The 242,263-nt window shown below is 47.2% G+C and overlaps 5 protein-coding genes and 4 long non-coding RNA genes across 38 annotated transcripts; 4 read left to right on the top strand and 5 right to left on the bottom strand.

The window, feature by feature from the left end:
* Positions 1–461: 461 nt before the first annotated feature.
* IFT46 (intraflagellar transport 46) lies at positions 462–19,975 on the bottom strand. 2 transcript variants are annotated; one of them, XM_045080473.1, is made up of 12 exons: positions 19,778–19,975; positions 19,003–19,099; positions 15,900–15,979; positions 10,541–10,668; positions 7,132–7,206; positions 6,892–6,985; positions 5,886–6,014; positions 3,967–4,088; positions 3,567–3,633; positions 1,753–1,813; positions 1,405–1,490; positions 462–931 (listed from the first exon to the last, which is right to left on the bottom strand). In XM_045080473.1, the coding sequence occupies exons 3-12, from the start codon at positions 15,942–15,944 to the stop codon at positions 836–838; spliced, it is 903 nt and encodes a 300-aa protein (XP_044936408.1). In that variant the 5' UTR covers positions 15,945–15,979; positions 19,003–19,099; positions 19,778–19,975; the 3' UTR covers positions 462–835. The 2 variants fall into 2 exon arrangements, with proteins under 2 accessions (XP_044936408.1, XP_044936409.1); XM_045080474.1 differs by lacking the exons at positions 15,900–15,979; positions 19,003–19,099; positions 19,778–19,975 and having other exon boundaries at positions 7,132–7,225; positions 10,541–10,670.
* A 5,590-nt stretch (positions 19,976–25,565) lies between these two features.
* On the top strand, positions 25,566–55,291 carry ARCN1 (archain 1). Its single transcript, XM_004749957.3, has 10 exons — positions 25,566–25,728; positions 36,416–36,679; positions 37,170–37,349; positions 37,480–37,685; positions 38,580–38,744; positions 43,676–43,841; positions 47,069–47,216; positions 47,945–48,053; positions 50,486–50,690; positions 53,516–55,291. Exons 1-10 carry the CDS (start codon positions 25,726–25,728, stop codon positions 53,603–53,605), a joined length of 1,536 nt encoding a protein of 511 aa, XP_004750014.1. The 5' UTR covers positions 25,566–25,725; the 3' UTR covers positions 53,606–55,291.
* A 2,461-nt stretch (positions 55,292–57,752) lies between these two features.
* LOC123392186 lies at positions 57,753–59,320 on the top strand. The gene is made up of 3 exons (XR_006606895.1): positions 57,753–58,032; positions 58,162–58,302; positions 59,227–59,320. It is a non-coding gene; the product is annotated as an uncharacterized LOC123392186 (long non-coding RNA).
* A 453-nt stretch (positions 59,321–59,773) lies between these two features.
* PHLDB1 (pleckstrin homology like domain family B member 1) lies at positions 59,774–104,588 on the top strand. Of its 22 annotated transcripts, none has more exons than XM_013054929.2 (26): positions 59,774–59,882; positions 65,360–65,440; positions 66,130–66,253; positions 67,191–67,361; positions 74,309–74,434; positions 75,889–77,237; positions 79,654–79,926; positions 80,349–80,489; positions 80,606–80,743; positions 83,341–83,469; positions 83,829–83,984; positions 87,530–87,667; positions 87,850–87,939; positions 88,514–88,657; positions 90,219–90,389; positions 90,769–90,909; positions 92,449–92,589; positions 92,744–92,846; positions 93,276–93,320; positions 93,896–94,190; positions 94,271–94,361; positions 95,970–96,116; positions 97,969–98,085; positions 98,346–98,448; positions 102,222–102,307; positions 103,215–104,588. In XM_013054929.2, exons 2-26 carry the CDS (start codon positions 65,381–65,383, stop codon positions 103,353–103,355), a joined length of 4,620 nt encoding a protein of 1,539 aa, XP_012910383.1. In that variant the 5' UTR covers positions 59,774–59,882; positions 65,360–65,380; the 3' UTR covers positions 103,356–104,588. The 22 variants fall into 22 exon arrangements, with proteins under 22 accessions (XP_012910383.1, XP_012910389.1, XP_012910377.1 ...); XM_013054935.2 differs by lacking the exon at positions 59,774–59,882 and adding an exon at positions 60,413–60,436; XM_013054923.2 differs by lacking the exon at positions 59,774–59,882 and adding an exon at positions 61,776–62,123 and having other exon boundaries at positions 75,892–77,237.
* Positions 63,633–71,367, bottom strand: LOC106005558. Its single transcript, XR_001178996.2, has 3 exons — positions 71,256–71,367; positions 65,062–65,242; positions 63,633–64,331 (listed from the first exon to the last, which is right to left on the bottom strand). It is a non-coding gene; the product is annotated as an uncharacterized LOC106005558 (long non-coding RNA).
* On the bottom strand, positions 103,235–121,394 carry TREH (trehalase). Of its 4 annotated transcripts, none has more exons than XM_013054945.2 (17): positions 121,248–121,386; positions 115,874–115,928; positions 109,745–109,845; positions 109,469–109,613; positions 109,301–109,388; positions 108,437–108,537; positions 108,195–108,287; positions 107,959–108,075; positions 107,746–107,868; positions 107,487–107,536; positions 107,195–107,389; positions 106,425–106,642; positions 106,044–106,155; positions 105,551–105,663; positions 105,228–105,281; positions 104,794–104,984; positions 103,235–103,380 (listed from the first exon to the last, which is right to left on the bottom strand). In XM_013054945.2, the coding sequence occupies exons 2-16, from the start codon at positions 115,924–115,926 to the stop codon at positions 104,832–104,834; spliced, it is 1,716 nt and encodes a 571-aa protein (XP_012910399.1). In that variant the 5' UTR covers positions 115,927–115,928; positions 121,248–121,386; the 3' UTR covers positions 103,235–103,380; positions 104,794–104,831. The 4 variants fall into 4 exon arrangements, 3 of the variants coding, with proteins under 3 accessions (XP_012910399.1, XP_044936395.1, XP_004750024.1); XM_045080460.1 differs by having other exon boundaries at positions 109,469–109,551; XM_004749967.3 differs by lacking the exon at positions 115,874–115,928 and having other exon boundaries at positions 121,248–121,394.
* Positions 121,395–132,502: 11,108 nt separating this feature from the next.
* On the top strand, positions 132,503–133,533 carry LOC106005538. The gene is made up of 3 exons (XR_006606906.1): positions 132,503–132,808; positions 132,958–133,286; positions 133,394–133,533. It is a non-coding gene; the product is annotated as an uncharacterized LOC106005538 (long non-coding RNA).
* A 19,972-nt stretch (positions 133,534–153,505) lies between these two features.
* DDX6 (DEAD-box helicase 6) lies at positions 153,506–186,901 on the bottom strand. Of its 5 annotated transcripts, none has more exons than XM_045080451.1 (14): positions 186,799–186,901; positions 183,510–183,981; positions 179,830–179,893; positions 178,624–178,728; positions 169,976–170,105; positions 168,888–169,034; positions 167,947–168,041; positions 166,729–166,851; positions 166,130–166,258; positions 164,931–165,047; positions 163,171–163,234; positions 160,271–160,372; positions 159,215–159,397; positions 153,506–157,895 (listed from the first exon to the last, which is right to left on the bottom strand). In XM_045080451.1, the coding sequence occupies exons 2-13, from the start codon at positions 183,707–183,709 to the stop codon at positions 159,222–159,224; spliced, it is 1,452 nt and encodes a 483-aa protein (XP_044936386.1). In that variant the 5' UTR covers positions 183,710–183,981; positions 186,799–186,901; the 3' UTR covers positions 153,506–157,895; positions 159,215–159,221. The 5 variants fall into 5 exon arrangements, with proteins under 5 accessions (XP_044936386.1, XP_012910401.1, XP_004750026.1 ...); XM_013054947.2 differs by lacking the exon at positions 186,799–186,901 and adding an exon at positions 186,579–186,688 and having other exon boundaries at positions 159,191–159,397; XM_004749969.2 differs by lacking the exon at positions 186,799–186,901 and adding an exon at positions 186,579–186,688.
* A 32,624-nt stretch (positions 186,902–219,525) lies between these two features.
* On the bottom strand, positions 219,526–238,520 carry LOC101682763. Its single transcript, XR_199231.2, has 3 exons — positions 238,353–238,520; positions 235,922–236,023; positions 219,526–219,836 (listed from the first exon to the last, which is right to left on the bottom strand). It is a non-coding gene; the product is annotated as an uncharacterized LOC101682763 (long non-coding RNA).
* Between the last annotated feature and the right edge of the window lie 3,743 nt (positions 238,521–242,263).

The following is a 242,263-nucleotide window of genomic DNA, read 5'->3' as shown; positions in this document are numbered from 1 at the left end:
TCTCTCTCTCTCTGCCCCTCCCCACCCTCTAAAAGAGAAAAGAAAAGGAAGGGAAGGGAGAAGGAAGGGAAGGGAAGAGAAGGGAATGGAAGGGAGAGGAGAAGGGAGGGAGGGAGTGAAGAAGGAAGGAAGGATGAACTAGCATGATTTCTGACTTCCTGACTGGAGCATGGCTGGTGTAGCCTCCAAATTATTTCCTGAATCGCCCCGTCTCTACTTCCACCACTACTTCCTCCCTCATCCGGGGCACAATCACCCGGATGGTGCACCAGCTCAGGTCTGGAGCTCGACAGTCAGGGAAACTTGTAAGGCCGCAGCAGTAACTGGTGAGAGACCCCAGGAAAATCAGTTCCGGGAGAACTTGATTCACTTAATGCCATTATTGGGCCCGATCCTTATCTCGGCTTGCATAAGAATCAGTCTGTCTTGTCTCTTTCATACTATAGAACAGCACAACAACCTGAAAGATAGAGCATTTTATTTGTGAAATATTTGTCAATAACATTAAGAATGGAAGAAAATAATTCTGTCGCTGTCTCAAAAAGAACATCTTTGAAGCTTTCCTCCCAACCTGAGCACCCAGAATCCCAGACATTCCAGTCCTATTCTTCTAACTCAAGTCCCCACAGTGGTGTAGATGCGTATTCCCATGGGAAGAAAGCCGGAAACAGGCAGAAGCCATTTAAAGAAGCCGCACAGTACGTTCTGGCAGAGGGGGCAGCAGACTTCAGTATCAGGCTGTGGTGCAGGCACGGTTGCCACGAGGGTGATGACTGTCCCTCCTCAGCCAGGGCAGCAGTGCCAGCTCAGCCTTGGAGCAGAGACCCAGCGTGTCTCAGCTGAAGGTTAATGTCTCTGCATCTCCAGCTTGGGAAGCGGAGTTGGATGGAGGAGTGTACGCTTTCTTGCCTTCAGCGAGAGCTTTAAAATGCTGTGAGGAGACAGGAGAGGGTACCTGGAGTATTTGGCATGCTAGCGGCTATATTTGAGCAACAACTAACCTCTTGACAACCCGTTCAGCTCCAGTATTTTCCCACTTCAACTTTGAGAACAATTCCTTGGTGTTGTCTTTGAAAAACAGCTAGGAATTTGCCCCATCTCCTTCAGAGATGAACCCCTTTTTTCCTTCTGCCCTGCATCCATTCATTAAGCCCTGTGGTTCTCCCACAGGAGGGAGTGTCCCTGCGGGACCCTCACAGGCCTGGTCACTCCAAAGGCCCACAGCTCTTATGCTTCCCTGCCTGTGCAAGTCCCACCCTTCCTGCTTGCTGTTCTTTGAATGACGGGGAAGGGTGAGTTACCAGAAACGTCCTTCCTTGTCCAAGGACAAATCCCAGCGGGCTGGGAAGAGTGGAGACTGGAGTGCTCCTCATTACAGCAGAAAACACTCTATGCTCATCTTACCTGTGAGTTCTTGAATTCTGAGTAGAGGGAGAAGAGCAAGTGCAGGGACTGAATCCGACTCTTGTAGACAGGAATGTCTAGGATGGCTGAAATCAAGAGCTTGCGTGAGCAGAACCAAACACAACTGGGCATTAATGTTTAGGAAAGCCATGCCCCTCCCAGATGGGATGCGTCACTGTGACTCTGGGGGCATAAGCCCAAATACACCTTCAGGGCTACCAAACAGCAAACTGGCTTGGAGTGTGGGGTGTAACTCAAGATACTATCTTCCCAGAGCAAATGAGCTTTTTCAAAAGCCCACGATGTATTAGTCCAGAGACGCGGACAAGAAGGGACGGAAGAGCTTACCACAGATCATGTCGATGTACTCTGCCAGGCTGCAGTCAATCTCTGCCGTGGGCAGGCTCACCTAGAAGGCAACATGGGGCGGACCAGAGTCCGAAGGCTGAAGTTTCAGTGGGGCCAGCATCTCTGTCTTTCTCTCTCTCTTTTTTGTTTTTTTTCCAAAGATTTTATTTATTTGTGAGAGAGAGTGAGAGAGAGAGAGAGAGCGAGCTCACACACAAGCAGGGGGAGCAGCAGGCAGAGGGAGAAGCAGACTTCCTGCTGAGTAGGAAGCCCAATGAGGGGCTCCATCCCAGGATCCTGGGATCATGACCTGAGCACAAGGCAGATACTTAACTGATGAGCAACCCAAGGGTCCCTTTCTCTTTCTCTCTGAAGGAAGAGAGCTCCTAGCATAAGGTGTGTCATGGGCTGAATTGGGTTTCCCCCAAATTCATATATTGAAGTTTGAGTGCCTAGTACCTCAGAATATGACTATATTAGAGACATACAGTCTTAGAAGAGATAGTTTTTTTAGAAGATTTTATTTATTTACCTATTTGTTAGAGAGAGTGAGCGAGCACAAGTAGGGGGAGCAGCAGGCAGAGGGAGAAGCAGGCTCCCTGGTGAGCAGGGAGTCGGATGAGGGACTCGATCCCAGGTTCCCAGGATCATTACCTCAGCCGAAGGCAAATGCTTAAACCACTGAGCCACCCAGGCGTCCCATCAGTTTCTTTTGCTTGATATTGAAGAACTCTTTGCTTGGACGGTAATCACTTCATATGTATATATATATTTAAATAATTTTTTTTAGTCTATCACTCTTTTGTTTGCTTAACAGTAACTACTGGTACTTAGAACTCTATTTTTGAATCTAAATTGTCACATTTTTCCCACTATGACTTTTAACTTTCTTTCTAAAAAAATTTTTTTTCTTTATTTACTTGAGAGAGCAAGCAAGAGAGAGAGGAAGAGAGAGAGCGAGCAAATGAGAAGGGGGACGGGCAGAGGAAAAGGGAGAAGCAGGTTTCCCGCTAAGCAGGGAGCCTAATGCAGGACTCAATCCCAGGACCCTGGGATCATGACCTGAGCTGAAGGTAGATGCTTAACTGACTGAGCCACCCAGCCACTCTGACTTTTAATATTCTTAAAAGCAAGAGAAATATGACACAAAATAGGATGATTAGATTTAGACAGCACACAAAATAGGCAGGTTGGTCTGGGCTGTTAGAAATCAGGACAGTGATTACGTTGGGAGGCGGAAGCATGAATGAGTGATGTTCTGTGTTTTGATCTGATGAGTTCGTTACACAAAGCTGTTCGGCTGCTGAAAATTAACGTGTGTGTGTCTCTGAGTGTGAATTATATTACAATTAAAAAGCAAATGATAATAAAAATGCAGGAAAAGGGGCACCTGACTGGCTTAGTCAGTAGAGTATGCAACTCTTGATCTCAGGGTTGTAAGTTTGAGCCCCACGTTGGGTATAGAGATTATTTAAAAATAAAATCTAAAAAAAAGAAAAACTTAAAGGGCACCTGGGTGGCTCAGTTGGTTAAGTGTTGGACTCTTCATTTTAGCTCAGGTCGTGGTCTCAGGGTCATGGGATCGAGCCCCGCATCAGGCTTCGCACTCAGTGGGGAATCTGCTTCTTTCCCTCTCCCTCTGCCCCTTCTCACGCTTTTGTGCTGGTGTTCACACACACACTCTCTCAAGTAAATATAAATAAATAAGTAAGTAAATAAATACTTAAAGTTGGCCAATTAAAAAAACTTAAAAATAATACAGGGCCTTCAAGTAAATGACACACTTTTTTTTAGCTCCTGCTCCCTCCACTTACCTTGCCCAAAAGCTCTTCAAACTCTGGGGACCATTCCTGCATCAGCGTGTCAATATCAGGCATGGGCCTACATGGATAGAGGTAAGTATGAGCAAGAAACGTGGACCAATGACATCAGCAACCTCTGGGTCAGGAGATTGTGGGATGAAGGGAGGTGGTCAGTCTGAGAACACAGACTGGGCTGACGTATCCAGGGTCTGGGGGTCTGGAAAAATGGCTAAGGAATACCAGATAAATCACAATCTTAATGTCTGCAATTTCAGCCAGTAGCTGTCAAGATTGACAGGACCTCAGGTTAACCCAGTATGTGCTCTGCCTGTGGGCCTTCGTCTCAGAAGCAATGTGTCTGCGGGTGGTGAAGGTTTCCAGGGGTTACTGTGGGGAGGGTAGTACTTATTACCTGGTATAGTGCACGGTCGCAGGGGGCTTAGAACGGTGTAACTCCGAGATGCTCTCAATCCATGTGTCAATGGCTTTGGGATTCTTCTCTGCATCTTCTAGGCTCTTTACTTTCATATGTTGCTATAAAAATAAGGGGAAACCCTGGCTGATGGGATTAAAGTAACTCTCTTATTTTTTTTTTTTTTTTAGATCTTATTTGTCAGAGAGAGAGAGAGAGAGAGAGCGCACACAACCAGGGAAGCGGCAGGCAGAGGCGGAGGAAGAAGTAGGCTCCCCAGGCATCCCAGTAGCTCTCTTATTTTAACGGGATGGCTCATCATTGCTGCTGTGTCATATACAGCAGGTAGCTGATGAACGGGGAAGCGGGACGGCAGCCAATGGAGATGAGAGGAAACTCTGCTGAATTTTCTGGAGCCATGCAAAGGGGGCAGCTCAACAGGATAGGACTGACCACACTGAGATGGTATTTCACACCACTAGGATGGCTGGAATAAACAAGACAGGCAGTGACAAATGTTGGTGAAACTGCCACTCTCGTTCGTTGCTGGTGGGATTGTAAAATGGTTCAGCTGCTTTGGAAAACAGTGTGGCGGTTCCTCAAAGTGTTAAGCAGTTAGCAGGCAGCCCAGCAATCCCTCTCCTACACACATACCCAAGAGAAATAACAATATATGCCCAAGCAAAAACTTGTATGTACACACAAGCTCACAGCAGCGTGGTAGTAAAAGTGGGAACAATTAGAGAACGGATAGCCACATTGTGATATGTCCACACAATGGAATATGAGTGAGCCATAAAGTAAGGAGTGAAATATGATTTTACTTATATGGGGAAATCTTAAAAAAAATTGAATAAACAAAAAGCAGAATCAGACCTACAAATACAGGGAACGAACTGATGTTTGCCGAGGGTAGGGAGTAGAAGGGATAGGCAAAACAGGTGAAGGGGAGTAAGAGATACAGGCCTCCAGTTATGGAGTGAGTCACAGGAGTAGAAGGCACGGCCTAAGGGCTACAGCCGGTAGTACTGTAATAGCGCTGTGTGGTGGCAGCCGGTAGCTATGCTTGTGGTGAGCACAGCGCAGGGTACAAACTTGTCCAGTCACTGTGTTGTACACCTGGAACCACCGTAACACTGTATGTCAGCTGTACTCAAATAGAAAAAGGAAGGAACTGAAGTACTTAGCAGGGTCTAGGAGGAGTGGGGAATGAGGAGCGACTACTAATGAGATTTCTTTCTGGAATAATGAAAATGTTCTTAAGTTAGACAGCAGTGATAATTTTTTTTTTTAAAGATTTTATTTATTTATTTGTCAGAGAGAGAGAGAGCAAGAGCGAGCACAGGCAGAGTGGCAGGCAGAGTCAGAGGGAGAAGCAGGCTCCCTGCGGAGCAAGGAGCCCGATTTGGGACTCGATCCCAGGACGCTGGGATCATGACCTGAGCCGAAGGCAGCTGCTTAACCAACTGAGTCACCCAGGCGTCCCAGACAGCAGTGATAATTTGTACAGCTCTGTGAACACACTAAAAATTACTGAATTGTACAATCTAGAAGGGCAAACTTCATTATAAGTAAATTATATCTCAGTGAACAGTTTTTAAAAAAAATAGGGTTGGCCACGGGACGCCTGGGTGGCTCAGTTGGTTAAGCAGCTGCCTACAGCTCAGGTCATGATCCCAGGGTCCTGGGATCGAGTCCCCCATCGGGCTCCTTGCTCAGCAGGGAGCCTGCTTCTCCCTCTGCCTCTGCCTGCCTCTTTGTCTGCCTGTGCTTGCTTGCTCTCTCTCCCTCTGTCTCTGACAAATAAATAAAATCTTAAAAAAAAATATATATATATATGGTTGGCCTGAAACCACAGCCATCCCTTTTGATGGGCAGTAAGTCAAGTGCACAGATACCAGCCTGGGCCATTATCTTACTGTGACGTTGTGCTGTTTGGAATTCTCAGTTAACCAGAGCGAGAGCACTGTGGGGTCTGACTGCTTTGTAGAAGGCTCGTCCAATACCAACAGGCCAAGGTTGTCAGGCTTTCCATCAGGACGTGGGACCTAGTTAAGAGAAAGGAAGAGACAGAAAAAAATGGGAGGGGGCACATAAAAAGGTCAGACCTGTTGTTTCCAATAAGTCAAAGAGGAAGACCTCTTCCCACTCATCGTTAATTACTGGTATTAAAAGGCATGCTTGGGGCGCCTGGGTGGCTCAGTGGGTTAAGCTGCTGCCTTCGGCTCAGGTCATGATCTCAGGGTCCTGGGATCAAGTCCCGCATCGGGCTCTCTGCTCAGCAGGGAGCCTGCTTCCCTCTCTCTCTCTCTGCCTGCCTCTCCATCTACTTGTGATTTCTCTCTGTCAAATAAATAAATAAAATCGTAAAAAAAAAAAAAAAGCAGTTAAAAAAAAAAAAAAGGCATGCTTGTCTGTCAGGCAGTACTAAAGCACTATCTACAAAAAAAACACATGATCTGGGGCGCCTGGGTGGCTCAGTGGGTTAAAGCCTCTGCCTTCGGCTCAGGTCGTGATCCCAGGGTCCTGGGATCGAGCCCCACATCAGGCTCTCTGCTCAGCAGGGAGTCTGCTTCCTCCTCTCCCTCTGCCTGCTTCTCTGCCTGCTTCTGATCTCTGTCTGTCAAATAAATAAATAAAATCTTAAACAAAACAAAACAAAAAGACACATGATCTACAGTGCCTTAAATGTAAAGCTACTAATTAGGAGGTAAATGAATGACAAGTTTTTAATATATAATGATTCAATCAAGTATTACCTAAATAGCAATGAGTAGAATTAGGAGAACCAGATTGAGAACTCCAATGAAACGAAGAACACATATAAAGGTAACCAATGCTAGCCAAGGGAATTAGTTGGACTGTTAACAGTAATAGGCCAGAAGAAACACCTAAGAGGTCATTTTTAGGATGTGCCAACTGTACCTTTAAGAATGCGTCAATATCTCCAACAGCAGGGATAAAATCAGGAATGAAAGGTTTCAGTTTGTGGTCCAGGTCAATCAACTGAGGTGTGTACCTAAGGAGACATCGCCAAGGGAAGGTAGAGAAAGTCAGAGAAGTGGACTTTACTGCTCAGGCTGAAAAAATCTAGGAAGAATGGGCTTGTTACAGACCAGTGGTAGGAAAGGGGTGGGGGTCACAGGAGGAAGGCCTCGTGCTCACCTGCTGATATACTGGAAGAGTTCCTTAATCTCCGCGGAGACTGGCAAATGCTCATAATCTGCAGGATCATAGGCCCTGGAGAAAGGAAAGTGCGCTGCAAGGAGGCCAGAGAAGGGCAGATGGAGCAGATGTGGCCGAGCCCAGGTTCAGGATCAGTCAGTGCGGCCCCCGCTGCCCAACTTTGACCACAGACCCTGTGACTCTGAACCTGCTTTGGGGCCCACCGACATCTGCCTTTCCTGTGTGGTTGGTAAGGCAACTTTAAAGTTTTTTTTTTTTTTTTTTAAATTTGACAGAGAGAGAGAGAGAGTGCGCGAGAGAAGGAATACAAGTAGGAGGAGTGGGAGAGGGAGAAACAGGGTTCCAGGGAGCAGGGAGCCCAATGTGGGGCTCCATTCCAGGGCCCTGAGATCATGACCTGAGCTGAAGACAGAGGCTCAACCCACTGAGCCACCCAGGCGCCCTTAGGCACCCCAAGATTTTAATTTCTGACATGAAAATAGTTTGCCTCAAGAGAAATAAGAATTTTTACAAAGATTTTTTAACAGCGGTATTTATAAAAGTAAAAAATTAGAAACAACATATCCAATACTTAAAAGATGGTTAGGTAGGGGCGCCTGAGTGGCTCAGTGGGTTAAGCCCCTGCCTTCGGCTCGGGTCATGATCTCAGGGTCCTGGGATCGAGTCCCGCATCGGGCTCTCTGCTCAGCAGGGAGCCTGCTTCCTCCTCTCTCTCTCTCTGCCTGCCTCTCTGCCTACTTGTGATCTCTCTCTGTCAAATAAATTAAAAAAAAAAAAAAAAAGATGGTTAGGTATATTAAGTTGAATACTGTATAGTTATTATTATTTTTAACTTTTAAGTAAGCTCTACACCCAACATGAGGCTTGAACTCACAACCCAGAGGTTAAGAGTCACACACTACTGATGAGCCAGCCAGGAGTCCCAGTTACTGTATGCTTATTAAAGAGTACTTATATTGATACAGGAAATGTATGCAGTAAAAAAAAACAGTAGAACACATTAATTATAACAATTATTATTTTTTAAGATTTTATTTATTTGACAGAGGAAGAGAGGGAATATAAGCAGGGGGAGTGGGAGAAGGAGAAGCAGGCCTCCCATTGAGCAGAGAGCTCAATGCGGACTCCATCCCAGGACGCTGGGATCATGACCTGAGCCGAAAGCAGACGCTTGACTGGGCCACCCAAGCGCCCTAATTATAATTAAGTGAAGTGTAATGAACATTGGCTAAGTACATAAGTGACTTGAAAGTTATTTAAAAAGTCCTTCTGGGGAGAGTAGCTTAAAAAATTAAATATATTATTGATATGAAGTTTCCATTTCCCCAGATTATAATTTATGAAAGCAGGATATGATCATGAAGTAAATTGGGAAGCATGAAAAGTCAGTCTGGAATTAAACCTTTGTCTCATTAACTAGTGTCTACCTGCAGGTGAATAATCCACAGGGAACTTATCTTTATTAAACTATGTCATAAGTGATATGTACAGATGATATAAAGTAAAAGGAACAAATGTATATAGTGAAAAATCATGGCTCACTTCCACACTTGTCCCCTTGTCACCAAGTTCCTCCCCCAAAGTAATCACTATTATTAGTCTCTAATGTTTCCTAAAGATAGTCTCTGTAATATCTGTCTTATACACATGGTAGCACAGCATAAACATTCTTTATATCTTTCTATTTTTGTTTTTATTTTATGTATTCTTTTATTATTATTATTATTTATTTATTTGACAGGCAGAGATCACAAGTAGGCAGAGAGGCAGGCAGAGACAGAGGAGGAAGCAGGCCCCCCGCTCAGCAGAGAGCCCAGGACCCTGGGATCACGACCTGAGCTGAAGATGCTCAACCATCTGAGCCATTCGGGTGCCCCTCTTTATACCCTTTTACAATTTAACAATCTCTCTTGGATATTGTGCTTTACAGTGCAGAGAGTGCGGTCTTTTATTTTTTAATGGCCATTTTTAAATGGAATCCTACTCAAAGGCTACACCAACGTCACTTTGTTTAACCAGTAATGGTATTTGAAATGAATGGGCTTTAGAATCCAATCTGATTAAAACTTCTAGGGGTGGGGCACCTGGGTGGCTCAGTGGGTTAAGCCTCTGCTTTCGGCTCAGGTCATGATCCCAGGGTCCTAGGATCGAGTCCCGCATTGGGCTCTCTGCTCGGCTCAGGTCATGATCCCAGGGTCCTAGGATCGAGTCCTGCATTGGGCTCTCTGCTCGGCAGGGAGCCTGCTTCCTCCTCTCTCTCTGCCTGCCTCTCTGCCTCTCTGTACCACTCTCTGTCAAATAAATAAATAAAAATCTTAAAAATAAAAAATAAAAAACAACTAGGGGTGGGTCATGATTCATCTAGCACAAGGGCTGGACAGGGTAAGGAGATTTTTTCAAAGATTTTATTTATTTATTTATTTGACAGAGTGACAATGAGAGAGGGAACACAAGCAGGGGGAGTGGGCAACAGAAAAGCAGGCCTCCTGCTGAGCAGGGAGCCCGATGTGGGACTCGAACTCAGGACCCTGGGATCATGAACTGAGCTGAAGGCAGATGCCCAATGACTGAGCGCCCTAAGGAGATATTTTTAAAAGATTTATTTATTTATTTATTTATTTATTAGCGAGATAGTGAGAGAGAGCATGAGCAGGGAGGAGAGGGAGAAGTAGGGAGCCTGACTCGGGGCTCAGTCCCAGGGTCCTGGGATCATGACCTAGGCCAAAGGCTGATGCTTAACTGACTGAGCCACCCAGGCATCCCGGAGATTTTTTTTTTTAAGATTTTATTTTATTTATTTGAGAGAAAGAGAGAACGTGAGTGGGGGTGGGAAGGCTCTCAGTCCCAGGACCCCAGGATTATGACCTAAGATGAAGGCAGATGCTTAACTGACTGAGCCACCAAGGCACCTGGGTAAGATTTTTTTTTTACCAAAGCATCACCAGGGACATCTGCCTCCATGTGGGGTACCAGAAGCACTTACTCTCCACTCTCTCAAAAGGTGCTGAGCCTAAGCAGAAATGCTTCTGTGCATGTGTGTTTTCCTTGCTAAACAGAATTGCTTGGATATGTATATAAATTTTATTTTCCCTTTCCCAAAATAAGAGCTCCCTGAAGGCAGGGACCACCTTTTAGATTTATTCAGCAAATCCTCATGAACCCCCCGAGCCCACAAATATTTCAGATAATACAAGTGACATGACAGAACTCAGTGAGGCAGTGTAGCCAGGAAAGAAGGAAAATTCATTCTGTTGGTTTCTGAGACATGTGAAAATCCTAAGTAAGGGAGATCAAAAGAGATGCTAGAATTTTACTCCCAACTCATCTCCTCCCAGGCCAGTGTCTTCCTCCCTGGCTTGGGGGTCCTCAGCCAGGGGGCTTTCCTCACCCTTCCAGAGGGGCCCCGTGCTCTTCGTCATCGTCATCTTCATCAGAATCCGTCTCAGATGAGTCATCATCATCATCATCATTTTCACTGAAGGCCCGCTGAGGTGTCAGCTGCGAGGTCTTCTTCTCCTGAGATGGGGCAGGGCAGGCATGGAAGGTGCCACATGAAGAGAAGCTTAGTGTACCTATGCCCGTCCCCCCCACCCTCCCCGCAGCTACTCCCACAGCTACCCTCCCATCTGGCACCACTTTCTGGTGAAAGAGAAACGTGCTCCCCAGAAAGGCTGCAAGCACTTTCGTCTACTCCTGCTTAGCTACAAACTGGGTCCTCACTTTATTTTTTTCTTTCTTTCTTTCTTTTTTAAGATTTAATTTATTTACTTGTCAGAGAAAGAGCACAAGCAGGGAGACAGGCAGAGGGAGAGGGAGAAGCAGATTCCTCCACTGAGCAGGGAGCCCGATGTGGGACTTGATCCCAGGACTCTGGGATCATGACCTCAGGCGAAGGCTCGGGTAGCTTAACCAATTGAGCACCCCCTCCACCCTGGCATTCCGGTCCTCACTTTCTTAACCAACTGAGCCACCCAGGCGTCCCCCGGTCCTCACTTTCTATAACCATATTCTATTTTTCTCCTTGAGGCTTTGTTATAAATTTTATCCAATAATTTTATCCAATAATTGTCCATTCTGTCTATTACTTAGGAGTAACTTGTCCAGTCAGCTTCAACTCTAAAAGTTAGGGGATTTTGCAGTAGAGGAAGGCACCTGGGATGAGTTATTTGGAAGGAGATAGGGGAACATGAAGTTGGAAGACAACTTCACACTCACAAGGATCACAGGAAATCTAGCATTTAATTTGCAAGACGGCCCAGGGTTAGCTGCTTATAACTCTCAGAATAAGATGCATAACGAGCCCTGTGCCTGAATTCTGACCAGCAGTTCCAGGACCTGGGAGTCTTCTACTCCATTCAGTATACTTCTCTTCGGTGGGGAGCCGCCCTGGCCGTATTTCCCTTCCCTGCCCCATCAGTTAAATGCAGTGACTACATGTTCTATTTCAAGATAAGAGACTCTTCCATTCTTGGCATTACTTCCTACTTTCCTGACCTTTCTGGGTCTCTAAGTACCATCCTATCCTCTCAAGTGTATGAGAAGTCTGGTTTGGGGACTTGCAGGGGCTTTTGGGACGGGGTCCATGTCTTTGCCTCTGTGGCCTGGAGCTTGTGGCATGCCCTTACTTAGGACCTGAAGAATAGCCAACTGGCCCCCTTTGTAAGTAGTTTTGTTTTTTTCAATATAAGTAGGTTTTGAGGGGCCGCTGGGTGGCTCAGTTGATAGGGCATGGACTTTTGGTCTTGGGGTTGTGAGTTCAATCCCCTCTTTGGGTGTAGGGTTTACCTAAAAATAAATAAGTAAACAAAAGATTAAAAAAATAAAAGTAGGTTTTGAAAGCTTGATTTCCATATACCATATGACTTATACTGACGTTAGCAGACGTTTGGTTCTAGTTTTAAAAATTATTTAATGTTTCGGGGCGCCTGGGTGGCTCAGTGGGTTAAAGCCTCTGCCTTCGGCTCGGGTCATGATCCCAGGGTCCTGGGATCGAGCCCCACATCGGGCTCTCTGCTCGGCGGGGAGCCTGCTTCCTCCTCTCTCTCTGCCTGCCTCTCTGCCTACTTGTGATCTCTGTCTGTCAAATAAATAAATAAAATATTTAAAAAAAAATTATTTAATGTTTCAAAAATGTGACATATTACAGGACATCAGAAATGCTTTTGGTCACATGTTCTTCTAAGCATAACACAGATTTATTATACATGGATAAAAATATATTTTAACTAATCTGTAATATGTGTGTGACAAAAAGTTACACAATTTATTTGGTGACTATGACTTACTGGTATACCTTGATAAGAATCTCTTAATGTGTTCCTTTTTTTTTCCCTAAAGAGGAAGAGTGGGGAGGAGCATGGGGAGAGGAAGAGAAAGAATCTTAAGCAGACTCCATGCCCAGTGCTGGACCCAGAGCAGGGCGGGTGGCGGTGGCCGGGGTTCCGATCTCACACCCTGAGATTATGACCTGAGCCAAAATCAAGAGTCTGATGCTTAACCAACTAAGCCACCCAGGTGCCCCAAATTGCTCTTTCTCAATTCAAAATCTTGGGGCGCCTGGGTGGCTCAGTGGATTAAGCCACTGCTTTCGGCTCAGGTCATGATCTCAGGGTCCTGAGATTGAGTCCCGGGTCGGGCTCTCTGCTCAGCAGGGAGCCTGCTTCCCTCTCTCTCTCTGCCTGCCTCTCTGCCTACTTGTGATCTCTCTCTGTCAGATAAATAAATAAAATCTTAAAAAAAAAAAATCTGCCAAAGCTATCCTTGTTTGGCAAAGGGAGCTTTTTAAGAATACTGATGGTATGGGGCACCTGGGTGGCTCAGTGGGTTAAGCCGCTGCCTTCGGCTCAGGTCATGATCTCAGGGTCCTGGGATCGAGTCCCGCATCGGGCTCTCTGCTCAGCAGGGAGCCTGCTTCCTTCTCTCTCTCTCTCTCTGCCTGCCTCTCAGTGTACTTGTAATTTCTCTCTGTCAAATAAATAAATAAAATCTTTAAAGAATACTGATGGTCGTCCCATATGGGGCTCCCAGCTCCATGGGGAGTCTGCTTCTCCCTCTGACCTCCCCTCTCATGCTATCTCTCTCTAATAAATAAGTAAAATCTTAAAAAAAAAAAAAGAATACTATGGTCAATTTAAAGGTCATTCAAAAATATATCCTTTCTGCTGATTCTGGTTGCAGACTGAATTAGAAAGATAAATGAGTCTTGAATATTGGCCACAGCACGATGCAGACTAGATAAATTTAGAGTGAATATGCAAAATTAGGTCAATTTAGGAAAACTCATTTTTTTTTTTTTTGTCTGCTTCTTCAAAACTGTGCTTTGCAAAACCTCTGATCTAAAGGCTTTATATGCCATAGACTAATGCCTAAAAAATTACTTTGTGGGTAAGGTGTTAAAACAGCTCACTAGTTACAAAGTGGGAATACTTTATTTACTAAAAGAAAAAGATTTTATTTATTTATTTGAGAGACAGAGAGAACAAGAGAGCACGAGCGGGGAGGAGAGGGAGAAGCAGGCTCCCCATTGAGCAGGGAGCCCAATGTGGGGCTCAAAACTAGGACCCGGGATCATGACCAGAGCTAAAGGCAGATGGTTAACTGAATGAGCCACCCAGGTGCCCCTACTTACTTCTTAAAAAAGATTTATTTATTTATTTGAGAGAGAGTACACATGCATATGCATGACTGGGGGGTGGGCAGAGAGTTGGAGAGAAGCAGATTCTGCTGATCAAGGAGCTGGAGGCCAGCCTCTAACTCACAAACCAGAGATCATGACCTGAGCCAAAATCAAGAGTCCAACACGGAAATGACTGAACTACCCAGGTGTCTCTACTATTCTTTTTTTAAGATTTTATTTATTTATTTGACAAACAGAGATCACAAGTAGGCAGAGCAGCTGGCACAGAGAGATGGGAAAACAGGCTCCCTGCTGAGCAGAGAGTCCGATGTGGGGCTCGATCCCAGGACCCCGAGGATCATGACCTGAGCCGAAGGCAGAGGCTTAACCCAATGAGCCACCCAGGCACCCCGTCTCTACTATTTTTAAAAATACTTTATTTATTATATTTTTTAGTAATCTCTACACACCCAACGTGAGGCTCGAACTCAGGACATTGAGATCAGGAGTCACATGCTTTTCCCACTGAGCCAGGCAGGCACTCCAAAGTGGGACTACTTTAAAATATGACCCTTTAGGCTTTTTATGCTATCAGTCTACATTACTACAGCTTTTTGCACTACTTCAAATATCCTTCTTCACTTGTTTGCAAAGCTCCTGTTGTTGAAGGACAATTAAAATGTAACCATTGGGGGCGCCTGGGTGGCTCAGTGGTTTGGGCTGCTGCCTTCGGCTCAGGTCATGATCTCAGGGTCCTGGGATCGAGCCCCGCATCGGGCTCTCTGCTCCGCAGGAAGCCTGCTTCCCTCTCTCTCTCTCTCTCTCTGCCTGCCTCTCTGCCTACTTGTGATCTCTGTCTGTCAAATAAATAAATAAAATCTTTAAAAAAAAAAAATGTAACCATTGGGGGCGCCTGGGTGTCTCGGTTAAGCCTCCGACTCTTGACTTCGACTCAGGTCATGATCTCAGGTTTATGATCTCAAGGTCATGAGATACAGCCCTGTGTAGGGCTCCCTGCTGAGCAGGGAGTCTGCTTCTCTCCTTCTCCCTTTCCCTCTGACCCCCCTCTCGCAAATAAATAAATCTTTTTTTTTTTTTGAAGATGCTATTTACTTATTTATTTATATCTTTTTAAAAAGATTTTATTTATTTATTTGACAGAGATCACAAGCAGGCAGAGAGAGAGGAGGAAGCAGGCTCCCTGCTGAGCAGAGAGCCCTATGCCGGGCTTGATCCCAGGACCCTGGGATCATGACCTGAGCCGAAGGCAGAGGCTTTAACCCACTGAGCCACCCAGGTGCCCCAAAGATGCTATTTATTGATTTGACAGAGAGAGAGAGAGAGAGCACAAGCAGGGGGAGCAGCAGGCAGAGGGAGAAAAAGGAGCCCGATGGGGAGCTTGATCCCAGGACCCTGGGACGATGACCTGGGCCAAAGGCAGACTGAGCCACCCAAGTTCCCCCTCAAATAAATAAATTAAAAAAAAAAAGTAATCCCCAGGTTATGTGCTAAGACCGAACTCAGTGGCAGTTAAGCAGAGCATGTGCACAGCTTCAAGGGCCTGCCTAGAGCTGTAGACATCTTTCCATCTTTCGTTCAGTAATCCTCCAGGTTCACAGAACAACAATGAAGCAACAACTTCAAAATTAAAGTCTCTTTCACAAAATATTGGCAGTATCCCAAATGCTGACAATGACCAGATGCTAGACCAATAATTCCAAACTTGCTTTACCATAAGACTTACTTGGAGTGCTTGCTAAAAATACAAATTCTCAGGCTTTTACCTTCAAGATTCTGATTCAGTAGTTCCAAGTGGGAACTACTGGAGAATGTATTGTTAAAGATAAGTATCCTACTTGATTGTTATGCCCAGTAAAGTTTGCAAAACACTGGCCTGTATTATATGAAATTCCTCACCGAAAACTCAGCTGTAAGAGTAGGCTTTACTCCTGAAGGAATCACAAGCTTAAGACTCTTTGCTCCTGATTTTCCTATGCGAGCTCAAAGGTACCCAACCCTGCCCCTGGACATGAGGATACAAGAAATGTTTACTACTGAACGACTGTCATCTCAAACTCACTACCAACAGCTCAAAGCAAGAAAGTGTGAGAAGCTGTGGCTTGTACTATACCTTGTTGTTTTCCTCTTCATACTCATCACTGCTATTGTCAGCCATAGTCTTGTTAGGAAGATCGGTGGAATGAAGAAATCCTAAGAAGACAAGTTTTCCCATTAGATTATTAAGATGATTTTTAAAAGATAAATATTTTTAAGTTTATAATATTTTATGTTCTTTTTTATGGAACAGTGTCTATTAAGAACATCTAGTTAAAGGAAAGGAGACTGAATTCTAGCCATGGTTCTGTCAACTCAATTCAGGATACATTTACTAAGTATTACTGTGCATAAGGCATTAGATTAGACATTATACTAGTCGATTATCTGCCATTACATAAATCATATAAAATCTTCCCTTAGTTTACACATTGGTAAAATGAGGTTAGTAATTAATAAAATGACAAGAGGGCTAGACTGATGGTCAGAAGACTGGGATTAAAGAATAACTCTAGGGGTGCCTAGGTGGCTGAGTCGGTGATGCGATTGCCTTCAGCTCGGGTCGTGATCTCAGGGTCCTAGGATCAAGCCCCACATCGCGCTCCCTGCTCAGCGGGGAGCCTGCTTCTCCCTCTTCCACTCTGCCTGCTTGCACTCTCCCTGTCTGTCAAATAAATAAATAAAATCTTAAAAAAAAGAACAATTCTCTGACATGTACAAAATGACTTAACCTGAGTCTCAGTGTTCCCACATCTGAAGAGAGGCAGTAATATTTATCACTCAGAACTGCTATGAGGATCAAACGACAAAACTCAAGTGAAAAGAACTGACCCAACAAATGGCAAATAATAGTCACAGGTATACATCTGAATCCATATGATAAGAGGAATAAAAATATTCTGAACAATTAAAATTATAATCAGATGGGGGTGCCTGGGTGGCTCAGTGGGTTAAAGCCTCTGCCTTCGGCTCAGGTCATGATCCCAGGGTCCTGGGATCGAGCCCCGCATCGGGCTCTCTGCTCAGCAGGGAGCCTGCTTCCTCCTCTCTCTGACTCCCTCTCTGCCTACTTGTAATCTCTGTCTGTCAAATAAATAAATAAAAATTAAAAAAAAAAGTATAATCAGATGTAAGATAGTAACCTGCAAGAAAACCATGTTCAATGATCACTTTTTTAAAAAGACTTATTTATTTATTTTAGGTGTGGGCAGAGGGAGAGGAAGAGACAGTCCCAAGTAGACTCCAAGCTGAGCGTGGAGCCCAACCTGGGGCTCGATCTCATGACCCCGAGATCATGACCTGAGCCAAAACCAAGAGTCAGACACTCAACCAATTGTGCCACCCAGGCGCCGCATGTCCAATGAATTCTAAATCAAATTAATGCAAATTAAACACCACTTTTCAGCCTACTACATTACCCAAACTGAAAACAAATGATAATGTCCATGGCTGGCAAGATTATATGCATGCTCAAATCAAAAACCTTGTCTGTGTGTGTGTGTGTGTGTGTGTGTGTGTGTGTATCTCCCCCAAAAGACTGAAAGCAGGAACTCAAATAGATTGTATGCCCATGTTCGTAGCAGCAGAGTCACAGTAGCCAGAAGGTGGAAAAACCCAAGTATCCATCAACAGACAAAGAGATAAATAAAATGTGGTTATACGTACAATGGAGTATTATTCGGCCACAAAAAGGAAGGAAACAAACACAGGCTACAGCATAGATGAACCATGAAAACATTATGCTAAGTGAGAGAAGCCAGGCAAAATAAGCCAGGCAAAAGGACAAATGTTGTATGATTCCACTTTTGTGGAGCACAGAGTGGATGAAGTCATAGACACCAAGGAGAACAGAGGCTACCAGGGCCTGCCAGGGACTGGGGAATGGGGAGTTATTGTTGAACGAGTACTTTCTGTTCAAGATGATGAAAAAGCTCTGGAAATAGACAGTAGAGATAGTTACACAACTATATGAACGCATCTAATGCCACTGCATTGTACACTGAGAAATAATTAAAATGGCAAGTTTTATGCTGGGTATACTTGCTGCAATAAACAAGCAACCCCAGGTGTCATCCTTGATTCCTAACTCAAGAGCCAAACCCAACCCATCAGCCATTTACAACCCAAATACATTTCTTGTATTTGCCTCCACTCTCTATTCTTACCTTCCTCACCATATCCAAGTCACTGTCACCTCAGCCCAGCCATTGCAACAGTGCTTCCAACTGCCTCCTGACTTTCATCATTGCACCTTTCAATCCAAGACGCACATACCAGGAACATGACCTCAAAAGCTCTTCTTGTTAGGCCTCCTGCCTACCTCTGCCTACCTCTTGTCTGCCTGCCTTTGATACCACTCCTTCCTACCATACGCTGATCTCTTTAAAGTCCTCAAACGAACCCAAGTTCTTTCTGGCCTGAGGTCCTTTTCACATTTCACTGCTGCTCCCTTTTCCTGGCCTACTCCTCAAAGTCCGTCTGGATCCTTCCTATCTTTCGGTCTCAAGTGTCACCTCCTCAGATCTTCCCTGACCATCCCATTAAAAGTAGATCCCCCGCCTCACCACTATTCATCATATCAAACCCTTTGCTTCCATCAGTGCACTTACCACATTTGTAATTATGTCTGTTTACTCATTTGTCATCGATGCTTGTCTCTTACAAATATCAGGAAGGCAAGGTCAAAGTCTCTTTTAATACTGTATACCTAGTGCCACACATAAAGCTGACACATGGTAGGTATTCAAGAAATGTCTGCTGAATAAATGACCATGTCAAGTCCTGTTAAAAGATTCTATTGAGATTTGCATTGGGATTGCAAAGGCAGGTTACTGAAGCATCTTCAAAACTAAGCAAGACAGTTTTGATACGTTCAAACTAACCAATCAACCAGCCAACCAACCATGAATCCATGGCAGATTGTGAGCAGAGCATATCATGAAGCAAATGGTAACAGGGAACACTGGTCAGGTTGGAGGAAAATCCTGAATCTGGGGGGCTGTGTTTTCTCCCCCCTTAACTAGTTAGAAAACACAAATAATGGCAAGCGTTTGCCAAACTGGACTCTGAAAGCCAACATTTGCTATTATAAAATGGGGACTTCTTTGAAACTATCACTATCTATCCTGTTCCTTGTTCTGAGAACGATTTCTCTTCTTTCCTCTTTATTCCTCTCTTACCTGTGTGTCTTGGGGTTGGAGTATGAATACTTGCAACCTCTTCAGAGTCGTTAATCTCTAGACGCTCATCATACGTCTGGTTTTCAACAATCTTGGTCTAAATGAAAGGAGACATGACTACATAGATCATATCACAGGATATGAGCTGATTCCTGACCAGCCTTGGTTCCTCCTCCTTACTCAAGTCACTGGTTTTACATGTAACCTTCACCCCCATTCAAACTATTCTGCTGCCACTCTTATTTAGCAACTGCCGGCAGGCTGGCTGAGGAAGGAGGGAATCGTGGAGGGAAACGACAGCTAACTTAGGCAGCAGCTCCCCAAAGCTGTAGATACACGCGCAAGGGCGGTACAGTATTCGTCTTAGAGGGCAGCTCTCTCCTTAGGTTCTGTCAGTTTTCCCAAGGATGCTGGGGTTTCTCGGGATTGGCGGTGGGGTGACAGGGGGCTGCAGAGGCTCTAGAAAGAGTTTGTCTCCGGAGTCACCTTGTTTACCAGAGGAGAGGGTGAACTCCACAGTCTCTCGGTCCCATCCATTAACTCCAAGAGCATCACCCCCATCTCCACCCTCTGTCTTGGGGGTCGGATCCCACTTAAGTTTCTTCGGGAGCGAAGGAAGCAGAATGTTTGCTGGTGGCGTGAGGGACGAGGAGAAGGAACGGTTGTCAAGGAGATGGGAAGAGATGGGGAGTGCTGGAGGGAAGGGGAGTCCCTTAAGATTCCTCTTGGGAGGGAGAAAGGCAGTGCTGTTTCCGCTAGGGAGAGTACGAATTACCTGTAGCCCCTCTGAATCCGTCTCCTCTATATGGGAAGAACCCCAGCCTAGGGCCGGGGTCTCACTCCAGTGTTAAGCCACTTGAGGGGCTTCGACGTGGAGCTACCCGCCTTGTTGTCAGTCGCTAGGCAAAACAAAAAGCAAGCAAGAAAGAAAAAATCGCGAGACTTGCTTTCAGTCTCGTGAGACTTCTCCACTCGCGCTTTGCGTCTCTTCCAGCGGCAAAGGGATCCGAGGAGGATCTGGCGGCGCTTGGATAAAGCCTCTCTGGGCAGTCTAGTCCCCTGTTTTTCTATGGTTTCAGGAAATGCGTTTGCAGCGGCATCTAGCGACCACGTCTTGGCGCAGCCGGCTGATGAAGCCCTCCGATTGGGAAATGCGGTGCACGTTTCTCCCCCAGGATAAGGGAGTTTTTCCTCAATCAGAATTTAGGTCGACTCGACTCTCGAGGGAGCAGTCCCACAGCTCTTCGTATGTCCCTTTACAGCATTTCTATTACATTACAGTACGCCCCTTTCACGCTGTCTCATTGTCTGGGACATGTCATACATGTTATACCAAGAAATTATTCGTTATTTGAGATTTAAATTTTAGTTTCCTATATTTTTATTTGCTGAGGAAGACAGAGCTTCTTTAGACAGGGTCTGTGTCTAATTTTTAAGTTCTTTGTAGCAGCAGTGCCTTGCATACGTTAGGCACTTCATGTTTGTTGGATGGGGGAATGAGGGAATAAGTGAATGAAGATGTAAGGAACAAATATTTCAAAACTAGAGGCATAGTTAATTTGGGGAGTCAGAGAGAGAGAGAAACAAAAACAAAGAAAGTATTGAAATTTGACCCTGAAAACCTGCCAGAGGAAAATGGGATGTCGCTTTAAAAAGGAAAATGAGAGACACCTCTTCTGAGATCTTTTCTGTTAAAAATGGAACTGTAAAACTTTCAAATGTTTGTGTCACCTATTATTGCTAATAATAATGCATACATCTTGTTGAGCACTTACTATGCAGGAGGACTTAGATGATATAATCTTATTTATTAATATATTATCTAACTTTACATCCTTATGGGATAGATGTTCCTGACAATTGACAGATTAGATAAGAGTTACCTGCCTGGAGTCACTCAGCTAGTAAGTGGGCAAAATGGAAGTCCAACACAGGTCTAATTCCCAAGTCTTGGCTTCTAACCATTATGACATATCACCTCTAAGGCTCTTGTCAGGAAGCACTTACAGGATGCTATTCTTATGCAGTGTAATTTAGCTAATGTCTTATTTCCAAAGAATCAGCATCAGTTGGTCTCAGCTGAGCTTCGGTGGTCCATATCGAAGGCCCCTGGAAGCTGCCACAATAAAACGGTAATTCCAGGCAAGATTTTTACTTTTTTAAATTAAGAATTTGTCTTTTTTTACAGTATTTTCTTTACAATATTTTTATTTTTAAAAATTTATTTATTAGAGAGAGGGAGCATGACAGATCAGCATAAGAGCAGGGAGGAGGTGTAGAGGAAGAAGCAGACTCCCTACTGATCAGGGGGCAGAATGTGGGACTCCCATCTCAGGACCCTAGGATCATGACCAGAGCTGAAGGCAGACACTTAACAGACTGAGCCACCCAGACGCCCTAGAAGATGTTTTTATAACAAAAATATAAAACACAGTTTGACATATATCCTCCCAGACATGCCAAGTTTTAAAATATATGAGCTTTCTATAATGCAGTGCTTAAGAGCACCGGTTCTGAAGTTGAATAGCCTTTGTTTGAATCCTGGCTTTGCTACTCTGTAACCCCTGACATCGGTGATAGAAGTTTTCCTCTTTCTGTTTTTGTTTTCATTTTGTTTTAAGTAGACTCTGCGCCTACTGTGGAGCCCAACTGGGGCTTGCACTCACCACCCTGGGTCAAGCCCTGAGCTGAGATCAAGAGTCGGATGCTTACCCAGCTGAGGCAGCCAGATGCCCCTAGGTTTCCTCTTTATGTCTTGGTTTCCCCACCTGTAAAATAGAGATATTGGTGGTACCTTTTTCCGAGAATTCTAGTGACGATTTTTTTTTTTTGGATGCTCACTGAAAGACAACTTTTTGTTACTTTTATGTACAGAAAATTCAAAAGCATCCACTTAGCCTAGTTTGGTGGCTAGTTCTTTAGCCTTTGCCTTTTCTAAGTTGGCAATGTAAGCCACCGACTTTGCACCCTGGATGGTGCCTCCCAAGTGTCGGCAGATCTCGTCGTATCTGTCAATGTCATTTGTCCTGACGGCTTCCACCAGCTTAGCCAGAATCCTTTGTCTTCTGAGTTAACCTGTGTGAAGGCAATAGTGGTGCAGGTCTTCCTGTGCACCAGATGCCCCAGCCTGGCCTTCCCCTTGATAATGCTAGCCGGGAACCCCCATCCTATGACACAGGGCAGGCAGGAAGACAGCCAGCTCAACGGGATCCACACCATATGCAATCACTAACAGCTGAGACTTCCTGTTTTCCACCAAGGTGGTGACAGTGTTAACCCCAGCTCAAAGAACAATCAGCCTCTTAGTGGGGACATTCGCTTTGCTGACAGCTTTCTTCTCAGCCCCAGCCAACAATCTCTGCTTCTTCCTTGCTTTGTCTCTGGTCTGTATTTGTGGGCCCGCTTAAGCAATTGAGTGGCTGTTTGGTGGCCTAACACCTGGGTGAACCTGTTAATCACAGGAGGCGCTTGTAGACCTTTACAGAGCAACCCTTTGCTGCTGCAGCCGGAGGTAGTGGTCCCATTTGACAAAGCAGGTGAGGTCCCTTTTGGATGGGATGTCCTGTCCAATGCCAAAATTATTGGGCCTTTTCTCAAACGGGATTGATCACCTTCTTGGCCTCCTGCTTCTTCACTACAGCAGGGGCTGGGACCACCTTGTTCCCCTTAACCACCCTTTCTTTTGTCATCGTGAATGGCAGGAGCGAGTTTTGTAGGGGAACTAATGAGATAATCCATGAATGAGATAATGCATTACTTTAGAGTAATGCCTGGCTCATTTTAAGTGTTCAGTAAGCGTTAAGGAATATACAAAAGATAAAAAGAGACAGTGTCATCAGGAGAAAAGCTGGCTTTGAATCCTGGCCCTACCATTCACAGACTGTTTGAGTTTGGAGGGGTGTTTAACTTCTTTGATCCTCGGTGTCCTTATCTGGATTGTTGTAAAGGGTTAGAGATAACGTATAAAGTACCTGACACAAAATAAACACTCAGTAAAAGAATGCTGTTTATCCATTTCAGCAGTGGGTGAGTGCTATAGAGTTGAGCCAATGGTGAGGGATGAAATGATATAGGATGTCAGAAAGAACTGCTTAATCAGGTCTATTCAAAGTCTGACTTTTGGCTTTGGAGAATTGCCAACAGAATCAGAAAACTGGATCTGAGTTTTATTTCCATTATAAACTGGCTTAGAACTTTGAGTAAATTTCTTTTTTTTAAAGATTTTATTAATGGGGAGCCTGGGTGGCTCAGTGGGTTAAAGCCTCTGCCTTTGGCTCAGGTCATGATCCCAGGGTCCTGGGCTCGAGCCCCCATCCCCACTCTCTGCTGAGCAGGGAGCCTGCTTCCCCCCACCAATTGCCTCTCTGCCTACTTGTGATCTCTGTCAAAAAAATAAATAAAAACTTAAAAAAAATAAAGATTTTATTTATTTATTTGAGAGAGAGCAAGAGAGAGGGTGTGTGAGCTGGACAGAGGGAGAGGGAGAAGCAGACTCCCCAGTGATCAGGGAGCCCAATGCAGGGTCAAATCCAGGACCCTGGGATCATGACCTGAGCTGAAGGTGGACACTTAACTGACTGAGCCACTCAGGCACCCCGTGTAAATTTCTTAAACTTGTCATCATCTTCTTCATCTATAAAATATCCTCTTTTTTTTTTTTTTTTAAGGTATAGAATTTAGGAGCACCTTCCTGGCTCAGTCTAGGAGCACCTACCTGGCTCTGTTGGTAGAGCATATGACTCTTGATCTCCGGGTTGTGAGTTCAAACCCTACGTTTATTTAAAAATAAAATCTTTATTTTTAATTTTATTTTATTTTAAAGATTTTATTTATTTGATAGAGAGAGACACAGCAAGAGAGGGAACACAAGCAGGGGGAGTGGGAAAGAGAGCAGCAGGCTTCCCACAGAGCAGGGAGCCCAATGTGGGGCTCAATTCTGGGACTCTGGGATCATGACCCGAGTCGAAGGCAGACACTTAACGACTGAGCCACCCAGACACCCTAAAAATCTTTAAAAAAAAAAGATATAAACCATAAAAATTCACTCTTTTAAAGTGTATAATCTGTGGTTTTTTAGTATAGTAACAAAGTTGTGCAACCCTCACCTCTAATTGCAGAACATTTTCTTCACTTCAAAAAACAAATCTTACTCCCCATTCCTTCCCTCTCCTAGTGACTTGAAGCTTTATTTCCTATTTTATGGATTTGCCTACTGTGGACAGTTCACATAAATGAAATGAACAGTTTCAGAGCAAGTCCTCCCATATAAGATATGGTCTTTCATGACTGCCTTCCTTCACTTAACATAATATTTTCAAGGACAATCCATGTTTATCATGTATCAGTATCTTTTTATGACTGATACTCTACTGTACAGATATACCACATTTTGTCTTCCATTCATCTATTGATGGACATTTGCATTGTTTTCACTTTTTTGGCTATTATGAATAATGTTTCTAGGAACATCATTGTAAAAATTTTGTATGAACATATGTTTTTTAAAAGATTATTTATAAGTCATCTCTACATGCAGCATGGGCTCAAACTCACCACCTGAGTCACATACTCTTCTGACTGAGTCAGCCAGGTGCCCCTGTATAAACATATGTTTTTAATTCTCTTGGATATATACCAAGGAGTGAAATTGATAGGTCATATGGAAACTATGTTTAATTTTTGAAAAACTGCCCACTGTTTTTCCAAACATCTGCACTATTTTACATTTCCACCAGCATTGTGAGAGGGTTTTAATTTCTCCAAATCCTCACCAACACTTATTATTATAGCCATCCTATTGGGTTTGAAGTGGTATCTCATTGTGGTTTTGATTTGCATTTCCCAAAGAACTAAGGATGTTGAGCATCTATCTTTTCATGTGCTTTTTGGTTATTTGTATACTTTCTTTGGAGACACGTTATTTTACCCATTTATTCATTTATTTATTTAATATGTGTGTATGTATGTATGCAATGTCTACAACCAGCATGGGGCTTGTACTTAGGACCATAAAATCAAGAGTCACATACTCTACAGACTCAGCCAGCCAGCCAGACATTCCTATTTTGCCCAATTTCAAATTAGCTTTTTTTTTTTTTTTTTTTTTTTTTTTTTTTTTGAGAGAGAGAGAAAGAGTAGGGAAAGGGCAGAGAGAGACAAGCAGACACCCTGCTCAGTGGGAAGCCCCACAGTGGGCTTTCATTATGGCCTTAGCCAGAGTCAGAGGCTTAACCGCTTAACCCACTGAGCCACCCAGTCATCCTAAAATTACCTTTTTATTGTTGAGTTCTAAGAGTTCTTTATATATTCTGGATACTAGTCCCTTAGGCACAGCAGTTTGTTTGTAGATTAAGTGATATAGTGGCTATGAGAGCTTTATAAACTGTAAACCGTCACTAATTAAACGAAGGTGATTACAGACGGTGAAAAGACAGCAACATGAGGTCCCACCGCTATAGGGCGAGCCCCCGTACCTCGTCGGCAAAACCTGCCCAGCAGCCGGGTACCGACACATTCCCCACCCCACGGAGTCCCGCCTTCCGCCCTTTGACCCGCGCCATTTCCGGTTGGAGACGTGGCTCGAGGCCGCCATCTTGGCAGAAGGCAAAGCGGTAGCGGCTCTTGACAGGGGGGCAGCAGGTCTGGAGCGGCCGGTGCTCCCCTTCCCCTGACTCCAGCCCCAGTGGAGCGGGAAGCGCGGGTGAACCCCCCACCGTCCTCACCATGGTAAGACCCGAGCCAGGCCGAATTCCGAGGATCTGGCTTCGGTCGTCCGCTCTGCCTGCCGGACGGCCTGGTGCTGGAGACGAGGAGTCCCGCCCCGAGGGCCTGGAGCCGGGCGCTTCCCTCAGGGATCGGCAAGCAGTGTGGCCTTCCCCGCCCTGTGTCCGACCTCCCGGGAGATCCGAGGGACCTGTCTGCAGTCCCTCTCCCGTTGCTCCCACACCCCTTCCCCACCCCGCCCCTACCCAACTGGGCACCCTCCTCTGCTGGGCCCGGGGTGTTTGCTGTTCGAGAACCTCTTGGTGGTGTGGCTTGGACCCTCGCGCTGCAGACCTCGCACTTCGGCGCTAGTGTCCAGCGGGTTTTATGGGCGCCGGGCTCGGCCGATTGGGCTTCTCTTGTGGGGGTGGGGGGGCTCCCTGTCTTAGGGAATCAGCTCTCCGCTCATCCCCGGTGTTTGGTAGGCCCGGGATACTCGAAATCCAGATCCATTGGTGTTCGGGGCTTCTTTTGTTTGCTCGGAAGGGGGAAATAGAGGAAAGTTCGAAAGGAGGCGTAGAACAGGAAGGAGTAACTTCTGACACGAATCTGTAGGACCCAGGTGTCCCTGAAACCTTCCACTACTACAGAACTTAGGTGTGTCCGTTTGTCAGTGTTAGTATCTGCGGTGTATGGAGCGTTGGGAAAAGGTGAGCGAGTCCTAGAGAACATGGGCTTTCTGTTTTCAGGGAACTTAGGGTTCTGGTGAAGTCAGATGTGTTGTTGGCATATCGTTCTCAGAAGTCTCAGAGAGGAGGAGGAGGAGTAAGAAGGGATTATACCGGGGGACCTGTTACTTGCCTTCACATTCGGGATCTTTGTGTTCTCATCTGTGGTAGAGGGGGAAAAATTAATGTGTGTGAGGATGGGACCGACAAAACACAGTGGTGACTCCACGAAATCTTGCTTCATCACAATTTGCGGGTATCTATGAAGTAGGAGAAATCCTTTGGTTTCAAATGAGCCAGTAATTTATTTTTTTAGTGTACTTTATGCCTTTCAATCTTTTGAAGGATTTTCTTATTTTCTAGTTAATAGATTAATAGTTGATTTAAAGCATCTTCCTACATACTTGAGATGACGTGTAATTTGGTGCCGGTCTTACTAAGTTCTGCTGACACCCCCCCCCCTATTTTTTTCTTTTTAAAGATTTGACTTATTTGACAGACAGAGATCACAAGTAGGCAAAGAGGCAGGCAGAGAGAGGTGGAAGCAGGCTCCCCACCGAGCAGAGAGCCGGGTGCAGGGCTCAATCCCAGGACCCTGAGATCATGACCTGTGCCGAAGGCAGAGGCTTTAACCCACTGAGCCATCCAAACGCCCCAGCTGACAACCTTTCTAGATGGAATGGTGGTCTTTCAACCACTGAAAGGTTTTTGTTTTCAGCTTAAGGCAAATTGCATCTAGACTGTTTGCCTCATAAAACTTTACTGTTGGACATAAACTTTCCAAAAACTCCTTTGTTCATTTCCACTAGGAGTCTCAGTATTTGGATGGTGATTTTTAAATTCCTTTTCTGTTTACATCCTGGTTGTATTTGTAGTAAATTTTGGAGGATATTATAATTTTAATAGCAAAATTAAACCCTTGTATTATATAAAGTGGATATAATCTTTACAAAAATCTTGTTTGTTGAAAAGTTCTTAAACTTAATATTTTTAGTTCATTGATAACTGAGAGATGGTAAAGCCCTAGGTGTTAAGTGATAAACATAAAATATGTTTTGCATGTCATTTGGATATCTGTGCATATACATACAGTTGTGTCATGTATAAATATGCATTTTTAAAAGATTATATGGGACTTGACCCAGATACCCAGATTGGTGTATTCTGGAGAAAAACTAGGTACATTCTGCTCTGTTGAGTCTTAAAAGTTACTAAGTATTATTTCTGTGTAATGTTTTTGGGTCTTATTCCTTTACAGAGAGATCCCTGGACAGTGGAATTGTCCAAATAGGGTGACATTTTGTAAGATTTCTTGGATCTGAAAGTTGCGTGAAAACTTCTGAAAGTTGGGATACCTGGCTGACTCAGTCGGTAGAGCATATGACTCAGTCTTGCGTGGTGAATTCAAGCCCCACATTGGGATGTGGAACCTACCTAGAAAAAGAAAAATAATAATAAAATAAAACTTCTGAAAGTTGATTTTTCCTCAACATTGTATTATAAATTTTAATTAAAAAAATATATTTTAAAAATTTATTTGACAGAGAGATAGCAAGAGCAGGAACACAAGCTGGGGGAGTGGGAGAGAGAAAAGCGGGCTTCCTGCTGAGCAGGGAGCCAGATGTGGGGCTTGATCCCAGGACCCTAGGATCATGATCTGAACTGAAGGCAGACGCTTAGACTGAGCTACCCAGGCACTCCAAATTTTTCAAACATCCAGAAAAGCTGAAACAACTTCACAGTGAACACCTGTATGAGGAGTAGTTAGATTCTGTAACATTTCACTATGATTGTTCCATCACTCATTTAATCATCTAGCCAGCCAAGCCTCTCTCTCTCTTTTTTTTTTTTAAATGCATTTCAGAGTAAATTGCACATATCAGTACATAAATGTTGTGTGTGGGTTTTTGTTTTGTAGCTATATCATGTCCTTATTTCAGATTTGTAAAGTTGATACACAGTGGTAGCATAAGTTTTAAGTGGAGGAGCCTAGGTGGTGCGGTTGGTTGTGTCCAGCCCTTGGTTTCTGCTTGGGTCATGATGGTGTCCTGAGATTGAGCCCTGTTCAGGCTCTGTGCTCATTGTGGAGTCAGCTTGGGACTCTCTCTCCCTCTTCCTCTTGCTCCCTACTGCTTGTGCCCTCTCTCTCGCAAATACATAAATCTTTTTTTTTTTTTAAGATTTTATTTATTTATTTGACAGACAGAGATCACAGGTAGGCAGAGAGAGAGGAGGAAGCAGGCTCCCCATGGAGCAGAGAGCCGGATGTAGGGCTCTATCCTAGGACCCTGGGATCACGACCCTGGGATCACGACCTGAGCTTAAAAGGTGGAGGCTTTAACCCACAGAGCCACCCAAGTGTCCCTCAAATACATAAATCTTTAAAAAAAAAATTTAGCCAGATGTAATAAATGTTGATTTTTGAAAAATAAATTACCTTTGGCTTTAGCCTAAGATCTTACCTTAGCTGAAATTAAGAGTTGGATGCTTACCCGACTGAGCCACCCAGGCGCCCCAATAAATTTAAATTTGAATAAATGACATGAAGTCTCATGGTAGCAACAGTCTGTAAGATCTTTGCTTACCTACAGAATGCTGTTCTTATTCACTCAGTAGAGCAGTGAATGAACTAGAGTGGACACATTCAATATAAATAATAGTATTTAGTCCCAAAAGTCATTAGTTATTAGAAAGCTAGATTTGGGTTTGTGTGGGTGATCTGTACATACTGAGGGAGAAACTGAAATCCTACATGGTAATATCAGTCCCCAATTGGGGGTTATTATGCTTTTATTTTCTTTTTATATAATTCAGCAGCTGCACAGCTTTTTGTTTTCTTTATGTATCTTTTTTTTTTTTAAAGATTTTATTTATTTATTTGATAGAGAGAAATCACAAGTAGACGGAGAGGTGGGCAGAGAGAGAGAGGGAAGCAGGCTCCCTGCTGAGCAGAGAGCCCGATGTGGGACTCGATCCCAGGACCCTGAGATCATGACCTGAGCCGAAGGCAGCGGCTTAATCCACTGAGCCACCCAGGCGCCCTTCTTTGTGTATCTTTTTGATTGTTGTTTCTGGGAACAGGAAAAGAATGAAAATGATTTTCTTGAGTTTCCGTTGATTTGCCATCTACTTATTCTCCAAATAGAAAGTTTACTGCAAAAACTGAGAACAGTGTCCTTTTATTTTTATTCTTTACAAGAAACTTGTGATGAGCTTAAAACTCTCACTGAGTAACTTTCCAAGTTTTAGGTTTTGTATGTGATCTAGATTTTATTGTAATTTTCCCTCTGCTTCTCTCATGCAAACAGGAAAGACAAAATGGTCCTTTATGACACTTGTAGAAACTACCCTTAATATGATTATGAATCATATATATATGAATATACATATATATGACAATATTTATATATATATCCTCATTACAGTGAATTACAAAGGAGAAAGTGCTTAAATCTGAAAGTGAGAAATATGAAAGTATTTAGAGCTTTGAGGAACTCTTTGGCTTTTTTTCTTCAGAGAATTATGCATGTTTATGCTGAATTACTACCTTTTATTTTCGGATATCTGTCACTAGTGAGGATGAAGGAATGGTACAGCAGCTTGTCTCACATACCTACTGTGCACACTCATGATTTGTTTGGATGAGGTACTTGCCTTTTAGCAGCTTAGTGTTCATGTAAAATACTGTTCCGAAGTAGTTGCCACTGGAGCAGTGGGTGTAAAGTGGAGGTATTGTACATTTTTAGTTGCTGTAAAGTTATCAGATGCTTAACTTGTAAAATCATAAAGATGGGAAATCACTTTAGATTTCATATGAACTAATCTCTATTTTGGGGAAGCAGTTAAGTGACTTATGCAATACACAGTGATAGAGGCAGAACAGAAACCTAATGCTTTAGGTTTCTTTTCTTTTCTTTCTTTTTTTTTTTTTAAAGCTTTTATATTTATTTATTTGACAGACAGAGATCACAAGTAGGCAGAGAGGCAGGCAGAGAGAGAGAGAGAGGGGGAAGCAGGCTCCTAGCGGAGCATAGAGCCTGACACGGGGCTTGATCCCAGAACCCTGGGATCATGACTTGAGTGGAACGCAGAGGCTTTAACCCACTGAGCCACCCAGTCGCCCCTTAGGTTTCTTTACTCAAAGAACTTTATGATTTGTGTAGTTAAATCTGGGTAGAAGAGAGTTGTTATTTAATCCAAACATAAATTATGATATATTCAAGCTGTTTAAGTATTATTAAAAGAAAATTTGTCTGACAAAGCTCAACTTAATGTTTGTGTGTGTTTTAAATTAAACAATCCTGGAGAGATCATCTAACTTTTGGGCCTTCAGTATTTAGATCTATAAAAACAATCAAGGGCTCTTGAAGGGTCCTGTTAGGTCTAAATGTTCTTTTCCAAAAATGAAAATAAATTAAAACAATTTTATAGAGAATCATACTTACTCACTCTTCCCCAGAGAAAATCAGATCAAATTAGAGTTGGAAAAATTAACTTACCTTTTAGTGTATACTGGATTTTAATAATTGTTAAACATTGGTAAACCCTGATATGAAGGGAAGCTTTATTATTTCAAGGCATTTAAGGAAATGAATATTAACTTAGAATAGGTTAAATTTATCTTGTTTAGAGGTGACCTTATGTTCCAGAGGTGACATGAATAACATAGTGAATAGAAACCTGTATCAGCTTTGTGGTCTCTCTGATTGTGGTATCTTGGGTATTTGGAGGCTTAGAGCCATACTTAAAGTGGGCACTTTGATCCTACTTTGGGAGCCTTATTTTGCTTGTACCTGTGTAATGGAATGACTCAAAGTCTCAGAGTTTTCCAGCTTAGGTCCTACTAAAACCCCGGTGTTTCTTCATCTTTACACACTCAGATCCCCCAGTTAATCAAAGTATAATTCTTTTATTATGGGAGGGGCAGAGGGAAAGGGAGAAGTAGACTCCCCACTGGGCAGGAAGCCCAACATGGGACTGGATCCCCGGATCCCTGAGATCATTACCTGAGCCAAAGACCGACACTTTACTACCTGAGCCACCTGCGCGCCCCAGTCTTGTGACCAGGAGTCACAAGCTGTACTGACTGAGCCAGCTGGGTGCCCCTGCCCTCCTTTTTGTTTTTAATTGGCTATAATTTACATACCATAAAATTTAGCCTTTTAAATTCTATGATTCAATAGATGTGTTAGTATATTCACAAAGTTGTACGACCATCACCACTATCTAAGCTTAGAACATTTTCATAACCCCAAAGAGAAACTCCATACTTATTAGCAGCCACTCATTTCCCTTTCCCAGCCTCTGGCAACCACTAATCAATCTCCTTTCTTCTCCGGATTTGCTATTCTGGATATTTCATATAAATGGAACCATGTAAGATGTGGTCTACTTTCTTTCATTTAGCACAGTATTTTCAAAGTTCATCCATGTTCATTTATTTTTATGATTGAATAATATGCCATTGTATGGATAAACCACATTTTGCTTATTCATTCATCGTTCAGTAGACTTGGGTTTTCACTTTTTAGCTTATTTTTAGCTTATTTTCATTATTATGAATAATGCTGCTATGAACAAGTCTTTATGCAGTACAGCTGTTTTCTCAGGGATAATTTTGGAGCAAAAGTCCTCCTTCTTTGGACATATGTGGCATGTAAGCCTTCATTGACCAGCACAGAGACTTACCTGCTTGTCATGTGTAAGCTGAAACAGTTTTTTATTTAAAAGAATTTTTTTTTTTGCCAGAAATATGTAGATGGTTGAAACATGAACCTCCTATAAAAATTAATGTGAAATTGAATTTCTTGAGTACATTTGGTTTTAGCCTTCTGAACAAATAACTTGGCTTGGTAATAATTTTAGGTCAGTTTCGTCTCCTTAGCGATTAAAATATTACCATTATTTGTGTACCAAAAATTACCCCTCCCCTTATCTGAAGAAATATTTATTTTGTATTGCTAATTTAAAGTTAAAAACGGGGTGCCTGGTTGATTCAATTGAGCATCTGCCTTTGGCTCAGATTATGATCCCAGGGTCCTGGGATCAAGCCCCACATTTCGGGGGGGTTGGGGTCCCTGGTCATCGGGAAGCCTGCTTCTCCCTTTCCCACTCCCTCTGCTTGCTTTCCCTCTCTTGTTGTGTCTGTCAAACAAATAAATAAAATCTTAAAAAAAAAATACAAAGTTTGGGGCGCCTGGGTGGCTCAGTGGGTTAAAGCCTCTGCCTTTGGCTCAGGTCATGATCCCAGGGTCCTGGGATGGAGCCCTGCATCAGGCTCTCCGCTCGGCTGGGAGCCTGCTTCCCCCCTCTCTCTCTCTGCCTGCCTCTCTGCCTACTTGTGACCTCTGTCTGTCAAATAAATAAATAAAATCTTCTAAAAAATATGTATATATAAAGTTAAAGACAGGGAATTGCCACAATGTAAACTTTAGATATCTTATGATTTCATATGTCATTTATATCTTAATAAAACCAAATTAAAAAATAAAAATCTATACCCAAAATAAAAATAAAGTTAAAGACATAGAATGGAGGGTTTCTTTTGAGAAATATGTGTTATAACCATTTTGCATTTTTATTCTTTCTCTGGTATCCTTTACTATACTCAGTATATCCTCTTTCCTCATACAAAGGTGATGGCAAGGGGCGCCTGGGTGGTTCAGTGGGTTAGGCCACTGCCTTCGGCTCGGGTCGTGATCCCAGGGTCCTGGGATCGAGTCCCATATCGGGCTCTCTGCTCAGCAGGGAGCCTGCTTCCCTCTCTCTCTGCCTGCCTCTCCATCTACTTGTGATTTCTCTCTGTCAAATAAATAAATAAAATCTTTAAAAAAAAAAAAAGGTGATGGCAAAAACCTCCCAACTGGTTAGTGATGGGGAAACTACATTTCTTGAGTACAAAACTATTTATTTTAAATAAATATAAATATCTGGGGGAAAGTGATTGGTTTTGGACTTTTAAACTAGCTTATTTGCCATTCTTAAAGTAATCAACTGGTAATTTTTATACTCTGTACCTCTCTAAAGGTCTAAAACATTTTCTGCTCTTTTAATTTATTTTATTTTAATTTTAGTTAAAATTTGACAGAGCACAAGTAGGCAGAGCAGCAGGCAGAGAGAGAGGGGGAAGCAGGTTCCCCTCTGAGCTGGGAGCCCGATACGGGGCTCCATCCCAGGATCCCAGGATCATGACCCGAGCCAAAGGCAGAGGCTTTAACCCACTGAGCCATCCAGGCGCCCCAGCCTCCTGTTTTTCAGTAAGGATCATCTCAGTGGGGCAGAGTGAGTTCATGTCTGGGTAAATCCGACCATGGGCTCTAAGTTCTTGCAGTATCTTGGAGGCTTTGTTCCATTGGATGTGCTCAGTGACCAGAAAATCTGTGTCTAAACCCTTAAGTTCAGTATTACTCTGCAATTTTTAGCATTTGCACTAAAAATTCAGAACTCTTTGGGCCACCAACCTTGTGTTCAGCCCCACTGTTTGGCTTGGGCACATCTACCAATTCCTCCAATATAGTGACAGGATGGCACACATTGCTTCTGTAAAGTGACTTCCTTCAGGTACTTGGTGGCTTTCAGATACACATACCCTTGATGGCTTGGAAGGTTTCACATGTGTTCTTAAAGTGAACACAAAGATATGAACCTCTTGATTTCCATGATTTTGTAGGGTTGTCTGGGTCAAGTGAGTAGTGAACCATTTTCGGAGATCACCTCAGGCTGCTTATGGGAATAGCTAAAAACTTTTTAATTCTATGCAGCATAGAAGTAACTTTAAGCTGGGATAATTTTTTTTTTTTTTAAAGATTTATTTATTTATTTGACAGAGAGAAATCACAAGTAGATGGAGAGGCAGGCAGAGAGAGAGAGAGAGAGGGAAGCAGGCTCCCTGCCAAGCAGAGAGCCCGATGCGGGACTGGATCCCAGGACCCTGAGATCATGACCTGAGCCGAAGGCAGCGGCTTAATCCACTGAGCCACCCAGGCGCCCCTAAGCTGGGATAATTAAATTTCTGTGTAGAGTTGATAGTAGCAACAATAAAAATCCATTTGATAGAGGGAAATTATTTGTACAAGATACAGATCACTTTTCCAGTATAAATTTTTTTTTTTTTAAAGATTTATTTGACAGGGGCGCCTGTGTGGCTCAGTGGGTTAAAGCCTCTGCCTTCAGCTCAGGTCGTGGTCCCAGGGTCCTGGGATCGAGCCCCACATTGGGCTCTCTGCTCAGCGGGGAGCCTGCTTCCTCCTCTGCCTGCCTCTCTGCCTACTTGTGATCTCTGTCTGTCAAATAAATAAATAAAATCTTAAAAAAAAAAAAAAGATTTATTTGACAGAGATCACAAGTAGGCAGAGAGGCAGGCAGAGAGAGAGGTGGAGTGGTAGAGGGGGAGCAGACTCACTGCTGAGCAGAGAGCCAGATGTGGAGCTCCATCCCAGGACCCTGGGGGTCATAACCCGAGCTGAAGGTAGAGGCTTAACCCATTGAGCCACCCAGGCGCCCTGGTATAAATTGTTTTTACATAGCTGCTTGGAAAGAAACATGATGGTAGTTATCTCCCAAATACCTAGTTACCTATTCTTTTTTTTTTTTTTTTAAAGATTTTATTTATTTACTTGAGAGAGAGATAGTGAGAGAGAGCATGAACGAGGAGAAGGTCAGAGAGAGAAGCAGACTCCCCATGGAGCTGGGAGTCCGATGCGGGACTCGATCCCGGGACTCCAGGATCATGACCTGAGCCGAAGGCAGTCGTCTAACCAACTGAGCTACTCAGGCGTCCCCCTAGTTACCTATTCTTGATGGATAAGGACATTGTGTTCTCCTATTATTATTACAGAACTATTTTGATGTACTTAGACTATAAGAATATTTGAATTAACTAACTTGTTTTTTCTTCCAGTTTACCTGTAGAGGACAGGTTTCTGTATAGCTGAGAAGCCTGACCAGTGGGATATTGATATGTCAGAGGTTGTATTGTAGCATTGAGACTTCCAAAATATTACTTATATTTGTGAATTCTTGGGATCCTATACTGCAGAGACGATAACACTGTACTTAATTTCCTTACTCACTTGCTAATGACATTTGAGGTCTCTTGTTCTTCCTTTGGTGCTTCTTTTTTTTTCCTTTTTGAAAAAGATTTTATTTCTTTATTTGAGAGGATAGAGCAGGAGCCCACAAGCAGGGGGAGTGAGTGGCAGAGGGAGAGGCAGGCTTCCTGTCGAGCAGGGATCCTGATGCAGGGCTCAGTTGCAGAACCCTGGGATCATGATCTGAGCCCATGACAGACACTTAACTGACTGAGCTGCCCAGGCTCCCCTGGTGCTTGGTTTTGTTTAATGAATGTCAGAAAAAAGGCAGTTCGTCTTTATCCTTGACCGGTGTCAAAACCTGTGTGAAACATTGAATCACTTAGTTTTTCATTTTATAGATTGTTTACATATGTAGAAGTAAGATAGTGGGATGGGGTTTATTAAAGAACAAAAGATAAATTTGGACATGCTAGATTAGTTCCATGTTCTAGGGGGAAAAAAAAGGAAAGATCAGAGGCTTATATATGAACTTTTAATCTGTCTGGTCAGACATCTTTTTTTGCTGTGGACATTTCTGTTCTAAGAAAAAGTTTGAACTATTCTTCATGGGTCTGCCAAAGCAGAAAGCAACCTATTTCTGAGTCATAGGAAATCTGTTAACAAATGTATTTGTAGACTTGGCAAAAGTTTTTTTTTTTTTTTAACTAAGTTTTCCTTAAAGTAAGTTATTGAAAAATAGGACTGATAGTTCCATTTTGCTTCACTGTAGTTTTATTTTTTGAATTATGTACTAGAATTAAAAGAGCAATGAAGGAGAGTTTGAAAATCAGCATTCTAGTAGTCATATCACTAAGTAACTGCGTGTGTCATTCTTTGGAAGATCTGAGGGTGCTAAAAGAGAACAGATGTGAAGAAATAATTAGTACTTACTTAGACGTATGTTCCTGGCAGGTGCTGTTGGCAGCTGCGGTCTGCACAAAAGCAGGAAAGGCTATTGTTTCTCGACAGTTTGTGGAGATGACCCGAACTCGGATTGAGGGTTTGTTAGCAGCTTTTCCAAAGCTCATGAACACTGGAAAACAACATACATTTGTTGAAACAGAGAGTGTAAGATACGTCTACCAGCCTATGGAGAAGCTGTACATGGTGCTGATCACTACCAAAAACAGTAACATCTTGGAAGATCTGGAGACCCTAAGGCTTTTCTCAAGAGTGGTAAGAGTCTTTCTGTAATTGTGGGTCTTAGTTTTCTGCTTTAAATTTTCACTGTGAAACTCTTTTTTCCCCAAGCAGCTGATGCTTACCAGTTTGCGTGCTATATGCTTCCCATCCCAGCAGTTTATTATTACAGCTGTTTATTCATTCAGCAGACACTGTGTGTTCTCCTAGGCTAGGGTACCCCAAAAGAGAATGTGTGAACTGACCTTTCATTTCTTAAGCTGTTGCTTCAGTCTGTTTTTGTGGTTCTGACACCTGTTTGTCTGTATTTTTAGATAATATTCATTAGGTAAGCCTTATTGATACAGGCACAACACTCTCTCTCTCTCTCTCTCTATGCCAAAGTCATGCTAACTTGCTATTTGGATTCTTTGAAATTTGTGTATTTTATTTTATTCGAAATTTCTGAATTTTAAAGGATAAGACTTAGGAAACATAAAGACTACTAAGTCTTAAATGTTTCTTTTCCATCACTGCCCACGATTAGATCCCGGAGTACTGCCGAGCCTTAGAGGAGAATGAGATATCAGAGCACTGTTTTGATTTAATTTTTGCTTTTGATGAAATTGTTGCCCTGGGATACCGGGAGAATGTTAACCTGGCACAGATCAGAACCTTCACGGAAATGGATTCTCATGAGGAAAAGGTGTTCAGAGCGGTTAGAGAGGTAAATACATAGAGTCTTCTTTGGGACTTCTTGTTTGTGTGTCTTTCTTTTAGGCTTTACTGTTTTCCTGTTCTCATTTGCTGGTCTAGACTGTACTCAAAGCCACATCCACGGATGTCTCTTTTTGTAGACCCAAGAACGTGAAGCCAAGGCTGAGATGCGGCGTAAAGCAAAAGAATTACAACAGGCCCGAAGAGATGCAGAGAGACAGGGCAAAAAAGCACCAGGATTTGGAGGATTTGGAAGCTCTGCAGTATCTGGAGGCAGCACAGCTGCCATGATCACAGAGACCATCATTGAAACCGATAAACCAAAAGTGGCACCTGCACCAGCCAGGTAGAATTCAGTGTATCACTGACAACCTAGACAGGCAGATGAAGGCTGTATGTGTCTATTTTGGAGTAATATCTGATTTCTGGGCAAGTTGAAAATAATGAGTGACTTAATGTAAGATGTAATATTAAATTTGGCTACATAATAACGGGATAAGGGAGAAATCTGAATGTGGTGGTGGATTTTTTGTGTAAAAGAGGTTTCTTTTATAGATTATACCATGAGAGTTGGCTTATATATTTTGGGAGAAGAGGGGATATTTAACTGTTTATAGAAAATGGATTTTTTAATCTTGGTGTGAATATGAATAGATTTCTGGGAGAATCTGTCAACTACCTGGAAGTATATGCAAGAGTTTTTTAATGCACGGGTATATTTATCAGGATGGAAGGTACAAAGTTTTCATCCAATCATGCATGCTTTTTATAAATGTACCTTTGTTCTTTAGGTCTTTGAAGCTTATGTATTATTTTATTTATTAGAGAAGGAGAGAGAGAAAAAGAGGGAGAATGAGCAGAGGGGAGAGAGAGATGCAGTCTTCCCACTGAGCAGGGAGCCCAGTGTGGGACTCAGTTCCAGGCCCCTGGGATCATGACCCCCAGTGTGGGACTCAGTTCCAGGCCCCTGGGATCATGACCTGAGCTGAAAGCAGACGCTTAACTGACTGAGCCACCGAGGCACCTGAATTAATCACGTATTAATAGTGACTCAGCTGCCAGTTTGGGCAGGGAATAGTCTAAAGTTCCACTAAACTCTAGGATGCTTGAGTTTTTCCTTTGATATCTTCACTTTTGTCTTAAAGAACAGTGTCAGGGAAACCTTGAATGCTATGGGGTTATTAATGTTTGTTAGTTGTGATGTTTTTCTTATTTTGTTATTTCTTCTTATTTCACCCAGGCCTTCAGGCCCCAGCAAGGCTTTGAAACTTGGAGCCAAAGGGAAGGAAGTAGATAATTTTGTGGACAAATTGAAATCTGAAGGTGAAACTATCATGTCCTCCAATATGGGCAAGCGTACTTCTGAAGCCACCAAAGTGCATGCTCCACCCATTAATATGGAAAGGTAAGCAGGAACTTTTTCAATAAGAACATATCACATAATGTATAAAAATATTTTATTTCAGTGCATTATAAATTTTTTGTGTATCTTTTAGTTTTTACTGTTTTAAAAGACTTAGAATATATCGTAGATTTAACATGGCGTCGTTTTTTTTTTTACTCCCATTACCATGACTGGGGGGCTCTCAGCTATTTATTTTCTGTGGAATTTAGAATTTACCTTTCATTAAGTCTCTGCTGGCTAAGTTTTTGTTTTTGTTTTTTTTGGCATATGTATGGAGGAATGCAAAGGGAAAGGGAAATTGTTTTTTAAGATTTTATGGGTGAGAGAGTTCATGGGCACAAGCATGGGGAAGGGCAGAGGAAGAAGGAGAGACTGTCAGGCAGGCTTAGCGCTTAGTGCAGAGCCTCATGGGGGGCCACGGGGGACTCGATCTCAGGACCCTAATATCATGACCTGAGCTGACATCATGAGTCAGACCCTTAGCCAACTGAGCACCCCAGGCCCCCAAGTGTGCTGGGTAAATTTAATAGTAACTTGTTGTGGGGTGCCTGGCTAGCTTAGTTGGTGGAGCACGCAACTCTTAATCTCGGGGTTGTAAGTTTGAGCCCCGTGTTAGGTGTAGACATTACTTAAATAAATAAAACTTTATTTAAATAAAAACTTGAGTTAAAAAAAAATAAAATAAAACTTAAAAAAAAAAGTAATTTGTCTTTATGCCAGGTGTATGCCTGTTCTTTTAAAGTGTACTTGAATTAGAGCGCTAGAGCTGTGGTGTCCTCTGTGCTGTATTTTGCCAAGTCTTCTTTTAATTAAACTTTAAGGGGACCCAGTCTTTAATACAAAATTTATAAATATCTCTAACAGCAAATTAACATTATCTTTTGCCTTTTCAGTACTTAAACGCAGTAAAGAATTTCTTTTTTTTTTTAAAGATTTATTTATTGGGGGGCACCTGGGTGGCTCAGTGGGTTAAAGCCTCTGCCTTCGGCTTAGGTCATGCTCCCAGGGTCCTGGGAACGAGCCCTGCGTCAGGCTTTCTGCTTGGTGGGGAGCCTGCTTCCTCCTCTCTCTCTGCCTGCCTCTCTCCCTATTTGTGATCTCTGTCTGTCAAATAAATAAATAAAAAATATATTTTTTTTAAAGATTTTATTTATTTATTTGACAGAGAGAAATCACAAGTAGATGGATAGGCAGGCAGAGATAGAGAGAGAGAAGGAAGCAGGCTTCCTGCCGAGCAGAGAGCCCGATGCGGGACTTGATCCCAGAACCCTGAGATCATGACCTGAGCCAAAGGCAGCGGCTTAACCCACTGAGCCACCCAGGCACCCCAAATAAAATATTTTTTTTTAAAAAGATTTATTTATTGGACAGAGAGATCACAAGTAGGGAGGTGTGGGGGAAGCAGGCTCCTCACTGAGCAGAGAGCCCGATGTGGGGCTCAGTCTCAGGACCCTGAGATCATGCATGACCTGAGCTGAAGGCAGAGGCTTCCACTGAGCCACCCAGGTGCCCCTGAGAATTTTTTTTTTAAGATTTTTCTGTCAGAGAGAGAGCAAGTGGACAAGCAGGGGGATTGGCAGGCAGAGGGAGAAGCAGGCTCCTTGCTGAACAAGGAGCCTGATGCAGGACTCAATCCCCGGACCTTGGAATCATGACTTGAGCAGAAGGCAGATGCTTAACTGACAGCTACTCAGGTATCCTGAGTTTAGAATATTTTGATTTGTCTCTTATGTCAGGACTGGTTCATAACATATTAAGTTACCAAGTTCACATATTCATGACTCAGATTTCTTCACTTGAAGCCCAGGCTTCTCTGTTGCTGATAGTTTTGGGGTCGAGTGAAAGATGAGTCTGAGGGGTGCCTGGGTGGCTCAGTCAGTTAAGCGGCTGCCTTCAGCTTAGGTTGTGATCCTAAGTCCGGGGGTCGGACTCCCTGCTCAGCGGGGAGCCTGCTTCTCCCTCTCCTTCTCCCTCGGCCTGCTGCTCTATTTGTGCTGTCTCTCTCTATCTCTGAAACAAATAAATAAAATCTTTAAAAAAAAAAAAAAAAAAGATGAGTCTGAGAGGGTACTTTTATCAGGTGTGCGCAAGGTTATCTCGTATGTCCTGTTCTGTATGAGATGAACAGGGTTGCATGGATACAAATCTGAAGTCACTACAGCCTCTGTGCTGCTCCTAGAGGCTTTGAGTGAGACAGAAGCTTGACACTTTAAAAAAGATGTTGGAGGGGCTCCTGGGTGGTTCAGTGGGTTAAAGCCTCTGCCTTCAGCTCGGGTCATGATCTCAGGGTCCTGGGATTGAGCCCTGCGTTGGGCTCTCTGCTCAGCAGAGAGCCTGCTTCCTCCTCTCTCTCTCTCTCTCTCTCTGCCTATTTGTGATCTCTGTCTGTCAAATAAATAAATAAAATATTAAAAAAAATAAAAAATGTTGGAAACCATCATGTATCAGAGAGGGCTTGAGACTCTTTTTATCATTTATTTATTTATTTAAAGATTTTATTTATTTATTTGACAGAGCGAGATCACAAGTAGGCAGAGAGGCAGGCAGAGAGAGAGAGGAGGAAGCAGGCTCCCTGCCAAGCAGAGAGCCCGATGCGGGACTCGATCCCAGGACCCTGAGATCATGACCTGAGCCGAAGGCAGAGGCTCAACCCACTGAGCCACCCAGGCGTCCCTTGAGACTCTTTTTAAATGATGAAATGTTTCTTGAGCATGGAGCAAACTCTTGTGAAAGTAAATGGGATCCTGTGTGTGCGTGAGCAGGGGAGGGGGCAGAGACAGAGGGGCAGAATTGTAAGCAGACTTGCTGCTCCCTGTGGAGCCCAGTATGGGGCTCGATCTCACGACCTTGAGATCATGACCTGAGCTGAAACCAAGAGTTGGAAGCTCAACTGACTGAACCACCCAGGTGCCCTAACCCTGCGTTGTTTTAAGATACACTCCTTTGGGGCAATCTTGTTGGGACAACTCTCACTCTTGAGAGCTTTTTCTGTATCTCCACTTAATAAACTTCTGTGGCTTTACTTACTAAAAAAAAACAAACCAAAACAAAAAGATACACTGCTTTGTGGTCTTATGTATCATGCCTTTGTTTCTGGGAAGACTTTTATATGTTGGGACAAAGTAGGATGCTAGAGTATTCTTTTTAGTGTCTGCAGTTCACTCAGTTAAAAATAGCTTTAGGAAGAAAAAAAAATAGGGATAGATTGTACTTAGTAATTGCCCAGAGCAGTAACACTTTGCATTTTACTGATTCTTTATTAGGTTATACATTCATATAGTTCAAAATTTAAAAGGTTCAAAAAGTATTACAGGGGCCCCTGGGTGGCTTAGTCCATTAATTGTCCAACTCTTGATTTCGGCTCAGGTTGTGATCTCAGGCTCGTGAGACTGAGTGCCGTGTCAGGCTTACGCTCAGCATGGAGTCTGAGGGTCCCTCTGCCTCTGCTCCTCCCCCTCCCTGTTTAAGTAATATAATTAAATTAAATCTAAAGGGAGAAAAAGTATTACAACAAAAAGTCTTTCTCCCACCCATCCCGGCAAGTTTCTCTTTTTGGAGGCAACTAGAATTAACTAGATTTTTGGTATATTCTTTGGAGAGTATAGACTATATGTAGGTAAATAAAAACATGTTATCTTCTTCTTCTTTTTTTTTTTATACCTAAGTGGTAGCATACTAGACGCATTTTCCAATTACTTTATTCACTTACTTATTTTGGAGATGAGAGTATCCTTATTTGAAGCTGTAAAGACATGACATCTAATAATACTTGATCCTAGATTGGATCTTGTACTACTTTATTTTTTTCTCCTTTTACAGCTTTTACCCATTTATTTATCTCATAGAGACACTGAACATGCTTGAGTTGGGGGAGGTACAGAGGGAGAGAGAGAGAGAGAGAGAGAGAAAATCCCAAGCAGACTGCACTGAGCGTGGAACCCAATGCAGGGCTCGATTCCAGGACCCTGAGATCAGGACCTGAGGCGAAATCAAGAGTCGGACGCTCAGGGGCACCTGGGTGGCTCAGTGGGTTAAGCCTCTGCCTTCGGCTCAGGTCATGATCCCAGGACCCTGGGATCGAGCCCCACATCGGGCTCTCTGCTCAGCAGGGAGCCTGCTTCCTCCTCTCTCTCTGCCTGCCTCTCTGCCTACTTGTGATCTCTGCCTGTCAAATAAATAAATAAAATCTTAAAAAAAAAAAAAAAAAGTCGGACGCTCGACCGACTGAGCTGTACAGGCGCCCTGGGATCTTGTACTACTTTAAAGGACATTACTAGGTCAACTGACAGAACTGGCATAGGGATGGTAGAGTAGAGAAAGTATCGATGTCAGTTTGCGAAGTTAGTAACAGTGCTGTGGTTATGTAAGAGAATATCCCTATTCTCACACGATGTACTCTGAAGTATTCAGGGGTAAAGGGCCAAGAGGTGTATAATCTGCCTGTGACTGTATCAGGAAGAAAATAGTAGTTGCAGAGAATATGCAAATGATAAAACAAATAGTGGGATAAAATGTTAATAGCATTTTAAAAAGGTATAAATGTATTCCTAGTTTAATTTTAATTTATTTAGTTTTTGAAATTATTTTCAAATGAAAAGCATTTTTAGTTTTTAGCCTCTTTTCACAACTGCTTAGGATTCATTTTTGTGGATATACCTTTATATATCTAAGCAACTCCCTATTAATGGACATCTGTTTTCAAACTTCTATTGTAAACAGTTCTTCAGTGAATAACTACTATTGTTTGCACAGATGGGAACTTTTCCAGGTGGGAACTTTTCCGTGGGATGAAAGGTTTAATGCTTTAAATTCTGGATATACAGCAACAGCACCTTAAAATAAGTTGTTGATGGCTAATCACTGTTAAACCCTAGAGAAAGGGAATTCTGATTTCTGCCTTTATGAACAAATTTATTACTTTTTCTCTACAGTGTGCACATGAAGATTGAGGAAAAGATCACACTGACTTGTGGACGGGATGGAGGGTTGCAGAATATGGAATTGCATGGCATGATCATGCTTAGAATCTCAGATGATAAATTTGGCCGAATTCGTCTTCATGTGGAAAATGAAGATAAGAAAGGGGTGCAGCTACAGGTGTGTAGAGGCTTTGGATAAGGGAGTATTAAGACTTCGGTTTGTCTGGGATGCCTGGGTCGCTCAGGCTAAGTGTCTGCCTTCAGACCAGGTCATGATCTCAGAGCCCTGGGATCCAGCCCTGTGTCAGATTCCCTGCTCAGCCGGGAGTCTGCTTCCCCTTCTGCCCTTCCCCCAACCTGTGCTCTTTCTTGCTGTCTCTCTGTCTCTCAAATAAGTAAATAAAATCTTTTTTTTTTTTTTAAGATTTTATTTACTTATTTGACAGATCACAAGAGGAGAGGCAGGCAGAGAGGGGAAGCAGGCTCCCCGCTGAGCAGAGAGCCCAATGCAAGCTTGATCCCAGGACCCTGAGATCATGACCTGAGGCAAAGGGAGAGGCTTAACCACTGAGCTACCTGGGTGCCCCTAAATAAAATTTAAAAACAAAAACAAAAAACAGCGACTTCAGTTTATTTGCCTAGCATAGTCTTTTTCAACTGGAGTTTCTCATGTGAACCACAGAACACAGAAAATTAATTTAGGTAGCTAGTGCCATTCTAGAAGCCTAGGAAAGAAGTTAATTTATTATATACATCGGATACCTTGAGGCAGTATATCTGTTACCAGGTGGGTTGAGAGCAACTGACAGTTGTATTATAATACACTTTTAATAGTAGAATTAAATGAAAGATCATTTTGAAATTGAACTAATGACTTCATACTCTTTAAGAAAGATACAGATAGATGCTTTTTTGTTACTGTTATGCAAAGAGTAAAATAGTTCAGGATATTGCTTGAAATACAGTTTTTTAAAAATGGCAAAGTTTTTTAGATTTATTTATTCACTGAGAGCGTGTTTTTTATTTTTTTTTAAAGATTTTATTTATTTATTTGTCAGACAGAGATCACAAGTAGGAAGAGAGGCAGGCAGAGAGAGAAGAAGGGAAGCAGGCTCCCTGCTGAGCAGAGAGCCCGATGTGGGGCTTGATTCTAGGGTTCTGGGATCATGACCTGAGCCGAAGGCAGAGGCTTAACCCACTGAGCCACCCAGGCGCCCCGTCTGAGAGCGTGTTTGAGAGCAGGGGGAGGGGCAGAGGAAGACGGAGAGAAGCAAACTCCCTGTTGAGTGCTGAGCATGCTTTGGGGCTCAGTCCCAGGACCCCAAGATCATGACCTGAGCTGATGTCAGAAGCTTAACCAAATGAGCCACCCAGGCGCCCCTGAAGGGCAGTATCTAGTGGTGTTTTTGAAAAGTTAATAAAAATCCTTACAAAATAAATATGTCTGTTCTTCTACCTGGATATGTATGAAGCTTCTTTGTATTATTGCAGTTGTTTTGTCACATTTTATTTAAATGGTTGATCTTGTATTTCTTGTCACAAAAACAAATCATTTTCAGGGAAGAATATCTTTTTGTCTGCTTTTCCCCCATAAGCAGCACAAAGTTGCCTTTTGGAACTACTGCTTTATAGTTCTGATAACAGCTTTGCTGGCTCTTAAAGTATATGTAGGCTACTGTCCAGGAGTTATTTCTTTTCCCTTTTCTGTCTGTCTGTCTGTCTGTCTGTCTGTCTCTCTCTCTCTCTTTTTTTTTTTAAAGGTTTTATTTATCAGAGAGAAAGAGAGGGTACAAGTGGGGTGGGGGACAGAAGGAGAAGCAGACTCCCCACTGAGCAGGGATTCATCACTAGGCTTGATCCTAGGACCCTAGGATCATGACCTGAGCAGATGTTTAAGTGACTGAGCCACCTGGGTGCCCCTCCCTTTTCTCTCTTAATCTGACTTCTTTTTAAAAGATTAGTCCATCTTGTTTACCTGCGTTGAACAATTTATTGCTGTGCGCAGAATTGCAACTAACTTTCCACAGAGTTTTTCCCTCTCCTGCCTTCTGACTGTAAGGCCAGGACTGCTATGTGACCTAGGCATCTGATCAGTTGTCTTCTACTTGGCGTGCTTGGCCCTACCAGGATGTTGCTTCCTATGAAGTATTTTTAGAAAGGACTTGGTTATAGGTCTTCAGCTTTTTAAATTACAAAATTATTAATTTGTTCAGTTACAAACAAAATGCCTTAGGTTGAGGTTACTTTTTTTTAATTACTATTTTTTTAAGAATATTTATTTTATTTAATTTATTTTTTAAAGATTTTATGTATTTGATATAGCACAAATTAGTGGGTAGGAGAGGGAGAAACAGGCTCCCGACTGAGCAGGGAGTCCAGTGTGGGGCTTTGTCCCAGGTCCCTGGGATCATAACCTGAGCTGAAGGCGGATGCTTAACCAACTGAGCCATCCAGGTGCCCCTAAAAGATTTATTTTATTTATTTGTTTTATATAGAGAGAGTGCACTTGTGAGAGTTCAGGGTGGGGGTGGAGACAAGGGACAGGGAGAGAGAGAATCTCAAGCAGACTCCTGTCAAACACAGAGCCCGATGCAGGGCCTGATCCTGTCACCCCAAGATCATAAACAGAGCTGAAATCAAGAGTCAACCACTCAAAGAACTGAGCCACTCTGGTGCCCCCAGTTCCTATTTTCAAAATGTCTTAAATCTTTAAAAGTCTTTAAAGAAGGGACATCTCTCTTTAAATCAAAAGAAATTGACATTCTTTTAGGTACTCTTTTATTTATTTTTTTAAGGGTTTTTTTTTTTTTTTGAGATTTTTAAATTTATTTATTTGACAGAGAGAGATCACAAGTAGGCAGGGAGGTAGGCAGAGGGGGGCGTGGGGAAACAGGCTCCCTGCTGAGCAGAGAGCCCAGTGTGGGGCTCAATCCCAGGACCCTGGGATCATGACCTGAGCTGAAGACCCACTGAGCCACCCAGGCGCCCCAGGATTTTATTTATATTTATTTTTAAAAGATTTTATTTACTTACTTGACTGAAATCACAAGTAGGCAGAGAGAGAGAGGAGGAAGCAGGCTTTCTGCAGAGCAGAGAGTCTGATGTGGGGCTCAATCCCAGGACCCCGAGATCACTACCCAAGCCGAAGGCAGGGGCTTTAACCTACTGAGCCACCCAGGAGCCCCCAGGATTTTATTTTTAAGTCATGTCTACACCCATTACAGACCTTGAATTCAGAACCCTGAAATCAGCAGCTGTGTGCTCTGCCACCAACAGAGCCAGCCAGGCACCCCATGGTCCTCTATTTTAGATGTTTAGATCATGGACCATGTAGGACCAGAGGGAGTTTGTTTCCTATCTTGTCATGTCTGAACTCAGAAGTTTTTCTTTTACTTTTTATTTCAGACCCATCCAAATGTAGATAAAAAACTTTTCACTGCAGAATCTCTGATTGGCTTGAAGAATCCAGAGAAGTCATTTCCAGTCAACAGTGACGTAGGAGTGCTAAAATGGAGGCTACAAACCACAGAAGAATCCTTTATTCCACTGACAAGTAAGTGCTTCTGGTCGGTCCCACTAAGCTGGTCTGCACTGAGAACAGAAATAGCCCGGCCTTGTGCATGCTTATCTTCATTGCTATAGCAAAATTCTTGTTGACGAAATGGCTTTCTTTCAAAATGGGCTCAGTGCTGCATTTTGTTTGCTGTATTTTAATCACAAGTTTTCATTCTTTAATAGCTTTAATTTTGAAAGTTTTTTATAATAGTTTAGGCCTGTAGTTAGCTGTCAGCTTTCACTTGCCATCTTAACTTTTCTCCACTTTTTTTTTTTTTAAAGATTTTATTTATTTATTTATTTGACAGAGAGAAATCACAAGTAGATGGAGAGGCAGACAGAGAGAGACAGAGAGAAGCAGGCTTCCCGCCGAGCAGAGAGCCTGATGCGGGACTCGATCCCAGCACACCGAGATCATGACCTGAGCCGAAGGCAGTGGCTTAACCCACTGAGCCACCCAAGCGCCCCCACTTTTTTTTTTTTTTAAAGATTGTATGTATCTATTTGACAGAGAGAGACACAGGAAAGAGGGAACACAAGCAGGGGCTGTAGGAGAGGGAGAAGCAGGCTTCCTGCTGAGCAGGGAACCCGATGTGGGGCTCATTCCCAGGACCCTGGATCATACCCTGAGCCGAAGGCAGCTGCCTAACGATTGGGCCACCCAGGTGCCTCACTCTCCACTTTTTTTCTAATATTCGAGTATTCCTGCTTTGCTTTTCTTCTCAGTTAATTGCTGGCCCTCCGAGAGTGGAAATGGCTGTGATGTCAACATAGAATATGAGTTACAAGAAGATAATTTAGAACTGAATGATGTGATTATCACCATCCCGCTCCCGTAAGTGGTATCCCCCACATAATCATTTTTTTCTGTACTGACTGCATAGAAATAGTCTTTTGGAACTTGTTTTGGAGGCAGCACTTAGTTGGCCTTCCATTCTAAGATATCTGCTTCTTAAAACGTCCTGTTGTAGAAGAAACCAGTTACAAAAGTCCACAGTACCATATGCTCATATGACATTGGGACAACGTTTTTCTCTTGGAACAAAAATCAGGAGGTGGAAGGGAAGGCAGTTGACTACAACAGGGCACAAGAGAACTTTCCAGGACAGGGAAATGTTCTGTGATTTGACCGTGATGGTGTTTACAAGGTTACATACATCTGTCAAGGTGTGTTGAGCTGTACACGCTAAAAGGAATGGAGTCTACTGGTTTTAAAACCAACTCAAAGCCCATTGTAGTAGAGCTGTGTTTCCACATCTTGGACCTGTGTTTGTTCTTGTAGTAATGAAGACTTCCAGAAGGAGGAGCCACTTCTCAGTCCAAAAAAAAAGTCTTGGTTTTGTTTTGCAACTGAGAAATTGAATCTGTCAGACTGAATTTTTTCTCTTTCACTTGGCTCACTAAACTTTCAGCTAAAGATGAGAATATGTTTTCAAGGGAACAATTGATTCCTGCTGGAGCACATATTTACATTAGTTTTCATCAATTTTTAACAGTTTTATTGGTGTAACTGACATACAGTAAACTACACATATGTAAGTTGTACAGTTTTGATAAGTTTTGACATGTATACACATGTGAAACTGTTACCACTGTTAAAATAATGAAAATGTCCAACATCCCCAGAAGATTAGTTCTAATAAATTTTTATTTTTTATCATTTTTTTTTTTAGTTCCAGTTAAGTTTTTAATGTGTGCTTAAATGGCCTACTTTCTAGGATCATCTGGAAATAGTCTTTCCCTAAAGTTTATCTCACTAGCACTTCCAGCGAGTGGGCTCTGTTATTATGTCACCAGTGAATCCAGCTCCTTTCTTCCACCTCTCAGCACCTGCCCCTCCCATGATTAAGTACAAGGTGTAATTATGAACACCCAATAAATGTATTCTTAGTGTATCTTTACTGTTATATTGCTTAATTATTATTGCAGAGAAAATGATATTAATTTGTCATTTTGTTTCACTGTTGATAATTCAGCCATTTACACGGCCAGGTCTGGTTTTTTCATCATAATTTTCCATTTTAAAAAATATGCTCTGTTATCAGTCTGTCCTTGATTGGAGTAACTGTCTTATTCTTGACAGCTTGGTTATTCTTTCAGAACTATAGATGGCTGCCTTGAACCATTGTAGGGCTTGGGCATTGCTAACAGGTGTGGTTTTTGTTTTGTCAAGATTTATTTTACTGGGCTATTTTTAGGATGCCACAATTTTTAGGCCTCTCCAACTACCGTATAATTGTGGTTATGGTGGTTTCCTGTGTCGTAGTCTACTTTTGCAATAGTCTCCAGAAGAGACCCTTCCTACACAACATTTTACCCTATTGTCTGGAACTGTTGTCTAGAACTGATCAAATTTGAGAGATCGGAATCGGAAAAACAGCAGAAGAAACATATGTACAATTGTGACCGTAGACTTGAAAGGGAAGAGCTGATTATGTTAAATTTTTCTCTTTGTCTTCCTTATTTACTCTGCCCCTAATACAAGCACTGAATGGCACTGGTGAATGAAAAGGTGGTAAATTTGCAATGTGTAGGAGTGGGTGACACTGCCTGTCAGCCACATGTGAGGGTGCAGAGTACGTCCTAACTAGCCCTGGTTCTCTGGCAGATTAAGTACAGTTGTGTGTCTCTTTTTCCCATCATGTTCACATACTGGGTAGGGCTGATTGTGTTTTCACTTATCATGTGAAAGTCCACTTACTGGATTGTAAATCAGACCCACTGGCGTCATCTACAGGTTTTGAAACATTCTAAAATCTTTTGAAGACATCATCCCACAGGCCCAAATTCATCTCCATTTTAATTAACCATATAATGATGTATTTTTTTTGCCCTGCTACTACCAACCTGTTTCCCACCATGGTCACCAATAAAGAGAGCTGCAGTATGGTAAAATTCCTTCTTGACAAGGCAACAAACCTTTGGTGCAGAATTTTTGAAAATATATCCCACTTCACAAATTTGTCAGTTTTAGTCCCCTGCTAGGTCTGGATCTAATCCACAAGCTGGAGCCACCCATGGATATCTCTGCCAGTTACCTGTGGTTGCATGTGTCTTTATCTGTAGAGGCAGTGAGTGAGATCCTTGGCCAAGGTGCTAGGGCTTTGTTTTATTAGGGAAGTTATTAGGGAACCTCATGTTTTTTTCTAGAACCATAAAAAAAATAGGCAGAATTTGAGGAACATAATCAAATTCAGGGCTGATTTTCCTTGGCAGAGTTCTTCCAGCTTTGAACAGCTAAGGTGACACAAGTGTTTCTCATGACAGATCTGGGGTGGGTGCCCCAGTGATTGGGGAGATTGATGGCGAGTATCGACACGACAGCCGACGAAATACCTTGGAGTGGTGCCTGCCAGTGATTGATGCCAAAAATAAGAGTGGCAGCCTCGAGTTCAGCATTGCTGGGCAGCCCAACGACTTCTTCCCTGTTCAAGTCTCCTTCATCTCTAAAAGAAACTACTGTAACATACAGGTATTCTCTTTTAATCAAGAGCACATGGTAGGACGGATACCAGATAAATAGAATGGCATCAAAAGTTAGAAAAGCTGGGCGCTTGCTTGGCTCATTCCATAGAGCATGTGACTCTTGACCCTCAGGTCATGTGTTCAAGTCCTGTGTTGGGCTGAGAGCTTACTTTAAAAAGAAAAAAAATCAGAAAAGCCGGTATTCCCTGTGGATTCCATTATTGAATTTCATTTTGTGATCTTAGTCAAATTCCTCTCCTGCTTTAACTCAGTTTTCTTCTCTAGATTGGACATGGTAAAGAAATTGAATATGAATATATATTATAAAAGTATTTGTGGATTATGCAAGATTTGTATATCTTAGTTGCCTATTTTAAAAAAATAATCTCATGCATTTTATTTTATTTTATTTATTTTTAAGATTTTATTTATTTATTTGACAGAGAGAGACCAAGCAGGCAGAAAGGCAGGCAGAGAGAGAGGAGGAAGCAGACTCCCTGCCAAGCAGAAAGCCTGATGCGGGACTCGACCCCAGGACCCTGAGATCATGACCTGAGCCAAAGGCAGCGGCTTAACCCACTGAGCCACCCAGGCGCCCTAATCTCATGCATTTTAAAAGCTATTTACCAAAACAGCCAACCCATGGTTTTATAATGCCTCTTATTTTTAAATTTTATTTATTTATGATTTTATTTATTTATTTGACAGAGAGTGCACAAGTAAGGGGAGTGGCAGGCACAAGGAGAAGCAGGCTCCCCGTGGAGTGAGGAGCCCAGTGTGGGGCTCGATCCCGGGAACCTGGTATCATGACCTGAGCCATCCAGGCACCCCTATTTTTTAATTTTTAAATTTTTGTTTGCACTTTGTTTTGTAATGTCTTATTTATGTTGCTTGGTTTGAACCCAAGGATGGAAAGAAAGTTTTGTTTCATTTTGTTATTTGTTTTTTCATTTATTTATTTTAAAGATTTGTTTGTTTATTTGAGAGAGAGTGGGAGAGAAAGAGCACAAGTGGGGGTGAGGGCCAGAGGGAGAGGGAGAAGCAGACTCCCCACTGAGCAGGGAGCCTGATCTGGGCCTTGATTCCAGGACCCTGAGATTACAACTTGAGCTGAAGGCAGATACTCAACAAACTGAGCCACCAGGCATCCCCAAGAAAGTTTTTTATTTGGAAGGTAAAATTACTTCCCTGCGAAAATGATTCTAATACAAATGAATACAATATTTGGACTATTCAGGACACCTGGGTGGCTCAGCCAGTTAAGCATCCAGCTTCTGGTTTCATCTCCAGTCATGGTTTCGGTCCTGGGATCAAGTCTCCATGATCAGCATGAAGTCTGCTTTTCCCCCTCCCCCTGCTCCCCTCCTCGCTCAGGGGCGCGCGCTCTCTGAAATAAATAAAAATCTTTTTTAAAAACCCATAATAGGGGCGCCTGGGTGACTCAGTGGGTTAAAGCCTCTGCCTTCAGCTCAGGTCATGATCTCAGGGTCCGGCTCTCTGCTCAGCAAGGAGCCTGCTTCCTCCTCCTCTCTCTCTCTCTGCCTACTGTGATCTGTCTGTCAAATAAATAAATAAAGATCTTAAAAAAAATAAAATAAAAATAAAAAATAAAAGAAATAAAAACCCACAATAGGGGCGCCTGGGTGGCTCAGTGGGTTAAAGTCTCTGCCTTCAGCTCAGGTCATGATCCCAGGGTCCTGGGATCGAGCCCCGCATCGGGCTCCCAGCTCAGCGGGGAGCCTGCGTCCCCCTCTCTCTCTGCCTGACTCTCTGCCTACTTCTGATCTCTGCCTGTCAGATAAATAAATAAAGATTTAAAAAATATATATATTTGAATTATTTATGTTGCAGTTTCCCTTTGTTAATACAGAAAATCATGGGCCAGTTCTGTTGCAGACCTTGTCCTTTAGATAAGCAAAGTGATGGATATTTGTGAACTGTTTCTTTAGATCATTATTTTTAACTCATTGCTCCTCTATTTTTTTGAAGTTGCATTACAAGGACCCAATTTATATTTTCATTTTCCCCTCTGACTTGTTGATATGCTGGTTGTGGCACTATCTTGTCTTCCCAGATGGTCTTTATCTCTCCTATAAGTGCTTAGGAGATTACAGTTTCCTTCCTGTGTTGGATAATTCCAAAAAGCACTTCTCTCTCCACTCTCAGTTATTGGCATAAGCCCATGATTATTGGGAGTACAGGCTTGAAACCAAGACATGAGATAGAAATGGGTACATATTCCTGTTTGGGACAATTCGAAGAGTGGGGCTCTCTGAAAACCTCATTAGAAAATATAATCAGTGGTTCAAGCTTGTATTGATGCCATTACAGGCACTAGTGTTACAGGTAATTCATTAAACTAGACATATACAATGAAAAGGAGAAAACAAGATCTCATAGAAGGATCCAGCCATGTCTAGAAATAAGTCTGATAGGGCAGCTTAGTGAGACTTGGAGAGCAAATCAGGCAAATGAAGTTGGAAGAGTCAGAATATTGCATTTTGGGTCAAAATATTAATCGATCAGCCTAATTAAATGTCTGTGAACTTTCCTTTGGGGCAGGTCCTGAGTAGTGGCCACTCATTCTAGATCTTTTACTTGATAGCACTGTACATCTCATGCAAACAGTTGTCTTTTCTGCCTAGAAAGTAAGTTAATCCTGTTGGTAGGAAGAGTGATGCTGTAAGCCACAATTGTGAATTGAACTTTGTAGTGTTTTTGCGTTATTTTTAATATTGCTGTAGGGGAGTTTGTTCTGTCCTGAGAATATAGTAAGCACCGTGGAGACTCGCTCTCCTGATGTTTTACCGCACTTTTTGTTTGTTTCCCTAGGTTACCAAAGTGACCCAGGTAGATGGAAACAGTCCCGTAAGGTTTTCCACAGAGACCACTTTCCTAGTGGATAAGTATGAAATCCTGTAATACCAAGAAGAGGGAACCAGAAAAGAAAATTTTCAAATTAATAAAGAAGAAGCCAACCGTGGCTGAAGAGTTTTTTCCAAATCTACAAGCCATTGGAGACCCTTTTTTTCTGGTACAATGCACGATTCTCTGCGCGCAAGGACCCTCAACTCACCCTCAGTGTTCAAGTGTCACAGAGATGTTCTTTGGCAAAGAAAGACACAAACATAAAGGGAAAGGCTGCTGATTTCTTTGGCAGATTTTACTGGCCAGCAGGAAAGCAAGCTCTCCAGAGAAAGCCCCCCAGTTAAACAGCTTCTCTTCCTTTGCCTCATTGTTGTTCCTTTGTTTTAATCCCCTAAATATGGTTACATTTCATACTTCATTTTTAAAAAGTTTTCTCTGCAAATATTTTTTTTCTCTTTTTCTCTGCAAATTTTAATCTTTCCTACTCCTTTCCTTTACCTTGAGTTTTTCTCTTTCTGTACCTCAGTCAAGTGCTAGGATCATCGTATATAGGCATTGTATTTGTTTGGCACTCCTGGGAACTGGTTGAACTAATCCATCCTCGATCTTTGGACTGGATAGGTGAACTGCTTAAGGGGTCTGAGGTGTAGAAGTTAACAGATAAGGGTGTACTTTGTCCTTTTCCTATGTCTACTCATCCCTCCATTCCTTTGCTTGTTTTCCTTCCAGTTGTGTCCCTCTAGTTTAGAATAGTACTGTGAATCCCACTTGTGCCAGTAGTAAAGACCACTGAGAAGCAGCTTTTGGATGGCACAGCCCCCACTTGCAAGATGCCTGAGAGGTGAATGGTTATGTCCAGTGAGGGCTTTCACATCTGCAGGTAATCCTGTCTGCTGCTGGTGCTACCCAAGCTTCTGGTTCTCTGCACTCTGGGTACTTCAGCTAAAACATAAAATCTCATGGTCTTTGTAATCCATTCACATGTCCTTGAATTCACCGCCTCCTTTTTCCTGGCTCTTCTCTGTGTTCTCAGTCCTTTCCTCTCTTTTCCTGTCTCTGAAGGCCTTCATTTTTGTCCCTTGAGCCCTCTTTGATGAGTGTCCTCATGTCCCCTCTCATCCATTACTTGTGCAATGGAGAAGGCTACATCAGGCAGCCCAGCGTTGGCTTTCTAGCTCAGTATTGCACTTGGTAGGGTTGCTGGGGCTACTGCTAGGCTGCGGCCCCAGGCGGGGGGAGAGGCAGATGACGAGATGACCTGCTGCACTTCCAGCTGGCTGGAGAGGACCACTCCCACTTGGGATGACATCGGGCCTCCCTGCAAAGAGTGTACTGTCCTCCAAGCAAAGCAGTCACACACAGATGGCCATGGGTGGAATTGTTTGCCAAAGAAATTTCTGGCCTTTCCCTTTCCCTTAACTGCATCAGGGAAGAATCCTTATCTCTGGCTTGGTTTCCACATGAGGTTTTTTTTGAGGAAGGGGACTGGGACAAGAAATTTGTCATGTAGTTAAATAGACAAGAGATCTTATTAATCCAGTTTTGTTTGAAAGTTGCTTGTCCATATGATTTTTTTAAAGTTGTTTAGTTTCACAATTTTTTTTTTCTGAAATTACTTTTGGGGTAATATTTAAAATGAGAGATGTTTTGTAACCCTGTAAAATACATAGGGAATATAACATTCCAGTGTACACAAAGAAGGAAAATTCTTTAATCAAATAAAGAGTATTATAAAATGAATGTTTATTAGATTCTTGACTGTCTCATCGTCTGGTGTCTCCTTGCTAATTCGAGATAATGTAATGGGATCTAAGTTTAAAAATTAATGATATTTTTTTTAAAAGAAAAGAATCTCTAAGAGTACTCGCTGCCTTCCCCTACATTACAGATACAATGCCTCCGCGTGTGTTCTCTCTGTGTGAGCGCGCACATACGTACACACGTGTGCTCCGGTCTGTGGAGCTTCTGAAGTTGATGCTACTTAGGGACTTCTGGTTTTAATTTTGTTGGGGATAGTTGTAGAGTCAGAAACATGAGGCTTCATCTGTTAAAGAATAACTATGATCGGTGATCTCTCAGAGCATTCTCTTCCCCATTAGAGCATTGGTGATAAGAAGTAAGTGATCCTGTGGGCGGGGGGCATAGATGCTTGGGGAGTTTTGCTAATTCCCTCAGGGAAGATTTCATCCTAACTTTGTTTTTATTTAACTTAAGAGAACTATTGACTGTGAACAGATTTTTTGGAAGACAAATTGCTCTCTGTAGTGAATAATGAATGGGAATGATGAAGTTTTTATCTTCATGGTGAAAAACCAAGAGTGAATTTTTTTTTTCCTTAAGAGAAATAACAAAGTCTCCGGTCCCTGTCGCTGCAGTGTGGCGTGGCTCTCCGACAATGTAACCTTAGCCCAGGGAAGCTTACCAGGGCGGAGCGACAGCCCTGACTGGCAGCTAAGTCCCACCACTGTGTCCAGTGGACTTCTTGTTGGCCTCCTGTGAGGGAGACTAACAAAATAATTAGATCTGACTGAGCATTCTGTTTAATGTAGGAGGTTTGTGCTTCCTGCTTTGAATTAATTAATTCCACACAGAGGAGGTAGGGAACACACCTCGTGGTCAGGAATTCCTTTTTAAAAAGATCTGTAATTCATCTACCCACAGTTTCTAACCCTGGATCTATCAGCCCGTGCATCTGGGACTCGGGACTCGGGAAGCTTTGCCCTCCAATTAATGGGAAGTTGTTCACACTGAGTAGCGCCTGAGAGATTTCCAGGGTTGATACAGAGTAGCTTTTTTAAAATGTTCACATCTGGTCGGGCTCATTGGAGGAAGACAGAAAAATAGAAAAAGCCCCTATCCTCAAGAAGATGAAAGTCTAACTAGAAGCAATGGCTGAATCTGCTTATAAAACCTTTTCGCCTCAGGTAGACCAGTGTTAACCACAGCTGGTCTCAGTGAGGGTGAGGAATAGGGAGGGGTCTGCCTTGTAGGCTTCAGAGGAATCTCTCAAAAGAAAGTAAAAACTCCGAATTAACTCCCCTTTACTATGCACATCTCATTGCAACCATCCTCTCCCTCCACTCCCTCCCCCCACGCTCCCTTTGGTAAATCTGTTTGTGGCTACAGAGCTTTGAAAGTTCTAGAAGCTCCACAGCAATTGCGTGCTGTACGTTGCCCTTGCCCAAGGTTAGAAAGCCTCCCCCAGGTGTCGGTCTCCCGTCTTACCCTTGGGAGTTAGGGGTTTACGTGGCACTAGACCTTAGGAAGACTACCTTTCCAAACTAAGCTGCCCACTCAGACACAAGACACTCAGAAAACCAGTTTTCAGGAGCTTGGGTCACTTCTCACCCCCCCACCCCCCACAGACAGATTTTTTTTGCCTTGCTGCTCATAGGGCAGGGGCTAAATGGTTATTTAGGGCTTAGTCCAATTCTCAAAATCTCCCATAATCGAACTCCGTGTGATCAGGTTGCTAGTTGAAAAAGAGGCATTACAATGTCAAGGCAATGAGAGAAGTGGAAATGGGTCTTGTTTCCCATTCTTTTTCCCAAATCAGTGCTTATTCTATTCAGCTCATAGGAAGGTCCTGAGCCTACATGGATGTAGATGAGACAGTCTTCCCCCATGACCCAAACTGCCCACTCAGCTCCCATGTCTCTCAGCTTTGGGTCTAAGCATGGATTGTGCAATTTTTAGGAGAGAACTCCTGCTGAAGAAAGGTTTGAACTTTTCCCCAAGTCTGATGCAGGGAGGAGTCACTTGGCGTCATTGCTGTCACCGCATCAACACCAATGGTGCCTGACTTCAGGGTCCAGAGAGGCCAGAAAGGAGAACTTGAGAAGATGTGACTCTACAGGGCTGGCGTGCTGTAATCAGCAACAGCTGCCTCCTCCTGGGGCTGGAGGGAGCACGGTGCGAGAGGAGGGACAGAGGTGGGAAGAGGGCCTAGGCGAAGGCAGGAGGGATGTGGAAATAGACTCCTGACATTCATAGCCAAGTGCAGAGCCTTTGCAAACCCACTCTTCCTTCCACACCCAGCCTTTGCCCTCTCCCCGCTGCTTCCACTTCGGAAAGTCTGAAGCATGCTTGGAAAGCTGTTTTCTGCTTTCTTCTCTCTTCCTCCCCCTTTCCTGAGCTCCCAGCTGCTCGACCTCTTGCGTAATTGCGAGAGAGCACTGAGTTTTTTGATGGGCTCCAGATGTGCAGCGGGTGGGGGTGGAGGGTGGGGCGGTAGGTCCCCGGTCCCCTGAGTGCTCTAACTGTGGGAACATAGGGCCTCAACCCAGCAGGAGGACACATTGCACAGAGCGTTGGGGTTAGCTGGTCCCTGAGTGGGAGGACAGAGAAGGTGGGTGCTGTTTCACCCGCTTCCTCAGATCAGCTGCTTTGTGGCAGGCTCCATCCTTCCCTGAAATTCCTCCCGACCGGGATGGTAAAGAAGATCGGGGAGTTGTGAAACAGATACGTGAAAAGACTCTGAGGTACCCCAATCAGAGCCCCTTCCCTCAGATGCTGGATCTTGGCATCGAGGATACAATAGTTTGGGTTTTGTTTCTTTTTCTTTTACCAGAATAGTCTGAAACTTACTGTTGTGATCTGTCTCATGAAAGGTGGCCAGTCAAAACACTTTTCATGAGCTTCAAACAGTATGAAGAGAGGAAGAATAAGAGGCTTCCCCAAATTCTGAGGCTTCCTGGTACCCATGATGCCTGCTGGAACCTTGCTTGTTTGACCTCTGTTAGCCACAGCTGGTAAGTGCAAAGTGTCTTTCCCCTCCCCCCTCCTGTCCACTGCCTGGCTCCAGTCAGTCCCAGCCTCCAGCAGTGGGGGGCCCCCCTGCTAATGCTGGCCCTGTCAATGAGTGACCAAAGACCGCTGCAGTTCAGCCTCCTGCTGTTCCAGGGTTAGGGAAAGAGGGCACAAACTGAAGCCACTGAATCAGAGCAAGATATGTTCATCCCAAAGAGGGCAAATTATTTTCTGCTATCTTCCCCAGCTAGAAGCTGTGGGGGTTTTCTCCTCCCTCATTCAGTGAGAAGGAGTCTCAGGCTTCCCTTGAGGGCAGGTTGAAGAGGTCTAGCCTAGCTGAGGTCAGCTCCCTAGGGTCTCCTCAGTCAGTCTCCTGGGGCAAGAGCTGGCTTTGCAAGGTAAGAATCCACTGTCCAAGCTGGATTTCGGGGTGGGGGTTGAGATGAAGAATGACCTCAATCGAGCTCAGTTTCTAGATTCCTCTTAGGTTTCTGGTCCCTTCTCTCTCTCTTTCCTTCTTTCTTCTCTCTCTCTCTCTCTTTATTTTTAAAGATTTTATTTATTTATTTGACAGAGACACAGCAAGAGAGGGAACACAAGCAGAGGCAGTGGGAGAGGGAGAAGCAGGTTTCCCCATCCCAGGACCCTGAGATCATGATCTGAGCCAAAGGCAGACAATTAATGACTGAGCCACCCCGGTGCCCGAGTCCCTCCTTTTCTTCCATATTAACCCCCACTCCTACAGAGACCCAGATTGCTCTAGGATGGTGTGCCCAGTTGTCTGCCTATAGCTTGCCTCACCCCAGTTCTAAGTCAGCAGGTGGTAGTAAGATGGACCTACATGGATGGAGGCGAGATGCTGATTCAGTTCAGGCTTCTGTGCTTTACACTTTGCATGGCACTTTAACATGTCTTCCACCTCACAGAAAAGTCTGTGAAGCCGGATGTGGAGGGTGATCAGCCCCATTTACAGCTCTTCATGGCAGGGCTTGGAGGTGAGCACGAGAGGGTGTACCTGGGTACCTTCAGCAGATATTTTCTGGAGATACTGAGACCATGCTGGAGGGCTATACGACCATGAGGTTCACTGGGAGCTACGGAGGACTCAGGCACCTAAGGTTTTAAAAAAAAGGGGGCGTGCAGGGGGAGAGAGTGAGAAATTGTCAGAAACACCCTTTCAGAAGAGCCTTAAGGCCTAGGGGTGGAGGGTGGTCTAGGGGAGTCGGAAGGGGAGGGCAGGAGGGAGGAGGGGTGTGCGTGTGTTGATGGTAGTGGAGAGCCCAGCTGCAGAGAGGAACAAAGCGGGCGCTGTGCAGGCGGGGGGCGGGGGGGGGGCTTGGGGGGAGGTGCTGCTATGGGAAAGGGTGGGTGGGGGGACCTCGGGCTCCAGTTCCACAAGGGCGTCTTTGGCTGGCCTGGCAGGACGGGACGGGGGACGGGGGCGGGGACTGGGGGGGCGGGACCTTCTCGCTCTCCTCCCACTCAGCGGGCTCCCAGGGAAAAGCAACAGTGTCCTCCAGAGCCTGAGGCCGCGGCGGCCGAGCAAGGCGAGGGAACCCGTGTCCCCCTCTCCCCGCGCGAGGTAAGGACGCTCTCTCCCACTAGACCCGTGGGTCTCGCTGGCTGCGCTGCTGGGACTGGATAAGGGGAAGTCCCAGGGCCTGGCGGGAGCCCTCAGATCAGCTCTGGGCTGGGGGGCCCAGAAGAAACCGTGTGGGAGGAGGGGGCGCCCCAGGTGAGTGCAGTGGGGTGGGGGGGCGATAGAAAGGGGCTTTGTGGGGAGCCGGCTCCGCGGCTTTTCTGCCAGCTGCTTGCTTTTGCCCTCCGGAGCCTCTGTCCACGCAGCCGCCAGAGGGGGCCCTCGCGCTCCTCCCCGGGAGGGACGCTGGTCCTTGCCCCAGCCAGTCTCTCCTACAGGCACCCAGATGGCCGGCCGGGCGGACACTCGTGGAGTCTCGTCCGCCCGCGCCGCACTCCTCCCACTCTCCAGCCGACCGCAGGCAGAGAGCCTTGCACCGGGCGAGGGGACCCTCCTGGGCCAGCTCCCCTCCTGCCCCAGCCAGGCCGCCTCTATGGACGAGGAATGTGTGTGGAGTCCAGCCCGGAGGCGGTGGGAATCCGGGAGACAAATCCTGGGTGTGTTTAGGAGACGGGAGGCACGTCCCGGGTCTCCCCAGCTCTCCTCCGAGGACCCGCATCTTTAGGGGTCCGGGAGGCCGGACGGGGCACGCTTAGGAGAGGGAAGCCCCAGGCTCTTGCCACGCCCGTAGGGTCCGGATTCGTATCCCTAACGGAGTTCCCCGAGGCGGGGGCTGAGCCAGCCATCCGGGTTCCTCTGGGATGGGGAAGTACCGGCAGGCCGGCGGCGGGGGACTAGGGGCTGGGGGTGTCGGGGCCGGGGAGGGGCTGCCCGGCGCGGGGTTGCCGAGGCTCCAGCAGACGCTTCCGCGGGTGCTGGGATGAGCGGGGACCTGGCCCGGCGGGGTACCCAGGGAGCCGGGGCGGGGCTGCATTCTGGTCCCGTTAGCTCAACCGTCCCGGAGTCTCCCGGGCTGACTCATCGGACCGCTCGCACACAAATACAAGCTCCCCACCACGTCAGGCATCCCACGCAGCCGACATGCACCGCGCGCCCCACTCCGTGTCACCCACGCGCGCGCCCGCCGGCCGCGCGCGCAGCCCTGGTATCGGCCGCCGTCGCGCGTGGGGCAGCCTCCCGCACGCCGGGACCTCCGCCCGCAGTCCGCACGCGCTGCGCTTTCGGCACCGCGAAGCCGGCGCTCACACCCGAGGCCCGCCGCGCTCACGCAGTTCCCGTCCGCACACCCTGCCGCTCACACTCGCACCTCCTGTGCACCCTCGGGCCCCCCTTCCCGCAGCTGCCCCGCGGGGAGCGGGCGGTGTCTGAGCGGCCGCCCCCTTCCCCGGCCGCGTAAACAAGCGGCTCCTTCTCCCCGCCCGGCCAAAGAAAGGCCGCTTGTCCCGCGTGCGCGGCGGGCGGGGCGACCCAACACTGCGGCCTTGTCCCACCTGGCGGCCCTGGGCAGCACAGGCTCCGGGCCAGCGAGGAGCCGCGCCCCGGCGGCAGTCCCACCCCGCCCGCAACCTCGGAGAGGGGCGCTCGCCAGCACCCCCTCCTCTCCCCCAGGAGAACCGGAGCCCCACTCTACACTCCCGCCTCTCCCTGGCTCTGCCCCCTGGAGCCTCTGCCGCTCACCTGCGGTCCCGCCCCAACTTCAGGGCCGCGGCTGCCCTCAGCCCCCTTGCTCCTCCCTTCCCCTGGCTCCCCGTCCCTCCATTTCCACCTCCACTGCCCTCTGTACCTTCTAGGGCTGCCCCTGGCCATCGTCCCCTTTACTCGACGACCTCCGTGTTCTCAGTCTCTCCATCCCCTTCTCTGTCCCCCAGGCCCTCCGCCTCGCTGTCCCTCCGTCTCCACCAGCTCGGAGTCCCGCGGAGAGTTTCCCCACCTTCTTCCCCTCCTGACAATCTCCCCAGCTCTCATTTTCTCTCAATCCCTCAGTCTCCGTCTTCCATCCCGCCCCTCCATCCCTGCGTTTCCCCTTACCCACCTGGTCCCGCCGCTGAGCCCTCATATCCCCCCTTCCACGCCCTTCCCCGGCCCCCGCCCTCCGGGCTCCCAGCCTCAGTTTCCTTCCTGTCCCGACTCCTTCCCTGCCAGCCGCCCTTCCTTGAGGGCGGATGTGCGTCGGGAAAGCGAAGGCGGCGGCGGGCGGAGAGGGTCCCAGCTCGGCCACGCAGGCCTCCGGCCACCGCCATGCGACGCCTGGGGCGAGGGTCCGGCTGGCCCCACCAGCCACAGGTGAGGCCTGGAGCGGCCCCGGGGGACTCCGGGGTGCGCAGGAGCAAGGCACCGCTCGGGGACTCGCCTGGGGCCCGATTTGGAGCCTGGACTTCCTCCAGCGCCTGTTGGTTACAGACCTTTTCGGCCCTTGCTCGGGCCTACCTTCACCCTAGTTAGGGTGCCAAGACCTCAAGCGGTGACTCTGGACACCTACTAGGCCGAGAGGTCTGGGGACGGGCAGATCCCGCGTGGCCTCGGTGCCCACGCGTCCCCGCCGGGCGAGGAGGCCGGAGGGCCCGGGCCTTGGCGGGGTCACCCGCGGGAGCCCCGGCCTCGCCCTCGCCCGCCACGGGGTCCCCCCTTGTTGCACGGCGGCTCCCGGCTCCCAGGCCTCTGCCGCCCTGTCCCCAGGAGGTGCGGGAGGGCTCCAGAGAGCCGGGGCTGACCGCGGCGCCTCCCTCGCATCCCTCCTTCCCGGGAGCCAGCCTTGCGCCGCAGGGGCCTTTTTTTGGCAGCGGGGCCGGGCGGGGCGCTCCGAGTGGGTAATTACTGCCGGGGGTGGTGGGTAGCCCTGTCCACGGAAGCGGGTTGGCAGCTGAGGGCGCCCGGGCGCAGCGCCGCTTCGCCATCCCGGCCCGGGGTGGGGTCCGAGGAGAGCGCGCCCCCAGGTGGCCGCGGGACAGCCCCTTTGTGCGACCGGGACGCGTCGGTCTGGTGTAGCTTTGCGCTTCACCTGGGTTAGGTTTCTGAGCTGGGGCCACGGCCTCCAACATGCTGATTTCTACATCTTTCCGGATCTTCTCCGTCTCTCCTCACACCTCCCTCCTGGTCTCCCCCTCTCCTTCACATTATTATTTCCTCCTCTCCTCGCATCAGTCTTGTTCCCCATCAACCTTATTTTTTTTTTTTTTTACAATCTTTATCTCCGCTTGAAATTCTTTGGCGTAAATAAATGAACAGGGTAATGGTGACGAACTTGATAGAAAAGGGTGAAGGGACTTGTTCTAGATCTTGAAACCCATACTCATAACCGGCATGTTTACGGAGCTTTGTGCTTCACACAGTGTCATTTAATATAAGAGCTGACTCTCCAATCTTAAAGAAAAGAAAAGAAACAGTTTTATTGGGGCACCTGGGTGGCTCCGTTAGTTAGGTGTCTGCCTTCTGCTGGGGTTGTGATCCTCCCATTCCGGGATCAAGCCCTGCCTTGGGCTCCCGGCTTGGTGGAGAGTCTGCTTCTCCCTTTCCCTCCCCCACACCCCACTTGTGCTTTCACTTGCTCTCTCTCTCAAGTAAATAAAATCTTTAAAAAAAAATAGGGCGCCTGGGTTTCTCTGTGGGTTAAGCCTCTGCCTTTGGCTTAGGTCATGATCTCAGGGTCCTGGGATTGAGTCCTGCATGGGGCTCTCTGCTCAGCGGGGAGCTGGTTTCTCTCTCTCTCTGCCTGCCTTTCTGCCTACTTGTAATCTCTGTCTGTCAAATAAACAAATAAAATCTTAAAAAAAATTTAAAAACAGTTTTATTGAGGTATAACATATATATCATAAAATTCACTTAATTAAAGTGCACATTCAGTGATTTTTTAGAGTATATTTACAGTTTTGTTTGAGAACAATTCCCTCACCCCAAAAAGAAATCTTGTGCCCATTTATAGTCACTCTCCATCTACCCTTAGCCACAGGCAAGCACTAATCCAGACAATCTTTTGTGAAAAAGTCACTATTCCACTTTTATAAAGAATGACTTGACACTCAGAGAATTTAAGTAACTTGTCCAAGATTCCGCAGCTAATAAATAATAAAGTCAGGGTGAGAATTTAAGGCTATTGCATCCCAGCCTAAATCTCTTTCCACTAAATGGTGATGCTGTTTCTTCCCCCATTATTTTTGTTTTGTTTTGTTTTCTTTTCTTACTCCTCTTTTAGTAAACTCCCTATTCCCAACCCACTCTCTCACGTCCCTTTCCTCGGAGAATGCTGAGGGCTTCCCCTGAGTGTAAGGAAACAGGACAGCAGGCAGGCTCTAACCCTGGAAATTCTTCCCCACAGCCAGATCTCCTGGGGAGGCGCCAGGCCGGCTTGGAACTCGGTGTAGGTTAACCGCCTTTGCCTTCCCTCTTCCCCGGCGGAGCTGGGGTGGGCCCCAGGCCCAATTCCGGTTTTTCTTCCGCCAGCTTGGGTGGACATGGTGACGGACATGATGTCGTCCAGGTCCGGAAGGGTGGAAGCTGGGAGGGTAAAATTAGTAACTCTCTAAGGCTGAGGTCCTTGGGCCCCAGGGCCAGGGGGGTCAGGCACTCCTTGGAATGCTGGCTCCTGCCCCCACTTCCTAAGTCACTAGGCCATGGTCGAGGGTTGGAAGAGAAAGTGGAGGGAAACCCTGCCTTCCTGGGTCTCCCTCCCACCTGGAGCCACTCTCTCTCAGTCATCCCCAGCCCCATGTCCACATCGAATGGGAAACTTGTCACCTTAACAAGATGATCAAGGGACGGGCCCAAAGGTACCAAAACCGTGAGGAAGAGAGAAAGGGATGCGTGGAAAGAGCTTCAGTTCTGGCTCTCGAATCTACTTTACCCTCGGTTCTAAAGACCTAAGCTTCCTACCACACCAGATCAGATGAAGAACCTAGAAAACTGTACTCCTGTTATTAGTCACCACTGAGGGGTTTTTCGCTGATTGTCTGGGGGCGAGACTGCTTTTTGGGGAAGAGAAGGTGTAGGAGTTGAGACATACAGAAGGCAGGAATGGCTGAGTTCTTCCTGTGGTGTCTCCTTTAAGCAGACACCCTGTGGGGACCCCTGGGGGAAAAGAGACAAAGGGAAAGGCAGGAGAGGGTTTGGGGAAGGGAGTGCCTCAGCAATATCACCCACCTAGGGGGGGTGTCTCTGGCTACCGGTGTCCCCCGGGGAGTTCTTGGACCCTGGATTCCCTTACTGAGGTAGATTTTCCCCACCTTACCTCTGGCTCCAGATGTCTGAGCGTCCTCTGCCGTGGAAGCCTAGCTCCTGGATTTCTGAGGCAAGAAAGCATAGACATACAGGCAGGGCCTCTAGGGGTCTTGGCTTATGGTGGCAAGGGTGAGGACTGGTGTGCTGGGTGTCTGCCTCTGAGCTCCCTCCACTTTTTCTTCTGCATGAGCCTGCAGGGAATGAGGGTGACAGGTACCACCACCGCTGGCCACAGACCCTATTCCCTGCCCCCCCGCCCCCCCCCGCCTGGCCTCCCTGCCAACACCTGCCTTCTGCTGTGTCCCCAGGAGCCGTGGAGCCCCAGGACCATGGACGCTCTTAACAGGAACCAGGGAGGCCCTGGATGCAAGACCCAAGCAATGGTAAAGGTGAGCAGGTCAAGGCCAAGGGGCAAGAGGGCTGTTGGAGAGGGTGGGTTTGGCTCCTCTCCCCAGCCGTGGCCCCAGCCGTGGCCCCAGCCGTGGCCACAGCCCAGGGATGAGAGCAGCAGCTCCTCTCCACCCTTTCCCAGGTCCCAAGCCTATTAACAGCTGAGGCTTTATCTGAATCAGGTTAATTGGTTCACCCAGAATATACCCTTTAGAAGTCAGGAGCCGGTTTACAGACTGACCCTGGGCTGTGTCTCTCTCCTGGATCCCAGGCTCTGTCCTCCACTGTGATTCAGTTTCCCGGAGGCAAGCAGTGGCCAAGGGGATGGCCACGGACAAGTCTACAGGGACAAGTCTGCATTGGCCCTCCTCTGCAGCAGCCCCTTCTCCTCTCCAGCACCCACCTGCTCCTCTCACTTTCTCCTTTTTTATGTCTTAATAGACAAAGGGGGCAGTTAAGCCAACGCTTGAGAAATCCAGTGGGACAAGTTAGTGGCCTAGATTCAGATCTCATTTCAATTTAGTGTAATAATGCTCCATGCACGATTTGGGGCTGAGCCTTTCGACACCCTCAGAGCCCTTCAGAGAGGGCAGGTGCCGGAGGGAGTGCCGGTGTAATGGGGTTCGGGGGCTCGGGTTCTGGCCTGAAGGGTCTCATGCTGCTCATCCCTCACCCCCACCCCCTGCAGAAGGGGCCCTTGGACTTGATTGAGACAGGCAAGGGGCTGAAAGTGCAGACGGACAAACCACATCTGGTGAGCCTGGGCAGTGGGCGGCTCAGCACAGCCATCACCCTTCTGCCTCTGGAGGAAGGTAAGTCTGGGGGTGCAGCCCCTCCACTCCGCCACCCCTTGGTCCTTAAAGACATTTCTGCCCTGGATCCCAGGCACGCGCGGGGGCCCTTCTGCCCTTTGTCAGCCTTGATCGCCTCCCCCAGATGTGAGGCCGCGCCAACAGCTTGCCCCCCTTGTCCTGGCCTCCCTGGACTGCCTGGCCCCCTTGGTAGATCATCTGGCTCCATGACTGGGATTAAAGATTAGTTTAGAAACAAGGAGGAGAGTACTGAAACAGGAGAGCCCATTGCTCTTAGCAACCAGTGTGGCCAAGAAGGAAGGGGCCCCATCCCAGGCCTATGCCTGGCGTGGGAGCAGCTACCTGTGGAGCATGGAGGGCTGGGAGGTGGGGGGAACGACCTCCTGAGATAAGGCCCTGGCTCGGCCCCCTTCCCCTGCTGGCTTCTGCCTGGCCTCCTTGGCCTCCTCGCTTCTCCCCTGGCTGCACTTGTTGCCTGGGTGATTCTACATTCCCCACATTCTCCAAATACCAGTCCCAGGGGCTCTGCCAGGGGGAGAGCCTTAGCATGGAGGGGAGCCAGGGAGAGCAAGGGGTGCAGGTGCAGAAGTGGGGGGGAAGAGATGGGGAGCAGGAGAGCAGGATGAAGGAGGAAGAGGACTTGGGGATGAGGAGGTGGAGGGACTAACGGAAGGTCTGCAGGAAAGAGTTCCCCTTCTCTGTCGGTAGAGCCTGGCTGCTCTGTGTCCTCTGGGTCCCCCCATCTGTGAGCCAGTTTTCTCTGCCTGCCCAGAGCTTCTCCCACTGACCTTCTCCACCAAAGGGGGACACCACCAAAGGGGCCCCAAAAGGGTGGCCGGTGGCAGGCAGCAATCCTTTGTGCAGGAGGAGGTGGGCTTCTGTCTCCTTGGCCGCCCTCCTGGCCCAGCCTGGGACTCAGTTTGCCCTCTGTCTTCAGGGAAGACGGTGATTGGCTCCGCAGCCAGGGACATCTCCCTGCAGGGTCCCGGGCTGGCCCCAGAGCACTGCTACATCGAGAACGTGCGGGGCACCCTCACCCTCCACCCTTGTGGCAACGTCTGCAGTATCGATGGGCTCCCTGTCCGGCAGCCCACCCGGCTCACTCAGGGTAAGGTGTGCTGCCCCCAAGCGGGAGGCGGAGGCAATGGTCTCTGTTGAAAAGCCTGGGCTAGGGGCGTTGGGGGGGTGCGAGCCTGCTGTGGCGGTTGCCATGGTAACACAGAGCCAGTGGGAGGCTCAGGGGCCTCTCCATGTGCCTCAAGAACACCCCCAACTCCTCTAGGATCCCGATTTGTCTTCAGCCTGCTTTTCTTCTCCGGTCACTTCTTGGCGGGGAGGGGAGACGTCCTGGTGACCTCATTCAAAGGGCAGGCAGAGTGGTGCTCTGTCAGGTCATTAGTGAGATGGTTAAGGGAGGGCAGTTGGAATGACAGGACAACCATGGGGTTGTTTCATGATGCCAAGAGGGGGTCACTCTGAAAAGAGGCGGGGAGGTGGGGAAGGAGGCCGCTCCCTCCGGATGGGGATGGAGCAAAGGTGAGATCCGAGGACATGGCCGCTCCGTTAAAACAGCATCCGCAGTAGCTCTGGGGTCATGAATATGGTTAGCACCCTGTTCCCCAAAGCCACAGGCCACTCTGTTGTGTCAGGTGGCTCTGAAAACCGGGCTCCTTGTTCTTGTGACTGGGCAGTTCAGGGGTCAGCCCAGGTGGTGCTTTGACAGACCGGGTGTGTCTGCCCTGGGCATCCATTTATACAACGAATTGTCACATTAAAGGAGTGGGAAAAGCAGGCCTGGGGTGGGGGGCAGAGGTGGCGTTGACGTGAGGATGGGAGCTGTGGGCCAAGCCTGACTCTGTGCGGGAGGACTAATGTCCCGCCCGTTGTCTTACTGGCTGAAATCTCCTCGGCAGTGGAAATCCCCCTCCTTCCTTTGTTTCCCTCTGTCCTTCTGTTCATAGCCCTTAAGCTCTCTTTAGACGCTGCTCCCTTCACAGCTCACCCAGGAAACCCAAACTTGCCCTACTCCTTTCTTCCTGCCCTTGGGAGTGTGAGGGGGCCACGTGGCTTCAGGGACCCAGGTCCCCCAGAGACAGTCCCTTTCAGCCTCCCAGAGAACATCTTCCTGGAGATTGGGTGTGTGGAAGTGAGCTGGTCCAGCAACAGGGAGAGGGAGGGACAGAGTTCAAAGGAGGCTGGAGAGAGAGCCCGGAGCTCACTCCCCCAGCCCCAGATCCCTGGCATTCGTGGGCACGCACATGTGTGTTGTGAGCAGGGTGCAGGAACGGATGCTCTGAAGGGCCCTCTTGGGCAGTCTGCCCAGAGCATCCTCTAGCTCCCTGAGAAGAGGGAGCGCCTGGGTCAAGATGGAATTCTTAGGCATTTCCTGTGGCCCCGGTGACCCCTAACTCTTCCCCAGCCAAGGTTCCACCCTGTCAAGTATGTACCCTCCCACTCTCTTCTGACCCTAAACCCCCTTCCCTTTTGCTCCCTCCCACTCCCACAGCCTCCTTGTCTGGGCTTGCCTGTCTCAGGAGCTTGGCAGCCCCGGGAGGGGTAGGCAGAGGCACAAAGGAATGGGTGTTCTTCTCCCTAGCACTCCCCCTCCCCTGGGCTCCCGGGAGCTGAGGCTTTCCTTGTCTCATCTCTGGAGCAAGGCACCAAGCCCAGCCCTGCCTGGCCCCACTCCGGACATTCTTGGGAGTGCGTTTCCCTGGAAACTGGGTGGTGGGGGGTGTGTGCGTGTGCTATCTCTGTGTGTCTGTGTAACTGGAGTGTGTTTATATATCTCCGGATGTGTTTGTGATTCAGGGCTGTGTATCGCTGTTTGTGCCTCTCCTTGTGTTTATGGATCAGTGGGGGACGGGGGTGAACTCGGGACGGAGGGTACCAGAGTGTCCATGTACGTAGTTCCAGGTGGATCTGAGAACTCGCTGGCCCCCGTGCCTGTCTGTGGGCATATGTACAGCAGGATCGGGTTCCCTGTCTCGTTCCCCAACCCAGGCGCATAGGAGGACCCTCCTCTTTGAAAACAGAGGGCTACCCTACAAAGAACAAGGAGCCCATTCCAGCTGGGCCAGGCCGTCCATAGGTGCGTCATTCTGGGCATTGTGCCAGCCAGAGGCAACTTGGATAGGCACATGTCAGGAGGAGTAGAGATGGCGGTGACAGGCTCTTCCAGCAGGACCTTGCCTGGGCCTGGGGGTGGGGGGGGGCAGGCAGAAAGCAGAAGCTGGCCTTTGGCTCTCACTAAAGCCATGGACACTGCAGCATGACGGGAGGGAAGCGAGGACAAGCCCGATTCCACCTCCCTACCCCGGTTTTCTGGCATACCTCGTGCTGCCCTCTTCTTTATGGAGCAAGAGCTGGAAATGGGAATGTGAGCGAGAAAATAAGAAGGAATCTCAACCAAGAAGGAATCTCAACCGGGCTGAGGTTGCCCCACCCTGGGACCACAGCGCCAGACCACATGAAAGCTCTGGGAGGGGACGGATCAGGGGAGGACCCAGAAAGCCACACGGCTCAGGGCCCAGGCTGTCTAGACAGTAGGTCCCTGTCCACTCCCAGCATTCCCTGCCAGCCTAGTCTCCACGTCTCCTTCACTCCCTAAGCCCTTCATTGGTGGGTAGGGTCTTGTGTGAAGGCCAGAAGCGGGGGAGCTCCCTGGAATGTGGTCGGGGAGCTGGGTTTCCTGAGTAATCCAGCCGGCTCCCTGTGGGATCCAGGACACTGAGCCTCTTCCTCTCCTACCCAATTCTCAGTTATTCCTTCTGTGAAATGGGAGTGAAGCTTCCAACTGTGCTCTGCTAAAAGATAAGGATCAAAAGAAGGAGAGAAAAAGCAAAAAGACTCCTAGCTGCTCCCTTCTTTGTGCCTGCCTCCTGCCCTATTTCTCACTGGCGGGTATCCTCCGTGTCTGTCTGGGTCTGTCCAGCTGGCTGTCACAGTTTCCAGACCGATGAATCATTCTTCCTGAGCAGATTTTTTTTTGGTTAAAGCCTCCCCCTATTTTGCATTTAACCCTACATGGTTCTCCCATTTTCCTTCAGGAGAGTGAGATACGTGTGTGCGTGAGCGTGTGTGGAGTATGGCAATGTGGGTAGGTGTTTAGCAAGGGTGGAGAAATGATTTTTTTCTCTAAGGAGGTTGGCTTTTGATTCCAGAGTCTCTCCAGGGACTGAGTGGAAGGATGTCTGTGCCTGAATGAGTGTGTAACCAAGAGGGGTATTATGGGGGTGAGAATAAGCACGTGTCAGAGACAGTGTGTTTGTTTGTGTCAGTGTGCACAGCCAAGATGTGGTGTCCGTGTGTTGGTGTGTGTGAGGCGTGGGAGCTCTGAGCATATAGAGTACGTCTGAGAAAGTGTGTCCCTTAAGGTTCTGGTGTCCAGAGGGTAGGTCTCTGGAAGACAATGAGCTGTCCAGAGGCAGATGGCACTGTGTTTTCCAGGTGGGAGGGTGCCTCACTGGGGTGGGAGAGCTCTTCCAGCAGACTAGCACGACTGGTGGTAGGGGTTGGGAGGAGGTGAGGTTTGATTCTGGAGCCCCAGGGGAGCAGGCTGGCTGGGAAGGGATAGCACCTTGGTCCAGCCTGGAGGTGAGCTGAGCTGCTGGGAATGTGGGAGCAGGGGCAGAAGAGGAGGTGTTTAGGATGGAAACGGGAGGGAGGCTCAGTGCTGCCCAGCCTGGGCCTGAACTCCCAGCCCAGGAGTGACCTTGTCACAGTGGCACAGGGAGGGCAGGAGCTGATCCTAGTGACCTAGCTGGAGCCCTGGGAGCCATGGAATGTCAGAGCTTAACCTTTGCTGTCAATGAGGACAACCTCCTCATGGGTAGGTAAGGGATCTGAGGCCAGAGGGTGTGATTGGCCCCAGGTGACCAGCCAGCGGAGCTGGCCCCTTCCCAGGTCTCTTGGGAGGCCAGCCACAGAGGGCTCTCAGGGAGACCCTGCTTCTCCTCACTCCTGCCTCCCGACGACGCTTCGCCCTCCGGCCTCCACTTACCTCTTACCTTTCCTTCCGTCACCTCCCCCGCACCTGTCCTCCCGGTCTCACTTCTGCTCCCGCACCCACCGCCTCGGAGTCCCCGGGCCGCTGGCCACCCGCACCCTCCCGCCCCGCCCTCTCCATCCCGCTCCCCTCTCCTCTCCTCCATCACTTCCTCTTCCCCTCCTCCTCTCCTTTGTCCCTCCCTCCCTGGCTCCCTTCCCCCGCCGGTGGCCGGCCCGCCCCTCCCCGGGCCCTGGCGGCTGCTGGCTGCCTGGCGGCTGGCTGCTCCGAGCCCGGGGCCCGCGGCGCGGGAGGTCGGCCCGCCCCCTCGCAGGCCCGGGGCGGGCGGGGAGCCCCGAGGGCCCGAGCTAGCGGGGGCCGGCGCTGCGGAGGTCCGGGCTCGCCGGTGAGTGCTCCGCCCGCCCGGCCGCCGCTCCCGGGCAGCGGGCGCCGAGGGGCTGGGGCGGGGGCCTGTGAGGGGCGTCTGCGGGCTGCGGTGGGGGGACTCGACCGCGGGTGTGTGTGGGGGTCTGGCTCACCTTGGGGAGCCGTGGGGGGGGCTGTGAGACTCGATGGCATGTGTGCCCTGCACATGTGAGTGGGAGGTCTGGGCTCGGGGCCACCCCTCGGCCGGCCAGACCTCGCCTTCCCTCCGCGCTCGGAAGTCCCCTCCATGGACCCGCCTCCGGAAGGGGCAGAGGGGTCCTGATGGGGACGGGGAAAGCCCGTGCTGGGCCCAGAGGGGTCTCTGATGGAAGGGCGGGGGCCCTTCCTCGCATCTCCCCGCACCCCAGCCTCCCTTTGGCCGGTCCGTTCCGTTTGTGTGGCAGCTGAGCTGTGCCTGTCAGCCCGCGAGTGCGGGAGCCTGTATGCCTCTCTGGGTGTTTCTGGCAGCGGGTTTATGTGCGAGCTTGTAGGAGAGTGTGTTCGTGTGTGGTGTTTCCCCTCCGTGTCTCTCAGAGATAGGATCCGCCCTCCCCTTTGCCCTGGTTTCCACCCCCCCCCCCCACCAGATGTGCAGCTTCTCACCCACCCACCTGCACACACACAGCTGGGCCCTTTGGGGATGGGGGCTCGGACCACAACTTTAACGGGGAGGAGAGGTTCTTGGGGTTCCCTGAGTGGCTGACCCTTGGAGGTGCCGGGCAGGAGTGGACCCAAGGAGGTTTCCTCCCAGAAACAGGCTAGGCAGGCCCTTGGGGCAGGATGGACCAGAGTTGGGGCCATGCCTGGGGCCCCTGAGTTCAAATAGAAAGTTAATTTGGGCAGGAGGGAGCTGCTCTGAGGCCTGTTGCCCTCCTGCCCGCTCTATTAATACAGATCCAGCTCTGCTGCCTGGCATCACCTATTTATAGCCTAGAGGCAGCCAGGCCACACCCCCTCAGTGCAGGAGGCTGAGGGGCAGAAGAGGGGGCAGGGAGCTCTCAGCTGTAGAAGCCAGGGCTGAGGGTCCCTGGGTGCCCACTGCCTCCTTGGGTGGGCCTGGCAGGATGGGCTGGAATCCACTCAGGCTCCACACCTCTGTCCAGGCTGGGCTGTGTGATGAGGCTCCCATATCCTCCCCCACCCTACCCTACCCCACCCCTTCCCACCCCTTCTCACCATCAATCTAGAATTGAGTGGGTCTGTCTAGACCCTGCGAACTCGTTATTAATTAGCTTGTTAAAGGGCTGAAAGGAGGGGGAGGGGCCAGCAGGACTTGTTCTGAAACAGCTGTGGTTGTAATTAGGTGTAAGTGGGGTTGGCTATTATTTATTCCGGTTATGATTACTCTGGAATCAGCTCCTCTGATTGGTGGCTTGGTGGGGTAGGCTCCCCTCTCGCCTGACCACCCATCAGTCTCTAGAATTGTTGGTGCCCACCGCTTGGGAGAGCCTCTGGGCGTGCCGGAGCAGTGGGTGGCTTTGCCCACTCCGGTTATGTGCTAGGGACTGCTCAGCTGGCTAGCCCCTTCCCCACCAGCGTGGGCGGGCTTCTGAGCTTCTCAGTGGGGGGCCTGCCACGGTATCCATGTGGCCTGGATGCCCCTTGCCCTTGTGGCTTGCCTGAGCTGAACTGTCTCAGCGTCCAGGAATGTAGACTTCCCTGCCAGTCTTAGCTCGGTCTGGCATGAAGCTTCGGGGGTGCCAAGTGGCACCAGATTGGGTCAATAGGCTGGGGGCATGGGTGTGGACAAGCTGAGAGGGTGGTTGTAGAGGGCCCTGGCCTCTGGTGTCTCCCAACACAGCATCTTTTGCAGGAATCCTGTGGCTTGTCCAGGAGAAGGAGTGCCGTGAGCCAGGCTCAGGTGCCCGTGGGCACACCTGCTGCTGTGCACACTCTTGGTGCCCCTGGCTACATTTTTGGCGCCCACACACCCTCCCCTCTCCATGGAGTCACACTTACTGGGCAGGACTGGGCTTGTGTCTGCTGCCTGGGAATGTGCTTGGCTGAGGCAGGGCCCATTGGCCCTCGGCTTGGCTGGATTCCAGAGAAGACCAAGGAGCGGGAAGACGTCAGGCCAGAGCGTGCTTTGTCCGAGAGAAAGAGGGTGATGGCTCTCCCTAGGCCATGCAATGATAAGGAGGGTGATAAGGAGTGGGAGCCAGGAAGCAAATTCTGGTTTCTCTGGGGGGCATCTAACTGATTCATGGGTTTTCCCTGTCCCCTGTCTCAGAGCTTTTTTTGATCCTGGAAATTGCTGCCTCTCAGACTGACTTTTCCGCCCAAGGGGCAGATGGATGGATCATTGGTACAGCTTAGGGGGGACATGGGCGACTGTGTTCTCTGAAGAACCTCCGATCCCAGGACGCCGTCTCAGACATTGTCTTACTAACTCTGCAAGGTCCGTGGTTCTGTCCTCGTTTCTCTACCGAGAGAACCGGACTCCAAGGGGAAGTGACTTCGCCCGAAGATCTCACCACTAGCAACGAGAGTTAGGATGTGGGACTCACACACCAGTGCTCTTTCCACACTGCCACTGTGGCACGCACAGTGCGGGGGGGCGGGGCTCTCCGGAGCCCACTAGTGCTTCGGGGTGACGCTGCCTCAGCCCTGTCTGCCCTTCTCAGCATTTGCTCTCTCTGTAGGCTGTATGTTGTGCCTGGGCCAGTCCACCTTCCTCCGCTTTAACCACCCAGCCGAAGCCAAGTGGATGAAGAGCATGATTCCGGCAGGGGGCCGGGCCCCAGGGCCCCCCTACAGTCCTGGCTCAGGTAGACGCCCAGTTGGGGCCGGGGGTTGGGTTGGCGGTACTCCTGGACTGTCCTCCTCCCTGCCCCTTCCAGCCGTGCTTGTGGTGTCAGGGCAGGACAATACCCACGATCTAGGCTTGCTGCCACCTGCCATTGGGCCGCGGGAGGAGGATGCCAGGCTGTCTGGCTACTGGGAGAGATCCAAGAAGTGCTGCTTGGCTGGGATTGGGGAATCATGTGCCCAAAGGGACAGAGGGCTCTGCCAGCCCCACTGCCCCGGAAGATGCCACCTCAGTGTCTGGGACCCTAACCACTAGGCGTCTTTTGTGTCACCACTGGGAACCTCACCCTTGACGGTGGCCTTAGGGGGAGGAGGGAAGCCTTAGGTAGAACCGGTGCAGGTGCTGGTGGGTCCCACCTGCTGGTGATTAGGTCTGTGGGCCCTACCCCTCCCCCAGACCAAGCCAGCTGATTGCCCAGCTGACCGGCTGCAGATGATGTGTGAATTGCCAAAGCTCAGAGGAGACTTGGTGCCTGTTGCAGGGGACCAGCGCCCCTGAACCCAGCTGCCTGGGGGGTGGGGCTGGGTGGAGACCAGGAGGCCAGCAGTGAGCCCAGCCCCCAAACTCTGCACGGGCATTCAGAGGGCTGTGGGATGGCAAGTGTCAGTGTGGTAATGGGACGGGTGTCCACCTGTGTCACCTGTGGCTGTCCGGTGAGCCCCTTGGGAGCCTGGGTTCCCAGCCCACACCGTGGCTGGCTTTACCGGGCTCTCACCCTCGCCTTGTCCTGCCACTCCCACTTTCCGGGCAGCGGTTCTAGGGGCTTCTGGTTGGTTGGCGAGGCCTGGGGCGGGGCAAAGGCAGGCTCCTGCTGGCGTGGCTTAATGGGCTGATAATTGGAGGCACTGATCTGCAGGCCAGCCTGGCTTCCCCTCCGACTGCACAGAGGGGTGTGGGGAACGCCTCCTGCCCTGCACCGAAGGTTGGGTTTGTGTTTTTCCCTGGGTTCCGCTGCTGAGCTGGGAGGCCCTCCTGTCCTATTAGACTGGATCCCCCCACCCCAGACATCTGGCCAGCTCCACAGCATGCCCCCAGCCCCTTTACAGAATGTCCGCCTGCCCTTCCTGAAGGAGAGGGTTGGGAGGCTGGGGAAGCCAAGGCAGGGAGGACCCTCCTCTCGGGGTGAGCCCACCACCAGCAGCCCTAGGAGTGCCCAGCATTGTTAGCAACCCTGCTGTGAGTCAGGAAACGTTGGAGCCGGCAGAACAGCCCCCATCCCCTTCCTCTATAGAGAGGGGAACTTAGGGCAGGTGATCTAAGGCTGCCCAGCAGGTCAGGGGCAGAGAAGCACCCAGATCACCTGGCTCCTCTGGCCCCTGCTAGGAGAAGGTCGGAGAGCGCCCGCATTCTTGTGCACCTGTAGCTCCCCAGAGTTGAAGACGAGGGTCTGAGGCATCTTTGCATTTCTCACAGCAGAGTCCGAAAGCCTGGTGAATGGGAACCACGCCGCACAGCCTGCAACCCGGGGACCCTCCGCCTGTGCCAGCCACAGTTCGCTGGTGAGCTCTATTGAGAAGGACCTGCAGGAGATCATGGATTCACTGGTGCTAGAGGAGCCTGGAGCTGCTGGCAAGAAGCCTGCCGCGACTTCCCCGCTGTCGCCCATGGCTAATGGTGGGCGCTACTTGCTGTCCCCCCCAACCAGCCCTGGTGCCATGTCTGTGGGCTCCAGCTATGAGAACACCTCTCCAGCCTTCTCTCCACTCTCCTCACCGGCCAGCAGTGGAAGCTGCGCCAGCCACTCACCCAGCGGGCAGGAGCCTGCACCTTCCATGCCCCCGCTGGTTCCCGCCCGTTCCTCCAGCTACCATCTGGCCCTGCAGCCCCCACAGTCCCGGCCGAGTGGTGCCCGCGCCTCTGAGAGCCCCCGGTTGGGCAGGAAGGGGGGTCATGAGAGGCCTCCGAGTCCTGGCCTCCGAGGTCTGCTGACAGACAGCCCTGCAGCCACTGTCTTGGCGGAGGCCCGCAGAGCCACCGAGAGCCCCCGGCTGGGAGGACAGCTGCCCGTGGTGGCCATCAGCCTGAGTGAGTACCCAGCTTCCGGTGCCCGAAGCCAACCCACCAGCATTCCTGGCAGCCCCAAGTTCCAGCCTCCAGTCCCTGCTCCCCGAAACAAGATTGGCACACTCCAGGACCGCCCTCCCAGCCCTTTCCGTGAGCTGCCGGGCACCGAGCGGGTGTTGACGACGAGCCCCTCGCGCCAGCTGGTGGGCCGAACCTTTTCCGACGGGTCAGCCACCCGCACCCTGCAGCCTCCCGAGAGTCCCCGCCTGGGCCGGCGCGGCCTAGACAGTATGCGAGAGCTCCCTCCGCTGAGCCCCTCTCTGTCCCGACGGGTACTCTCCCCCATGCCCACCAGGACGGCTCCAGATCCCAAGCTCCCCCGAGAAGTAGCAGACAGCCCCCGGCCCCGGCGCTGGGCCGCCCATGGGGCCTCACCAGAGGACTTCTCACTGACCCTGGGGGCTCGGGGCCGGAGGACACGGAGCCCCTCACCCACGCTTGGGGAGTCCCTGGCACCCCGCAAGGGCAGCTTCAGCGGCAGGCTGAGCCCAGCCTACAGTCTGGGCTCTCTGACAGGGGCTTCGCCCCGCCAGAGCCCCCGTGCCCAGAGGAAGCTGTCCAGTGGGGACTTGCGGGTGCCTGTCACTCGGGAGCGGAAAAATAGCATCACAGAGATCAGTGACAATGAGGACGACCTCCTGGAGTACCACCGGCACCAGCGCCAAGAACGGCTCTGGGAGCAGGAGATGGAGAGGCTGGTGAGCGGATGCCGCGGAGGCACCACTGTCCACAGCGGAGTCTCTGCCAGGGCGCGGGCAGGCCTGCTGGCCGGGTTGGGGGGGGTGCTTGGAAGGGCCTGGGCTTCTCCCGCTTTTCTGCTTCCAGGGGGCACCTTAGTGACCTGTAGCTCCAGGGTCTGGTGCCCTGATGAACTTTGCTTGCAGTCTCAAAGTCTTTATTTTAAGTTCTTGTTAATTTTGCTTTTTTGATAACATAGCATTTGTTTTAATGTATAAATTGAATTTTGTGTTATTGACCTATGACAAAGCTGTAGGAAAACGCACCATATTTCTGGTGAGGCCTTGCACCTCTCAGTCTGAGAAGCTGGTCTTAGTGATGACAAGGCTGAGGCCCAGAGAGGGGAATAGGTGTGTCCAAGGTCACACAGCAAGTTCTGGCAGAGCAGGAATTGCAATCTCCTGTCTTTCCAAGGCTTGTTTTTTTGTTTTATTTTTTTATTTTTGCTTTTTTTTTTTTTTTTTTTTTTAGAAAAGCCCCTTTTTCTTGAGAAAATTTCCTTCTTTCTTTCTTCTTTTTTTTTTTTTCAAATGGGTGGGAGCTGCTCACCGTGGCCCAGGCAGGATCATCTGGGAAGGTGGGTGGGTGGCAGGGAAGGGCGACCCCAGGCCTGTGCGACTGTGATTGTGTGCATTGGCGTGCGCGCAAGTGGCTGTATTTGGGGGCCGGGTGTGGCTCTGGGCAGCTGTCCTGGAGGCCGCATCTGAGCTGGGTGGGGGCCAGGATTCTCCGGATAGTGGGTAGCGCAGGGAGCTCATGGGGGCTCTACACGCGGACAGGAGAATGGATTGTGAGCAGCACGGGGTTGCTGGGGGGCCCAGCGACTGTGAGATTGGTTTGAGGAGGAGAACCAGAAATGAGGTTTGTCTGGAGGGCTTTTCAGAAGAGGTTGGGACCGCTTTGGGTGAGGTGAGGGCACCGGCCAGTGTGTTTGTGTCCTGTCTGGGGAGAGAGCAGAGCAATGAGGCCGGATCCCAGTGTTTTCTGGCACTCTATCTCGTCTTCACTGTTGTTGCCTTGGCCAGGAGGAGCGTGCTTGGACCGCCCTGGGGGCTCAGCCTGGAATGGGAGCAGTGAATCTGGGAAGGCAGAGTGAGGGCCCCAGCCTCCCCACGCCCAGGCAGCAGGGCACACCTCATCGCTAGCCCTGACCTGTCCCACCTGCCACTTTAAATCTTGGAGGCCGCCCGCCTGGCCCTTCCCACCTCCAGCCAGCTGCTTATCTGGGTCCTGGGGCAGGGGCGGGGCACTGGCCCAGCTTCCTCGGGTGCTGAGCCTCTGTTCCTGGTTTTGTTTTTGACATGGACCTGAGGAGGCAGCAGGAGAGAAGCTGGGTACGTGTCTGGGGTCCCGGCCACACTGTGCAGTGAGGGACCCCTGAGGTTGAGGTCCCCTGCAGGACCGTGGGCACCTGGAGGGGGTGGAGCTTCACGACTCTGGTGCTGTGGATGAGAGAGGGAGCCACAGATCGTGAGCGTGATTGCACGGTCCCTCCTTGACCCCATGGGCCCCGGAGAGGTATCTGGCTGGGGCTGTTTGTGGGGTGGGGGTGGATGGTCCAGGCACTCGGAGCGCTCATGGCTGGGCCTGGGTGCTCAAGGGCGGGCAGCAACTCACCTGGCTGGTGAGACGTGGGGGGCTGCCTGAGTGCCTTATGGCTGGGGTGGGCAGGAGGAGGACCGTGTCCCAGGTCTGTTCGGCCTGCTGTACAAAGGCTGAGCGCAGCGTTGCGGGAACCTGAGCTCCCCAGCTGCCTGTGGGCCTGTTTTCCCACCCTGTCTAGGTCCGTGCCCACCTGTCTGCACGCTAGACTGTGTTTATCGGCGTGAGTGTGTGCCGGCGTGCGTCCGTGCATGCCAGGGCTGGTGTCTGTGTGGGCCTGCCTGAGTGTATGCACAGAGCACGCACGTGTTGTGTCCTTGTGGGTCAGGACTGGTGTGTGTGTGTGGGGGGGGGGTGTCTGTGTACCTTTGTGTGTGTAGATGGCTGTGGATCCAAGTCAGCCCAAGCACCTGCGTGTCTGTCAGCATCTCCTTGTGGTCCTTAGCCTGCTCCCTGGCTTGGGTTGCTGCGTGTCCCCAAGGAAGCCCCCTCGGAACAGAACGAAGAGGGAAAGGAAACAGGAAGATGGGAGGGGCCAGCCACGTGGGCAGGTGGCACAGTAGCCTGGTTCCTCCTCCCTGCTCCTGGGACACCCTCTTTACCTTTGCTTCTTCCAGCCTTGGGTTTGGGGCTCTCTTGACTTCTTTCTGAGCCCCTAGAACCTAGGTCCTAGTTCTCTCTTCTGATGGCTCGCTGAGCCTGGCTGCAGCTCCACGAGGACCCGACCTTCCTCCTTCCCTCCCTCTCATGCCCTGCTCTGTGCACCGTCCCCAGGAACGCCAGCGCCTGGAGACCATCCTGAACCTGTGTGCTGAGTACAGCCGGGCCGACGGGGGGCCTGAGGCTGGGGAGCTGCCCAGCATTGGGGAAGCCACTGCAGCGTTGGCGCTGGCAGGCCGGAGGACCTCCCGAGGCCTTTCAGGGGCCACTGGGAGCAACACCGAGGAGCCTGGAGGGGCCACCCAGCGCCTGTGGGAGTGTGTGGAGCGCTCAGATGAGGAGAACCTCAAGGAGGAGTGTAGCAGCACGGAGAGCACCCAGCAGGAGGTGGGGCCGAGGGGCACCTGGTGAGAGGGGCTGGGTCCGACCCACTGGGGGGCAGTGGGGGGCAGAGGAGGCCTCCATGGTGGAGGCCAAGGCTCAATGTGTGGGAGGTAACCGAAGGGGCAGGTTTGGGAAGAGACTAGGTAGGAGAGGTGTAGAAGTGAGGCCGTCCTGGTGCATTTCCCAGGCTGCAGAGATGCTTTCTGACCCGCCTTTCCTTGGGGCGTCCTCCAGGCCTGGCCCTCAGTGGTGAACCTCCGCTGCCTTGACCTGAGTGGGTGTGGCTTCCCTTGCAGGGAGGGGAATTGGCTTCCTTTCTCAGTCTAGATACCCCTTCCAAGAGCCCTGAGGAATGGGGCTCCATTCCCGGAGTCTGATGGGGGAAGCTCTACGCTTCCACAGCTGATGGCCTCCTTCCCCGCCAGCATGAAGATGCCCCTGGCACGAAGCTCCAAGGAGAGGTGCTGGCCCTGGAAGAGGAGCGGGCCCAGGTGCTGGGGCGTGTGGAGCAGCTCAAGGTCCGCGTGAAGGAGCTGGAGCAGCAGCTGCAGGAGTCGGCCCGAGAGGTGAGCCAGGAGGGCCCGGGCCTTGCTCCTCCCCTGCACAACATGAAGGCCTCCGGGAGCGGCCTGAGATCACCCGCCCTGACGGGCCTTGCTGGGGACCTCGGTGTCGCCCCCAGGCCGAAATGGAGCGAGCACTGCTGCAGGGGGAGAGGGAGGCTGAGCGAGCACTGCTGCAGAAGGAGCAGAAAGCAATGGACCAGTTGCAGGAGAAGTTGGTGACGTTGGAGACCGGCATCCAGAAGGAGAGGGACAAGGTAATGCACAGCTGGCCTGGCCCGGTGCTGGCTCCCGGCGGCCTGGGAGCGGGGCAGTGCCTCCTCTAGGCCTCCTACCCCTTCCCTCATCAGCCATCCTGCAGACCTGGTGGTGCCTGTGTCGCCTGGGGCAGGGGACCTTGTCTTCTGTGGAAGGTACCAGCTTGAAGGGCACTGTCAGGGGCTGGGCTGGGGTCTGGGATCTCCTCTGTCTGGGTCTCTGTGCTACCTCTGGGCGCCTGCCATTCGCGGTTCTTCGTGGCCCTTCTAGGCAGTGTCAAAGCCACTTCTGGGGCAGTGAGCACAGCCTGAGGGGCTGGTGCTGGGAAGTGGTTCGGGATGGGGTCCCTCCATCAAAAGAACGTTTCCCTCCGGGCATGCCTTGGGTGCTCAGGATGTGATCTCTGGGAGATGGCCCTCACGTCTCTGCTTCCCCAGAGCCTTCAGGAATGGCAGCCTCCCGTCCCAGGTGGTCCCGGCTCCCGCCCCTGCCCCGTCAGAGTCCGTGCCAGCCTGCAGGGGGCGCTCCGTCCCACAGCGGCCCTGCCCCCAGGCCCCAGATGCTCAACCACATGCCAGAAGCTCGAGTGTGGAGAGGGGCCACCTCTTTCTGGACTGGACAGTATTTTTTCCAAGAATTAATTTTCCTTTTGAATTTTTTGAGAGCATCTTCCTCCTATCCCAGTTTTGAGAGTCTTAAAAATTCTTTGACACCGCTCCCCCCCCCTTTTTTTTTTGGAGCTTTGGTTCTGGCCCCCAAAACCACACTCCCAAATTCTGTGCCAAAATTAACTCCATGCTTACCAATCGGGCCTGCACTAACGCCCCCTCTAATCACTGTCCTGGGTTCTCCGCATGCCCCTAACTGCCGGTGCCACCCAGGCAGGGCTGAGCCACGCCTGCTTTTGTACTAACTCCAGGGGCACCGCTGTGCCCTTGACCTCTCCCCACCTAATTCTGCCTCCTTCCTTTCTTGGTGTGGGACTCCAGGGTTTTGATCAGAAAGGAATGGACAGGGGCACAGCTCAACTTGACTTGGTGGTGCATTGGGAGGAGGGGTAGAGCTTGGGGGAAATGCCTGGCTGAGAGCTCCTCAGCCTGAAGAGCGCCCCCCTTTGGAAGAGCCCCTGGGCACTGCCTCCATAGACTGTGGGTGGTTTCCTACACAACAGGGAAAAAGCTGGCTATCCGCCAGCCATCCGCCTCCCTTCCCTCTCTTCCTTCCGGAGCAGCCGAGGGTCTGGAGGTGCAGCTGGGGTGACGTGGCCCGTGGAGGGCTTGGACAGGTTCCCTGTGCCACACCATGGCTGCCCTTCCTAGCTTCCCCCTCTGGGGTTTCCCAAATTGAAATACGCCAGCCAGAGGGTAGGAACGGGTAGGCCTCTCCCCTTCTCCCACCCCTGATCCATCTGGAACATAGGGTGTTGTAAAGGCTGAGTCCAAGGAAGGGGAATTGCTTGGACCCCAGGAACTGGGCTGATTGGGTCCTCCTCTCCCTAGATGGGGGGTGGGAGGGTGGGTGGGTTGGGAGGGCGGGGCAGGATCCCACAGAGGGACTTACTTCATGTAAGCTCAGCATTTCTGGGGGAAGCTGCCTAACTTTATGTCTCACTGATCTGGCATCGACTGGAGTCTAGGACTTTGCCTTCTTCCTGGACCCAGTTATTTGAGGTGGTTGGGGGGGGTAGGGGGAGGAGGTAGTGGCCGTGGGGAGGGTTCACTCGGCTTTCCTCCCCAGCCCATGGCCCCACTCTGGTTTTGGAATCAGTAATCATAGTTTCTCCTCTGCCTGTCCTTCGGAGGGGTGACTCACCAGATCCACCCCTCGTCCCCCTTCCCACCCTCAGAGGTGTCATCTCGCCCCAGACAGAGCTATGTACCTCCTCTCTGTACCCACTCCTGGGGCTCCTGTTGCCATGGCAATGGCCGAACTAATTGCAACCCTCATCCCGCTGGAGTTCAGCATGCAGTGCCCCAGCCCCCCACATCCACCTTGGGCAGGAGGGAGGGAGGCCCAGGGAGTTGGGCTGGGGTCCCCGCTGCCCTGCACTGCCCCAAGCTTTAACATCTCCCGCTGCGAGTCACGATTTAACCCTCACCGGCTCTACCCTTTGCCCCAGGGTGAAATTTTGGTCTCCAGGCGGCGGCAGGGGGAGAAACAGCAGCCCGAGGCTGGGTGTTTGTGACGGGTTTGGAGAGAAAACAGAGGGCTTTCCTTCGGACCCCCCCCCCCAAACAGTTTCTAGTCCAGGGGACTCCAAGAGACCAAAATTTCTGCCTGAGACCCGCTCCTCTGGCTGTCTCACGCGGCCCGTGCACCTGCGAGTGTCCCGTCTCCCACGGCAGCTCCTGGCCTCTCCCGCTCATCACCTCTTCCACGCGCCTTCCCCCCCTCTCTTCCTCTCTCCTCTGGCTTACCCTCCTCAGCTCCTCCTTGGCTTCTTCCTGCTCCCCCACCCCCTCCCTGCTGGCTCTCTCTCTCCTGCCCCGGCCGCACCCCCCACCCCCAACAGCCGCACTGCCCGCGGGCCGGAGTTGAGGAGTGTGTGTTCTGTTTCTCCCCTGTGCCCGCCCTCCCCCCCCCCCCCGCCGACCAGGAGAGGGCGGAGCTGGCCGCGGGACGAAGGCACCTGGAGGCCCGCCAGGCGCTCTACGCCGAGCTCCAGACGCAGGTCGATAACTGCCCCGAGTCAGTGCGGGAACAGTTACAGGAGCAGCTGAGAAGGGTCAGTTTCACCAGCCCCCCTTCCCTGGCCCCCGAGGGCCACCCACCCAGAAGAGAGGAGAGCAGTGGGACGGGACCACCTGGGCCCTGCAGTACCTGCCGGACACCAGGGTCGGTGCTGTGGCCTGGAGGGGACAGGGCAGGATGGGGGGAGTGCTTCTCTCCTTTCTGCTACTCCAGGCGCTGAGGCCCCCAGCAAGGGGCAGAGCCAAGCAGAGGAAAGGGGGTTGGGGGGGGTCAGGTCCCTTCCCCGATTTCCCTGGGGCCAGCCCTCAGAGCTCCCACCTCTGTGGCCTGGACTTCCAGGCCCGGAGCCGTATCCTGCGCACCACCTGACCCCCTCTGTCACTGTTGTTCAAGGAGGCCGAGGCCCTGGAGACGGAGACAAAGCTGTTCGAGGACTTGGAGTTCCAGCAGCTGGAGCGGGAGAGCCGAGTGGAGGAGGAGCGGGAGCTGGCGGGCCAGGGGCTGCTCAGGAGCCAGGCCGAGCTCCTCCGCAGCATCACCAAGAGGAAGGTGTGTCCCGCTCCATCCTCTGGGGGGTGGGACACCTTAGGGCCAGGTTGGGGGGTTGGAGGCCAATGAACTGGATCCCAGCTGATGATCCCCTATAAAAGCTAACTTTACCTTTCTGAGCCTCAGTTTCCCTCTCTGCAAAACAACAGGCTGTGGAGAGAATGCAGCAGGACAGTATGTGGGGACAGCATGGGCTCTGAGGGTGGCGGGCAGGGTGGGCAGCAGCAGCTGTCAGCGACCGTGGGCTCCCAGTGGAGACTGGATGGGGCTCCCACTCAGAGCTGGCCCTGGTTGGGCAGAGAAATGAGAGGTTCAGACGGGGGAGGAGGAGGCTGGGGGAGGCTTGCCGCTGCCCTTGCAGGTCTCTCTGTCTGGTGGGCGTGCTGGGAAACATACAAGGATCTGGGATCTGGACACTGACCCAGCCAGGGGTTTTAGGAAGCCTATCCTCTAGTTTCCAGCTATGGCTCAGCCTTAGCTCTGCTGAGCCAGAAAGCAAGGGGATTGTGGATGGTGTCCTCACGGGTTCTGGAGCTCCAGAGGCAGTGATCCTCTGCTCCTGCTCTCAGCCAGACCAGAACAGGGCGATGGGGCAGGGGTGTGTGTGTGTGTGTGTGTGTGTGTGTGTGTGTGTGTAATACATTTGGGAGGAGGAAGCTGTTAAATCAGGGAGGAGAATAGGGAGGATGGTTGGCAGCTCACATGCCTGCGGCTGAGACAGCTGAAGTGAGTGGGTGGGAGGTGAGGGCAGGGAGATCAGGGGAGGCTGGCGTCTTGAGGGCTAGCCTGAGCCTGGTGGTATGTGGAGAGCTTCTGGACCTCCCCCTGCGCCCAGATCCCTTGCCCCTCTCCCTGAGTTTCTCTGCCTTCCAAATGCAACTGCTTCTGGATGCAAGACAGATGGAAGGAAGGAAGGAAGCGAGCATTTCCCGACATGAGGGTGTGTGCCAGGAGGCTTTCTTGGGTTAGCTTATGCCAACCTCACGATGGTCTCACAGGCCAGGGCTCTTATCCTCGTTTCATAGACAAGGAAACAAGGGCTCCAAGAAGCCCCATGTCTGCCCCACACCTCAGCTTATAAGCTTCAGAGTCAGCATCGGACCCCAGACCTGCCTGGCCTGGAAATCTCTCTTCCTTACGCTGTACTGCCCTGGGGTCAGGGGCTGGCCCTCCCCCAGCCTCTTCCTTTTCCCTTCGGAGAGGATGCAGCAGAGAGCCCTACATCAGCTCATCCCATCCCTTTGAGGTCCTGGTGGGTGTAAGCTCCAGGGACTTTGGGAGGGGTCAGTGGAACTGGACCCCTGTTCTCTCCTCCCCGTGCTCATGTTGGCTTCTGGGAACCAAGCTCAGCCACTGAGACTCGGGGGGTCACATTCTTCCCTTTGCCTTCTCTTGACCTGCTCAGCCTCCCTCCTCCCTCAGCTCCCAGTGTCCCACCCATGCCAGACTCCGTCTGTCCTGGCGTCCAGTGCTCCCCTGTCATCTCCGCTGTGAGGCAGAGTGGTAGTTCAGAGAACTGGTTTTGGAGTCCCGACAGATTCGGTCTCATCCCAGCTCTAGCACTCTTTAGCTCCTAAATATACCAGTGTTCTTTTTTTTTTTTTTAGATATTTTATTTATTCATTTGAGAGAGTGTGGGCACGTGTGTGCACAAGTGGGGGGAGGGGTAGAGCGAGAGGGAGGAAGCAGGCTCCCCACTGAACAGAGAGCCCGAGGCGGGGCTTGATCCCAGGACCCTGAGATCATGACCTGACCCGAAGTCAGATGCTTAACCATCTGAGCCACTCAGGTGCCCCTATGTCAGTGTTCTTTTTTTTTTTTTTTAAAGATTTTATTTGACAGAGAGAGATCACAAGTAGGCAGAGAGGGAGAGAGAGAGAGAGAGAGAGAGGGAGGAGGAAGCAGGCTCCCTGCCTAGCAGGGAGCCCAATGCGGGACTTGATCCCAGGACCCCGAGATCATGACCTGAGCTGAAGGCAGAGGCTTAACCCACTGAGCCACCCAGGCAGCACCCCTATGTCAGTGTTCTTAATTGTAAGATGGGTGTAAAGGAACCTGCCTCAAAAGAGGATTAGATGAGGTAACAATGCAGAGTTCTTGGGTACTAACAGTTTCTCAGTAAACAACAGATCTTGCTGTGGAGATTACCCCCTGGGCTGATCTCAGTTCTGGGGCAGCTCCCTTCTACCCTCCCTCCTCGTTCAGGTTTTTCAGGTTTTAACTTTTTATTTTTTTAATTAAAAAAATTTTTTTAAAGATTTTATTTATTTATTTGACAGAGAAATCACAAGTAGGCAGAGAGGCAGGCAGAGAGATAGAGGAGGAATCAGGCTCCCCGCTGAGCAGAGAACGCGACGCGGGGCTCGATCCTAGGACTCTGGGATCATGACCTGAGCCCAAGGCAGAGGCCTTAACTCACTGAGCCATCCAGGCGCCCTGAGGTTTTAATTCTTAATGGTGTTGGTTTAAGGCCACTTCTTTCAGGAAGCCCTCCTGGGATTAACCCAGCCCGTTTTTTTCCACCCCCATCCTTCTCTCTCATGTTATTCTTTTTGTTTCCTTTTAGCACCTGGTTGTTGAGTCAGGCACTGGCCTAAGCCCTGCTGGGGATATGGGGACAGTGACCCTGCCCTTGGATCAGACAGCAGGGGGCGGGGTGGTGATGGAGACACGTGTTGACAAGTACCAGTAGTATGAGGCAGAGGGCGCTATAGAGTCATCTGAGCACAGCGGGAGGAGCCGAGAAATTGAGTGGTGTTTGAGGAAGGTGTTGGGAGAGAAGGTAGCGTTCAGCTGGCCTTCGAAGCTAAGCGAGCTCTGAGCGGTGGAAAGTCGGGGTTGCTCTGCCGCACTGAGGGGGGCGGTGTTAGGAAGGCCTGAGAGCATGGGGCTGCACAGCTTACTGTACCCCACAGCCAGGCTGGGGGGACTCGGGGGCTGAAGAGTGTAGGCCCCGTTCTGGGAGCCCCCAAATGCCGGCTTTGGAGTCACTGCTCTGGCCTGTGAGTAATGAGGAGTCACTCAAAAGATTTTGGGGAGAGGAGTGACCTAACCTTATGTGTGGGTTTAAGAAAAAAAAATTCAAGTAATATGTATATATTTTTAGAAGCATTAGAAAATTTAGAGAAGCAAACAAAAACAAAGCTCCAAAGCCATTTTAAGAAGGTGTTTGTGGCTGTGGGAGGGGGGTAGGGGGGTGCACCAGACAGTCAAGAGAGTGGGAGCAGGAGGCTGGTGAAGAGGTCCCAGCTGGGAAGGCAGCTGACTTGGGGGGTGGCGGTGGGCGTGGGGGCAGGTGGAGAACTCCAGTATGCTCTGGGTTCTGGACTTGTTGACGGCGGGGCAGGGGCATCAGGGGACTCGGCTTCTAGCGGGCGAGCCTGATGGCACAGGTGGTGCTAGTTGAGGCAGGGCTGAGGGGAGGAGTTGACTGTAGTTGCCAGTTTTTCCCGGGGTGAGTTGAAGCCGAGGGGAAGAACTAACTGGTTGGTGCCCTCCACCCAAGCCATGGGTCTCCCCGTGGGCTCAACCCTGTTGTCGCCCAGGCCCGACCGACCACTCCCGTCCTCCAGGAGCGTCTGGCAGTCCTGGACAACCAGGCGGGCCAGATCCGGGCCCAGGCCGTGCAGGAGTCCGAGCGCCTGGCGCGGGAAAAGAACGCCTCCCTGCAGCTGCTGCAGAAGGTATCCCGGTCAGGGTGGCGGGGTGGGGGGGTCAGGGCTGGGGTGGATGGTGGGGGACGGGTGTGGAGGGGCCGCGGGGGGGGCACTTTGCGAGCCACGCGGGACCCCCTTCCTTGGCCTTCCCCCTCCCTCCTCGCCGTGCCCCCCCACCCCATGCTGACTCTGCCCATTGGGGTTTGCAGGAGAAGGAAAGACTGACTGTGTTGGAGGGGAGATACCACTCGCTCACAGGAGGCAGGCCCTTCCCGAAGACCATGTCCACTCTCAAAGAGGTAACGAGCTGGGCTCAGCCCTAGCTTCAGGCCCAGTGGGTCTCTTGGGAGGCTCTGGAGCCACAGGGGGGCACCTTCGCCCCGGGGTTGAGTATGGGGACATTTTCGAAGACTGGAGAGGTTGAGTGGGAGTGGCCCTGACGTCTGGGATTTGACCCTCTGTGGCTACCAGCTGCTGCTTTTCAGATACCTTCCTGATACTACCGTTTGGGGGATTAAATTCACCTGGAGGAGTCAGGCTGCCTGACTGGGGAGGCTGGGCAGCCCGCAGGTTTGGTAAGGGTGGGGGCTGGGCAGACTCCCCTTGATGGGGAGCACAGGACTCTAGGGGGCCTGAACTGGGCGCTCCTTGGGCTTCAGTCTAGAGCTGGGCTCTTGGCCGAGAAGTGGGCACTGACGTCCCTTAAGCCGCTCTTTCCTGAGGCCTTGCACGCTTGGGGTGTAAGGCCCAATGAGGACGTGCCCCAGTTCCCAAGCTCTTTTCCCCGCCTCCCTGCACGAGCCACCGAGGCCCGGGGCGGGGTGGCTGGGCTGTGTGAGGGGAGAGGCCCCTCACCATGTACCCTCTCTGTAGGCTGAACTGCTCATCTCCAAGGCCCCAGAGATGGGGCCTGGGCCTGCGACTCTGGTCCCTTTCCCAGGGTCTTCAGAGCCTGCGGCCTCCTCTGTTCCCCTAACCCCACCTGCTTCCATTCAGCTCTGCCCCAGAGCACAAGAGGTAATCACAGCTGACTGCCTGCTCTGCTGTGCCCACTGCCTGCCTGCCTGCTTGCCGAGCTCCTGCCTACAGCTTCTCCCAAGGGCCTGGCCGCAGGGCGTGTGGCCGTTACCCTCTGGCCAGAGCTTGTGAGAGTCTGAGCGAGTGTGCCATCCCACTCTTGTGGCGGGGGCCTGGGAAGCCCATGCAAAACCAGAGCACCGATTTGCATATTAATTTGCATGCCTTCTGCATGCAGTTCTCACAACCCACTGGACCCCCCCAGCTCATTTTCCTTTTCCTTGACCCTTGGAGGACAGTTGCCCTCAGGAGCGAGGCCAGGCTGGAGCTCCCTCTGGGTAGGGCAGGCTCAGGCTCCCGTGCACTCCGCGTACGTTCTGGATGCCTGCCACTCCTGCAGCACCTAGAGGAGCCCCGGGAGCTGAGGACCTGCTCGGGGGCTGTGCCAGGCCCTGACCTCCCGCCCCACAAGCTCACGTGCTAGTATCTCTCCAAGTACTAACCCATGGGCACTGAGCCCATGTTTCTTCTCGGGCTTTGAGCTGTTCCCTGCTAAGGTCTCTCTCTCTCAGAGCCCATGTAGCTCACCCCTAGTGGTGTCTCCATCCCTCCCCTTCCAGCTCCTGTGCCAGCAGATGTGCGAGGAGATGCTCGGGAGTGGTGGCTGTGCCCATGCTGTGTGTGTGTGCGTGCCCCACGGGGGATGCCCAGGGTGTCAGAGACAGAAGGCTTCTCTGGGGGCTGGGTCCTGATCCTCAGTGGACTCTTGGAAGGCTTCTTGGCTTCTCCTGTCCCCAGCCCAGACCAAACCCAGGGGTGGGCCTTCAGGGTCTGCCTGGGGCAGGGCCTGGATGCCCAGGCAGCTTCAAAAGGCAGAGGTCAAGAAGAGCTTTCAGACCATTCTCCCTGCCCTTTTCTGGTCCCCCGCCCGGCCACAGCTGTCTCTAGGCACAGTGGGCCACTGAGCTCCCTGCCCCTGCTCTGGATCTTGCATTGACTGGAGTGATGGCCCTAAGGCATGGAGTTTGGGTGTCGGGTACCTGGTTGTACCCTTTAACCTCTTCTCTGCCCATCCCTCCCCCGCCCACCGGGCCCCCTAGGAGTATGTGAGCCTGGCAGAGGTTCTCCAGCTGTGCTTCCGCTTGGACCCCCATGCTTCTGCCGCCTCCCCCGGCGCGCTCACCCAGCCCCTGCCTGACAGTGAGGTACCAGCCACGGAGGGAGCCCACCGGTGCTTCCTCGTGGGTGCCCAGATGGTGCCTCCGGCCTGGGTGGGGCTTGGGGGGACAACAGGGTCTCTTCAACAGTGAGGGAGAAGGGCCGCTGGCATAAGGGGGTTGGGAGTGGTTCCCTCCCTTCCTGGGGGCCTTGGGAGCATCAGCTCCTGGTGGCTCAAAGCGGGGCAGGCCAACTGAGAGGACTCGCCTTGCGGGGCTCGGAGCTCCTCTGCCGCTGTGCGCTTCCTGTGATTACCTTCCCTTGCCCATGGGCAGGGCTGGCGCTCGGGTCGCAGTTCCATTAACCTCTCGTATTCCCTCCCGCATCCTGGCCTGCCCCCAAGTACGTGACGCTTGAGCAGCTAAAGGCGATGTGGGGCTCCTCACCCGTGCCCACAGCCCCTGCGCCAGGCCTGCCTTTCTGGGCCTCTGCCTCCCGGGACCTGGTTCCCGCCACCTGCCTTCCTCCCGTGCTGCCCTCTTCCTCCTCCGCTCCTCTCACGCCTTCACCCAAGGTTGGTGGTCTGTGTGTTCCTGCCATGCCCGGCGCGCTGCTGGTGTGGCTGTGTGTGAGTGTGTCTGTGTCCCACCCCTGCTTCCCAGCTTTGAGCTCCAGGCCAGCCCCCGGGAGCGCTCCGTGCCGGTGGGCGCTGGCCGGCTGGCATCGTGGCTGGCATAGCACGAGTCTCTGGTCTGGGAGTTGTGTCCTGACTGTTCCTCTTTGCCCTCGGCGAGTTCACAGCAACTGTTCTCTCACTGTTTTTCTCCTCCTTCTCTTTACGCTGTCCTTCTTCCCTTCCCTTCTCCCTCAACTTCCTGTCCCCCCTCCCATTGTGGCCTGCCTTACTCTTCTCCAACCTTCCCCTCCCTTCCCCTCCCCGCGCCCCACTCCAGATGGAGGAGCTGCTGCCCCCTGCTGTAGACTTAGAGCAGTGGTACCAGGAGCTGATGGCCGGGCTGGGGACCGGCCCCGCTGCAGCCTCCCCGCGCTCCTCTCCCCCGCCTCTGCCCGCCAAAGCTTCCCGGCAGCTGCAGGTAACCCCCTCTCTCCGAGCCCTGCTTCTCTCTGCTCTGGGTACCTCCTGCCGGTCCAGCGGCCACACAGCGCCACCTCAGATGGGGTAGGGAGGTGGTGGTCAGTCAAGTCAGGGCAGCAAGGGGCCTCTGGGCTCTGACATCGCTTCACGGGCAGCCGTCCTGGCACTTTGGGCAGCTGGAGGGTCAGCCTCTGAGTGCACGGATGAGATGCAGGATTGCCAGTCCAGCAGAAGGACCTTCAGGAGCAGCGGTCAGGTTGGGGTGGCTCTGGTGCCTCATGCTAGGACGGACCGTGGCTTTGCTCTGTCCCTGGCCGCCCTCAGGCCTGGAGTCTCTCACTCGGTCTGGGGGGCCTGACGCCCTTTTGGGCCTCTTGCAGCTGGAACTAGTGTGGCCAGCATTTTGCTCTCCAGGTCTACCCATGGGTGACAGACAGGGGCAGTACTGGTGGGGCAGAGACTGAAGTGACAGCCCCGAGGACGTGCCCGGGCCTCCTCAGCGTCTCTGTGCAGGGCGTGGGCCTGCCTGTGGCCAGCTGCTGACAGTGGGTGGGGAAAGGGGTCAGGGTGCTGACCTGTGGTTGTGCCCAGGACCCCAGCGCTCAAGATTCCCTCCTGTCTTTGTGGCCTCATCTCGAGTTTCATGTCCCTTTAGGAGGAGTTGGATTCTTCTAGTGTGTGGGGCAGCTGTACTTCATGTCCAGCTGGTTAGAAGTTTGTTTTTTTAAAGATTTTATTTATTTGAGAGAGAGAGCATGAGCGGAGGGAGAAGCAGCCAGAGGGGGAAGCAGACGCCCCACTGAGCAGGGAGCCCAATGCGGACTTGATCCCAGGACCCCAGGATCATGACCTGAGCCCAAGGCAGATGCTCAACCGACTGAGCCCCCCAGGAACCCCGAGATTTGTATGTGTTTTGATTCATGTGACCATCAGCAGTTCACTCTCTGCTTTTACAGAGCCAACACTGGGGCTCAGAGAAGTCAGTCATCCCCACGACTAGGGGGCCCCACGACTAGGAAGTGGCAGAGCTGGTGCTGGGACTCGGGGTTCGTGCCTCCAGGCCCCATATTCAGCGGGAGGGAGCTGGATAGTTCCTTTGGCTAGTGCCGCTCCCTCCTTTTGCAGATAAGGAAGCCGGGGCCCAGAGCTGGGAGGTACACAGCCCAAGGTCACAGAGCCTACTAGCAGCCAGGCGGGACCTGAAGGAAGCCTGACCTGCTGTTGGTCTCCAGCATAGCCCTGCCCAACAGATGTGAATGCCTCCTCCCAAGGATCTTCTCTCAGACCTGGGGTGGGGCTGGGAATTGGCCCAGAGAGGAACTGCCTGGAAAAGGATTGGTGGCTGCCTATAACCCCTGTCCCCCCTGTCCCACCTGTCGGTTGGGCTGGCCCAAGGAGTTCAATGCCGTTGTCTGCTGGAAATGGCCTGGGGGTCCTGGTGCCAGGGCAGGACCTGGATCACAGCTGGCCTAGGTGATCTGGGGTTGGCAGCCGGTGGGGAAGCCAGAGCTGACCAGGCAGGATCTCTTCCCTCCAGGTTTACCGCTCTAAGATGGATGGTGAGGCCACCAGCCCCTTGCCCCGGACCCGCAGTGGCCCCCTCCCCTCTTCCTCTGGCTCTTCTTCCTCTTCCTCCCAGCTCAGCGTGGCTACCCTGGGCCGGAGCCCCTCTCCAAAGGTCTGAGGACATTGGGTGGGCTCCTTGTGTGGCATGGCAGGGGTAGGGACAGGGAGGGTGTGCTACGGGGGAGAGGTCAAGGCCACCCAGGAAAGCTTTGGGAGGCGGGGTCTTCCCAGAGCCAGGTCCCAGTGCTCCATTCCTTCACCCTCAGAGCGCTCTACTCGCCCAGAACGGGACAGGCAGCCTTCCTCGCAACCTGGCGGCCACGCTGCAGGACATCGAGACCAAGCGCCAGCTTGCCCTGCAGCAGAAGGGTGAGTGGCTGCTTTCCTGGGGCCCTGGATATCTGCCCCGCGCCCCCTACACCACACTTGCCACGGTGTTTCTTTGCTTTAATGGAGTTGTAGCCAAGCGCAGGAAACGTTTAGATTGAGTATCTGAAGAGCTTCCTGGACATTTATCAAGAGACTGAGGGCTGGGGGCCGTACAGTCCTTCCAGAGAGCTCAGCAAAGGAGATGCTTGTCGGCCTGAGCTGGGGTGGACGTTGCCCTGTCTGGAGATGGGGGTGGGGTACCTGATGGCCTCCAGAGCTGGTTCTCTGAGATACCAGCTCTGGGGACCCAGGAGGCCTGGTTGCCTGTGTGCATCTTGGTTGTTCTGAAAGCCCATGTCTGTGCCTCTCCCTCGTCTCATCCCCTCTGTGTCTCTCTACCCTACCCTTTGCCCGGGGCCCCCACACCAGGCGAGTCGCTTCCTGCCGAGCCCCCCCCAGCCGACAGCCCAGCAGGTAGAGCGGTGGTCACTGGGGGCATTGCTTTGGTCAGGCGGCCCCACCTGGGCATCTGCATGACGTGTTCCGCGCAGGTCCTTGCTGCCCTGTCCCGGCCCCCTGTGGCCTCCCCGGCTGAGCCGTGATGGGGTGTCTGGCTGGCCGCACCCCTTGAGCCAGACTGGCCCCCGCCTCAGCTGCGCTCTGCCTCGCCTCCTCTTCTTCGCTGCTGGTGTCGCTCTTGCTTGTGCGTCACTGCGGGCGCTGCACAGACACCCTGCTCACGGACCTCGCCCCCTCTCCCTCCCCTCCCTGGCAGGCGGGTGGTGCATGCGTCCTGCCCTGCTCTCCAGGTGATGATGGTGAGCTGGAGGCACCGCCCGGGCAGGGTCTGTGCCCCGCTGGGCCCAGGATGCAGAAGGAGCGCTGAAGCCACACGACGTGGCCATGTCCAGTTGTGCAGGCGACCGCAGTGCTGGCGGGGCTTTAGGGAAGCTGGTGGGGACCGAGGGCTGGGCTCATCTCGTCCCTCTGTGATGCTGCCCGTGTCCCCCAGAGGGCCCGCTGTGACCCCCCACACACACCCTCCGCAGGACAGCAGGTGATTGAGGAGCAGCGGCGGCGCCTGGCGGAGCTGAAGCAGAAGGCGGCAGCCGAGGCCCAGTGCCAGTGGGATGCCTTGCACGGGGCAGCCCCCTTCCCGCCGGGCCCCTCTGGCTTCCCCCCCCTCATGCACCACTCCATCCTGCACCACCTGCCGGCCGGCCGGGAGCGCGGGGAGGACGGCGAGCATGCCTATGACACACTGAGCCTGGAGAGCTCAGACAGCATGGAGACCAGCATCTCCACGGGTGGCAACTCGGCCTGCTCGCCCGACAACATGTCCAGGTACCTGCCCCGGGGGGCTGGCCCCGCTTCTGCCAGCCACCTCCGGCCTCCTGATGCCTTCACTCTCCCTCTCCCCACAGCGCCAGCGGCCTGGACGTGGCCAAGATCGAGGAGATGGAGAAGATGCTGAAGGAGGCGCACGCCGAGAAGAGCCGGCTCATGGAGTCCAGGGTGAGGAGGACCCGCTCGGGCAAGCCCAGCTTCTCTGCCCCCAGCGCCTCGAGACCTTCCTTTGAGGGAGAAAGGGTTTAAAAGTTCATGTTCCTCAAGTGGAGGAGGCCTGGACACATGGCAGGTGTCCCAGCTCTCAGGACAAGGGGTGGCAGTGTGGTCACTGCCAGGCATGTCCCGGACAGTGGCTTCTGGTCCCTGTGTGTTTGGCTTGGGGGTGTTTTGGCCACCACGGGAACTGATTTTGGTCTCCCCAGGGGCAGGAAAGGTGGGAATGGGGGCCTGAGGGGTCGGACTAGAAGAGCAGGCAGGTGTCCAGGCCAGAGCAGGGGTGTTGGTGGAGGGTCTGGGGGGAGTCAGGGGAGTGGGGGTGGGGCAGAGCGAGGCCGTGGCTTCTGCCCATAGGCCTACAGGTGCGACCAGAGCGGTGTCCCAGGCACAGCCAGGCTGAGGGGCCCAGGCCTGCGGAAGGGGGTTGTGGGGTTCTCTGCAGAGGCTGTTCTGTCTTCACCCGCTGGGCGCTCTGCGTCTCTGGAGGGGTGAGTGGGGCTGGGGGCAGGAGGCCTCCGCTAGGCCAGCTAGAAAAGAAGGCCTCTCAGTGGTGCTCCCATTGAAGGAGGGCACATATGGAAGCAGCTTGGCCCACAGAGAGAAAGGAGACTCTGGTCAGTTTGGGGCTGGGGAGAAATGGCAGCCAGGAGCGGATGGTGCTAAGGTCGTCACTGTTGAGGGCACAACTCGCCACGGACAGGCTCTGTGTTTGAGGATTTGTTCTAATGACTTTTAAACCCTTTTAAGAATGGCTTCTGTAAGTTCGTGTCTTTTTTCCCCAGAAAGTTCAAAGTTCAACTAGGAATGTTTGTATTTTGCTTTCAAAGGGCCTTAGTGGTTCAGGAGGGACTTTGGAATCTACCTAGTATTAGGGAAAGTCAGGCGGCGTGTGTGCTAGGAGCTCAGGTAAAGCGTGATGAACCCCGTTTATCCGGCGCTTCCGTGCTGCTGGCATCTGTGATGGGCATTTAGCTACATGATCTCATTTAAGTGTTACTCTAATACCTGGGAGATGTTCTGGGAGGTGTGCTCGGCCCCATTTTACAGATGAGACGGCAGAGGACAAGGGGGTTTAAGTGGTTTTGTCAGGCTTGCAGAGCTCATCCTGGCAGCAGATCTGAATCTGAAGCCAGGAGCTTGCTTGCTTGCTTGCTTGCTTGCTTTCTTTCTTTCTTTCTTTTTTTGGTAAAGATTTTGTTTATTTACTTATTTGACACAGAGAAAGATCACAAGTAGGCAGACAGGCAGGCAGAGTTGGGGGGAAGCAGGCTCCCCGCCAAGCAGAGGACCCTGAAATCATGGCCTGAGCCGAAGGCGGAGGCTTTAACCCACTGAGCCACCCAGGCACCCCCCAAAGCCAGGAGGTTTCACGTCAAAGCATTTAACCTGACTGGCAAGGTGCCTGCAGAGGGTGGGTTTTGGGGGTGATGCTCTCTGGTGCCAGGCTGCCCCCTGAGGTGGGTGCTGCCTGAGCCTCTGCCCCAGCCTGAGGAGGGGCGGCGGCGGAAGGGGCGGGAGAGGGCAGCCGTGGGCGCTGACCCCTGGCTTTGGGGGCAGGAGCGGGAGATGGAGCTCCGGAGGCAGGCCCTCGAGGAGGAGCGGAGGCGGCGTGAGCAGGTGGAACGGAGGCTGCAGAGCGAGAGCGCCAGGAGGCAGCAGCTGGTGGAGAAGGAGGTCAAGATGCGGGAGAAACAGTTTTCCCAGGTGCGTGGGCAAAGGGGTGCACTGGGTGGTTCGCTTGAGGGCGGGGCTGTGGAGGGCTGAGGATGCCCCAGGCTGGTCCTATGGGGTCACGCAGCTTGTCCTCTGGAAAAGATTGCTGTTGGCTCCGTACGAGCAGAATTCTGTTTGAGACTCATTCAGCCCGCAGGAGCAGAGACCTGCGTGTGTGTGTGCGCGTGTGTGTGCGTCTGTATTTCGTGGCTGTCCTGGCCCTTGCTGCCCCAAACTTGGCAGCTCCAGGCGTCCCCGCTCCCAGCAGATGGTGTCACTCTGACTTCCGGCTTGCCTCTCTGGGAGAGAGCTGTATTCGTTCTGGGACAGGAATCCCTGAGCTTTTTCTTTACGCAGAAGGTTTGAGTAGGACGGTTGAAGGCGGAAGGAGAAGTTAGGTTGTGTAGGGAGATCTGCGATGTCTCTGGTCTCAGATCCTGCACCCCAACTGTGAGAGCCTGTGGGACTCAGGCTAGTCCTTCCTGCTGGGTCTTACAAGCTCCGCTCCAGTGTGAGGGGTCCGATGGGATCTTCCCCAACAGTGACCAGCGACCACAGCTCCCTGACGTCCTGTGAGGCAACAACATGAATTCTAAGGGGGTAGGCCACCTGGATTGGGTTTGGGAATTAAGAAATAACCAGGGGGTGCCTGGGTGGCTCCGTCAGTTAAGCGTCTCTCAGTTTCAGCTCAGGTCATGATCTCGGGGTCATGAGATCAAGCCCCATGTCGGGCTCTGCGCTGGGTTTGGAGCTGGCTTGGGGCTCTCCTTCTGCTCCCGCCCCCTCACACTCCCTCTCTCTCTCTCAAAAAAATACAGATGAAATAATCAGAAACTCTTCAGTTCTCCCTCGATGCTTGGGATCTCTGTCAGGCATCCAGTTCCCCTTTCCGGCCTCAATCAGTGGCCACTTCATGTCTGTGTCCCCTCGCCCCCTGCCGTGGGGCTTAGACATTGCTCCAGGGACAGCCATGTCTGCTGTGGGAGTGGGTGCAGACAGCCCGTCTTCGGGAGCACCTCCTGGAAGCTGTGCATTTTGTTTTTTCTCTAAATAATTTATGGTGTTTCCTTTTCTGGCCTTTCTAATGTAGAGGAAGAGTAGGAAAAATATTCCAGTGGACTGAGGGGTCTAGCTGGTATCAGAATTTTTTATTTTATTTACTTATTTGAGAGAGAGATCACAAGTAGGCAGAGAGGCAGGCAGAGAGAGAGAGGGGGAAGCAGGCTCCCTGCTGAGCAGAGAGCCCGATGTGGGGCTCGATCCCAGGACCCTGAGATCATGACCTGGGCCGAAGGCAGAGGCTTAACCCACTGAGCCACCCAGACGCCCCTGCTATCAGAATTTTCGAGATGGAACAGACCTTAATGATTATCTAGTTCAAAGCCCTTGTATTACTTTTAAGTAATATATATGTATAACTTTTAAGGAAAAGGGAGGCCCAGAGAGGCCATGTGATCCAAACAAGGTCCCATGAGAAGTCCGAGGCCAGATGGTTCGTTGGGCTTTCTTTCCCAGAGTGTGCCCACCTCAGGCCTCTTGCTTTATTCTGCTCAGCCCAGGAGGGAGACGAGGGGCAGGGAGAAGGCAGGGACGGCTGTGTCTTCCTCCTAGGTGGGGAAACTGAGGCATGGAGTCACTTAGTAGTTTGCCCAGGCCGGGGCTGCCTCGATGCAGGCCTGCTAGGTCTCTGCTTTTGTCATAAACACTGTGAAACCTGAGAGGTAGCCCCGGGGGTGGGAGGCGTGATGGCAGCAGTGAGGGTTTGGGACTGAAGCCAAGGGACCTGGACTGGGCAGTGACACGGGGAAGAGAGAAGACTGCTGACGCTGCCCTCTGCTTCCAGGCACGACCCCTGACCCGCTACCTGCCGATCCGGAAGGAGGACTTTGACCTGAAGACCCACATCGAGTCCTCGGGCCACGGCGTCGACACCTGTCTGCACGTGGTGCTCAGCAGCAAGGTGTGTGGCCTGTGGGGCCCCGGGGTGCTGGGCAGGGGACCCCGTAGCCTGGGCACCTCCTGGGCCCTTGGAATAGTGGCCCCAGTTCCTGCACTAACATTGGAGGTCTCTGTCCCGGGGCGTGCTTGCTGGCCTGAAGCAGTGGGGGCCGCAGCCCCCCAGAATCCAGGCACAGGCGACGGCTTTTATGGTGCCGTTCTGGGAGGAGAGGGTCCAGGGGCTCCGCTCTGGGTCCTTCTTCACCCCCTGCTCCTTGGCAGGTCTGCCGCGGCTACTTGGTCAAGATGGGCGGCAAGATTAAATCGTGGAAGAAGCGCTGGTTTGTCTTCGACCGGCTCAAGCGCACCCTTTCCTATTACGTGGGTGAGTTCCCGTCAGATGTCTCGGAGCCCAGACCCTTGGGCCTTGGGCTGGCCCCCAGGGCAGCTGGTGTTCACCAGGCTTCCCAGTGGGGGCTTGGGGGGTTCTGAGCGGGAGCCTGATCTCCCCCTGCTGACAGCACACGGGCTGTACTTGGTCCCCCTTCAGTCTTGGTCATTCATGTATTTGGCGACATCACCGAGCACGGAGTAAGTTCTGGGCCCTGCTGGAGGCGTTGATGACGAGCGGGGTGGCTGTGGCTGTCCCTGGAGCTGCTGTCAGGGAGGCAGGTAGTGGCCAGACTGGGAAGGCTGGGCAGGATGGGCGTGCTGTAGGGGCCTACAGGCTCCGTGGGCGTGTGGAGTCCTGTGGATTCTGCCCTGGGCACGTTCCCTCAGAGACTCTGATGAGCAGCTGAGCGGTGCCAGAAGCGATCGGGACAGCCCTGCAGACAGGCCCCTTGGAGCTTCCTGCTCTCTCTGCTCCCTCCACACTGCCTCCAGCGTTGCTGCCGGTCCTTGGGGTTCCCGTCTGGACGGTTCCCATGTTGAGTGATGGGTGCAGGATGCCGTGTGGCACACTGGCCTGGAGAGGCCAGGCCGCACTGTGGGGCAACAAGTCCTCACATCCCCGGGGCTCAAAAACCAGTTTCCTTTCTTGCCCAATATGTGTCCGTGTACCTTGTGGGCTGGTGGGGCCCTGCTCCCCTCTGTGTCATTGTTTCCTTTGTTGAGGGAGACAGTAGGGGTGGAGGGAGAGCTCCATTTTAGGCATATTGAAGTTGAAGTGCCCCTGGGCCATCTCCGTTTAGGAGAAAGGTCAGGGTTAAAGTTGACTGTGCTGGAGTAATAGTTGTAGCAGATCATACCTGCTGAGTGCTGGCGAACTATAAGCCCTCTGCCTGCATCATCTCATTGACTTTTCATTACTGTCTTGTGCAGGAAGCACTATTTTATGCCCATTTACAGATACGGAACATAGGTTCAGAGAGCTTAAGTAAATTGCCCAAGGTCTCACAGCTGCTGAGGCGCCAGAGCTAAAACTGAACGGGGGCAGTTGGACTTCCTCACAGAGAAGAGGGAAAGGGCTGTGCCCTGGGGAAGGGGGAGGAGGAGGGACTGGCAAAGGGGTCGGGCAGGAAGTGGGAAGGCACAGGCCAGGTGCTGGGCTGGTGCTGGGCAGTCATGACCTTCCTGAATGTTTTTGAAATGAAGGAAGATTCCGTCCTGATGAGGGGCGGAAATGGGGAGGGAAGCCAGCCGAAGGAGCAGACATCTGCAGGCAGGGAGTGTCCGCAGCGATGAGGGACACTGCAGAAAGGCCAAGGACAGCATGGACCCATGCTGCGTCCAGGGCGGGAGCCAGACTGCACAAGATGAGGAGCGGTGGGTGGTCAGGAAGCGGGGGCTGCAGAGCTGAGACTTCCCGTGAAGGAAGAGGTGGAAGGAGCCGCTGTTGGAGGGATGGCCAGGCCTGGGGCGGGGGTGGGGCTGCGTCCTTGTCTTAAGCAGAAGTGTCTGATAGAGACTGGCCTGGGGCCTCATCAGGGCCCTGAGTGTGACTTGGCTGCTCCTGCCTTGAGCTTGTGGTTCTTCCCGCCCTGGCCTGGCTCCTCCTCCCACTAACTTGGTGGAACCCGTCTCTGCCACGGGGTCCAGATCAGATACAACCTCTGTGGAGGCTTCCCTCGCCCTGCCTTACCGGGAATGGGGTCCTGCCCTCTGCTCTGTAGGACCCTTGCCTCATGCAGGCTCTGCCTGCCCTGTGATCAGAGGCCACGGCAGGTGCCTGACGCTGAACCAGCCACCTCCTGCTTGTGACTGCCTCTGACGGGTAGGTGCGTTCTTGCTGTTCCTAGCCATGCTCAAGGTCACATAGCTAATACAAGGCCGTCTGTCTGTGCTTTCCACCCCACTAGAGTTCTTAAGAGAAGGATCTCTGATTTCTGGTGGTGCCAGTGCCTAGGACTCAACACTAGGATTTAACACTGAGCCCCTGCTCTGTGTGCTAGGCACATGGTTGTTGCTGTTGGAGGAGGCAGATTTGTGATGGGCACGGGAGGGCTGAGACTCAGCAGGGTAAGTTCTGTGGAGGAACGTCTGTGCTGTGGGACCGCGAGAGCACGTGAACGGGCACCGCCGTGGTCACATTTGCCGCGGGTCTTGAAGACCACTTAGGGAGTTTGCCAAGGGAATGGGCCAGAGACCATTCCAGTGTACACAGAGGCCCCAGTGCAGGGCCCAGGAGAAGCTGCGCCTGGCAGGAGAGAACTTGGTGCAGGAGAAGGTTGTGAGATGGTCCAGGGGGTGGTGTGGGCAGCGGCCTGTGAACAGCCTTTACCATGCCAAGATGGCAGCAGGGTCCCAGTGGGAGCAGATTTCGAATTGCTTGAGGAAGCTCCCCACCCCTTGTCTTCAGGGAAGGGGAGTTGAAGGGGCAGAGGGTGAGGCCCCAGCTCCTGGCTTGGGGACTCAGGCCTGGAACGACATAGGTGGGGGGCGTAGTGAATGTGCATCCCAGGGGGCAGGCTGTCAGCTGTTGTCCTCTGAGCCTAGTGATGGTGTGACCTTTCGGTGAGAGCAGGGTTTGCCATGAGATGAGACGGCCCAGGCCCTGGGCTTCCCCTTGGCAGTGCACAGTCCCTTCCCACGGCACGGTCACCTCTGCCATTGGCCCTGCTCCTTCCTGTCCCGTGTGGTGGTGTCCCCCCCCCCTTCCAGATGCTACATCCTTCCTTCTGGTTTTTACTCTTGGGCTTGAATAGGTAAGTGCACTCCTACAGGCTCCAAAATCAAAGCACATGAAAGGGTTTAGGTTGAGAATTGTGCCTCTGCTCCACAACAGCTCACCCTTTTATTACTTTCTTGTGTCCTGGGAGCTTCTTTAGAATGTAAACGCAGAGCTTTTACTCCTTTCCTTACACAAAAGGTGGCATCTGATACGTTCCTTGTTTTACTGCTGACAGAGCAGATCTTTCTAGAGGAAAGGTATCTGATACATCTGAAAGGTGTGTTGCTGAATCTGCGTCTTTTATTCCCCTCATCCACCCCTGGGAGATATTTCTGTATCTTTTTTTTTTTTTTAAGATTTTGTTTATTTGACACACAGAGAAAGATCACAAGTAGGCAAAGAGGCAGGCAGACAGAGAGGGGGGAAGCAGGCTCCCGGCTGAGCAGAGAGCCTGATGCAGGACTTGATCCCAGGACCTGAGATCATGACCTGAGCCGAAGCCAGAGGAGAGGCTTAACCCACTGAGCCACCCAGGTGCCCATTTCTGTATCATTTAACAGAGGTCTAGCATCCCATCACGTGCTAAACTCTGATTTATTAACCAATCTCTACTTGATGAACCCTTGGTTTGTTTCCAAACTGCGAACACGGCTGTGGCGAACAGTCCCGTAAGTCTGTTGGTTGCGGTAATTGTAAGTGGGATCGTTGGCTCAGGGGGCAAACACTTTCCTCATTCCAGTAGATCCGGCCCATCCTCCTGAAGGGCTGACGCTGTGCACGCCTGTCGTCAGTCAGACCAGCTGTTTCTCCAGCCTTGCCCAAAGCGTGCTGTCGCTTTTCCACCTATTTTTGCCCTTCTGATGGGTGTGCAGCTGTAATTGCGTTCTCTAATTCCGAGCAAGGCTGGGCGCCGACCATCACTTCGGGCTGCACGCTGGGCTCCGTTTTGGAGTCCTGGGAACCTGCCCGTTTCCAGTGCGGGCGCCTCTCCTGAGGGACGGCAGGCCTCCTCAGCCCTCCTCAGCCCGGCCCTGTTTTCTTTGTAGACAAGCACGAGACGAAGCTGAAGGGGGTCATCTACTTCCAGGCCATTGAGGAAGTGTACTATGACCACCTGCGCAGTGCAGCCAAGGTGAGGGCGGTCGGTGGGCCGTGGGGACCGGGGGCGGGGGGGCGGGCGGGGTCCCGTGGGCTTCTGGGAACAGCCACCTCTAGCCCGTCTTCTTGAGTCCTGGACCCTTTCCTTGATCTCTGTGTAAACTCTCTTTCCCTCTCTCCCTCTCCCCTTCCCAGAAGAGGTTTTTCAGCTTCAGTGTGGTGACTGAGGTACCCCTCCCCTGACCTCTAACCAGAACTACTGCACATTAATGCCTCCTGCCCCTTACTGGTCCCTGACCCTTCACTCTTCCCTCCAGCCCCCTCCCCTGGGCCCGAGGGAGGAGCAGCAGGGGCTGCAGGGAGCCCCTGGGGGCCCAAGGGGCTTGCTGGCCCCTCCTGAGAGGACAGCAGGCTGGGCCCCTGTGGGGAGGTGAGCAGACCAAAGGATGGCTCGGAGGGGAGGAAGGAGTTCTCAGGGATGGGGTGGGGCTGAGGGATCAGTACAGGGCACATATTTGAGGCCTGGGCCCTCTGCCGTCACACAGATCAGCCTCCCCCAAGCCTCTGGTGCCGCCTCAGCTCTGACCTCTACTCATCTGGGCTCCTGGGCCCAGTATCCCACTCACAGCTGTCTCCACCTGCCCCTCTGACGCCGAGAGGAGGCTCTGGTCCTCACGGGCAGGGCCCTCTGTGTCTGATTCTGTTGCTACTCACTTTTGTGCCCAGGGCTGCCCAGAAACAGGGCCCCTACATGGCAGGGTATGGCCCTGCCCAGGTCCAAGGACAGCCCGGGTGTGAGGAGGGGAACATTTCGGCCTGGGGCCCCCGTGACTGATGGGGACTCGAGCTCCAGGGCATCCTGGAGCCGGGGGTGGGGGGCAAAGGGCAGATGGAAGGGCAGAGGTGAGCCCTGTCTTAGACCTTCCTCTCTCCCTGGGCAGAGCCCGAACCCGGCCCTCACCTTCTGTGTGAAGACCCACGACCGGCTCTACTACATGGTGGCACCGTCAGCGGAGGCCATGCGCATCTGGATGGATGTCATCGTCACCGGAGCCGAGGGCTACACACAGTTCATGAACTGACCATACTGGTCCCGGCGTGGGCCTGCTGCACTGCCCCGGGGGGAACAGAGTCACACTCTGGGCCCTAGGCCACGCAGCAGTGCTCCCAGAGGCCCTGGGAGGGCTCTTGTACAAGACTTTGTACCTTTCTGTAAGGAGCTGGTCCTGTGAATGTCCGCGCTCAGGGCCCCTGAAGAACCAGCCAGCAGATAAGTGGGGAGGTTACTGGGGACTCAGAACTGGCAAGAACCCTTCATGGTCCGGCCCCAGGGCTGCCAGGGCTGAGCAGCTGGCAGAGTGGGCCTAGCTTTGACCTGGCACCTGCGCTCCCCTAACCTAAGTTCTCTTTCGCAAAGGACAAATTATGGTACCAGAATCTGCCAAAGAATCCCTCCTTGCCTCCGCGCCCCCCTGCCCTTTGCAGGGGCCTTGGGGGCTGAGGACAGCCACATCTGGAGTGGGGTAACAGCTCAGGCGGTGTACTTCTCAAACCCCGCTCTACCCTGCTCTCCTGCATTTTTGTTATTAATTTGTTCAAGGGCCAGAGACCTTAAGTGTCATCCTTGAGGTTCCAACCCCAGCCCCTTTTTGCAGACCCCAAACCCTGATCTCCATAGTGACTGCTTCGTCGCCATGGTTCTATACATACTCATGGCCCCGGCTCTGTGGCTCTGCCCATGCTTCAACCGTGGGCCCATGGTTGAGGGTACGTACTGCCATCTCTCCAGCCCAGGACCTTGTGCATCTCACGCTGGGGCGGGGGGAGGGACCAACCCCCGCCCCGGCTGTCCCCTGCCTGTGGCTCCGGGCCCCGGTGCGCAGCCTGCCGGCCCCCTAGTTCAGCCCTCTCCCTTCCACTCGTGCCTTGCTTAGAGCCAGAAGGGACGAAGCTCGGACATCCAGAGACTGGAGGAGGAGGGAAGCAGATGGGAGAGGCGGCTAGATGGGTTGCACAGGCTGAGTTCCTAATAGGGCTGGAGGGCTGCTCAGACATCCCCAAGGGGAACCTGAGCAAGAGAGGAGGCGGCAGAGTGAGAGGACCCTGCGGTCTGGCTGCCCTCCCTTCAGCCTCGGAAGGGTGACAGAAATGGAGAGCAGAGGACCAGGCCACCAGCTATCTGGCCTTGGCCCTTCACGCCTTAACACTAAGCCCACCTCCCTGCCCACCACTGGGCCATCGCTGCTGGGCCCCGGGCTGGGTGATGATCAGTATTTGTAAGCATCTCAACAGAATAATAAACCATTTGGACTATGTGTTTGGGAGCCAGGCTGTGTGGGGGATGGGGGTGGGATACAAGGGGAGGAGGACCAAGTGTCCCCACAAAACAGGATTTCCTCCTCATTGATGTTCCAGGAGGCACAAGGGCCCAACCCATGACTTCTAGGTCCCTACTCTGACCCCACTCCAAGGACTGGCTGGGGGTGGGGGAAGAAGCAGCAAGAGAAGGTAGGGACTCACACAGAAGTTTAATGAGGCAGACGGAGCAGGGAGGCCCATCACCATGGCAGGAGGCTGGGCAGGAGGCTGAGCAGGAGGGCAGCTGTGAGGCAGTGGGGCTCCAGGAAAGCTGTCTGGGTCCCCGAGGTCAGCCGGTCACCGTAGCGGTCCAGGAGCATCAGGACCACTCCATTGGTCCAGCCAAAGCCCTCCTGGAGAGAGATAGGACCAGTGGGTTAAGATCTCTGGGGAAGGCCCCACAGCCTTTTAGGGGCTATGAGATCTCCACCCAAAGGCTCTAGAACTGCCTAGCCCCAGGACTGCCGAGGGGCTCCAGTCAGCCTCCCGTGGACCCGCATCCATGGGAGGAAACACAGGCCCAGGCAGGGAAGGTCATGGCCAGGTGTGGGGACAACACAGCTTTGTCGTTCCCAGTAGGGTGTGGGCCCACTCACCTGAACTTCATACTCCCCTCCTCCACCTGGCTGCCCACCGTTGCTGATGTCATACTGGGAACAAAAGCACAGGCTCTGGGTGGGGGGGTACTACCCCAGGCTCCCTACTTCAGCTCTCCAGGGAGCAAGAGATGAGGGCCCCTTTGGGAGAGGCTGCTCTGGCCTGCAGCTCTGACCCCTGCAGTGCCCAAGAATGGCCACCGGGCGTCACCACTGTCCCTGCGCTTGGCAAAGTCTGGCACTCATCCCTGCACCGCCCCCCCCACCCCTCCAGCCCACCATGGGGAAGAGCCCAGGAGGCTCTGGCCTCAGGAGCAGCTCACCTTCTCAAACATGGCTGACTTTTGGGAGTAGACCTCAAAGTTGGTTCGGATCCAATTCTGAGCCAGCTGGAAAGCCACTTCCTGGGCCCGAGGTGAAGGAGACTTGGCCAGACCTAGATGCCCCCCGCCCAGGCAGGACCCTGAATCTCCTGAGTCCCCATCTCAGGGGGAGCAGAGGCCTGAGCCTTATTCTCCTCAAGGAGGGAAAGAGGCCTGGGCCTGAAGACCTCCATCATGAGCCTTGTGAAAAGCCAACGTGCTCCTTCCCCAGGGCCTGGGTTTGGAGGGAGAAAGGAGGGCTGGTTCCCTGACAGGTGGGGGTGGACATACATGTCTGCTGAGTGGGGAGCAGAGAAACCGGAAGAGCCAGAGAAAGACCCCACCTGCTTTGTTCACACCTCCTCCACACCAGGAGGCTGACCCTCCAGGCTGACCAGATGCAAGGGGGGGAAGGTCCTGGGATATGCCCCATCCCTGCCTCCCTACTCCCTACCTCTGATGACCAGGTCCTGCAAGGGTGCCCAGGCATTGGGGAAGTCCCACTGCTGGCCTGTCTTCTGGAGAGAGGTCGGGATCCCGTACTGGTAGGTCAAGATCTGGCTGTCCTAGGAGGTTTCAGACATTTTCAGGACTGTGGGTGGGGGCTTGATGAGGAGCCAAGAGGCTGGGCCCTCCTCGAGACAGGTGTCCCCCTCCCTGGGTTTTCTCTTCTTGCTCAGCGCTGCCCCCTGGTGGCATCAACAGGACCCGCAGGCTCAGACTCTGGAGTGGAGGAGGGGGTTGGCTGCCACTTGCCAGAGGTCCCTGGCACAGAAGCAGGGAGAGAGCAGGCAGTGCTGCCCCCAGTAACCCGCCCGCCCTGCTGCCCCCTCACCTCCAGATACTTCAGAGCCTTGTCCACGGCGTCCGGGTCAGAAAAACAGCCAGACCAGAGAGGAGTGAGGTTGGATGGGTAAAACTCTAGGTTCTTCTTTCCATTCTCAAGGTCATAGTCAAACCAGGCCCCTTTCTCTTCATCCCACAGGATGGCTCTCATGGCAGCCAAGCGCTGTTGCTTCAGATTTCTGTACTTTGTGGCTTGGATGTCATTCCCTGGGGTGAAACTCTCTTTAGGCTGAGCTACTGGGAGGCCCTGACCTTGGGTCCCATGCTTTCAAGAAAGAGGCCAAATTTGGCCTCCCCCTTTTGTCCTCCCTGAGGGCTAGAAGTCCTGACACCAAGGGGACGTGCAGACCTGGAGCCCACATTTCAGGCCTCTAGGAGCTAAGATTTCCTGAGCTATGGCCCTGTAGGACTTTCTAGACCCACACCTGCCTGCTCCTGGGGCCATCCTAGGAGGGCACCGGCCATGTGCATTTCCCTAGCTCCGAGAGGTCCGAGGACAGTTTTTTGGGGAAAGAGAATGGAGGGAGTTTGAAAGCGTGGACTCAGGTGTCCTCTCACAGACCCTCGTAGTCCCTCCCAGTAAGAAAGGGAGGGGGTGTGGAGAAGGGGTCCCATTTGTACTCTTGCCCTAAAGGTGAGGTCCGGAGCCAGCCAGGAGGCCCTTCAGTCAGGGTCCTACTTCCAGCTCCACAGCCAAGGCTGAGGTAGGACCCCAGCTGGGTGAGCTCCACCCCCACCCCCCCCAACGGGGCTGCTCACCCAGCCTGCTGTAGAAGTTGCTCATTAGCGCCTCTGCCTGGCACAGGAAGGCATTGAGGTCAACAGGCACGAATTTGCTGGTCCGGATGCTGCTGAGCGATGTAGAGTTTGGGCCTCCGACGAGCCACCGTGAAGAGAAGTCCCAGCCAGACTCAGCCCCGGCCTTGAGCTCAGCCCACAGAGCCACCCGGTCCTCTGTGAGGATGATGTGGCAGGGAATGAGAGACCAAGACCTGAAACCCAACACCAGACTCCCTGCCCCACCCCGGTTCCTGCGCTTGTCGCGGCTTACCTTCTGGCAACGTGTCGGCCAGCTCAAAATCCTTGCTGTAGGCCTCTGGCCTGGAAGAGGAAAGTGGGCATCCTGGCACTGGGAGGCTCCAAGGCCAAGCTGGAGGCTGAGCCATGCTGCTTCAGCTGCCCCTCAATTCCCCTTGGGGGGCCCTGGATTGCTCAGGGATTTCAGTCTCAGCATCCAAGCTGCGGGGCTGTCATGGCCCTCAGACCAGAGTGAGGAGCTAGAGACCGAGAGGCTGGCAGCGGCTCCTTACCTGGGGCCCCCGTAAGGCACAGCATAGTGGTTCAGGACGTAGCTCTGGCCCCCCGAGCTCACAGAGATGGTCCTGTTCTCCATCCAGAAGTCCAGTTCCAAGGCTAGGGTCTCTATGTTGTCCCTGGGGTGGAGCCAGGCACACCCCTCAGTCCCGCCCCAGGAGGGCCCAGGTAGGAGGGTCTGCGGGGCAGCAGGGGGACTGGGGACCCACCTGAGGAAGGCGGTGTCGTTGGTGTGGGTCACGTAGCGGTCCATCATGAGAGTCAGGAGGGGAGGCTGGCTCCGCTGCAGGTAGTACACGCGGGCCCCGTTGGGGACATGTCCATAGCTGCCAAGAAGGACACCTGCTGAAGTGCATCTGCCCAGTGGCCAAGGCCAAGGCCAGTCCAGCGCCAAGCCCCAGGCCCGTACTTCCCCATCCCAGCCTGGAGGGGCCGCCCCGCTTACAGCCGCACCAGGTCCAGGAAGTTCTGCAGCATGCCCTTCACCGTCTGGGGCATCTCAGACAGGAGCAGCCCCTCCATCACCCAGTAGGAGTCCCTGGGGAAAGGGACAGCTTGAGCACCAACCCCCTACACCACCCCTTCTCCTGCCCTGCACACTGGGCCAGTCAGGGTGGCCCCCTCAGCTCAGGACAGCCCGCCGGCCCCGGGCTCCCCGACTCCTGCCCTGTAGCCCTGGCCGCTCACCAGTAGTAGAATTCGACGAAGCGCCCACCAGGCACGATGAAGGGGTGGGCCGAGTAGATGAGAGAGAACTGCTCTGGGTGGCTGAGGACCTCTGGCTTCACCTGCAGTCAGGAGAGAGGGCACAGGGAGCCCACAGGCCCCTCGGTGTGGATGCCCTGGCAGCAGGTGCATGAGTTCGGGCTCTGCTGCTGGTCAGCCATGTGGCCTTGGTCAAGGCCAGAGCCGCTGGGAGCCAGGTCTGCTTGGCCTTCACATGCCGGCCTCTGGAGTCCCTGCTAACTCAGCCCGGCCTTGGCAGGGGCTCAGCAAGCAGCGGCCAGTATTAGGACCAGGTAGGGGGACTGTTTCCTCCACTCCCCTTCCCCCATCCCCCGCTGCACGCCAGCCCCAGAGGCCCAGGGCTCCCACCCTCTGGGAGGACAGGTGCTGTGCAGCCTTGAGCAAAGCACTGCCCTCTCTGAGCCTCAGAGGAGAGAAAGTGTCTAACAGATTGTACTGACCACAGCCCACTAGCAGCAGTGGCAACTCTTCCTGAGCAGAATCCTGACCTGACTAGCTCTGGAAGAGAGAGCCTAGGTGGGTGGCCTGGAGGTGGCAGGTGAGGTTAGTTTTGCATCAGCAGCAGTTGGGGTGGCAGGGGGGTGAGGGGTGGGGGGGTGGGTAGGATGGTGAGGGCTTCAAGGGGGAGGTAAGAAGGTAGAAGTAGATGTTCCCTTCTCTCCCTCCAGAAATTCTTTCTAGAGAGCAGCATTCATGGACCCAGTGGGTGGGGGTCTGTCTTCTCAGGAAATGCATCCCAGTCTGCGATCTAAGGGCCCCTTCTCCCAGCTCTATCCCCGTGGCTGAGATCCAGGACGTGGATACCTTCTTTCCCAGTTTCTTCCAGAGCTGGTGGAGCTGCCCTGCCCAGGCTCTCAGCTTGGGGTCCGAGATCTTCTGCAGCAACCGGGGGCTGGAAGAACATGGACCCCGCGGGGTTCAGGGAGGCAGGCCTGCCCGAAGGCCGCCTCCTGTTTCCCGTCCAGGTAGTACCTGTCCTTCCAGTCCTCAGGAGTCCAGGACAGCAGCTCCTGCCCCGCGGCCTGGAAGTGCTTTTGGATGAATGCCTGCAGCTGCTGTGGGGGAATGTGGTGCTTGTGGGCGGCCGCCAGCTCACAGAAGTCCTGCAGAACCTGGTCTGGGGTCCACCGGCAAGAAGGGGTTAGGTGGACCCGAGGAGCCCCGCCCTGATAGAAGCTCTTCTCTGCCTTGTCTTGCTGTCATCTTTGGTGCAAAAGCTTCAGGGGGTGGGGTCCCCTAGTGCCTTACCTGGAGCTGAGGACAGTGGCATGTCCACAAACTGCTTGTCATCCCGGTAGAGTCTGGCCATCTGCACTTGGTGCAAGAGCTCCCCATGGCAGTAAATCTGGCTGTGGACAGTGTTGGGAGGCGGGCAGGTCAGGTCACCATCATTAGGGGGGAAGAAAGGCTCAAGTCTGGGCACATTCCCTGGCCTGGGGCTACATGTGAGTGTGTCCAGGGAATGTGTGCACGCCCATGCGTGGCAGGAGCGTGTGGAGGGTGGGGACACACCCCACTGAGAGAATGAGGAGGGCCCTCTGCAGTAGACAACCTAAACAAGGGCCCAAGGCCACCCTGGTTGGTAATTTGGCACAGTGGATACCCAGTGAACAAAAGGAAAGGACCACTTGAATCAGAGACACGCCAGAAGGGGTGGGACCAACTCTGCACAGCGGCCTTGGGGGAAACTGACCCTAGGGCTTAAGGCAAAAGCCTGTAGGTTACAGGTTACACCCAGTGGCAGCTGCTGAGACCTCCGGCGGGAAATCCACAGATGCCGCGCCCTGCGCCCTGCGTGATGCACATCATTCAGAAGGCAGTGACTAGCTTGCTACTGGGTGTTTATAGGAAACACCTCTGTGCCTGGAGCACAGCAAATATTCCTGCAACCAGAGTCCCTACCGGGTCCTGGGTGCTGTCCCTGATGAAGAAGGCGGTGCCCCCCGAAGAGTTCCTTCATACACAGAAAGGGTTTACCCGGGAACAGCTACAGGATCACACGGGCAGGGGGTCTCTTCCCACAGGGCGGAGGGAAGCACCCCTGGAGCCACAAGAGAGCCCTACGGCGGCTCTCCACGAATGACAGAGCTGCTTGGCCACCGACAGCAGTGCCAAGGCACACAGACTGTACCTCAACGGGAATCTTTGAACAATAGAAGAAAAGACCAGCTCAGTGGGCTAAACTGCGTGCTCTTTCCCTTGCAGTGATGGACACTGAATGTGAGAAGCTCCCACACTGGTTTTAAGTAGGCTCTGTGCCCAGCACAGAGCCCAACATGGGGCTTGAACTCACAACCCTGAGATCATGACCGGAGCTGAAATCAAGAGTTGGACACTTAACTGACTGAGACACCCAGGTGCCCAAGTTGGGGTGTTTATGGACTCAGGGGCAGGGAAAATCTGGGCTAGGAAAGGGGGTGCTCGCATGGGGCACGAACCTCAGGAAGTCACTCCGGAAACTCAAGGGGTCCATAAGGCAGCTTTGCATTCCTGACTGTAGACGAATACGCTTAAAATACTATATTGGAACAGAAGAACCTGTGCCAACTGGGTCAGCCCGTGGTTCCCAAAATGGGCCAAGAGACGTGTCAAATGGACACAACGTGCTCTGTGTCACCCTCTGAGCGCTGGCTCGATACAGACCCGCAACAAGCACCTGACACTTCTGTGGTGTAAAACGGGCAGAGAGAAAAGCATGAGGGGCATGCTTACACAGTGTCACAAGTGTGTGCACACACTCAATACGGGGTGGGTATTTATATATAAATACCTGCTGGCTAGATTCATCTGCTTTTCTGGGGGACATGAGGAGAGGCTCAATTTTTTCCCACATCGTCCTACGAGGACTGGACCTGCCGCTGTGGCGTCAGAAGCATGAATGCTCCTTTAGTGAGAGACTGTAGCTCTCTTTTCCAATCCTGATGCCACAGTCGCCAAGGGCCTGATGGGGCAGGGTGTGCCCACGGCCCACATGGCTAAGTGGGGGCTTCCAGTAAGTGCGGCTATGCTGCCCAGTGGCAGGAATACCCCCCTCATTCCGAGCCGTGTAATCCTATCCTCTACGGCCCTCGCAGAACTGGACATGCTGGCAGCGACCTGGATGATAACAGTGCCCGAACCTGACGTCCCTCCCACAGTGGGGGTGGGGAGTGAAGAGCAGTGCTACATGGAGACAGAAATGGCAGCTGAGGGCAGAGAGAGGAATAGGAGAGTATTTAAGGAAAATGGGAGATCTGGTGCACCACGAGCGCCCGGACAGAGCGAGAGGTTACTGCCGTCCTCGGGCCTTGGCACAGTTGTACCGGTTGCCTGAAACGGTGGGGCCCTGTGCCTGCCGCTCCCAGCCTGCCTCCGGAACCTGCCAGCGCGGAGTGGAAGCCTGCAGATGAAAGACCCGCGGATCCCCTTACCCAAGAATCCAACACTGCCACTGGATGCAATCAGCAAGAGGTTCTTTATTGTTACGCAGGCGCCTGCGGGTGGTCAGCGCGCGCCTGCGGGTGGTCAGCAGCTCCTGCTAGCTGAGCACACCCGGCTGGGGTGGTGCCGGGTTTTTATAGACAGGTACAAACAAGTTTTGGGTGGGGCGCAACTGATTGGTGGACAGTTTGAACTTTTGAAAAAGGCATACTTGGAGTTTGCGGTTTGGCTCCAGGGACCCACGCGCGCGAAGAGAGCGGCGGGAAGGGGGAAACAAAGAGGGGAAGTTAGACCTTACTACTCAGCAAAAAGACATCCTGTCTACGTGACTATGTGGCCCCCTGCCTACATGACCATGCCCCTGCTATTAGGAGAGGGTATCTTGTTCAAACAGGAGTCAAGTGTCATGCCCTAAAAGCCAAGCTGTTACAGAAAGGCAAAAGAGCAGTTACATTGAATTCAACCCTGGGGGAAGGGTCTTTTCACTGCAAGGGGAGGAGGGGTACTCTTACACAACAAAAGAGCAGTTAATTTTTTAAAGACTGGGGGGGGGGGGTCTTTCATTCCCCCCTTTTTCTTGATCATGGATAGAATCTTATATCCATTCCTCTTGTTCTTGCATGTCCTGCCCTTGCATTGAGCTAGTCCGGGGCTCTGTTTGCTTGAGGAGTTGGTATCACTGTGTCAGTACCATAGTCTGAACAACAGACAGGTGATCTTTAATGAACTGTACTAACCTGTTTAAGACACAAGGACCAAAAGTTAGAATTAATAACAGAATGATGAGAGGGCCCGTTATAGATGACAACAAAGTAGTAAGCCAAGGCAATCTGTTGAACCAGTTTTCGCGGTGGAGAAGGGTGAAGAGGGGGTGCAAGGCATCAGCCCCTTCTCCATCCTCAGCCAGCCTCCTGCTCCTTCATCACAGACAGAGCTGGAGCGGCTCTGGGAGATGCTGTGGTCTCGGGACAGGACGCTGAGCTGGGCTACCGGCTGATGCCTGCAGCCAACCCTAGTGATGGGCCGGTGTCTTTCGACTTCCAGTTTTTAGATGTCATTTGGGAAGGAATTTCCCGGAACTACTCCCCACTGGCTCTTTGGACTGGGTGGTCTACAACTCTTGGCAGATTCATTGCCCTGGAACTATAAACCTTGAAAATCAAATACTTAGAAAGGCCCCTGATTTTGGGGTGCCTGGAGGGCTCGGCCAGGTGAGCACCTGACTTTTTTTTTTTTTTTTTTTGGAGAGAGAGCATGAGTGCAAGCACAGGGAGGTGGGGCAGAGGGAGAGAGAGAGGATCTCAAGCAGACTCCATGCTGAGTGCGGAGCCTGAGGCGGGGCTCGATGTCATGACCGCACGACCGAGCCACCCAGGCGCCCCAAGCGTCTCACTCTTGATCTCAGCTCAGGTCTTGATCTCAGGGTCGTGAGTTCAAGCCCCAAGTTGGGCTCCACACTGGGGATGTGGAGCCTGGTTTAAAAACAACATCCCCTGGGCGCCTGGGTGGCTCAGTGGGTTAGGCCTTCGGCTCAGGTCATGATCTCAGGGTCCTGGGATCGAGTCCCGCATCGGGCTCTCTGCTCAGCGGGGAGCCTGCTTCCCTCTCTCTCTCTCTCTCTGCCTGCCTCTCCATCTACTTGTGATTTCTCTCTGTCAAATAAATAAATAAAATCTTAAAAACAAAAACAAAAAACAACAACATCCCCTGATTTTAGTGGACAGAACAGAGCAGCATGTGCAGTGCTGAGAACAGAAGGCTAGTCCACAGCACAGAAGCAATGGGGTTCTCGTGGGATGAAAGCAGTAGGCAACATATAGTCCGTTCAGATCCCCGTGGGGAATAACCCCACCATAAGATGAGGAAGGCCGTGGGAGGCCTCATGGCGTTCTCACAGTAAACGGGATCCAGGCATGACTACCATTTATCTCAGCCTAGTAGGGGGCACCCGCCATTTCTGGATATCAAACCTGTCTCCCAGAGGCACTCGGGCTTTTAGCACCTAATGGCAACAACATACATGGTAGATTAAACAGCACTGGACCATGAGCCACACAAGGGCTGCGTGGTGGCACAGGCAGGTAAGTATCCGACTCGGTTTCAGCTCAAGTCACGATCTCAGGGTCGTGGGATCGAGCCCCATGTTGGGCTCAGCACTGAGCATGGAGCCTGCTTAAAAGTCTGTCTCCCTCTGCCTCTGCCTCTCTCCCATGTGCTCGCATTCTCCCTCAAACAAAGGGGGGGGACTTTGCGGGAGATGGGTCCCCCATTGTGGAACAAACCAAATTTGATTTTAATGAGGAGAGGCATTCAGAGAAAAAAAAGACTAGCTAGAATCAGCAGACTAGAAGGAGTTTTCTTCCAAGAAGAGGCAAAGGCTGGGAGTCAGGCTGATGGATGACGAGGCTTTAGTGAAACGGGTCAGACCAAGGCAACAGGTAAGGCTGAGCAATGCCAGGGTCCAGCACTGGGAGGGGCCTGCACCATCAGCCAACAGAGCCTCCTGACTATTCTAATACGGACTGAAGCTGAAGTAGCCACAGTCGCTAGTATGGAAGGCCACACTAGCGACTGAGACTCAAGAGCCAAGCCTGTGGGAATCTTCTAGACCTGCCCACCGTGTTCTGTGGACACGTGTACTTGAGCCTAATGTGCTACGACTTCCCTTGCTCCGGGAACAGATCAGAAGAAGATATGCCCTGTTGTACAATTCGCAGGCACCAGAACTATTCTGAAGACCACCGAGTCCTCTGCTAGGGAGGAGGTGGTTGTAATAAGTAATAAAGTCATAGCCACCTGTACTGATGCCCGTCTCTAACAATATTTGGTCTAAGGGCAAAGACCAAATCCCCGAAGAAGGCGCAGAGGAAGCTCTGGAACTCTTCCAGTCCGTTCTGTAATGGACCCCACTGCACTATGACCGCACCACCATACGGTCTAACCCTGCTGTTACAGGTATGATTCCACCAGCCTGTGTAAAGAAGGCATGTGGTGAACGGAAACTGATGCCTGCATAGGTTCGGAGACAGAGCGAAAACCTCCTCAGAATGTCAGACCAACAGGAAATGACTGGCCCGAGGAAGGGCTGGGTTTAGCTAACTTCTGCGCTAGGCAGCTCTGTAAGCCTCTCAGAGAGACACAAACCGGGGGCACCTCAGTGGCTCAGTCTGTTGAGTGTCTGACTCTGGATTTTGACTCAGGTCATGGCGTCCGGGTCCTGGGATCGAGCCTGCGTGGACTCCTTGCTCAGCGGGGAGCCTGCTTCTCCCTCTGGCTGTCCTCCCCGCCCCGCTTTTGCGCGTGCGCACTCTGACAGATAAATAAAATCTTTTAAAAAATCATTCTCTAACCGACAATGCGGTGTATCCCCATCTCACACTACGGCAGACATAAGGTGGAACAGGAGAGTCAGAATTCCTAGAGTCTCACACAGTCCCGATGAGTCCAGTCCAGCCTCATCTGGCCAGAACCTCTCCAGTCGAGGCCACTCAGGCTTGTTGGCTTCCATCTGCTTGTCAGGCTCCAGAGCCGGAGAGGTCTCGGCAACACACACAGTCACCCCTTCGGGTACACAAAACGGAGAGGCGGCCTCCCTTCCAGCTCTGGGCCTCCTTCAGAGCGCCACATGACCGTCAGCCGTGCGTTCAGTACTTTACCTTCAGCTGCTGTTTCTCCTTCTCCCCATTTTTATCCGAGCTGTTCCAGCTTGGGCCAGACTGCAGCAGCGACGCTAGTCTAGCGAGTGCCTCCCCGCGGTCCCCTCCAGCTCACGGGGACTGGGGCCACGTGGGTTCACTTTGAGCGGGCCGTCCTACCCCTGGGCCTGCCTGAGGCCTGAAGACAGCCCTTTTCAGTGACCCCCTGCATCTGGCCAGATGGAGCAAGGGCACGATGCGCCGCATCTGGCTCCTAGGGCTTTAGACCTAACAGGTTAAGGGTAGAGCTCCGCTTTCTTACCTAGGAACCATCCCTGCTTCGGCCACGTGTGGCTGCTGCCTCGGGCCCAGCATCTCTGCATCGGGTAGAGAAAAGAAGGCTGAAGCAATTTGGGGGAGAAAGAAAACAGTGCAGGGGGAGAAAGAAAACAGTGCGGTCTACCGTGGTCTTCCTCCCACATGGGAAGAGCCACAGGTCCTACCAACCTCCCCTCCATCCCCTCCCCTGCCTCGATCGCCCCGCCCCCATAGAGGCGGAGCCATCTATGCCTGGAGCCCCTCACACCTGAGTGTGAGCACACACTTGGGAAGCTGTGTCAGCCGGCCCTTCATGTTCGCACCTGCCCTTTCAGGCAGCCACTGTTGTTACGGTCCAGTTCCAGCTCCCTCTGAACTACGGCTCGGAGGGGGAGTGTGCTCCCTGGTGTGACAAGATACAGCCCAGGGGTCCAGACAGGTGCAACATCTCCTGGTCTGGTCTTCTGACAGTATACTGAGCATTCATGGCGACACCGAGGTCAGACTACTTGCTCCCGCCGGGGTCTCACCGGCCAACTCCACGCGTGTCCTCTCCCCCAGGCAACCTGCCCTGTAGCCCATCTCTTTTGTTGACACAACAGCTCTTACTGGCATTTTGTGCCTCAGCTGGTGCATCTAGATCTGGCCCACCTCTGCACAGCTGCGACCTCCCAACATCCCATCGGTTCATGACCCCATGTGGCCGCCTCGCATGAACACACTGGGATACCCACTTGCTGGCTCTAATCACTTTTCAATCAAGGACAGGAGTTCCTCTGATGGGTATCAAACGTGTTCTACCTGGGGTGCCTGCATGGCTCAGTTGAGAGCGGCCTTCGGCTTGGGTCATGATCCCAGGATCCTGGGCTCCCTGCTCAGTGGGGAGCCTGCTTCCCCCTTTACCTGCCACTCTACTTGTGCTCTCTCTCCCTGTCAAATAAATAAATAAAATCTTTAAAAACAAACAAAAAATGAAAAAGTCTTCTCCTTTAATGAACTTCTCCGATTCCCAGTGACTTCCACAGGACTGTATCACACATGGGCGATGTTTCTATAGACCACTTTCCCATCGCCCTTCTGCCTAACAGTATGGCCAGGATGGTGGCCACTAAGAGTAGATTAAACCCAAACACAGTGGCAAATACTATGCAGTTCAGCCCACTGAGCTGATTTGTTTTTTGGTGTTTTAGATTTTATTTATTTATTTGAGAGCGAGAGAGCATGAGCAGAGGGAGGAGTGGAGGGAGGAACAGAGGAACCTGCAGACTCCATGCTCAGTCTGACGTGAGCTCCATCTCACAACCCTGAGATCATGACCTGGGCTGAAATCAAGAGTCAGATGCTTAACTGACTGAGCCACCCCTGGTGCCCTGGTATTCTCACTCCCGGCCATAGAGGCAACCCTCCAGTGCTATCTGTTCACCTTGGAACGGCTATCCATGAACCAAGCACCTTTTCTAGGGAACAGAGCCTCCTGCTCTCACATCCAGGTCATGGAATTAACTCTACATTCTCCCAGCAACATGCTACTGGATAAACCCTTTCCATTGCATTACGGAACTCTTCCGGGCCCTGCCCTCCCTCTTAGCTCATTTCTCCAACATCACCCAAGATACAGGTGCTTCAGGTTTTAAGATTATCTTAGGTCTTGGGGCACCTGGGTGGCTCAGTCGGTTAAACTGATCTCAGGGTCCTGGGACTGAGCCCAGAGTCCGACTCCCTGCTCAGCACGGAGCCCGCTTCTCCTTTTCCCTGTGCACCACCCACCCCAGGGGCTCGTGCCAATAAATAAATAAAAACTTAAAAAAAAAAGAGAGATATTCTTATGTCCTTCAGAGAGGGGCAGTCTCAATGTCTGATAAAAAGTTAGTAATTGCCTCTCAAATGGACATTTTTCTAGTCCAAAGTCTGGCAGGAGTGCTGGGAGGGGCCCCGAGGCCTCTGCTGTAAGCCGCCCTCTACGCTCCACGGAAGGGTGTGATCTGTGTGACCTCAAGCAATTTTACTGGTGCCCATTTGGAAAGTCCAATTAACACAAGAAGCGAGGGTATGATGGGCAAATTCACAGGCCTTTTGAGGTATATCACTAGAGACTGGAAACACTCCTCGCTTGGATACAACCACCCCTGTAACACACTCAGGCAAAGTAAAAGCAATCACTTCACAAGAAAAGTGTTCAAACACCAAAGCAGCTTTCATCTCAGCCCCTTTGACCCTGGCATTCCTAACCATGGCTTTGCAGACAGGTTTGGGTTTTACAACACTAGGAAGGGTAAGTGTTCCCTGGCCAGATATGACAGCCACGTCTGAGAGGCATTCAGGAGAAGGAGAAACCCCTTGATATCAAGTCTAAATATTCCAAACTCCATCCAAACATGCACCTAAAACCCACCAGCTCTTGCACTCTCTGTCCTCCCAACCCAACGGTTACCCGTTTCAGGGCTTTAACCACACACATCCGCTACCACGGTGCACGGGACCCCACAGCACGGAGTCAAGAATCTTCTCCATCCTCTGACCATTTTGCCACTCATATCGTAACGTTTTGAGCCCCTGGCAGGGACGGAGCTAAGGGACTCTAAGCTTTTCACCAATCCCCCCCCCCTTTTTTTAAAGATTCTATTTATTTATTTGACAGACGGAGATCACAAGTAGGTAGAGAGGCAGGCAGAGAGAGAGAGGAGGAAGCAGGCTCCCTGCTGAGCAGAGAGCCCGATGTGGGACTCCATCCCAGGGCCCTGAGATCATAACCTGAGCCGAAGGCAGCGGCTTAACCCATGAGCCACCCAGGTGCCCGTGCCCTGCCAATCTTTATCTTGATTAAATTGTGGGACCTCTGCCTCAAGTCATGGGAGGTCAGGTTTCTCACTACCATCTTTGCCTTGCAAAGTTTTTCCCTAATTCCTCCAAAGTAGGGTGAATAAAACAGATTTTGGTCCCTTGCATTTGGGGGGGCCTACAGGAGCTCCCAGTGGTCCATTCAATTTCTAAGAAGGGCTGCATTCACATATTTTGACCCTATTTCTCAATAGGGTTTAAAGATTCTACCCTGCTGGGATGAGTCCATTGGCTCTCTCCGCCTATCCTATTCTCTTGGAAATTGGTCTAGCCTGCTTCATTATTTGTTGTTTTAGAATAATTTTTTATTTCTTTTGGAAATGGCTCTAAGGTTAATGGACATACCTCAGGCCAGCTTGAAATGGGTTCCTTAGGCAGGGGCCCCGAGAAGAGAGGCTGAGGTTTGGACTGGCTAAAACGTAGGCATGGCCCATCTCTCACTTCCATGTTTGCTATTATAGGATAATAATAACCCAGGGGTTGCATTTTTAGATTTTTTTCTTATTATTCTGCATTTTCTTAGGCATCCAGGGAGCCAACACTCTGGGAAATGGACCCATCATCTCCAAATTCCATCGATAACTTTCACCTCCAGGAACCGACCACAACACAGCTGCCACTCCAAAACAAGGGTGACCCTGCAGCCAAGCAGGCACCAAAGGGTGCTCATCCGTCCTTCCATCTCGCTTTCCCCGAGCCACATGTCCCAACCAGGCAAGGTCTTCCCAGCAAATCACACATTTTCTGACATCTGCCGCAGTACTACAATCCAAACTCGGTACTAACCGATGAGCTCAGGCCACGGCCCAGTCCCCCGCAAGATGGCCCTCGGTCCAGCTAGCAGGGGCCGGTTTGGGGGGCCCCAAGCTACACCCACTTTGGGCCAACTGGCTACAGACTGGGAGGTTCCCCCAAACCCGTCAGGTTCAGTAATGTGCCGACTCACAGAAGGACCGAGGGCTACCCAGTATCACTCAGACTTAGAAACCTGGAGACTTAGTAAGATCGGACGTGCAGATACTCCCCGCCCCAGTCACAGGCCCCAGGTGACAACCCTGAACGTGAGGCCTGGGTGACCCCTTGTGCATGATGTCACACGGGTTGCTGGGAAAGTTAGGTGCTATTCATGCAAATCCACTGGAAGAGGACAGCTAGAGTTTTTGTTTCTTCTCTCTTGGACTCTGCCCTATGTACATTCTACCTTTCCTGATTTTAATCTGTAACCCTTCACTGGAATAACTATTTGGTGAGTAGCAAATCACCAGCCCCACAGGTGGTCTTACCTCTGACACAGCTGCCTTTCCTTACTGTCGGCAACTGACCTCATGCTTGACAAAACTCTTGATCACACAGCCTCTCTGAAATCCTTATTACAATTTCTCAGAATAAAATCTATGAATCAGGGCGCCTGGGTGGCTCAGCGGGTTAAGCCGCTACCTTCAGCTCAGGTCATGATCTCAGGGTTCTGGGACTGAGTCCCGCATCGGGCTCTCTGCTCACCAGGGAGCCTGCTTCCCTTCCTCTCTGCCTGTCAAATAAATAAATAAAATCTTAAAAAAAAAAAAATCTATGAATCATCCCGAGTAATCCCTTTCCCTTTATACTCCTTCATCAGCGAGTCCTATCAACTCCCTTTGCAAAATATACCCCATCCTGAATGACTTGTTACCTGTCTGGTCCTACCACTGGCACCCGAGCCCTGCCTCCTCTCTCCTGTGGCCTGTTCCTACCTCTGTCCCAGCCACAGAGGCCTTCTTCCTTGAATCATGACCTCAGAGCCTTTGCACAGCCATTTCCCTGACTCCTTGCTGGACAGTCTTCCAGATCCACACAGAGATGATGGTTCCTTCCACGGTTCTGCTCAAACATCTTCTCCTCAGACACTGTCCCTCTCCATCCCCTCGGACACCCCCTCTGCTCACCCCAAGCGGCTCCCCCACTGCTTCTGACTTCTGGCTGTGCTTCCGTCAGTACTGTCCTTGCTAATCACATAAGGTCCCCAAAGACAGGGACCTTGTTTCTCTTGCTTGTTGCTGCAGGCCAAGAGACACAGCGAGCGCTGTAGAAACCCATTTAGATGAGAAATGGATGACGTCCTGTGAGCCTGGGAAGCAGGACAGGCTCATGCATCTGTCTTATTTGGGGATGGGAATGATGGCTCTGGAAAGAGGTCTGACTTGGCTCTTGGTCACTGAGGTCAGAGGTTAAACTAAGGAGGGCTTTCGGGCCCGGACACTGCTTCTCACCTCCTGGCTGGGGAAACTGGAAAACCAGAGAACTGGCAGAAAGTTTCCCAGAACCACCTGAGGAAAGCCCTGGTGAGCAGAGAGCCTGAGGGCTGCTTCAGGAGGCAGTCCCCCTTCTCCAGCACTGGAGATCCAGCGGTGTCTGGCACAGAGCCTGCCCGCCCCCCCACCCCGAAAGCTAATTTCTTCCCTCCACTTCCCTCCCCAGGGATGACACCCCAGCACCTGAGATCTGACCCAACCTCCGGAACCTGGCCTTCCTGCCCCAGCTCCAGCCGCCTTCCCCACTCCTACCTGTCACAGGGTGGGGGCAGGGTGCCCTGGGACCCCAACCCCAACAGAAGCAGCAGACACAGCTCCTGGGTCCTCCCCTGCATGGTGGCTGTGACCGTGGCCCAGGAGTAGCTCTGGTACCTCTTCTGCGCTGAGGCGCAGCCTGACTCACCCACTTATCAGGGGCAGCCAAAGTCCACATGTGGGGTGTGGTGGCCCGAGGGGCTGGATGCCAGGTCTGTGCACTGAAGCTCCCTGCTTCTGCGCTCAGCTCACAGAGGCCAACCCCTGCCCTCTACCTTGTCCTTGTTCTCCTCTTTTAGTCTCCGCAGGGGCCACCAGCACAGGCCCTTTCCTCAGAGTGATGTGGTGGGGTGGCAGCGGGGGCCGCGGTCACAGGAGTGTCAGGGACACAATTAGGTCACACATCTATGACCCAGAGGACCCCAGGATCACCACTGCGGAGTGTTACCTTTTCCTTTAACATTTCAAACAGAATGGTGTAACTGTCCCTCAGAACAATGTATTACTTAAAATATAACCCATGGGGGAAAAAAATATATAACCCATGGGACATTTTACTAGTTACCAAGCACGTCAAGAAAAACACATACTGGCCACAGGCCTCTGGGGGAGAGGCCAATACATGGCCTTGAAGCCTTGAGCGGCCAGGCTGGGAAGGCCCGGCCTGCTCAGGGCTGAATGCCGCCTGCTGCATTTTTCCTGCATTTTTCTATTATCTACCCCCACCCCCCACGAGAGTGCCTGTGGCTAATTAGGTAAGTCCTTTGAATGTGCTTGCTCAACTATAAACTTTATACTGCTTGACCAGACGTATTTTGCCTTCCTTCTTGTCTATCTACAAGGCATATGACCAACGTTTGGCCTTCTTCGGCTCTTCTGTTGGTTACTGTTTCTGTCTAATAAAAGCGGGACTGAGGAGTTGTTCTGGGCCACAGTCTTCTCTACTGTTGTCCCCTGCTCCCTTTCTCTTGCAGCTGACTTGTTTGTGCCTCATTCTTCTCCCGTGCGCCATCAGGAAGCGACAGAATGGCTCACGATTCTGGCCCAGGTGTGGCCGCATGCTGGTGGACTGATGACTCAGGCCTGAAATGACACGGGGATGGGGGTGGGGAGTGTGCACGGTAAAGGGTGTGCTGTGCACTGGCCACCCCCTGAGATTAGTGACTGTGGGGCCTTTCCTTTAGGACTCAGGCTTGTTGTCCTGACTCTTGTCCTGTGGGGTCTGCCACAGGACAAGATGGCCCTGTCTGTCCCCAGCAGGTCACCTCTGCTCTGTTAGTTTTCCCCACTCCTGCCAGCCACCCCTGCCTCCAGATGCTACACACTTCCTTCCTTTGTTGGTGTATTTTTAAAATCTAAATTCAATTACTTGACACATAGTGTGTTATTAGCTTCAGAGGTAGAGTTCGGTGAGTCACCAGTTGCGTGTAACTCCCAGCGCTCACTCCATCACGTGCCCCCCCGCATGCCCATCATCACCCAGTGACTCCGTCCCTCACCCCACTCCCCTCCAGCAACCGTTTTTTGCTAGAGTTAAAAAGCTCTTATTGCCTATTTTCATCTTATTTTGTCATTTTCTTCCCCTATGATCCCGTTTTGTTTCTTATATTCTACATATGAACAAAGTCATAGAATTCTCTTTCTCTGACTTATTTTGCTTAGCATAATAACCTCTAGTTCCATCTACATTGTTGCAAATGGGAAGATTTCATTTTTGATGGCTGAGTAATATTCCATTTAATGTCTGTGTGTGCACATATGTGCACGCATGTATATACACACACATACATCTTCTTTATCCATTCATCTGTTGATGGGCATCTGGGCTCTTTCCACAGTCTGGCTATTGTGGACACTGCTGCTATAAACATTCAGTTGCACGTGCCCCTTCAGATCACTACATTTGTATCTTTACAGTAAATACTCAGTAGTGCGATTGCTGGGTCATAGGGTAGCTCTAGTTTCAACTTTTTGAGGAATTTCCATGCTGTTTTCCAGAGTGGGTGTACCAGTTTGTGTTCCCACCAACAGTGTAGGAGGGTTCCCCTTTCTCCGCATCCTCGCCAGCATCTGTTGTTTCCTGACTGGTTAATTTTAGCCATTCTGACTGGTGGAGTGGTATCTCATTGTGGTTTCGATTTGTATTTCCCTAATGCTGAGTGATATGGAGCACTTTTTCATGTGTCTGTTGGCCATCTGGATGTCTTCTTTGCAGAATTGTCTGTTCATGTCCTCTGCCCATTTCTTGATTGGATTATTTGTTTTTTGGATTTTGAGTTTGATAAGCTCTTTACAGATCTTGGGTACTAGACCTTTATCTGATAAGACATTTGCAAATACCTTTTCCCATTCCATTTCCCATTCCAAAACAAAATCTGTTTTGTTGACTATTTCCTTTGCTGTGCAAAAGCTTTTTATCTTGATGAAGACCCAATATTTCATTTTTGCTTTTGTTTCCCTTGCCTTTGGAGACGTGTCTAGCAAGAAGTTGCTGCTGCCAAGGTCACAGAGGTTGCTGCCTGTGTTCTCCTCTAGGATTTTTAAAAAAGATTTTAAAATTTATTTATTTGACAGAGAGAGATCACAGGTAGGCAGAGAGGCAGGCAGAGAGAGAGGAGGAAGCAGGCTCCCTGCCAAGCAGAGAGCCTGACGCCGGACTTGATCCTAGGACCCTGAGATCATGACCCAAGCCGAAGGCAGCGGCTTAACCCACTGAGCCACCCAGGCGCCCCTCCTCTAGGATTTTGATGGATTCCCAGCTTATCCATTTTGAGTTTATTTTTGTGTGTGGTGTAAGTGGTCCAGTTTCATTCTTCTGCACAAGGCTGTCCAATTTTCCCAACACCATTTGTTGAAGAGACTTTTTTCCATTGGACATTCTTTCCTGCTTTGTCAAAGATGAGCTGACCATAGAGTTGAGGGTCCATTTCTGGGCTCTCTGTTCTGTTCCATTGATCTATGTGTCCATTTTTGTGCCAGGACCATACTGTCTTGAAGATTATAGCTTTGTAATACAGCTGGAAATTTGGAATTGTGATGCCGCCAGCTTTGGTTTTCTTTTTCAACACTCCCTTGGATATTCAGAGTCTTTTCTGGTTCCATGTAAATTTTAGGATTATTTGTTCCAGCTCTGTGAAAAATGTTGGTAGTATTTTGATAGGGATTGCACTGAATGTGTAGATTGCTCTGGGTAACAAATATTTTAACAATGCTCATGGATTAGAAGAACAAATATTTTAACAATATTTGTTCTTCTAATCCATGAGCATTCTTCCTTCCTTTTTAAAATATTTTCTTTTTTAAAGATTTTACTTATTTGACAGAGACACAGCGAGAGAAGGAACACAACCAGAGGGCGTGAGAGAGGGAGAAACAGGCTTTCCGCTGAGCAGGCAGCCCGACATGGAGCTCGATTCCAGGACTTAACAACTGAGCTACCCAGGCGCCCCGTAAAAATATTTTTCTTGTGGTTAAATAGAGATCACATAAAATCTGCCATTTCAGCCATTTTAAAGAACACAATTCAATTTACATTATATTCACAATATTTCCCAACTATCACCACTATCTATTTTCAAAATTTTTTTTTAAAGATTTATTTATTTTAGGGGCACCTAGATGGCTCAGTGGGTTAAAGCCTCTGCCTTTGGCTGAGGTCATGATTCCAGGGTCCTGGGATCGAGCCCTGCATCAGGCTCTCTGCTCAGCGGGGAGCCAGCTTCCCCCTCTCTCTCTGCCTGACTCTCTGCCTACTTGTGATCTCTGTCAAATAAATAAATAAAATGTTCTAAAAAAATTTTTATTTTGGAGAGAGGGATGGGGTGGGGGGTAGAGAGCACATGCACACAAGTGAGAAGACAGAAAGAATCCTAAGAAGGCTCTGCTGGTACAGAACCTGATGAGGGGCAGGTAATTTTAAGGTAATCTCATTACCTTAAGTAAGATCACTACCTGAGCCAAAACCAAGAGTCAGACTGATGCTTAACGAACTGCAGCACCCAGGCACCCCATCACAACTTTTATCATTCCAAAGATACATTCTATAACATCAAGCAGTAAGTCCTCAGTCGTCTCTCCCCATGGCCCCTGGAAACCACTCCTCTGTGTCTATGAATTCACCTAGTCTAGATACTTCACATAAGCGGAATCCTACAATTCGTGTCTTCCTGTGACTTTTGCAGCATTCAGTGTAGAAGTCTTTCATCTCCTTGGATAAGTTTATTCCTAGGAATTTGATTTCTCAGATGTCTGCGCATGTGATGGCTTCTTCAGTTTCATTTTCAGATTGTTCTCAGCAGGTGCAACAAGTGCAACTGATTTCTGAGTATTAATCTTCGGCCTGCAGCTTTGCTCAACCTGTTTACCAGACCCAGCAGCTTTGTTGTGGATCTTTTGGGATTTTCTATGTATAAAATCATGTCATCTGTGAATAGATAAATTCTTCCTTTCCAATTTGAATGCCTTTTCTTTTTCTTGTCCTGTTACTTTGGCTAGAACTTCTGGTACAGTGTGGAAGAGCAGAGGTGAAAGTAGACATCCTCGTCTCATTCCTGATTTTAAGGAGAAAACTTTCAGTCTTTTACCATCAAGTGTGATACTACATGTAAGTTTTTTCATAAATTCCTTAAATTGCTCTGAAAAACATTTTTTAAGATTTTATTTATTGGGACGCCTGGGTGGCTCAGTTGGTTAAGCAGCTGCCTTCGGCTCAGGTCATGATCCCAGTGTCCTGGGATCGAGTCCCACATTGGGCTCCTTGCTCGGCATGGAGCCTGCTTCTCCCTCTGCCTCTGCCTGCCATTCTGTCTGCCTGTGCTCGCTCGCTCTCCCTTTCTCTCTCTGACAAATAAATAAAATATTTTTTTAAAAAAAGATTTTATTTATTTATTTGACAGAGATCACAAGTAGGCAGAGAGGCAGGCAGAGAGAGAGAGGGAGAAGCAGGCTCCCCACTGAGCAGAGAGCCCAATGCGGGGCTTGATCCCAGGACCCTGGGACCATGACCTGAGCTGAAGGCAGAGGCCTTAACCCACTGAGACACCCAGGTGCCCCTGAAAAACTTTTTTTATTCCTAGTTTTTAGAATGCTTTTTTATCATAGAAGGGTGCTGGGTTTAGTCAAATATCTTTTCTACATCAATAATCATGCAGGGTTTTTTTCCTTTGTTTTATTAATGCAGTGCATTGCATTGATTTTCTTAAGCTGAACCATCCTTGCATTCTTAGGATAAATCTCACTTACATGGTGTATAATCCTTTTGTTACGCTGTTGGATTTGGTTTATCTTTAAATTTTTGCTTGCATGATTGCGGAGGCTCGCAAGTCCATAATCTGCAAGCCGGAGACCCAGAGAAGTCTAAAGGCAGTCTGTTGGGCAGAATCCCCTCGTCTTCTGGGGAGGTCAGTGTTTTTCTATTAAGGCCTTCAACTGATCAGACGAAGACCACTTATAGATAGTATGGAGGGTATGAAATGAATAGAGGAAAATCTCATTTCAAAATACAGTTGGGAAGTCCTGAAGGGGGCATGCTCACAGAGGTGCCACTCTTCAAAGCTAACTTTCCACATCCCAGCAGGAGGAAAGGTTTTTCTCTTTGTCCAGTAACCCAGCCAAAGAGAACCATCACAGCTCAGCCAATGGAAAAGTCCCTACAACCATGAATTCTTGCTCTATTTGGAATGGAGTCACATTCCAAACTGCCCCTCTCAAGTTCCTTCTTTCTTCTATAAAAGAACACTCCTCCTCCTTTGTTGTCTGGACTTGTCTATGGTTTGCATGCCCTGAACGGCAATTCCTCTGCTATTTCCAAATAAGCTCATTTTCTTGTAAGCTAATTGGCTCTCTTTATTAAGGCTCACAAGATTAATTTACTCTAAAGTCTCCTGATTTAAAGGTTAATTTCATCTAAAAATACCTTCCTAGAAACATCTAGAATAATTTTTTTGAAGATTTGATTATTTGAGAGAGAGAGAGAGAGACAGCAAGAGAAGGGACACAAGTGGGGAGGTGGGAGAGGGAGAAGCAGGCTTCCTGTCAAATAGGGAGCCCAGTGTGGGGCTTGATCCCAGGACCCTGGGCTCATGACCTGAGCCAACGGCAGATGCTTAACAGCTGAGCCACCCAGGTGTCCCTAGAATAATTTTTGACTGAATATTGGGGTAGCTTGGCCTAGCCAAGCTGATGCATAAAATTAACCATCATGGAGTTTTCATTGTTGGGTGGTTTTTTACTATAATCTCTTTACCTGTTATAAACCTGTTGAGATTCTCTATTTCTTCTTGCATCAGTTTGGGCAATTTGTGTGTTTCTAAGAATTTGTCCATTTCATGGTGGTTATCCAATTGTTGGCATATAATATTCACAGTTTTCTCTATTTTTGTAAGGTCTATGGTAGTGTCTCTATTTTCATTTCTGATTTTAGTTGTTTGTATCTTTTTGCTTTTGTCATTTTTTTTCACCATAGCTAAAGATCTATTTTCCTAGGGTGCCTGGGTGCCTTCTGCTCAGGTCATGATCTCAGGGCCCTGGGATTGAGCCCTGCATTGGGCTCCCTGCTCAGTGTGGAGTCTGCCTCTATCCCTCCCTCTGCCTGCTGCTCCCTCTGCTTATGCTGTCAAATAACTAAATTAAAGAAAAAGAAATTTAAAAAATAAAGATCTATTTTCTTTTTTTTTTTAAAGATTTAATTTATTTATTTGACAGACAGAGATCACAAATAGGCAGAGAGGCAGGCAGAGAGAGAGAGAGAGAGGGAAACAGGCTTCCTGCGGAGCAGAGCCCGATGCGGGGCTCGATCCCAGGACCCTGAGATCATGACCCGAGCCGAAGGCAGCAGCCCAAACCACTGAGCCACCCAGGCGCCCCTCTTGATTTTTTTTTTTGAAGAAACTTCTGGCTTGATTTTCTCTCCTCTATATTATTTCGTTATGCTCAATCTTTATTTACTCTTCTAGTTTTGGGTTTGCTTGCTTTCTTCTAATTCCTCAAAGTATAAAATTAGTTATTGATTTAAGATCTTTTGTAACGTAGACACTTGCTCCTGTAAAATTCCCTTTGAGAACTGCCTTTGCTGCATCCTATAAATTTTGGTATGTTGTTTCCTTGTTTTCATTCATCTGTAAGTATTTTCTTTTTTTCTTTTCTTCTTTTTTTAAAAGATTTTATTTATTCGACAGAGAGAGATCACAAGTAGGCAGAGAGGCAGGCAGAGAGAGAGGCGGAACCAGGCTCCCCACCAAGGAGAGAGCCTGATGCGGGGCTCGATCCCAGAACCCTGGGATCATGACCTGAGCCAAAGGCAGAGGCTTTAACCCTCTGAGCCACCCAGGCGCCCCATCATCTGTAAGTATTTTCTAATTTCCCTTCTTTGTGATTTCTTCTTTCACTCTTTGGTTGTTTAAATGTCAATTTCTACATTTTCCAGTTTTCCTTCTGTTATTTATTACTAGCTTCATTCTATTATGGTTGGAGAAGATACCGGCTATAATTTCAATCTTTTAAAATTTACTGAGACTTATTTTGTGGCCTAACATAAGATCTATCCCGGTGAATGTTCCCTGTGCACTTGAAGAATGTATATTCTACTGTTGTTGGGTATGGAGTTCTATATATATTAGGTCTAATTGTTTTATGGTGTTATCTTCTATTTCCTTTATGATCTTCTGTCTAGATGTTCTATCCATTAAAGTGGCACCGAAGCCTCCAACTATTAACACAGAATTCCTGTCCCTTCAATTCTGTCAAATTTTATATTCTTACCCTGGGATGACAGTGGTCTTGTCAGGGCTCCCTTCCTCTCTGAGCACACAAAGCTCACAAAGTAAGTGCCAGTATTACTATATTGTTTTCAAAAGTGCCCAGGGGCATAAAATGATCTAGACTAATACATTCGACTTTTTTGAAAGCATAGCTCAGGGAGGCAGTGTTTGATCTCACCTCCCTGCACTCCTTCACAGCACTGGGAGCCCACTGTAGCTGGGAAACCAGGACGGGGTGATTTTCAGTATTTGTAAGCATCTTAACAGAATAATAAACCATTTGGAGTACATTTCTGGGAGACTAGGTCACATGGGGTATGGGACTGTGTCCCCACAAAACAGGATTTCCTCCTCATTGATGTTCCAGGAGGCACAAGGGCCCAACCCATGACTTCTAGGTCCCTACTCTGACCCCACTCCAAGGACTGGCTGGGGGTGGGGGAAGAAGCAGCAAGAGAAGGTAGGGACTCACACAGAAGTTTAATGAGGCAGACGGGGCAGGGAGGCCCATCACCATGGCAGGAGGCTGGGCAGGAGGCTGAGCAGGAGGGCAGCTGTGAGGCAGTGGGGCTCCAGGAAAGCTGTCTGGGTCCCCGAGGTCAGCCGGTCACCGTAGCGGTCCAGGAGCATCAGGACCACTCCATTGGTCCAGCCAAAGCCCTCCTGGAGAGAGATAGGACCAGTGGGTTAAGATCTCTGGGGAAGGCCCCACAGCCTTTTAGGGGCTATGAGATCTCCACCCAAAGGCTCTAGAACTGCCTAGCCCCAGGACTGCCGAGGGGCTCCAGTCAGCCTCCCGTGGACCCGCATCCATGGGAGGAAACACAGGCCCAGGCAGGGAAGGTCATGGCCAGGTGTGGGGACAACACAGCTTTGTCGTTCCCAGTAGGGTGTGGGCCCACTCACCTGAACTTCATACTCCCCTCCTCCACCTGGCTGCCCACCGTTGCTGATGTCATACTGGGAACAAAAGCACAGGCTCTGGGTGGGGGGGTACTACCCCAGGCTCCCTACTTCAGCTCTCCAGGGAGCAAGAGATGAGGGCCCCTTTGGGAGAGGCTGCTCTGGCCTGCAGCTCTGACCCCTGCAGTGCCCAAGAATGGCCACCGGGCGTCACCACTGTCCCTGCGCTTGGCAAAGTCTGGCACTCATCCCTGCACCGCTCCCCCCACCCCTCCAGCCCACCATGGGGAAGAGCCCAGGAGGCTCTGGCCTCAGGAGCAGCTCACCTTCTCAAACATGGCTGACTTTTGGGAGTAGACCTCAAAGTTGGTTCGGATCCAATTCTGAGCCAGCTGGAAAGCCACTTCCTGGGCCCGAGGTGAAGGAGACTTGGCCAGACCTAGATACCCACCCCCACCCCAGCAGGACCCGAATCTCCTGAGTCCCCGTCCCAAGGGTGAGCAGAGGCCTGAGCCTTACTCTCCTCAAGGAGGGAAAGAGGCCTGGGCCTTAAGACCTCCATCATGAGCCTTGTGAAAAGCCAACGTGCTCCTTCCCCAGGGCCTGGGTTTGGAGGGAGAAAGGAGGGCTGGTTCCCTGACAGGTGGGGGTGGACACACATGTCTGCTGAGTGGGGAGCAGAGAAACCGGAAGAGCCAGAGAAAGACCCCACCTGCTTTGTTCACACCTCCTCCACACCAGGAGGCTGACCCTCCAGGCTGACCAGATGCAAGGGGGGGAAGGTCCTGGGATATGCCCCATCCCTGCCTCCCTACTCCCTACCTCTGATGACCAGGTCCTGCAAGGGCGCCCAGGCACTGGGGAAGTCCCACTGCTGGCCTGTCTTTGGAGATGACGGTCAGAATCCTGCATTGGTAGGTCAAGATCTGGCTGTCCTAGGAGGTTTCAGACATTTCTAGGACTGTGGGGGGCGGGATCGATGAGACATCTGACCCTCCACCAGCCAGATGTCCCCATTTCCCTGCTTTCTCTTCTTGGCTCACAGCTGCCCCCTGGTGGCTTCGGTGGGACCCGCAGGCTCAGACCCAGGGGTAATGGAGGGTGTTGGCAGTCACTTGCCAGAGGTCCCTAGCTCAGACTTAGGAGAGAGCAGTTTGTCCTCTATACCAGCCTGCTCTGCTACCCACCTCACCTCCAGTGTCCACGACACCCAGGAGTAGCAGTTGTCCCTAAAAGAGGTGTGCCTGAATGTGTAAAAGTCCCGAGTCCTTCTGTATTCAAGGTCATAGTCAAACCAGGCACCTTTCATAGGTGGCCTTTAAAAGCAGCCCAGCACTATTTCTGCAAATTTCAGTAATTCATGGCTTTGGTTTAGACAGAAGACCCCAACACTATCCTACTGCAGCTCTCTAGAAAGAAATTCATGGGCTTGGGGACAGGGGACTTAGAAAGGGAAAACACTTCTAACTCTTTACCTCTTCCCTGAAGCCCTCACCAGCCTCTCCCCAGGCAAACCTAGCCTGTCCTGCCACCTCCAGGCTACTGAGACTTGCCTCTTACACCAGTGGTTCATTCCCCAGCAGGGCTCTCCATTCCCTGAGCTAACCCAGCCAGCCTCTGCTTGGGAACAATTGCTACTGCTGATCGCAGCGTGTGGTCAGCTCAGTCTGTTAGAGGCTTTCTCCCTTTGTCTGAGGCCCAGAGAGGGCAGTGGTTTGCCCAAGACTGTCCTCCCAGCCAGGCCCCAGGGCCCTGGCCCCTGCTGTTACCTGGCACCTCTAGGCTTCTTCCTGCCTTGGGCTGCTTTGTCACCCAGCCAGCCCTACAGGAACAAAGCCAAGCTCGGTTCCCCTCTGTTCCCCATGACAGCTGACCCCTCTCCCACTGAAACCACACTCACTGGTACAGAACTAGGAGGCAATGGACGAGAAAATATCTGGCAGAGGCAAGTCCTACCATCGCTCTCCTGAAACCATGGTCATGCACATCTGCCTCACTGGAGAGACAGTTTGGGGTTTCCTTCTGTTCAAAATAATATAATAATAAAAAAAAAAAAACCTGCCAGTATTTTGCTATCAAAAATGGGTTAACTTTGGACTAGCAGAGATCTGCAACCCAGGACAAAGAAACTACAAGAAAATGAGGGGCAACTCTGCAGGACACTGGAGAGCCCTGCTCTTTTATGGCGGAAAGGGAGGAGGCCTATTATAAACAAAAACTCCATTGGGATAAACTGGGAGTTCTGAGTATAGTAGCTTTTCATTGGCTGAGCTGTGGCTGCCACTCATTGGCTGGGCTGTTGCTGGGGCAGAAGAAACCTTTCCCTTTTATGGGGATAGTTGGGTAACAACCACCTGGAGGTTTGGGTCTGCAATTGACAAAGGGTGCTAGCGCAGGAGAGCTTCACCTGCCAGGCTCCCGACTCCATTCTAAATGAGGTCTCTTTCCATTAATTTTCATACTCTGCACCTGGGCCTGAGGATGGGGGCTCCTCAGCCTCTGGGGCTGGCGTGGCAGTGGGGGAAGGGGGAAGGGGGAAGGGGAGTGGAGGAAACAGTCCCCCTACCTGGTCCTAATACTGGCCACTGCTTGCTGAGCCCCTGCCAAGGCCGGGCTGAGTTAGCAGGGACTCCAGAGGCCGGCATGTGAAGGCCAAGCAGACCTGGCTCCCAGCGGCTCTGGCCTTGACCAAGGCCACATGGCTGACCAGCAGCAGAGCCCGAACTCATGCACCTGCTGCCAGGGCATCCACACCGAGGGGCCTGTGGGCTCCCTGTGCCCTCTCTCCTGACTGCAGGTGAAGCCAGAGGTCCTCAGCCACCCAGAGCAGTTCTCTCTCATCTACTCGGCCCACCCCTTCATCGTGCCTGGTGGGCGCTTCGTCGAATTCTACTACTGGTGAGCGGCCAGGGCTACAGGGCAGGAGTCGGGGAGCCCGGGGCCGGCGGGCTGTCCTGAGCTGAGGGGGCCACCCTGACTGGCCCAGTGTGCAGGGCAGGAGAAGGGGTGGTGTAGGGGGTTGGTGCTCAAGCTGTCCCTTTCCCCAGGGACTCCTACTGGGTGATGGAGGGGCTGCTCCTGTCTGAGATGCCCCAGACGGTGAAGGGCATGCTGCAGAACTTCCTGGACCTGGTGCGGCTGTAAGCGGGGCGGCCCCTTCAGGCTGGGGTGGGGAAGCACGGGCCTGGGGCTTGGCGCTGGACTGCCCTTGGCCTTGGCCACTGGGCAGATGCCCCTTAGCAGGTGTCCTTCTTGGCAGCTATGGATACGTCCCCAACGGGGCCCGCGTGTACTACCTGCAGCGGAGCCAGCCTCCCCTCCTGACTCTTATGATGGACCGCTACGTGACCCACACCAACGACACCGCCTTCCTCAGGTGGGTCCCCAGTCCCCCTGCTGCCCCGCAGGCCCCCCTACCTGGGCCCTCCCGGGGCGGGACTGAGGGGTGTGCTTGGGCTGAGGTGGTGCCTGGCTCTACCCCAGGGACAACATAGGGACCCTAGCCTTGGAACTGGACTTCTGGATGGAGAACAGGACCATCTCTGTGAGCTCGGGGGTCCAGAGCTACGTCCTGAACCACTATGCTGTCTCTTACGGGGGCCCCAGGTAAGGAGCTGCTGCCAGCCTCTCGGTCTCTAGCTCCTCACTCCAGTGTGAGGGCTGATGGTTGGACGCTGATACTGAGGATGTGGGTGCCTGTGTTGTCAGAATAGAAGGACCAGTGGAAGCCATGGGAGCAGTGTGGCCCCATGGTCCATGCTGGTCCAGGTGTCTCCCCACTCCCTCCTCCCCTAGGCCACGTAACACCCACAGGAAGACTGCAGAGGAAACTTGCCCCAAGGTATTGGGGTCGCAGTGGCAATGGCTCCATCGCTACTCTCCTGGGCTATCCCTGGGGCAGATGAGGCCCCAGAGGACAAAGACAACAGGTGGGGCACCGCCAGGACTAGGAGCTGGGGCCAGCAGAGACAGCAGCTGCTGGAGAGCTCTGTCCTGGCAGGAGAGGGGCAGTTGGCAGAGAGAGGACACAGAGGAGGATGGCAGGCCAGAAGACCACCGTGGGGGCTTTGCTTCTTTGCTGCTTGGCCACCAGCCTAGGCTGCAGCGCCCCCCTGTCCTCCCAAGGCAAGACTCACCGGCTGGCCAAGGCCTGGAGCAAGGGCAAGAGCCTCGAGGCCCCACGCCCTCCTCTTGTGCTCAAACCACAGCCATCTGGAGATCAAAAACATCTCTCTCTCTCTCTTTCTCTCTCTTTTTTTAACCCTGAGTTACCTGAAGGATATGCATGGTTGGGCTGGGGCTTAGTCACTAGGGCCGCCTGCATACACGGGAGGGTGGAGGCTGACTCCTGAGCGCTGGCTCTCAGACTTTGCACGTTTCTATATTTCTGCACAAAGCAGCAATTTTTGCAAGAAAGGGTGAAGAGGGTGCATCTGGGCCAGGGACAAGCCTGCTGCAGCTGCCTGTGGCTGCCTCTGCCCACCCAGGGCAGCCTCACGTTCTCACCTCAACCACTGGGACTTCCGCTCCCCGTGGGAACAGGGCCCCAGGTCGCGGCTCCCGCTGCGCCCAGCCTACTGGGCATCTCTGTGCCTGGCCAGGAGTTCCACAGATACAGCCCGGTGTCAGCAACGTTCAGATGCTCCCAGGTGACCCGGACTCATAGCCCTGAGAGCAGTGGGTTCAGCAATGTTTATAATGTCCATAAGACATGTTTTATTTTTTAAATTAAAAAAAATTTTTTTACATCCCCAGAACTATTTATTTATTTATGCCACGCATTTCCCTTTTTTTTTTTTTTTTTTTTAACATATAATGTATTATTAGCCCCAGGGGTACAGGTCTGTGAATCATCAGTTTTACATACTTCACAGCACTCACCATAGCACATACCTTCCCCAAATGTCCATAAACCAACCCCCCTCCCCCCAACAACCTTCAGTTTGATTTGTGAGATTACGAGTCTCTTATGGTTTGTCTTGTTTCATTTTTTACTTTCCTACCCCCCAAGCCCCCCACTTTGCCTCTCAACTTCCTCATATCAGGGAGAGCATATGATAATTGTCTTTCTCTGATTGACTTATTTCACTCAGCATAATACCCTCTAGTTCCATCCACGTCGTTGCAAATGGCAAGATTTCATTTCTTTTGATGGCTGCGTAGTATTCCATTGTGTATCTATACCACATCTTCTTTATCCATTCATCTGTTGATGGACATCTAGGTTCTTTCCATAGTTTGGCTGTTGTGGACATTGCTGCTATAAACATTGGGGTGCACTTTCCTCTTCGGATCACTACGTTTGTATCTTTAGGGTAAATACCCAGGAGTGCCATTGCTGGGTCGTAGGGTAGCTCTAGTTTCAACTTTTTGAGGAACCTCCATGCTGTTTTCCAGATTGGCTGCACCAGCTTGCATTTCCATCAACAGTGTAGGAGGGTTCCCCTTTCTCCGCATCTTTGCCAACATCTGTTGTTTCCTGACTTGTTAATTTTAGCCATTCTGACTGGCGTGACATGAGACCTGTTTTAAATCAGGCCTGTGTCCCAAGAGATCCTGACTGCGGGCTCCACTGTGCCATTCCGGGTTCTGTGTCCTGGCAACTCACTCTATCACCCTCAGCTACTGGTGTAGGAATTGGAGACTCTGTTCTCCATTAGGGGTTGCAAACTTAAACCCTGGTAACACAAACATACAGAAATACACAGGGATAAGGCAACAAGAGTAGGAGAGCACCATCTTGGGGAGCAAAGGGGACTAGGATGAGCTGGCTGCTCTTTCCTCAGTGAAGAAAGTCTCCACTGCAGAAGAGGGTTGACCTAAGGCAATGCGGGCTCCTTATTTGCTAGATCTGATTTTTCCAAAAGTGGAAACCCATATTTTGATGCAAAATATGCCAATTTTTAAATGTCTCACTGTCCCAAGTTCTGACTGGGAGTGGTTCCTTGTGGGAGTGAGTGGTGGTGAGGAGGACGCCTGACCCCATCATAGGGGCCTCCCTGTTCTCCCCAAAGTGTTCGGGGCGCTTCCCAACAGTCAGACCTCAGCCTGCATTGTTGACTCTGGACCATCAGTGCCCCTTTATCCTGAGGTACTCTGGACATGGTGAAGCCCTCTATAGAGGGAACTCTTAAAAATCAAAATAATAATAAAAATAAATTTTACAAAGTCAAAAAGTAAAAAATAATACTGTCATACTTAGAAAAAAGCTATAGAATAGCTATGGATGGTGGATAGACGGAATACTTCGGTTGTTTTTTTCTGGATCTGGATGGGCCTCTGCCCACGATGCAGCTTCTGGCTGATCTCGGGGGGTCGGCGCCTTGACTGTATCACATGCCTCCCTCAAGTCTTACCACGTAGCCTCTCTTAACACATTCACAAACAGGTGCCTCATTGGTGGGAGACAACACTTTAAAACATTTATTCGGCTTTGATTTTGCAGTGAGGCTGCAGGCTGTGTGTGAGAAGGGGTCCTGAGAGATGGCTTACCCTTCCCCTAGTCCTTTGTAATCCAGCTCTGGACCCAGACTCGCAGCCCCACTGAACAGGAGCCGTGGGGACTTCTTACTGGACCCACCGAACTTGGGAGGCATTGGTCATCAGGGGGCAGGGTAGCGGTCTGGGGTAGGTTTTCACTTCCCAGACTCCAAAATTTTTCTTTGAGGAAGAACACTACGAGTTCCCTTCTCAGTATCTATTCTTGGGGTAGTGGTGTGACCAGCTCTTTTTTAAAGTTGATTTTCCAGGCTCCCCTGCAGTTAGGGATGGCCAAGGACGGCAGTTCTGACAAATGAGAGGTCACTGGAAGAGGCTCCTTGAAAGGGGAAAGTCTCAGCGGGCTTTGCCCTTTGTACTTCCCCTTCCAGCCCACCCGCCTTGAGCACAGCCGGAGTCCTAGGAACAGCGGAAACCACCTTGCAACAATGAGGCAATGAACCTGAAGCTGAGTACCACATGCTTCAGACGGCAGAGCGGAAAGTTGCAGACGGACTGACTGGGGTGTCCGCAGTACCTGAGTACCGGGGCCCCCGTTATATGAGGAAAACAAACACCTTAGTTGTTTAAGCCACTGGCTTTCAGTGTTTTGCCACTTCTGGCTGGAAAGTCTCAGCCGGGTCCTTTCGCTGAGGCCTTCTGGTCAGGACATATTCCTTTGTTCCCATCACACGTCCAACCATGTTCTGATGTCCCAGCCATGTTGTGGAGCTCTGCCTGCCTGGCCTAATTCCAGGTGTGAGGAGCAGACCGATTCATCCAGCTCTCTGTCTGTCTGTCTCCCTCTCTCCCTGGATCCATGGATCCATACATACGAGGTGATGGCAAGCTTGCTCATCAACTACCTCCTGCCCAGCCTTTTCTCCCCAGAAACAGCCCCACACCCCGGACTTCTCATCAGCCTGCATGCAGGCTCCTCCTGGAGTCTCTGAGAGCCGGGAGGCCAGCACGGGGTGTGCCTGCCGGCTGGAAAGTAATACCCAGCTTCTGCGGTGCTGGTGAGGTTCCATTTCATGACCCAACGACCAGCTGTTTGCTTTACAACGATCTGTGCACTGCTGGATGCATTTTACTCAGTTTCCTCCATTCTGCATTAGTTCATAATAAAATCATTTGGAAGCTTAAACCAGAGTCCATCAGCCTGTGTGGTGTGGCCCATTTGGCTCCAGGAGGGGCAAGGGCCTGTGGCAGCAGCTGCGGGGGTGCTGGGACCATAGCAGCAGCAACGCAGCCTGGGGCCAGAGAGGGGAGGGGCACAGCCAGCCACGGAGGCTTCGGAGCTCTCAGAATAGCGGCCCACCTGTAGATAAGCTGTTTCTATTGTGGTGAAGAGTTAAGAAAACAAAAGGGCAGGCTGGGCTGTGAGGGGACAGCCCTTCCCAGCTGTGCACGACTCTGTTGCCTCGAACACCGCCCACTCCGGGCCTCACTGGCTGCAGCTTGCCAGCCAGGGCCTCGGGCACCTATGCCCCGGCCCAGAGCCTGGTGCTGCAGGGGAGCCCCCACCCCCAGACCCGGCCCCCGGCCCGTCGTCTGGGTCCCGCCAACTGACACTGCCTCCGAGCCTGGTTCTGCCACATCTGGGGTCTAGGAGGGCAGGCGACTCGTGCCAACTCCTTGAGTATCAGTTTCTTCATTCGTGGAGTGGGGACGGCAGCTCTTGGAGAGGCTGTTGGAAGAATTGGCGGTGATGTGTTTCAGGCATGCAGGTAGTAGCCTGCCCAGGGTCCTGCCTGTCTGGTTCACTCCCTCCCAGCAGCTCAAGGCCGGGCAAGGGGCCGGTCCCTCACTTCACCACGCAGGCCAATGGGGCAGAGCCCACAAACATGCCCGAGGGCTCCAAAGAAGGTGCCCTTAAGGCCAGGCCTCGGCTGGAGGAGCTGCCCGTCAGCCAGTCACCCTTCGTGCTTGAGCCCTGTGTGACACGAATCTGTGGCCGGAGGATTGACAGCGGGCAGCCACCCAAGCCTTACTTCCAAGGATAATGGGGGATCAGAGAAGCCAAGATCAGCGTCAAGGCAGGCCTCACAGTCACAAAATAAGACTGCGCTTGGGCAGGAGGCCGGGTGAGCCTCTTGCCTCTGCCATCTGCATGGCAGTGAGGAAGGACGAGAGAGACTGCTCAGAGCAGGCCCAGCCACAGAGGCCTCGGCTCAGCACAGCCAGGGAGACCCTTGTCAGAAACGTGGGGGTTCATCATAGTCCACGCAGCACATAGTCTGCAGTTGCACTTCCCCGTTTCCCCACCAGGGGCAGCCTCTGGCACCCTGAGCTCACACACAAGCCTGGCCGGTAGCTTGGGGTCTTCAGGTGGTTTCTCTGTCCTCCCACTGCTGGGGATTCGTGCAAGAAGGATGTGGTTTGGTCAGCTTGGGGAGGGTGGGCCTTGAACTCCCAGGCTCTGCTCCAGACTCGCCAAATAAAGGAGGCAGCTCAGGTGACGTGAGGAGTGTGGGTGCTTATCCTTAGGGTCCTGTCTCTGAAGAGGCCATTGATGAGCACAGGGTAGGCAGAGCTTCGGTGTGATCCTAATTAGCAGGTGTTTGTGCTACCTTTTTCCTTCAGATGAAGAAAACCTCAAAGCATATTAAAAATTTTAGAGTAAGAGTACCGGGGTGGTTCAGTTGGTTAGGTCTGCCTTCAGCTCAGGTCGTGATCCCAGGGTCCTGGGATCGAATCTGGTATCGGGCTCCTTGCTCAGCTGGGAGCCTGCTTCTCCCTCTGCCTGCCGCTCCTCCTGCTTGTGCTCTCTCTCTCTGTCAAATAAATGAAATCTTTTTTTTTTTAATGAAATCTTTAAAAAAATTTAGAGTATATTAGGGCCCCTGGGTGGCTTTGTCCAATGAGTGTCCAACGCTTGGTTTCAGCTCAGGTTGTGCTCTTAGGGTGGTGGGATTAAGCTCCAGGTAGGGTTCTGCGCTCAGCGGGGAGTCTGAAGATTCTCCCTCTCCCTCTGCTCCTCCCCCCACCTCTCAAAAATAAAATAAATCTTTTAAAGAATGTTATAAAATCAGGGCACCTGGGTGGCTCAAGTTAAGCCTCTGCCTTCGGCTCAGGTCATGATCTCAGGGTCCTGGGATCGAGCCCCACATCGGGCTCTCTGCTCCGCGGGGAGCCTGCTTCCCCTCTGCTCTCTCTGCCTGCCTCTCTGCTTACTTGTGATCTCCATCTGTCAAATAAATAAAATCTTATTTTAAAGTTATAAAACCATTAAAAAACTAATGATGAGAAACACGTATGTCTCCCACCTAGCTTTGTCCTATTTTCTTCATAATTTATCGAGTGGAAACACCCAGGGGCCATTACAGCATCTTGTCTACTCGTGCCACCAGCATTCCTGCCCCACTCCGTGTTACTGCGCTCCTGATGTTGCGGTTCATTATTCTCATGCCTGTCTTTATGCTTTGGCTGGATACACCTGTGTATAGTATTGCTTTGCATGTTATTTTTATTGTGGTAAAAGACACATAACACAAAGTTTACCATTTCGCCCATTTGTACGCATACAGTTCAGTGGTATCAACAGAGCACCGTGTGACCATCACACCACCGTCCACCCACAGAACTTTCTCATCTTCCAAAACTGAAACTCTGTACCCATTAATCAATAACTCCAATCCTCCTCCCATAGCCCTGCAATCACCACTTTAGTCTGATTCTGGGAATTTATATATATATATATTTTTTAATGATTTATTTATTAGAGAGAAAGGGAATGCAAGTGGTGGGAAAGGCAACGGGAGAGGAAGAGAATCTCAAGCAGACTCCACATTGTGAAGCCCGACACTAGGCTCGATCTCACGACCTTGAGATCATGACCTGAGCCAAAACTAAGAGTCAGACGCTTAACCGACTGAGCCATCCACGTGTCCCTATGCTTCTTTATATAAACAGAATTACACAATATTTATCCTCTTGTGTCTGGCTTATTTCATTGAGCTTAACACCCTCTAGGTCCACCCAGGTTGTCACAAACGGCAAGATTTCATGCTCTCTTATGGCTAAGATGCCTAGGCCTGGAATCACAAGGTCAAAGGGTTCACAGATGTTAAGCTTTTGATATAAATTAGATGACACTCTTTTTGAATAACAAAGAGCGAAGGCCTTTGGCCCTGGCATTGTGTGGCTGAGGACAGCTCTCCAGCCATAAAGTAAAGCAGCAGGGTCAGAGGTCACGGGCAATGGGGAGGTCTCACCGGGAGGTCAGGTCACTGCAGGTGCTCTGGGAGGTGTGTGCCTGGGGCCCCATGTGCTGCCCCTGGACGTGAGTCTGCGTCCATAATCCCACACGTTCTTGATCGTGGGGGAAGCGGAGAGGTTGCGGGCACTAGTGTGCTGGCTGTGGCCTTGCCTGTCGTACAGCACGGCACACAGCTGCCGGAAGCCCCTAGTTTGTTTGGATTCCTCCAGAACACACATGACTTCTCGTGGTGTGAGCTGGCAGACAAAGAGGCCACCAATGCAAAAATTTCACTGTGTCCCGGAGAGGACACCAAATGTAGTTACTTCCCTGTGGGGTGGAACCACAGCTTTTGTGGGGCCTGAAGATTAAACAGTTTCTGTGTGTGGGTGGGGGTTCTGTCTTTAAGCAGCAAATTATGAATGCACAGTTAGATATGGGACTGTTGAGGGGCCCTGTGTGCAGGAGGGGTCCTGGGACTGAAGTGTAACTAACTTCATGGGACAGCCGCCCCTGTTCCTCTGCTGGGACTGGGCCTACCCTGCCTAGGAGCCCACTTTTGTTTGTTTCCAAATGTATTAAATTATGTATTTTCCTTTTTTTGCCTTTTGCAAGTGTATGAAAATTTAAGAATTGAGCAATAAAGTAGTTATTTGATAAAATAGTCATTTGGGGGCAAATTTCTCTAGTTTAACCCTTTCTGCCCAAATTGCTAACATGCATCTTTCATAAAAGATGTCACACACACACACACACACCCAGCCCTGTCTGCAGTGTGGAGCCTGGTCCACTGAGGATGGTGATGGGACAGTGAGAGAGTGGGAGGCGGGAGATTCTTCTAGCATTTACTGAGACCATCTGTACAGGCACTGTGCTCGGGACTGCATTGTCTTAGTGCACCCTTTTGCCTGGCATGGGGCAGACCCTCCTAGGGGCCTCAAACAGCTCCCATATAAGGGGACAGGGGGAAATGCCAGGACACCACAAATTGAACTTTAAATATGAAACTGTTAGCAGAGTAATTTTGGCATCAAACCCACTGCATCAGTCAGTCTCCCAACAGGAAACAGACAGCATGTTCAAAATAGGATAATGAGGAGGGTTTATTTGCAAAAATGATGTGGGTGTCAGGGGACCACACGGATAGGGCAGCCACCCAAGTTCAGTAGCAGCCGAGCACTGCCACTGTGAAGCTGGAAGGGATGAGGGAGGAGATGGCCACTGGCCTCTACAGGGAGAGAATGGCACCACAAGGCCACTGAGAGAAGACGTGACCTTGGTTGAGGGACACAGCCCGTGCATGGGGAGGACCTCTCCCCTCTCTCTCTCATCTCCTGTGGGGCTCTCCCAGGACACAGAAGACATTGGATGTGGCCCACAGTTGGCCTCCTGGGACAGAGGGCGGAGTGGAGAAGGTGACAGGGGCTGCGGTGGATCTAAAGGGCAAAGAAAAGGTCAGCGGCATAGTCTACCCCTTTGGACCCTCAGCATCCACCACAGACCTTCTTCCAGGTGAAAATCTTGTCTCTCCAACACAGGGGACATGCAATGTCCCACCAGCTATCATGTCCTCATAGGGTAATGTTAGCTGGACACACTCCCAGCTGAAATCACTGGTGTTCCTCAAAGTAAAAGGTGAAAGGGAGACAAAGAAATATGGCCGTGGGGTACCTGGATGGCTCAGGTGCCTGCCTAAGCCTCTGCCTTCGGCTCAGGTCATGATGTCAGGGTCCTGGAATCAAGCCCTGCATCTGGCTCTCTGCTCAGCAGGGGGCCTGCTTTCCCTGCTCCCCCCTCCCCCCGTCTGCCTGTCTCTCTGCCTACTTGTGATCTCTCTCTCTCTCTGTCAAATAAATAAATAAAATCTTAAAAAAAGAAAGAAAGAAAGAAATATGGCTGTGACAGTCTCCACCTACGGCTGGCCCCAAGGTCAAGGTAATCCTAAATGTCTTCTTATAGCTCCCATTCTCTGGTCTCTTTCACTTCCGCCAGCACTTTTTGGGACTTTTTTTGTTACTGAGTGGTGTGACTCAAACATTCCTTCTTGCAGGATCTTAGTCCTTGGTTGCCTTGTTTTTAGGGTTACCCCAGTTTTCCATTACTAGGACTATCAGATGCAGGATTGCTCCAGTCATGCCCCCTCATTTCAGACACTGTCCTCGATGCTGCCATTCAGTTTCACCCTTGTGGCCAGGATCAGTCCCTCCACCCAGGACTGTGAACCCCTCTCTTTGCCTGTTGGCTCAGTGGCATGCGGAACCCCAAATGAGCTAGGACCATTTCAGATTCTGATTCATCAGAATCGTGACCATGTTCCCTGGTAACAACTTTTCTTCTTAGGGCACCAGCAATCAACTCATCCAACTCAGCGATCTCAAGGCAGTAGAGAGATAGGAGGCAAACATTTTTCTAGAAGGTTATTAGGAATAGTAGTGAAAGAGACCATTCTTACCCCCATCACATAGTTCTTGGACCCACGTATGGCCACTTGGACCTTATATTGGCCACTGGTTTAAGGCACATACTGTGTCTTGTAGGACAGCACCCCAGTCTTGCAGAATGTTGTCTCTCAGTGGAAAATTCCACCACCCCATCAAGCCAGAGTCTCCCAAGTGTCTCAATGAGACCGGGTGAAAAAATGAATCTCACTGTAATCAATAAACAATATTAGCCACCAGTAGAAACCTCCCTGGAAGTCATGAGAGCCATGGTTTTAAAGCAACACTATTAATCATTATTTTTCACACCACGGCCAAGAAGGGGTACCCTGCAGATGCTTTAGCTAAACAAACAGCTCAGGCCAATCCTAGGTCTCCTCCATTACCTGGTCACAAGGAATGACCTGAGGTCACAGATGTCTTAGTATATAGTCATCTAGCCACTGCCACTGATCTGTATGTTTCAAAACACTCCATGGCCACTGTTGACCTCAGTAAAGAGGTAAACAGGTACACGGGAAAAACAAGTTTATTCTGGACGAGCAGAGGAATTCAGGACAAGCAAACCGTAGCAAGCTACTGATGAGTCTGTTGAGGGTTTGGGGTAGGTTGTATTTATGGGCAGGGAATGTAAAGAGGGGTGACCTCAGTGTGAGTCAGTTCAAATAAAAAAAGAACGGAGACCAGCCTTGAAAATTTTCCTGAGCAGACAGCATCGGTCAGGCAGTCACACAAGCAAACCTCAATTCAGCCCACTTTGTGAGACCAACCCCACCTGGGTCATCTCCTGTTCATGCCTCTGGCGAAACTTCCCAAGGTGGTTGCAACCTCTAATCCGAGAAAATTCCAAGACTATTTTCTTCAAATCAGACATTTACTGGGGCACCTGGATGGTTCAGTCAGTTAGGCAGCCAGCTCTTCAACTCAGCTCAAGTCTTCACCTCAGGGTCATGGGTTCAAGCCACGCCCCCCCATCAGACATTTATAGAAAACCAATCCTTTATTCCCTAAGTTTTGTCTTTCTGAGGGCACATGAGATTCTCCATTTTATATCCTCCAGTTCTATTTTATTGTATTTTGATTTATTTAGTTTTACTTTTTAAAGAAGATTTTATTTTACTTATTTGTCAGAGAGAGAGAGCGGGCACAAGCAGGGGGAAGCAGGCTCCCACTAAGCAAGGAGCCCCATGCGGGACTCAATCCCAGGACCCCAAGATCATGACCCGAGCCAAAGGCAGAGGCTTAACAGACTGAGCCACCCAGGTGCCCCTATTCATTTAGTTATAAGACAAGCTGCTAGTATACTCAAATTGTTTAACCTGGTGTTTACAGGCTGATGTTAAAGCTATAGGTTGGTTTGCGAGTGATTGGTGGTGATAAAAATCATCCAAAATAACAAGTCACGACATACTTGAGCTTTAAAAAGATAATACAGTCCTAAAAATAACAATTCTTATCTTTTAGGAATCAATCAAATTTAAATACAAGTTTTACATGTTCTGTTGCGGTCTATCTCGTTTTTTGCTCATTATAGTTTTTGGAAACTACCACCATTACAGGGTCTCTTTCACAGAGGGACTTACCCAGTGAAACCATTGTCGAGCACCACTCACGTCACCACGCTTGATCTCACACGGGCTCTCTGTTGCCCCATCAGATCGCCACACTCTTCCACCCTTAAGAACATTGTCATTTTCATAACCACTCCCCAGACTATGGGGTCTGTCAAACCTCAACCCTCTTCCTGCCTCATCCACTGCTCCCCACTCCCACCCACACATCCTTTGTTACAAATTGGTACATGCATCAAACAACCTGAAAGGATTTTAAATCTGCCCTTCTGTATATCAAGTAGCTCTTTAAAAACTTCAGTAAGCATGAAGTCACCCAGAGAACTTGTTGCTTGAGGCAGGTTTTCATGCCCACTCTCAGAGCTTTTAATTTCCTAGTTCTAGGTGAGGAACCAGCATGTCGGTTTATCTTGAATCTTCGACATTTTAATTTCATGCGTCCTTGGTGTGGCCGTCCTTGGCTCCACCTTGTTTGGGACTCTCCATACTTGTGGACCTGGATATCTGTATCCTTCCCCAGGTTGGAGAAGCTTTCAGCTATTTTTCTTCAAACAAGTTTTCTGCCCCTTTCTTCCTCTCTCTCTTCCTTCTGGGACCCCTACAAAGTAAATGTTTCCTTGAGGCCGTCCAAGACATCCCTTAACCTACCCTCATTTTTAAAAATTCTTTTTTTCTTCTTTGCTGTTCAGCTTGGGTGCTTTCCCTAACCCTGTCTTCCAGATCACCCATCTGTTCTTTTGTGCCCTCACATCTGTTGATTCCCTCTTGTGTATTTTGCATTTATTGTGTTCTTCAGCTCTGGTCGGTTCTTTTTCATATTTTCTATCTTGTTGTTGAAGTTCTCACTGAGTTCATCTGCTCTTTTCTCTAGTCTGCTCACATCTTTATGATGGGTCCTCTAAACCCTTTATCAGGTAGATTGCCTATAGCTGCTTCATTTACTTCTTTTTCTGAAGTTTCATCTTGTTTCTTTAGCGCATATTCTTCCAAATTTGGCTCGACTCCTCATTTGACTTTGTGTCTATGAATTAGGTGGGTACAGATAGTTCTAAACTTGAAGTAAGGACTTTAATCTTGGGGCACCTGGGTGGCTCAGTGGATTAAAGCCCCTGCCTTCAGCTCAGATCATGATCCCAGGGTCCTGGGATCGAGCCCCATGTCGGGCTCTCTCCTTTGCAGGGAGCCTGCTTCCTCCTCTCTCTGCCTGCCTCTCTGCCTACTTGTGATCTCTGTCAAATAAATAAATAAAATCTTAAAAAAAAAAAGAACTTTAATCTTGTGTACACCTGTCTCCTGTGTAGACTCCATGTGCCTTGTGACTTTGGCTGGTTGGCTGGAGCTGTGGCTGGCATGGTCTGGAGGCCCTGGGGCCATGCTGGTGGGATAGCTGGAGCTGAAGTGGGTGCAGGCTGGGGCAGTTCTGGGGCTCTCCACACAGAGGACACCCTGGTGGGACAGCCGAAGCTAACGTGGGTGGAAGCTGGGGGACCCCCAGGGCTCTCCATGCAGGGGTACCCTGGCAGGGCAGCTGGAGCAAGGTGGGTATAGGCTGGGAGTCCTGGGGTGCTCTGCTCTGGGGGTGCCATGGCAAGCGGTCTGTTGCTGAAGAGGTGTGAGCCTGGAGTGTTCTGGGATGTTTTGCACTTGTGTCACCTTGGGGAGGTGGCTGGAGCTACAGTGATTACTGACTAGGGGTATCCTGGTGTACTGAGCTAGGAATGTCTTGGTGGGATGGTGTGGCCTAGGGGCCCCCCTGGGCTCACTGAGGAGGCAAGCCAGCTTTGGCATCCAGACCCTGCTTCCACCTGTGCAATCAAGGTAGACAGTGGCACTCGCCTAGCTCCTCCAACGGAAAGGAAGTTCTAGCACCTCCCCCATCTCTCGACAGGGTTCTAGGGCGAGTTCTTTTATATTCCAGTTGCTCTTTTATTCATTTTTATTTTTTTGAAGATTGTATTTATTTGGCAGAGTGAGCACAACCAGGGGGAACAGCAGGCAGAGGGAGAAGCAGGCTTCCCGCTGAGCAGGGAGCTCGATGCGGGGCTCCATCCCAAATCCCTGGGATTACGACTGAGCCCAAGGCAGACACTAAACTGACTGAGCTGCCCAGGCACCCCATCTAGTTGTCCTTCTAAACCGCAGGTTTTTCTTATGCCCCACAGCAGGTCCCTCGGCCCTATCCCTCCCCGCCGCAGTTCACAGCTCCCAGCTAGGGTACACTTACCTTGCCTTCTGCTCTCTTGTCCTTCTCTGTATGGTCACTCTACCTTTTGTTGTGCTGAAGCCGTTCAGTCACCGCTCAGGTCTTCTTCAGGAGGACTTGCTTTCTAAGCAAGTGTAGATTCCATGTTATCTGTGGAGAAGTTACGTTCAGGGCCTTCCCGCGTCGCCATCTTGCGCTGGAACTGAGCCCTCCTCCAGTTCTGTCAGACCGAGGCTCTATCCCACCACGTAGGCTCCGTGGCTTGCTGTGGTAACTAACCTGTCTCTGCTGGTTAAGCACGTGGCCTTTGCCACTCAAAGTCTCCATTATCCACTGAAATTAGGATCTCGCTGTCAACTCCAGTGGCTATGATGGAGTTCTTCAGGGAGCTGGTCACTGACTGAAACCGTAAAAAGGGGCGAGTCTTTCAGTTCTCCCAGAGAGTACAGGCAGGGGACGTTGTAACAGATCCATTCCAACGTCCTCGTTACCTGGAGCCTTAGGAATTCTTTCCTGAGGAACTTATGCTGGGGAAGACCTGGCGTTTTCACCTCACTGACTGTAGGCCCGTGTCTCAGTGTCTATCGCAATCACCTGAAGGGCTTCAGACTGGGAGGTCTGGGTTGGGGTCGGTGAACTGCGTTTCTAACAACTTCTGAGGTGCTGCTGGCATTGCTAGTCCAGGAACTCCACTTCAAAGCCCTTAAGAGCCACTGCTGTGGCCACTCACAAGTCTAGGCTTTCATTAGCCAATTTAGCAAATTGCAAATGCTCCTCCAGGCTGCTCCAGCCAAACCTCTAGGGGACTGCACCCGTATCAAGGAACTGGCTGGATCGGGTCTTATATTCCGGCCCCCCACTCTGATAGACTGAGAAGTCCCTCTCACGTGTATCCTCCCAGGTTCTTGCTGATACAGATTAGCAGACTGTGTAATTCTTTGGTGTATAACCAGGCCTTGTCGTTGAGTTATGCTGGGGTCTGATGGTCGTCAGCCATCATGGGCCTAGAGGCAATGAGAGGTGAAGCCTGAAGAGAGTCCTACCTGCTTGTGAGATAATTAGATATCGCAACTGGCCATTAAAAAGCCTTTGTGTGGGGGCGCCTGGTGGCTCAGTGGGTTAAGCCTTTGCCTTCAGCTCAGGTCATGCTCTCAGGGGCCTGGGATCAAGTCCCGTATCCGTTCTCTGCTTGGCAGAGAGCCTGCTTCCCCCTGCTCTCTCTGCCTGTCTCTGTCTACTTGTGATCTCTCTTTGTCAAATAAATAAATCTTAAAAAGAATCCAAGGTTAGGGGCGCCTGGGTGGCTCGGGGGTTAAAGCCTCTGCCTTTGGCTCAGGTCATGGTCTCAGGGTCCTGGGATCAAGCCCTGAATTAGGTTCTCTGCTCAGCAGGGAGTCTGCTTCCTCCTCTCTCTCTGCCTGCCTCTCTGCCTACTTGTGATCTTTGTCAAATAAATAAATAAAATCTTAAAAAAAAATCCAAGATTAATGGTTTTTTCTTTCAGTATTTAATGACGTTGCTCTACTGACTTCTCTCTTGAATTTTTTATAAAAATCTACTTTCATTTTTATCTTTGCTCCTCTGTATATGTAGGTGTGTGTGTTTTTTGGCTGCTTGAAAGATTTTCCTTTATCATTAGTTTTGAGCAATTTGATTATATCTTATTATTTTCATATTTCCTGTGCTTAGGTTTTATTGAGATTCTTGGATCTGTGGGTTTATAGTTTTAATCAAATTTTTAAAATTCAGGCCATTATTTCTTCAAAAAAATTTTCAATCCTTTCTTTTTCCCCTCCTTTGAGGACACAGATATTAGGCCACAACTGAAATTGTTCTGTAACTCACTGATACTGTTCATTAAACAAACAAACAAAAAATTATTTTTCATTTTGGATAGTTTCTACTGCTATGTCTTCAGGATTACTCATCTTTTTTTCTGCAGTGTCTAATCTGCTGTCAGTCTGCTCTGGTATATTTTTCATCTCAGACATTGTGTAGATTTCATCTCTAGAAGTTTGAGGGTTGTTTTGTTTTAACATCTTCTATCACTTAACTTTTGGACTATCTGAAACAGTTACAATTTTTTTAATGCCCTTGTCTGGTAATTCTAATATCTGGGTCAGTTTTGACTGATGGATTATTCTCTATTATGAATCATACTTTCCGGGGAGGCCTGGGTGGCTCAGTTGGTTAAGCAGCTGCCTTCGGCTCAGGTCATGGTCCCAGCATCCTGGGATCGAGTCCCACATCGGGCCCCTTGCTCAGCAGGGAGCCTGCTTCTCCCTCTGCCTCTGCCTGCCATTCTGTCTGCCTGTGCTGGCTCTCTCTCCCTCTCTCTCTCTGACAAATAAATAAATAAAATCTTTTAAAAAAATGAATCATACTTTCCTGCTTTTTTGCATGCTTTTTAAAAAACCAGCTGTCAGATATTATGAATTTTACCTTGTTGGGTGCTGCAGTTTTTATACTCATAAATATTCTTGAACTTTGTTCTTGGATAAATTATTTGGAAAGTGTTTCTTTCAGGTATTGCTTTTTAAGATTTGCTAAATGAAACCATCTGTGCTCATTCTATTTTCTACTGAGGCAGGACTTTTCTGAGTACCCTATCCCATGCCCTGTGAATCATGAAGTTTTCCAGTCTTCCGGGTGGGAAGAGGCCACTATTCCAGTCCCATGTGAGTACTGGGCATTCTTCTCCCTAATTTTTTTGAGTAGTTCTTTCTTCTGCCTCAAGTAGTTTCTGTGCATGCTTGAGCTGATCTGTATTCAGCTAGATACTCAAGGGGCCCCTCTGCACATTTCTGGAGTTCTTTTTCTGTGCAGTACTCCTCCTCTCTGGTACTCTGTCCTGCAAACTCCATCTGCTTCATCAACCTTTCAGAATCAGCTCTTCCCTCAGTTCAGTTTGTTGGGCTTCACTTGGGTTTCCTGTCATGCATCATGTCTGGGAAACTCTTTCAGGGCAGTAAGCTTGGTGATCATAACCATAGGGCTCATTTCATCTTTCTCATCTTCGGGTTTCACTGCCTTTCATTGGCTGATATCGTGTCTTGAAAACTACTGCTTCATATATTGTCCATCCTTGGTTGTTTCAGGAATGAAAGTAGATCTGGTTACCGTTACTCCATCTTGGCAGGAAGTGGAAGGCAGTAGTCCTCCTCCTCAACCACCATTGGTATGTTCCTAATTGTACATTTATAGTTTTAAATTTTTTCTATGTCCTCTAGGACTCTGTACTGGTCAGAATTATATCAAGGAAGGAGAACTACAATGGATATTATGAAAATTTTATTATAGAAATTCTCTTTTACTTCAGGGGTTCTCAAAGTGTGTCTCTAAACCAACATCAATTATCCGCATTACCTGAGAGTTATAAATGTAAATATCTAGGCCCAACACAGACCTACTGAATCAGAAGCTCTGAAGGTGAGACTCAGCAAACTGGTGTTAATAAGCTATCTAGGAGATTCAGATGCATGTCGAAGTTTGAGAATCACTGCTTTACATAATTGGAGGAGAGACTGGGGAAGTAATGGTCCAAATGAGGGTGTTGGAAAACCAGGGGAAGAATCACTAATCAGCCCGCTTAAACATTACCCTGGGTGAACAAGTTAGTGCTTTCAGGGAAATCTGGGAGTGAGGCACATCAGCTGCTGGAATACGATCATAGAATGGACCAGAGTAGATAACTGAAGGCTGTTTTCTCTTCATAACTACACTCTGTGAATTCATAGCCAAGTGGTCTGGCAATAGGTTTAGGGTTGGTGTCATTCAGCAGAACAACAATAAAGAAAAAGAGCTGGGCATGGAGCAAGAACAAGGATGCACAACGAGGAAAAACAGCAAGAGGATACTGGAAGTTTCTGGCAACTGTCACCGCTGACCACGATGACCTTCAGATGGTTAATGCCAAGTTGTTTTAGTCCCACCTCTCTTTGGGCCAACGCTGACTCCTGCCCAAACAGGGAAGGGGATTCTGGGAAATATATGTCTAGATTAGCTATGTAGACAGATTACAAAACCATAAAGTTCTATCCTATGTGAACCTGACATTTGGTCACATCTCTTTTAACCATATTTAACTCCAAATAAACAGCAAAGTCACGCTTCTGATTAACATACTTCATGGTTCATCGAAAAATCAAACCAGGGGCATCTGGTTGGCTAAGTCAATAAAGCATTCAACTCTCAATATTGAAGTAATGGTCTCAAGCCCCACATTGGGCATAGAGCCTACTTGAAGGAGAAAAAAAAAAAAAAGAAGATTCAGAACATGGTAACCCTCTCCCCCAAAGAGAATACAAAATTCTCAGTTTGCATTATCTTTAAGTGATGTTCAAGCCTTTTCTAAAGTAGGTCAAGACCCCTCTGATCTCTAATAATACTTTTTAAGATTGTCAACAAGAAGAGAGAAAACGAATCAGTTGATACATACCTAATAGATTTGTAAGAATGTTCAATACTATTATACTCATTTCTACAACTTGCCATGTGGTCATAAATGGTATCTAGAACTTCTTTCTTCTTCCACTACCCATTTTCTATTTCCTTTGCCCTGTGCAAGTGCCTTGGATAGTGCTGATTCCTTGCTTGGTAGAAGGACCTAAACCTTCATTCCTGAAGGGTCTGGGTTCTTACTAGTCCAGCCTGCACTAAGTTGTAGTGTTCCACTAGCTTTTATCACATTTTATTGTAAAATTAAGAGCAGCCCCATGAGATCTGCAGCATTCCAGACATACTCTCCCTTACCCTGTGATCACAACCTAATTCCCCCTTTCAAATCTGGATCAACACCAGAAACCAGTCCATTGTTGTTCATTACCATAAGCCCAATGTGGCAATCTCAATTTCCAGTCTAATGGAACTTAGCCTGCTGAGTTCTCTGGAAGAGGCATTCCTTTCCAGGCAATTAAGACCACTGGACTAGCAGAACCCAAAGCTGCCTTATGACTTGATGAGCCAGGCAATATCCAATATATGATGGGCAATTCAGGTAATTTGGTAACGCTTGGTGGTCAAGCATTCAGTCCTTCCTAAGCCCAATACCAAGCTAGAAACCTTCTCAAAAGGTGAAATACTTTTTCTTCAGGGTATGGCATAGCTTTTCTTCAAAATCCTGAAGGACTCTGTTGTCATTTACCAAAAGAAGCCTGCTAGAGGCTCTATACAAGTATCCCTACCTGCCACAGGTAACTTCATCATTGGATCTGCTAGATCATAAGCCTAAGTGACAAAGCAACCTGTACTGAGCTTGGACCTGTTGCAGAAACTTCTCTTGTTCTGGGCCACCCTTATAAATGGCAACAATTCGGATTTCTCAGCAAATGAGTTAGAGTGACACACCCAAAGTATATATTGCCTTCAAATTCCAAACAGGCTCACTAGGCATTGTCTTTTTCTTAATGCTAGGTGGCCAGATTTAGCAATTTGTCCTTCACCTAGAAAGGGGTATTACAACATGCTCTGGTCCTTCAGATCCCTAGAATTTCATTGAGGCAGGTCCGTGATTTTTTGTGAAATCAATTTCCTATCCTCTAGCATGCTTGAGTTTTACTGAAGCATCCTGGTAGATGCTATATTCTGCTCACCATGTCTATAATATTGTGGGCCAGCAGGACATCCTGCAGAATTCAGAGGTGATCAAAGTCTCTCCGGACCAGCTGGAAGAGTAATAAAGCCTTGATATAAAATGACATATTGTTGGTCCCGATAATAGCAAATGATTTGTCATTACTATGAGGTTGGTGGGGGAAGCATCAGTACATCAGTAGACGTGACAGAGGACTTTTTCCCAGCGAAGACACACATACCCGGAACAGCAGTTGCAGTGGAAGTCATCACCTGGTAAATTTATGATAATCCACTATCATTCTCTATAATCCACTTGTTTTCTGCACAAACCAAACATGTGTGTGTTGAATGAAGGCAAGAACAACCAATGTTTCATCTTTCAAGTCTGTCAGTGGCACCAATCTCTGCAATCTCTTCTCTGCTCTTTAGATGGAAAGGTTGAGGTCACGTCCACCTACGTTTTTCATACACAATGTACTGTAGTAAAAGCAGTTTACGACTTTGCTGTAGCCTAGTCTTGAAAACAGATTAATAATCCCTTCGAGTTTTTCAAAATTGTTATGGCATTGCAATCCATGAACATGGCACCTCTCAATTTCTTTCATCAGTTATTTTGCAGCTTTAAATGTTGTGTACATCTTGTTAGTTACACCTATTTCTTTTGGGGTTAGAACAAAGGGGCTGTGTTTCAAGTGTCTGAATTTCTCACCTGGGTCTTTTAATTTCTTTCATCAGTATTTTGTTGTACTTCACGCACAAATTCTGTTCGTATTGTGAGTTATTCCTAAGCAAACTTTGTGGGCATGTTCAGTTTACTGAAACATCTGAACAGTTCTGGGAGGTGATTACTTATAACCCACTTGCATGTATCACAAACTAACATCTCCCCAAATGATTATCTTGGTTTACTGTTGAGGCAATGAAAACTGAAAGTGAAATGAGGACAGTAGGACATTATCTAGAGGATGAGGGTGCACTGAGATGAGCCATCTCAGATTTTACTCAATTGGGCTTATAGGTGTAGTGTTGAGAATGTTCTACTGTCTCACCACGTGAATTGCTTTAGTAAAATATTCTCAAATGCAAGGATTCCTAAATAGCACAGCCTGCTAAGGACATACTACACACACATTTGGAGTTCCAGTGGGCTTTTATTGAGATAAATTAACAAAAACCAAGATTTTATCAACCATTTTTTCTGAACCTTATAAACTCAGAAGACTCTGGTCCATATGTGTACACACAACATAACACATCCCAACAAAAACAGAGTCCCACTGGAACATTTGCCAATTAACAGAAAGCCAATTTTCCCTTTCCCCAAATGTTTTCAAAAATTTGAGTCCCCACTGTTCACTTCTCAGTGGAACTAGTCCCTTGTGGCTAGGGACATTGGAATTCTATCCCATTTTTACTCAACAAAAATACTTTTTTTTTTTTTTAAAGTTTAGGTTGTTTCAAAAAAGGGAAGTGACTTTGTTTTCTCCAGGCACCCCTCCCCCACAACCACTGGTTAAAATACAGTAGCCTGTATCTTTAATAACCCAGCCCTACCCCCTCCCTTGCCCTGCCCAGTATTGTCTACTGGAGAATTTAAACACACTTCTGCTGGAATCGGTCAGCTATGGAGGGGCAGAGTCCAGGTGCCAGGCTAGCTCCCTCTAATCTCATGAACTGTTACAGCCTTTGGACACTTAACTCTTTACCCCAAAGATGAGTTTTTAAGATCCGATATTTTCTTTGGGAGTTTAAAAAGCTATCTTTAAGGATATCAAGTAGATCTACAAGCTCACCAAAGTCCACTTAATTTCACCAAAAAGTTGACTTCAGCTCCAGGAAGCCAAAAATTTTGCTTGACAAAGGTATTTTGTCAGAAAATGATACCATGGTAACAATTTTTTAGACAGACAGAACCTTGAAAAAAGTAGCAAATTAAAACAACATGGCTTAATTCCCAAAATATTATTTCATTTTGTTACTCATCTATAAGGTCAGGAGTGTGGCTAAAGGCCATTTCTGATGAAGTTTTGAGCTTTCAAAGTGTTTCTAAATCCTTAGTGCAGACACCCTCCCTTTTGGGGCATAGTAACCTCCCTCCCACCCCTACTTAAAAAAAAAAAAAAAAGGAAAGAAAAAAACAAAAACCAAAAAAAACAAAAACCCAAGAGATCAGAATGAGATGTTTTGATTCCAACAAATGTACACTCAAGGCTTTGTGCTGAGTTATCTGGTTCTAACCCGAGCAGGATGGTATCAAACACAAAGCACACAGCAAAGGAAAGATGCTCCCATCTCATTCTGAAAACAAATTTTAATAACCAATTGCCTACCCCCCCCACCCCGCCCAGCCATTGGGGCCCATCCATATTATGATGCTGGGACTAACTGGAAGATAATTGAGAGATATATTCAGATTTGCTTCTCTCTTACTTCTTCCCATGGAAGATCACTTCAGAGTAAGTTTATTCTATTTCCAAGGGAAGGCCAAGAAAGTTTCTCCACTGGAATGTATGGGAAGATAAAAACAAAACACAAGCCCAGAGGCAGCAAGGTGTGTAACAGTCCATAACCCATTACACAACTACAACCACAGGCAAAACCAGGAGTTGGACATAATTTAAGTATTAAAAATAGGGAACGGTTTCATCCAAAATGAAGCACTGGAAAAAATATTACCGTTACTTAAAACAGATACCCAATAGTGGAAATAACACAAAAACAATTTCCAAACAATGCTCCTTATAGGGATGGGGATTAAAAATAAAAAAAAAAAAAAGACTAGGCTTTGACCTAGTCTTTAGAGCATCTTTCCATTTAACAATTCCTTTCAAGAGTCAAGCACCAAAACTGGACACCTGCCTCTACAGGACTGTGTCCAATAGTGGTGTCCCAGATAGTTTAAGTGCCACTCCTCATCAGAGGCTGTACTTCAGTAATACTTTCAATTAAGTCTGTGCTTTAAGAGGGACCCACAGGCATGTGGCACCAGGCACAGTCTGAGGATGGCAAAGACTGTGCGGTTTGTTTTGTCACCCACACACTCTAGCGAGATATCAAATTGCATTTACAAGCCTTTCTTGCTTTTCTTCTATAATGAATGATCCCTCTTATCTCGCCAGAGGTGGGAGAGAAAGAGAGAGCTGCATCAGTACAAGGGGCAAGATTTTTCTGGTCAAAAGTTGATGCCTTCTAAATTCCCTCCCTCCTCCCCTCCCTGGAAAAAAGTTATTCCTTAATTAGGGCTTGTATTTAGTAACCAACATTGGCTGGGTAGAACATAGCTTGGATACCAAATAAATGAGCTTCCTCTTTTTTGGGTTTGTACTGTGCAGCTCTTGCGACAGGTTTTTAAGGAGTTAGGGCTATGTCTGATCAGGAGGCATCTGCAGGATTTTGATCCTAAGGAGTTTTGGGTGAGTCACAAATAGTTTCACTCAGAACTAGGCAAGAGTCAAAAAAGCAAACTTTGAATAATTGATTTCTTTATCCAGATGAGTTAAGCACGAAAGCATATGCAGGACTTATCTTGTAATATTTTAGGGTTTTAAAAAATGGAATATGGAATTCAAATTTTTTTAATTTTATTTTTTGCCTTTTTTTTTTTTTAAACCCTAGATGCCTCCTGATTGACCTAGTACACTGGGTTAAAAGGGAATTAAAAACATTTAAAAAAAAAGTTCACTGGTTTGATTCATCTCACTCCTTTTGCCTGGAGATCAGGCCAAACATCAAGCATGTTGGGAGGGGCACAATTTAAAGCAACACCATTGACTGTAAAAGCATTTGCCAGCAATTTACAATGCAAAATGACAGATAATTCTTGTCACAAAGCAAAAGGATGGCAAGCAGCTTTCTGTAGCATGAAAGTTAACAGCTCTCAGGAGTTGCCCATTCCTGCAAGTTTATGTATCAAGGTGGGCAGAGGGCAACACACAAAGTACAGGAAGTGATCCACAGAAAGTAAGCTCCAGAACTGCTAACATTACCAATGCTGATACTGGCTAATATTCTGAAATGCAAAATCCATGCTTTGTACATATACTGCTCAGACACTGCCACTCAATTGAATTCCACACTGCAAAGGAGATTAATCGTTGTCCCCTTTTGCTGAGCTCAAAAAGTTCCTCAAACTTTTTTTAAAAGGGGAGAAAGAAGCAAATCAGAGAGCTCCTCAAAAATAACATCTTGAGTCATAGGTTTTTGAAGTTTCCTTGCTCTCTCTGGCAGGTGTTCTCCAAAGCTATTAGATGATACAGTGTGGTAGCAACAGTGAATCCCAGACTTCTGGGTCCCTCTTCTAACACAGGGTCACCACAGAGGTCTGTACTCTACACGAAGAGGCCGAAGTACTTTTTAGAATTTAGTGTTGCGGAAAACTGAGCCCCTCTCATCTTTAGCTGCTCCCATAATCATTCTAATCCCCTTAATCCCAGCAACCTTCATCCAAAAAAAAAATATATATATATGTATATATATATATATGAACCCAGAAAAAAACTTATTTACAAAGTTTATACAAGTATACACACCCAATTTTCTATGGGACGCGCTTTGCCACAGAGGAAAGAGGGTCAGGCTCCGACACGTCTACACATCAAGTGCCATAACTGCTAATGGAAGCGAATGTAAACCAGTCTTTAGTGTTCTGCTATAGAGCACAAAGGCTTGTCATATGGCTCCTGCAATGATAGACTGCTCTTTCCTTTGGGAGCGATGATGTTGTAATCTACTCAGCCCAGAAGAAATTTTTACTTGGGATTGTTTTTTTTTTTTAAATACATGTATTTACAGTGCGGATGAACTGCAGTTGCATATCAACTCCTCCACATAAAGAAAAAGAGAATGGTGTTTAACAGTACTAATACGTGTCATCTTCCAGCCCTGGGCTTGAGTATCGGGTAAAAAGGGAAGAGAGAGACTTCAACTTGAAACAAAAATGAAAAGACAAAAGATTTAAAAAGATAGGAAAAAAAAAAAAAAAGAAAAAAGGAAAGAATTACTATTGTTGACTCCTTGGGCTGTGTCTAAAAGATGATATTCTGAATGGTCTCATAGCATAAGGCACTTCGCACAAATAAGTAATAAGCTCTTCAGGCTTAAAAAACGGATGAGTAATAAGGGAGAAGTTGAAATGCACTCAAGAGTCAGCTGTTGGAGAATTTTGAAATTGTAGACAAGCTTGTGTGTTCATCAAGATTCTTCTCTTTTTAGGGTTTCTCCCCTTCTCTTCTTTATCTTCCTTCCTTGTCCCCCTTCCCCAGAAAACATTTTTTTAAAAACCAGCGGTTAGTGCAACTAATGTTCAGTCAGCACACAGTGCAAACAAGTGGAACAAAAAAGGTAAATTCCTTCTTTTCAGCTTTTTCTCTTCACCAGTTAAAAAAAGAAAAAAAAAGTCTGAGCTCTTTTAAGTCTTCATAGTTCCAAAATAAAAAGAAGATGAAAAACCCACAAAGAGAAGAGCATCCCCCCCAAATGATGTGTCACAGATCCAAACGAGCCTTCTGTAGTTTGTCAAAGCCTAAAGAAAGAAGAAACCTAAAATTAACTTTTGTGAAAACAATATGAACCAGGATACCTAGGTTTTCACAACTCCAATCCAAATGCTCTCTCTGTAGTGGCTTCGACTGAGCCTCTGCCTGCTGTAGACTCCATTTAGGATTAAGGAATTTCTGCTAGTCATTCCAGAAATAGAATGAGAGCCTGAAAGTTCTGATATCCAAAACAAATAAATTTTTTAAAAGATTTTCTTTTTTTTTTTTTAACTTCCATAAACTAGACAGCTTGCCAGGGTATGAGCAAACACTTACTTTTATGTTTGAGGGTTTTGCTTGACATTTTGGGGGCTGGGGGGGAAAAGAAACTAAAATGGAAAGAGTAACACATAAATGGGGGTGCCTGGTGGCTTAATCGGCTATCATCTGACTTAGGCTCGGGTCAAGCTCCTAGGATCTTAGGGTTCCCGCCCGGCAGGAAGTCTGCCTGTCCCTCTTCCTCTGCCCCTGCCTGTGCTCCCTCTCTCTCAAATAAATAAATAAAATCTTAAAAAAAAAAACAAACAAACAGGTAAAATGCTCATTGCTAATTTGTTAATTACCTTCTCTCAAATAAACAAAGTTTCATTTTCCTTAGAAAAAACTACAAAAACAGTCTGTATTCAGTTCTGCTGAGCCTTCTTTTGAGCATTATTACCAGAGTCCAACAGTCACCAAACAATAAAAGGTAAGGATGGTGCAGGAAACAAGAGTGGGCATTTAAAAAAAGACATCCTCACAACCTGATTAAACATTTGGCAAGGAGGCACTGCAGATAATTAACTTGATTTATTAAGACGCCCAGCAGAAATTAAGAGTGATGCTAACAACAGAGAAATGACTGAGTGATAAAGGAAAAGACAAAAAATATTTTCATATTCAGACTGATGAAAAAGATTCTTCTTTGCTTTCATTGTTTTGAAAGGCTGCTCACGTATCACATTATACAAGAAAACTGCATTTAAGAGCAGAATGTAGGGGTGCCTGCGTAGCTCAGATGGTGAAGCGTATGCCTTCAGCTCAGGTCATAATGCCAGGGTCCCGGGATAGGGCCCTGCATCTAGCTTGCTTCTCCCTCTCTCTCTGTCAAATAAATACATCAACCCCCCCAAAACAAAACAAAAAACAAACAAGCAGCATTTATGAATTCTCTAATGGGACCACAACTTCATAGAAGCAATACATCCAGTTTACGGTCATTTATGCCAACAGGTGTTCTACCCTATCACTGCTATTAAATTTCCTCCAGGAAAGAGGATCTTGATTTAAATACTATGCTCACTTAGCTGTTCTGTCAGGTACGCACATGCTTGTTAAGGTTTCTCGTCTTCTACAGGCTCGCTGTGGTATTCTGCCACATAAAGGCTCTTGTCAATGTTGCTTGGGATTGGTTTAATTTCTGTTCCCAGCTGCTCCTCAATACTTTTCAGGTTGAAGCGATCATCATATGTGATCAAGTTGATGGCTAAGCCAAGATGACCAAAGCGACCTAAAAATGAAGAACATTTTTTAATTAATAAAAGATTGAGTTAAAATAGGAGAACTGATGTGCACATACAAGTCTCTTAGTGGCAAAACCATACAGGACTGATGTTTTTGTTCAGTGCCATTCTGAGTTTATAAAACCGCTTCTTATGATAAGGACTCCTCATACACACATTACACCTTCAGGTTTCACAGCCCAAAGTAGTATACTATTAATCCTTTTTCATTTTTTTAAAAAAAGATTTTATTTATTTATTTGACACAGAGAGAGAGAGATCACAAGTAGGCAGAGCAGCAGGCAGAGAGAGGAGGAAGCAGGCTCCCCGCTGAGCAGAGAGCCCCATGTGGGACTGGATCCCAGGACCCTGAGACCATGACCTGAGCCGAAGGCAGCGGTTTAACCCACTGAGCCACCCAGGTGCCCCCATTACTCCTTTTTCAAATGACAAAACAGATACTCATTTGTGTCAAAAGTTGCCAAAATATGTATTCTAAATAGTAGTTACAGACTGCACCACCTAATGAGAAAAGGATCTCACTTGTGAATTTTGTATCAATTTAAGCATAAAGTAAAGTTATTTTTTCTTAAATGCTCTAGAAGAACTGGGTATTGGTCTTTTTTTCCCTTTTGATATTTTATTTATTTACTTGAGAGAGACAGAAAGCATGAGAAGTAGAGGGTCAGGGGGAGAAGCAGACTCCCTGCTGAGTAGGGAGCCCGATGCAAAACTTGATCCCCGGACTCCAGGATCATGACTTGAGCCAAAGGCAGTCCCTTAACCAACTAAGCCACCCAGGGGCCCCTAGGGATCAGTCTTAAAAGAGCACCTTCCTACCCACTCACCCCCCCCAAAAAGGGCATCTTCCTTTTCCTCACCTGATCTTCCAATACGATGGAGATAGGTCTCTGCCAGCTTTGGGAAGTCAAAGTTTATTACCACATTCACAGCTTGTATATCAATACCTCGGGTAAACAAATCTTAAAAGAGAAAAAAAGAACCTCTATTATATCTTTCAATTTAAGCATGTTTCTTTGCACCATAATACTCTTTAACACATATTTCTAGGTGCAACCTAAGTTTTAGTCACTTCACTCAGTAATTCAAGTGCACTTGCAAATTACTAGCATTACCTTTTATAAACATTATCATAAACAACTTTCTGCTAGCAAGTTACCTTTCCCAGTCCCATAAAGTTTTAAAAAATGGTTAAAGTAACTGTAAATCCAAGAGGTCAGAATGACTGGTAAACTATAAACTCCTAATAAGTCTCAGAAGTAATTGTCCTTTCATCTATTTTTTAGTAATCTAAGATTAAAATAGATGGAAAACCTTGTTGTATAACCAAGAATACCTCAAAAAGACGATGTAATCCACTCATAGCAATTATTTGTACTTTTTGAATTCATTCATTTCCTCCTCCTAAGTGATTTACAAGACTGAGGCAAGCACAAGGCCACCCCTTCTCTTTTCTACTCCCCACAGTAACTAACTATGCTAATTTAGGCTCTGAAAACTACAAGTAAAGACAATTACGACAGACTAACAGCCAGGTTTCAAGGCTTCTATCAACTCCATACTCCAAAATAATCCATTGCGGTGACCAGTTATTTCTAAAATACTGCTTTCAATGTGTAACTCCTTCCTTTAAAATGCCTCTGGATAAAATTAAAATTGATATACAAGGTCCTCCACTCTAAACTCTGGTCCTATCACAGTTCTCGAACACCTCTCTTCCTCAAACCTTCCTCTCCATGAAATTCATCTACTTACCGTTCCTTAAACATATCTTCTTGAAGCCCTCAATGGATTATATTTATGCCAGTTCCCTAAAACTCCTTCCTGCTTCAAGTCTAAAATTTATCTAGTTTACAGAGCGAGTTACAATTCCATCTCTTCCCAGATCATCATAGCCCATTAATTTCCCTTCCTATGAAAATTTAGGATTACTTACTACACATACCTCACATTTGCAAATTAGTATTACTCCTCTGTAGATTCAGCCTAAAGCCTGTAAATCAGGTTTTACTGCCACAGGACCATGCCCATTTGCTCATGTATTGTTTAAGGGTGCTTTTGAGATGGAATGGCAGAGATGAATAGCTTGTAACAGAGACCAAATGGTATATAGAGCCTAAGACTTCTACAATCTGGCACTTTAAAGAAAATGGTTGCAGGGCCCGTCTTCTTAATGTTATCTTTTTTATCTGATTAAACTAACAATGATATTTCACATGAACTTATTTATACACCTATGTTATTCAGTACTTATTTAATGACATACTAAATACCATTCTGTTTGCACATTCTGAATTTGCTTAATTCAACATTTCACTGATGAACTAGATCCTCTTCTATAGGCTCCCTAAGTGCAGGGAGTGTGTATTTAAAGATCTTTAATTGTGTTAAAATATATATAACATAAATCTGAGGAGTAGCTGTATTTTTTTTTGTTTTTTTTAGCATCAAGCTAACTAAGTATCTGGCACAGAGTAAATAAATATTGAGTATCAAAAACTATTTTTGAATGAATAAACTACAACAGATTTTTGTGCAGAGTTCACTTTAAGGCATTCCCATTTTACAAATAAAAAAAGGCATAAAAGAAAAGTATGACTTGTCCAAGGTCATACGATTACAAGTTAAAAGGGTGGGACTTGAACTCCAATTTAAAATTCTAGGAGTCTAGTATCCTTTCCACCAGATCAGGTTATTTTATATTTGAATACTTTAATACAAAGGTTACAAATGCTGTATTAATTCATAGCTGTATTAAGTGTCCTTTTAGATATAAAAAGCAGGGAAACAAGATAAACTAGAAACACTCAGAATATCAGACAGTCCTGTTTTTTTTTTTTTTTAAATTTTAAGATTTTATTAATTTTTTTTTGACAGCCAGAGATCGCAAGTAGGCAGAAAGGCAGGCAGAGAGAGAGAGGGGGAAGTAGGCTTCCTGCCAAGCAGAGAGCCCGATGCAGGGCTTGATCCCAGGACTCTGGGATTGTGACCTGAGCTGAAGGCAGAGGCTTTAACCCACTGAGCCACCCAGGCGCCCCTCCTGTTTTGGTTCTTATAAATTAGCGAATTCAATATTCTGCTAGTATAAATTTGAAGTTTACTTCTATAGCAGTGTTCTTAAAAATCCAAATTGTGTAATCTAAAATTTTGATCTGGGTGCTAGTAATACGGGTATGTACACTGAATATCCTTATAATTACTGTATTTCTGTGTATACATAAACTTAAAAAAAAAAAAAATATCCAGGCTCTTCTATCCACCCAGAAGTTAGCCGAGATGATTAATCTCATACCAATACTAAGATTGTATTTCCAGTGTAGAAATGAGAGGATACTCATTCTGTCTGATCTGACTGTCCACCTGCCTCCCCAATTTGTTCTTCATGTACTGAAATACACCAAAATACAGACTAGTCTGTTTCTGGCAAGAAGTTTAAAAGACCACAGTAAGTAACTTCCAAAATGTAGTGTCTTAATGTAATTTATTTTGCACATGGTACATATAACTCATTCCGGTATTCAGAAAACATGCAAATTCCAAAACTAGCTTAAAAGACAAAGATGAGTGCCAGTAACAAGTATTCTGCAGTTTCAGATACAGAAACTAATTTCAGGAATTAACTATAGCTCATTCTCAACTTCAGAAATTCCAGAAATGGCTTAAAGGTGAGCTGAACTCTTGTCACAGATTCTGTTGGGAGATATGGACAGAGAAAGCAGAGGTGAACCAGGAAAAAACAATGTGTCAAGGAAATACTTACCAGTGCAAACAAGATTGCGGCATAAGCCATTTCGGAAATCATGAAATACACGATTTCGATGTTCCTAGGAACAAAGCAATGCATCTGATTTGTTTAAAAACGCATACACACAGCCCTAAATTTCTCATCACTAATTTCTCTTATCCGAAGTTTTGCATACCCCAAATTTATAAAAATGAGAGACCAATTCAATTACCCCTACATTAAAAACAGAAGGTAAAATAAGTTAATCATAAATTAGTCTCCTATGGGAATTAATAAGCAACTAAAATATCTACTGGGGCGCCTGGGTGGCTCAGTCAGTTAAGCGTCTACCTTCAGCTCAGGTCAAGATCCTGGGGTCCTAGGATAGAGCCCAACATCAGGCTCCCTCCTCAGTGAGGAGCCTGCTTCTCCCTCTCCCCACTGCTCGTGCTCTCTAATAAATAAGATCTTAAAACAAAACAAAAACACCTACCCATATCTTTATTTAGCATTTATTTAAACTGTTAAGAATATTCTTATCCTTTTTGCTGAAGTGAATTTTAATTAAAGTGACAACTTTCACCATCTTTTTGTATATCCATTTTTAAAATGTTTCAAACAGAAGATGACAGAAGTTTGCGTTGACCCAAATACTATTTATTTTACTTACTGTACGCAAAAACAAAAATTTATTTCCTTTTTTTAAAATTTGAGAGCAAGGGAGCATGCAGAGCAAGCAGAGGGAAAGAATCTCAAGCAGATTCCCCACCAAGCATGGGGCTCGATGTCACCACCCTGAGACCATGACTGAGCCAGAATCAAGAGTTAGATACTTAACTGGCTTAAATCATCCAGGAGCCCCAAAAATGTACTTTTCAATTAAAACAAAAAAAATGAAAACACATGCATAATGATTCTACCACAAGTGACAAATCTAGAACCTGACAAACTGGTTTTTCCTTTCAAAGCAATGTTCTTCCATTCTAAAATAGTCTCTACAGCTTAACACTTTAGTTTCCTGTAACAATTTCTAATATTAGAGTCTACATGGGGATATCTGATCCATTATCAAGCTCCTTTGAAAACCAAAGTTGAGTTAACTAAAATTCTTAATCTGTTAGTCTACAGAAACCGTTTCCACAAAATTTCAATGTTTAACTACCACACACAATAAGAATGTTTTTATAGTTTTGAATTTATTTCAATTGCTAAATCAAGTTCTGAAATATAGAGAGACTGCACTCCTAAAGGCAAATAAAGAAAAAAAGGGCTGAAGAGGTACATTAATTGAAAATCAAGAGGAATGTTGTCCAATAGAACCTCCTGCATAACAGGAATGTTTTGTATCTGTACTTTCCAAAACCACAGCTGCTAGTCACATGTAACATGGCACTTAAAATGTGATTAGTGTGACAGAGGAACTAAATTTTAAATTTCATTTAATTTTAACTCACACTGCCACATGAAATCAGTGGTTACTGTATTAAACAGTGCAAAACTACATTACTAAGGAAAAGGAATAAAATCTTGTATTTCTATTATGCTTAACAAAATACTCACATTTATGAATTATCTCAATCTTCCTAACAACCTTATGAGCTAAGTGTATGTTTATACCTATTTTATAGTTAGAAAACTGAACCAGTGGTTAAAATGAAAGGTCCTTTGCCTACTAAGGAATAATTTATTCTTAAACTTAGGGCATATGGAGGAGCATTAAAACAAAACAAAAATCCAAGAAATACTTAGAAAAAGATTTTTTAAATCCCCACACGGAGTTCTAGTTTTAGACTCACCTGCCTCATTTTAGCATGGATATAGAAGCAAGAATAACCCAGTTGAGAAATCTTCTTGGCTAGCAATTCAACTCGCTGAGAGGAGTTACAGAAAATGATCGACTGGTTTATCTGAAGCTGAGCATGGCGGGGGTGGGGTGGGGGGTGGAGGGTAATAAGAAAGAAAAACAAAACCTTCATCTACTTTGCCAAATCTTGAAAATTGATTGACTGACAAATGCTAAAAACATAATCTCATAATACAAGAGAGATACAAAATATCATAAAATGTAAATATCATAAACATTACTCATTTACTTAACAGTTGCAGGTTAAGTTATAAATTTTATTGTAGAAGAGTATGCATATTAAGAGCCACGTAATTGCCAACATGACTGAAACATTCAATTCTCATTATCTGCAGTAATTCTGTTCTATAAAGTTCCTACAGACACTGAAAATGTTGACTGTAGAACCACTGCTCCTAGAGAGATACAGGGAAAGGTTCCTGAGAGCCTCTAGTCACAACTTTTTCATCAACTGATTAACAGATAACATTGTTTTAAAGTGTGTTACTGTTCAAAGCACCTTATTTATTTGTGGCCAACAATACTGTTAACTCCTATCTATATAAAGTTTATCTTAAACACATTTTCTCTGCAAACCAATCTTCTTGTGCTTAGGAGAAATGAACAGCACTAAGCTTTGGAGCCATTTTAAACCAGGAAATAAACCAAAAAACCAAACCAAACCAACCCCCCCCGACAGAAATGCAAAAAATATGGTGCAGACTGTGAGAAAGACATTTGTTTATGAGAGCTGAAACAAGAAGGCAGCATGTCACTTTGTTCAATCTCAGCTGGGAATATGCACAACAGCTGGTATTTCCCATAGTGTTACTAATATACACAAAGGACTTCAAAAGCACACGAGTATTGATTGTAGGGTTACAAATTTTGGCATGTAGCTGAATTCACAAATACAGAATATGCAAATAATGAGGACTGACTATAATTAAGGTCAAAGCATTTTAGAATTTAATTAAAAATGTCTTTGATATCAGTCTATCATACAGTATCAACTTAAGATCAACAACCAAAACTACCTTTTAGCAAAAGCTATGGACTATTTTCACACTGAAAATGGTGGGAAAACAGGCACAACTGTTTTTTGGGGGTTAAGTAATGGTACCCATTCAGCAACTGAAGCCTGTTACTTACCCTGGAGAAAAGTGTGTTGAGGCAGTGTACTTTTTGGCGCTCAGTTACATAGGCGTAGTACTGGGTTACTCCCTTCAAAGTTAGTTCCTCCATCAGGTTAATCTCATAGGGTTTCTGCAAATGGGAATTCTGGAAAAAAGAAGAGTCACGTAATTTAAAAAAAGCAGAACATATCTTTTTAAACTTGAAATAAATCCCTCAACATTTCTGATCAACTCGTGCTTAAAAGGCATGCAGTTTTCTTCAGAGTGTAAGTAATCCATGATGGTAAAAATGTTACCATATAATAGAAAATCTAACATTCAGATATGTAGCTAAATTCCTATTTTGTACTTTGTATACAGGATTACACTGTAATCAAAATTTATCCAGGATCAATGGCTGTATGTCAGCATGACACCAAATGCTAAGAGAATACAGAATTTAATCAAATTACTGTTTTAAAAATATTAATTTATGCAAAACTAACCTTATTTCAACAGTTGGCAGGAAAGCCAAAAACCTGAAATACTCAGCATAAACTGATAATGTTATTATGAATAAAGGTATACTCATGGGGAAGAGAACAGCACTGCTTCCTAGTACAGATTTATACTCACCATGAATTTCTGTACACTAAGAGGGAAAGTAGCGGAATATAATAATATCTGTCTGTTTTTAGGTAGCGTGAGAATAATATCCTCCATTATCTGCACAAAATCCTGTGACAGCAACTTATCTGCCTGCAGTACAAAGGAAAGACAATTTCAAAAACAATTAGTGTCCAAGGTCTTCAGTTAATAAGGCATTATGCCACAGGAGCATTCATGGAATATTCCTGGTTTTGAACAGTACTCTAGGACACTCCCTACTCCAAAAGCACCAAGACACATTTGCAGTGATTCAAAAGAGGGAAAAGCTATTAATACCATATTCTAGAAGAAAGAGAAAACTCTAGACAGATAAAATTCTTGTTCCCCTAACAAAATTTTAATGTGATTTTCATGAGAGGCAATACTTGGCTGAGAGTACAATCTAGAGTCAAACTACCTGGTCTGAAATCTTGTCTCCTTCACACTTATTAGCTATGTTGACAAGTTATTTAACAGCCCAATACTTAGGTTTCCACAGCTTTAAAATTAGCAGTACTAACTGCTTTATAGGGTACCTACCTTACAGGGTTGTTGTGAAAAGCAAATTATGAAACATGCATAGCACTTAGTGCTACACACAGTGACTAACAAACATTATCTCTTATTACTCAAAGATAAAAAAAACCGGTCTGAATTAGACTATGATTGACCTGATCTAGTTATCTAAAACATCCGAAGAGGAAAATTACTTTATCTCAAAATATTAACACCAGTACAGTGTATGTATAAAAACATGGCCAGATCCCCAAAATGTAGAGTACAGTAAGTTCTTAAAAGGCACTTACAACAAGTATACCAGAGACAAAAAAAACCAAACAATACAAAGCAGGATATACTAAATGAGGGGTTACAGACATTAGATGTTTTTTAAGATCACTGATTTTAGAAAAAGACTTAGAATGAATTTGCCTTTGAGATATTCAACAACTCCTTTCCTTGAAAAATAAAAACAAAATCTATAATCTGGCATCCCTAAGAAAAAGACACAAGGCTGAACTACTCCTACAAATGCCTACCATCTATTGCCTTTAATGGGCAAAACATGTTTTATAATAAGCGAATTAGTTTGAATTGACAAGAATCATGCACTTACTAGAGATTCACAAATACAAAGAGCTTTTGCTTTATTCACTGGAAGTTATAAACAAAGCACAGAACAGCACTTTACAAATGAAGAGACATTACCTCATCCAATACTATCATCTGGACATGATCAACTTTTGCTACTCCTTTCTTGATAAGATCCAGGATTCTTCCAGGGGTAGCTATCACCACGTGCACTACAAAAGATTAGAATATATATATATATATATATATTCTCATTCATTTTAGCTTGGGCAAAGAGGATACAGTAAAGGTTTATTATACATATTTTATCAGAAAATTGTAGGGGTAGGAATAATACAAACAGGCAGGGATGTGTTTTAAGATAAGAATTTTCATTTCATCTTAGGTTGGTAAGAGAATACTTGTTTGTTTCACTGCTACATGGGGCAGGCTAATAGATTGCCAAACCATCTGCTCCAAATAAGGGGGAATACTTGTCTTAAAAATTATCCCCAATGAATAACAAAGACATACCAGACATCTCACATACAGTTGTTTGCCTCTGAACTACAGTAATGGTCTTCAGAAGATTGTTAAAAGGATGAAATGAGATAACCATTTTAATTAAATGTGCAGTATGAAGCACATAGTAATTTACCAAATGATAATCATATATATATAAAATTTTAACTCAAACTTTATGTATTATTTTACATAAGGGGATTTCAAGCTTGTGAAATCCTCCATAAATATCATATCAATTTATACCCTCAAGCTTCAAGACAGCCTATTTCTTCTCAAACTTATTATTGGTTACTAATATTTTTTAGCTTTCCCAGCTGGATACAGTATCAAACTATTTTTATTTATATTAAAAAATTATCAGCAAGATTAACTATCCTTTCAATTACTATCAATTTATCTTTTTTCTCCAATGAAATGGTCATTTCCTTTATTCATTTTTCTATGGCAGTGTTTCTGGTCCTTAATTCTTAACGATTTTTAGTGAAGTTCAGGAAACACCCATGTCTGCAATTACACTTGAATAGCTAGGCTACATTGTATCAGTCATTCCCTACCTGTGTCATCAAGCCTCATTATGTCATCCCGTAAATTGGTTCCTCCTGTGGTTGCCATCACTTTGGCCCCTCCCATGTGCTTGCTGACCTGGATGCAAATTTGACTGACCTGTAGAGCAAGTTCTCTAGTGGGAACAATCACCATTGCTGGAAAAGACAAAAAAGAAACATATTTTAAGGGTGTAAAATAAGCTACAGAAATACTGGCCCTTGCAATCTAGACACTCAGGACATTCTAAAAAGTTGAATCATAATAAGCCTAATTCTGAAAAGTGAAAAAAGTAAATCTCCTTTACCAAAAAAAAAAAAAAAAAGAAAGAAAAGAAAAGAAAGAAAATAAAAAAAAAAGAGAGAGAGAACCTATTACAGTGTTCTAGCTTTGGACTTTTCCTGAGCAGCACAGCTTTATAAACCTGGTACTCCTTAGTTACAAACCTTTAAAGGGTTCTTTGCCTTGGCAACCATTACCTCAAAGTTTATTAATTTAATATTTCAGTAAGGGATTCACTAAACACCTGACTAAGAACTCCTGCTGCCCAGGTTCCATTTACATCATATGCATGTAGGTAAAAAGAAGACAGGAGAAATGATCATTACAGATCAAGATCAATTTATGAAAATTTCAAAAAAAGCTTTAGAGATCAAAATTTAAATGTTAGCTTACTCTGCATAAAACTATGCAAACTTGTTTCTTCCTACTTCCTAAGCTCTTAAAACCACAAGGCTTTATAGAAGAAAAAGTACATGAGCTCTTGTAGACATGTTGGTGTCCCAAGAAACAACTCAGTTCTACAGTTTGTAAGTAGCAAAGTCAGATAACTTTATGATTCTTGCTTTCTTATCTATAAGCCAATACCTATCTTGCCTATTTCACTGGAATACTATCAAAACTGGGTGCTATGTAAAACCCCTCTGAAAACTAACAATCTTTTTAGAAAAGCTGGGTATTTTATAAGACAACTGGGCCACAAGCCGTGAAAAGAAAAGGTAAATACTAACCACATATTATGTAAATTCAAAAAAAAGATGGTAATATCTTCCACATACCTGTAAAGTAAAACTGCCATTTTTAGTTTTAACAAACTAACCTTGTATATTGTCCTTCTTCAGGTCTAGCCGTTCAAGTAAGGGAATGAGGTAGGCACCGCTCTTGCCTGTTCCATTTTTTGCTCTAGCTAAGATATCCCTACCAGATAAAGCAATGGGAATGCTCTCCTCCTAAGAGACAAGAAAATGCAAATTACTTGTGAATAAAAACAGTACATAAGTAAATTATTCTCTAAAATATAATGGAAGGGGGCGCCTGGGTGGCTCAGTGGGTTAAGCCGCTGCCTTCGGCTCAGGTCGTGATCTCAGGGTCCTGGAATCGAGTCCCGCATTGGGCTCTCTGCTCAGCAGGGAGCCTGCTTCCTCCTCTCTCTCTCTCTGCCTGCCTCTCCGACTACTTGTGATTTCTCTCTGTCAAATAAATAAATAAAATCTTTAAAAAAAAATAAAAAATAAATTAAAAAAAAATATATAATGGAAGTATACCTCTTTGATATGGCTTTCAAGCGTCCCACATTTGTGTAAGAATAGGTAGAGGCCAAGTAAATTACCAGTCAAGCTCACCATCATTATCAACCAATATTTATGAGAACTGCTTATAGTGTATTATTAAACTATATCCCAACGTCATAAAAACGATATGGATTTGCATGTGTTGAGAATGTGTAGGACTAAGGGAGTGGGCATCTACAACAAAGAAAACAAATGAAGAGGAACCCAGGGGGACACAAACAAGACTTGAATAAACAGGAAAAAAAAGTGAAGGACCTTTCACAATGTAAAACTGGGAGAAGAAAATGGCACAAACAATACGAAGGAAAGACCATACATTCTGAGAAAAGTAAACCAATTTAACCACAATGAAAAATCACAGTTTTGACAACTCATCCTTGCAAAAAATAGGAATTGATTGGCAAAGTTTAATTTTTAAGTCCTATCTGATTTATACTATCATATAAGATTACAATGTCAGTGACTTATATTCAACTTCTCTGTCCTGAAATGTACTCAACTGGAGGCTCAATTCTATTCCAGTTATCTTAATCCATGGTCATATCAGAGAGTGACTTTTCATTTTCACATTTAGCTTACTTTGTCATATGTGTTTTGCAAGGATAACATTTCCTATTAGGACAAGTTACCTAAACAACAGCAAAGGATTCCCCCAAATTACTGAAAATTGAATACACATATACATATATACATAGAATAGATATAAAGAGGGAAGAATAAGAACATTTCAATTTCTGAAACTAAAATTTTTAATTTTAATTTATAAAACCAGAAAAGTTAGGAAAGAGGTTTATAATCACTGTAACAATCAGTTCCATGTCTAAGCTAATGACCAAAAGAACTATCTCTAACAGTTTAAAATCATTATTATAGGAATATCTAATAATCATCCTACTTAGAATGCATCAAAGGAAAATAAATTAATTAATTAAAGAATGGATCAAAGGGGTCAGATGGGTTCCCTATGACCAGAAAAAGAAAACACAGCTCCCAGAACTGTAAATATGGTCCAGTAACAACATGGTTACCCTCTGTTCCTATCACCAGCATTAAACAGTCTGCTTATTATAATAAAGCAGGTCAAAGAAAAAAATCCTTGGCTTTGACCCTTTGGTCTTAATCTCTTCATTCCTACTTTGAGTCAACTCTGTTAATCTACGTTGCTCTGGGGGCTTATTACCCCCTTGGATTCATTTTCTTCTGTGTTTTTTAAGATCTTATTTTTATTTATTTGAGAGAGAGCGAAAGGAGAAGGTCAGAGGGAGAAGCAGACTCCCCATGGAGCTGGGAGCCCAATGTGGGACTCCATCCTGGGACTTCGGGATCATGACCTGTGGCAAAGGCAATCGCTTAACCCACCGAGCCACCCAGGCGCCCTTTTCCATGGTTTTTAAATAGGCTACTAAGCACACTACTCAGTTCTGTAACAGAATAAAAGTCTAGGTGGTCTCCAAGGGCCTCCAAATGACTTAAGTCAGGTTCTTTAAAATAAACTTTTGAATGAAGTGAGGCAGGTGAGAATTAGCTTAAGGGTATCCTAATTTCCCATTTTGGGTTCACCTTCTAACTCAGATTAAGGCCACTAAATTCTATTCCCTTGCACTCTCTGATAGGGTTTATGCTCTACAGAAACTGTTTAAAGATAGGCTTTTTCTTTCTTTTTTTTTTTTAAACAAAGTAAGCAAGCTAGTCTCCAAGTTAAGATACACTGATAGTTTGTCCCATATAGTGACCATTATGATCAGCAGTAGCAGTCATTGAATTCAACACATCCACACTGTATCTTACTACTATCCGCCAGAAAAATCAGGTAATACAATGAAAGAGAATTCAAGTCAGGCTCAGACAACTGTGAAACCCAAGAGGAAATCATGGGAGCTACCAGGGAGAAAACAGAGGAGGAGGAAGCAAAAACCTTTAAAAACTGTCTGCTGGGCACCCAGATACTTTTATTTACATCCTTTCAAGTTAGGTATTTTTGTTTTATAATAAAAACATTCCCACACAAAAACATGTTATGTGAATGTTCACAGCAGTATTCAAAATGGCTAGCAGTGGAAACAACCCTATCAACTGATTGATAAACCACAGGTGGTACAGCCATACAATGGAATTATTATTCCGCAATACAAAGGAAAGAAGTACTAATACATGCTAGAACATGGATGAACCCTAAAAAATGCTAAGTCAAAGAAATCACTCACAAAAAACAATGTATGTCTCCATTTATATGAAATGTCCAGAACAGGCAAATTCATGGAGATGAATGGTTGGTTAGGGCTAGGGGAAAATGAGAGGTGACTGCTAAAATACTTTCTTTTTAGGGTGAAAAAAGTGTTCTAAAATTAATCTGCACAACTGTGAATACACTAAAAACCACTGGATTGTATACTTTAAATGTATAAATTGTGTGATTTGCATCTTAGTCAAGTTACCAAAACCATGACAACCCCAAAAGGTCTGATTCTGCCACCTTACCTCTCCAAGGCCATGTTCCACCATTAAGGTGGAAATGACCCACTAAGTTATCTGTTGTTTCGGTTACCCTAGGATCCACCTTCCCTAGCACCCCAAATTTCTTTTGAGGAATTACATGTCCCCACCCCACCCGGTGGGGTGTCTAGGTAACCTCTCCAGCTAAACAGGAGACATCAACTGAACCCAGGCCAGCTCCATGCTCTCTTCTAAGAATTTAAATTGTTATAGGAGATCCTCTAACAATTTTAAATTGTTATAGTAGATACTGTAACAATTTCCAAGCCCTTCAGAACTGCCTCAGTCCTTGGTCAATTCCAAGTGTGACTTTTCTCACTCTAGTGAACTCCTGCGATATTCTTTCAATAAATTCCCCTTTGCTAAAGTCAGCCCAAGATGGTTTGCTGCCTACAACTAAAGCAGAGTATACCTTCCAATTTCCTAGTACTGAGAGGCATTTGACAGAAGTGTGGTACCGAAAAAAGCTGAAAACTGCCCTATTAGCTGCTTTTAGGTAGTTGTTTCTGAGGGTCAGCTGACCTTAAGAATCTTAATTTTAGCGGGAAAAATAGTATGAGTATGGTAGAGGAGATAGCAATGGTTATCACAGGTATCTACTGCTGCCCAGAAAAAAGCATTTGGAAGATAATAATTTCAAAAACATCTCTAACTTAAGGAACACACCCCAGTTTTACCACAGTAACTAATGAGTAAATGCATTTAGATTTTTTTTCTTGCAAATTCTGAAAAACAATTCCTATAATTCTAAGAAATCCACGTTAGCAAGAGAAATCATTTACAAAGGATTAAGAATGCTGTAATTCCTAACTATCAACAATAAGCTATTAATTCTTAATTAAAACTTATTACACCTGGTTGACAAAATAATTTCTCAAAATAGTTGAGATCCTTGACCTAATAAGAAATTTTTTTGCCAACAGTAAGGAACTCCCATGTTTCCCTCAATAGTGGACTAACTGCCATTTCATCATTATCTTACCAAAAAAGTCTTCAAAAGGTCTGCCTAGGGTCTGGAAGCAGTCAGAGTTACCATTTTCAATCATCTCAAAGTTAATACAGCTGACCCCTGAATGTGGGGGTTAGGGGTACTGACATCCCACACAATTAAGAATCCACATGCAACTTTTGACTCCTCTAAAACTTAACTAATAGCCTACTGCTGACTGGAAGCCTCACTGATTAACGTAAATAGTCACACATTTTGTATGTTAGGTATAAATAAAGTTAGAGAAAAAAATATTAAGAAAATCGTAAGGAAGACACATTTACAGTACCATAAAAAATCTGTGTATAAGTGGAACCACGCAATTCAAAACCTTATTGTTCAAAGGTCAACTCTGTAAGGTTTCATAATGTTAAGCAGAATAAAACAGTAGGTTCTTACACCTTCCAAAGAAGTCTGTGCTCCTATAAAGCTATGCTTTACAGTGGCAGATTTATGCTAGCTATGGGGCACAGCATTCAGAACTAGAACTAGAGTCACAGATGGCTACACCAAAGAAAGATGTGTGGGGGCAAGCTGTAGTACGTCTGGTTCCAGCCTATCAGTGTAAAATATTCTTTATGGAGAATATAATTAAGTGCTTCATTGTCCAATAATCTTATAATCAATAAAATTTCACCTCAAAGAAAATTCAAATACAGAGGACACCCACCATCTGATCAAGAAGGCTTCTTCAATATTTGGGGGGAAAAAATGCCTGTGTAAAACTGTAAACTAAGTACTATGGAAAAGAACACCTTAAAAACAACCGGAAGGCAAGGAGAGACCGCATATAAGAAGAGAATAAATAGAGGGCAGCCAGTCATGAGGTTAGATTTCACTACAGGGGTTCTAAAATCCTAACATTTATGGTTTATTACACTGAATAGTTCTAAGGAACATCTTGTGTTTTCCATAGATTTTTGGGCAAAATAATAGTGAGAAAAAGACAATGTGAATGGTGGTCTTAGATATCTAAAATAATACTTTGTGGGCGCCTGGGTGGCTCAGTGGGTTAAGCCGCTGCCTTCGGCTCAGGTCATGATCTCAGGATCCTGGGATCGAGTCCCGCATCGGGAATCTCTGCTCAGCAGGGAGCCTGTTTCTCTCTCTCTCTCTGCCTGTCTCTCTGTCTACTGTGAACTCTCCCTGTCAAATAAATAAATAAAATCTTAAAAAAAAAAAAATAAAATAATACTTTGTACTTGTACACTGCTTTGCTATTTCACAACATTGTTTTAGTTACATTTAATCCTCACAAAAACCATGTGAGGGAGATTATTATTTCTACTTCACCAAAAAAGCTAAATGTGAGATTGGTTAAGTGACTGGAAAGATAACTGCCCATATATTATACTAATACTAAAAGTGCAAATAACAAAGCCAATTTTAAATTTTAATACAAAGGTGGAAAACAGGAGTCAGCAAAGGTCCATTAAGAATGAAGTCAGCTTGGGGCGCCTGGGTGGCTCAGCAGGTTAAAGCCTCTGCCTTCAGCTCCGGTCATGATCCCAGGGTTCTGGGATCGAGCCCCGCACCGGGCTCTCTGCTCAGCGGGCTCTCTGCCTGCTTCCTCCTCTCTCTCTCTCTCTGCCTACTTGTGATCTCTGTCTGTCAAATAAATAAATAAAACCTTAAAAAAAAAAAAAAAGAATGAAGTCAGCTGGATGACACAGTTGATTTTGTGTCTGACTTGGGTCGTGATCTTGGTGTCGTGGAATCGAGCCCCACATGGGGCTCTGTGCTCAGTGCAGAGTCTGCTTGGGTTTCTCTTTCTCCCACTGTCCCCTACCCCATAAATAAAATCTTTAAAAAAAGAATGAATTAAGTTTGCTATGAATGAACCAATCCTTTTTTTAAGGAAGGCAGGGGCATTTATTCCTTCCTGCCTCCCTATCTCCTTTTTTGATAAAACTACTGTATGGAATAGGTACCTAAAACAATTACAGAGCATTTATCATCTACAAGGCACTATACAAAGCATACTAAAATGTACTACCTCATTTAATCTTCACAACTCCTCTATGATAAATAATATCCTAACAACTTTACAGGCCAGGAAACTAAGGCTTAGAGAGATAACTCAAAATAATCAACTTATAAAGGACTGGAGTTGGGACTGGACCTGGGCAGTCTGCCCAGACTAGTTCTTCAATAGTTCTATAGACAAAGTTAACCTGCAGACATGTCAACCATGATTTCAAAGCATTCTAACCACCACTGAACATCTGAAGGCCGATTTCCTGCCATCTACTTCGCTAAGTACTAGAGATACAAATTGAATGATCTAGTCCCTACAGTAGAAGACTCTCATAAAACTTTTCACCCCTGTAAATAAAATGGATTAACATGAACTACATAACAAAAAAATAAATTTCCAAAATATTTTTAATATTTGCACTCAAACTGCCTATCTGGTGATGTATATAATCTTGACACTTTCTCAGCCATAATAAACTTTAGTTTGTCCACAAAGGCACACAAAGATAAAAACCCCTAAACAACCATTATCCCAGTTATTCTCTGCTTGGAATATGGATCACCTCTAGGTTATTCTGTCTTCCTCTAATGGCCACATATATATGCAATTTCAACGAGAAAGGGGCTCATCATATCACACTGAAATTATCTGTATGATTAGCTATTTTAACCCCATGACTGTGAAGGCAGAAATCCTGTCTTGTTCATAAAAACATCTGCAGTCTAGGTCACTCGGTACAGGTTTGCTCAATGAAAAAGTACTCAACGATGTCATCGGGTCTGTCCTTATTACAGCTTGGGTTTAACAGTTTTAACATGCATGTTTATGTCTACATGTACGTGCCCACACACACACAGGTATTTCCTTGTTCTAGTCACTGAAAGGGCCAAGGAGCAAAGAATGTACTCAGATTTAAGTCTCTAATACTACTACCCCACTAAGCAGGGCTCCTTGGAGAAATGGCTGATTCCAAGGCTGGGACAAGACAGGTACAGACAGGCTCAGCATCATGATATGCCAAAAAAGAAGTACTCAAGAAAAATAAAGGGGTAAGGGAGGTGAGGAGTGAACAGGCAGAGCACAGAGGATTTTTAGGGCAGTAAAACTACTCTGCCTGATATCAATGATGAGTACATGTCATCACACGTTTGTTCAAACCCACAGAATGTACAACACCAAGAGTGGACCCTAATATATATTACGAACTTTGGATAATGTTAACTGAGGTTCCTCTAGTTGTAAAAGATGCATCATTCTTGCGAAGGATGTTAATAGAGGTTATGCATGAGTGGGGACCCAGTTTAAGGGAAATCTCTATTTTCTGCTCAACTGCTGTGAACTTAATATTGCTCTAAAAAAACCAGTCTGTCAGGAAAAAAACAAGTGTGCATACATTATAAATACACAGGGACCAGCTTCATGGAGCTCACAATGGCCAAAAAAGAGACAATTTGGCCACAAAAATACCACTTGGCGGGGGGGGGGGATTTTGAGTCCACACTGATAATATACAAATACATGAAGAGATAGGGAAGGCTTTTTTTTAAGAGATTTTGTTTGTTTGAGAGAGAGCACAAAAGGGGAGGATTAGTGGGAGAAGGGAGCCCGATGTGGGACTCTATCCCAGGAATCCAGGATCATGACCTGAGCCGAAGGCAGTTGCTTAACCAAATAAGTTACCCAGGTACCCCAGGGAAGGCTCTTCTTTACAAGGCCAAATGTGGAAGGAGTGCTAGCTAGCACTGGTTAACTCATCATAATCTATCAGAGTAAAGATCAAATCATCAACAATGGATGCGAAGACTAGGAAGAAATTTTGGTGGAAGAGTAAGATATCAGCATGGTCTTAAAGTTCCCACAGACTACTCATTAGTTTCAAGGGAAGGATGGGGAAAGCATTAATTATACAGTAGGAAGATCAGACACCACCTTGAGACAATAATGAAAATTAAATTCATCAATGAAAACTATATGGACACTGTGAATACCTTCAAATGTGGTAGCCTGAAAGGCCATAACATAACTTCTGCAGTAGTTTGACTAAGAATGAGTAACTTGAGGCTAATCACGTGGAGACAGAGCACAAACCCAAAATGAGGAATATTCTATTAGGAAAAAAGGGCTGTATTTTTTAATGTCAATGTCATAAAAGATCAAAAAAAGACTAGGGAAATGCTCACAACTAAAAGAGGTTAGAGATATAACTAACTAATGCAATACCTGATCTTAGGAGGTATTCTGTACAGAAAAGAAAAAAAAAATGCTATAAGGGACATTCTGGGGTCATTTAAAAATTAGAATACAAATAACAGATAAGATAGTAATACTGTATTAATGTTAAATTGACCAAATTTAACACTGTACTATGTTTACACTTGTACTATGGTTAGACAAGAAAATATCCCCAGGGGCACCTTGCTGGCTCAGTTGGTACAGCATGTAACTCTTGCTCCCAGGGTCTTGAGTTCAAGCTCCATGTTGGGCATAGAGCTTACTCAAAAAAGAAAAAAAATCCCATTTCTTAAGAAATGCACACTGAAATGTTTAAAGGTAAAGGCCATGATTTTCGGACTTTTCTTTAAAAGGTTCAGAAAAAGTGTGTAGGTGCACATGTATACACGAGAAAAATACTAATTTTACCATTCACACAGATCAAAAAGTATGGAATGCTTGACTTAAAACATTACATCACAAGTGGATGAAACGGGAGAACGTACCTGAATAGGAGATGGCTTTTCCCAGCCCATTTCAAAAATTCCCATCAATAACTCCCGTTTCAAACAGTAATCTTCAAACTCATTTCCTTTTGTGGAGGTCACATCCTAGTCAAATAAACAAAACAACAAAATGAAGTGCAACTGTGTTCCTTTGGCGGTTACTAAAGAAAGTTTGTTTGAGAGACTTATTCTTCCTCTATCCCATTTAAAATATAAACATACGCAAATGAGTTGTCTTGATCTATATTTCAAGTATTCCTAAGGAATAACCACTCTTTAACACACACAGGCCACTTAAAAATTGTTGGGGAAAGGCCACCCTGTGGTCATATTCTTCTGAGGACTGGTTGAGTACTATTATTTCTATGTAAGTATCACGCTTTCAATTACAAATAGCAAGAGGTGAAGTCAAACTCTGCTCCACCACTCACTGCCTGCAAATATCCTATTCTAAATAAAGATTTCTCAAACTTAGCATTATTGACACTGGGCCAGAAAATTCTCTTTCATAAGGCGCCATCCTGCAGCATCCTCGGAAGTGGAGTTCAACAAGCTGTGATAACTGGGGCGCCTGGGTAGTTCCAGTGGGTAAAGCCTCTGCCTTCGGCTCAGGTCATGACCTCAGGGTCCTGGGCTCCAGCCCTGCATGGGGCGCTCTGCTCAGCAGGGAGCCTGCTCCCCGCTACCCCCACCTACTTGTGATCTCTCTGTCAAATAAATAAATAAATAAAATCTTTATTAAAAAAACCAAACAAGCCGTTGATAATCAAATGTCTCTAGCTACTGCTAAATCACCACTAAGGGACAAAAATCACCCCCAGTTGGGAACACTGGGCTAAGAGAACGAATCTCTCAACTTTCTTGTCCTCATCCACAAAATAAGGATAATACCTAACCTGAATCTTACTGTACTTCTAGGGGCATAAGAGAATTTTGAGAAAATGTCTTGCAAACCATGAAAATACTCCATAAATTAGATAAAATATACAGATGTATAAATACAGTATTGAATATACAGATACACATTATTATATTAATGTAATTCCTCCAAAAGGCGAAAATTTTTGGCAATTCATGATATATGATCCATACAATTTCAACCACTTCAAACTAAGTGTAAACACACAGTGCCTATTGTTATAATTAGCAACTTCACTTTTAGAGTTTCCACACCATTTTTCCACTTGAATTTTACAATCAACTTACCGAAGTTTTGATTCTTAGATCCTTTGGAGGGAGTTTTAAAGTCTTTTTCCAGTCATCACCAGGTCTATGGAGAATATAATAAAATTGAGGCATGAGAATTCATAGTATCGCTATTCTAATAATACAAAGATGATTCACCATAATTAATTATAATTAAGTTCTAAAAAGCACAGTAAGTTTAATATACTGCCATTTACTTTGAAATATAGTTAACAGAAATAAACAGCATTAGGAAAACTGCTCTTCTTACAAAAGAACAATCTAGAGAGGATAAAAAAAAATCAAGAATAGAAGGGAATAAGGCATCCATCCTTTTAAAAGAAGCAGTGTAATATGTAGTACAACTGTTGTCCAATCTTGGTAACCACCGTGTTTTGTTTGATATAAGTAGTGTGTTTTAATTTAAATTAGTTGCCAACATTTAAAGATTAGGAGATTTCATATAACGTCCAGATTCAGGCTTTTCTTAAAAAAAAAAAAAAAAAAAAAGGAAGCTTTAGCAACACCAGTTCCAAACTTCTGCATGTCAACAGTTTGACAGAGGTCAATAACTGGCGGCTTAAATCAAGCAGCAGACTCCTTCAGATAAAGCAAGTACCTTTTCATGTAGCACAGTCTCCTGTAAAGCATCTGAGTTTCTAACTTTTGGTGACTAATTAAAACCAAGGGCTCCAAAGTTTCAGACTTGAGGCCAAGCTCTGACTCTACTACTCAGTATTTTTGTGACTTTGCAGCAGTTATTTTTCTAAGCCTCCAATTTTCTCATATATAAAGGGGGTTGAGAATTATATCAAGTAATTTACATAAAACACTCAGCATAGTTCCTGGCAAAATAAGAACTCAGGGGGTGCCTGAGTGGCTCAGTTGGTCAAGCATCTGGCTTGGTCTTAGGTCATGGTCAGATTGAGACCTGTATCTGGCTCTATGCCCCCCAACAAATATAATCTTAACCAAAAAACCCCCTCAGTATTAGCTGTTAATGACTATCTCTCAATCTTTTTTTTTTTTTGAAACTGAGAATGCTTGAAACCAAGAAAACAAGAGTAAAATTCTCTTTTTGGTCAAGTAAAAACCTCAAGTAATACTGAAGCACCTAATGGGGGAAAAAATGGTCAATAAAGCAGATAATGCTTTCAAATGTGTCATCTTTAAATAAGTTTTTACGATTTCATTATAGCAACGCTTACATAATCAGAGCCTCCAAAACCTCTCGAGAGTCTTGATTTAGAAAGATGAGGACTTATTTTACTTAAAGGTAGGTCCCACATAATTTAAAGTACTCTAACACAGCTAACTATTTGCTCCCAATTTCAAGGGTACCAAAGCCTTTCAACTCTGCCTATAATTAACACACCAAAGTCTCTGAGCAAAAATGTCAGCTTTACATCCTAGTATGCCAGCCTGCCATTGTCAAATTCAATATAAAGTGAATAAAAATGCAGAAATACAATGGAAAATCTTATCACAAGGAATTTATAATCTTAGGAGGACCCAAACTATTTAAAAGGAGTAAGTGACAGAGACTAAGTATTAGAATGAATTCTGAAGACAGTGATGGATCTAGAATGCTCTAGATCCCAGAGATGACAAACAGATTTAAATAAACAAATAAATATTATTTATTTATTTATGACAAACAGATTGAAAGAACCCACAGAATGAAAAAGAACCCATTGAGACAAACCATAAGAGACTCTTATCTTAAGACAGGGTGGCTGGGTTATGGATGGTGGGGAGGGTATGTGCTGTGGTGAGTGCTGTGAATTGTTTAAGGCTGATGATTTACAGACCTGTACCCCTGAAGCAAATAATACATTATATGTTAGTTAAAAACAAAAACAACAACAACAACAATAAAAACCACCATTAATCCCAGGCAGACCAAAAATAAAATGCAAAATCTGTTGTCTGAAATCAGAATTTAAGTAGAAAATAATGAAATAACACAGCTTTATGTTTAAATAGCCTAAGTCTTTTTCATATATTGAAAAGACAAACTACAATTTAGAGAATATTCTTGATTTCTATACTAATTAAAGCTTAAAAATAGAAAATGCAATAACAGAATATTAATACTAATTCTTCCAATGACCAAACCAATTCCAATGGAAATTAACTCTTAGAAGTCATTAGCAAACCACATTCAAGTAACCATCTATATGATACTCTGGTAGCTTGTAAGTGCTACTTCTCTTTAGAAGTGCTTTTTAGGCATGGAAAGGACCTAGGTTGTAATATAACACACATTAGTTCAGTGACCCAGTTTCAACATCATACGAAGATTTCAAGAGAACAGATCCATCTCTATGGCTAGATATTAAAAGTCAAATGTGAAATGGGGTCAAGAGTCTTTTTTTTTTTTTTTTAAGATTTTATTTATTTATTTGACAGAGATTACCAAGTAGGTGGAGAAGCAGGCGGGGCGGGAAGCAGGCTCCTGGATGAGCAGAGAGCCTGATTCGGGGCTCGATTCCAGGACCCTGGGATCATGACCAGAGCTGAAGGCAGAGGCTTTAACCCACTGAGCCACCCAGGTGCCCCTGGTCAAGTCTTCAATGCTAATTTTCTATTAACTGAATCTTAGAGTGATAGTTAACAGTAGTAACTTAAAGTGTACACTTAGGGGCGCCTGGGTGGTTCAGTAGGTTGGGCCTCTGCCTTCGGCTGGGGTCATGATTCCAGGGTCCTGGGATGGAGCCTTGTGTCACCCCGTATTGGGCTCTGCTCAGCGGGGAGCCTGCTTCCCCCTCTCTCTCTGCCTGCCTACTTGCGATTTCTGTCAAATAAATAAAATCTTTAAGAAAAAATAAAGTGTACACTTAGATGACGGACAGCACATTTAAAAGAAAAAATATTCTGTAGTAAGATGAGGCAACAAAGTTTTTAGAGTCAACAAAGGGGCCTGGAACTATTCAGTTGCATGAATTTCCAAGAGTTCAAAATCTTGAAAACCCTAGGAATATATAATGGCTTGTAATCTTGTGTATAAAAGGAGAAAGCTTATTTTTTTTCAAGTAAAAAACCAAAGTTCCATAACCTTAAAAAAAAAAAAAAGTTATGGATAAATTTTCTGTCAGTGAGTATGTCTGGGACAGTCTTTAAACTTAAAACTTGAGGGGCGCCTGGGTGGCTCAGTGGGTTAAGCCTCAGCCTTCGGCTCAGGAGATGATCTTGGGGTCCTGGGATGGAGTCCCACATCAGGCTCCCTCCCCCGCCCCTGCCTGCCTCTCTGCCTACTTATGATCTCTCTCTGTCAAATAAATAAATAAAATCTTTAATTAAAATAAGTTAAAAAAAAAAAAACCCTTAAAACTTGAAACTGGCTTTAACTGCTATTTGAATTAGGGTAAGGTACAGTAAAACACTAGGGAAAAAGCCATACTGGCAAAAAACAGGATGAATCTGAGCTCATTATGAATGCCAGAAATGTTTCAAACAGTAATGTAATGTATACAAAATGAATATATTACCATCTGTTATCTATATTTTGTTAATGAACTTGAATTATGACAAAAATACATTATTCAATTGCAAATACCCAACCGCCATAAAACAGTCATCTGTCTTTTCCTTGCAAACAAAATGGTTAAAATAAGGTTTAAAGTAGTCAACAACAAAGTAGCAAAAAGACATCCCCTTGGTCTCCTCTAAGTCTGTTTATTATTCATTCTAACACTTACTTAATAGTGGTGGTCATACTCTGTGCTTGCTGCTGAGTGCCATTATTGATTGTGTTGGTATTTTTCAGCTGGTTCATCTGTTGCTGTGTCTGTGTGCCCCCTCCTCCGGGGCCACCACTGGGCTTCACAGGGCCCCTCAGCTGACCATTTTGACTGGACAGACCCATTATAACAGGGTTCTCTGTTCTGGCCGTGCTCATGCTGTATTAATTGTAAAGATGTCTCTTTCAAACTTCAAAACTTTTGAAAGTCAGTAGAGAAACTGTAATAACAGTTTATTAGGCTCTCCAAAATGAAGAGATAAATATGTCTTGCTCAATATATGAGTCCTTTATTGCAATGCAGGCAAGCACCTGTAAGTCTCTGAACGGTAAGCAGCAGTAACTTGCTCTCATGCACCGAATCAACTTTTTATTTTTTAAAAAGCCCTCTAACAAGGTTGAGTTATAGATCTGAATTCACTCACTTCAATCTGAAACAAAGAGAAAGTTTAATTAGCAAACATAGGAAAGTTAGAAAAAACTTTCCCTTTTTAAAAGAACCCCTTTAGAGGAAATCATTCTATTAAATAAGAATACAGATGTACTTAGACCAAAACACTAGTCAGGCTAGGAAGAGACACAAAAGATGGACTGCCTCAAAAAACAAAAAACAAAAAATCAAAACAACAAAAAAAACCACCCAAAAAAACCCACCAAGCCAACTGAGACCAATCTCAAACATTTAAAATTGTCAGTTCAAAGTAACCCAGAGAAGATTAGGTAGAAAGATATTGTGATTAAATTAGCATTAGCTGTCAAATGGCAATCTCTTCCTTCAGTTTCCTTCCTGATGAATAAAAGTCAATGATTCATTATACTTAATTGTGTTACAACTGAATGAAGTATCACACTATTTTATTAATGTAAATCTACGTATCTTCTAACAAGGCAAGACAATTCATTTTTTTCCCCCTATTTCTGACAGCAACTGCAAACTCTTGAAATTAAGTGCACTATGACTATGCTTTCAGGAAAAAAATAACTTGTGCCTTTATGAATTTTAACCATAGAGGTTCAACTTCACAAAAATGAATTATTTTTTCTTTTAAATTTTGCCCCTTAAAACAGTAACTGAAGAAGTCAAGAGATAAAGACATGTCTACATGTCAAAATCCTTCACTTGAGAAACAGCCAAAAAAAATCTTTAGCTACCTTAATAAAATCTGAATACTAAAAAACTACTAGCTACATACATTTCAATAACACTTTTCAAAAAGTGTATCCTAACATAAAATATGTTGTTATTAAAAATATCTACAAAAACACACAAAGGAAACTGCCTGTGTTTAAAAAAAAAAAATCTGTGAAAGACTAAAACACACTAGTAACTTTAACCAAACTTTCCAAGAAACCCAGAGTACTAATAAACAGTTGTTTTAAAAAAGAACTGGCTAAAGTCCGCCATTTTTAATTAGTCCCCAAATCGAATTATTTTGAAATGTAGTAAAGAAAAACAATTTACAAAGGCCAGAAAATAAGGACTACTATTCCTGTTGGGTTTGTTCTTTTTAAACTCCTTTATAAATTTTTACCAAAAAAAAAAAGCGCGTATTATTGATTTTTTCTTTTTTTTGGCCAAATACCAAGAATTCCAAAGTAATACATCTTTTCTAAAAGACAACTGGTTATGTCTTTTTTAAAAAATGAAAATAAAGTTGCTCAGAAGCAAATCCTGGTTATCATATACACAAAGCTGTACATTTCTAAGTCTCTTAGAATCTGATGCCTTAAGCAGACCGTGGTTACCAGCCACCTAATTTCAGTTCAAGGTAGTAAATGGGTTTCCTGTATCGACAGATTTATATTATGATCAACAATACCACGGAGTTTACACAAGACTTGTTCGCCAAGCACTAAGAGGATGAAGAGGGCAACCTCTAAAGATTGATTAAAAGATATCATTATTGTCCCTGAGCTCTTAACATAAGACCATTTATCTCCCTGGATCCAAAATGTGACTATTACTCCCTTCTTACTTGAACCGAAACCTGCACTGCAGCTTTCTGTCTCAGAGAAGGAAATATTCCTCCTACCCCTTCCCAATTTAGACTTGCAAGTTACATTCTACATTTTCAAAAATACGAACGAAACGTAGACTAGTTGGGAGGAGCCCCTCGCGGAGTTAATTACAGCACTTCCCAGATTGTAGTTAGCAACTGACAGTTTCACACCCAAAACACTATCGTCATCTCAGACAAGAGCTTTTGTTTGCAAATGCAGCGCAGTTTCTCTAAGCTCGGTCTGCAAGTTGGAGGGACTGAAGGGAAAAGGGGACTGTGGTAGAGAAAAGGGGGAGTGAGGATGAGGGAAAGAAACAAGCCAAAGATTTGAGCCCCGTAATTGTGGGGCAATAATTTCTTGCTCCCCAAAACGCCGCCCCAAACCAACACTTCTAGCCAGCCCTCTGTGACCATAAACACAAAAGGGCTGGGGCCCTATAATCGCAGCTGCGCCACAAGAGCAGGGAACCAACTCCGCGGGTAGGAAACAATAGGGACTCCCCCAGTAAGGCCCCAAAGAGAAATCCTTAAGTGAGAAAGCCCCTCCTTTTCCCTCACGACTCGGGGGCTCCATAAGCACCCTCCTGTTACCGACCTACGAGGCCTTATTCCAAGCAAGCAGCAGCGGGTCCTCTTCCGAAATCAGCCCTCCGACACTGCATATCCCTGCCGCCCCCTATAGGGCCGCCTCGTACCCTATAACCTCCACCATCCCCCTAAGTCCTTGCCGCCTCTGTGCTCCCACATCCCTTCGTCTTCCACAAAGCTCCTCTGAGTACTTCACCCGCTCCTTCTCTGGACCCCGCCGCGCACGACATTCCCATATTCGACTCTTCTCAGGCGCCCCCACCCCACAGGGCTGCCGCCAGCCGTCCGCCTTCCTCCGCGGGGCCCGGGCAGGCCCCAGGCCTCCGCCTCAGAGCGCCCTCTCCCCCGCCGGCCGAGGGGCTTCCCGCGGCCCCGGCCGCACCGCTGACCTCGACCTCACCACCTCACCCCACTCCCCGAGGCTCGGGCCCGAGTCCTACCACCGAGGCCACTCCCGCTCGGCACCCTCGGTCCTTTATTGTTGACTCGAAGCTCCCAAAATGGCGGCGGCTCCTTCCTCCTCGGAAACCTCCGCCCGCCCCCACCCGGCCCCTCGCCTCTGCCTCCTCCTCCCGCCCCCGCCCCCGCCCCGCCCCGGGGGCTGCTCCGCAGGGCTGCCCTTGCCCGCGCCCGCCGGCTCTCCTGGCCGCCCAGCCCTACCTCCGCCGCTGCCCGCTCTCATGGCGCCGCCGGAGTCGCCGCCCGGGCTGAGCTAACTCGGTTGCTCTGCCCCTCCCCCGCTCGCCCGCCGCCCCTCCCCCTCCCCTCCCCCTCCCCCTGCCTGTCCGCATGGCGGCGGCCGCGGCTCCTCCTCCACGCAAAATGGCGAGAGCTCAGCTGCCGCCGCTGCCGCCGCGCTTGTCGCGGCGTCACGGCCTCCCCGATTTCGCGACGGGAGGAATGCGGGCCGGGGAGCCTCCCTGAGGAGAAGATGGATGGCCGTGCTCTCACACCGACTGGGGACCCCAGAGACTGAGACTCGAAGGGGAAGTCGGATTCCTTTCTGAATGGGAAGGAGAGCTAGCTTTTTCATAGCTGAGGAGAAATGAGTGGGGAATGATGGCCGGAAAGAGTGTGCCCTGCCTTCGCTCCCCGCCAGGTGGAAAGCAGGGGTTGTGACCAGAGGATGAGCTGCTGTTCCCGAGCAAGGACGCGTTCCGAGAACGAGACGTCCGAGTCGCAGCTCGGGGACGGGAGAGCTGACCTAAAGTCCCCCGCGGGCGGCGGAGGCTGCTGCAGGACCCGGGGCAGGGGGGCAGCCGAGCCCCTCCAGACGCGCTTCCGTTTAGGAACGCGCGGAACTAGTGGCCCAGAGGCGTCGGCGCGCGCCCGGGAGTGGGGGCCGGAAGGGGGGCGACGGCACGGGCGGGGGCCCGGGGCTGCGACCTTCTCGGCCCGAGAGGGCCAGCCTCCTGGATAGGAAGGGAAAGCCGCTGAGGAGTCACTTCTCCTGGAAATAGGAACCAGAAGGCGGCCGAGGGCGATTCGTTCTCCCGCCTGCCTGGCCCTCACTAGAAAGCTACTTATGTGTATCTGTATCTGTTCCCTAAGTACTTGTCATGTCCTAATGTCTTCACGTAACAGAAATATCGGGAGCACTGTTTGGTTCCAAGCTAAACGAAAAAACTGAAGGTAGGAAGCTGACCGGGCCGAGGGAAAAGAAAAACCTGGGTCTCACCCAGCTGAGAGACAGACTGGATAGGACAATGGCCAGACCGTGTGTGAGAACACACCTCCGACCCCAGTCCCTGCAGCAAGCGGCCCCGGGTAACCCGGGATCGGCCCACAAGGAGCAGTACTCTGGTCTTTGACTACGCTTCCCCAATTTTTGCCCCTGCTTCCAACTCGGGGCCAATCAGAGAAAGCCAAATATGTTCCCCAAACCAATCACATCACACGCCCCGCTTCTAGTTCGCCTGCCTCCTGCTTCCTCATGCCAACGACCTCCAATCAGAGCGCGCCTCGAGACTTCGCTGTTTTCACTGCCTGCCTCTGAGTCTCCACCAAACTCAATGAAGGTGGCCGCCTCCCAGGCTTAGCAAGCTCTGAATAAATCGCCTGTTCTCCTCTGGTCGTCTTTATTTCCACACAGCCAATGCAAAGATGGTTGAGAAGTGTGAACAGCCTGTTCTTGAGGTTATGAAGAAGGTTCCCCTTACAATTTTTTAAATTCTAAATTTGTAGTATGTCATCTCCCAGATATTTTTTGTTTGTTTGTTTTTTAAGATTTTATTTATTGGAGAGAGAGTGAGTGAGAGAGGGAACACAAGCAGGGGAAGTGGGAGAGGGAGAAGCAGGATTCCTGCTGAGCAGGGAGCCCGATGAAGGGCTTGATCCTGGCAATCAGGGTTCATGCCCTGAGCCGAAGGCAGATCTTAAGGACTGAGCCACCCAGGTGCCCCCTCCCAATTTTTTTGTATACCACCATTCATGTGAGGGAATAACCCTGCACCTTGTGCCCATTCTAGAGAGAGGATGGCTAAGTTGTTAATAAAAAGTTAAAGTGTGAGGCCTGTCTTTCCAAGTAGCAGGAGGGTAGAAAGTAAATGGGAGGGAGAGGAGCCTAAGGATTTAAAATGGGCCACTGCCTGGTGGTGCATTTCTTTGCCTAGGCCACTCAAAAAAACGAGACTAGGCAGAGGAAAGGATTGCGTTCCCAAGTAAGTGAATGCCTTCAAAAGGGGCCTGGCTGAGGTCATGACCAAAAACAAGACTGAGGAGGAAATATGAAATAGACGACCCCGTTCTCACCTAGAAATCTGCCAGGGTTAAAACCTTTAATGATCCTGCACGTTTTTGCAAAACACTTAGATATCCTTAAAACCTAGCCCTTTGCAGTTTTGTGGTGAGAAGCACAGATGGTGCAGAATTAAACTATGAATCATGGGGTCTTTCTTCTGGGTTCAATTTCAGTGGTTGGTAGGTCCAATCCCAGTATCTCAATACAAGTTTTTTTCTTCTTAGTTCAAACAGATTAATGAGAATCATAGAAAATGGGACACTTTAAGAATACAGATGAAGGGGGCGCCTGGGTGGCTCCGTGGGTTAAGCCGCTGCCTTCGGCTCAGGTCATGACCTCAGGGTCCTGGGATTGAGTCCCGCATCGGGCTCTCTGCTCAGCAGGGAGCCTGCTTCCTTCTCTCTCTCTCTCTGCCTGCCTCTCAGTGTACTTGTAATTTCTCTCTGTCAAATAAATAAATAAATAAAATCTTAAAAAAAAAAAAAGAATACAGATGGAGGGGCGCCTGGGTGGCTCAGTTATTAAGTGTCTGCCTTTGGCTCAGGTCATGATTCCAGGGTCCTGGGATCGGGCCCCGCATCGGGCTCCCTGCTCAGCGGGAAACCTGCTTCTCCCTCTCCCACTCCCCCTGCTTCTGTTCCCTCTCTCGCTGTGTCTCTCTCTGTCAAAAAAATAAATAAAATTTTAAAAAATTAAAAAAAAAGAATACAGATGAATTATTTGCTAATGTACACAGTATCTTTGTATTTATGAGTTATATTTAAAAATATCACGCAAAGGCTCAGACTCTTGAGTTTGACTTAGGTCATGATCTCAGGGTTGTGAGATGGAGCCTTGCGCTGGGCTCTGTGCTGGGTGTGGAGCCTGCTTAGGATTCTCCCTCTCCCTCTCCCTCTGCCCAATCTTTTATCCCCCACTTTCCCCCCACCCCCACTTGCTCCATACCCCTCTCTAAAAAAAAAAAAAATCACAATTCTGATCCTCTGGTTTTTTAGTTAATATTGGATATAATAGTTTGGGTGATGTGCGGTAACTATGGCTTTTGGAGGGCGTGTTGTCCCCAGTGAGGTCACCTATTAATTGTAGTAAAGTGATTCCCAAGATATATTGGTCATTTCTACTTTGTTTTTAGTCACTGGCTTTTCCCTGGTACCCTACTTATTGGGTTTTGAACTATAAAGCTGTTAGCTAAAGTGTTAGGTCTGCCTTGTTGGCTGGCTCCTAGAGAACTGGTCTGCAGGAAAGATATTTTTTAAAAGAGTCATATATAGAATTGAGGTTTTCAGCTTGTTTAAAATACAACAGAATTCTTTTTTTTTTTTTTTAAGTCATGTGCTGCAACTAGAAAATGCTACTTGGAATTTGATCACAATAATGGGTCCCTCCAGCAAATATTATTTGCCAGTCTCATGTCCTGTCCTCATTTACTTACCTAAAAATAACTAGAAGGGGGGAAAAATCAGAGGTTAATTTATACTTGATTTCATTTAAACTTCAACTTAAAATATTTAGAATCTAGAATTCCAAGTAATTTCAACCTGGAATACATACATCTGTGATACTATCTTAAAAACCCCAAATGTTTTCAACATGCTAAAATGGATTTCACACTTTTAGCTTTCTATGAGTTTTTTTTTTTAAGGAAACATGATAGTTGGTTTTTTAAAAATTTCCAACTACTTCATTACTTAGAATAAAAAAGATTTGCCCATACTATATCCTCAGTAACATGATTATATCACACCTGCCTAAGCTTTATAGTACAGCATTTCTCCCTTTCATGGTTTGCAGGATAATATTTTGATTTTCCAAAAGAAGGTTCAACAGATAAAGTTCTTCTCCAAATATGCTCAAAGCAACATCTGGTAATTGCTAACCAAGATGAAAGGCTAATGAGCCCAAGATGCCAAGTACTATTTTATTTGGACCCATCGCAGGTAAAAATTGCTGCTTTAACTTATACACCTGAAGAAAATGAAGCAGCATCAGGCTGCTGAGGACTTAGCAAAGCGATCCTCAGAGAGGTACAAGTACTACACAGAAGTTAATGCATACTAAGCAGATGTCTTTAATCACTGAGAGACCACTCCAGGCACATTTTGTTGGAATAAATGTTCCACTTCTAGAATAAACTTAAGTTGAAAGTAGGAAAGCAATATTACAAACAGAGAGGGAAGTGGGTGGGTTAAACACATTTTCCCCAAACTGCCAGCTTTAGCTGCAGAATTTATATTCCCTTTGACAGAAAAAAAAAAAAAATCTCTCCATTCCCAGGGTACCGCCACCAGCTAGCTCCGCTCACCAGGTTTCTTTCAATCTCATTAAGCTCCAGCGTTGTTCTGGTCATCACCCAGAGAATCCTAGCTATTCACATCGTCTCTTCGGTTCTCCTAAAATCGCGGTGCACCAATTATTTTAACTTACTCATCGATCTGAAAATAATGCATGGCTAGGAAGACACTGAAATCTGAAGTCCAGCTCATTAGGTACAATTTTAGTTCGGTCTACTCAGATCAAGAAAGAACTTCCATCATTCCATCTATGGAGCCTTGGTCCCCTTGGGTATTTCTGAATTAGTTCAGGGCCGGTTGCTGACAGGTAATGTTGATGGGGGTCCATGGCGAACTTGTGGAATGGTCATGGTATTTGTATGTGTACTATGCTTCCCTTGTAACAAAACTATGTTTCTGGGGTGCCTGGGTGGCTCAGTGGGTTAAAGCCTCTGCCTTCCGCTCAGGTCATGATCCCAGGGTCCTCGGGTAGAGCCCCGCATCGGGCTCTCTGCTCAGCAGGGAGCCTGCTTTCTCCTCTCTCTCTGCCTGCCTCTCTGCCTACTTGTGATCTCTGTCTGTCAAATAAATAAATAAAATCTAAAAAACAAAAACAAAAGAACAACAAAAAAAAAACTATGTTTCTGAATAATCTCTCTTTCTCCTTTTAAATTTGTCTATTTATTTTAGAGTTAGAGCTTGCACATGTGGCGGGGGGAGGAAGAGAATCCTTAAGCAGACTCTCTGCTGAGCACGGAGCCCAACCCGGGGCTCAATCCCATGACCATGAGATCACGATGCCCAACCAACTGTACCACCCAGGTGCCCCTGAATAACCTTCTCTTGCAGGGGTAGCAACAATCACGACAAGTGTCTCACCCTGACTTCCTGCCATTAAGTCATTTTGCCGGACTTTTACTGGTCTTTGAAAATAGACTGGGATCTTATGTATGAGCTCTGGGAAGGTACCTTATAGCTGAAGAGTGGGTGGTCTCTTCAGTCCTGGGTGCCAAGATTGGATTAAATACCATCTGTGGCTACCAGGACAAGACAGGGAACATGGGGAGAAAAGAGTATTTCAGGGTGGAGGTCTCCCCAGTGACCTTTTAGCCCTTTATCTGCTTGATGAAGTTTAAACATTACTCTTTATCATGTCAGGCACCCCCTACATGACTCTTTAATATCTCCTAGTTTCTTTTTGCACCTGGAGTCTGTACTCCATTGACAGATTGGGACTGCCAATGTGCCCAGCCAATTGATTTCCCGCTCTTTCTCCGATACACTTGGGGCTCTGCTGTCTTGATAGGAGACCCATCCCCTCACCTTCCATTGTTTCACTTGAGAAACCTCTCATTTTCTTTCCTCTATGTAAAACCTTCCCGTTCCCTTGCTCCCATCCAACCAGAGCTCAGGTTCCAGAGTCAGGCAGCTATGGGTTCAAATCCCAGTTCTGCCACTTATTAACTCCATATTATTTATATATAAATATATATAAATTAGGGCATCTGGGTGGCTCAATAGGTTAAAGCTTCTGCTTTTGGCTCAGGTCATGATCCTAGGTTCCTGGGATTGAGCCCTGCATCAGGCTCTCTGCTCAGTGGGGAGCCTGCTTCCTCCTCTCTCTGCCTGCCTCTCCTGCCTACTTGTGATCTCTGTCTGTCAAATAAATAAAATCTTCTAAAATAAATAAATATTAAAATATATAAAAATAAATTTTATATAGGTAATACATGTATATATGATTTATTTATTTTAATAAATAATTTTAATAAACATTTAATTAAATAAATTTAATTTTAAAATAAATAATTTATTTATTTATTTGTTTGTTTATTTAAGTAATTTCTACACCCAACACGGGCTCCAACTCACAACCCTCAGATCAAGAACTGCATGCTCCAGGGGCACCTGGTGGCTCAGAGGGCTGGGCCTCTGCCTTCGGCTCTGTTCATGATCCCAGTGTCCTGGGATGAGCCCCACACCGGGCTCCCTGTTGAGGGTGGAGGCTGCTTCTCCCTCTCCCACTCCCCCTGCTTGTGTTCCCTCTCTTGCTCTGTCTCTCTCTGTCAAATAAATAAATAAAATCTTAAAAGAAAAAAAAAGAATTGCATGTTCCACTGACTGAGCCTGCCAGGTGCCCTGGGAAACTTTTCTGAATTTCTAGGTTTCATACTCCCTGTTTATAAGATGGGGATAATAGGACCTAGAGCTATGTAAGAATAAATGAGAATTTACATAAATCCCTTATTTTAGTAGTTTGTAGATAGCACTCAAGAAATTACTTGCATTGTTATTATTATTTTATTAGATTTTGTCTGAATCTATTTTTAGTCTATCGGATTAGAGCCTCTGGTAGTCCAGTTCAATTCTTTTTTTCTCCAGCCTCTATTTTCACTTACTTCTTCAGCTTGGTGCCTTACTAACCTCAGATAAACAAGTGCCACGCTCTAATTTCACAGCTTCTGCTCCAGGAATGCTGGTGCTGGAGAGAGGCGTGTAACCAAGCTGATTGGCTCCACGACAAATTCCTGTTCCCACACCTCAGCTGAGCCCTTTCAGCAGCTCTGCAAGCCTGTCACTGGTGTTTCCCAATCATGTGCTCATTAGCGTCAACACAGACACTTTGGAAAACACGGGTGCCGGAGCCCCATCCCCAAGGAATTAAATCAGAATCCTTGGGGCGGGGGATCCAGCATCATTTTCTGTTTTAAGGCTCCCCCAAAGATCCTAATATGCAGCTGAAGATAAGAACCACTGTTCTTTAAGGACATTTTTCCTCCCACAGTAGCATTCCAAATCTCTTCTATCCATACCTCACCTTCCAATCAAAGCCTTACCAAGGAAGCCTCATTAACTTTCCACCTCCCTTGCACAGATTTCTGATTATTCCCATCTTAGAGGATGAAGTGCCACACTTCCAACCTCAAGCTAATCTGGCCTTGACATCTATCCCTTTTTAAATAAAACATCCCAGAGACCCTTGGGTGGCTCAGTCGTTAAGCGTCTGCCTTCGGCTCAGGTCATGATCCCAGGTTCCTGGGATTGAGCCCTGAATCAGCCTCCCTGCTTGGTGGTAAGCCTGCTTCTCCCTCCCCCACTCCCTCTGCTTGTGTTCCCTCCCTATCTCTCTCTCTATCAAATAAATAAATAAAATCTTTAAAAAAAAATTCCATTGGTTACCACCTTTCCCTTACATTTTAATATCTTCCTCTTGGCTGGTTCTTCCCCTTAACCTGGATTCATGTCCAACTTTTTCTCCATTCTAAACAACAAACAAAAACCATCTCCCCTCACTCCTGTTAACAAGGTGAGTGGGAGAGGAGGGAGGAACTAGCATTCACTGAGGGCCTCCTAGAGACAGGAATTATGCTAGGCGATATCCATTCTTGCTCTGGGGTTTTACTTCCATTTCTGCTTCTCGGCTATTACTTCAACCCAAGCCCCATAAGTAGGAGGCTGGCCCTACTGACCTTCAGATGACTGCTGGGATAAGACTACTCTTGTGAGGGGCGCCTGGGTGGCTCAGTGGGTTAAGCCTCTGCCTTCAGCTTGGGTCGTGATTTCAGGATCCTGGGATCGAGCCCCGCATCGGTCTCTCTGCTCAGCAGGGAGCCTGCTTCCCCTTCTCTCTCTGCCTGCCTATCTACTTGTGATCTCTCTCTCTCTTTAAAATAAATGAAATCTTTAAAAGAAAAAAAAAAAGACTACTCTTGTGATTTTTTTCTTTTGTCTTTGAATTTCTTCTTATTATTCAAATTTCCGCTTAATGTTATCTCCTTTGAGATGCTTTCCCCTGACAATGCTTTTTATTTTTTTATTTATCTTTATTATTTTTATTTATTTATTTGACAGACAGAGATCAAAGACTACTCTTGTGATTTTTTTCTTTTGTCTTTGAATTTCTTCTTATTATTCAAGTTTCCGCTTAATGTTATCTCCTTTGAGATGCTTTCCCCCTCAATGCTTTTTATTTTTTTATTTATCTTTATTATTTTTATTTATTTGACAGACAGAGATCACAATCAGGCAGAGAGGCCTGAAATTATTTTGTTTATTTATTCAGAAAATATTCTGAAATTATTTTGCTCACGTGCTTATTGTCTGTACCCTCCCTTGCAGCAAGCCCAGCTCAAATCCTTTTCTACCCCTGGGCTTCCCTGATTCATCCCAACTGTTCCTTTGTGTTCCCACCACTTCCAGCTCTTTCACTGCTAAGGTGATAACAACCTGGTTTGTTGAGAACAGTTTGGGTTTATGCCCGTGTTTGTCTTCAGTAATTATTAATGGTGCTCTTGTTGGTTCTCAAAAGTATCACGATTTGGACAGTAAGTTGTAAAACCAATATATTTATAGCCCTGAATCATAGCCAGTTGTGTATGTGTCTAATTTCTAAACTCACTGAGGACAGGAACAAAGTCATGTTCATATTTCTTTGACCAATAACACCCAGTAAGGCATTTTGTATAATAGAGTAGAAGCACGCAAGTGTTTGTTGAATCGGATTGGATGATGCATTAAAATGAGATCATGTATGTGAAGAGTCTAGCACAGTATCTAAGACATAGTATGTTAGGTTAAAAAAAGGATTCAGTCAATTAATCTTGTTTTTCTTACCCTAGATGATGCCAAATGTCATGTCCTCCTGCCTAGTCCCCAAGCACACTCTGGCTAGTTTTCTTTGAGTTTTTCGAGGCCTTATTTCTTCGTGCTAGATCGGAAGCTCATTGAAGACAAGAATCACATCTTACAGCAGAACTAGTTCTTCTGTAAAATTGCTTGAAATTGACATGCCTGGTACTTTTCAGTGCATTAATTTGCAGGAGAGAGTGAAATGATAACAATGGGAGGAAATAGCAGGTTAGGTGTCCATAGTCAGTGGCCCTAGAATCAAAGATCACCGTCCCTCCTTGTAGATGCATGTTCTTCTTCCAGCCAGCAAAAGTAGGAGCTCAGATTCCTCCATTCCTAACATTTTCAGTAATTAAAAGGGCACAGGTTCAAATAATCAAGTAATGTTTATGCAAAAGCACTGTGTCTTTTGGAAGTGGGGAAGAATGAAAACTATATATAGTGTTGAGATCTGACTTTGGAATAATTAGACCTGGGTTTGAATCCCTAAGCCATCTATCCTCCAGGAACCTGTTTTCTCATCTGTAACATCAGCATGACGTATCTGCCTCTGGGGTGATTGTAAGAAGAGTAAAGGAGAAACATACGTGAAATGTTTAGCATAGGGCCTGACTCACCACAAGTGCTATTCATGTTTATGGTGCGCAGTCTTGCCTGTTCTGATGCTAAAGGTAGGGCGGCTAAACATAGAACTGTTATCAAATTTTCAGTTAAACCTTGTTTCTAATGTCAATGACAAGCTGTAACTCTTGTCCATTCATTCAACCACTTATTCTTTTGTCCATTCACTCATTATTCATTCATTTATTCTATGCCAGGTACACAGTAAATACTTACTAAATGCTATTGAATTAATCACAGAGTAATAATAAGTAACTTGGGGGAAATTAAGATTTGGGGGGGATGGAGGGGTGCCTCGGTGGCTCAGTCGGTTAAGCGTCCAACTCTTGGTTTTGGCTCAGGTCATGATCTCATGATTACAGGATCGAGCCCCACATCAGGCTCTGTGCTTAGTGCAGAGTCTGCTTTAGATTCACTTGCCCTCTCCCTCACACAATCTCCCTCTCAAATAAATAAATTAAATTAAATTTAAAAAAGATTTGGTAGGCGGGGATATACCCAGGCCCTGGATGATATCTCTCTGGATGATAAAATGTCCTTTGACTAGAGCCCAGACATCACACTGGAGGCTGCAGACCCGTCTCGCTTATGGACAGCACAACCAAGAACACAGAGTAGGGCGCCTGGGTGGCTCAGTTGGTTGGATGACTGCCTTCGGCTCAGGTCATGATCCCGGAGTCCCGGGATCGAGTCCCACATCGGGCTCCCAGCTCCATGGGGAGTCTGCTTCTCCCTCTGACCTTCTCCTCGCTCATGTTCTCTCTCACTGTCTCTCTCTCAAATAAATAAATAAAAATCTTAAAGAAAAAAAAAAAAAAAGAACACAGAGTATTCCTTCGAGGCCTCTGCTACCTGCTCCCAGATGGTGACTGGTCACCTCATTCTTCATGCAGAAAAATCGAGGTCGTAGAGAAGGTGTTCCTCACTTTCCCTTCCCCACCTCTAGACTTATCATCCACAGAACCCAGCCTCACCTTCCTCCCTGATATCTCTCCCCCCCCAGGCGGGGTGAAGCACTCCATGCCTGTGCCTACACCATGCAAATTTCTACGACTGTGCCAATCAGTCGATATCAGAGTTAATGTGGTTGTAGGTTTGCCCTCCACAGGAACTGGATGTACCTGTGCCTTGGTCTCCTCTGTATGCCCAACACCTAGCCCGCTGCCTGAAGTTCGGAGGTGCTTGGTAAATGCTTATTAATTAGGCTCTGGAGTTAATGGCCCCTTCCCTTTTTGTCTCCTTCTCAAAAACAACCTTGCCCAAAGGCTGACGTATAATCTCAATCTCTACTTCCTCGTCTAAGATCGCGCCCTCACCTCCCATTTCCAATCCATCACCAAGGCCTCTGGGTTCCTCCTCTAAAATGCTTCCTGCATCCGTCTTCTCCGTGTGACCCCAAAGGCCTCCCTCCTCACCCCCAGAGCTGCCTTTCACCGGCCTCCTGACTGTTGGAGTGCCCAGCCCGGCCCCCTTCTTTACTCCCTCTTGCCTTCCCCTAATCTGTTTTCCACACGGCCTCAGTGATATATTTTTTAATGTAAGTGAGAGCATCCCCACTGCCCACTTTCAGCAGCTTCGCGAGTTGCTGACAGTGCGCCCCGCATTCCCGAAGAACCTGCGTGAGCTGAATCCCAGCCACCCCTCCTACTTCAGCCCAAATTGCTGCACCCACCGCGGCCCTTAGGAGTTCTTGGATCACCTAAACTTCGTTCCCACCTCAAGACATTTGTATCTACTATTTTCTCTGCTCCCCCACCTCCTCACACAGTTGGCTCCTTCTTATTCTTCCTATCTCCCAAAACATGTCATTCCTTCAAGACCTCCGTCCCCTTACACACACCCACCCTCCCTCCCAGGACCTGCCTTCTTCTTCTTCTTCTTTTTCTTTTTCCTTTTCTTTTTTTAAAGATTTTATTTATTTATTTGACAGAAATCACTCGTAGGCAGAGATAGGAAGGGAAGCTGGAGTCAGACGCAGGGCTCAAAACCAGGACCCTGGGTCATGACCTGAGCTGAAAGCAGAGGCTTTAACCCACTGAGCCACCCAGGCGCCCCTGCTGCCTTTTTCTCTTCACAATCCTTATCATAGCTCTGAGTGTTATTTCTTCATGGGCTGATCTGGTCGTCTTCCCTGTTAGAACATGAGCTTCAGGAGAGCAGGAACCACATAATATTTTGTTCCCTGTTGTACCCCAAGTGCCTAGGACAGTCCCTAGGGCAGAGAATACAACAAACAAAATTTGCAAGTGAATCCACGAATGAGTGCCCTCATTCATTATCTTTAATTGCAAACTGTCTAGTTCTTCTCATTCCTTTCTTTCAACTTGTTGTAAGTTGGTGTAAGAGTCCCCAGACTAAAGACGACTTGCCCTAGACTTTGTGCCTCTCCCCGCATGTCCCCCGGCAAACTGCTGCCTAGTTTCTTCTCTTAGACCGCCAAAGAGTAGATTATCTGTCTAGGCTTCAGCAGCTCCCACTCGATGAAACGGCTCTCACTAGTATCATCAATGACTCCTTTATCATTAAATCCAAGGACATACGCTCCAGTTCTCAGCCTACTTGACCTTTCCACGGCCACATTTCCTCAATTTTGTTCACAAAACACTAGTCCCTTGACTGTGCTAGTGGAAAAGTGTCTCATGGTCCTCCCATTAGACGCTTTTGTACTACGCTGTACTTCGACTCCGTAGCATTTAGCCGAATGGCAGTTAATTAATTAGTTTAATTAGTTAATGTCTGAATTTCCTGAGGAATGTAAATTCTTGAGAACAGGAATTCTGTCTGCTCTGTTACTGCATTAGTCCCATAATTCCAGCACATAAAAGATGTTTAATTTTTACAAAATGAATGAATGAATATGTTTTCCTTTGGGAAATTTACAGTGTGGATTGATATATTAAATGTAAAATCCCAAATGAAAGAAATGTGTTCAGATTTGTTTAGCCCAGGATTTTTCAAGCTGGACTGCCCCAAGCTCTCTTTGTCCTCTCGCTCCCTGCAGAATAAGGGCAAACCTCCCGAGGGATTTTATCAAACACACATTAGCACACTGGATATTGTTATGCACGGTTTCTCCATAGTTTGCTTTCTTGGCTCGCAGGACCCTACTTTTCCTCATTCTCTTTCTTCCTTTTAAGGTGGTCTCACCCATAATCGTGAGGTCACCAGGCATTAATTAGTGTGTGGACAAGCGCTCAGATGCATAGCCCCCAGCCTTGTGTCCCCACGGAGTGCCTCTATACTGTTGTGGCTGTCTTACCAGCTCTTCAGTCTGACGGTGGCAGAACCCCTAAACTGTCCTGCCCTTGTTGTCCTGTGTATCTCATTTAATGGAATCACCAGCCATCTAAGCCAGAAACTTAGAGGTCTCATCCTTCATTCCTTCCATGATCTTACTCCTCTGAATGAAAGTGATCATCTTTATTTCAGAAATACTCTTCGGAACCTGGGTGGCTCAGTTAGTTACATGTCTGCTTTCAGCTCAGGTCATGATCCCAGGAATCTGGCATTGAGCCCCGAGTGGGGCTCCCTGCTCAGCAGGAAGTCTGCTTCTCCCTCTGTTCCTCTCCCCCATTCTCTCTCTCTCTCTTTCTCAAATAAATAAATAGATTCTTTAAAAAGGGGCGCCTGGATGGCTCAGTGGGTTGGGGCCTCCGCCTTTGGCTGGGGTCGTGATCTTGGGGTCCTGGGATCAGGCCCCGCATTGGGCTCTCTGCTTGGTGGGGAGCCTGCTTCCTCCTCTCTCTCCTCCTGCCTCTCTGCCTGATTGTGATCTCCGTCTGTCAGATAGATAAATAAAATCTTTTAAAAAGAAAAAAAATCTTAAAAAAAAAAAAAAGAAGTACTGTTTACAACTTAGCTCTTTGGTCTATACCCACTGCCATTATCCTGATGTACATATTATCTATTGCCTGCTTTACTGCAACAGTCCTCAGGATGACCTCTCCCATACCAGTCTTCTCCCCATTCCAATTTACCCTTCACCCCGCTTTTAGAACTGACTTCTTGTGGGGTTTGTTTGAAGATTTTATTTATTTGTTTATTTATGTATTTGAGAAAGAGAGAGAGTAGGTGAGCACACCAGCAGAGAGGAGCAGAAAGAGAGGAACAAGCAGACCCTGTGCTGAGTGTGGAGCCCTACATGGGGCTTAATCCCAGGACCCTGAGATCATGACCTGAGCCAAAATAAAGAGTCAGATGCCCAACTGACGGAGGCACCCAGGCACCCCAGAACTGGCTTCTTAAGACAAATTTGTCCAAATTACTCTCCAGCTCGAAGACCCTACTATTTGCAGTTTTCCATAGGGTAAAATCCAACATTCACAGATTAGCACGCAAGGTACCTTCTTCTCCCAGCGTCTCCAAACTTAGCTCCCACCACTCTTCTCTCAATATTCTCTGTTCCTCCACCTTCGTGACTTGCCTGGGCAGAACTGCAGCCCAGTTGAATAAACATTAACTCAGGGGCACCTGGGTGGCTCAGTCATTAAGCATCTGCCTTCGGCTCAGGTCATGACCCCAGGGTCCTGGGATTGAGCCCAGCATTGGGCTCCGTGCTCAGCAGGAAGCCTGCTTCTCCCTCTCCCACTCCCCCTGCTTGTGTTCCCTCTCACGCTGTGTCTCTCTCTGCCAAATAAATAAATAAAATCATTTTTTAAAACATAGTTTTAAAAACCAAAATGAAACATTAACTCGACATCCACCATGTGCCAGGAGTGGTGTTGACTCTGAGGAGTGAATATGTATGAAAGCAGATAGCTGACCTCAAAGATTTCACACTCTAGTAGTAGCAAAGATAGACATATGAACAAAATAACATAACGATGCATTCTAATGAAAACATGAGCTTCTGAGAAGGAGGAGGAGGAGGAGGAGGAATGTGCTAAACCTGGAAGGATTACCCAGGAGGGAATAATTAATTCTGCGAGCCGGCAGGAGTGTGGTATTTCAGGGAAGTTTTCAAGATGAAATTCTGAGCAGGATTTTGAAGGTTGAGCAGCGATTGGTCCGAGGGGCCAAGATGGAAGAGCGTTACTGCCACGGTCAATAACAAGTGGACCAGGCTGAGGAGTGCCCCCCCCCAAGTAGCTTAGGTGGGTACACATGTTTTGGGGAGACAAGTGGCAATAACTGAGTCTGGAGAGCCAGTCAGGAGTCGCTCTGTAGACAGCCTGTGTGTCGGCGTTCAAGTTTGCATATTATCCTGTAGGTGAAGGGGAACCATTGAAGATTTCGAAGATGGGGGTGACTTAATGGGAGATTAGGACTATTACTTTGGCAGCTCAATAGAGATGGGTTTTAGAGGTTCCAAGGAGATCACTTAGGAGGGCTCTCATCATCTCTCCCTTAGACTGTTGAAAACACCTCTAACTGGTCTCCTTGGTCCCTCTGATCCACTCTCTACCCAGCATGAGGTCTCAGAAAGAGAAAGCAGATTTGAAAGATCAACAGTAAGTTAAATGACAAAACATAGAGATGGGTTGGATTTGGGAAAGAAGGGTGAGGAAGGGAGAGAGAATGATGTCGGGGTGTCTAGGTCTGTGGACTTCGTGATGTTGGAGGCAACACCCACCGTTAGAATCTAAAAGGCAGATCAGGCTTCAAGGTGGAGATGGGTATATACTTTCAGAGATGGATAAATTGAGTGCTGAGTTTGAGATGCCCCTTAGACCCTATCTTAGTTCAGACTGTTGTAATACAAAATGCCATAGACTGGGTGACTCATTAACAATAGGAATTTCTTTCTCACAAGTCTGGAGACCAGAAATCTGACATCAGGATGCCAGCATAGTCAGGTTCTGGTGATAGCTTTCCCCTGGGATGTGACAACAGTTGACTTCTCATTGGTGGGAAAGAAAGCTAGCTAGCTCCCTGGCATCTTTTTATAAGGAAGGGGATTACTCCTATTCATGAGGCTCTACCCTCAAAATCTAATGAGCTCCCAGAGACCTCACCTCCAAATACCATCACACTGGGAGTGGAGTTTCAACATATAATTTTGGGGAAACACAAGCATTCAGTATATTGTAGGTATCCACCTGGAGATTCAGAACTGGAGGTCCAGGTCAGAGTGCAGATAGGAAAGATATATTCTCCATAAGGATGAGAGTTAAATGACCGGAGTGGACATCACCTCCCACGAAGGGTGAGTAGAACTGAGGCAGGAGAAGAAAGGATAAACTCAAGGAAGAGCATGTTGGGGTGGGGTAGGCAGAGGAAGAGGATGGAACAAAGAAAGCCCAGAAGAGACAGCAAGGAGAAAGTGGGGATTCCAGAGAGGGAATTTCAAGGAATATATAGCGTCAAGAGTCACAAGAGTCCAGTGAGATGAGGACTGAAAACTGTCCGTGGGTGTGGCAACATCAAGACCATTGTTCACCTTGGCCAGAGCATTTTTGGTAGTCTACAGGGCAGAATATAGATTTTGGTGGCACAATACTAATGTTTATTGAATGCTTTTTATGTGCCAGGCATGTGCTAAGTGTTTTATGTGAAGCCTCTAAGTTACTGCTCGTGGCAGCCCTCTGAAGCAAAGCAGGCACAGTTACCTTTTCCCAGGCAAGGAAACTGATGCTTAAAGGAAGGAAACACTTTGGGTTACTAATGGCAAGAGTCAGTTTGGATGTAAACCCAGATATTCTGACAACAAAATTTGTATTCTTAATCACTATTCTTTCTTTCCTTTTTTTTTTTTTAAGATTTATTTATTTATTTGACGGAAAGAAACAGAGAGAGAGGAAACACTAGCAGGGGGAGTGGGAAAGAGAGAAGCAGGTTCCCTGCTGAATAGGGAGTCCGATGTGGGACTCGATCCCAGGACTCTGGGATCATGACCTGAGCCAAAGGCAGACACCCAGAGACTGAGCCACCCAGGCGCCCCTTAATCACTATTCTTTATCCTTTCTTTCGAATGAATGGAAAGTAAGGGACTGGAGACATACTCTTTTATGAATCTTGGCTGAGCAGAGGAGAAAAGTAGGGTGATTCGGAGAAGGGAGAGCAGGGCTGACAATTATTTTAAAGGTATGGGAAGCTAGAGCTTGTGTGCTCAGAGTATGTCTTAAAAAATAGTAAAAGGACTAACAACTCATAAGGAAGTCATTTCTCTGCCTTTCCTGTTGGGAATGTGTTGTATTGCAGCATATACTAACTACCTGGGTCTTCAGTGTGTGTTGAATGAAAGGGGCAACAGATGACAGTGAGTAGGATGGTTTGAAAATAGAGGGGCTTTCAGAGGAAATGGAATGGCCATGGTGCTGGGTTCCCAGATAAAATACAGTATGCACAGTTAAATTAGAATTTCAGATAAACAAAGAATAATTTTTTAAAGATTTTACTTATTTATTTGAGGGGGGGGGGTATGCATGTGCAAGCAGGGTGGGGAGGGGCAGAGGGAGAGAGAGACTCCCAAGCAGGTCCCATGCCCAGTGCAGAGCAGGACACAGGCTTGATCCCACGACCCTGACCAAAATCACAACCAGAGCCAAAACCAAGAGTCAGATGCTCAACCAAGTGAGCCACTCAGGAGCCCCAAGAATAGTTTTTTAGAATAAATATGTCTCAAATATTGCATTGAGACAATACTTGAACAACAACAAAAAAAAAAACCCTGTTATTTACCTGAAATTCACATTTAACTGGCTTCCTGTATTTTTACTTGCTAAATCTGATCATCCTACCTGGGAGAAGCTGTGGGGTTCCACAACAATGCTTCCCAGCCTCTGGACTTTGTGTAAAACATGGCATGAAAGAATGAATTGTCTTGGGGACACCTGGCTGGCTCAGTTGGTAGAGCATGCAACTCTTAGTCTCAGGGTTGTGAGTTCAAGTCCCATGTGGGCATGGACCCTACTTAAAACGGGGGGAAAAATAATAAAAGAATGAGGGGTCTGAATGGGTACCACGAGAGAGCAGGTGCCTGGGGCAGGCCAGGTCTCAGTCCAGAAGGACAGGACGGCTGCTCTCTGAACCAGATTAGAGTAGTAGTAACCTAACTAGTTGGGAGCACAGGTTTCAGGACCAGACAGACCTGTATTTGACCTGGATCATGTAATAGCTTCATATTTCTTTAAAATTTTTTAAATGTATTTATTCTTTTTAAGTAGGCTCCATGCTCAATGTGGGATTTGAACTCATAACCCTGAAATCAAGAGTTGCATGGTCTATCGACTGAGCCTGCCAGGGGCCCTCACTTTATATTTCTGAGACTTGATTCCTCACATAGAAAATTTAAATTATAATAATAGTACCTTGTCTAAAGTTATTGTGAAGACAAAAGGAAATTATATTTATACACAAAAACTTACCTGAGGGGCACCTTGGTGGTGCAGTCAGTTAAGCATCTGACTCTTAGCTTTGACTCAGGTCATGATCTCAGGATCATGAGATCGAGCCGCACATTGGGCTCCATGCTCTGCGCAAAGTCTGCTTTCCCTCTGCTCCTCCCCTCTTCTAAAATGAATAAATAAATCTTAAAAACAAAAATCAAAAAACTTAACTCACTGCCTGACCCATCCTAAGCCACCTAATAAATGCATTTTTTAATTCAAAAGTAGGTAATGATATATCATTGTGTGATAAGTGCCATTACAGAGGAAGTAGCTAGAGTACCCACGGAGAGCCAGCAGGAGGGGCACATAAGGGGTATGGTTTCCCAAAGGCAATTACACCTAAATTGAGACCAGAGTCAGAATTAGCCAGATGAAGGGGTGGGGGGAGGGAGAATGAGCACAGCATATAAACAGCCTGGAGACAAGATGGAACTTGGTAAATTTGAAGCAAAAGTATTTCAGGTTGGTTGAAGTAAAGAGGATGGGGAAAGGTGAGCACAGGCCAGATCCTGAAGGGTCTTCTAGGCCGGCCAGATTAAAAAGAGTTTGTACTTTACCCCAGAGCAGTGGGATGTCCTGAAAACAGGGTTCGAAAGCTCAGATGCCTTCAGGGAAAGGCAGGTGACCGAAATGTTGGTGAGGCAGGAGGGTGTGGTGAGGCCTGCAAAGACTTCAAGAGTACAAGCTTACTTGAAAGCAGGTGATATGAATTTTAAAACCTCTGAAATTTGAGAAAGGATTTTATGCAGTAGTCATCGTCACATTTGTATTTTATTTTTAAAATTATTTTTAAAGATTTTTAAAATTTATTTGTCAGAGAGAGAGAGAGAGAGAGCACAAAGCAGGGGAAACAGCAGGCAGAGGGAGAAGCAGGCTCCCCAGTGAGCAGGGAACCCGGCATGGGGCTTGACCCCAGGACTCTGGGATCATGACCTGAGCCGAAGGTGGACACTTAACTGACTGAGCCACCCAGGCATCCCTATCGCATTTGCGTTTTAGAAAAAGAAACTGGTGGGTATAGAATGGAGCTAGAATCGAGCCAGGAAGACCAGAAGGTGATCCAGATGAGAATGAAGGTGTGAGCTAAGATCAAATATGGAGGGAAGGAAGTGGCAGGTTCTAGAGATGTTCAGGAGGAAGAATCAACAGGCCTTGGGTGTAAATTTGATGTGAGGCTAAGGGAGAAGCCAAGATTCCCTTATTATGATTGTTACTGCTCTTACCGCAATGAGAATTCCATAGGACATTGGGGAAAGATGACACAGAGGTCAGTGGTAATAGAAGCCAAGTGGAAGAAAACACAAAGCAGTAAAAGGATGAGGAATTAAAAGAATATGTGACTCAAAAGAATGGCATTTGGGGGGCGCCTGCGTGGCTCAGTGGGTTGAGCCTCTGCCTTCAGTTCAGGTCATGATCTCAGCATCTTGGGATTGAACCCTGCATTGGGCTCTCTGCTCTGTGGGAAGCCTGCTTCCCTCTCTCTCTATCTCTGCCTGCCTCTCTGCCTACTTGTGATCTCTCTGTCAAATAAATAAATAAAATCTTAAAAAAAAAAAAGAATGGCATTTGGGTCTTTGACCCTGGATGCCAAGTCATGGAGGCCATTAGAAACCTGAAAGTTCACATTGGAGTTTCCAGTAAGATGCCACATTAAGCTCGCATTTAAAAACTCCCCACCCTTGGGCACCTGAGTGGCTCAGTGGGTTAAGCCGCTGCGGCTCAGGTCATGATCTCAGGGTCCCGGGATAGAGTCCCGCATCGGGCTCTCTGCTTAGCAGGGAGCCTGCTTCCCTTCCTCTCTCTCTGCCTGCCTCTCTGCCTACTTGTGATCTCTCTCTGTCAAATAAATAAATAATAAATCTTTAAAAAAATTAAAAAAAAAAATTCCCCACTGTTTCAAAACTTCACCGAAATGACAGAAAAAAGACAAAGAGAGCAGGAGAGGGGATGAATGTTAACTGTGTTAGCAGAACTAGGAAACCTGTATCCCAAACTATCAGAGAAAAAACCATGAAGCAACTTGATTTTCACCACAGAACTCCCAAAGACTCAGGAACTGAGGGCACAGAAACCCCACAGCCATGGGGGGGGGGGAAGGGACTACATATTAGAGATGGGTTCAATCTTTTAACATGCAGTTAGGTATCCAGACCCTCTCTCCATACCTGCTCGTCCCTCATCCCTCATCCCAGCAGAAAGCTATAAACAGAAAGCTGGTGAAACAGAGACCTGAAGATACTACCTTTGGATGTTCCACAAAACAGCCTAGCTAGATCAGTGAAGTTCCCAAAGGATAAAGCCAAAACCTTCCCTCTGCACCGCCCGCCCCCCCCCCCGGTATAAACATCCAAAAATCACAGGGTAAACGAGGAATTCCTCTTATATGAAGGAGAGACCTAAATAAACAGAAAAAAGTTACTCAAATAAAACAGACTGGGTAGAAACCTAGTTCCTGTCTTCCTTCCTTCCTTCCTCTTGACTAATTTAGTCCCAAAGCCATGGGCAAGGTAAATATCTATGTAGGGGTTGGGGGCGGGGAGGGTATCAGGGCAGGGTGAGCAGGACTTCGGTAGGATGAGGGTAAGGGGTGGTGACTCTTGGTGTGACCCAGGTGTGCGGGGTTGCAGTCTGAGTATGGTGCGAAGGAATCCGTACAGGTATTGAGCTCATCCTTTCTTTCTCTCTAAAACCAAAAAGCAGGATAAAGATTTCCAAAAACTACAAGAGACTGCAGGCATCTGAGGAAGGTGATCTTGCCTCGGGGTAGTGGATGGGGGACTCCTTGTACTTTATACAAGGTGTACAAGTACACAAGTGTACCTGGTACATTCCCTGTACCTCGTCCTTGGGGAGCTTGAACACCAGAAGGACCAAGGCTCCACGGTGAAGGCTGACTTGTGTGGAAGGAATGGATCTACCCTGTTAGAACCAGCCATGCAGTAACACAGGAGGTACCAGCAAGAGAGGGATTGTTGCCGTACCCCTCCCACCCCCCGCCAACCTGCTCCTGAGGTCAAGCCCTGTGGAGAATCCTGAGCTGCTGTAGATTAGAATGTTTCTTCAGCCCCCGGCACCCCCTCCTGCCCACAGCCAGCAGCTTGCAGGAGGCCAAGCTGTGTGGGGGACACTGGGGGCTGAGCCTTGAGTGGGAATATGGAGGGTTCTGGAAGGTCCTCTGAAAAAGCCCCCAGTGGGGGAGACCTTGAAAAAAAAATATTCAAGAGAAAGTCTGCAAAATAAAATTGAAGAACTCTTATAGAGAAGACAAAGATGGAAAATAGAGGGGAAAAATAAAATAAAATAAAACAAAAAAAAAGCCCTAAGATAATAAGATAAGACCAGGAGATCCAGCAGATAAATAAAAGGTACTCAAGAAAGAGAGAACAGAAAAATCAGAGGGGAGGAAATCCCCAAAGGAATACTTAAGAACATTACCTAGAATTAAGCGATGTGAATTTCTGGATTGAAGCATCCCATCTGGGCCAACACAGTGAATGAAAACAGACCTACAAAGAAGGTGCATCAGCAAGGAAAGAAAAAAAAAACTAATCTAAAATAGGCTACATAGGAATTTGAGAAATGAAACAGAGGAGCACAGGGGCAGGGAGGGAAAAATAAAACCAGAAAAATTGTAGAGGGAAACAAACCATAAGAGACTCTTAACTCTACGCAACAAAGTGAGGTTTGTGGGAGGGGAGGGGTGGGGGGGATGGGGGTAACTGGGTGAAGGACATTAAGGAGGGCACGTGATGTAATGAGCACTGGGTGTTACGTAAGACTGATGAATTACTGAACCCTATCTCTGAAACTACTAATACAATATATGTTAATTATTTAAATTTAAATAAAATAAAATACATTTAAAATAAAATAGGCTACAGAGAGAAGCTTAAGAATCAAAATGATTTTAAGATTTTTTTTTATCTGACACAGAGAGAGAGATCACAAGTAGGCAGAGAGAGAGGGGAAGCAGGCTCCCCGCTGAGCAGAGAGCCCAATGTGGAACTCGATCCCAGGACCCTGAGATCATGACCTGAGCCGAAGGCAGAGGCTTAACCCACTGAGCCACCCAGGCACCCCTCAAAATGATTTTAGATCTATTAGAGGCAAACTGGAAGAAGACCAGGAAGGGACATCTTTAAGTTCGGTTGGAGAATTTCTTACCACCTAGAATCCCAAATATAGCCAAGCTGTTAATGAAGTATGAAAGCAAAGATATATTCGGGGCACCTGGCTGGCTCAATCAGTGAGGCATAATACTCTTGATCTTGAGGTGTGAGTTCGAGCCCCATGTTGGGTGTAGAGGAGGAAAAAATCTTAAACAACAACAAAAAGAAAATACATTTTCGAGCAAGCAAGTTCTCCAAAAATTCATTTCCTGACTACACTTTGTCAGGAAGCTATTGAGGGACATGCTTCACCAGATATGAAGAAGTAGACCCAGGAAGAGAACATAGGATGAGACAATGCAACACAGAGAAAGGTGGGGGGAGGGAATCTTGGTGAGAAGTTGAGGGGAGGTCCTCAGAAGACAGCTGTGCATCAGGGCCAGAACAGCCAGACCAGACCAGAGTGGGGCAGGCTCTTTCTGGAGAGTTGTCTCTAGAATGAAAACACAAGGACACCCAGAGCGCCTAGTACATTGAGTGAGGATTTCATAGTTGGAGGGGAGTTGGGGGCTGAATTAATCAGTACATGGAAAACAAATCATTCAAACAAACAAAAAGGTTAAGTATTAGCCTGGGAAAGCTAAAAGTTCTCCCAAGAAAGGAGAAGCAATCACAGTACACAAGTGCACTATGACTCAGTTGTGACTGGCATTTACAAAGTCTTAAGGACTTAATGAACTTCATAAGACTAATCAACCCAAACCAGGGCAAGGGAGGTGGGACAGGTGAAGGTGTAGTGGTGGTGATGATGCGTGGGAAGGAGAGATACATGTTCATCTTCCCTAAGGGAGAAGCCAATAGATAGTATCTGAAACAGATAAGTTAGTAAGTAGCAGTATAACTATGTTTTCACAACCTGCTGGAAAATAGAAAGGAATCAACGAAAAGAGTACAAAATGAGGAAGTAAAGTGGGGTAGAGGAAGCAAAGACACTACTATTTTTGGTTTTTGTAGAAAAAAAGAAAGAAGGAAGGAAGGAAAGAAGGAAGGAAGGAAACACAAGAGGACATAAGAAGAAAGCTTTACCCATTGGGAACAAAATGTTCAAATGGAAACTCATTTGAAAACTTGTTTTGAAGGCCTTTGTTTTAGAAAATTTGTCCCCTAGGTAGTGCTGGGGGCCTTACTGGCTGGACTCTTTCATTGACTGTTGGAAGTTTCTGGCATGTGGTGGGCTGCAGAGGGTGAAGACTGACCTCAGCAAATCTGTCCCCCAAGTGCTCATGAAGCATTGAATATTTAGACTTTGGGATGCTTTACCTGTGGGCCCTCACTCAAAGCACACTTTCTCTTGCTTTACATGCAATTTTAACACTTTTGGTTATTTGAAAAGCAATAGATTATAGCCCACTAAGCTCGAGATTAAGAAACACAAGATCTGGGGCGCCTGGGTGGCTCAGTGGGTTAAGCCTCTGCCTTCGGCTCGGGTCATGGTCTCGGGGTCCTGGGATCAAGCCCCGCATTGGTCTCTCTGCTCAGCGGTGAGCCTCCTTCCCTCTCTCTCTCTATCTCTCGCTTTCTCTGCCTACTTGTGATCTTTGTCAAGTAAATAAATAAAATCTTAAAAAAAAAAAAAGAAACACAAGATATGGGTGGAAATTCTTTTCTTATATACAATGAAGTATATTAGTTTATGTAGTAAGTCATTCATTTCTCAACCTGAAAACTCACTGATAAATTCCTATTATCTCAAAGTACTGATGTGAAGTTTGTATTGGACAGAGCTCTTTTGCGTATAAGTGAAAGAATTTCAATTGAAACTAGTTTTTTGTTTTTGTTTTTAAAATAATGTTTATACCCAACATAGGGCTCAAACTCACAACCCTGAGATCAAGAGTCACATGCCTCATTGACTAAGGCAGCCAGGAGCCCCCTGAAATTAGTTTAAACACAGCAAAAATATAAACAAAGAGTTGATACATGTGCTGGGATGGGTGTGGGAGCCCATGCAAGCTGTCAAGTCCAGGATTCAGATATTCAAATGACATCTTCAGGTCTGTCTCTCCTTATTTCTCAACGCTTTGCCTGTATGTTAGACCCTTTCCATGGGGCAGTGAGATGGCCTTGGGCAACTCCAGGTTCATCTTTTTTTTTTTTTTTTTTTTTAATAGCATTAAGCTAACCCTCAGAAGAACTGCATTCCTGAGCACTCTGCAAAAGTCCCAGGACAGGTACTGATAGGCCCAGCTTGGGTCATGTGGCCATTCCCAAAAGCCAGTCATTGGTGGAGGGAGATGGAATATTCTGGTTGGTCAGGCCAGGCCTCAGGCTATGACTGACAGACCATGATGTCAGGTGCAAAGGTCAGATGAACACTTTATAATTGGTGAAGTATGGTACAAATGTAAGAAACACTTATCATCTGCCTGTAGCCAATCAAAAACTATTGGAAGTGGGGCGCCTGAGTGGCTCAGTGAGTTAAAGCCTCTGCCTTCGGCTCAGGTCATGATCCCAGGGTCCTGGTATCAAACCCCTCATCAGGCTCTCTGCTCAGCAGGGAGTCTGCATCCCTCTCTCTCTGCCTGCCTCTCTGCCTACTTGTGATCTCTTTAAATATTTTAGAAAGAAAGAAACCATTGGAAGGGAAGAGGGTCTGTGCTAAGCAACTCTAGCCTAAGACCAAAAAGAAGTGGGAGCTGATTAAGACAGAAGATAACAGGAAAGACTGTAAAAATCTTACATAAAACCTTCCGAAGTGCAGCATTCTGATACATTGAGTGTACAAATAGCTTTACGAACTTTATTATACCCTGTTGTTACTAGTTTAGAAAAATTTTATATGCTTAAAAAAGTTAGTGCTTGCCTAAGTATTTAACGTGCTTTTCCAATATGACTTTTCTCAAAGTTCCCAGATAGCTGGTGACTTAACAGAAATTCTGTCCTGGGGGCGCCTGGGTAGCTCAGTGGGTTAAAGCTTCTGCCTTCGGCTCAGGTCATGATCCCAGGGTCCTGGGGTAGAGCCCCACATCGGGCTCTTTGCTCAGCAGGGGGCCTGCTTCCTCCTCTCTCTCTGCCTGCCTCTCTGCCTGCTTGTGATCTCTGTATGTCAAATAAATAAATAAAATCTTAAAAAAAAAAAAAGAAAGAAAGAAAGAAATTCTGTCCTGGCAAAAAGTCAATCTAATTGGGAAGAAAGTCTAGATTTATTACAAAACAGTATATAATGAGAACTAAATTAGTCATTTGTATGAAAGCTCTACATAATAATTAAGTTTTTGGTTCCAGTCTCAAACACAGAACATGAAATTGGGTGGGTCTTTTGAAGTAGGGTAATACTCATGTTTTCATGTTAAGCTCATTTGGCCAGAACTTGCTACCCTAAAAATATACTCACTCTACCTACGTATAGGATGTAAACACCTCTCACTGCAGGTCTCTGCTTAATCTTCTGAGATCTCTTCTGTAGTTTCATCATTAGTAGGAGACCTGTTGGTGGACCTTGCTTTTGGCAGCACAAGGCAGAAGCAGGTGCTTAACACATAGATTTTCGTGCCGTTAGTGCTTATCACAGCTGATGAAATGTTTACCCATTTTCCCATCTCACAAACAGCTCTGACATTAGATCTTCTTGTTGCTTCAGGACATTCCAGGAGCTTCCATTCAGAGATGGAAATCTCCTCCACAGCTGATCTATAGGGCACCCTAATAGGAATGTCCCAGTGTGTGTGATCACCTATTGTCCCAAGTTATGACCATATTAGGTTGAAGAGCGAGAAGGAGGAAAGAGAAGGAAATGGCTAATACATAGTTCGTTTATGAGCTTTCCAGATTATAACTGTCCCCCTCAATCTATACCCCTGTCTATGGGTTGCAGAGTAACCTAATTATTATTTTTAAAGATTTATTTATTTATTTTAGAGCTGGGGTGGGGCAGGCAGGAAGAGAGGGAAAGAGTCTTAAGCAGACTCTGGGTGGAGTGTGGAACCCAACATGGGACTTGATGCGGGAGACAACTTGGGGCTGGATCGCACAACTCTGAGATTACCCTGAACTGAAACCAAGAGCTAGGGCTTAACTGACTGAGCCACCCAGGCATCCCCAAGGTAACCTAATTCTTTTTTCTTTTTTTAAGATTTTATTTATTTATTTGACAGACAGAGATCACAAGTAGGCAGAGAGGCAGGCAGAGAGAGAGGAGGAAGCAGGCTCCCTGCTAAGCAGAGAGCCCGATGTGGGTCTCCATCCCAGGACCCTGGGATCATGACCTGAGCAGAAGACAGAGGCTTTAACCCAGTGAGCCACCCAGGCAGCCCCAAACTAACCTAATTCTTAATTTTATGGATCATTATTGCTCTGAATCATTATTTTGTACCAACTTGTATATATCTTACTACTTCCTTGATGCTCTGGGCCACTTACATTCCTACTCATAAAAATTTATTTTTTTCCTTATATATATATTTATTTCCTTATATATTATATATCATTGATATTGGAACAGTGTTGCTAACTAGACTACAGAAAGGTCTTCAGGTTTTGCCATTATTTCCTTATAATATATATTATATACTATTTCCTTATATATATTTATATATATATATATAAATTTTTATTTATTTCCTTATATAGCTATTTAATAGAAAACAAAATATCAATACTCATGGTATTCCTAATTACAATCAATATATATAGGACCAGTATATACCAATATCTATCTATCTATCATCTATTGATACATTGCTCAATCAATATAACTTTAAAAAAAAGGGGGGTTTTGCAAGAGTCAATCCCACCGGTGAGAGGTAAGGTTGCAAAAAGAATTTATAAATTGGGAAGCCAATACCCATAGGTATGTACACATTCAAGTGTGTTACCACACCAGCAAGAGAAAGCAATTGGGAGAGAAAGTTGGAGGTGTGGGGAGGAGGTGGGTTAGTGGCAAAGGCAATGGCTAACTGGGGTGTAGTGGTGAGTGGCCATGAGAGAAAACAGAGGTAGAGCCCAGGGTGAATTCAGCAGCCCAACTGAAGGAAACTAGTTGTATTTGTTTAGGTCTCCATGGCAACCAAAGTACCTTAGAAACAGGAAATAGGCCAGGTGGAGAAATAAAGGAAGTGCAAATCTCTGAATTATAATATTCTAAACTGGACTTTAGGAGGGCTGGTTACAGAGTTTCTTTAAATTACCTTTATAGAAATCACTTGTTTCTAGTTTTAATGTTGTGAATCTCCCCTCTCCCCACCCCCACAAAATGTCTTTCTTTCTGGGCACATTAAGAGCTATTTCTGAAAGAAGGGGTAACACTGTATTGTGACTTTATTTCTACCCAGTTTTGGGTTCTGGAAAATAGATAAAATGCAAAGTGGAAATGCCTGAAACACTCTTCTTCATCTTTTCAATTTCCTTTTTGTAACAGGTGAGGATCTGCCTCCCCTAAAAAGTTTATCCAGACTAGAGAAAATTTGGTCACAGCGACATTACTGCGGACATGTTAATACAAATACATCTCTGTCAACACAGATTTAAACTGCTCATCTCATCGCAGACTGGATACTTTCCCTTGGCCTACACTCTCTCCTTGACCATCTGTCCTCACTGGCCACCAGAATGGTAAAATGTTATTGTAAAATGTACACAAAATTTTAATGACACTCTGTTACCTAACAAGGGACCACACTTTTTAAACACAGCTAGAACCTTCCTCAATGTACCTTAATATTCTCATTTCCCATGACATTCTTTTTTTCTTTTTTATTATTTTTTTTTAATTTATTTGACAGAGATCACAAGTAGCCAGAGAGGCAGGCAGAGAGACGAGGAAGCAGGCTCCCTGCTGAGCAAAGAGCCCGACCCGATGTGGGGCTCGATCCCAGGACCCCGGGATCATGACCTGAGCCGAAGGCAGAAGCTTTAACCCACTGAGCCACCCAGGTGCCCCTCCCATGGCATTCTTTATCCTTCTCCACCTACTTCTCCTCAAAGCCTCAGCTCAAAGCCACCACTTCTCCCAGGCCTTAGCTGCTTACATGTCCGCCTCCTCCATTAGAACGGAAGCCCACAAGGCTGCCTTCTGTGTGACCCAGTTTTTAAAACTTTCACTCCTCCATCTCTTCCCTGAACCTGTCATTCCTCCATCCATTCAACACCTATTGATTGTTTACTCTAGGCCAGGCGAAGAGTATAAATGAGTCATTTTCTTGTTTTAGTAATTGTAGAGACAATTTTAAAAAGAATAATGGTTACGTTTCTTGAGCACTTACTGTGTACCAAGTGCTATGAGAAATGTTATACATTTTTAAAAACTGCTTATTTTTTAAATAGTTACACCACAGAACACTGAAACAGCAGTACACAGAGTCCTATTTGCCCTTCACCCAACCTCCCCTAAAGGTAACATCTTATATAACTGAATGCAATATGAATGTGAGGACATTGACATTGGAACAATGTTGCTAACTAGACTACAGACCTTATTCAGGTTTTGCCATTTTCCGTATGCATTCATCTGTATGTGCCAGGTCCCACGCAATTTTAAATCGTGAACAGTTTTGTGGAACCACGACCACGGTCAGGATCAAGAACTGTTTTGTCACCACAGAACGTCCTTGTGCTAGCCCTTTACATTTTTAAAGATTTTATTTATTTATTTTACAGACAGAGATCACAACTAGGCAGAGAGGCAGGCAGAGAGAGAGGGAAACAGGCTCCCTGCTGAGCAGAGAACCTGACGTGGGGCTCGATCCCAGGACCCATGACCTGAGCCGAAGGCAGAGTCTTTAACCCACTGAGCCACCCAGGTGCCCCCTTTACATTTTTAATTAATTCATTCATTTCAGAAAGAGAGAGGGGTGCATGAGAAGGAGGGAGGGGGCAGTGGGAAAGGGAGAGAGAGAATCTCAAGCAGACTCCACACTTGTGAACGAGGAGTCCAGTGAGGGGCTCATGACCCTGAGATCATGACTTAACCCAAAATCATGAGTCAGAAGCTTAACCGACTGAGCCACCCAGGTGCCCCTATCCCTTTACATCTGTGAGACACACACACACACACACACACACACATACACACACACAGTGTCTGTTCTCTACCACCACTGATCACTTCTCCATCTCTATAGTTTTGTCATTTTGAGAAGGTCATGCAAATGGCATCACTCAGTAGTTGACTTTTCTCACATTTTACATAGAAATTCATGATCCGTTTTGAGTTAACTTTGGTATATGATGTGAGCTTTAGGTCAAGATTTTTGCATATGGATGTCTAATTTCTCCAGTGCCGTTTGTTGAAAAGACCATCATTCTTCCTTTGAATTGCTCTTGTCTCTTTGTGAAAATGCTGAAGGGCCTATTTATGGGAGTTTCTCCTGGGCACCCTGATCTGTTCCATTGACCTATGTGTCTATCAGTCCACACCGTGTGGATTACTGCGGCTCTGAAGTGAGTCTGTAGCTACACTATTAGCTTTAACATGACACAGAGTGATTCCTCCCACTTGATCTTCCTTTTCAAAATTGTTTTAGCTATTCTCACTCCTTTGCCTTTTCATATGATTTTAGAATAAGCTTGTCTATACCTATAAAACATCTTTCTGAGATCTTGAATTCTAATAATTTTAAAAGTTTTCAGGGTACCTGGCTGGCTCACATACCTGGAGTATGTGAGTCTTGATCTCGGGGTCATGAGTTCAAGCCCCACATTTGGTGTAGAGATTACTTAAAAACAAAATATTGAAAAAATAATTTTTAAAGTTTTCTTCACTTAATTTATTTTGTTTTTATTAATGTTTCTTTTTATGGGGTGCCAGGGTGGCTCAGTTGGTTGAGCATCTGCTTTCAGCTCAGGTCATGATCCCAGGGTCCTGGAATCAAGCCCTATGTGGGGCTCCCTGCTCCGCAAGGAGTGTGCTTCTTTCCTCTCTGTCTGCCCCTCCTTCTGCTCATTCTCTCACTGTCTCTCTCTCTCAAATAAATAAATAAAATCTTTAAAAAAAAAACGTTTCTTTTTCATAACAGTTTCAGCTTTAACTTTTTTTTTTCAGTGTTCCAAGATTCATTGTTTATGCACCCCACCCAGTGCTCCATGTAATATGTGCCCTCCTTAATACCCACCACCAGGATCACCCAAACCCCCACCCTTGTCCCCTCCAAAACCCTCAGTTTGTTTCTGAGAGTCCACAGTCTCTCATGGTTTATCTTCCCCTCTGATTTCCTCCAACTCACTTCTCTCCATCTCCCAATGTCCTCCATGTTATTCCTTATGCTCCACAAGTAAGTGAACCCGTATGATAATTGACTCTCTCTGCTTGACTTATTTCATTCAGCATAATCTCCTCCAGTCCTAATTTAATCTTTGACAAAGCAGGAAAAAATATACAGTGGAAAAAAGGCAGTCTCTTCAATAAAAGGTGCTGGGAAAATTGGACAGCTACGTGTAGAAGAATGAAACTCGACCATTCTTTTATACAATACACAAAAATAAACTCAAAATGCATAAAAGACCTCAATGTGAGGCAGGAATCTGTCAAAATCCTAGAGGAAAACATAAGCAGTAACCTCTTCGACATCGGCCACAGCAACTTCTTTCAAGACATGTCTCCAAAGGGAAAGGAAACAAAATCAATAATGAACTTTTGGGACTTCATCAAGATCAAAAGCTTCTGCACAGTCAAGGAAACAGTCAACAAAACAAAGAGGCAACCCATGGAATGGGACAAGATATTAGCAAATGCCACTACAGAAAAAGGGGTGATATTTAAGATCTATAAGGAAGTCCTCAAACTCAACACACACAAAACAGATAATCACATCAAAAAATGGGCAGACGACATGAACAGACACTTCTCCAAAGAAAATATACAAATGGCCAACAGACACATAAAAAAATGTTTCTTTTTATTACTTATTCGACTGGATGTCACACAGATAGCCAGAAGGCCTCAATTTTTCTGTGTAGATAAGACAAGCCCACTTGCAGCATAATGTCCACCAAACCATCCCATACATTATCTTTACATGTGTTCTTCAAACTTCACAGTAAGCCTAAGAGGAAGATACTAGCACTATTTCCATTTTACAAATGAGGAAACTGAGGCCTGGAGAGATTAAATAGTTTGCCCAACATCTCCTAGCTAGTAAGCAGCAGAACTGGGATTTGAACCTCAGCAATCTCATTCTAGAACACACACTCGTATCCTCTGTGCTTTGTTGCTTTTCTTTATAAACAGTTATTTCATGTCTGTTATGTTATTTTGTGCCTGTTATGTGCCAGGGACTGTTCTAGGTGCTGGGACTACAGCAGTTGTGAATAAAATAAAATAAAGCAGTGAATAAAACTAAATCCCTGCTCTCATGCAGCTTATATTTTAATTCACTTTGGAATGAACAGAATAATTATTCTTTTTTTTAAAAGATTTTTTATTTATTTTATTTGACAGAGATTACAAGTAGACATAGAGACAGGCAGAGAGAGAGAGGAGGAAGCAGGCTCCCTGCTGAGCAGAGAGCCCGATGTGGGGCTATATCCCGGGACCCTGGGATCATGACCTGAGCCAAAGGCAGAGGCTTTAACCCACTGAGCCACCCAGGCGCCCCCAGAATAATTATTCTTTTGTTAAAGTATTATTTTTTAAAAGCTGAAGAACATCTTTTAATATTTTTTAAAAAAGCTTTTATTTATTTATTTGAGAGAGAATGAGAGAGAGAGAGAAAGCAAGCAAGCACGTGCGTGCGCGATGCTGTGGGGAGGGACAGAGGGAGAAGGAGAAGCAGGATCCCCACTGAGCAGGGAGACCGATGCAGGACTCGATCCTAGGGCCCTAGGATCATGACTTGAGCCAAAGACAGATACTTAACGACTGAGCCACCCAGGTGCCCTGTTTCGTTAAAATATTATTTTATTATTGGGTTTATATTGGGGGCATGGCCACTCTTAAATATAGAGGCTGGGATCTCACCCCAAAAATCTGTCTGTTCACTGAATAATTTAACATAGTCCTACCAGTTTTCTGGAGTCTGGAATATCTTTCAGCTGGGACTCAGGAACTGGCTGGGAGACCCAGGGAAATGGTCCAGGGAAATGGTCCAGGGAAATGGTAAGCAAAGCCACCAAGGGGACAAGACTGTCTAGACTTTAGCTCGTCTGTGGCGGGAAATAAGGCCACATCTGCTCCCAACTAGTGTTCAAAGGCTTGGAAAATCAGGAACGCATGCAAAGGGCTTGGACACTTGTCCAGTCCGAGAGTGGGCGATAGCAGATTCAAACCAAGCTCCTGAGTGAGTTAGCGATAGGGCAATCAGGAGGGCAGAGCCTTCTATACTATTTTCTAAAAAACATTTTGTTGAAGTACAGTGTACATACAGAATAGTATACACATTGTAAGTGTATATCTTGATGAATTCATGTAACCAACATCCAAAGCGAAGAAACAGAATATCACCAGTGCCCCTGGAGTCCCTGTGCGCCTTCTAGCCACTAGCTTCAAAGACAGTTATTATCTTGACTTCAAACACCATCGATTAGTGTTGCCTGTTTGGGGAGCTTTTGATGATTGGAATCACACCGTGTACCCCCTTCTGCATCTGGATTTCCTCACGCAACAGTGTGTTGCTGAGGTCCACCCATTTGTTGTGTAAGGTTGTGCTTTGCCCATTTTTGTGCTGTGTAAGAAGAATTCCATTGTGTGAGGATACTCTAACCTGTCAATTTTATTGCTTGTGGCCATTTAGGTTGTTTCTGTTATTTGGCTATTACAGATAGTTCTGTTATTAACACCCTAGCATATGGTTTTAGAGAGCAGACATACCCAAAAAACTGCCCACTGGGTGTGTTCTTAGGAACAGCTTCATGGGGTCATCGCATGCTCATATGATTATGATCAGCTCTAGTAGGTATGGTCAGTTTCCCAAGTCCTACCATTGCTTCCCATTGTTTCCAATGATATCCTTTGGTTCTCCCTTATTACGCAGTAAAATCTTGACTGGAGGACTCCATCCTGTTTCATCTACAAACAAAAGATTTTTAAAAATCAATGTTTGGACTAGAGGATTAGCGAGGGAACAGTGAAGAGGGGAACCCTGAGGGGAAGGGAACCTGGGACAGACTAGGACTCTGGTCAGCCAGTTCTTCCTCTCCAGATACTGTCTTCCAAGAACTAAGCTTTGGAGGTTCTAGTTCTGCTTAATAGAACACAGTGTTCCTTTACATAGCTGAGTCAAATGGTTTTTCAATGAATACTAATTAAATTGCCTCCTTATTTCTTTTAGGTTAAATCAGTAAGCTGTAGGCTTAGGTGGTAAGAGAACTTGTGTGTCTTTCAACACTGGAGCTTCAGACATAATAGAGGTTCAATAAATGTTAGTGGAAATAAACAAACAAATGAACAAGTTTCCTAAAACTTCACAACTAGGCAACATGGCGTGATGTAGTGAACTTGTTCATTATGCAGATACTCATTCTCTGTCTCAAATCCAACCATTCAGGCCCTTCTCCCAAGTCTGTCCCAAATACCATGAGACTGCCTTTGAGCTCTCTTGGGATGATGCATGTAGGATCAGTCAGCAGGACAACTACACTGCCTCAGGGGGTACATCCTGGCCCCACCCTCATAGAGCTCAAGGTCAAAAAGCAGAGGCACGGGAGAGTGAGCACATTGAAGATACGATGGCACAGAATGAAGCTGCTATCACTTAACTGTCCATGAGCATGAACAAGGAGCTCATTTACATAGAGGATCACATTTAATCTTCTTGAAAGCCCTATGGGCACGTTATTCGTGTCTTCCTTTTAGAAAATAAGGCAGTTCAGAGAAATGCAGTGACTTGGCCACGGTTACAATTCGTAAATGGTAAAGCCTAGATTTCATTATGTCTGTCTAAATCAAGATCCTCAGATTTTAATCATTATCTGTGCATGGACATTTAAAAATTAAAGTTGCCTTGGCTCTCAAGGGCAGTGGTGTTTTGCATGTGATTTCATTTAAGTTAAACACATTCGGTGCCTGCTACGCACAGTAAGAGCTGAGTGTGACTTAAGCTAATAGTAAACTCTATTTACTTTTTCTAAACACTCCTTCAGTTTCTCTGGTTAGGAGAAACCTGGGCTGGGACCTGAATGAAAATTCTTGTTTGGCGATCACAGCAGAGATGAACCAGAGCCGAAAGGAGTGGGTCTTGGGGTTCAGAAAGGCTTTCCAGAAGGGCGATACACAAGAGTGTGATGGAAGGGAGGAAGATGACCTAGCACACACACACACACACAAAAAGCAGGGGAGAAGGAAGCCTGAAAATATTTTCCCATCAGAGCTTTCTTTACTCTGTTTTCAAGACAGCTATTCACTTCTGGAAGGCCAAAGAAAGCAGAACAGACTTGAGGATCATTGGCAGGTCCTTTCATCACAGGACTGCAGAGAACATAAGCACTCTGGTTACAGATGACGTGGCTGGCCACCTCAGCCACACTTTTGCCCTCTGGGTCTGGGCAATGCCAGCTCCTTGGCAGCTTGGCAGGGCTGCAGAGGGGAGGGACTGTAGGGCGGGGGAGGAGCAGCGTGGCAGGTGACATGACAACATTGCAGTATACCGGGAAGCCGCCTAAGAGAACCTGTGGTCCTCCGGTCCTGGGACGGTCCAGGGGACTGCAGGAATCCCAGGGTGGGGGTGGAGTGGGAGGGCTAGAATATCACTGTTGGCATGGCTCTAGCCAGGAAGAAAATGCTATAAAATTCTGCTTCCTGGCCCAATTCCCAGCCTAGCTAACGCTTGGAACTGTCCAGTTGCCTGGACAGTTTTAAATCTTTATTATATGCATTCATGCCTTGGTGTTCAGTTTGCTTTTGCCCCTCAGTTTCAGATGGCCCGCTGTGGCCCCGGCTCATGATTCAGACTGAAATAGCGGCCTGCTTTGCATGCCGGTTCAAGCTACATTTCGGTTCTTGTTTCTTTGAAAAGGTCCTGCCAAGGATGCAATATGAAATGTCAGGTTCCGGTCTGGTATTCCCCCACATACCTTCATCCTTGTAGTGTGACTTCTGTGGGATTCCCACTCCTACCCAGAATCCCTGCATGTTAATGGGGTTGTCTAATTCAGATATGGCTAGAAGATGTGATGATGTCATGGCCCTATGAGATCAGACATTTGCACCTTATGTCACCTTCTGTGCCAGCTGGAATTCACATCAGTTAGCCCATCTCATTCTCTATTGGGACATGCCTATTACAGACTAAGAGTTTTCAAGACATTATCAAATTCCTCCTACAAAGTAACCAAAGAGGTGTGTACTGATTTTTTTACAATCATCTGTTGCCCAGACTCCCACCTCTGACAGTTGGCTATTCCTTATTGATACCACCCCACAGCTGTCCTAAGGCAGCTTAAGTTTAGACTTTATCTTCCTGTGTTGGACGTAAATAGATAATGGCTTCCCATCACTTTTGCTATGTCCCTATCCTACCCCCTTGAAGGTCTGTTCCCATATAAGACCACTTAGATCTTTATCACAGCCTTGAGAAGCTTAAGTTCAAAGTTATATGGAACACACTGGGAACTTAAACTTGGAGATTTTTTAAAGTTTATTTATTTAAGCAATCTCTACACTCAACGTGGGGCTTGAGCTCACGACCCCAAAATCAAGAGCCACATGATCCACTGATGGAGCGGGCCAGGTGTCCCTTAAACTTGGAGATTTTTAAGATGAAAATTCTCAATACCTTAGTGATTTGCTTAGGGCTACCTTTGTCAACTTTTCTGGCTATTAGAGCTGATCCGAGATGGCTAATATCCCTTTCAGAAATGGGGTATTTTTACTCTGATCCCCTTTCTCTAGCCTTCCACTTTCCAAACAAGAGCCCCTTTCCAGATATCTATATATTCTTTAATATCCTCTTTATTCAGAAAGCCCCTTTCTGGGGCGCCTGGGTGGCTCAGTGGGTTAAGCCGCTGCCTTCGGCTCAGGTCATGATCTCGGGGTCCTGGGATCGAGTCCCGCATCGGGCTCTCTGCTCAGCAGGGAGCCTGCTACCCTCTCTCTCTCTCTGCCTGCCTCTCCCGTCTACTTGTGATTTCTCTCTGTCAAATAAATAAATAAAATCTTTAAAAAAAAAAAAAGAAGAAAGCAAGCCCCTTTCTGGATGTTCTGAACAAACGACCCAGGTGTGTTAAGAGTTAGTTACTGATAGGAAAGCCAGAATCCAGAGTAATCAGTCAGAATTCGTCAAGAACCCCACTGAAAAATAAATGAACTTGAACGGTTCACAAAAGAGGAAATATACAGGGCTAAAAGACACGTGGGAAAATGTTCAAGTTCACTAATAACAAAAGAAATGCAAATTTTAAAAACCAGTTACCCATTTTTTATCTATCAAACTTGCAAAGTTAAAAAAAGAAAAGAAAAAAAGAAGAAGAATATCCAGAGCTGGCAAACAATGAATGTGGGGGGGGGCGGGGGCGGGGGAGGTCTCATCCTTTGCTCTGCTGGAGATAGACTGATGCTACACTCAGAGGAACCATCCGGTGATGTGTACCAATTTTGTTCCTGTTTAATTATCCCAAGAATATCATCCAAAATAGATACAAAAATTTATTCACAAAGATGCAGTGTTCTTTCTAAGTCTCAAAACGGAAACAACTTAGGTGTCAAAAAAGAAGAGATTGGTTAAATACATTTCAATATATTCCCACAGCAGAACCTTAATGAAAGCCATTAGAAAAGATGTTTTGTAAAGTTTCTAGTAACACGGGAAATGCTTCTATTGCAATGTTAAGTAAAAAGAGCAAAATACTATATTGTATATATCTTATAACCTCAGTGTGTTAAAAAATAAAATCCAAAAACATGGAAACAAGGAAGGGATAAAATATACTAACTCATTAACAAGGTTATTTTGCTGTATTGGAATCGTTGGCAATTTTTCCTTCTTCTTCCCCTTTTCCTCTAATGTTCTATAATGATAATATGTTGTCTTTATAATAAAAACATTATTCAAAAATAATAAGGGGCTACAGAAGTCGAGACATGCAGGACTGGCGTGAGAACAGATATACTGGTAGAAGAGATTGGAGAGTCCCAAAATAAATTGTTACATTTATGGTCTATTGATTTTCAGCAAGGGCGCTAAGACAATTCAAAGTTGGGGGGAAGGGATTGGTCTTTTCAATAAATGGTGCTGGGTGAGGTGGATATCCACTTGCAAAAGAATGAAGCCAGACCCCTTCCTCATACCATGCACAAAATTGACTAAATTGGGAGAGGGGGCGCCTGGGTGGCTCAGTGGATTAAGCCTCTGCCTTCAGTTCAGGTCATGAACCCAGGGTCCTGGGATAGAGCCCCGCATCATTGGGCTCTCTGCTCAGAGAACCTGCTCCCCGCACCACTCTCTGCCTGTCTCTCTGCCTACCTGTGATCTCTGTCTGTCAAATGAATAAATAAAATCTTTTAAAAAAATTGACTAAATGGGATCATGGATCTAATTATGAAAGATAAAACTATAAAATCCTTAGAAGAAACATAGGAGCACATCTTCGTGACCTTAGGTTAGACAAAGCCTTCTTAAATATGACACCAAAAGCACAAACAACAAAAGAAAAATGGATAAATTGGACTTCATCAAAATTAAATATTTTTGTGCTTCAAAGAACATGACCAAGAAAGTGAAGACAACCTACAGAATGTGGGGAAATATTTACAAATCACATATCTGATAAGAGAGTTTTAGCCAGGGGTGCCTGGGTGTCTCAGTCAGTTAAATGTCTGCCTTTGGCTCAGGTCATGCTCCCAGGGTCCTGGGATCGAGCCCCATGTCTGGCCCCATGTCTGTCAGCCAGGAGTCTGCTTCTCCCTCTCCCTCTGCTCCTTCCCCTGCTTGTGCTCACTCTTGCTCTCTCTCTCAAATTAATCAAATCTTTAAAAAAATTTTAAAAAGAGAGACTTGTACCCAGATTATATTAAGAACTCTTACAACTCAACAATAAGCCAATTGACAAATAGGCATTTCGAATAAACATTTCTCCAAAGAAGATATACAAATGTCTAATAAGCACTCGTTTATTCATTTCTTATTGCTGCCATAATTAAATTACCACAAACTTAGTGGCTTAAAACAATACCAGTTTATTGCGGCACCTGGCTGGCTCAGTCAGTGGAGCGTGTGACTCTTGATCTCGGGGTTGTGAGTTCGAGCCCCACATTGGTTGTAGAGATTATTTAAAAACAAAATATATTTTAAAAATTTAGTATCTTACAGTTCTAGAAGGCCGAAGTCCAATATGAGGAGAAATGGAGACTGACTGACTGTTTATGGGTACAGGGTTTCTCTGGGGGATGATGAAAATATTTATTTTTTTTAATTTAAATTTCATTTTATTTTATTTTATATTGCTGAAAATATTTTTAATGTTTTTTTTAAAGATTTTATTTATTTATTTGACAGGGAAAGAGAGAGAGCACAAGTAGGGGGAGTAGCAGGCAGAGGGAGAGAGAGAAGCAGGCTTTCCACTGAGCAGGAAGCCCCATGCGGGACTCAATCCCTGGGCCCTGGGATCATGACCCAAGCCACAGGCAGCCACTTAATCAACTAAGCCACTCAGGTGTCGTGATGAAAATATTTTAAAATTGATTTTGGTGATGGTTGCACAACTCTGTCAATACACGAAAAACCACTGATTTGTATGTATACTTTAAATAGATGGATTATATATATGTAAATTATATTATAATAAAGCTGTTAAAGAATAATAAGTGAATCCTAAGTAGGGTCCCATTTCAGTTTAACAAAAAAAATCCAACTCAAACTGGCTTAAAGAATAAAGGAAATTGGGTGCTGGGGTGGCTCAGTTGGTAAAGCTTCTGCCTTCGGCTCAGGTCATGATCTCAGGGTCCTGGGACTGAGCCTCGCATTGGGCTCCCTGCTCAGTGGAGAGCCTGCTTCTCCCTCTCCCTCTGTCTGCTGCTCTGCCTATTTGTGCTCTCTCTCTCTCTCTCTCTGTCAAATAAATAAATAAATAAAATCTTAAAAATGCCTCAATGAACTGAAAAGTAGAGTAAGGAAGGAGGAGGTCAAGTGCAATGTAGTCGGGAGCTCCCCTCTGCAGGAGCTGGAGTCCCAGCTGTGCACACTGCTGCCCAAGGCGGAGAGGGTGGGAAGGATATTGTGGAGGTAACACCCCCACAGTCCTAAGGGCAGAGAGAAGAATATAGAAGAAGGTCAAGTTCAAAGATAGGGACTTTGGGACTGTGCGCACCAGGCTGAACCTAGGGAAGGAGAGGTGCACTAGACTGAGGCGTGAGAAAACCAGCTAATGACAGTGATAAAGACACTTTAAAAGTATTTAAGACCGATTGTGAATGGCTATGGGATTTCTTTAAGGCAGCACAAAAATGTTCTAAAATTAGATTGTTGTGATGATTTCACGGCTTTGTACATATAGTTTAAAAACACTAAATTATACCCTTTAAATAGAGGAACACTTTAAATGGTATGTGAATCATATTTACATAAGGCTGTTTTTTTTTTTTGAATGTTTAGAGCAAGAAGACAATTATTAATTTAGCACTTGGGCATATGGTGCCGGATTTACAAGTGACAAAGAGAAAACCATGCCTCTCCTATTTAGTGCTTTTCTAAGGAGAATAGAGTTAAATGTGAATTGAAGTCCAAGATGTGAGAAAGATAATAAGCCTTTAAAATGTGTATTTTAAAGGAGTCCAATACCCTAGTGCCCAGATAATCTACCTCCTAGGGCACTGAAAGAGCTGTAGCATAGCCATTATTTATTCTACAATCTGTGAGAAATTATGGAGAAATGGGAAAGAGAAGTTTTGAAGACAGACACACATACACATTTATCATAAGTGACATGGGTAGGGGGAAAGAGGAAGGAGTCCCCCCGGAAATCACACCTATTTCAAAGAACACAAACTCTACAAGGCAGGGACTTCATCTGTTCATAACCATAACCTTAGCTCCTAGAACATTGTCTAGCCCATTACAGGCGCTCAAATATTTGTTTAAGGTTGAGTGTTGACTCTTTCAGAATTGGTTGTGGGGGAGAACCTTGGTACACCATGAAAAGCATGGAAGTTAGGCCATAAACAAGGTGAATCTTGGACAACAGAAATCTTAGTGAGAGTTTCGTTGTTGTTGTTATACACTGGTTTTGAATTTGGCCAAATACCTTTTCTGTATCTATTGAAATAATCATATGGTTTTTCTCCTTTATTCTGTTACCATGATGAATTACATTAATTGATTTTCAAATGTTATACCAATCTCGTGTTCCTAGGATAAACCCACTTGGGAATGCCATGTTATCCTTTTTACATATTACTGAATTCAGTTTGCTAATATTTTGTTAACAGTGAAGCCATCCTGGGCCTAAGGGGACATTTTTCATTTCCAATCCAATTTATTTAATTGATCTAGGACTATTCAGGTATTTCATTTCTTCTTAAGTCAGTTATGATCATTTGTGTCTTTCAAGGACTGTATTTCACCTAAGTTCTTAAATTTTTATTGGTATAAATTTTTTCATAATATTCTACCGTTGTATTTATTTGTTTGTTTGTTTGTTTAAATAGGCTCCATGCCAAGTGTGGAGCCCGACACAGGGCTTGAACTCACAACCCTGAGGTGAAGACCTGAGCAGAGGTCAAAAGTCAGATGCTTAACTGAATGAGCCACCCAGGCGCCCCCTGTTGCTGTGTTTTTAATGTCTGCAGAGTGTAGTGAAGTCCTCTCTTACATTTGCACCAAAAACTAAATCTTGATACAAGGAAAGCAATCAAGTGCAGTAATATGGAACAAACAAACAAATAACCCCTAAATCTTGGGACCAGGGTCAGATTTGAAATTTTAGGCAAATTGCAATTGGTTGCTCTGTCTCTTACATCTCCTATGCTTACTCTCCTTCTATCGCCAACCCTGGAGGATCACTTTTAGATTTACTAATGAGAGCTACTAGGAAGAAAGATAGCCCCCAGAAACAACAAGTAGCAAGCCCAGGGTCGATCTTGGGTGAGATTCTAGGATAGGTTTGTGAGCAATACAAAAATATTGGTGATCACTGAGAGCTGTCATAAATTCACTAAGAAGAATTTTAATTTATTTCCTAACTGCTCTAATAGCTACCTCCCTTGACAGCTGAGATTGTTTAAACTAGTGTTTACTGTGGGGCTATTTTGTACCAAGCATTGTGCTTGAGGCCGGCAAAACAGGGGTGAGAAAAAGATGCACTGTCTGCCTTTACCATGTAGTGAGGGTGATCGTCACGAACCCAGTTAGGTGCATGAGTGTAACTACAAACTGTGGGAAGCACTGGGAGAGAATTGTGTGAGATCTTTAATTTAGGTTTGGTGGTGGGAAGGGGGAAGGAGGCTGGTCTAAGAAAGGCCTCCAAGAGGAACTCCCATTTAAAGATGAGTAGGAGTTTGCCCAGGAAATGACAGGAAAACTATTCTCAGCAGCGTGGGCTTGAGTCAGGAAAAGTGTCTGGGGAGTTTGAGGAACTGAGAGAAGGCAAGTGTTGCTGGAAAGTAATAAGAGAGTGAGATGCACTGGGGCCGAAGAGGTGGAAGGGTGAAATCCATCCAAGCTTTAAAGGAATGATCCCATAGTTGCCTTTTATTCTATGGGCACTGGAAAGCCATCGAAGAAGTTTGGGCAGGAATGTGGCATGATCCAGTTTCGTTTTACTCATTATGGAAAAATTGAAACATGTGTGTGACAACAGGTACAATAGTAGTATGACCTGCTATGTGCCCGTGACCAGCTTCAAAAATCAACTTACGGCCAATCTTTGGGATTCCAGAATAAGAAATAGAAATTCCCAGAGATTCTCGATATTATAAGGGATTCTATAATTTTTTGAAACACTTTCTTATATGTTTTAAGTAATACTGAGTAGTTGGGGTGCCTCACTGGCTCAGTCCGGAGAACATGCAACTCTAGATCTCAGGGTTGTGAGTCTGAGCCCGTGTGGGGTGTAGAGATTACTTTAAAAAATACAATCTTTAAAAATAGTAATAATGGGACGCCTGGGTGGCTCAGTTGGTTAAGCAGCTGCCTTCGGCTCTGGTCATGATCCCAGCGTCCTGGGATCGAGTCCCACATCGGGCTCCTTGCTCAGCAGGGAGCCTGCTTCTCCCTCTGCCTCTGCCTGCCATTCTGTCTGCCTGTGCTTGCTCTCTCCCCCTCTCTCTCTCTGATAAATAAATAAAATCTTTAAAAAAAATAGTGATAATAATAATAATGAGTAATCATGATAATAAACAGTGTACCAGTTTTCTGTGATAGGGGTATACTAAAGGTTTCACAGTTTTGCTATTAGAAAAAGCAGTGTATGGGGCGCCTGGGTGATTCAGTGGGTTAAAGCCTCTGCCTTCGGCTCAGATCATGATTCCAGGGTCCTAGGATCGAGCCCCACATCAGGCTCTCTGCTCAGCAGGGAGCCTTCTCTCTCTGCTTCCCCTTCTCTCTCTGCCTGCCTCTCTGCCTACCTGTGATCTCTGTCTGTCAAATAAATAAACAAAATCTTAAAAGAAATAAAAGCAGTGTAATAAGTGCACAGTTATCATTATTGTAAACCTATATATTGTGATAAGATTAAATGTATATATATATATATATATTTTTAAGATTTTATTTATTTGTCATAAAGAGAGCAAGCACGAGTGGCGGAAAGGGTCAGAGGGAGAAGCAGGCTTGAGCCGAAGGCAGCAGCTCAGACAACATTGCCCACTTAGCTGACTGAGCCGCCCAGATGCCCCACCCACATCATTTTTACATGGGCTACACCGTAGTTCATGGTGAGCATGTGGATTTCTTTAACCACCACATTCGAATGAGCGTGGCCGGTAGAGGAGCAGTTCCTTCATGAAACTAGTAACCTGGACAAAAAAAGGGATTTGACACATCCAGTCATGGAGGGAGTAAGAAGAGCTCAGCCTTGCACTATGGGTACAAGTCAGGATAAAATGGCAAGTAAGGGACTCTACCAAGGAAGGGACTTTACTTCTGGCCTATTTTAGGAACAAAATAGAGAGCATAGAAAACCATGATCCAAGAGTGAAACCGATAAATGTGAGAGCTTCCCACTAAATTAACATAGTTGGAGTGCCCGGAAGCCGCCAGCGTGGATCTCACACAGCCACGACCCCAGGAACAAGCGAAAGCGGCAAGTGTCTGGGCCCCATTCATCTTGGAGGAGAAAGTCCCGCAGGTTTCCCAGTGACCAGAGAAAGTTACCCAAGTGAGTGCTGATGAAATCCTACCAGAAGATGTTTCAAAGTCCATCAGGGCTCCTCGCTGGCACCCCCACCACTTTCGCTTTCCTGGTCCTTTTCTCATGCACAGAAACAAGCACGGGTTTTGCCCTGTAGCTCCCTCTCCTTCCTGAGAGCCCTCACCGCTCTCACTATTCAATCTTATTTCCTTCTGAATCTCTCATTCCCACCTTGTGTTCCACTCAGACTGTCACAGTCAACAAAACCATGATGTACTTTTAGTCTTTAGCACAGAATCTGTTAAACCGGGCTATACTACCCGCATGGTATTTACCTATTGGAGAGCACAGCAAGAACCTATCCATGTCAATTTCTCTTTGCTCCCATGCTACTAGTGTGTGTTCGTGGCTCTGCTGCTAACAGCAAGTATTGTTGTAAATAAAATAAGTATAAATAAACTTAGAGGCATAATTTACAGAAATCCAGTGAGTGGTGATTCAAGAAATAACAAGCTTTGTAGGCAAAGGTAAGTCCTTAAATCGGCCGTTTGAATCTGGGATTCTGTGTAGTGCCAGGAAATCTGAGTGTTCCATAATTTGAATACTACTCAACAATGTTCACTGGTGCATTGGTGGTTTTTTAACATTTAAATATTCGCTATGGGTTATAGTCATTTGTAAATATTTCCACAGAAGAAATGCGAAGAAAGGAGAGGAGAATATTATAGACGACACTGACACGAAATCAGAAACTGATCTAAGAGCTGAACTTGCAAAAGTAATACCAATTTCAACACTAAAACCAAATCGTTATAAAGGGAAATGAGCTTGTCTGAAGCAACATGTATGCTAAAGCCTAACTTAAAGATGCTCTTGGATGTATTTTTAGCAATTCAACCAACATCAGTGCAAATATAAGAAATATCTTCTTATCAGATAAAGGGCTAGTATCCAAAATCTATAAAAAACTTACCTAACTCAACACCCAAAGAACAAATAATCCAATCAAGAAATGGGCAGAAGACATGAACAGATATTTCTAAAGAAGACCAAGAGGGCCAACAGACATGTGAAAAAATCCTCAACATCACTCGGCATTAGGGAAATACAAATCAAAACCAGAGTGAGATACCACCTCATGCCAGTCAGAATGGTTAAAATTAACAAGTCAGGAAACGACAGAAGTTGGCGAGGATGCGGAGAAAGGGGAACCCTCCTACAATGTTGGTGGGAATGCAAGCTGGTACAGCCACTCTGGAAAACAGCATGGAGGTTCCTCAAAAAGTTGAAAATAGAGCTACCCTATGACCCAGCAATTGCACTACTGGATATTTACCCTAAAGATACAAACGTAGCGATCCAAAGGGGCCCATGCACCCGAATGTTTATAGCAGCAATGTCCACAATAGCCAGACTGTGGAATGAGCCTAGATGTCCATCAACAGATGAATGGATAAAGAAGATGTGGTGTATGTATACAATGGAATACTATGCAGCCATCAAAACCCCCAAAATCTTGCCATTTGCAACAATATGGTTGGCACTAGAGGGTATTATGCTAAGCAAAATAAGTCAGTCAGAGAAAGACAATTATCATATGATCTCTGATATGAGGAATGTGAGAGGCAGGGTGGGGGGTTGAGGTGGGTAGGGAGGGAAAAAAATGAAACAAGATGGGATCAGGAGGGAGACAGACCATAAGAGACTCCTAATCTCAGGAAACAAAATGAGAGTTGCTGGGGGGTCGGTGGGGAGGGATAGGATGGCTGGGTTATGGACATTGGGGAAGGTATGTGTTATGGTGAGTGCTGTGAATTGTGTAAGCCTGATGATTCACAGACCTGTACCTCCGGGTCAAATAATACATTATATGTTAATAAAAAGAAAGAAAGAAATATCTTTTATACCTGGATTATCTTTCATTAAACAAAAAACACAAAAAAATTACTAGACAGGGCAGGAAATGCTTTGCGTGTTTAAAATTTTCATTTAGGGATGCCTGAGTGGCTCAGTCAGTTGGGCAGCTACCTTTGGCTCAGGTCCTAATCCCTGGGTCCTGGGATCAAGCCCCACATCGGGCTCCCTGCTCAGTGGGGAGTCTGCTTCTCCCTCTCTCTCTGCCCTTTTCCCTGCCTACTCTCTTTCTCAAATACATAGATAAATTAATTTTTTTTTATTATAAGAATTCTACCTTTTGGGCGCCTGGGTGGCTTAGTGGTTTAAAGCCTCTGCCTTGGGGCACCTGGGTGGCTCAGTGGATTAAGCCTCTGCCTTCGGCTCAGGTCATGATCCCGGGGATCATGCTTCCTCCTCTCTCTCTCTGCCTGCCTCTTTGCCTACTTGTGATCTCTCTCTTTGTCAAATAAATAAATAAAATCTTAAAAAAAAAAAAAGCCTCTGCCTTCAGCTCAAGTCATGATCTTGGGGTCCTGAGATCAAGTCCCACATTGGGCTCTCTGCTCAGCAAGGAGCCTGCTTTCTCCTCTCTCTCTCTCTCTCTCTCTCTCTCTGCTTCTCTGCCTACTTATGATCTCTCTCTGTCAAATAAATAAATAAAATCTTTTTTTAAAAAAAAAGAATGCTACCTTTTAAATACTAAATGTTTATATCTTCATCTTTCAACTTTTTACATGGTATTTGGCATTTACTTTGTGTTAACTTTTTAGATTGTCTTTTAGTGTTTCCTATTGTCAAATGACTATATCAAGTAGAGATCATGTTTACACGTTATTGAAATATATAATCTTGGGCACCTGGGTGGCTCAGTTGGTTAGGCATCTACCTTTAGTTCAGGTCATTACCTCAGGATCCTTCCCTGATCATTCTCTCTCTCTCAAATAAATAGATAAAACCTTTAATTTTAAAAAAAGAATGATGTGGATCTATTGATACACCAGTGTGGAAAACTCCATGATATATTTTTCAGTTAAAAAGAAATCACCAAACATTTGGGGTGTGTGTGTGTGTGTTTAATTGCATAGAAATAGTTCTGGAGGTGCTGGGTGGCCCAGTCGGTTGAGCGCCCCACTCTTGATCTACGCTTGGGTCCTGATCTCAGAGCTGTAAGTTCGAGCCTCTTGTTGGGCTCCATGCTGGATGTGGGGCCTACTTAATCAAAAAGAAGAAGAAGGAGAAGAAGGAAGAAGAAATAGTTCTGGAAAGAGATGTCCTAAGTTCTTCACTCCACAGGAAGGAGTATGTATACGATAGGAGTGAGATACCAATTTTGTTTTTCACTTTGATTCTACACTAATTTGCATGCGCTAGTTTTGTAATTTGAAACAAATATTTTGAAAATCCGAAACCTTGCTCTCCTTATATTCACGTGAACCTTAAACTTGGTGATATCCCTGAAGAAACTTCCTCCATTAGACTTCTGTTCTTGACTGAACAGGGATTAAAGGAGCACCTATTCTGAATCAGGTACAGAAATAAGCGTTGGCAAGTTCAAGGTGAGAGGAGTTTGTGTCCTTTAAGGACTTCAAATTTTAGAAGGGAGAGAGAGCAGAAAACAAAAAATTGAAGGGTAGGCTATGCAAATGCCTCAGAGCTGGGGATGCCTGGAGAGCAACAGGGTAGACATACATGGAGGGAAGAGGCAGGCACGAAAGGCTTCTAGAGCAGGTCATAATCAAGATAAATCTTTTATTTTCCCTATGATTTCATGATTCAAAATTTCAAATGCAGAAGTTGAAACATCTGCAGATCTGTCACACAGATTCAACAACTGTTAACATTTTGCCATGTTCACATAATAAGGAAAAAAAACCCAGATAAATAAATGTTAAACCATTTGAAACTTCACACTTGACTATATAAGTGCCTAACTCCTAAAAAATGACATTCTTTTACATAACCATAATACTTTTCAAGCCTCAGAATTAACATTAATCTTTTTAAATTACCTAACAGCTAGTTCATCTAAAAATCATCCCAATTTCCCCAAAATGCCTTTCAGGGGCTGTTTGCCTTCCAAACCAGGATCCAGGCCAGATTCGCACATTACACGTGGCAGTGGTGGTTTGTACTGTGAGAACTTGGTTAAGCTGGAATTCTCTTTGCCAGAAACCCCTCCCCCAGGGTTTCAGGTTAGAGTAGGTCAAAAGAGGAACACTCATGAGATTGGCAAGGCAGAAATGAAGCAGCAAGTATTTTTCCCTGAAGGTCATTGTGGTTAGATGTGGTGAGAGTTGCGAATCTAAGTGTCAGTGAGCTCAAGCTTGTCCTTGCCTTGTTCTGATTAGTGTACAGAAATTCTTCCCAACTGGTGACCCAGGTGACCAGCAGTGGCCCCAGGCCCACCTCCAGGGACTTGGCAAGGGGCCCACAGTGGTGAGGGCTCCACGAGCTTTCTCAACATGGGCCCATGCCAGCTAGATGGGGTTGTTGGTAACTCCTATTCTGATCCTCTTGACTTCTCTGCTAGTCCTTCACTTCCCCAGCTCCTTCCATGACTGTGGAAGGTCTGATTCTGATAGAAACTCTGTATCTTCTAATTCACGGTGGTTCTGCTTCTCTGTCTGAGATGCTTATTGGTACTGGCTATGGTCTCAGGGAAACAGAATCTTAAAGACAGGGAATCTGGAATTGGTTCTTTGATCTGATTAAATTTAAATGCATTAATCACTGGGGCACCTGGCTGGCTCAGACAGAAGAGCATGTGACTCTTGATCTCCTGGTCATGAGTTCAAGTCCCACACTGGGTGTAGAAATTACTTAAAAATAAAATATTTAAAAATAATAAATGCATTAATGATTATTGCCAGTGGTCAAGGGGATATTGGTATTCCATGGCATTCAGTGGAAAAAATAGTCCCTTAAATTCTAACCTACAGGCAGCTATGATAATTGCTTACCAAAGGCAAGCCTTTGGGTGATGAAATATTTGCTGCCATAAAATATTTTGATAGAAATAGTAGCATTATGAGCCTTGCTGGTTTCTTCTAAGTATGCTAGAGAGTTTGGAGAAAGACAATGACAAGCTTAGGGCTTTAAATTCCAGCCTAAGATATGGGAAAGGGACCAAAAAATGTCTTTGACTACCCTAAAAGAAACTCTTATCTCTTATAGCCTTAGGATCAAGACTTCTCATATCTCAAACCTTAATTTCTACTTACAGGGAACTGAATTCCAATAAATATTGATTAATAACCAGATAGGGTCTCATGTCAAAAATAAGACATTGACTGGGAAGGAGTAAGACCCTGAATCTCAGGGGACATAAGGACAGATTCTGATAATGTTGGAAACCTCAAACTACACGCTACTGACCTTCCTTCAGCAGGGAAGGTACAGTCCATCCTTCTTTATCTGAAAAAGTGTAACGGTCTCCCCAAGGCAGTTGCCTTGCAGGGGACTGCTGATTCTCCCAGGAATGTAACCCTACTACTTCTTTCAGATCTGCAACTAGACTCAAGTAACAGCAGGCCGCAGGGTGACCCAGGAGAAAATACCACACATACCACAAGAATATTGAGACTCTGTCAGTTTGTGTGTTGTTTCACTTTTGGTTTTGACAAAATTTCAGGTTTGCTGTAAAGTTACACAAGTGGTACAAACAATAATTCTCTTTACCTTTGATCAAGACCCCTCAAATGCCAATTTATATTGACAGAAACCCAGGGAATAGTATGAGAGTAGATCCTAAAGGTGTTGGGTCAGGCTGGAAGGAATATAGTTTTGGACTGGGCTGAATGCATTAATATGAGGGCACTGAGCAGAGATTCTGAATGTAATGTAGTTGTTCAGGTTGAGTGGGAATGGCTCCGAATAGTTTGCTGTTAAACCCACCGAGGATTTGCGCTAAGTGAGTCTGAGATGTCAGAACTTCTGATATGGAAGAGAAAGGTATCCAGAATGCGAGAATAGACTTACAAGGTAAAACCGCCTCATGATGTTCCTTGGTAGGGTCCAAAGGACACTGCCTTCACCGGAGAAATGCATTAGTGGGAAGAACACTAGCATCATTGCAGGGCTCTAAAAGCAAAGCATAACGGGAAACACCATCATCAAAGTGGGCTCCCTGAACTGATGCAACAGGGATAATGGGATGCCAGAGGGTTGGGGTTTAGTAACTGAGACAAAGTCAACTACTATAATGGGCAGCAGAGCCAAAGCAGGCCTCAGAGTGGCTGGGCCTGCCGAGCTTTGGCGTGGCTAGGTGCTCACAGTGTCCCTAGGACAGAAATGCCTAGGCAATCTACTGAAGTCTTACTTGGTTTGTATACGTGAAAAGACTGCCATTGTGTGAACACAAGTCTGACTCCTGATAACAGAGTAAGGGTCCTTCAACCAGTTCTTAGATTGGAGCCAGTTCATAAACCCCGACCCCCTGGAATGAAGGAACGACTGGGACCACTTGAGGAAGGACCTTACTCTACTGCCAAAAAGTCCTACTGTCAATCTTCCTTCTACCCTTTCCCCTAAAGCCACTTGCCAGGTAACTATGTATTAGGAACAGAACATAACCAGATTGTTGGGAGATTAGTGAACTGTGGCTCCAACTGATGCTAATCCCTGGAGACTCAAAATGCTGCTGTTGTCCCCTGTCAGTGCAGGCTAATGGAAGTCAGATGATCTTTGCCAAGTTTTGGCTTGGCTCCATCTCACAGCAAGCCCATCCCATTAGTATTTCCTCAGCTCCAGAACATATAGGTGGGTATCCATTGCTGAGTAGGTATCTGAGTAGATACGCTTGACAACTGGTAGACTCCCTACATTGGTCCTCTGACCCACAGCGTAAAGACTATGATGAAAGAAAGAGCCAACCGGAAATCACTGGAACTGTGTCCACATACTAAAATGGTAAACTAAAGCCAGTATAACATTTGTAGAAGCACTGAAAAGATTAATGCCACCAATGAGGTCTTGAAAGATACAGGGGTGGTGGTTCCTACCCTATCTCCACTCCAATCACCTATTCATCTGTCAAAAGTCTGATGGGGGGGGGCGCCTGGGTGGCTCAGTGGGTTAAGCCACTGCCTTTGGCTCAGGTCATGATCTCAGGGTCCTGGGATCGAGCCCCGCATCGGGCTCTCTGCTCCGCAGGGAGCCTGCTTCCCTCTCTCTCTCTCTGCCTGCCTCTCTGCCTACTTGTGATCTCTGTCTATCAAATAAATAAATAAAATCTTTAAAAAAAAAAGTCTGATGGGCCTTGGAAAATAACATGGAGTATTCAAAACTTGGTGGTTTTCCCATTGCAGCTACAGTACCAGGTATGACTTCTTTGCTAAAGCAAATCAACATAACCCATGGCACTTGGTTTGCTAGGGGTCTGGCTAGTGATTTTCAGTCTATACCTTTTAGAAAAGACCACTAGATGCTGTTTTCTTTTAGGTGGCCAGGCCAGCAACCCACCTTCACTAATTTACCCCAGGGCTCTGTCAACTCTGAGCCTCCATCATAATCGAGCCTTTTCCTTCCAACCCAATGCAAATTAGTGCTGCTTATTGGCATGATGCTTCAGTTCTGCAACATATATGACTCTCCACAGGGATGCTTGAATGTCCTTGAAACATTAGGGGGGGGGCATCCCCCAAGGCCATCTAAGAGCAACATGGACAACATTGACGTTATTGAGACTATGACAAAGTCTCAAAGTCACGCACTATCACTTCAACATACTGACCTAATGTCCTCTGGGTCCCACAGATCAGCACTGCTGAATGGAGGTAGGGACTCCCCAAGGCCATGGGTACCCAGAGGCAGAGATTATGGGGAGGCCATACTGGGGGCTGGCTACCATAGTCATGAAACCTGTGGAAGTTCTTTGTTCTATCTGTCCAACTTTTCAAAGTTTGGAATTGTTTCACAATAAGAATTTATTTTTACATGCTCTACCCATGAAAATACTATTATTATTCATATTATTCACTGAGTAGATCAAATCATAGACAGAAGACAAGGACCCTGGCTTCAGTTCCTGTGTCTGATGCTGCCTCAGGACATGTCCTTGAGCATTTCTTTCTCTTCACATCTTCCAACCTAAACTTCCCTGTGGGTAAAATAAAGAACAAATTCCTCCCCTTCCTTCCTCCCCCAAAGTGCTTTGTAAAAGTGCTTTTAGTCATTATGAAATTGAACATTTGGGGCGCCTGGGTGGCTCAGTGGGTTAAAGCCTCTGCCTTTGGCTCGGGTCATCGTCCCAGGGTCCTAGGATCAAGCCCTGCATCGGGCTCTCTGCTTGGTAGGGAGCCTGCTTCCTCCTCTCTTTCTGCCTGCCTCTCTGCCTTCTTGTGATTTCTATCTGTCAAATAAATAAATAAATCTTAAAAAAACAAACAAAAAAAAGAAATTGAACATTTACCTTAGAGGCCAATCTTCTAAAGCCCCTCCCTTTTACAGTGAAGACCTGTGGAATCTGGTCTCTAGAGATGTGGAGAAGTTCACCCGGGATCACACCACTAGTTAGTGATGGAGCCAGAATTAGAACCCCGGGCTCTTCAGTCTCTAGTGTCAGCCCTGCTACGTTGCCTTTGCCTTAGAAGAAAGGTGCTCGGAACATTCTGAAAAGAATTTTCACATTATTTATGACAACCCACAGAGTAAGGGCTGGGTATCAGCCCAGAGACTCTCTCTAATGTTGTGGTTCTTAACACTGATGGTCTCCAGATTCCTTTATACTCTCAAGAACTGTTGAGGACCCTCAAGAAAACTTTTGTTTACGTAGGTCATCTCTATGAACACTTACTGTAATAGAAATTAAAATTAATAAAAAAATGTTACATGCTTTATTTATTCATTGCTTTTAAAAATGCTAGTGATAGACCCATTGTGTGTGACCTTTTTTCTTTTTAACGAAAAATAACTTCTCGAAAAGGAAAAAAAAAGTGGAGATAGCATGGTTCTGGTTTATATTTTTGCAAATCCCTTTAACATCTGGCTCACAGAAGACAACTAGTTTCTTTTTTTTTTTAAGTTTTGTTTCTTTTTTTTAATTAAAAAAATTTTTAATAAACATATAATGTATTATTAGCCCCAGGGGTACAGGTCTGTGAATAGCCAGGTTTACACACTTCACAGCACTCACCATAGCACATACCCTCCCCAATGTCCATAACCCCACTACCTTCTCCCTACCCCTCTCCCCCGCCCGGACCCCTCAGTTTGTTTTGTGACATTAAGAGTCTCTTATGGCGGGGGTGCCTGGGTGGCTCAGTGGTTAGAGCCTCTGCCTTCGGCTCAGGTCATGATCTCAGGGTCCTGGGATCGAGTCCCACATCGGGCTCTCTGCTCAGCAGAGCCTGCTTCCTCTTCTCTCCCTCTCTGTCTCTCTGTCTGCCTCTCTGCCTGCTTGTGATCTGTCAAATAAATAAATAAATTTTTAAAAAAAAGAGTCTCTTATGGGGGGAAAAAAAAAGAGTCTCTTATGGTTTGTCTCCCTCCCAATCCCATCTTGTTTCATTTATTGTTTTCCTACCCCCCAAGCCCCTCACGTTGCCTCTCCACTTCCTCATATCAGGGAGATCATATGATAGACAACTAGTTTCTTATAACGGTTTCTGCCTGATTCATTGCAATCTCACACATCGCGTAGCCTCCAGATAACTCCAAGATGTGTGTGCAATAAAACGAGAGCGAAAAATACATTTCTAGCATTATTTTGAAAGTAGTTTTCATCTCACAGACCCTCTGAGAGGGTCTCAGGGAACCCTAGGATTCCCAGGTCACACTTTGAGAACCCCTCTCATGGCAACACACCACAAGCCTCTGTTTTGCCCCATTTCCCATTTTCTATCACTACGAATGAGTTTCTGCAGTCATTTTTCATTAACTGCAAAGTAATCAGTGCTCATCAGTTCTGCAGATGATATAAAGATAGAAAGGAAGGAGATTCTTACAAAAGGTGATAGAAGAAAACACTGACATTATTTCAGCAGACCAGAATCAAACAAAACTAAAGGTGGGAACAATCTGCACTAAATTTTGCCTTACTTTCATTTTTTTTAAAATATTTTATTTATCTCTCAGAGAGAGTGAGCACAGGCAGACAGAGTGGCAGGCAGAGGCAGAGGGAGAAGCAGGTGTGGGACTCAATCCCAGGACGCCGGGATCACGACCTGAGCCGAAGGCAGCCACTCAACCAACTGAGCCACCCAGGCATCCCTTGCTTTACTTTTAATCAGTTGCATGCGTACTAGATACCTAGGCTGGGAATAAGTGGCCCGACAGAAGTTTGTATGAAAAAGATCTGGCATGGGGCACCTGGGTGGCTCAGTCAGTTAAGCCTCTGACTCTTGATTTCATCTCAGCTCTTTGTCTCAGGATTGTGAGTTTGGATCCCGAGTTGGGCTCCACACCGAATGTGGAGCCTACTTATAAAAAGAAAGAAAGAAAAAAGCTAAATATGAGCCAGTAGCTTAAACTTAAGGTGAAGGAGCATCAGTAGAAGGGTACCCCCTGAGCCGGGGCTCCAGGCAGGGTTACTGACTTGGTGGAGAGATGGGAGAGCCCCCACCCGGAGTCTCCGGAAGAGCAAGGGGCATGCCTGGGAGGCACACATGCAGCATTCATGCTCTGCTAACAACGTTGGAAAGGTTTAAATAAAAGAAGGCTGTGTTATGTTGCACACCTGAAACTAATGTAACATTGCCCGTCAACCACACTTCCAAAGTAAGAAGCAAGCTAAATCCACAAAAATTTCTCTTGAGTCCTACCTGCTTTCATGGCCAAAAGGACAAGGACATCCTTCCATGAGGAATCTGCGGGTCTTCACTCCGTGTCAAGCCCCAGCCTGCACCAAGGGACAGCCCTATCCAGGATGGGGCAGCAGACTGCCGGTAGGGGCTCTTCTCCGATTTCCTCCAGCTCTCCAACATGGCTTACCTCAGCAGTTTGCTCTGGCCAGAGGCCTCTGTCCAGTGGGCCATATGCTTCTGAGAGAAGGTCTGGCTCTCTGTCTCAGCATCGCATTAAAGCCTTCCCCAGCGTTGTCCCTCTGAACTTGATGTGGTCACCTGGCTCTCCCTGGCCTGACCCAGAGGAAGAAAGGGCTTTGGCCCCTTCCTATCTGTTGCATCTGTGTGCCGTATTTGTGAAGTGGTTCCACCCATTCCTTCCAGGCTGGAAAAGCAAGTCTCCCCAAAAGTCAGCAAGGACGGCCGCAGTCGGCACACACGTGACAGAAGCTCATGGCTTCTCCTGCTCCGCTCCAGTCTGAGTCAATCTTGAGCATGGCCTTCTAGTCTGGGCTCTCCATGTTAGGGCATCGTTAATGACCTGGAAGAATCCCAGAGGATGACAGAGGTGGACATAGGCTCTGGAGTCAGTTGTAGGTTTAAATCCCTGCACAGCCACTTGCTGTTTGCAAGACCTCTGTATAAGTTACTTAAACTCTCAACCTCAGTTTCCCCAGTTATAGGATAAAGATTATAGGGGTGTCTGGGTGTCTCAGTCGGTTAAGCACCTGCCCTCAGCTTAGGTCACAATCTCAGGGTCCTGGGATAGAGGCCCCCTGTCAGGCTCCCTGTTCAGCGGGGAGTCTGCTTCTTCCTCTCCCTCTGCTGCTCCCTCTACCTTGCTTCAGCTCGCACGTGTGTGTTCTCTCTCCAGTAAATAAAATCCTTTTCTAATTTTAATTTTCTAAAGATGTCTTTATTTATTCATTTGACAGAGAGAGAAGAGAGAGGGAACACAAGTAGGGGGAGTAGGAGAGGGAGAAGCACGCTCCCCTGCTGAGCAGGGAGTGTGAAGTGGGACTTGATCCCAGGACTCTGGGATCATGACCTGAGCCAAAGGCAGACACTTAATCGTTGAGCCACCCAGGTGCCCCTAAAAATCCTTTATAAAAATTATATATTATGTATTATGAAGATCGAATGAGATAATCCACATAAAGTGCTTCGCTTAGTATCTGGCACATGATAATTGTTCATTAACTATTATTGTAAAAGTGTATCTTATATCAGATTTTTAGGAAAGGAAACAGCGTCAGAAGACGAATTTCTGTCTCCAACATGGGCTACTGCCTTGCTTCTACCAGGGGAATGGAGCTCCTGGGCCATGGGTCACGGGTGGCTCCATTTCAGAAGAGGAGCTCTGCTCTACATTTGCATAACTAAAAGTCCCTGAAAGAGACTTTTCTAGAATGAAGATGGATCAATGTTTGCTTCGAAATGACAGTTTTTCATTTCCTCACCATTCCTATCAAAGAGGCAAAGAGTTTTGGGTCAAGTGTCAGTGGGAGCTGCAGCTCCAAGGGTGTGTATGTGTCCTCAC

The sequence above is a fragment of the Mustela putorius genome, unplaced genomic scaffold, assembly GCF_011764305.1.
Source record: "Mustela putorius furo isolate JIRA1106 unplaced genomic scaffold, ASM1176430v1.1 tig00000460_pilon_pilon_pilon, whole genome shotgun sequence".
NCBI lineage: Eukaryota > Metazoa > Chordata > Mammalia > Carnivora > Mustelidae > Mustela > Mustela putorius.
This window is presented reverse-complemented; position numbering and strand designations above follow the sequence as displayed.

Coding starts and splice junctions, on each gene's coding strand:
- IFT46 (XM_045080473.1), bottom strand. CDS start 15,944: ATGGCTGACAATAGCAGTGATGAGTATGAAGAGGAAAACAACAAG. Junction 6,015..6,891: donor ATATTGACGCATTCTTAAAG/GTACAGTTGGCA, acceptor TCTCTTAACTAG/GTCCCACGTCCTGATGGAAA. Junction 1,814..3,566: donor TTGAAGAGCTTTTGGGCAAG/GTAAGTGGAGGG, acceptor GTTGCCTTCTAG/GTGAGCCTGCCCACGGCAGA.
- DDX6 (XM_045080451.1), bottom strand. CDS start 183,709: ATGAGCACGGCCAGAACAGAGAACCCTGTTATAATGGGTCTGTCCAGT. Junction 168,042..168,887: donor AATGAGGCTTGATGACACAG/GTAGGGAATGAC, acceptor AATCTTTTGTAG/TGCACGTGGTGATAGCTACC. Junction 160,373..163,170: donor CCGCAATCTTGTTTGCACTG/GTAAGTATTTCC, acceptor TTCTCTTTTAAG/ATTTGTTTACCCGAGGTATT.
- PHLDB1 (XM_045080453.1), top strand. CDS start 62,079: ATGCGACGCCTGGGGCGAGGGTCCGGCTGGCCCCACCAGCCACAG. Junction 66,254..67,190: donor CCTTCTGCCTCTGGAGGAAG/GTAAGTCTGGGG, acceptor CTCTGTCTTCAG/GGAAGACGGTGATTGGCTCC. Junction 67,362..74,308: donor GCCCACCCGGCTCACTCAGG/GTAAGGTGTGCT, acceptor CTCTCTCTGTAG/GCTGTATGTTGTGCCTGGGC.
- TREH (XM_004749967.3), bottom strand. CDS start 121,330: ATGCAGGGGAGGACCCAGGAGCTGTGTCTGCTGCTTCTGTTGGGGTTG. Junction 107,537..107,745: donor GTGCCTTACGGGGGCCCCAG/GTAAGGAGCCGC, acceptor TTCCTCTTCCAG/GCCAGAGGCCTACAGCAAGG. Junction 104,985..105,227: donor GAGGGGAGTATGAAGTTCAG/GTGAGTGGGCCC, acceptor ATCTCTCTCCAG/GAGGGCTTTGGCTGGACCAA.
- ARCN1 (XM_004749957.3), top strand. Junction 36,680..37,169: donor TAAGGCTTTTCTCAAGAGTG/GTAAGAGTCTTT, acceptor GCCCACGATTAG/ATCCCGGAGTACTGCCGAGC. Junction 43,842..47,068: donor AGAAAGGGGTGCAGCTACAG/GTGTGTAGAGGC, acceptor TTTTTATTTCAG/ACCCATCCAAATGTAGATAA.